This window comes from Nomascus leucogenys, chromosome 3 (assembly GCF_006542625.1).
Source record: "Nomascus leucogenys isolate Asia chromosome 3, Asia_NLE_v1, whole genome shotgun sequence".
Taxonomy (NCBI): Eukaryota; Metazoa; Chordata; class Mammalia; order Primates; family Hylobatidae; genus Nomascus; species Nomascus leucogenys.
The window spans coordinates 17,260,572-17,540,374 of record NC_044383.1 but is presented as its reverse complement, the minus strand read 5'-3'; the positions used below and the strand labels follow the sequence as shown (position 1 = coordinate 17,540,374).

The 279,803-nt window shown below is 43.6% G+C and overlaps 1 protein-coding gene across 3 annotated transcripts; it reads right to left on the bottom strand.

The window, feature by feature from the left end:
- Window positions 1-39,705: 39,705 nt before the first annotated feature.
- Window positions 39,706-259,505, bottom strand: GFRA1 (GDNF family receptor alpha 1). 3 transcript variants are annotated; one of them, XM_003254986.4, is made up of 11 exons: window positions 259,113-259,505; window positions 257,940-258,225; window positions 256,772-257,065; window positions 255,446-255,529; window positions 197,674-197,688; window positions 107,612-107,948; window positions 78,992-79,101; window positions 75,984-76,118; window positions 72,106-72,287; window positions 48,244-48,297; window positions 39,706-47,217 (listed from the first exon to the last, which is right to left on the bottom strand). In XM_003254986.4, the coding sequence occupies exons 2-11, from the start codon at window positions 257,977-257,979 to the stop codon at window positions 47,065-47,067; spliced, it is 1,404 nt and encodes a 467-aa protein (XP_003255034.1). In that variant the 5' UTR covers window positions 257,980-258,225; window positions 259,113-259,505; the 3' UTR covers window positions 39,706-47,064. The 3 variants fall into 3 exon arrangements, with proteins under 3 accessions (XP_003255034.1, XP_030662428.1, XP_030662433.1); XM_030806568.1 differs by lacking the exon at window positions 259,113-259,505 and adding an exon at window positions 258,514-258,612; XM_030806573.1 differs by lacking the exon at window positions 197,674-197,688 and having other exon boundaries at window positions 39,716-47,217.
- Window positions 259,506-279,803: the final 20,298 nt, after the last annotated feature.

Sequence of the window (279,803 nt, the reverse complement as noted above, 5' to 3'; positions counted from 1 at the left end):
GCTGGAAATTCTGAACCCCAGCCTTGTTTTCTCAGGAGAAGCTGACAAAGGTTGATATTTTTGAAATTTGTAATAAATTCAGCAATGGTGCCAAGCGATGTTGATTGTGAATTACCTCTTGCAGCGCAGATGCTGCTGTTAGAGAGTTCTGTTGATCAAATAAACAAATCACTTTCTCCTATAATAGTTCCTAGCTCTATGGTGGATTAATTCCACTTGTTTATGCATTCGTTTTTAGAAGCAATAGGCTATAATACGGTGTCTTGGGAAGTTAGCTTCCGTCTTGGGTTTCACTGGCATCTGTGACTCTGACTCTGCTAAATTTTTGCAAACTTTGTTCCCGTCTATCCTATTGCTTCTAAGCTTTATGTGATGTTTTATTTAATATGGCATGCAAGATATTGGTCTTCAGTTCAAATTGCAATTTTACATCAAAACTGATTCTCCTGACAGTTGGACGTGGATGGTCCATTTTTGAAGTGTACATGTTGCGCTGGTTCTTGAGGGAAAAATGGAACAGCTCACCTACCCTGAGACTTTTTCCACAACAATGAAAACAAAATATCCCCAACCAATGTGATGTCATTTACCAGTCTCCTTCAAGTGCTTTAGTACAATAGGGCTGTGTGAAAATTCTTCAGACATTTCCCAACTAAACAAGCCCATCAGCACTTTAAATCTACATTGGCATGCATCCCTAACATAAGCAAGAATCTGGGGTTACAGAAGTAATTATCTGTGAATTTTTGAGTTTCTCCTTCAGGAGATCTAGGCTCTGCCTGGCCTCCCATCTCTTTGTGAAAAACACGACTTGATAACATGCTTTTATAGACCAGTCTTGTTAATGTCAGGCTCACTGGTGCCAAAGCCAGTGAAAGAAAAATTTAAACTTACGTACTGTATATCTTCTTAGCTCCATCTAAGCTAAGCCAATGTATTCCAAAGTGGTTGATTATGAAAAATGAGGTTGCAATTTACAGAGTACATTTATAATTGTTCTTAAGATAGGAATGAACACAAACATGCTAATTCTTTTTTAAAAAGTTTATTTTATTTTAAGTTCTGGGGTACATGTGCAGGTTTGCTACATAGGTAAATGTGTGCCATGGTGGTTTGCTGCACCTATTAACCTATCACCTGGGTATTAAGTCCTGCATGCATTAGCTATTTTTCCTCATGCTCCCCCACCCCCACAACCCTTCAGACAGGCCTCAGTGTGTGTTGTTTCCCTTCCTGTGTCCATGTGTTCTCATTGTTCAGCTCCCATTTATAAGCGAGAACATGCGGGAAACACACTAATTCTCTATGAAGTACTATAGGGTGATGTTCAGCTCTTTCTAAGGTATGATCTCAATTAGCCTTCCATTTTTACCTCCCACTGCCTCCTTATTCGTTGATAATTTATTGCCTGTGTAACCAGGATTCACTGAGTATCTGCTATGGGCCCAGCCCCATGCTGTGGGGTAAATAATCCTCCACCCTTTCCCTACCTTTTTGAATTCTGCCGTTCTTGAAGGCCAAGAGACATTTGCACCTCTTATGCCTTCTCAGATGCTCCCAGGCCACAGAGATCTCTCCTGACTCCTCGACATTCCCCTTGCAGCTCATTGGGCTTCATACTCTCTTGTTCTCCAAGTAATTCTTTCAGGTTTCTGTATCCTGAATCACCCATGGGATTATTACCTCCTTGAAGGCTGGGATTGCTTCCTTGTGTCTCTGCTGGGCCCAGCATCTCAGAGTGGGTTCTCAGTGTGCGTTCCACTAAATGAGTGGCCGTCAGATTCCCACTGCTCCCTCTCCCCTAAACCCAGCCGTTCTTTCCTGATGTTCCTCCAAGCACACCCGTGCTCAGAGGCTTCCCTCACTGTCCCCACTGTCTGGAATACTCTGCTCTCGGGGGTCTGCATGATCCTCTCCCTTGCTTCCTTCAGGTCTCTACTCAGTCCTCTCATCAGAGAGGACTTCCCTGACCATTTTGTATGAAATAACAGCCTTCCAACACACACACACTTTCATTCTTCCCTAATACTAACCACCGAAGTTCCCATTTGTTTATGGGTATGTCTGCCACCCCTCACTAGAATATAAGCTTCTTAACTTACAGAGTTGACCTCTTTTGTTCACTGCTTTATTGGAGTGTCCAAAACAGGTCTGGATCATGGGAGGTGCTCACGTATTTGCCAAATTAATGAATGAAAAGGCATGCTTCTCAGGGCAAATTTACCCTTAGTGTGGGTCCCTCTGGAGGGACTTGTGCAGCAGAGTGGTGGTTGTCAGCATCAACTTCAGAGGCCCAGCTTCAGCTGGACTTGAACTAGCCAGGATAGACAGCGTGAGCTCTGGAGTCTGCAGCCTCACCCAGGGGCCAGGGCTGGTCTATCTACGTGTCTTTCGGCCAGGTGGACCTCTCCCAGCCTGTTTTTTTCACCTGTAAAGTGAGAATCTTCACTGTCCAAAAGAAGACATAGCAGAGTTGCAAACACAGTGCCTGGCACACAGTAAGTGCCCAGTCACTGTTAGTCATTCCTGAAGTGGATGGGATGGCTCTGGTAAGCTCTCAGCATGCAGTGCACACAGAGGGTTAGTGATAGCTCTTTGAATATTCTAATTCGTGACTTGGAGAATGTGGATGCCCATGGTTTTTGTTGTTCTGAAACTCCAGTGTGAATAAGACGGGAGATTTTAATGACTGGTCTATAGGGTATCAGTCAGGATTACAGATTCATTGTGGCTATGCCCTTCACTCGGGCCTACCCTATAGCTGATTGTCCCCCAAGTCCCAGTTGGAGTTGGAGATGGTGGTTCTGGGTTTGCCATTGGTTGGTGCTGGCCTAACATGGAGATAATAGAAGAGAAAGAAAAAATGACAGTGTCAAAAGCTGCTTGGTTGAATTTTTGAGTGGTTTCATTTTGGGGATGTCCCTGTTAGGTTGTTTAACTACACAGTTTGCTTTTTTTCAAGTGTTAAGTATTCTTTTCTTGCCTTTATTCAGACGTGAAGAAGGAGCTGGCACTTCCAGTGTTTGATGGTTTTCTGTCTTGTTCCCGTGCTAAGTACACATGTGTTTCTTGCAACCTAACTTAACAGGGTTTATTGAAACCAGAAAACACACTCAGGGCCTTTGACCTAGCAGCTTCCCCACATGCACGTCAGAAATTTGGCATTAAGTAGCATCGGCACAAAAGCAGAAGAAACTCCACACCCGCACCCTGCGCATCTCAAATAATGTGTGTCTCTCTTCACACAGTGCATATTTTTCTCATTTTCTGAGTTTAGCATTTGATTAATTCTCATAATAACCCTAAAAGGGATTGCAGTTCTTTTGCTTTTGCCTATCATTATGATGCCTAAAAGTAATTCTCCTTCAGTGATCCCAAATATTCTTCAAAGACTAATTTGACCTTGAGAAGAGGAGTTGTTCTCACAGGCAATTTGACAGTAGATTTGAAAAATCACCTCTGTGCATCCTAACAGGCGCTCTCTTTGGGAAAAACCAAGGAAGGCTGAGAAATGATGAGTAGACTGTCTTCAATCATGTTTTCTCATAAGGCATACCTGATCTTGAAGTGGTGGAGCCTGGGAAAGAAGATCAAGTTTGAAAAAAGAGAAGGCTAAAAGTGGTTCATTTCTCTGATCAAGTTGAGACATGGTGATCAGACTTTTTTCTACCATGCTATCACCAAACATTACATTTCTTTCTTACCAGAAATTTAAGGAAAAAAAAAAAAATTACCTATCAATTTCTTGCAAGCTTCTCAGTTTATAATGACAGCACCTTTACTCTTTTCTCAAAAATAGATGGCAAGCTAGGGCCACAACCTTCAGGAGAGGGAGCAAGCAAATGGGTGGAGAGGTGATATTGCAGCAACCTCCATGTTCCTGGCTTAGTCTCTCTGGACTTGTTCTTTGTTTTGAATCTTCATAGTCCAGAGCGTTCGATGATGGGAGTGCATTGAGTGATAGAAAGTTTGAGGCAGTATAATATTTGTAACGGTTAAGAGGTCAGCCTCTGGACCTGGGCCCAAATCTAGGTTCTTCTTGTGCTAGCTGTTAGTTCTTCACATCTCAGTTGCTTCATTTATAAAGTCGGGATAATAATTCATCCCCCAGGAGTGTTAGAGGCTGAAAGGGGATAATTTGGGTCAAGATCTTGGAACGGCACCTGACCGTGGACAATGCAGATGTTGTGGTGGGTGGTTGTTGCAGATCCCAGTGGCTTCTCTAATTCCAAGTCTTTGGATCTGAGAGAACAGGTGTATTTGTCCATTTTCACACTATTGATAAAGACACACCCAAGACTGGGTCATTTATAAAGAAAGAAAAAGAGGTTTAATGGACTGACAGTTCCATGTGCCTGGGAGGCCTCACAATCATGGTGGAAAGCAAAAGGCACATCTTACATGGCAGCAGGCAAGAGAGAATGAAAGACGAACAAAAGGAGAAACCCCTTATAAAAGCATCAGATCTCATGAGACTTACTATCGTGAGAACAGTATGGGGGAAATTGCCCCCATGATTCGTTTATCTCCCACCAGGTCCCTCCCACAACACATGGGAATTATGGGAGCTACCTTTCAAGATGAGATTTGGGTGGGGACCATATCACCCAAACCATATCAGCAGGATTCTTAAAAGCAGGGCTTGGGAGACTTTTAAGGCACAGAATTCAGAGATGTGCACATTGTTTAGCTTTTACCTTTCTTATTTCTGTGCCAAAACAGAAGGCTGGATTGTAATTTTGAGGACCACATGTGGAGAACCCTGGAAACATGAACTCGTGTTGTTTTTAAACCCACTAGAGAGCGTTGCTGTATCTGAATTCAATTTGAGTGCTGGACATATGCAGTCAAAACCCCCTGCCCTCATTCTGGACCTTTCTTCCAGTGAAAAGAGTCAGGGTTTCTGTCTTGTCTATGTAGGTAGAGATAAAATTTCACAGCCCGGTTTCCAAACCTCAGTCATTTTCAAACCATGTTCACGTCTCCTGCCATGTCAGAGCAATGCCTGCACTATAATTTACAGTTGACCTCTGAACAACGTGGGTTTCAACTGCACAGGTCCACTTATACATGGATTTTTTCCAAATACAATAATCAGGCAAGGCAAAATCCATATATACTGAAGGCCAGCTTTTGCATATGCGGGCTCCACAGGGCTGACTGCAGGACTTGAGTATGCACAGATTTGGGTATTCACGTTGGACCTGGAACCAATACCCCACATATACCAAGGGCAACTGTACTTATTGTTATTCTTTACATGTACCTAAATATACTGACTTCCGTTACTTTGCTTCATTCCAAGTAATCCTACCTCTGAAATTACATTTGGATGTGCTAATAATATTTTTAATAATACACAAGAAAGTAACTACATAGTGATTAAAATAAATTACACATCTATCTCACCTAAAATGAACTGGCCTGCCACCTTTGGGATACAAAGCACCCTTTGGGGGATCACAGCCCTATGTCTGGTGGGAGATTGAATTTCTTAAGAAGGATTGATCTATTTGAGGCAGAACCATGACCAAACACCCTTACAAAACCAGAGCCCTGAGCTTTTTACTTTTCCTATACTGTCAACTCAGCCTAGGACTCCAGAAGGACAGACTCGGAGGGGCCATTTTCCATCAGTGATAAGAGACTGTGTCTCAGACAGCTGTCGCTGAACAATTAATCTCCAAAATGAGAGCTCAATTACCAAACATGTGTTCTCACAAGCAAGGCCCTATTCTCATCATTCAGAGATGCTATTAGACACAAATAATATATATTTTTTCCATTTGTAATTATCTCATCTTAATGCAGTCTTGATGATTATGATGTATGCTGTAACTATTGACTCCTCACTGTTGGAATTGTTAACATCTTGTGAAAATATGCACAAAATCATTCTTTCCATGCTGACTTTTGCTGTTAAAATTAGAAAGACCAATATGAGTTTGAACAGCATGAATAGGAAAAGTAGATGATCAATTCTTGTGCTTGGAAATGCAATTGCCTCCCTGGAACCAGGATTTCTTGCTTTCACATCTTCTATCTTCCGGTGCTTATTATAATAAAGACAATAAAGTAGAATGGAAGGGGGGTGAGGCTGAGAGAAAATAATGGAATCTTTTGGTATATAATGATTTTTATTTTAATATTTTTCTATTTGTATTAGCAAATAGATTTAGTTATTAGACAGTTGACAAAAATTAAATGCATTCAGTTTTTCAAGGGGTTTTGTAGTGAATTTTTGATTCTAATATCTGTTGATTTTGTACTCATTCTGAGGATAGAAAAAGCATTGAAAATTAAAAGGAAAATCCGGACAGTATAGATATTTTTTAAAAATTTTTCACTAAAGTTAAGCACATGTCAGTTGAAATGAGGAAGACCAAACCCTTTTGTTCAGATCTGAAATATGGCAATCGTGCCTTTCCAGAGGCCAACAAGTCCTTTGATTTTTAATAACAATTACGTTGTCTGTTCTATCAATCATAACTGGATGAAAAATACTTTCTTGCCCCATTAGGAAAATAACCAATTTCTGTTCTTTCCCTCAACTCTTTGAGATTCTCACTGGTTTCCTGCTCAGAATTAGTTTTCTTTCTGCCACTGTTCCGTGGGCATTTTGTTCCCATGGAGCCATTAGGAGAATGGGTCGGTTATTCACAGAAGCTGCAGATAGCTGTGTTTCTGGTTCTTCACTTGGGGAACATTTTGTGATCCACAAGTCCCAGAACTGGGATTCAAAAGCCACTCTCCAGCCTCTCCCCTGCCACATAGTGACTCAGGTCATTTCTCGATGACCCACAGCACTTCTCCATGACCCTAAGAAGACCTTCCCTTATAAGGATGTCATCAGCCCTACTGGGGTCCCACGGTTTGTAGCAGAGCACCTTGTTGTGAGGATCTATTGGATCTAGCATCTAGAGTTGAAAGCCTGCCTTGGCAAACCCCCACAACTTATTTTGAAATGTCTACACGTTCCTTGTTTTTAATTGTAAGCAAAGATTTGATACAAATCAGCAAAGAGCTGTCTGTCCTCCTTCCTCAAAGGGGTATTTTAAAACTTAAGTATTTTACTCATACCCAACATTAATGAGAACTGGAAGGTTATAGAAAGGGAGGACATTCCCATACACACACTTTATAAAAAGTTAGTATCATCCCAAATCAGATCACACAGACAGAAAAATGCCTCCTGCACTAAATGACGGGTGGAGGAGACACTTCTAATTAAAGTGTCAGTACCCCATCCAGATCTGTGTTAAGGATTTGATTACTTTTTTTAACACTTCGTTTCATAATAGGTATTTTGTAAAGATAACATAATACCAGCATCTCCTTCAATATTTATTTCCACAAGGTCTAGGTTCAAGGGCCTGGAGCTCTTTACGAGAAAGTAGCTACCAAAATCCCAGCTACAATCATTCTCTAAGGATGACTTTTTAAATTGTACATAAGAGGATATGATCTAAATTGCACAAACTGTCTTAAGGAAACATGTTTTCCAGCTTAGGATACCTGATTACAAACATCTGTAAAACTGCACAATTTTTTTTAAAAAAGAAAACATACTTTTAAGGTTAAAACAACCTGATTATAAACACCTGTTTCTGTGTTTCATCAGAAATCTCAGGAGCTCAGGATTTTAGGGAGTTAGAGAAGTGAAGCTTTGGAACATTCTTGAGCGAGGCTTGCTCTGAGGTTGGAGTGTAAGTCTTCTTTGCTTAAGTACTTCCCTTGCTGGGGTATTGATCAGAAACTGCAAACATGGTTTTATTTGATGTCCTGACTGTTCCAATGAATTACATGTATTTCAAATAGATAAGCTAGAAGATGAGTTTTTAAATATGCAGAACAACAAAGCAGGAAGTCCATATGGCATAGAATAAATACACACACACTTCTGAAAACTTAAAAGGCTGTCATCCGCTAAGCCTGCCCGTAATAGCCACTCTCAAAGATAATTGCCACCCATGTGTCCTTGATGAAAAGTGCATCATGCTGCCCAGGAAATTGGCTTAAACTGCAACAAGAAAGATTGAGATTAGCTGAAGCAGAACTTCCTGCCTGAACAACTCTTGGTGGTGAGGGTGAAGGGCTGGGGGTGCACTCTGAACTGGGCCTGTGTGTCTTCAGATTTTCATCCCCTCTTCTTTGGGCCTTGAACTTCTCCCTGAGCTATAGAGTAGATGGGTCATTACTGTCTCCAGCATAATTGGACATGTGGGAAAATGAATTTGAAGGAGCTTGGCTTGCTTCCTCACTTCCTATTTGTGCAACTGCAATGGATTCTGAAGGAGTGACTGAGACCTTCTCTACGATGCTGGGCACTGGTCTGGGTACTGTACGTCTGCCCTCAACATCTGGCCAAGGGGCCAAGCCATGGGCAGCACAGCAACCTCACCCCCAAGGCAGAGCTTCACGAAAGCACAGAGAAGGGGAAGGGCAGGCAGTGGGAACCAGCCAGGAAGAGATTTCACCCGCAGAGTAGGACATCTTCAAAGACAGGTAGGCAGAGGACCAAGGAGTACCTCGAGCAAAGGGATGGGTGAGTGAATCACCAGATTCCAGTTCAGAATTTCCCAATCCATGTCTGCAGGATGGAGGTCAGGAGACAGGAAGAGTCAATGAGGGAAGCCGCCCATGTAGGAACACTTACATCCTGAGCATGGCGGGGCGTGCAGCCATATGCAGGCCTAGGGAGACTGGGTTTACTAGGGAAACCAGCAATTTGCATTCTCAGGTCAAAACTTTGGACTCTTCAGTGTTTTCTCAAATCTCTTGAAACTCTGTAGTCAAGAACATCTCGGCCACCCATGGCCAGTTCTCTACACAGCTAATGTGCCATGAAACTTATTTCATTTCATTTCTTTTCCTTTTTAGAGAGTCAGGGTCTTGCTCTGTTGCCCAGGTTGGAGTGCAGTGGCATGATCATAGTTCACTGCAGCCTTGAACCACTGGACTCAAGCAATCCTCTCACCTCAGCCTCCTGAGTGGCTGAGACTACAGGCGCGCACCAACACATCTGGCTAATTTTAAAAACTTTTGTAGAAATTGGGTCTCACTATATTGCCCAGGCTGGTCTTGAACTCCTGGTCTCAAGCGATACTCTCGCCTTGGCCTCCAGCGATACTCTCACCTTGGCCTCCCAAAGCACTGGAATTCCACGTATGAGCCACAGCACCCAGCCCCTGTAAACCTGTTCTGGAATCCCTTAAATATATGGCAGATGGGGCAAGTGCTGGTGACTTTGGTTGATGCTTCAGAGTCCCTGTCTATGAGGTGGCTTCGGACCCTAGAGCACTTTCGTCTGACCCTGGAGCACTGTCATTGTCTCTGGCCGCTCACAGGGGGCTGAGAGGAGTGTCTGGGGGAGGGAGAGAAGTCCAGCACCCAAACTTGGAGGTCTAGAGCGATCACAGAGGCCTGGCCTTCTCACCTGGGCCACCTGGGTTTCTCATGCTAAGTGTTCCTTGGTGCCAGCCCAGGTCTTCCGGGGTGAGGGTAGCCAGGGCAGCCACAGGATTTACCCCTCCCCAGCCCAGGCAGGAAATGCAGATGGAGTCTGGGCAGTCCCTGGCCAGCAGGTGTCAGGATTCATGGTGCCATACCTCCCTCTGTCTGTGTGTGGGGCTGGGTGCTGTTTGGGCATCCCTGGCAAATGCCGTTGAGCTGCTTAATTTGCACGCCTGCTTCAGAGACCACAGTATTAGAATTATCAGCACTCCTTTCTATGGATTCTGGGTTATTTTGGCTATTCAGGGTAATAATTCTTATTATGCTTTGTGGTCCTTTTTAATAAAAATGACATTCCCCTTATCTTTAAAGGTTGAAATCTCAGCCTAATGTATGACCCACACTATCCTTGGAGAGTTATAAAAATTACATTATATAACCTCACATTTCCCGTTAATGAACATGGTGATGCTTCAGCCCAATGAGAGGGAGACAAGCGATAGGGATTTATGCTTTAATAATCCTGCTTAGATTGGTGTGAGTGGCCGTGGGCAGCGGGCCTCCGATGGGTACAGCAGGCACTGCGGCTTTCCTGGCCAGCAGGGCAATATTTTTTATGGCAGTAAATCTCTCTTGGGTGAGGGTGTCTTACACTGCACCAGGGAATGGCTGTGGCAGTGGCTTAGTGTATGAAATTGCTCTGAATGTAAGACTCTTTGTATCACCTAAGAGAATACCACCTGGTACTGATATTCTTTGAGTCCTGATGTATAGATGCTGCTCTGGACAGCTACAGATGCCAGGCATGATGCTGGTTGCCACGCATGCATTATTTTTCCATTTATTCTTCATGGTCTGCTGGTGAGGTGGGCACTGTCAGTGTCCCCATTTTACACTATGACCTTCCTGAGGGTAGGGGCCATGTCTCCATTTCAATATCCCCAGTGCCTGGGGCAGTTCACAGTAAGGGGTTCATTGTTGTTGCTTCCTAATGAATAAGTGACCTGTATTGGTTAATTTCATGTGTCAACTTGTCTGGGCCACAGTGCCCAGATGTTTGGTCAAACACTAATCTAGATGTCTCTTTGAAGGTGTTATTTGGATGATACTAATTTAATTGGTGGCCTTTGAGTAAAGCAGATTACTCTTCATAATGTGGGTGGGCCTCGTCTAATCAGTTGAAGTACTTAATAGAATAAGACTTCTTCAAGCCAAAATTAATTGTGTAAGCAGACAGCTTTTGGACTGAAATTGAAACTCTTCCCTGGGACTCTGGCCTGCTGGCCTACTCTGCAGATTTTAAACTTGCAAAGCCTCCAAAATCACATGTGCTGTGTGTGTGTGTGTGTGTAAACAAATGCCCATCAACTAATGAAAGGATAAGTAAAACGTGGTATATCCATACAATGGACTATTATTTGGCAATAAAGATGGTCACAGTACTGATCCATGCTATAATATGGATGCATCTTTGAAAACATGCTAAGCGAAAGAAGCAAAACAGGAAGGACGCATGTTGTATTACTCATTTATGTGAAGTGTCCAGAAGAGGAAAATCTGTAGAGACAGAATGTAGATTAGTGACTACTGAGACCTGAAAGAAAATTGGAAGGAGATGTTTGAACAAAAACAGTAGTTTTATTTTGGGGGCGCACCAGGGGATGGCTGCGGCAGTGGCTTAGCACGTGAAATTGCTCTGAATATAAGACTATTTGTATCATCCAGACAAACACCACCTGGTACTGATATTCTTTGGGTCTTGATGTGTAGATGCAAGCACCAGGTGGGATTTGCCAGGTGTTCTGGGAAGCCCTGATGAGTAGGGGGAAGGACAGGCCAGGCTTCTCATTTGTCCCCAGACAGTGGCAGCTGGGGATGGGGCATGGAGGGTGGGCTTAGCCAACCTTCATGGGTACCAGCTTCAGCTTCCCAGTTCTCCCGAATCCCCCTGTGGACAGCAGGCCCACAGGACGTCACACCTCTCCTTTATAACTCTGCCCACTCCCAGACACCAAGAAACCCACATCAACAAAATTAACCCAACATTCACCCATCCAGTGCAGTCAGACAGACTGGATTAGAATCTTGGCCCAACCAAAGATTGGTTCTAAAATTAGTTATGGTGATGGTTGCACAACTGTGAATCTACTAAAAACTATTGAATCATACACTTTAAATGGATGAATGGTATAATGTATCTCTTTGTACATACTATATGTAAATTATGCCCCGATAAACCTGTTAAAAAAGTTTCTAAGGTGATTCTCCTGTGGCCTAGATTAGATAAACACTTGCTACTCAGAGTGTGGTCCACAGAGCTGCAGCACTGGCCTCACAGGAGAGTCTGTTAGAAACGCTGGTTCTCTGGCACTGCCCCAGACCTACTGGATCAGCATCTGCATTTTAACAAGAGCTTCACGTGCTTCCTGAGCACATTCACGTTTGAGAACCAGCTTCTCTGATAGACCCCCACCAGGCCTCTGGAATTGTCTGTTGCCTCTGTCTGCCCTAAGAGCCTCATCCTCAGCAGCTGAATCTTCTGGATGTTTTGGAAAGCTTCCTCCCCCTTGGATGCTTCTCCAAGGGGGAGGAAGTCCAGCTTGGACCTGCTTCCGTGAGTATAATGTGCAGGAAACTTTATATTGTACTTGGGCAACTTTAATTTGCAGAGATGATGCTTCCGTGAGTTTTCAACTCTTGGAGGATGAGCAGTGAGAGGGCAGGGGAGAGACAGAGATGGCCTCATAGAAAGGCTCCATCTGCTCTTTCTGCTCCAGGAATTAGGGGAGCCCCTTGCCTGGTCACCATTCTAGGGTTTTCTGAATTAGGGGAGCCCCTTGCCTGGTCACCATTCTGGGGTTTTATGATGGTAAGGTGCTCTTGTCTGCTTTGTAAATCATTAATTCATTATGTTGAGTTCTTCAGGAATAGGAACCACCTCTGATGCACCCCAAGCCCCCAACTCCTGGCCCTCTGCAGATGTTCATGAGTGTTTCAATGATGACAGTGACAAAGATACTTACTACGGGCGGGTTTAATCCGTGCCGGACCCTGTGCTGAGTATGTCACCTCCTCACCACAGCCCCGGGAGTTGGAGGGACTGCCATCTTCCAAGTCCTTTGGTGGATAAGGGAAACAGAACCTGAGATGTAACCTGTCCAGTGTCACTCAGTTAATATCTGGTTGGGTCAAGATTCTAATCCAGTCTGTCTGACTCCAGGATGGGTGAATATTGGGTTAATTTTGTTGATGTGGATTTCTTGGTGTCTGGGAGTGGGCAGAGTTATAAAGGAGGGAAGTGAAGCCCTAGGGGGCTTGCTGTCCACAGGAGGATTTGGGAGAACTGGGAAGTTGAGGCTGGTACCTGTGAAGGTTGGCTAAGCCCACCCTCTATCCCCCATCCCAAGCTGCCATTGTCTGGAGACAAATGAGAAGCCTGGCCTGTCCTTCCCCCTGCTCCTCAGGGCTTCCCAGAACTCCTGACAGACCCCGCCTGCTGTTTGCATTAGATCATAAACATGTTGCAAGTTCCACTTCTTCTTTGTAATCCTTTCTGTTGTAATGCTGCACCCTGATAAGAGAAGCCGGGGCCAACAGATGGCACTTCAGAAGAGCACCTGCACAGGGCAGACCTCCTTCTTTGATCTTGCTGATTGTTAGTAGCACTTTTCCATTCCACTAGTTTCAGGAAAAGCGCCCTTGAATGAGTGACTGGTGGCGTCCCTGGCCCCTGGCTCTCTGCAGCCTCCACTTAGCATATCCAGCAGGTCCTCCACCCGGGGTTGGAGCAGGGGAGGTTAATCTGATATGAGTCTGCCTGTGGCACATCTGGAAAGTAGGAGTTGCTTCAGTCTTTGCCCGTCCATCCGCTTCTGCCATCCCATCCATATCCTCCCACTTCCATGCCCTAAGCACTCTATTTCCTGAAGATTCCAGACCAGCATGAGTGCTGTTCTTGTGCACCTTGGAGAGGCTCTCAGATCCTTGCAGTCCATCTAGTTGGAAGAAAAGTGACCCCAGACCCTGGGATTTTTCCCTCCTAATGCTTCCCACTGCACCTCACATTGCAGGGGCTAGGTCCTCAGCCTCCCATAGGGCCTCAGTCTGTGCCTCACTTCCTGTTCTGTTCCTGCATATACCCGCTTCCAAACCTTGCTCCTCACCAATGGGATCAAATAAATGTTGCTGTATTACAAACCACACCCTACATGATTGCAGAAAACAGCTACTACTAGCAGTAGGTGATTTGGGCTGGTCTCAACTGGATACTTCTTGTGGTGTTGGGTGGGCGCAGTCACGCAGTCAGCTGGTAGAGCAGCTGGGGTCTTGCTGGTCTAGAATGGCCTCAGCTGGAACAACTGAGCTCTACTCTGCATGATCTCTCATCCCCCATCAGGCCAGCTGACCGTGTTTGTGGGGCAGTTGGCAGGGATCCAGGAGAGTGCTGAGGTGTTTGAGGCCACTGGAAGCCTGGGCTCAGAACTTTGAGCCATGAAGCTCTACTGGCCAACATGAGTCACGAGACCAGCTCTTGTGAAGAAGTAGATGCCATTTCTTGATGAAGGAGCTGCGAAGTCACTTTACGAAGGACATACATGGGAGACATGGCAAACTAGGGCCATGTTTGCAATTAATCTACCCCACCAAACCATAGGCTGAGCCTGACCTAGCCTTTAAAGCTCAGAACTGATACAACCTTTCAGACCGCTGCCTGCCCCCTAAAGACTGAATTTTATGATTACTCTCTGGCTCAGTTCACCTTAAGATGCCACTAACTGTGCCAGGGGTCCCTTGCCCACACTCTTCCTGGGCCTCCTTGAGTGACATGGTCCTTGAAAAACAAAAATAAGTAAATCTGGTCTGGGTGCAGTGGCTCACGCCTGTACTCCCAGCACTTTGAGAGGCCGAGGTAGGTGAATCCCTTGGCGTCAGGAGTTCGAGACCAGCCTGGCCAATGTGGTGAAACCCCATCTCTACGAAAAATACAAAAATTAGCTGGGTATGATGGTGCGTGCCTGTAATCCCCGCTACTCTGGAGGCTGAGGCAGGAGAATTGCTTCAATCCCAGAGGCAGAGGTTGCAGTGAGCTGAGATTGCACCACTGCACTCCAGCCTGAAGAGCAAGACTCCATCTCAAAAAAGAAAAGAAAGAAAGAGAAAAAGAAGTAAACCTGAATAGGTAACAATTTAATATGTTAGTCTTTAGGAATATTGGTAAGATTAAAAAAACAAACCCTAGGCAGATGATTCTGGAAACACAATCTTGCATAGTAAAATTGCAGGCACTGCAAGGAAATGAAAAACATGGGCCCCAGAATTAGTGTGTCTAGGTTTAGATCTCATATTCACCACTTCTTAGCTATGGGCATGTTATTTTTCGTCTTTGTGCCTCAATTTCCTCATGCATAAATGGGATAAGAATAATATCTAGCTCCTAGAGTTGTTTTGAGGATTGCATGAGTTGATATTTACAAATCTAAGATAGTGTGGAGCACACAGCATGTGTTCAAATGTGAGCTATGGTGAGGCTCAGGTTGGAAAGTTATTAGGGAAGGTCTGTCTGTGTACGGGGAAGCAGTTTCCCCAGGAATCCTCAAATCTAACCTGGCATTGCATTCATTTGGTAATTATTTCAACTAGCCACAATAAGGAATACACTGGTGAAGAACCAGACCTGCTCAATGGGACCTTTTCTTACAGGAAGGTCAGATGCCCCCTGAAGTATACCCAATGTGGGCATCCCCTCTGTGCAACCCCTGAAGACAGTGTACTGAGAACAGGTGAAGGAGCCTTATGGCTCTCCCGCTAGTCATCTGCTGGCAGTTCATCCCTGTGGACTGTGTGGCTCTGCTCTAGGTCTGCTGCCACATCCCTCATTATACATATTTACTCATTTAAAATGTTTAATTCAGTGATTTTTAGTGTGTTCACGAAGTTGTTCAACCACCATCACAATCACTTGTAGGATATTTTGTTATCACCCAAAAGAAAATCTCTACCCATTAGCAATCCCTCCTCATTTCTTCAGAGATTATACTTAACCACAATACATCAATATACAGTATCTGAAAGATGGCTCGTAACTCACTCGGGATGGCTGAATCCCAGGATAAAAATGGGGAGTGATGGGAGATAATGTCGGTGAGGTCAGCAAAGGTCAGATTCCGAAGAGATTTGAATGACCTGGGAGTTTGGATTTTATCCTAAATGCACTGAGGAGACACAGAAAGGCTTTAAACAGAGAAGTAACTCCATAATATTTTATTAATTTTCACTCTAATCTTTATTTTTTCTTTCCTCTTGTTTGCTATCATTTTATTTGGTTCTTTTTCTAGTGTCTTACGGTGGTAAGTTAGATGATTGATTTGAAGTCTTTCTCCTTTTTTTAATATAGGCATTTTACAGCTATAAATTTTCCTCTAAGTACTGATTTAGCTGCATCCCATAAGTTTCAGTATGTTGTGTTTCCATTTTCATTCATTTCAAAGTATTTTCAAATTTCTTTTGTGATTTATTTCTTTGATCAATTGGTTGTTTAGGAGTTTGTGGTTTGATTTATGCATACTTTTGAATTTCCTGAATTTATTTTTATCGTTGCTTTTAAATTTCATTCCATTGTGGTCAGAGAACATACTTTGTGTGATTGCAGTCATTTTAAATTAATTGAGCTTTGTTTTATATCAGGGCTTGTGATCTATCCTGAAGAATGTTCTATGTGCATTTGTGAAAAAAATGCATGTTCTGCTATTTTTGGGTAGAATATTCTACAGATGCCTTTTATATCCAGTTTATTTATAGTGTTGTTCAAATCTTCTGTTTCCTCACTGATACTGTGCCTAGATGTTATCCATTATTGAAAATGGGATAGTAAAGTCTCCAGCTATTGTTGTTGAACTGTGTTTTCTCCCCTCATTATTGTCAGTTTTTGCTTCAGGTATTTTGGGGTTTTGTTGTCAAGTGCATATGTATTTATAATTCTTATATCTTCCGGATGGATTGACTTTTTTACATTATAAAATGCCCCTCTTTATTACTAGTAACATTTTTTTTGTCTTAAATTCTACTTTGCCTGCTAGTGGTCTAGCAACTCCAGCTTTCCTGGAATTGTTGTTTGCATCATACATATTTTTTTGCCATCCTTTAACTTTCCATCTCTTTGTGTCTTTGAACCTAAAATGTGTCTTCTGTAGATAGACAGCAAATAGATCTTGTTTGTTTTATCCAGTCTGACAACCTCTGCCTTTTGATTAGATTGTTTTGTCTATTTTCATTTAATGTTGATATAATTGGATATATGTCTGTCATTTAGATTTCTGTTCCTATATGTCTTACGCCTTTTTTATTCTTCTGTTCCACGTTTCTGATTTCTTTTGCATTAAGTGAATATTTTCTAGTATATAATCTTAACTCTTTTCATGATTTATTTTACCATATTTCAAAGGTTATTTTATTAGCAGTTGTTCTAGGTCTGCAATATGCATCTTTTTATATTCTATGTCACAATTATACTGAATTCCAATAAGATACACAAATGTTGCTCCTAGATAGCTCTATTCATTCCTCTGCTTTTTTGTACTATTATTATTATGCGTATTATGTCTATCTATGTTACAAACCCAGCAATATACTGTAATAATTTTATAATTTTATAATATGTCCTTAAAAATAAGAGTGGAGCACAAATATATATTTACAGAGTTGGTTATATTAACCTTCTTACTTACTATTTCTGGTTCTCTTTCTTTTTTCCTGTGGATTTGACTAACTGCTGTCATTTTCTTACTCTGATGCAGCTTTGTTTCCACCCACTTCTTTGAGCTGTTATTGTCAAATGTTTTATATTTCTTTATGTTTTAGCCCCAACAATGCAATTATGTACATGTTTTATACAAGTACATTTTATATTAGTCAATAATAGAATGGAGAAAATATATACAATTGTACTGTCTTTTATAATTACATACATAATCACCTTTATTGACACTATTTTTTCACATAAATTCTAATTACCATCTGAGGTCACTTGCTCTCAGCAAAGTTGAAGAACTAACTTCAGCATTTCTTATAAGGCAGTTCTGCTAGCAATAAATTATCTCTATTTTTATCTAGGAATGCATTTCCCCTTCATTTTTGCTAGATAATTTTGCTAGACATAAAATCTTTGGTTGACAATTAAAAAGTTTTTTCAGCCTTTTTTTTTATTATACTTTAAGTTCTAGGGTACATGTGCACAACGTGCAGGTTTGTTACATATGTATACATGTGCCGTGTTGGTGTGCTGCACCCATTAACTCATCATTTACATTAGGTATATCTCCTAATGCTATCCCTCCTTCCTCCCCCACCCCACAACAGGCCCTGGTGTGTGATGTCCCCCTTCCTGTGTCCATGTGTTCTCATTGTTCAATTCCCACCTATGAGTGAGAACATGCAATGTTTGGTTTTTTGTCCTTGAGATAGTTTGCTGAGAATGATGGTTTCCAGCTTCATCTATGTCCCTACAAAGGACATGAACTCATCATTTTTTATGGCTGCATAGTATTCCATGGTGTATATGTGCCACATTTTCTTAATCCAGTCTATCATTGTTGGACATTTGGGTTGGTTCCAGGTCTTTGCTATTGTGAATAGTGCCGCAATAAACATACGTGTGCATGTGTCTTTATAGCAGCATGATTTATAATCCTTTGGGCATATACCCAGTAATGGGATGGCTGGGTCAAATGGTATTTCTAGTTCTAGATCCCTGAGGAATCACCACACTGTCTTCCACAATGGTTGAACTAGTTTACAGTCCCACCAACAGTGTAAAAGTGTTCCTATTTCTCCACATCCTCTCCAGGACCTGTTGTTTACTGACTTTTTAATGATGGCCATTCTAACTGGTGTGAGATGGTATCACATTGTGGTTTTGATTCGCATTTCTCTGATGGCCAGTGATGGTGAGCATTTTTTCCTGTGTCTGTTGGCTGCATAAATGTCTTCTTTTGAGAAGTGTCTGTTCATATCCTTCGTCCACTTTTTGATGGGGTTGTTTTTTTCTTGTAAATTTGTTTGGGTTCATTGTAGATTCTGGATATTCTGTAGTCCTTTGCCAGATGAGTAGATTGCAAAAATTTTCTCCCATTCTGTAGGTTGCCTGTTCACTCTGATGGTAGTTTCTTTTGTTGTGCAGAAGCTCTTTAGTTTAATTAGATCCCATTTGTCTATTTTGGCTTTTGTTGCCATTGCTTTTGGTGTTTTAGACATGAAGTCCTTGCCCATGCCTATGTCCTGAATGGTATTGCCTAGGTTTTCTTCTAGGGTTTCTATGGTTTTAGGTCTAACATGTAAGTCTTTAATCCATCTTGAATTAATTTTTGTATAAGGTGTAAGGAAGGGATCCAGTTTCAGCTTTCTACATATGGCTAGCCAGTTTTCCCAGCACCATTTGTTAAATAGGGAATCTTTTCCCCATTTCTTGTTTTTGTCAGATTTGTCAAAGATCAGATAGTTGTAGATGTGTCGTATTATTTCTGAGGGCTCTGTTCTGTTCCATTGATCTATGTCTCTGTTGTGGTACCAGTACCATGCTGTTTTGGTTACTGTAGCCTTGTAGTATAGTTTGAAGTCAGGTAGTGTGATACCTTCAGCTTTGTTCTTTTGGCTTAGGATTGACTTGGCGATGCGGGCTGTTTTTTGGTTCCATATGAACTTTAAAGTAGTTTTTTTCCAATTCTGTGAAGAAAGTCATTGGTAGCTTGATGGGGATGGCATTGAATCTATAAATTACCTTGGGCAGTATGGCCATTTTCACAATATTGATTCTTCCTATCCGTGAGCATGGAATGTTCTTCTGTTTGTTTGTATCCTCTTTTATTTTGTTGAGCAGTGGTTTGTAATTCTCCTTGAAGAGGTCCTTCACATCCCTTGTAAGTTGGATTCCTAGGTATTTTATTCTCTTTGAAGCAATTGTGAATGGGAGTTCACTCATGATTTGGCTCTCTGTTTGTCTATATTGGTGTATAAGAATGCTTGTGATTTTTGCACATTGATTTTGTATCCTGAGACTTTGCTGAAGTTGCTTATCACCTTAAGGAGATTTTGGGCTGAGACAGTGGGGTTTTCTAGATATACAATCATGTCATCTGTAAACAGGGACAATTTGACTTCCTCTTTTCCTAATTGAATACCCTTTTTTTCTGTCTCCTGCCTGATTGCCCTGGCCAGAACTTCCAGCACTATGTTGAATAGGAGTGGTGAGAGAGGGCATCCCTGTCTTGTGCCAGTTTCCAAAGGGAATGCTTCCAGTTTTTGCCCATTCAGTATGATATTGGCTGTGGGTTTGTCATAAATAGCTCTTATTATTTTGAGATACGTCCCATAAATACCTAATTTATTGAGAATTTTTAGCCTGAAGGGCTGTTAAATTTTGTCAAGGGCCTTTTTTGCATCTATTGAGATCATCATGTGGTTTTTGTCTTTGGTTCTGTTTATATGCTAGATTACATTTATTGATTTGTGTATGTTGAACCAGCCTTGCATCCCAGGGATGAAGCCCACTTGATCGTGGTGGATAAGCTTTTTGATGTGTTGCTGGATTCGGTTTGCCAGTATTTTATTGAGGATTTTTGCATCAATGTTCATCCTGGCAGAGACACAACAAAAAAAGAGAATTTTAGACCACTTTTTCAGTCTTTCGAATATGTCATACCACAGACTTCTGACCCCCATTGTTTCTGATGAGACATTAGCCATTCCTCTCATTGAGGTTCCTTTATATGTAACGAGTCTCTTTTCTCTTTCTGCTTTTAAGATTTGCCTTTGTGTTTTTATTTTAATATTTTATCTATGATGTGTCTTTGGATCTCCTGGTCTTTGGATTGCTATCTATGATAACAGATTGATGTTAAGGCAAGAGATGTAAATTAATACTGTCTTGAAACTACAATGTATCTTACCCTATTTATGGCTGAGTATGTGATCAAATTTTTAAGTGTTTCACGTGCATTTGAAAAGAATGCATATTATGCATTTGCCCAGTGCAATGCTTTACACAAGCTTTCTTCAAGTAAATATTTGGTGACAGTTTAACTCAAAGCATTCTTACTATCATTTTGAATAATCAAATTTTTTCTGTCTATTTCTTCTTGGGTCTCAGGCCTTCTATGTGGAATCTCTTTCCTTCTTCCTTAAGTATATCCCTCAGAATTTCTTTAATGAAGGTCTGTAGTCAAAAAACTCCATTTTAGTTTATCTGAAAGTGCTTTACCCATCAATCTTGAAATTTATTTTCACTAGGTATAAAATTATAGTTGATAGTAATCTTTCTCAGAGTACACTGACAATATCGTTCTATTGTGTTTTAGTTTTCATTTTTGTTGTTGAAAAGTTAGCTATCAGTTTTTTAAAGGTGGTCTGTCTTTGTTCTTTGGCTGGTCTTGTAAAAAAAATTTTAACTTCTTAATATGGAAAATTTTAAAGAATATAGAATAGTATAATGACCCCAATGTACTCTGACTCTTAAAACATTTGCTCTTTCCCTTTGATGTATTAAAGTTTTATATGTGTATTTTTTATATACATCTTTTTGGGGGGGAGGAATTCATTGGCATTGATTCTTTTAACCTCTTCAGATATTACTTTTTGCCCCATTTTCATTTTACTTTAATACCAGAACTCCACGTGGACCACAATTTTTCAGTGTCAGCACTATGGACATAACTCGTGTTTGTGCAGGGCTGTCCAAAACGTTGTAGGATGTTTGGCAACATTCCTGGCCTCTATTCACTGGATGCTAGTAGTGCACACCCACCACCCCTGCCAGTTGTGACAACCAAAAATGTCTCCAGACATTGCCAAATGTCCCCTGGAAGGCAAAGTTGCCCTGGTTGAGCACCATTAATTTAGACATATGTTAAACTTTTTAATCCATGTTTCCTCTTTCTTCATATTTCATTCGTGTATTCCAAACCTTTGTCATCTCTGAACTCCAATTTGGATAATTTCTTCACTACTTCTCTCTTCAGCTTAATTAGTTTATTTTTATAGTTTTTATATTTACAAAGTTTTATAGTTTTATATTTTTATCAGTTTGTCTCTGCTCTGCTTATATTCAAGTTTATCTTTAATTTCTATGAACAATGATTTTATGTTCTGTGGCTAATTTCAGGATCTGAAGTCATAGTTAACTGATTTTTGCTCTTGCTGACTCTTATTTATGGTCCTTTATTTTCCTGTGTGCTGAGCAAGACTTGCTCATTTTCCTTGGAACTTTGTGTGTGGCAATTCTTTATCTGTAAGATGAAGATGGTTTTCTTCAGAGAGGATTTCATTTAGCTTCTGCTGGATGCCTGGGATCGCTACTACTGTAGGACCACTTAAATTGTTGGTTTCAGGATTTTCAGACTCCCAGGTCATAAGAATTTAGGCTGCAAACCTGAGTGAGGGCCAGCTTGTGGGTATCAATTCTCAGGGACTATTTTCCATTTTTCCTCTGTTTTGAGGTTCAAGAGTGGTAACATTTCTGGTAGTCCCATTGGTGGTAAGGAGGTAGTGGACTTACATCTAATCCATTCTATTCCAAAAATCCTGCTTGTGGGATCCTGATTTTACTAGTTAAGGTCTCTTACTTGACTTTCTCTTCCCAGGTGGACTATATTTTGTCTCTGGTGCCTCGTGAGGCTGTGAAACTCTAAGCTTGGTTCTGCAAATGCCTTAGTTCTGCAAATGCGCCCAGAGTGAAAGCTGGTCCATTTTCTGCCTAATTCTTGGGTTCAGACCTTCACTTCACTTTTTTCCTTAGTGTTTCTTATTTCCTTGCCAGCTCATCAATGCACTTCAGAAGGTCTTTACCATTTTTGCCAGCATTTTTAGTTATTTTCAGTGAGAAAATTGGTCAAGGTACCTAGTTTGTTATTTTGCTGGCATAGACATTGAGTTACCTTTTTGTTCTCTTCCCAGTTACAAACAAATTAGTTTATTCGGTGTGCCATTTAAGACTCTATCTGTCTTATCCTCAGTACACAGCTAGCCTGAATTTCTTAGGTCGGTGTTTTACAGGAGTTGCAGATGGAGAAATAAACTAGAAGCACTATTAGATTGCTGTTTTCACAGACCTTTCCTTCGCCTTTGACTCTCTGGCTGGAACCAATTATAGGCCAATGTGTGTGAACATAATGTAGTCCCCCAGTTACGGAGGCTGGCACTGGGATAACCCCGCGTAAATCACTGTCTCAGCACAAATCGTTGCTGGGCTGATAAGTTAATGATTTTGAAAATTGAGGAAACAATTGTTAACTTGTTTCTTGGTGATTGCATGCTACTTTTGAATGAGCTTGGAGTATGCCCACCTGTGATGAAGAATATAAAAATATGCCAAAGAGATAGTTTGCTGTTACTAGCTGGGAAAGGCCAGTAACAACAATAATAATCATAATAAGGATGATGACAGTGGTGTTCATGTACTCCGTACCATTCACCAGGCTCAGCACTTACTTGGATTAATGGATTCAGATGATCTCATCTATCTCATAAACAACTGCCCCTGCTATTTAATTATTGCCAGAATCAAAACTCATTAATAATTTCTTTATAGCTAATAAACCACTTCAGCAATTCACCTCATTCAGTCCTCTTGGCATCAGTTTTGGCAAATAGCTCATGTAGGTGGGACCATCAGCCTTGTATTCCATGGGCCTTTCAATGGTGTGTTCCTATGGATAAGGTGGGCATATAGTTCTCTTACTACAAAAATGTTCTAAGATAAAATGATCATAATTATGCTCTATGACATGAAACTCATCAATCTCTATATGTCTGTGAGAGAAGATCTTTTGGGGTGCACTCTAAGGAATTCTTCATTCTGCAATATGTCCACTCAGATGGTCATCTCTGAGTAGAGATGGGGTGACCTCCTCTTGTAGGTTTGGGACCTTCACGTGTATCTCATCTGTTCTGCTACCTCAGTGATTTTCAAAGATTTTTGTGAACCAATTTCAAGCCTACTGAAAAGTTTGGCAAATACATTGTTTTGGTCCTGAAGAGTTGAGAATAAGTTGCTGACATGAATACCCCATCACTCCTAGATACCATTTTCGTGCACCTCCTACACATCAGGACATTCTTCCACATTATTACAATATAACCAACAAGATCAGAAAGTTGGTGTTGCTAAATTCCTACCGTCTAATCTTCAGGCCTCATTCACATTTTGTGAACTGTCCCAATAATGTCTTTTATGCAAAAAGATTCAGTTCGGGAACACATGTTGCAATTTTGTTGTCCTGTCTTTTTAGTGTCTTTTTTCTTAGTCTTTCTGAAACTTTTATGACCATGAAGCTTCTGAAAATTACAGGTCAGATATTCTGTGGAATGTGTCTCGATTTGGGTTTGTTTGATATTTCCTTATGATTAGATTTAGATGATGCATCTTCAGTGGGAATGTTACAGAAGCAACAATGATTTTTTCCTAAGCCTCCAATCAGGTGACAACCAAGGTTGACTCCTCCTATTTCTAATGATATTAAATTTAATCACTAGATTAAGATATCTGTCAAGCTTCTCTACTATAAAGTTACTCTCTTGACCCTTGTTTGTAATTAAAAAGTATTAATTTATGGAGACATTCTCTGAGACTATGTAAACATCCCACTCCTTATCAAACTTTGAATGTATTCCTATAGTTATATCAGTATGGGCCTATAGTTTCCTATTTTATTCCTGTTTATATATTTCGATATACAAATTTTCCCAGATGTGACCAGTGGTTGCCCTTTCATTTGACACATTCCCATTATTCTTTGACTATTTCCTTACTTTTGACATGACAAAATAATCCAGGCTCCTCACATTTCCAGCCCTAGAATCAGCTGTTTCTCCGGGGATCCCTGGTTTCTTTTAATGGAGGCTGGTATTTCAAAACCAAGGTCTGGCCAGTAGGTGTATTCACAGCTGTTGGCACATTGCTGTTCCCAGCCTTCTCATGGACAGAGCAAGGGATTATATGTATGCATAATGCACATGCATATTTACATTTTTATTTATTTCAATATTGTATGTTGAAAAACAAGAGTTTACAGAGATACTTCCAATTCTGATGTAATACCACAAAATTCCTTCTAATTTTCTCCCTTTGTTTATTTGTAGCTCTATGACAATAAGAAACTTGACTCTTATTATCCTTAGTATATCAGCTTATTTGACCAGTAACCTGTATGCATCCAGTGTCCTGTCACTGGTTCCTACTGCACCCCTATCCCAAACATGGCCTCCTCTCCAACTGGCCTCATCCTCGTCTCCAACTGCCCCCTTGCCATGGCGCCCTGCTATACAAAATTCCTCTATTGGGGTGCCCCTGCTAACCCTATGTAGGCTCTGACTTCCCATGCTGGCTGCACCCTTACACAGAAGCTCTCCTCGCTTTGTTTGGGCTCTGCTTCCCCACACCAGGGTGCACCCCCATCCTCCCTGCTTGCATGGATGCCTTGCTCAACTGTCTTGAGCATTGACTTTCCATGCTGAACCACCTCTGCACGTGGAAGCTCCCCTTGCTCCTCTCAGTTCTGACATTCTGCGTTGGGTAGCCTTTCTTCTCCACTTGGTCCTGAATCCATGCACAAAGCTGCCCCCCTATGTGGACATCCTCCTTACTCCAGTTGGCATTTGACACCCTGTGCATGTCCTGCACCACCCAGGCTCCCCCCACCACACTGGTGAGCTCACCTTCCTTGCTCAGTTCCCTCTAATGTCTTTTGTACTAAATTATTGGTAAAGGGGAAGAACAATTTCACAAATTTATACCACAGAATCCTTTCTTCAAATGAAATCTTATATGGATCATTAATATATAATACAGAGTCACATGGCATTGTAATATATTATGTAACCATGTTGTTAACTCGAATGTATAATATGCTTTTACAAAGTTAATAAATGAAAACAATGAGATTGTTTAAATTTTTCAAACTTTATTTTGCAATAATTTTAGGTTTGCAAAGCTAGTATAGAGAGAAGCATATTCTTTACTCAGTTTTTTCAATGTTGACATCTTATATAACTGGTACACTTTCAAAACTGACATTAATATTATTATAATACAATTAACTAAACTACAGACTTTCTTTAGATCTTACTAGTATTTCCATTAATATTCTTTTTTGGTTCCAGGATCCAAGAACCACATAGCATTTAGTTATTATGTCTTCCTAGTCAAAGAGATTGTTTTAATGACTCCAAAACTGAAATTGAGAGTTAAGGAGAGAGCTGTGTTCTAACATCCACCTTCCCATCTAATTTGTAACTACATTAGGTTTTGTTCATGTGGGTTAAGAATGTCACAATTCACATAGATAAGAGGGTACACTTGGCAATATTTATTTCTTCCACAGTGTACCTGGCCATCTCAGAAAATTTTCAATTAAATCAGTATGGTAAGGGCTTCATTGTCAGGGCTACAAAAGAACACATCAACCCAGATGCATGACTCATCAATTTAGTAGTTTCCAAAATGTTAGAATTTACTATACAGCACATTTGGGTGGAGGTGATTTGATTATATTTATGATATGATTTGAAAGATGTATGATAATTAAAAGGTATTGAGGGTAAAATTTAAAATAAACAATTGCATAACCCCTGGGGCGCCATTGCTCAAGACATCCTAAAACCTGCATTAATTCAGACTATTAGTGAATAAAGGTCTTGGACCCAATTGCATGGCCCCTTAGAATTTCCTTTCCTGAACAGTGCATTGGAGCAATGCCCTTGGTCTGTTTCTGTAAGAGAATCCCCCTGAGAAGCATGGCTTAGAGTAGGGATGTTGTTGAGCACATTGATCATTCTTATGTCACCAAGTGTCATTTTTACCAGGTACTGTGCAACAAATACTTTCCCATCATAGTCTCGGGAATAGTCATGCCCCTTCTAAGAAGCTTTCTCTTGATCTCAGGAGTGCTCTCCATCAGTGTAACTGTAATTAGTGTTCCTTTCTTTACTGTTGTCAGCTGCAGCCATGTTTACGGCCCAGTTGAAAGTGGCCGGGTCTTGCGTGGCCCATGTGCTGGGTCCACCTGCTGTTTCACTTTGTCTCTTGTTTCTCACTCACTTCAAGTTTTTATCTGACTAAATTGTATGGAAGCTGTCAATATCCTTTTTGGAACTGATATAGTTTGGCTCTGTGTCCCACACAAATGTCATCTCGCATTGTAATCTCCATGTGTCAAGGGAGGGACCTGGTAGAAGGTGATTGGATCATGGGGATGGCTTCCCCCATGCTGCTCTCATGATAGTGAGTGACTTCTCAGGAGATCTGATGGTTTAAAAGTGTGGCACTTTCTCCCTCTATCTCCCCCTTTCCTGCTCTGACATGCGAAGACTGTGCCTGCTTCCCCTTTGCCTTCTGTCATGATTGTAAGTTTCCTGAGGCCTCCCAGCCATGTGGAACTATGAGTCAATTAAACTTCTTTTCATCATAAATTACCAGGTCTCAGGAAGTTCTTTATAGCAGTGTGAAAACAGACTAATACAGGAACCAAGCAAGCATTAACTAACTAAATAGGACAATAGACCAATAGATGACATAAGAAAGTAGCTGAAAGAGAACTCAGCAACTCCTGAGTGATTGTTCCAGGCTGTGCTGGAAGACCTAGGGCCCTTTTCTTAGTAGTTGTTCAGTGGTTCACGTTGATAGCAAAGCCTTATTCTCCTTATTATAGCTGACAAATTAATAGATTGGCACACTATTTAAAAGTAGAGTTTGATGTGCTTTTCGTGCTGTAAGCTAATTGTTCCATATTGAACATTTAAAATTTATGAAAAAGTAGAGAGAAATCGCCCATGGTCCTGCCATCTGGAAAGAATCACTGTTAATGTTGTGCCCTGGAGCCCTGGAGACTTCCCGGACTGACAAACCCAACAGAGGCTTTGACAATGAGACCTGTGCAGTCTTCTCATTCTGAGAAACGTGGATCTACCTGGACCCTGCGGGTGCACCTTGCCTCAGGGAAGATGTACCCAGCAACACTGAGCAGAGTTCTTGGTACACAGTTAGTGCTCAGCAAAAATTAGATATTCATTCTTGTTTTCACCATTTAAAATGAAACCAGTGGCTATTCTAGGATAGTCCCTAGGGGGTGAGTTGTTACGTACTTGAGCCAAGCTTTCCTGTGGCCAGAGAGGGGCAATTCCCACATCACAGGCAGTCCTCCCCTGGAATCTGGGCAATGGGCCACCTCAGCTTCTCTCTCTCTCTTTGGAAACATGTTTCCCTGGAGCTATTTACCGATTGCTGCATCTTTATTTTTGTTTCCACATTGGCCCTACCTTGTCTTCAACTCACTTATCAGTTTTTGCCTCCTGTCCGGGTAAAGATGGATAAAAACTTCATCAAGTAAGGCTAAATGACACTAGTCTTGCTAAAAATAAGGGTGATAACCCTATGCGTGAAGAACACAGACAGTAGCATTTGCCACTATGGCTTGGCTCTTACACTGATCTTGGCAAACCAGGACAAGCCTTCAGATGGGGCACTAATGGGGCAGAGGCACTGTGGTTCCAGTTGTGAGGTCTGAGACTGGTTAGTGAGGAGCTTGACAGAAAATTCTTGGAAGACTCGTGCTTCACATTGACAATTGCAATGGTTAAGGGAAAGAAACTTTTCCCACGTAACCTATTCAGTGTAATAAGGTGTTTGATGGGTAACAGGAAATGCCTTACCCAGTTTCTGACATATTTTGTATCCCTTCCCTCTTACTTTGACCACCTTGGGTGGGAGCTCTGCTTCTTGGACCCTTTTCATCTATTTTTATATTTAGACAAACTGCCTCTCCTTGAAGGAGGGGTGACCCCAAGCTGGGGCTGGCTTTGAAAAGTGTTCGCAAGGCTCAGCTGCGTAGTTGTGAATTAGCATAACTGGCAGGTCCCATCTGTCTGGGTTACACTGTATAATGGAAGCTGCCCTGTCTTTTGTTGTTTAATTCTTAAGATAGATTCTGGTCTTATCAGTGTCATCACAGGTGGAGAGAAAAGAACACAAGCTTTGGAATCTCACTTACCCACATGAGATACGTTTATTAGTCTCATCTTTAAAACGGAGGAAATAACCGTGTCTTCCTCCTGGGCTTTCCTGAGGAGTAAATGAGATGATATTTAAAGTGCTTTGGCACATGTGGGTGCTCAGCGAGGGTAGCTGCTGTGTCGATGGTGCAACCTTCTCTGCTGCAACTCAGTAAGCCTTCTCTGCCAGGTGGGCACAGCATCCGCCCTAGGAGTGCAGACCTCCTAGGACTGGTGACAGATGTTTACCGTCCCTGGCATGGTACCCAGAACAGAACAGGCACTTGGGTCCTTCTCAGCCTCACTCAGAAACTGGCTGGCTGTGTTCCTTCTAGAATAAATTCCCTGGCCACAGATGACTCTAAAATAAATATCAAATCTTCCATCCCCAAACTCCAGACTTGTCTCTTGACTTCCAGATGAACTGTCTCACCAAGCCCTGTGCCAGCAGGTTAAACGACCTGGGCCCAACTTCCAACTCAGCCTCATGGCCCCCACCTGTCCCATCCTGGAAGCATTTCTGAGCCTGCACTTCTACCTTCTTCCCCTTTCCTTGGGTGCCCCAAGCCAGGGGTTTTCAGACATTTTGTTACATGATAGCATTCTCCAACAGCAGATATAAAATGTGAATGGGGGTGCCAAGGGGACAGCAAAAGGATAAGGAACTCTACTTAAACCTCCACCTCAGCATTGACCCTTGGATGCACCCCAAAGCCTCCAAGGCTCTGGGGAGCAGTTTGCAAACCACTGCCCTGGACAAATGAAACTGCTACCCAGGGGGCTCACCTGCATCCACCCCAGTCCCTGCTTCACAGCACTGTCCCAGGAGACATTCCTAAGCCCTCTGGTTCTGTTTCTTCCCTATCTAAACATGTTCGGTTGCTGCCTACTGCCTGCCTAATAGAGCCCACTTCTTAGCTTGGCATTGACACTTGCTGGCTGTGTGACCTTGGGCAAGTTATGTAATCTCTCTGTGACTCAGTTTCCAGATTTGAAAAATGGGGTTGTGTTGAGGTCGAATCTGATTGTGCATATAAAATACTCAGCTCTGTGTGTGGCACATTATAAGCAAATGCTCAGGAAATCTTAGATGATGATATATTTGTTATTTATATACATATCCCTTTCTTGCTTGATTGTAAACAGTGTAGAAAATTTATAATCTTGTGCTTAATATGGGGCTTGGTACATTAGTGTTTGCGGTGAGGATTTTGACTCCTATATAGTTTTGAAGAATTGTGGTTTAGGCCTTCTAGATTATTGTTTCTCACAGTGTGTGCCAGAGACCACCTGTATCAGAATTGTCCTGAGTGTGTGCAGACACCTAGGCCCTATTCCAGACTCACTGAACCAACATTTCTGGGGGCAGTGCCCAGGAATCTTCGTTGTGACATAATCCTTTAGGATTATGTGATGTGTTCTACAATGAACTCTCAATGTAGGTGGTAAATCCTTGAGGCCTCTGTTTCTCTCCCAGGCTCACAGGAGCTCTCTCAGTCTTGAGATGCTAATTCTTTGGTACCATTCCCATCAATCCATCTGCATCAACATTTAATTTTATTTCAAAATCCTCTTCCTGCCCCATACTGTCATACAATCAGCCCCATGCCAGAAAAATTGACTTCAACCCAAAAGAATTCTTGCAGATATTTCTCCTCCGGCTTTAGTCAAAATGTCATTTTTGAGGGATCAGGTCTTTTTGAGTGCCCAGGTCTCACTGTGTAACAGTTCACTAATAACAACAAAAGGCTCTTCATTTTTCATTCATTTGCTTTCATAGTGAAGGCTTATTTTGGTGCCATAGCAGCAACTAATTAATTATTTGTGGTTCTTTTGTATTTTGCCAACACTGGGCCAAATTTACATCATGGAACAAGCCATCCATACAGTATGTGTCATAATTACTGTTTTGTAATCTCACACCAGCCAAAATTTATTAAAACTTCACGACTCATTAATAGTAAGTGATCATAATCGCTTAATAGAAAAGGAAACTATGTTAATAACAGCGGCTTTGATTAACGTATTTGACCTTAAGTCATGAAGTCAAGTGAAATTAATATCGCTGAGTGTTGAACATAAGGTTATTTACAGTGCACATCATTTCCATCATCATAAAAGGCAAATAAACCGGTTTTGAATTTGACTAGATTTGAAAGCCTTTTAACTTTTCATAGCAAATTAAGGGAATGTTAATGAACTCCTACACAATGACAATTAAGTGACAGGATGTGAGTAGATGCAGAAATGGCTCTTCTCTCCCAAATGCTGAAACAATGTCATTTAACTGGGTAAACATGCTGAGGCGTTATGAGTTACTAGCGCCTGTCTTGCAAGAATTTAGTAGGTGGTAGCAGGCACTTGGCAATCTTTTGAAGACTTCAGTCTCTCCTAACAAAATCAGTGAATGAGGGTACATGAGGCACTGTAACTCAGGAGAATCTTATTGTGTATTAGAACAACCAGCTGTCTTTTGGGATGTCATAGGTTCTGTCGTACGTCCCAGAGGCAGAACAGATGGAATGACCTCCCTAGAGTGAGAGGCTCCCTCCATTCCCTGAAAAGTCTGAATTCTTCAAGGTCTGAACAGAGGGAAGAGAGAAAAGTACATAAACTTCCATGAGGGCAGGAATCATATTTCTCCGTTTCCCAAAGATAACATCCATCACATGATAGGCCTCCAGTGAACTTGCTAATGGAGGAAGGAATGAGCCTGAGGGAAACCCAGTTCATCTATTCTTTCAAGAATAAGTCAGTGGCCAGGCGCAGTAGCTCACACCTGTAATCCCAGCACTTTGGGAGGCTGAGGTGGGTGGATCGCTTGAGCCCAGGGGTTCAAGACCAGCCTGGCCAACATGGTGAAACCCTGTCTCTACAAAATATACAAAAATTAACTTTATGTGTGGCATGCACTTGTAGTCTCAGCTCAAGAGGCTGAGGCAGGAGGATCGCTTGAGCCTGGAAGGTGGGGATTGCAGTGAGCAGAGATAGCACCACTGCACTCCAGCCTGGAAGACAGAGTGAGATCCGGTCTCAAAAAATAAAGTGCACATTCAGACTCCTACTAAATGCCCTAAATGCCCTCCTGGGTCCCAGCATCACCTTCAGTTTTACTGTTAGCGTCACCATCAGTTTTTGTTGTCATCTTCTTTACAACAGCAGCTGTTACCAACACAGTAACTTCACAGCAACTCCCTGAGGCAGGTTCTATTATTTACTCCATTTGACAGAACGGGGGAAACTGAGGCTCAGAGAAGTCAAGCCACTTCATCTCCAGAGTCTGTATCTTCAGAGTGTGTGTACTGGGAACACACAGAGAAGTCTGTCCTCTCTTTCCAGGGGTGTCTCTGAGGCAGGGGAATAGGGTCTGGGGGGCAGGGAACCTAAGGCCTATTCATACTGACTTCTTAGAACTAAATTAAAAGGAAAACTCCAACTTTCCACACCCAAGTAACAAAAGAACCAGAGGCTACTCCCTTTGCAACCCCCCGCTTTTTCTGCATGGCAGATGAAAAATTGAAAGTACCTCTGATTGGTCCCCTCCTGCAACCGATGAGGTTGGTTGCAGGCCAAGTCTTCATTTGCATAGGAGTGTAACTTTGTAACTTCACTTTAGCCTCTGATTGGTCACTTTTCTGAACCAACCAGACTGATTGCATGCCACGACTTCACTTACATAGAGTGTACACCAAGAAACCAATAGGAAACCACCAGAGAGTATCTAAACCCTGGAAAATTCTGTAACTGGGTGCTTGAGCTGCTTGCTCAGGCCTGTTCTCACCCTGTGGAGTGTGTTTTCATTTTCAATAAATCTCTGCTTTTGTTGCTTCATTCTTTCTTTGCTTTGTTTGTGTGTTTTGTCCAATTCTTTATTCAAAGCGCCAAGAACCTGGACACCCTCCACTAGTAACATTTCCAGCCTTGCTGGGGAGGGGAGGCTCATGTTCACAGAACCACCAGGTCACATGGGAGCATAGGAGCAAGCCCATGAGAGTTGGGCTCCCCAAAGATGGAAAACTCGTTGTCAACTGGAGTGACTTGGAAGGCTTCCCAGAGAGGAGCTGAGGGATGGGTCGGTGAGCGGGGGAGTGGAGAAAGTGGTGAGGAGATCTGCTTATTTGGGTGCAAGGAGAAAGTAGGAGTGAAAGTAGAGAGGTAGCTTGGAGTCAGAACCTGGGAAGCCTTGAGAGCCTGGTGACGGTGGACTTTGAGAAAATCAGTGTGGAGAGGAAAGGCCAGATGCTGTCGCAGTGGAGAGCCCACAGATGGAGGTGCAGGAACAGAAGGGAGGGCAGAGGCTTGCTGGCCAATGGGATACAGGCAGGGAGGGAGAGGAACAAGTCAACCTGAATGATGGAGCCTGACGCTGGTGACTGGGGAGGTCATAGGCATCCTAAACTTAACAAGGCCACCGTGGGATCCTCTCCACCCTCCTGGGATCTGCTGCTCCCTCGGTGTAGCCCTCCCCTGCAAAGGAACCATGTGCACTTGACTGCCGGAGTCCTGCCTGGGAGTGACTGTTGTTCACTTTTCACCTTCTGGCAGTGGAGCTTGGATATGAGACTTACAGGATGAGTCTGGGGTCAGACTTTTAAAATGTTGTCCATGAAATGACCACTTAAGGAAGTCCTGTTTCACTCTCGGTAAATCCCAAATTAAGAAAAAATACAGGCACATGCATTGGTTATTCACCATCCTAAAGGATGACCAATGTAACACCTCACGTTTCCTTAAAGATCTTTTCCTTTCGTGGCTTTGAAAATGATGCGATTTGCAGGAAACCTTTTCAGGCTGTCACAGGATGACACAGAGGTTACAAAGCAGACCCTTGAATCAGACTGCCTGGATTCAGACCCCATGCTCCCCTCTGATTCATGGGACTTTGCCAAGTTACTTAACCTCTATTTCCTCATTGGCAAAATAGAGACTGCAGCTCCTGCCTCGTAGGCTCCCCTGAAGACCCAATGTAGTCATCATGCTTAGAAGAGGAACCACCGATGAAAGGTGGGGGCCCTCTGGAAACAAGTCTTTCACTCCAGATGTGAAGAGAGAGAGACCAAGCAGAGACCCAAACAGAAAAGGACTGTATGGTGGGGAGATGTGTTGGGGGAGGGCAGGGGCCTGTGAACAGATCTGGAGGTGCTAGTGTCTGAGAAATCTGGGCTTTGCTGGCTTGGTGCTAGTTCTGGGAGTGAAGTGCAACTGGATGTAGGGGTTCCCTGCTCACGCAGCACCTGGAGGTCATCGGCTCCACTGGGGCCAGTACTGGCAGCCCGCCTCATTGCCCCGGCCCCCACACCTGGGTTTGCAACCTTGAGCCATTTAAGTGTCCAGTGAGGAAGCCACCACCCCTACCCTCTGCACCCTGTGGTGATCCACCAGGGCTGAGGCTCCTGAGCAAGCGAACACTACGCGGTGAGATCTCTGGCAACCCCAGGCTAGGCACATGAAGTTGGCTATTTTCTGAATGATAGCAGGGGTTATTCAAAGAACTCTTAATACCACGTAAAAACTGCCTTGAAACGTGAACCCGGGAGGCGGAGCTTGCAGTGAGCCAAGATCTTGCCACTGCACTCCAGCCTGGGCGACAGAGCAAGACTCCGTCTCAAACAAAAAAAAAAAACAAAACAAACTGCCTTGAAAAACTCAGTAGAAGAGAAAAATACAGTAGACTGTACAAGTGTGCTCTGCAGAAGCAGATAGTAGTTTAAAATATTTTGCAATTCTGGCATGAGTGGGAAGATGTCAGAAAAGAAGACAGGGAGCTAGAGGCGAGGCCGTGCCACAGGGGAAGGGGGCTGGGAGAAGGACTCTTGGACTGCAGGGTCCCTTCTGCCACTGGTCAGACAGACACACCCTGGAATGGAGATGATCAACCAGCTCCCCACCCACCAGCGGGGGTGTCCAGGGAGAACATGCCTGCCTGTGAAGGAGCTCTGTGGACTCTAAAATTCTCCCAAGCTTGGTGACATCATCTGAGCACCTGAAGCATCCTCCAGTGACAGAAATGTTTGGAAGAAGGAAAACAAACCAGGTTTGTATCAGAGTGTGGCTGCTCTCCTATTCTGATATTGGACCTTCCCAACTGATGGGGCTGGGGATTCACTTTCCATCATCTGGAAGGGAAGCAAACTTAGACCAGAACAGCGCATCCCAGGAGCCACATTTTTCTTATTGCCTGGTTTATAATTTCCTCTCAGTTTGGGTCCTATTTTTTGAAGCTCCTTTCCGAAAGCTGAATTTCTTAATCTGCTCACTTCAAAGGGAGATGCCCTGGTCTTGAGGTGCTAAGGCAAAGGAAGCTGCTTCTGCCATTCTGTGGTGGACCCCATGGTGAGGACCGTCAAGCCCAGTGCTTTCTCCCCTGCAGGTTGTCTAGGTGTGGGCAGGAGTGGGAGAGGTCAAGATCTAGAACCATACAGGGACTAGGGACCAAAAGATTTTCCTGAGCCAGTCACCCTGCCAGGGGTCAGAAATTTAAGCCCTGCCCCACCACGTCCCCTTGTCTGCTGTCCCCAGACTGAAGACAGAAGAGGCACAGAGGGTGACAGCTGGAGGGGGATTCTGAGGAGGGCGGCTGAGCACCCCCAGCAGTCAGAGCTGGGTCACGCACTTCCTAAGTTGTAGGATACCAGGCCAGCTAGGTTTCTCCAGGCACAGCCTGTGAGTAAATGAGACTCTTTTTCTTTTTTTTTTTTTTTTATACTTTAAGTTTTAGGGTACATGTGCACAATGTGCCGGTTTGTTACATATGTATACACGTGCCATGTTGGTGTGCTGCACCCATTAACTTGTCATTTAACATTAGGTATATCTCCTAATGCTACGCATCCCCCCTCCCCCCACCCCACAACAGGCCCCAATGTGTGATGTTCCCCTTCCTGTGTCCATGAGTTCTCATTGTTCAATTCCCACCTATGAGTGAGAACATGCAATGTTTGGTTTTTTGTCCTTGCGATAGTTTGCTGAGAACGATGGTTTCCAGCTTCATCCATGTCCCTACAAAGGACATGAACTCATCATTTTTTTATGGCTGCATAGTATTCCATGGTGTATATGTGCCACATTTTCTCAATCCAGTCTATCATTGTTGGACATTTGGCTTGGTTCCAAGTCTTTGCTATTGTGAATAGTGCCGCAATACACATACGTGTGCATGTGTCTTTATAGCAGCATGATTTATAATCCTTTGGGTATATACCCAGTAATGGGATGGCTGGGTCAAATGGTATTTCTAGTTCTAGATCCCTGAGGAATCGCCACACTGTCTTCCACAATGGTTGAACTAGTTTACAGTCCCACCAACAGTGTAAAAGTGTTCCTATTTCTCCACATCCTCTCCAGCACCTGTTGTTTCCTGACTTTTTAATGATGGCCATTCTAACTGGTGTGAGATGGTATCTCATTGTGGTTTTGATTTGCATTTCTCTGATGGCCAGTGATGATGAGCATTTTTTCATGTGTTTTTTGGCTGCATAGATGTCTTCTTTTGAGAAGTGTTTGTTCGTATCCTTCACCCACTTTTTGATGGGGTTGTTTTTTTCTTGTAAATTTGTTTGAGTTCTTTGTAGATTCTGGATATTAGCCCTTTGTCAGATGAGTAGATTGCAAAAATTTCCTCCCATTCTGTAGGTTGCCTGTTCACTCTGATGGTAGTTTCTTTTGCTGTGCAGAAGCTCTTTAGTTTATGAGATTCTTTAAAACACTTAGGCAGGCTTTTGTCACTTGGTGTTAACTGTATACATTGCCACTACTTTAATTGGTTTCGTGTCTGGAATGAGGGACTGAAATGGAAGTGAGTCTCAGGGGAGCAGTCCTGGCACTCAGATGGCTTGTCATATTTCTTTTTTAATCTACTGTTCTTTTCCTTAAGGCAAGGGAGGTAATCTAATTATCTTCTGAAGAAAAACTCATGCGGCATTATGCTGACTTGAGCAGCTCTCAGAACATAGCCCCGAGTGTGGATGGAGGGCAATGTGGTGGGGCCGTGGGATGTGGGTGTACCTGCAAGCTTTCCTGCTCAGAATCGAGGAGACTTTCTGGAGAGAGAGACTTTCTGACTTTTCTCAGGCCATAGGCCTGAGAGCAAAGGAGGATGTCTAAATGGGCCCTGACATCAGAAAACAGAATTCGAGTCCCACCCTGGCTGTGTGACTTTGCATCAGTCATTTGCTCTGTCTGAGCCTGTCTTCTCAGTTGCAAAACGAAATTAATTTTATCTGAGTTGCTGTGAGGACTGAATGAGATCATGTGCACAGAGCCCATCCATCCCCAGGCTTGGTGCATGGTGAGCACCCACTAACTGACAGCTGTTACTATCATGAGCCTTCTGAGAGTACCATCTGCAGGGTGGGGTTCATTCTTGGAAGAGCTGACCCAACCTCCCCTTGGGCTGGGAAGGCCCTGCATGGAAATGACTCACCCTTATGTTGTCAACCACAGGGAGAGGAGTTATTTTAAAACCCTCCTATACAACACAATGCACAGCAGGTGCCCCTGAGGTGCCTCTTCCCTAAATTGTGGCAATTAATCTTGCAGGAGGTGCTGGTGGGGGCAGCCACTCACTGCTTCTTGGGCTGTGCATGGCTTGGCTGGCTGCAGTAGGGAACTCTGAAGAGCCCTGGCAGCGCTCTGAGCCAGGGCTGCATCAACCTCTTTCCTCCAAAGAGCAAGGCTCAGAATCTGAGCTGGGTTCCAGAAGTTGCACAGCTTGTCCTTCCTTTACTTTTTATTCTCTAAAAACAATGGGTACAAATATATGGATAGAGTAAAAACTATGTAAAAACTATATCCAGGGAAATTCATGTCTATCTATTATCTTTCTAGCTATCATCTATCTATTTATGATCAATTACCTATCTATGGAAATTTATCATCTATCGTCTATTAATATCTATTTATGTCTGCATCAATTATCCGTCATCTATTATTTATCTATAGCTATTTATACCTATCTACCTCTCTATTGTCTACCTGTATCATCTATATATCTATTGATCTATCTACATCTAGCTGTCATCTATTTACCATCTATCAATCATCTATCTATACCTACCTGTAGCTATACCTGTCTACCTATATGTAGAGTGTATCATCCCTCTGTTAATCATCCATCTGTGATCTTTCTCTATCACCAATATTTGTCTACCATCTATCTTTCTAAACTCTATACAAGTAGGACAATATTTTTCACCATCCTGTACCTTGCCATTTCACTTAATACATTATAGACCCCTTTTGGTTTAGTGGATGTACATCTACTTTTTAAAAATAGTTGCTTAATATTCCCTCATCTAGCTGCATTACGAATTCTTTAACCAGGTCACTATTGATGGGCATTCAGGTTGTTTCAAGTATTTTGTTATTACAAATTATCTTGTGGTAAAAATACTACTGCATGCATCTTGACATCCTGTGTAAGAATAAAGGGCAAATTCCTTGCAGTGGAATTGTTGGTTCAAAGGAGATGTGGATTTTAAATTCTGATACACATTGTCAAACAGTTTTTGCTTTTTTCTTAAAGACTGTCCTTATTTATATAACCACCCAAAGTATTCTCAGGCCAAATGCTCACCTTATCTTTTAAACATGGTGAATTCTCTGTCTACCAGCCTGGATGGCAGACATCTCCGTGAGGCTAAACCCCATCAGGGCAGCCAGCACTGCCAGTTTATGGGACTTTTATGGACACCCCTGCTCATATCTTCGCATCATTGTGTTCTCGTTTATGTTTTATTTATGTTACCAAACACAAGCAGTCTTGTATCTTGTCTCTGTCACAGATTTTATTCACTTTCTTGGCATTTCTCGCAGGGTTTTATTAGTCATTTCTTGTTCCAGCTCCTAAATTTTCTATCACCTGCATCCCAGGGATTTGGTTGCATTCCGAAGATGATTAGAATATGAACGGATGGTGGTAGGAGGACCCTGCAGGTCCCCAGGGGCGCTCGCTGTGGCTCTGTCTCCTACTTCTGCTTGATGATTCTAGGAGTGTTCTAGTCCCGCCCCTCCCCATGGGCCTTGTACCATCTGTGCTGACAGCTGGGGTTCATTTCTCCGGGAATGAACTTGGGGATTTCTGCAAAGGCTGTCCTGAGAAGCCCAGAGCCAGGTGAGCTGCTAGAATCTAGGCTTTTGTCATACCTTTAAAACACCAGGCCAAGGTCCAAATGTTCACACAAACTTTTCATCCAAACCAACTTGGGGATTCTGTGGAATCATTCTAAACTTGGTCATTTGAAAGCAGGGCCAGGAAGCAAGACAATAGGAAAGCCCAGCTAAAAGAAAAATCACAAGAGAATAAAAGCGTGTCCTGCAGAATTTCAAGTGAAATACAGGCTTCTGTCTTACAGCAAGCAAGGTCCTCTTGCTGTTTCAGGGACTGTTAGTTGCGTACTGAAGCAAACAACAGTGGCAATATTAATTACTGTGTTTTATGTCTTAACATTTTCCCTTAAAAGTTCCTGGCAGTGATAAGGATGCCAGAGATGATAACTTCCTCAGGAAAATGAGGGAGTCATATTTTGAGTAGCCACCTTCACCATTCTAATTCATGGCCTCATGTGATGTTAAGTGATTCTTCTTGGCCAGGCACTGAGCTAGATGCTGGAAACAAGAACCACCACCTCATTCTAAGTCTTTATCTTTTATCAAAATACTATTTATAAGTCTATAGAAATCATTCAGTACAAATATGATGGTAACTAGGAATCCACCAACCCTGTCCTCTGATTATAACATTGCATTTTGAGAACATAATATAAATGTCAGGTGTGGGGTGAAGCCCAGTGCTGTCTCCCCCGCAGACTCCTACACTACACCCTGCTGCCTTTTGCTGCTCATAAATGAGCAGAAGGTTGAGTCTGAAATAGTGGCTCTCAAGCAAGGGTGATTTTGCCTAGGCTCAGAGGACCCTTGGCAATGTCTAGAGATAGCTTTGACCACAAAGTGTAGATGGGGGGCTACGAAAGGATGCTGCTAAACATCAACAATGTATAAGATCTGACAAGCCCATCCACCTAAAATATAATTATCTGGCCCCGAGTGTCAACAGTACCAAGGTTCAGAAACCATGGTCTGGAAGTATTTGTGGCAGCCACACTTAGTCCTTATGATCTGCTGTCAAGAAAACCCAATGTTTTGACACGGGATTTCTACATGTTTGCAGATTTCAGGAGGGTTTTCCGGTGAATGGGATAAAAGAAAAAGACACCACAATGATTTTTTTTTTAAAAAAGAAAACAATGTTTATTAGGATATTCTGGGGTGAGAGGATGGCCAAAGGGACTATGTACATTCTGTAGTGCTTGAGCAATAGGCTAACAGAAAATTCGAACATCACAAAACCACTTCCAAAGTCCATATTGCAAAACTTGTACTTTTACAGGAGATATTCTTCCAAGGGTGTTGGCAATAAAGGCTGTTGCAAAACAAACAGCTGTGTGAGGAAGCCGTGTGGGAGTGACCCCAGGAGAATGCTCCGGTGTCCTCTGGAAAGCAGATACACAGGACGATGAGACAAATGTGTCATCTTCTACCAGTGGGAAGCTCAGTAAACACACAATAGAACATGGAGACCCGCCCGAAGCCTAACTGGAGACTTCTCAACGAAGCTCAGTCGACCCCTCACCCCTGTTCTGAGGAGACTGGGTGTCTGAACCCCTCACTCGGAAAGGAATTCTAAAAATACCCTAAAAATCAGCAGACTTCTTCTACTCTACTGTACTATAAACCTGCATGAAACAGAACGAACATAAGCTGAAACATACCCTCGGGTTAAGAGTGAAAAATGCAACACCATCCAAAAGAGTCCAAGAAAAAAATCCCTCAACCTAAATCTCAAACAGCTTCTCAGCAGGAGTTGGATTAAACTGAGAAAATAATTTCAATATCAAGGGATAATGCACACAAGACGGGAAAACTCTTTAAAGCAAACTCTGCAGTGAAAAGTGTTTCCCCCACTCCCCTGGGCGAGGGAAGGGAGAAGAAGATAGATAATGAGGAGAACTATAAGGCCCTGGATTCCGGTTTCTGAAACTGTTTTTTTCAACCCTTGGAGGACAATCAGCTCTTTCTGAATCCAGAAAAGCACATCAGAAATGCCCAATGACAGTAAGTCCACAGCCAAATATGGCAGGGCAAACTGATTTGGTTCTGCGATTTCCATTCTCCTTCTCCACATCTGAGAAATGCCTTCAGCTACAGCTAAAAAATAATAATAATTAAAAAAAAAAAACAAATTCCAGATCAAGCATGCTTGGCACACCAGGAAGCTAATGCTGGATCATATAGCCCTCCAATCATTGTGTGTGTGTGTGTGACACAGAGAGAGAACCACGCTTTATTGGCGGAGACTTATGTGCCAGTGAACTGAGAAGGCCCAGGGTACCTTCACCTGCACTGCCACAGTCACCCGGTCTGGCCCCAGGTAATCAACCTTTACTGATTTTCCACAGCCCTGGTTCCCTATACTCAGGACATCCACTGGATTTTCTAATTCTTCCTCCTACTTCACTCTAGTCTTAGGATCTGTGTTATGCTTGCAGGCGCCAGGGGTCAATGTGCACATTCGAAGTTTTGCTCCTTTGAGCACTGCTGTTTGCTTTCCTCAGCTAAAGCAGCTCTGGCATCTCCTATTCCCACCTGCACCATGGCTGGTACCTGACAGTTGTGACTTCCCCACCGCTGTGCCTACCTGGCCAAGCTCATGGCCCTCTGAGGCCCAGAGGAGTGGCCGCCCAAGTGCTCAGAGGTGGCCTTTGAGGCTCAGGATGAAGGTGGGTGCATTTGCCTTCTCTATCATGGAAGAGCTGGATTTGCCATTGTTTGCATGTGGCCCAGGACTTACCCCCTGGGAGACTGAGTCTAAGTTTCATGAATGATTTGTAAAGAGAATACAGCGTCTCCGAAGGACATGAAATGGAAGGATTCTGCCAATCTGGAAAGGATGGGTGTTTCCCAAAGCTGCTGTCAGAGGGCCCTGTGTTCTCAAGTTCACCTCCAAATGCTGGTTCATTCCGTCAGAGTACTCACTCAGTAAACGTGCTGACTTGATAAGCATTTGATGATGCTTCTCAGGATACTGATGGAGAAGTTGTCACCCCTGGGATGCGTCTGGGATCGGGGGAGTGGTCTACCTTTCTTGTCAGCATCCTGTGCTTGAGGCAGATTAAAATCTCAGCGGACTAACTGGCGAATTTCCCACAAAGTCTACCCCCATTTTGGGCTCTGTCCTTTCTGGCAGATGCGAGCCTGTTGGGAGAGATGCTAGGTTCTCGCCTCTCAGCAGGAAATGCCATGGGCAGATTTAAAGTCACTTGGATCCCAATGCTTTCTCAGACCCTTTGTCCCAGGTCACCCTCAAAAACCTCAGGAGGACACGTTCAGAGTCAACACAGCCCAATGCCAGGAATACGATGCCAACAGGCCAGTTCTTGCTACTGTATGACAGAATAAAGCCCTTAAATGTCAAGGTTTTTCATTCAACCAGTTTCTGAGTACCTACTATGGGTCATGCTTTCTGCTGAAGAAGCCTGGGTGTGAGCAGCAAGAGATGTTCAAACTAAGTAAGAGGCTAAAGATCTCTGGCCAGTCTCCTGGCGCCCTACAAAACAAAATTGGGGATTGGTAAGAAAGCCTAGCCTGAGATGAAGAGAAAAAAATCAGAGAAAACCTTCTACTGATGCCGGTGCTGGGCTTTGCAGCTGCCCTGGAGCAAAAATTAACTCCCCATGGCAGTGGGACAAGATGCTGATATTGGCACCTGCCAGAGGCAGACAGCCGAAGTCGCAGCTGTGCTGGTCAAATGAGCTTGGAGACCTTAGGGGGCTGAGACCTCAACGACTATTAGCAGGCTGTGGTTCTCTGCAGGCAGTTTATTGGAATAGGGTTTGTGGGCCTTCTCCACCCCTCTGGGCTGGGTCTCAGAACAATCAGAAGTGCAGGTGGCACATTCTGCTGAATACCACCCCTGCATTGTCTCTGGGAGGGAGGAGAAGCTCATCAGAAACACTGGGAGCAACAAAGGGTTTCTTGGCAAGGATAAGACCATCCCCAATCCCAAAGCTAAGAAGAGGGAGCTCAGAGGAGAGTTAGCTGGAGGAACTTCGTATTTGGGGATTAGCATCATCTTCAGATCATCTGGCTCCTGAGAGCGGCTTCTCTGTCTTAAAATATTTGTTGGAACAAAAATTAATTTGGGTCGAACTAAATTTAGAGTGATTACGATGAAGAATTGGGGAGGGCAATACTTAGGCAATAAAGAACAAGGTGGTGCCGGGAGGCCTGAATAAGAACAGTGAAAGAGAGCTGAATCAGCCAATATCCTGATATAAATGAAATGTCCTACAGAATACATCCCAGGACAAAGGGAGGGGCAAAACACAGATTTAAGGCCTCTGCAGTGAGAATATTTTTCAGAGATCCAGCCCCCACAAAGAATTCTAGACAACAGACTTAAAACAAATGGTCACTTGAGAAGCAGAGCTGTGTCAAAGTCAAGAGGTGTCAGATATACACTTGAGATATCTATCTTAGGGATGAGAGAAAAATGTAGCTTCTAAGGGTATCCAACCAAATCCCCACTTGTTTTATTTTAGAATTTCTAATAAGAAATTCCTTCCTCTGTCATTCAGATATTATTAATAGCTCTGGCTTCCTGTCTCTAAAGAACTTCTGCCTGATTCAAGGAACTCTGTTTTGTTAGAAGGTTCCTATTCTGATCAGTAAGGAATATCAGCGGACTCTCTGATCCATTCACCCTTGGAACATGGCCCACTGTTGCACCTTGATTTTGCCTTATCTCTCCAACTCTCCAAGCTCAGATGGGCCTTCTGCTGTCACTGAGCCCAGGCCAGTGGTAATTCATTCCTGCCTGTTGTCATCGCTTTTAGGTCGTTCTTGAAAAGATGGGTGTCACATAGTCTGATTTGCTTTATCAAAGAGCAGAGGCAAGAGCAACACAGATCATGGGGGTATGAATCCAGGAGATCATCAACAGCCTCGAAAGAGAATTAGAACATGTGAATTCATTTAAACAGCGCTTTTCTGGTCCACAGTTTATTGATTCAAATACATCGTGCATGTCTAACTGCATGAATGAAAATTTATTTTCCAAAAGACAGCTCCTTTGAGGCCACAATTTTGTAAATAACAACAGAATTCTGAGAAAAGAATTTGCTAATTATATAAACTCCCACTGCTCTTACATCTCTTTTCCCAGGCACTTTACATGGACTCCAAAATGCTTTGGCTCTCCCACTCTCCTAGTACAGCAGATGGAGTGCTTGGGAGTGTCTGATTTAGAGACAAGAAGGCAAGAGGGAGATGGGCGGCAGCTAGAAGCGGCCTATCCTCAGAGTGTATGCCATATAGGAAGTGTCTGAATATGGACCAAATCAAAGGCTGGGGCAGCTCTGGGGGAGCCCTGTCCGGTGTTTGAGGAACTTGAAGACACAACTTCTAAGACATTCTTACTACAGCACAAAAGGGTGTTAAAAAAAAAAAAAGAAATGGAAACCACACTCCTATCACATTCTAGATCGTTTGCTATACTTCATGAAAAATAACCTGTTAATCTCAACTTATATTTTTTTTATTACAGACTTGAAAAAAATCAGGTATGGAAAAATAAATATGTAATTGGCATTCTCAATTCCTTCTCTATATTGTTGTGCACTTCTTCCTTCATGTGCTCTATTAAAAAGACACTCGAGCATATATCAGTCAAAAATATTCAACATCAAAGTGGAATGAAATGAATGTGCTTCTAATCAGTGTGGCAATACTGCCTTTATTCCCCCTCTATTTCTCTCTGAAATAAGTAGGGCATGGCTAGATGTAATGAGGGAGTCATGGTCTGCAAGGACCCTAGTTACTGTTTGGTTTCATCAAAATCAACTGCAATGTTATACTTCCCGCAAGACACCCAAACCTCAGCAGATAACCCCTGTCTTCAGTGGCACCCCAAATGCCCGGACTGAAGGACAGGAAGTAGTGAATCATTTTTGCTTTTAAGCACGCCAAGAATAAATGAGTCAGGTAAATGATTTAAATCATTGTGCTCCAGTTATGGGGCAAATGATGGTGTTTTAGGGTCACCGTGTCAAACTAAGATCACACTGAATGGCAGAAACCTTGCTTGGCTTGCTTTGATAAGAATCTCTCCAACGTGTTGTCCCTGAACAAGATGCTTCCCCTTATTTATTTAATCAGCAACTGATTTTCAAATTGAGGACTTGGTAACTTGAATATGCTTTTATCACTGAAGAAAAATGAGATATTTGTTGGTGACGGATGAGGCTTTTCAAAATTTAATTTATATATTGCCTACCCATGCATTCTTCAATGAAGGCTTGCCCTTGTTAGCACTGAAACTCCCATTTCCTCTTTGGTCATCTGAAGCTAATTAGAGCTGCTGTTACTGCAGAAGTCATCAATAGCTTTCTATAGCGGATCACATAGAATCAGATCCCTATGCAATTAGTCCAGTGTAGATATACAGAGATACCTTAATGGAAACAAAATATACTCTGTAAGACATATGTGCTCATAGATAACTGGCATTCCAAATATTTTGACACATTTAATGTATTTATTCAAAGTAAGAGTCAGTCTTTATAGAACTTTTCACTAATTAAATACAGTTGGGTGTCTGCTGAATTTCCCTTGAAAACATTTTGAAGTGAAAAAAGTCAGTACTGAGTACTGTACATTTGTGTTGATTAACATTTGGACACAAATGTACTTTGAACACCAATAGAGCTGAAAGACTATGCCTTTATCTTGGATTTCATAGATTTCCCCTTCCCCCCAGTGAATTATCTTACAAGGCAAACACCAGCAGGCAAAGGGGATCTGTAGAAATGTGCACCCTGGTTTCCTCCTCCATCTCCTCTACCAACGTGGGAAGAAAGCCAATGCTCCCCAGCACTTTCTCAAGGTAGAATCCCCTCCTTTTTACTTAATGTTGGAGAAAAGTGGCCACCAGTACACGATCATTGTAGATTCGGAATCTCACCATCTAAACCAAACTTCAAAAGTGCACTTTCGGATCTACTTAGTTAAGAAAGAGAATAATGGAAGATGATATGTGGTTAGCAAAGCCAGATGCCTTATCACCAGGGTCCTGTTCTGCTGATCTGTGCCAACCAACTCATCTCACCAAACCTAATGTCAACCCTCTTGATCCACAAACCTTCCTTCTTTTCTAACATGGTCTGCAGTCTGTCACGGAGGACATGAAACAAGATGCAGGCAGATCCTTGATGACCTTCAGACCAAACTGCCCCAAACAGTGGCCAAGACATTGCAGTCAGGAGTAAACACAATCCTTGGGAAAAGAACTGTGCATCCCAGCATGGAAACCTGCCCATGCCACCGTGTCCCAATCAAAACTGCCTTTGTCAGATAACCTGAAAACCAAGGTACTGGATTGTGTCATGACAAGAGTGCCATGACATGCTGCAGAACATTTACAAGCAGGCACCAATGCCCTCCACAGGTATGCACACTTGCACTTCGAGCAATGATAAAAAGACAATGCTTGTCTGCTCTGCTTCCTCCTGCCTGTCCACGGTCACGTGATGCAGAACTTTCTGCTACAGCACGAGGCTTCTCAGAGTCTGCTTTTGAAGAGCTGTATTTGTGAAGTTCATATCAGAGCGAACACTACTTATGTGGGGAAACAAGCTCTGTGTATTTTGTATTAAACCATCAGTAAAAAAATGAGACAATATCATTACTTTCAAAATATAGAAAGCCAATAGTTGAAATCATTTAGTAGTAAAATTTTTTTCTACATATAACCTCATATGTGTAAAGAGTATTAGAGTGACGTTTCAGCTATATTGGACTCTTGTTAGGTAAAGGGCTTCTCACTCAGGTAAGGCTTAGGATTAGGAGAGAGTCGTTCAGGGATTGAGGTACTGATTTGGCACACTCATTCCCCACTCTCTATTTTGACTGAAAGACAGATACTATATTTGGATGTGATGGGTGTTTTTTCTTTTGTACAAGAGTGCAGAACTGTTTACAGTACATAAACATCAGCGTGGAAAATGCTAGTACATATAGAAAGGTGAACATCAGTACCAGCTGTTTCCACAAAGCCCACTCTTGGTAAGAATCTTCTTTGTGGCAAGAAAGCTTGGCATCAGTGTAGGCTGAAATTTATATCATTAGAAATCAATGTCATTAGAGGAGATATGGGAGTTACCTTAGAAATATTAACTCCTTCTCTAGCTAGGAAAGGCCAGAAGTAAAACTGTTAAAATCATTATCATCATCATCGAAAACGCAGCCCCAGTTTGCTTTACAGCCCAATTTACAAACTGTCCCTTTAAAATACAGCATATCCCAAAGCCTTCTGAGTTTGGAATGGAGCACTGCATCAGGTTTTTCACAGAAGCCCCGAAGGATCACAAGAAGCTTTCTTAAAAGAAAAAAAAAATGTTCCAGTTGAATGGAACTGTTTCTCAACTGAGCTCCTAAAACTGGAATTTCAGCTATACAAGAGAACAGGAAACAGATAACTTGGTTTTTGTCTTTTTACATGTCCATATCGTATTTTTTTTAATGCAGCTATGATGTTTCTGCTAAAGATAAAGATAATAGGGTGGACAGAGCGGTTACCACCAGAACCAGCAGCGGGCTCAGACCACAGCTTGGAGGAGCAGCCATTGATTTTGTGGTTATGTGGCTGGAAGCACCGAGACCTTCTTTTTCATAATTACCCTGTAAGAAAGAATGGTTTCATTATCATCCACTGCACGTCTTCATTCTACCACAGTATACTTTACACTCTCTCTCCCCCCGCCTCCCCACTGGCTGACCCACTCACCAAAGCTGACCAAGATTTTACCACTGAGACTTAAATTCACTGACTTGTAGTTTTATGGGAAGAAACCATGAACCTGGGTTAGAACCAGAATCTTTTGATGAAGTGTCTGGCCAATGCTTACTGCTTGCTCTTCCATTAGGGATTATTAAATTCATTTTGGGGGAAGATATCTGAGTTCAGGTACCCCTGCCATTCTTTACCCCTCTCTCCAGGGTTCCATATTGCACAGGTAACTGACAGCATTGGAGACAGGTAGAGCAGCCTCTCCCTGCATGAGCCAGTTCAATCCCAGATTTTATAGATGAGGAGGTGGAGAGAGCACGAGCTTGCCCTGCTCGTCGCTGGGAGAAGCAAACCAGAACTCCGGCTTCTGGATTCCCAGCCAGCACAGCTGTCCTTCCCCAGGACAGAGTCCTCTATCCCTGTCACCAGCACCTGCCTAATCCCATAATGCCACCCTCCTACACAAGGAACCACACACAGCAGAATTATCAGTCTCCTCACCTGTAAACTGGGTAAACTGGAGAGAGGAAGGTACCTGCTCTAATCTATCCATGGGGGCCTGTGGAGGTCAGAGGCACCACAGATAGAGAACATCGGGGGAGCAGTGAGATTTGCTATGTATCTTCTCTGTGCTGGATGATTTTACATGACTGTGATCACAAAGAGGCTCAGGGCCCTGGAACACTTGTATTAATCCTTGGACAAAGATCCCGGGTCCCATGCTTACTTCCAACTTTGTGAACTGGAATTCAAAGTCTTCACCTTGCTCAAAGGGCAGACAGTCATGGAGGGTGGCTTAGATTTCTTGTGGACTGGATACCTTCTTGTCTTTGAATGCTTTATATGATACCCTGCCCCAGGGGCCCAAAGGCTGTGTTTCTATAAATGCAGGAAGCCTCCAAAAGAAACATACTTACATTGGAAATACAGAGGTGTGTATTGCCCGACACGTTGGATTTCAGCTTCTGTGCCTGGAGAGAGACAAGAAAAAAAAAAAGGCTCAAACATAATACAGAAGAGTAATTACTGATGATCCATTAATCAGCTGTCTAGGGCAAGGCTCTCTGATAAATATGTGAGACACAGCTGCGAGCTCCATATATAATTGAACATTTTCTAGTAGCCATGGAATAAAGAGATATCAGGTGAAGTTAATTTTAATAATATATTTTATTTAACCCAATATATTACCATTTCAAAACGTACTCAATATTAATAAGATACTTTACATTCTTTTTGTCCATACTAAGTGTTCAAAATCGGGTGTGTTTGGCATGGCACATCTCAATTCAGACTTAAACCATTTCAAAGCTGAGTGGCTCCTGAAGGAGCAGCTCAGGACTAGGTTACTAAATAAAACATTTTGAAGTAATCCCTCAGTTCTTAAAGTTAATTTTTTGGGAAGTACCTCCTTCTAGGTAAAAATATTGCCATAAACATCTGCACTTATTAGTAATATAGACAGAGACCTTCCTGGGCTTGTTTGTCCATTTGTTGCTCCAGCCAACAAACCCTTACTGAGCACCTACTGTTTACCAATGCTGGGTATATGGTGATGAACAAAAAAGGACCTGGTCCCTGGGTTCTTGGGGCTCCTCTCTAGTGAGGACACCACTCACTAGTCACTGTTTAGGATCCCATAGAATCCGGGGCTAAGGCACAGGGCAGGGACCCTTTCAGATGGGCATCCTCAAAGTATCACACAGAGCAGTACAGATCCTCAATCTAGTCATTTGAAAATGGCTTCCCGAGCAGTTGCAAGGGGACTGGGCTGTGAAGGCACTGAGCTCCCTGTTTCTCCTCAACTGGAACAACCCTCCACTGGGCTTCTACCTGATAATTTCATTATAGGAAAGGCCCCATTGCTCAAATAATTACAGTGAAAATGTGTGTGAAAACTACTGACCCTGGTACAACCCTCTCATTTTACAAAGGAAAACAGAGCCCAGAGAAGTTAAGTGACTAATTCAAGGTCACACAACAATTTACTTACAGAGTCAGGATGCAGACCCAGTCTCTTCAATTCCTAAATGAAAATGTGCTACCTCCTGCATCACAGTGGTTCTCCCCAAAATCCACACAAAGAACTCCCACAATGCTCCTTCCTCATCCTCAGCAACAGGAACCACTTGGCACTGACAGACAGAGAGCTTATTTGTCAACGGGCTGAGCCCTGGTTAAGCGTTACACTTGAATCAAGGAGGACCTGGGCAACGAGCTCTGTGTGGATGGCACTGGCAGGCTGCCTGTTGTGACTTTTGCAACTCCTGGAAGACATGCTAAGCTAAAATGATAGTATGTTCACCCAAGGAGTAATTTATTGACCGTAATGCTACTTGGGAGGCATCATAATCTTTACCTATATTTGCATATGCCAACTGTGAATATGAAATAGAAACCTTTAAACAAGCATCAAGAATAAGACACTGTGAAGCATCCCTGGGCTGTTCAAAGGTCACTAAATGTTATGTATAAGAAGATCAGAGGGGAAATTGGAAGAGGAATTGAACCTGATTCAAAAGCCTACTTTTAATCTATATTAATAGCAAATCTGGTCCACTGCATTGTCACCTACAGAGAGTAATGTGTAGTGCTTTACATGTTTTATTTCTGTTCAAGTTTGGAATTGTGCCCAGACACCAAAATGGCCCTAAAACATCACATTCTGCCTTTTCTAGGCCATAATCTACAAAAGACATAAGCCCTTGCTAAGGGCCTTTGCATAACTAACAAATTTACTGAATTGCACAGGGAAGGCAGCATGACTTCTAGACTGGGATGCATTATGTCCTCAAGTTCTTTCTATGCTTGTGGTCACAGCTAAGTTGCACCTCAGTGTCCTAGACCACCTAGTAGCTTCTAAGAGTTCCAAGGGCTGGGAAGGCATCCTTCCTACTTTGTTCAGTATAATTAGCATTAGCAGACAGCATTTCATTCATTGTATACTCAATCTGTGACACTCATTAGCTATACTGCAGGAGTATAATCCTACAATCATTAAATGATTAGAAAGGGGCTTTCATCAATGGACTAGAAAAGGCCTCTATCTTAACAGGTTTTCTTAAGTGGACTCTGCCTGCATAGGTAGATTTCTGACCCTCATTAGTCACGGAGGGTTTCACACTACATTCAGAATTTGTAAGCTTTCAACCAGGGAGACGCGCACAGGTGTAAACTCCAAGGATCTTGTCTTCTATCTAGAAATGGAAGGCGTAACTTCAATTACACAGGAAAATGCATTTAGATCAGCTCCACGTCTGTGCAGTCGGTAAGTTCTTGTTCCCCCAAAGCGGGTATCTCATTGGCCTCTGTATAAAGGAAAAGGTCAGTTTCTGGCCTTGTCTCCGTGTAGTCCATTGGCTAAAGCTGGAAGCAGCACCTCTCAAACTCATCTTGCCTGGAGGACCATTCCGATTGGCATAACTAGAAGAACTGCTGAGTCCAAGTAAGAAAGTGGAGCCAGATCCCTACAGGGGATGCTCTGAGAAAATGCCTTCTCTCCCGTTAAACATCTTCCCAACCCATAGAGGCACTCAGCACTCCAGAGGCTTAGCAGTCCACACACAGGACTCTAAAGACTCTGCTTACATTGTGTGTTAACCAAGCTTCCTACAGAGCGATCTGGGTGCTCGGGAAAGCCCTACAGCAGCACAGGCAGAGAAGAGAGGCTCTGGAGTTCCACCTAAACCTGACATGGGCCACTGTCAGCTCTGTGAGTCTGATTAGCAGAATCAAAGGATTGCATATAGGTTTGAGATCTCTTTAAATCTCACACCAAATGAGATGAGGGCCAGAGTGTGTCAGCTGTCTAGACCATGGGGTCAACAACAGACATCATCAGGCTGGGAGTCCAGGACCTCTCACAACGGGTGTGCTGCTGAGACAGGGTCAGAGCCTGGGATGTAGACCTGTGAACTTCTGGCTAGGTGCATGCTTATGAGTCCTGTATGCAGTGTGAACTTTCTGTGACCACTGAGGGTCAGAAATCTACCTCTGCAGATCCAGAGTCTACTTAAGAAAATCTGCATCTTAAAACCCACTTTGGAAGCCTGAGAAACCTGTTATTTCCACATTTTAAAGGCTTTTATCCCCAGCATTTCCGAAAACATCAAGTTATCACTGTCTTGCTAGTCAGGTACGATAAATGCAAACAGATAAAATTGCAGGGTGTCTCCCGCTTTCAGCTATCACAAAAAAGTACTTACACACTTTAAATGCTGTCTTAGTTGCTGCAAATTGGGACATCCCAGGAAAATTAGAAGGAAAAAATAAACCCCAAACTCCTGAGACTTTGTAAGGTATAAGGTAAATTAGAAACTGGAAGAGTACCTTTTATCCCTGAGTTACAAACTGGTGAAACCAAGGGTGCAATAATAGAAGGGCTGGCACAGTGTTCAGGGGCCCTTCAGTGAGCCTCGCAGCCCGGATGATTATGAGAAATGCAGAGAGCCGACAAAGAGCTCAGCCAGCCGGTACCTATGCAGACACCATGCCTTACAGTTTGTGGTTTTAACACGATATGTCTTTTAACAAGAATTGAAGAAGATGCATTTCATTTTTCAAAAAGTCAATTCAAACTATTCTTACAGTATGTTGAAAAATGAATTATTTAATCCTTTTTAAGAAAGGGCGTTTCTTAACTCTAACTTATAGCTATAAGGTTTAGGGGAAGCTGCCTGACTCTGAGTTGGGGGAAACACCACCACCGAAATATAGTACCTCGAGATTTTCATCTTGAGAACGGGAAGATGAAAATCTTACTAGAGAAGCCTGTCCCCAAACCAAACGCCTTCCCTACATTCTGGAAAACCAGGGAAACCTGTTCTATAGGCAAGTGAAGCCTTGTCTCTCCAGCAGCTGTTGCTCTCATATTATAAAAGTGTCACTGGTGGTAATCCCCATGTCCAGGCATGTCACATAAATGAATTTCCAGGGCACTGTAATTGTGGGGGGGCCAGACCTCGCCAGTCCCTGGCACCAGAGGGTTAATAAATGCATTAGAGGCTGTTAACCTCTGTTACCTGGAGTCAGAGCAGTGCCTCTCCTGCTTTTTACCCCAGTGATCAGCATTTGGAAAGCCTGCCGTGGTGCCAGCAGCTTTCCTGTGCAGAACGCGGAGATGCACACATCATTTATACTCTCAGCCCAGTCCCTACACAGGTTCTGCCCACAGCAGGCTCTCCCCAAGCTCTGGGGACAGGTCAGGCTTATGAGCAGCATGCTCACTCCGATTATGGAATTGGAGACTTAAAAGTGCACTCGCCCGGAGCCTGGCCTTTGCTGCCCCAGGACTCCATTTCTGTAGAGAAGCCAGTATTTAAGCTCCAGATTTTAGGCAGCTGTCAGCCAGCAGGGCATGGAACATTTCTCTGTTCCCCTCCACGCATAAGAAAAGCCAGTTTCTGCTCTACCTCCAGAAAATAAAACCAGGGGAAGTTGCCCAATCCAATAGCAACAGACTGTCCAGTCTGCAGCCAAATAGTTATAATTAATGATGCTCTGGTTCTTTTCTTCCTTGCTTTACTGATGAGAGAGATTTGCTATATTAGGAACCTGTTTGCTTAATGACAGAATACAAGCAATGAACAGAGAAATACACAGACTGTAAAATGCAATCAACTTTGCTCTCCAGCACTCTCTAAGTACCTAGCTGCATCCATCACACTTGTCAATACCCATTTATTAGCAAACGAGTCTCTTCTGCAGCACAAACTGGACCTTTGCTAGGGAAAACCACTGTATGAGTTCGTCCCAAAACAGTCCAGAAGCAGAAGTCCAGAATTCAAAGGCATTTCTCAGTTTAAATCTACATATTTTATGTTCCCTCGTAAGACAAGCCATGGGAAGAAGAGTATGTACCTAACTGAGGTGAACTGAGCCGAGGAACCTGCCTCCAAGTAAGCATCATTCACACTGCATTTTAATAGACTCACCTGCTTATAGATTTCAATAGGTAATACTTACTATGTAACAATTCTATTGTGTACGTGACACCAATTTGCCCAAATTAATTTCTGTATATAAAAAGAAGACAGAAAAAAGAAGCTCCTTGTTAGTGAATCCAAGCTAAGTAATGGTGGCCCACCTAGAAGTCTGGAGCCTTTTTTTTTTTTTTTTTTTGGCTTTGGATTTTGCCTATTGACATCTGGGATTGCTGGGAGAAGTTTTATTGCTGGTCTGATCCCAAGCAGTTGGCCAGCCTTTCGGAAACGTCTGCCACTCTCTATTTTGAAACTCACCTTCCTGGAGGTTTGCTTTTCCTACAAACTTGGTAACAATCACTTGCAACCACTGGTCTGAATAATGTCCAGTAAAGTCAGCTGCATAAAACAAGTGGACACATAAATAAAGCCTGCTGTGAGCCCGTGGGCTTGGGTGTTTTTCTTTCGGAGCCTGAGCTCAGCAACGAAGGGATCCATTTCCTCCAAGCTTGATTCTGCCAAGCCCCACGGACCCTGGCCCAGGCCAGGAAGAAAACCAGGGGCTGTGAGGGCAGCCAGGGTGAGGCTGGGCAAGCGTGCTTCTGAGAAGGCTGGAGTAGCCCTGCGTGGTTCTTCTACCACCGAGCCTGGGACTGTCTGGTCTCCTCTACCTGCTCCCCCTGAAGATGCTTTGTCTCTGTGTTGCCTGAACCTCAGCCAGAGGCCTTCATTACATTAAGCTCTTAGAAGGCCTTGTGAAGGTATTTCACTCAGCACAGGTTTCAGGAAGGCCCAGGGGTGCCAAGTTTCATTAGTCTGGGCAGGTCGTCACAGGATGAGGGACCTGCAGTCACACTTTCTTACTCGGGGGAGGCATAGCTCAGACAGGTTGGGCTACGTTTAGGTGAAGCCTCCAATAATGGGTGCATAGTGAGTTGAAATGAAGCCAGATTCCAGATGTGTGCGTTTGGGTGTGGGGATCCTAGCCTTGAAGCTGATAGACAGGCTCCAGCAGCGAAGGTCTTAGATTCCTGGCACCAATGGGACAGTCAGAGTTGAACTGTGCAATTTAGTTTGAGCTTAGTGCCAAGCCTAGATCAGAAACTCTCTTCTCCGACCTGACTGGGGACTGGGCCCATAGGTGGTCAATTGGGAAATTAAATGAAAGAGTAAAATCACTTAAAAATGGTATGTCTATATGAAACTTTAATGTCCAAATATCATTCCTTTGCTGATTTTTGGATTATGTGACCAGGACCACCTTTATTCTATTTCTTTTTTTAAAGAGTCTATTGATTGGAATTCCCTGGCTTATGTTTTGCATAAGCCACGTCTATAATTCCTGGTCTACACTTCCTGGTTTCAGTTTCTTTAAAACAGGAGTGACGTTTGACACATGCAGAAGAATCTCAGTACACAATATTCCTGTGTTTTTATAATTGCACTCGGTCCTTTATAGTCATCTCACCCACATCTAATCCAAAGGCTTTTTTTTTTTTTTTTTTTTAAGGAATTTGCCTTTTTGGATATATTCAACTTAGTTTGCATTGAAGCAATTGTCCTTTTTTTGTGCTCCTATTTCAGTGATTTATGTAATATTTAGCAAATGATGTAAGCAAAAATACCAACTACAACCAGCACAAAATATATTTGATGCTTGTTAAGCCTGCATCCCAACTGGAGAGAGTGAGGGGCACTTGTGGGTAGAAGAAGCGAAGCCCACTAGTGTGGCCCGTGCAGTGGGTCTTGTGCAGTAGCCAGTATGTTTGCAGGGGAAGGGAGAGGTTGGCTTCTATGGTGAGCTGGCTAAATGAGTGTCAGTTAAGAGAACTTCTGCTACAATTTAGAACTTGCTCCTGGTACTGGCTTGACTGATATGGTATGGTAAAAGGAGTACAGGTTGGCCAGGCGCAGTGGCTCACTACTGTAATCCCAGCACTTTGTAAGGCCAAGGCGGGTGGATCATGAGGTCAGGAGTTCGAGACCAGCCTGGCCAGCATGATGAAAACCCATCTCTCCTAAAAATACAAAAAATTAGCAGGGTATGTTGGCGTGCACCTGTAATCCCAGCTACTCAGGAGGCTGAGGCAGGAGAATTGCTTGAACCCAGGAGGTGGAGGTTGCAGTGAGTTGAGATCACACCACTGCACTCCAGCCTGGGTGACACAGACAGACTCCATCTCAAAACAATAAAAAAAAAGAGCACAGGTTACAAGGTTCCTAGTCCTAGCTTTCCAACCATCATCCATGATTCCAGTCATTCCTGCCCTACTGTCTAAATCACAGGGTTGTGAAAATCTAATGTGATACTCTAGATGGAAGTCCTTTCAAAATTCAAATTACTGTGGACAATCTCTTAGCCTCTCTGTGGTTGATGGTCATTCTTTGATCGAGGCAAAAGTGGGAAATGCAAAACCTCACGCTAATTGGTCTTGCGAACATTGTATTGAAGAGAACGGGCTTGTGATCATCTGTGATTCCTCAGATTTAAAAATGAATGCAATGAAAGAGACACAGTCCAGTAAGATATATCAACAGTCCTCCATTAGCTAAGCATTCCCTCGGGCTTCCCTGTCAGTCTCCAGCGCACCATAAAAGGATGCCTGCAGCTTTGCCCTTGTAATTTAACACTAATGGCAAGATGGCAAGGAGTGCTGCGTGCAGACTCTGTCTACAGCATGGAGCTTCACAGGGCACCCTGGCTGGGCTTACTTCTTCTTTTCATACCTTCACAGGATCACCTTACATCTTTTTTGCTTTTCCCCACGCTGGGGCAGACACAGGTTGCAGAAATACATTGGAGAACTGTTTGTTTTCATTCATGGTTAACTTGCTTGATTAGTAAAATATTCAGACAAGAAGCATATGAGCTGTATTTTAGAAAATTATGCGCAATTAACAATAAGATAATGACAAAAATGTGCGAAAGACATTTTGAAGATGTTTTGGTTTGGGGTGAGGGCGGCTGTTTTGTATAGCGAACATTCAGCATTAATAGTATAAAGGCAGCTAGGAGGGACAGTCCTAAAATGAAACATTTGTTTTCTCAGAATGTGCAGTTGGGAATGCAAATGTGCAAGAGCAACAGAAAAGATTCATTGTTGTCCCTGATGAGAAGTGCATGAAGCCTATCTCATCAGACACGCATCCTCATCACCATCAGATAATATTTATTAAGCCTCTCATTCTCCTGTGCATTTATGTGCAGCTGAGTGCGGCCCCGTAATGGCTCTGTGACTTATGGCGGTAACTAAGGTTTGATATAAAACACCACGGTTTGGAGACATAACGGACCAGGGGCTTTTGTTCATCGTCTGGTTCAGAAGATGGAACGTGGTTGGTGTTGCAAAAAACAAGGTAAAAGCAAAAAACCTTTAACATTTTTTTAGAATATGTGCTTTTAGAGAAAAATGTTCTAGAAAGTATAGGAAAACCAAGTAGATGAATAGCGATGATGACTGTGATCAGAAATAGCCTTCACCGATGATGATCCCATCTGCCGTTTACCAAATACACCCATCGCTGAAACAACTTTCTTTCTGAGGGACGCGCTCCCCTTTCGTATGGGTCAGGAACAGGGGTTTCGAGAGGTGATGACTTGCTCAGGTTTCCACAGCTTGAAGAGGCTGCGCTGAGATTTGAACCTAGTCACTCTGACTCTAAAAGTCAATGCATATTGACTCCATGCTAGACAGGCTGTCCATTATCTCCCATATCTTACATCAACCCTCAGAAGCAGCTCATTATCCTGGTGACAGCTAAGGAAGGTTCTGAGAGGGGCAGTCCTAAGCCCAGGCTCACACAGCCAGCATGGACAGAGACAGCTCAGGCAGCACAGAATCAACAGAGTCTGAAAAGGAATACAGAGCCCAAGGGTGTCCTCCCAAGCTTCACCCCAGAAACCAGGAGCAACTTCTGCAAATGCAGCTTCTGTAGGAAATCAGAGGTCAAGCCAGGCCAGGAGGTTTCTGCTCCTCCAAGATGCCGGTGGTGAGTGCCTCTCTGAGGTCCCTGCAGCAGAGGGGCAGGCAGGGGACAGCCACCCTGGGGAAAACTCCCAAAATGTCGACTCAATGCCCACTGTCTTGAGTTTCCTCTCTAGACAGTCACATTTTCTTGGGTGTGAAATATAAGGGGCAGAGAGGAGGGATGCTCTTGGTTGAATTTTACCCAATAAGAAAACCAGGGCTGTTAGCTGCCACATAAGGGAGTTCCATGGTTCAAGAACATGCAGAACCTATTATTCAGGGGAGCACAGTTGGCTAGAAGTCCTAAGGATAAAAGGTCAGTAGGGGATATAAGAAATTGGATTTATTTATAGTATGTGATCTAAGTGTGCTTAGAGGTATTCTCACAGGTTACCCAGAACAAGAGAGCATATTTATAGCGAAGGTGGTGCAGACGTCCTATTCCTTTTTATTAAGCATGTTTATTACCCAGCAATTGGGTTAAGCAATTGTCCAAGGGCTGAATTACTGTCCTTCTGATGGGCTGGCCTCACTGCCCTCTGGACCACAGGTGCAGGTGGCCTAATGGCTTTTCCCATAATGCACTGAGGAGGACCTTGTCTTCTCATCCCCTCTCTAAGTCTTTCTCATTTTTTGAGAATAGTGGTTTTAAAAAAAAGTGCTTAGGAGAAGACATCATAAATGAGTGATCAAACAATTGGTCTATTTTTGCAAGTTAGCACACCTATATGATGCTCAAGTTCATTTCTCAGATGAATTTTGGGATAAAGGTCATCGGATGCCGCCTCAGCACAGGCTCCTCCTATGTCATCATCAGCAAAGACCACCCAGGAGGGTAAAATAATGGTGTAAATGTTACTGTCCTGGAGGCTGAGTTACTGTGATGAAGGATTTTAATTTGTTTAATAATTATAACACTCCTAGGCAGTAGCATTTATCATTCTCATATTTTAGATGATAAATCCAAGGACCAAAGAGATTAAGCTAGTCTCCATCTTAGCCCGCAGAGGGTTTGGATTTTATTGTAGCAAGAGGCCTGGCCCTTCAGCATCTTCTCCTAAGTACGACAGCCTCCTTTACTTAAAAAAATCAACACTGGAAACTAACCACTCTGCACTTGTTTGCATGATCACTTGTCAGGCATCAGTACAATTGATGCTGTATTTTGCTTGAGCTCTATTATCTTAAAGTGAGTGTCGGACTGCAGCAAACAAAGGATGGTATTGCCTCCATTTTCCATGGGACCACAGAATCACTAAATGCTGTCCACTACATAGTACTAACATAGTACTACTGGGGTACTATAACATAGTACTACTGGGGTACTATAACATAGTACTACTCGGGTACTATAACATAGTACTACTGGGGTACTATAACATAGTACTGGGGTGTTCTGGGGTGAGGAATAAGAGGAGGCAACAGCTGAAGCCCAGAGCTAAATGCCTGTCCGAAGGCAGCAAGAATGTCTTCCAGCTGTGGCATCTTTGCTGAAATGACTGAGACCTGCCAAAAGATATCCAAATGGCAGGCACGGACAGCCTTACATTGTTCCCAAGGAACACCAAATTTCCGCAGAAACACCCTGGAACCAAGCTGACAAAGATGGGTCAGACGACTAGAGAACTGAATGAGAAAAAAAAAAAAAAAGGAAGCCTGTGTCATTTCAGGGTAATAGAAGAAAGGGGTTCTAGGTGCTGCAGGTGACCTCTTCCCAAAGTATTTACCAGGTGGAGTTCAAAACCAGCCTGCCCTTTGTTCACATAAAGGTACCACTGCTTATAATACAGAGTGGTAATGGGCTGTGAACCCCAGGTCACCAGACCGCACTTCAGAGAGGAAACAGCCCAGCCACATGGGACCTCCTTTGACCTTTTCCATTTCTGTGTAGCAGAAACAGGGCTCTGAGCCAGAGCTGGTTCGCTCAATCATCACACTGTATTCAAGGGTCCTGGGACCTAATTCCCCATGGTGTGCTCCCTAAGCTATGTGATAACTGCGTTTGTATCCCTGGGCCACCTCTTTTACTGGCTTTCATTGCCTCAAAACATATCCATGGCAAATTCCAGAAATATAAATAACATCAACTATAATTCCAGTGACAACGAGATCATGCCTTCTCCCAGATGCCATAATACATGATAACACTTGTATTACTCGTAATGAGAATATATAATTAAATTATCAGGTAGGGCTCCCTTTCTGCCATTCTCTTAATAGAATAGTAAACTATGAGTTATTTGGAGGCATTCATAAGAGACTTTATAAGAGTTAGAAGCTGGGGTTCAGGCAGTGTGATCAAGAGGCCATCTGTAAAATGAAAATCTTCTCTGGAGAGAACCAATTTATCGCCTGTTTAAGCTGGAGTTCTCCTGGCCTCACTGGTGTTCACCTAATGCTTGGAAAATAGGCTTATTCTAGCTATAGGAGATTAGGGATAAAAGAGTTTTTAAAAAGAGAAAAATTATAATTTAGAGATACCGTACTGTGTGAGCTTAATTGAGAGGGCATCTGGCTACATTGTTGCTGAGAAAAATAGATCCCATGACCTGCCTTTGTTGAAAAGGTGACATCTGGGTTCATTAAAGGTGTGCAATAGATTTTGATAAAAGCTATTTTTCTAAGTCATTAAATTGGTTTTTAGGAACTTTACACTCTCCTTCATTTGAACAATTATTAAACTATAAAATAGAATTGCACGATTGCTAAAACCGTAATCTGAAATTTTACAGCCAGCTATAAAATGCTGTATTATTAAACTATACTGAAGATGCTCAAGCCCATTACAACTTTTAAAATGAATTATAAAACCCTTTACTGCTGATAAAATAATCTTAAATTACAGTATTATGTATTCTAACAATATGTTGAACCAAAGTTTGCTACAATTCAAACATGCCAATCACAAAGAAATCATTTTTTGAATTAAGTTTGCAGAAGCTGGCAATATGATAACAGCTGCTTCAGCAAGGCAGCCCAGCACCTGATGTCGGCAGGCTGGGGGGAGACAGCTTGTCTTCCATGGGAGCTGCCTTTTGCCAAGTTCCTGCAACCACAGAACTAAGAGTCAGCTTCCTGTGTTAAAGTCTGCACAAGGGACACTTAGTAGGGCCCCGGGGATTAAGAAAAGGCTTGGCAGGAACAGCGCTGTTTTCCCTTAACGTCTCTCCATGCGTGAGATTTTGTAAATGCAAAATGCTTAGTTACGGAGTAGCTGCCACTTACATATATGATAGCTATGATGTAGGGTGCCACACATATGTACCTATCATGAGGCCTGGCCTCCAAGATTAAATTCCTATTTTTTTGTACCAGTTATATATACCCTGCATGCGTCCATTTCCAATCGAGTTGAATACACAATTGAAAATGTAGTTAAGCATGCTGGCTTGTATGGCAGCCTTAACAGGGTAATACCCAATTTTGAGCTCTGAATTCAAGCACTTCCTTGGCTGAAGGGCTTTGAAAATGCTCTATAAGCAGTTATTATAAAGGTGTTTTTACAACAGCCTCTTTCCTCCCAAGGCTGTCGTGGGTGGATCCTGGGATGCAGCTTCCCTCTAAGCTCCTCTGCTGGCACTTGGAGCCAAGAAGATGAAGCCCAAGGAGGTCACTGGTAGCCTGCCCATGCTGGGAGCATCAGGTTCACCACACAGGGCCTGGGACCACTTGGCAGCCTGGTCCAGAGCTCTGTGATGAAGCTTCCAGGAAGGCCTAGAAGGATGTAGTCTGGGTGAGGGGCCCTGCAGCTTAACACTTCTGTGAAGGGAAGATCCCCCAAGAGCTCATTCCTCCTAGAGTGGGGAAATAAACTCAGCCAGAGCAGGAGACCATTATGCAGGGAAAATGCTGGGTATAGCCAAGGTTAGATATAGCCAAGGTTTGGATTTTGTCTATGTGACAAAAACAATAGCGGGTGCTAGAAAACAGTCTGTATCACACAGAGAAGATGAAAACGTCACAAAGACCATAAACCAAACACCACAAATAACACGCAGCCCCAAGACCATTCTCTTAGATAAAAGGCCCAGGCAATGGTATCCACGTTGCTACAGTCATTTAGATTCTATGCCTGTGCTATGGGCTCAGTGTTGACATGTCTGGTGCTAGTTTTCTAATCCCATTCAATCCCACCCCTCTTAAAGCTCCTCAGTCCTCAAAGCCATGTGTGAGAAGCCTGACCACGGTTTGGCCCAACACTTCCATCCACTGTGGTCGTTGGGCAAAAGTCTCCTTTGAGATTTTCTCTGCAGGGTAATCATCCAGCGTGCTGGATGCGTAAAAACACCAGAAGGTGATGGTGTGAGGATGAGACACCAGAGGTCTCTCTCTCCTCCCTGTGAGGATACAGTAGGAAGGCGGCCATCTGCAACCTGGAAGAGAGCCCTCACTGGGAACCCAATCTGCCCACACCTTGACCTTGAACTTTCCAGCCTCCAGAGCTATGAGAAATAAATGTCTGTGGCTTAAGCCACCCAGGCTACAGTATTTTGTTATGACAGCCCAAATGGACTAAGACAAGTAGTAACCACAGCTTCCTTTCCTTGTCCCTGCCTGCACTACCTAGGAAAGATTTGGTCCAGTGCACCAGTTTACACTTATATCTCCCTATGCTCCTTGCTACATGAGGATTTTCAAAAGCCCCCATTTTCCTCGTTAGTATAAAGGAAAAGGGGGTCTCTGACACACCCTTCGCTTCAGGCAGTGATTGTCAAGCAGGTGCGCTTCTGCCCCCTGGAGACATTTGGCAATGTTGAAAGGACATTTTTGGCTGTCAGAATTGAGGAAAGGTGCTACTGGCATCTTCTGGACAGTAGAGGCCAGGGATGCTGCTAAATACCCTACAATGCACAGGACAGCCCCCTGTAACAATTACGCAGACCAAAATGTCAATAGTGCCAATGTCGAGGAAGCCTGGCCTGGAAGAACCATTCAACTCACAGCCAAGAGGTTAATGAACAATCCTCACTGAAATCAACAGGGTTGGCATAGGGGGGTGTGCAACCCACCCTCAGCAGAGAATACCAGGGGAAGCAATACCAGGAGACTTCTCATGAAGAAGCATCTATCTCCAAACTCCATTTCAAAACCCCTGTTCTAACAAGACCTCATCCTTTGTCTTATCCATAACAAGTTCCACTCCACACACCGGAGCTCCATAGGCCACAAAGACCAGAAAGCCTGCTGGAAAAAAGGCCCCATAAAGCAATGCCTCCTGAGTCCCATAACCCAACCTGATACTTCAGGGCACTTCTCTGACACTGAAGGTGGGACAAAGGGGGACAGTGATATCCAATTGCTGGGCCGAAAGCCCCTTGAAACTTACAACTAATAAAAACTTACATAGTACCATTTTTGAGCTGGGCACCATTCTGAGCATGCTTTACACTCACAAACACATTTAATCCGCGAACACCCCAGGAAGCTCTTCTACTGTCATCTCCATGTTAAAGATGAGGAAATTGAGGCAGAAAAGATAAGTAATTTGCCCAAAGTTTAATGGCTACTAAGTGGTGGAGTGCAAAGTTTCAACTCCAGCTTCCTTATGAGAAGTTTCACAGTGCTACAAATTGGGTGCAGTGTATACTGCCTGGGTGATGGGTGCACCAAAAATCTCACAAATCACCACTAAAGAACTTACTCATGTAACCAAATATGACCTGTTCCCCAAAAACCTATGGAAGTAAAAAATTTAAAAAATAATAAAAGAAGTTTCAAGTGCATCTCTAGAATTAAAATTATATTTTAAAACAACCAACTCTGATGAGGGGTTGTTGTATAATTAAAAATTTGACTGGCTTTTGTCCTTGGTTCCTGAGAGATAACCTCTAAATCCTTGGAATTTCTTGAGTGCCTGTTATTCATGAGTTCTTTGGATCACACCTGAGTGTCCAAGTAATGGGATGACTCAGGATTAGGTCAGGTTACCACAAAGACCAACCATGGGTCACAGGGTTGGGACTTTGAGCCACAGTAGGTCAGCCTGACTTCCTGATCCCCATGGTGTGGGGAGGAGGGCTGAAGACTGCCAGTCATGTGGTCAGTGATTCAATCAATAGTGCCTACTTAAGAAAACTCTAACAAAAACTTCGGAGACTGAGCTCCTGGAGCTTCCTGGGCAGCAAATACATGAATGTGGCAAGGGGGTGACATGCCCTAATTCCACGGGGAGAAGGCAGAGCAGCTCTCCATTGGAGAACCCTACCCCAGACCTTGCCCTAGGCTATCTCTTTGTCTAGCTGGTTCTGATCTGTTCCCTGATAATAAAGTTGTAATCTTAGGTCTTGTAGCACTTTCCTGATTTCTGTGAATCATTCTAGTGCAATGAACTTGAGGGGGTCATGGGAACCCCTGGATTTGTAACTAGTTGGTCAGAAGTGCAGGTGGCCTAGGAACCCCGAAGTGTGGCTGGCATCTGAAGCAGGGGCCATCTTGTTGGGGACCGCGCCCGCAACCTGTGGAGTCTGACACTAACCCTGAGCGGTTAGCTCAGAATTGAGTTGTACTGCGGTCTACCAGTTGGTGTCAGAATAGGCATCATTACTTTTCTTTATGCTCATTTATGAACAAATCTGACCCTTCGGTCTGCCAGATGTTCAACAAGAATTTAGGGACTGATTGAATCTATAGCGATGAAAAATGTTACCCAGAAACACAATGTTTAAAGTGCTCTGGTTTCGGTAATACAGCGTAGCTATTTATAATGGGGGCAGGGAGGAGCGCTGCTTTGCCCTTGCTCCTCTCCTGATCAAGTATCTCTGTGCCTCGGATCTCTTGTCTGAAAAATGGGAATGATAACAGTACTGACCTTCTGAGGTTACTGTGAGGATTACTCAGGGGGAGGCACTGCGTATGCATTTGTTTTATTAATGCCTGGCCATAAAAAGCTGAGATGACCTAAGTTATCAAAGCAAATTGTTCTGGGATCTGTCATAGAATTAGATGGTTTATAATGTTTTCCAAAGTGGGGCTTGGGGACTACTGGTGGTACACGACATCATTTTAGGTAGCATGCAAACTTTTTTATGGTTTTAATTTTAATATTTATATATTGATTTTAATATAGAGAAAGCACATTGAACTCATGCTTTCACATATGTTAGTAACAGCTTCAGATGAGTCTCAAAGGCAGTAGTGTGCATATGAATAAGTATAGCTCATAATTGAATTTAAAGATAAAGATGAAGTAAATAATAGGATCAGTGGAGTACAGATATGGCAAAGACTGCAAAGTCCTGGGCTTTGAGGCTAAGAGGCAAGACTAGTTCTCAAATACCATCTTTTCTGCAACCAAGAATGTTTCCTGTTAACAACTGCATCACCTCTTCCTAATGTCAGCATTGGTTAAAGAGATGTGGCAGGGACCCTGGCAGCCAGTTCCACTCTGGGTACCAGGCTGGACCAAGATCTGACCAAAGTGGCAGCTCCAGGAAGCAGATTAGTCAGATGAAGCTCCCAGGAGATGCGCAGAGAGATGGAATTTGGATCAGTTCAAATCCCTCAAGACCTAGTCCTTTTATTGCCTTTGGTTTCCCTTCCTTCTTGGCCTGGTGTCCAAAGAACATTCTCCTCCTTCCCCTCCTCCCTGGGACTTTCTACCAAGACCACATCTTAGAACTGGCAGGATATCATTCAGCTCAAACCCTCCCTTTTTTTTTTTGTTTGTTTTTGTTTTTTTTGAGATGGAGTTTTGCTCTTGCTGCCCAGGCTAGAGTGCAAGAGTGTAATGTTGCGATCTTGGCTCACCACAACCTCCACCTCCCGGGTTCAAGCAATTCTCCTGCCTCAGCCTCCTGAGTAGCTGGGATTACAGGCATGTGCCACCACGCTGGCTAATTTTGTATTTTTAGTAGAGATGGGGTGTCTCCACGTTGGTCAGGCAGGTCTCAAACTCCAGACCTTGGGTGATCCGCTGCCTTGGCTTCCCAAAGTGCTAGGATTACAGGTGTGAGCCACCGCACCCAGCCTCAAACCCTTCTTCTTAATTAAGAAGGCACTATTAATACAATCTAAAGAGCTCCATCTTTCTTCCTCTGTGGCCCTCCTGCTCCTGACAGCAGCTCTTCCTTTCTGGCCCCAGCCTCCTGTGTCAAAATATCTAATGCATCTCACCAACCATGCCAATAGTGGAGGCCACTTCCCCCAATGCCAAGGGTCAGCCCGTTGTTGTTCCTGGCTCTTTGCACACTTGCACTGTTCTTTATCCCTCACAAAAAAACCAAGAGCTCAGTGGTGTTTTACAGCAGAGATTCAGGGTAAAAACCAAGCAATAGTCACGGAGCCACAGGAGGCTAACCAGGATTCTCACTCAGGTCCAACTAACTCCAAAGCTCAAGCTTTTCCCGGAAAACCAACTCTTAGACTGTCAACCATGGGTGAAAAGGCAAGTGTGGAAGAACTGCTCTCAGGGTTACTTCACCCTACTTGGAGGGGTGGGGTAAGGAGAGGGGGTGAACCCCCTTCCCGGAGCCAGGAGTCTGGTGTGGAAATAAGCACCTCTCTTTCCTCGCGTCTATCTTCCCAGGCCTCCTCTCCTCCCGGTTTATCAACCTGTGCAAAATCCCAGCACCCTGGACTGGCTCTCAAGCGCCTCTTCTCTGGTGGAAGATTAACAGGCCGCCAAAGCACCCCATTGCTCTGCTAGCATAAATTGCAAGAAAAACATTTAGAATATTGATTAAGTGCTCCGTGCTAGAAGATTGAAATTTACCTCCTGTATTTCCAGGATTAGCTGACATAATGGGGTCAGTCTGCTGGCACAAATGATTTACAGAACACCCATTGGCAGCTTTCCTTTTAAAACTCGACACTTAAATTTTCACTTGGTCACAGCCAGTGGAGTCCTGGGTATTTGGTAGGCTTGGATAATCGCCTTCCCGCTGCATCTAGACTTTGGAGGTTTGCCCCCACAAAGAACAGTTTCGAAATCATTTCTGGTCTGGTCTGGCCCCATCTGGAACAAATGGACTTTGGATCTGAGGAGGTACTGGGGCCATGGGGAAAGGGTGGAAGGGACCATCTAAATATAGATTATTTTCAATATTCGAATGCAGAAGATGTAGGAGTTTAACAGATTAGGTCTGCCCTCCATCCCTCCTGCCACTCTGCAAACATTAGGCTGCATCCTACAAGTACCTGTTTTCTAAGCTTGACATGACTCTGGGGAGAGAAGGAAATGTACTGAGGCTTTGCTGGGAGGCTGGGAAGGTGTGGACCTAGGCTGAAATCCAGTGAATGTGGCAGGTTCTCTGCTCCAGGCAGATGCCCACCCCAAGGCCTCTGCCCCCACCCCGCACAAAGAGGGGCCCACAGTGTCTCTACTGTGAACCCCTTAGGGCTAGCATGGTCTGATGGCCAGAGAAGACCAGGCAGCTGCTGGTGGAGTGGTGGGGGGACAGGACAGCCGCCCTCTGCATGGTTGATTTTAACAGGAAGCATGCTTTCGAAGATTATCCACATGGACCCTTCATCTCTTTCATGACTAGGCAAGCTGCTTTGTGGTTTCTTTCTAGAACGCTGTTTTAAAAGTCCCACCAGGATGAGATCTGTCACGCTGGTCCTCCATGTCTCACCCACAGATGTGTTTTATGTGACTCACAAAAGAAATCTCTAACTTTGAATGTGGCTTGTGCTGTTTACTGGAGCCCCTGCCAACTCCCCACAGCTATCCTCACCTACCCTGCTCACCCTGGGGCTGAGCGTGTGCCCCATGGTCTGTCACAGCATTTCCAGGGGACAAGGGGCTGAAGGGCGGCAGAGGCAGTGAAACCTTCTCAGAGGGCCTGAGTCCCAAGGCTGTAGCTCCCAATCCTTGTTACTCTATTTGACCACAGAAATCAGAGGTCGACAAACACCACGTTAAGACGTCTTCACTGTAAGCCACCAGAGTTAAGAAGTGTACAGTGATGCAAAATAGAGAATTTTTCTAACGTTCCAAAATATTTACTTTAAATAAGTAACACACACACAGTCCATTTGGTTTAAATATCCTGAGCTTTTTCCAGCTACCAGACCACTCCAGTGCACGGAAGATGAAGTAATTGATAGGATTATTAATGTTTCTTTGTTTTCCATATGACCATTTCGTACAAGTCGAAGGAATAGGCCAACAATAGCACAGCCTGTGCCATGCTTGTCACTAATATGACTGCCAATTAATCCTGACATGGGAGCTTGGCGGGTAACCCAAAACCCGGTATTTTATCACCTCAGGGGGTTAGCACTTGGACATTTCTGTAACATTTTATACTAATCAATCAACTTTCCTTTTTTAAAGCAAAGCCTTTCATAGGAACCATGGCTGCGTCCTATATTCACCACATCCATAGCCACCTAGTTCCCCAAACAGAACTGCGTTTGGTTTGTTGATAATTACACTTCGGAGCAGACTTTGGAAAATGTTTATTCGTGTTTCTTCCCTTCCAAGGGGGAAATCTATCTCAAATGTTAAGACCGAAACTCAAGTCCCCAAGAGTTTTCTCATATTATTGTATATTTTAAAATATTACAAGAGGGCGCTTCTCAAGGGAAGTGAACTTTAGAGCTGCCAAAGATAGTTGACTTTCTCTGAATCTGTTACCAATGGATCCCAAGCTGGTTAAAGTCAGTTCTATTCTGAGTCATGACACATGTGGCTGGGACAAACACCATTCTAAGATATTTCTAGGACCCTCTCCCTCCTCCCCGGCAAATGATAATTTATCTGGAGACAGCCATGCAGGCAGAGGAGGGTCAGATGGGGAGAATGAGTCTCCTGGGAGCCCTCCGTCCAGGCAAGAATCCTAAATCAGCTGGAGGGACCATGTTCTCGGGATGAAGGCCCTTCACTCACCACTCTCTCTTCCCCCCGATCCTCTAGCCTCAGATGATCCTTTCAACCATTCTTCATAGAGGTCACCCTAGAAAATCAGCAAGCTGCAAAATGTTACTGGCAAACTGTCAGTCCTTCCCCTATGTTGTCTCCTGGAATTGAGGCATGAAGAAAGAAACCCAGTCTGAAGTCGGAGCTTTGCCTCTGTCCCCCTTATTTGCATCAGTGAACCTCAGGAGGAACTAGGACATGCAGCTCTCTCAAAACCAGCTTCTCCTTTTTTATTCTTTCCTTCTTTCTCACTGTCTATTCTTCATCCAGAGAAAGAATCCCAGTTGTCCAAGGGTCATGGAACAAGACAAAAGTGCCCTGGCCTCAAAGTTAGAAATCTTAGTCTGCTAGAGAATTACTGTGTGATTCTGGATATGTCACAAGCCTCTCCCTGGCTCAGTTGCTCCATTTGTAAAAGGCAAGGATGTCTGCCACACCTGACTCATGGGACTGCTATGAGGAGTGCAGAGGGCAAAGCACACAGAAGGTTTTGAAAAATAAAATAAAGTACACACCTGTTAGTGTAACCTCCCACCAATGTTCCCTAGCACACACCCAATACCCTGCGCCCAAGGAAGCACAGCACCACCTTCCATCTGTTGTAAAGGAACCAAGTGGCCACTGACTTGGGATCAGACACCAAATTGCATGTGACATTCATAAAGCACCATTCTGGAACGTTTACTCTGCTCCATGTAATCCTCTCAACTCCAGCAGCTAAGCCATATATGCGCTTTGTGGATGAGGAAGCTGAGGCTTAGAGAGGTCAGCATGCTTGCAGAGGCCACCATACTGGTGAGGACAAGAGCAGGGTCTGAAATGGGCTTGGCTGCCTCCCCTCCCCTTATCCCTTATTCCCTGCCTCATTCGTGCAAAAAGGGGCTCATGCAGATTGTCATCTTAGGAGTCAAAGTAAGGTTCCATGGAACCCTAAGAGCTCCCTGGGAGTGAAATGCTGTTTAGCTCCAGGATATGTGGAGACTGCACATATCACAGGGAAGAGAGGTGTGGCTAGAGCCACCCTTTGTTCCTTGACAGCCCCACGCCTTCATGTCCCCCTCTGCCAAGGAGTTAAACAGCAGCCCAGAGATAAACGTCAAGCTTTACTTTTTGTTTTTTGTTTTGAGACAGAGTCTTGCTCTGTCACCCAGGCTAGAGTGCAGTGGCGCAATCACGGCTCACTGCAACCTCCGCCTCCAGGGTTCAAGGGATTCTCTTGCCTCAGCTTCCCAAGTAGCTGGGATTATAGGCGTGCACCACCACGCCCAGCTAATTTTTGTATTTTTAGTAGAGACAGGATTTTACCATGTTGGCCAGGCGGTCACAAACTCCTACATTTTATTTTTGTCCTTCTGTTTAGAAAGCAGAGTTCCTATCACTAACAGGAAAGGAAAGGCATGGTTTCCGGGGAATAGAGCTCCTGTGTTCCCTGATGTTGCCGGGACAACCCTGAGGCAGTACAGATCCTCCTTGCAGGGAAAGGTGTTTGGACAGATCTGTGTTGGTGGCAAAGCCTTGGCTGTCTATGTGGCCAAGCCACATACTGCACTGTACCAGGGGGAGCCCAAGTCAGAAGCTAGGATTTGGGCAGGGGGCGCAGGGAGGACAGGGGGCAGTGTGGAAGAGAACACCTCCTGTGGCTGACAGACCCCTCTCCTCTCATGGGGGAAACTCCAATTTCGTGGATTTTCCAATGATGACTATTCTGAGATGTCGCCTATTAACTTCCAAAAATGTTGACTAGTTGCATCTTGCCCAGTATTCTAAGTTTACTGACAAGGCAACTTTTGTTTTTGAATGCCCATCTCCACAAAGTTTCTAAAACAGAGAAGGGACTTAATAAACAGGCTGAACACTGAACGCTGCCTCTGCAGTCACCCTGAGACACGTGCAGAAAAGAAGCTGGTTTTGCTGCAGCCAGAACTTGCCTTTTCTTTCCGGAAACCACCACTGGCTTCCCGTGATCACCTTATGATAATAGGATCCTGCCCCTCACCTGACCACTTGTCTTTATTGACACCAGAATCTGAATGGGCACAAGAAGCTTGGAAGGCTGACCTAGGAGGAAGCAGGGTGCAGAGCACCGGCTGGAGATGGAACAGAGATCCTGTTCCCTGCCTGGCTCTAGGCCTGCTTTCAACTCGCTGGAGGACTCCGAACACATCATTTCCCTGCTCTGAAACTCAGGGCCTCGCTGCAGGATGGAGCAGTTCCATGCCACAGTATTTCCCAGAGCTCCTCCTGGCTCTGGCTTTCTCTGCACAGTGCTTTGGAGAGAGTAAATGCCCGGGAAATTCTTTAGAAGTATGAAGCACATCTGGTTGACCTTGGGCTGTGCCATTTCCTTATCAGCCTCTCCTTAGTGTTTTGTGTGTGTGTCTCTGAAGACTGTGTGTCTGGGGTGGAGAACTAGAAGGACAAAGGACAGAGACACAAGCTCAGATGAATGGCGTGGAGGACATCCAAGATGAAGAGGGGTCTCGAGATACCAAGCAAATCAAAACAGGTTTCTGAAACTTTCTAGGGAATGAAGTGGGTTGTGGGTCAAGCTGGTATTTGGCGAAAGAAGTCATCTTGTGAGAATTCTAGTGAGGCTGACCCTTGATGGGGGCCGGGGGCCTAGATGTGCTCCAGTGATAAGCATGAGGTGACAGCACAGTGCTTGGCACCTAGGCCACCAAACATCCCCTTCTCCAGCACAGCGGGAGGCAGAAGTCACCATGTGGTCACCATTACCCTCAAAATACAGGAAAAATCATGGAAAGAACGAGGCTCCTGGGTTCCCAGTGCTGACTCTGTGACCATTAGCTCTGCAGACTTGAGTAAGGGTGATCCTTCTCTGAGCCCCCGTGTCCTCAAACAAAGGAAGCTACAATACTATAGTGATAGCACCTCTCCTGCAGGCGTCAGGAGGATAACACCCAAAGGGGTAAAGAATGTGAGGGTACCGCTGGGCATGGTGGCACACGCCTGTAATCCCAGCACTTTGGGAGGCTGAGGCGGGCGGATCACAAGGTCAGGAGGTCGAGACCATCCTGGCTAACATGGTGAAACCCCGTCTCTACTAAAAAATACAAAAAATTAGCCCGGCGTGGTGGCGGGCACCTATAGTCCCAGCTACGCGGGAGGCTGAGGCAGGAGAATGGCGTGAACCCAGGAGGCAGAGCTTGCAGTGAGCCAAGATTGTGCCACTGCACTCCAGCCTGGGTGACACAGTGAGACTCTGTCTCAAAAAAAAAAAAAGAATGTGAAGGTACCCTGTGAACATACAAATAAGAAATGTCTTGCCAAATAGCTGAGTACTCATTATTATGATAAAAAGGCAAGATAAAGACTCTGCTTTTGACTGAAGACAGGAAATTGCCACTTCTATCTTGCTGTGGTTCTGCCCTCGCAGACCTGGATTAACCCCAAAGAATGTTCTTGACCGTTCTCACTGGACTGTATCCACATGCGGGGGTTTGCAGGGCAGCTTGTGCCTCCTCACGGCTCCTCCTACTGCCAAAGAGCACTTGCTTTTGCTTCTGAAGAACCAACCCATCAAGCAGTCTGCATGGGAATTAACCAGCACCACTGTCTCTGGTTTACCTTTAGAGACAGTTAAATACTCTGTGCCATGTGATGATGACAAAGTCAAGAGCTCCTTTCCTTTTATTATGCTGCTGCTTTGCAGAGAACACGGAATCAGCATAATAAATATGTAACCAAGCCAACTTGACAACCCCACGCACAAAAAACTTCAGAGATGCATCTCCCCAGAGCCCTCATTTTATAGGTAAAGAAAGTAGGGCCAGAAACAAGCCACACTCCCAAATAAATGACAGAGTCAGTTCCATAGTCTGACTTTCTCTGCACTATATGACACGTCACAATCTTCACTGGTTGTGTTTAAAATGCAGTTTTGAGACTCAAACCCGAGCAGCATTCGTCATCTATCTCTGCATACATTTCGGAAAATGAGTCTGCCCGTGTTTCCCCCACACACACCAGGAAGGGAGCCCCAAAAAGGAATCTGGACGCAGTTCTCACCTGTAAATTTGCACACGGTGGCAAAACATGAGCGGGAATTTCATTCTCAGACCCTGCTGGCCCCAGGGGCTTGTTCTTAACCCGGAGGGCAGTGGTGGTAGTGGCAGTGGTGGTCTGTACTGGGAGGGCTGGCTGCCACACGGTCACATCGGAGCCATTGCCAAAGGCTTGAATTGCATTTTCTGCAATAAAACAGGAGGAAATCCAATTTCAAAGTCAAGCAGCAAATGTAACAGACAGGATATACACAGCCAGAGAGGCACACTAGAAATTCTGATTATAGCATTGGACTTCTCTGAACACAACGCATCCATCCATTTGCCCTATACATGCTGAGAGTCAGGCTTTGGGGTCAGGTGCTCAAAAATCAATTCAGTCATTAAACCCTGAGCTGGACACTTAGCTATGCTCAGAATGCAACAAATATTTATTTTCTTCCTATTTATGTGCCAGGTGCTGAGCAAGATCCTTGCCCTGAAATATCCATCAGTCAAGCCCTTTGAAACCCAGCCTCAGTACTGTTCCTTGGGATCATAACTGTCCCATTTTCCCAGAAAATTCTTGTGCTCTGTCAATATTCTATATTAAAAGGAAACTAATTAGTGCTTTTTTTAAAAAGTCCTAATCATGAGACTGAGGCAATTCAATGGCATTCCCATTAATATGGCCAGCAAAATGGAACCAGTTTCTTAAAAAAAAAAAATCTACCCTATCTAGTGAAAATTTAAGTAAGATTATTTTTTCTCCTTCTGCTCCAGTCTTCCAAACAAAATCTGCATAATTAGGTAGGAGCAGCCCTGCTTAAATGAAAAGTTTAAAATGTAAAACTTCAAAAGCTTATTACAATTTCATAGGATTAGATTGTTTTTATGGCAAGAGTAAATTGGTTGTGTTGTTCCCCTCCCCAAAATGAATAAAAAACAGTTTCTAATCAGGTCTTCGGGGATTTGGCCTGGATTTAGGATTTTTTTTTTTTATTTCATATTCATTGTATAAAAAAACCGAACTCCTCCATTTGGGACCTGAATGTGCAAATTGTTAATATATGACTCTTAGTTGGCATTTTTCTATATTCAAGACAGAATAATTTAAGCCTAATCTTCCTCTTAGAAGTGACATTTTGTTCTAAAATTGTTATCCTTTAAGTTCAGTAAATTGGAAGCTTGTTTTCTGCACCTTTACATTTTGGGGGGCTGTAAGAAACAGCTTCAAATTAATATAAATGCTTTTTATGCTCCCAGCTATGTTCCATGGCTTAACTGGTGAGTGTGAGGCAGAGAAAGAGGCAAACAGGGACCAGTTCCCTTAAATGCCCAGAAGAACCACCACTGCTACCCTTGCTTTTGCTTAAAACATGTAGATTCAAGAGACTCACAGTTTCTTGCAACTACCTGTGCTTTTCCCAGTGTGTTTGCCTTGCCACAGCAGCGGTTCAGTTGTTCACTTGCTCATTCATTCATTCAAATGTTAATAGAATATCTACTAAGTGCCAAGCACTGAACTATGCATGGGGCACACAGTAGTGAACAACAACAGCAACAAAAGATAAAAGTCCACGCCCTCATGGAGGTCACATTCTGGTTGTGCAGGCAAATAAGTGAAATATATAATACATTAGGCAGTGAGAAATGCCTGGAGAAAATGAAGCAAGGGAGTGCCAGAGGCATTGAGCGGGGAGAGGGAGTTGGTACTTAGATAAACAGATCCAGGAAGGCCTCCTGCTGAAGGTGCCATCTGAATAAAGACCTGAGTGAAGGCTACTGATATCTAACCTCACCTCCATCCCATTTGTCTCTTCCCCCTGCATCTGTCATGCACATGGCTTAAAAACAACTGTTTCCTCCCCCAAACTAGAAATAAACAATTGGCTAGAGTTGTGTTCGTGATACGAGAATTTGGGAGAGGTTTGGCTTAATCTGAAGGGAGCAGAATTAAGTTTCTACATTTGGGCTGGAATCTATAAGTTGCGATTCCTTCTAGTTGCAAGAGATTGAACTGATGGCCCTGCGTCTTTGGGGCTCTGTGCCCCATCTAGTCACAGTGGAAATGGAATGACTGTGAAAAATTCTGGCTGGCTTTGGCCCCTGATGCAGGCAAAGTGCATTTATTTTTATTGAAAAGTCATTAGCAATGAGACACCAGACTATTCTCTCCTTCACCAAAAAGGTTATAAAGCAGGAACAACTTTAATTTCCCTGTGAGGGAGAAGTTTTCCAGCCAGTGTGAGCAAAATCTTTTCTTGCACTGACCTCCACTGTCATTGCTTTATCTTCGTTAAAACTTGCATTCTGCCAGAAGACTGCAGGATGTGAAAAAGAGGAAATATACATACATACATACATACATACACACACATATTTTCAGTCGAGACCAAATAAAAGGTCCAAGCTGTGATTCCTTGGTATGCCCCAATGTCGTAGTGAAGGTCTCCTTACTTGACACTACTTTTGTGGGTGTGAATTTCACTTAAGAATCCAAAAGCTTGTTTTATTTTTAAGAGGCCCAAAGCAATTGACTACAGCCACATTGTTTGAAGTGTCTAGTAAGCAAATGACTTCGACTTTTCCTATCAACAAAGTAAATGATGAGGAAGTTTTAGAGTAACACTCAAAAGCTTTTGTGTGTGTGTGTGCACAGTAAACTATTAGCTACCAACCAAGCATCATGGAGAAATTGTCACTTGAAGACAGGGCTCTGAGGGGTGGGTGGCTGAGCCTTGATTCCTAGAAACTTAGTCCACCCCTCCCACCAGGAAGTCGGACTGACCTGGTTCCTGAAGTTCAGGCCTATGTTCTCATCCAACAAGCTCTTCAACATCGGGGTGAACAAAGCTCTTAGGACACAGGGGGCCGCAAAACGATTCGCACTTTGGATCCTAACTCTGGCACGTGAGGCCTATGTGAATTACCAGGCTTTACTCACCTGTATGGCCGGATAAAACCACCTACGTCTATGAGGACTCTTGTGTAGATTACAATAAATGAGAATGTATATTTTACACTCGCTATACAGTGAATTTGAACACATGGAAGATAATCAGTAAATGGCGGCTGCCACAGAGTGGGTTGAAATTTTCAGGTGTCTCAGCTGGAGCGTCATCTAGGGTGTGCACATCTGGGTAGATATATATGAGTCCTGGCACTGTGCTTTGAGAGCTTGATGAATGCCCATTGTTCACATCCGTCCATTTCTGTCTATCCTTGTCCCTTTGGGAAACATGTTTCCAAACTGCCTAAAGGACACTGCAATAAGAACAGATTCTGCTTTCAAGCAGGAGCCCCCTCCTGCCTCCGCAGTGCTTATCTCGCCTCCAGAGATAACGGGCATCCCGAGCCTCCTGCCTGTATCGCCAGTTTATCCCACTCAAGAATTGTTGCTTCTCCTCTGAGCCAGCCCTGAGCATCCAAGGGGCTATTGATGTTAACATTCTAATTTTTCTCAGAGAGTCCTTGGAGGCCTATCCCCATCTAATTTGTCTGAGCTTCTCACATTGTATATTCCGCCCAGGTTTCAAGAACCTTTGGAACAGACTCTCCGCAGGCTGCCAAGATCAAAATTTGATCTGCGGGTAGAAGCGTTCTTTTCCCACATAATGTACCCTCAGTTATTTGAATCTCTTGCTCTCTCAGGCCTTTGGATTCACAGTCTTAGCAGCACCCAGTTCATCACTTGCTGGGTTCCCTGCTGCATTACATGGGGTGGCTCACAAAAGGAGTTGGATTTACTATCAGTGACTAAGCAGAAAGGAAGAAAGACAGACAGAGGGAGGAAGCAGGCGCAGGAAACAAGAGGTACAGGCACAAGGTACAAGAGGTACAGCTGGAGCTCAGAGAAGAAAATGCGTTTGCTCGTTTGTTTCTTATTTTTTACAAACTCACTAAGACACGTATTGTCCTTGAAGAAATTCAAAAATTTCAAGCACTCTTCTAGGTCGTTCCCACTGTTGCTGCAGTCACACCATGGGGCCACACTGAGGCTACTGGAGTCTATGTAGTTGGGGGTCATGACTGTGCCTAAAAGAATAAAAACAAGGCATTTTATTGTTGTACGATGATACTTTTCCATAGCCTAAAAAGAAACCAATATTCCTCTGATGGCGGATGCACCGTGGATAATTACAAACATTGTGTTTGCTGAGTGGGAAATTATGTTAAGCAGTGCATTTTCTCGGCAATTTATCTTGAGCACATAAAATAATTTACACATTTACTTTAAAAATTATAACAGAACTCCTTGAGCTGCACTTAGGGTATTCTTTCATGCACAAACGGTATGGATGTCGTGGAGTAGGAAAGAATTAACTTAGAGAACGCATGAGTTGCCAAATCCCTTGCATTTTCTTGAAAATGTCATTAATCTTCATTAATAGATAGAGCTGGGTTTACATATCTTAAACAATTTTGTTTAGGACTTTGAATCTACTTCCCCCAGAAGCAAATGGTTTCTTTAGAGTGACATAGGGAAGCTAGAAGCTTCCTAGCGGTTAGCCCGCACCCTGAATGTATACACATACATATGGGGTCTTCTCAACTGATCTAAATAAAGTCTTCCACGTTGTGAAAGAACTGGAAACAAACAATGGAAATTCTCTAAGCCAACGGCTCCTAGAGTATTGCCTGTGGACTCTCAATGGTGCTCAAAGAAATGCTGGGTGGTCCTTCCTGCCTACATCTTGTCGTGATATTTCTGATGAGTTCTAAACTGGCATAAACACACAAAGCATTTATACTTAATCCAAACCAAATGTCTTCTCCTGGGTGGCTGACACCAGGCAATGCCCGCTGATGACAAGAAGCCTTTTGTTTTTATATATTTTCTGGATGTAAGAAGTAATAGGTGGTCAGTAGTCCTCAGGGTGTATTTGGATCACAAACAGAAAAATAATTCTGTTCTAAACTTCTCTGAGTCAAGGGCATACTGTCTTTGCCCTATATTCTTTACTGACTTGAACTAAATAATATCGCATTATACCTTGGGATGAACATTTTAACCTACTGCATAGAGGGAACTCCTAACTTTGGTTGAGAAAGGAACAGGCACCCTAAACACTAGGGGAGGAGGTTAAGGCCATTGGATATGCCTGGTGCCACGGTGGGCCCCTGGCATAATATATGGAAGAAGTAGGAATAAGCCTTGTCCAGAAAGAAATTGGAGAGAGAGATCCAGACCCAACAGAGAAAGACATTTTGGTCTACGCAATGCATTGCTTCTGCCATTGGGCCCTTCATTCATTCATCATCCTTAGGTGTGTAAGGGTTTAAGGGTTTGCCAAGCCTAGGAATAACTTCAAGGAAATGCTGGCAGTACCTGGCCTTGGCCCCTCCTAAAGAGGTTAAGGAGCAAGTGCACCTGGGAAGGGCACTGACTGAAGTGTTAACAGGGACTACATCCATCGACATGGAGGAGCTTGGAAAAAAACTGCTTTTCTGTTTGTGAACCAAATACATTCTGTGGATTACTGACCACCTATTACATCTCACGTCCATAACATGTAGACATTGTTAGCAGATGCAGCTAGAGTTGAGTTGGAGATACTCAACATTTTCTTCTGTGAGCTTCTTTGTATTTTTAAAACACTTTTTACAATGAGAATGCCTTGACTACTTTTGTTGTTTCTGCAATTCCATAGTTGATACGTAATCCCTAGTAGAGATTAACTTACTCGGGAAAAGGAGAGAGTGAATGCAAGTTTGGAGTATTGGCTTAAGGAAGATACACTCATTGGCCCAATCAATAAAAATAGAAAATACTTGGGGATCCAGGGAAAGCTATTACCCACAGCAGGGCAGGTATCCTTCCAAAAAGTTGGGAGTAAAGAATGTACCAGGAACCTGTCCATCCCTGCATTAAGTACCGTTATTGATTTTCCCAAAGCTGCCTGCTGAAGATGCTCTGGTGACAAAGAATGTAGTCTGTGCTGTCATTCTCGGGGGGAGCTTCTTCCTAGTGGTGACGTGTGTGACCCTGACACAGACAGCCGGCAGGAACAAACACCCTGGCTGAGCCATCGTGCTTCTGACAATTGTGATTTTCCTCACCCTTCCACAGCCTTCACTGCGTGTTCCTTCTCAGATGCCAGTTGAGATGAGCCCTGCCACCAAGGCTTCTGCTGTCCCCGGTACCTGGGACACCTGCCTTTCCCCCTGACAGCCCCTGGTATCCAGGGGTCCAAGTTTACTTCCCTTCTGACTCTCACGGCGGTCATGTGTAATCACACTGCTCAGAATGCTGAGAACATGGTTCTTCTAAAGCCTTGGGTCTTGAAAGACAGAAAATACTGTTTCTGCCATGTCTGTTTTCAGGAAAAAAAAATTTAGCCTAAATCACCCTCTGCACACTGGGAGTTGAATTACCAAGAACATTAACAGCAAGCAGGGCCCCTGTATTTAGGGTTTTTATTTCAAAAGGACCATTTCTGGGAAACAGCCTTTTTGATTTCCCCAGCCTGAATGACTTCCCTTTCTCCAAAGTTCCCTAATTCAATTAACTTGGTTTGACTCGCTTTCTTCTTCCATAACCAAGCGTTTTTTCTCTCTGCTTTTGTTCTGCGTGGTCAGTTTCCCAACTGAGACGCCTCGCCCGTCTGCGCACTTGCAGCCTCCCCACTCCTTAATAATCGCCGCTTCCTGCCTCTGCCTTTCATGCATCCATTATCCCATTTTTTTCTTTTCTTCTACTTCTTTTTTTTTTTTTTTTTTTTTTTTTTTTTTTTTTTTTTTTTTTTTTACAGGCATGTCCTCAAGGATTTAACATCCAAACCCCAGCCCAGAGGTTACTGTGAGATTTTCACTTCTGCAGACATGCAGACATCAGCAAGGCGCAATGGAAAGAACGCAGGTATTTGCAAACCACACTCTTCTCCCATCCGGCTTCTCCCGGATCTTACCAATAAGCCCTGAATAGGCGAGGAGGCAGTCAGCGTAGTTTTCCTTTAGACAGCTGCTGACAGACCTTGACTCTGGCTGGCAGTTGGTAAAAAAATCCGCAAGGCGAGATCTACAATAGGAAAAAAGGGGTGGGGGGTGGAAATGTGCTTTAAAACATCCTAAGCCTCTGGACAGACATGTTTTCTTTATTCCTTTGTTGATATGCCTTTTTCTGCACACGCGCACACACACACACACACACACACACACACACAAATACGTAGAAAACGTGAGCTAAGAAACTGTTGGCATCCTTTCTCATTCAACCCCCTCATGTCTCTTTGCCCAGCCCTCGCCCACCTGTGTGTCTGTTTATTCAGAGAGAAGTCTTCAGGGCCTATAACTGGAGGAATCTAGAGGCTTTGAAGTTTCCATTCAATATTTATTTCTGACTAGACTTATTTGCATCTTTAGGAAATACGCCTCTCCACACACTCACCGGAGATCCACGCTGGGAAAATATTTACTTTATACAGAAACGTGTCCCTGGCATCAAAATAGGATCCTACAGCCCATCTGCTCCTATAATTCCTACTGGCTTTAAGAATGTGTGTTTCTGTCTTGTAAATCACCTCTCATCCACCAGCCCAGGGGTAGTGATTTATTCCAGCCGAGTGGCACTGAGGAGGAGCCTGCCTTTGGGGAACAGAAGGGGAAGGCAAGAGGGACAGAGAGGCTTGCTCTAGGCGGGTGGGCCTGTGGTCAGGCTGTGCCTGGAGAGGCTGCTGCAAGATGCGACAGCTGCCTGCAGGTTGGAATCTCTCCAGGGGCCGGCGCAGTCCACCCAGAAGCCCTGGGTGGCAGTGAAGATGCAGCAGCCCAGAAGGGGACAGAAGCCGCAGACACGCTGGTCTGGGGAGAAGAGGGCTCTTTGTGGCCAACTGGCTGTTTTTCCATCTGAAGAGGATATTGTTGGAGAAATCCTGAATGAGAGCTGGGCCACCTCTGAGGTCATCTCAGCAGACAACTGCTCTGTTTCTACGGAAGAACATAATGGACTTCACAAGAATTTAAATTATCTGGCAATTATGGGAGACAATGGGAGGCTGTCTCAGTTTTCTTCTGTCTTTAGCTCACCCCAGAATTGGCTGTCAACATACCCAGAGCTGTTTCACTTCTTTCCACCTAAGAGACTGTATTTTCTTGGCACACTTTATGATATAAACGAGCTTGGTTTGGTGGAACCAAGATGGGTAGGATGTGTGGGGATCACAAAGGTTTCTAAGGAAGCGCGTTATGCATCCCTTTCCTGCAATTTTAACTAGAAAGGGCATTCGAAGACCTGATGGAATTATCCGAGTCTGCAGTACACTGCAAAGGCATGTTCGTGTGGGGTTCTCTCCTTGAACCCTTGTAAACAAGACTTGCCCAAGCTTCCCTATCTGATTCCATCTTGTGTGCTCTCTATGTTCTGGGGGCCTGACTCCATTGCAGTGAATGCCCGGAGCAGATGCTGGAGATCTGCTTTATTTCCTTTGCACAGCACCTGACACTCCTCAGAGAGCTCCTGTATACGTCTCCCCAAACAGGACCATGTGCGGAAGCTAAGTGCTTTGGCAAAATCCTCCTAATGTGGCTGGGGTGTGCGCATGTGTACGCGCCTGAGTGGCAACCACGGTCCGTGCCTCGCTGGTGTTTCCCGACTTTAATTGAACACACTGAAAGATACAAAACCTGCCTATTTTCTGTAGCCTGGCTAAAGGGTTTATTTTTCAGAGGAAATCCCTAAAGATGGCTCGGGCTTACTCAACTGGCTCCAACGGCATCCAGCTTGGATTGAGTGTTAATTTCAAAAGAATTTTCCTGGTCATGAAAGTTAACGATCTAGTGACACTGGGTTTCTAAGTTTGCAAAGGCCAACTGTAAGTTCAGGCAGCTGGGGCTCCGGTTCTGCACACAACCTGGCTGCTGAACAGCTCTCTGACCTGGCAGCCCCACGCTCCCGGCCTGTCCCCCAGAGATAGACAAAAGGTCGCTCCCTCTCCACATCTCCCGTTTCTCACAGTCTCTCCAGCAGACTGTTAACTGAACAACACTGTGATGAGGATTACTGTCCTTCAGTGAGAGACTAATGCCACCAGACTCATTTTGCTTAACAACCTCGGAATTGACTCACAATTGGACTCTGGAATGAAAGGCTAATTGAGTCAGTCTGCTGCAGAAAGCATAGCCCCGATTGGGAGGATAAAACAAAATATACTGCTCTGAGCCGAACTCTGGACAGGCTGCTTTTTGAGACATCATCGGCACATATCCTGGCCCTATGACACACAGCCAGTGGATGGGAAGAGAGTTTCCATGTAAGGGTGAGCGCATGCGGCACTGTTAAAACACTAACATTTCCACGTTTTATCACATTTGACCACCTCTCCCTGGCAGCTATACTTGGAGACAGGATGCTCACATTATAGGATTCACATGTCACAGATGGAAACAATGAAGTAAGAAGTTTATACAGCGCTATGCTGGGGCCAGCTCATCCTGGTGAATTGGCACAATTTCAGGAATTTTTCAGGTTGGCTAATAACATTGCAGTGGTAGTTTGAAAGTGGTCATGGTGGGGGGATTTACACCACGGTAACCAGCAAACACTATAAATCAGAGCTTTGTGTTGTTCTTGAAGCACTGGTTGTTATATATTTACTGGCACGACTCTATTTAAGAACCAGTATGATGTTAGTAAATCCCACTGATAAAGCATGCATCATGTCTCCAGTTGAGTCCCAACCCTTCTGGGACAGGCTTCCTCTCCTATCCCCAGTCATTCTTATGCCAAGTGAAATGGGGCAATAGCAATTAACCTCCGATCTTCAGTACTTTCCAAAGAAAGAAAACAGCTCCACTCCCCCATCCCACTAAAACATCCTTCCTTCCCAACATCTCCTTCTCCTACCATCACAATCTTCTAACATCTCCTAAATTATGCATGCAAATGGTCACATGTATTGACACAACAGCTGGATTCCTGTCCATCCCACTGACTGATGTGTCAAGTGCCATGCTATAATGATGAAAAAGACCCTGTCCTTGAACTTATATAACCCGCAATCTAGGTGCCAAGAAAAACAAGTAAAAAGATTATTATAATACAGTGATTTGTTCTTGATAAAAGGTAAGAATGAATGGCCACTAACAAAAACAATACCTAGCATGAATGAAGTGTTCAGTACATGTTAGGTATATCTTTACAAACTTTTACTTTGTATGACAGCAAAATAATTGGTATTATTATTTTATTATCCTAATTCTATAGACAAGGAAACCAAGGCTTAGTGAGGTTAGACTAGAATAAAAGAGTGAGTAGCAGAATGAGGACTTAAAGTCATACATTCTGACTCTACCACTTAAGGTTTTACTATTACACAGCTGCAGAAGCTGGTTTCCAAGAGGCTGTGGTATTGGGACTGAGACTTAAAGGATGGGTAGAATTGGTTAGGTAAAGGTAGAGCAGGGTATTCCAGACAGAAGGAAGCAGCAAAGTATAAAGTAATCACACACAGTAAGACCTGCATAACAACTACGAAGTATTTGTACATGCCAGGTACTAATTTAATGACTTAACATGTATTCATACATTGGATTCTCACAACAGCCTTATTAGGTGATACGTCCATCAAGCCCATTTTACAGATGAGGAAACTGAGGCACAGAGCCTTTAAGCAACTCCCTCTAGGTTGCAGAGCTCTGTGATGGAGCTGGAACCTGACCACGTTCAATCTGATGCCAGAGCCGGAAGTCATTCTCAGCTGCTGCACTTAACAGGTGCATTGCCCAGAACATCACTGGTCACTCACTCAGGATGCCCAGGCCACAAGATCCAAATGGGTAGTGATGGGAAAAGATGCTGATGAGGTCTTGAAAGCCTCTGAATGATCCAAGGGTTTAGGTTTTTATCTTAAAAGCAGTGGAAGCCACTGAAGGATTTTAAACCAAGAAGTAACATGGTCAGATGTGCATATTGGGAAGACTCTTCCATCTCACCATTGTTCAGCAAAGATATGCTTCAGACCTACTCTGTGCCCTCACTGTTCCAGCAGCTATGGGAAGAGCAAGAAACTTGCCAGGAAGGGAAGGGATGGTTCCCTAGGATTCCGCAGCCATGAACCAGAGCAAAGAACCGAGGGCTGGAAGAGGAGAAAGAAAGGAGGATGCCCGGAAATGTGGGTATCAGTAGAATGAAAGTCAAAACTTTGGACTGGAGGAGTGAGAACAGAATCAAGACGAGGACAGCTCAGCAGACAGTGGGGCCCTGGTGGGAAAGATGGGGGAGGACAGGTTTACCAGGAAGATAATGAGGCTGGCAGTGGCTGTGTTGAGTTCATGATGCTGTGGACAGCCAAGATGCTGACATGTTGTTAGAGCTCTGGCTGCTGCTTCTGTCCAGTCACCAACTGCTGCCTGAGCACCTACTGTATGCACAGCTCCAGTGCCCCAGGACAGCTCCTTTTGCACACGCACTTCCCCCTGCCCACCCTGGGTTATGAATCACACTGTAATCAATGTCAATGGCTTCCCTGCCTGACAATGGCTGATGGGATACAAACAAGAAAGCTTGAATGTCCAGTATGGGATTAACAAAGAAACTCCTCAACTGGATTTCTTCTGGAGACATGAAATCTCCATGACGACAGCAACGATGAGCTCTGATTGTTTTTCTCTGAGAAAATGAAAAGGAAATGAATAGGTACTAATGTAGAAATGTATCGCTTTCAGTAAGAGAAAATCTCCCACCCTTAAAGAAGAGGAAAAGGCAGAGAAAATACCAAGATGGCCTTAGGAAATCTGCAGAAAGCATCATATTAAAGGAAGTACGCTGCTAACTGGAAATAGAAAAATTATAATAATAATAATAATAATAATATCTAGGAGAATTGCCTCAAACAGCAGATGGTCTTCTGACAGTGGGGAGAAAATTATTTACCTACTTTCTCTGCAACAGTTTTAGGAAAATAGTGTGATGGAAAACAGGTAAAAACATACCAGTAATGCCCAATTTAACTCATCCTGGATTACCATAATCCTTTAAATATTCTTCCAGAACAAATCCCATACTTGGACATAAGCCATGTGGTTGGTGGAATTGAGCCTTGGACTGAGAATTCTAAGATCTTGAATGGGATCCAGGCTCCAACTCATGAACCAAAGTTCCTGAGTGTGTTGCTTCATGTTTAAGCTCCTAGCTTTCCCTTCCACCTCAGAAATACAGACTATGGGATGCTCAAAGCAACGTAGAGGGGTGGAAAACCCACTTGTTTTCATAGCATTGTTATTCTTACCCATATTCCATCCTACTGTTATGATTTCAGCGTCAAGGGATTTGGTTTACTTCGAGTCTTGCGAACAAGATTTTTCTAGTGGATCCCTTGTCTCACATACAAGACAGCTGAGGGCCAAAGAGATTAAGCCTTGCTCAGAGTCACATGGCAGGTGGCCACAGACGGCATTCGCAGGAACAGGAACTGCCAACCGCCCGTAATGGCTCTGGAGGGTAGAAGTGTGGGGGCTGACTTTAATTTCTCTGGGATTTTATTACAGTCATCAAGTGTATACCTGCTTTCCCCTGCCACCATTGACTACATTGTTCTTCCTAATGTTCCACTGGCCTTAGAGACGTGACGGGTACTTTGAATGTATTGCAAGAGCACAGCAGGGCCAGAGAATGCAGGTGGGACAAGAGGGTGGTGAGTCTATCAGTGAATTAGGACCCCCTTTATAAAGGAGTCTGTTGTACCCCCACCAGGGACTGCACAGCACTGCAGGGCTTGACCACTATATTAGTCCATTTTTATGCTGCTGAGAAAGACATATCTGAGACTGGGTAATTTATAAAGAAAAACAGGTTTAATGCATTCACAGTTCCACATGCCTGGGGAGGTCTCACAATCATGGCAGAAGGTGAAAGACACATCTTACATGGTGGCAGGCAAGAGAAGAATGAGAACCAAGCAAAAGGGGTTTCCCCTTATAAAACCATCAGATCTCGTGAGACTTATTCATTACCATGAGAAGAGTATGGGGGAAACTGCCCCCATGATTCAATTATCTCTCACTGGGTCCTTCCCACAACACATGGGAATTATGGAAGCTACAGTTCGAGATGAGATTTGGATGGGGACACAGCCAGACCATATCGACCACTCAGGAGAAACCTAGAACTTTGGGACAGGATCCCCTTATCAGTCTACTTGTATAAGTCACTGGCGTTTTTCTCTAAACCCAACGTGGACATTAGAGCTTCAAAGTCTTGGCTTTCACTTCAAACCGTTTAGTTTCTGAAAGCTTTTTCAGTGGGTCAGTTAGAGGAAAGAAAGTATGATAGATAAGAAGGTGCACAGGCTTGGGAGTGACACAATCTTGTGTCTAATCCCAGCTCCACTTTTCACAGACTCTCACATCTTAGCAAATTATTCAACTTCTCCAAGTCTCAGTTTCCTTACCTGGAAAATGGCACCAGTGCTATGGTGCCATATCAGCTGCTATGTACAGTCACTTTAAATGTCTGCTGTGAGACTTAAATGACAATTATATAAAGCTCCTCACCCAGAACCCAGAATACACCAGTTGCCCCAAAAATTTTTACTTCTATCCCTTCTTATGTTCTCCCCAATTCCTGGTTCATTCTAGTGTTCAGCCTTTGCTGCAAAAACACACAACAAGCTCAATAAAGAGAAACATACACTGTGTCTTAGTCTATCTTTTGCTGGCCCTTATATTACATACTTTCAACAAGCTACATCTATGTAACTAAAGCCATCAACTTTGACCAAAACAAATTTGAGAAGTCCGAAGCGAGGAATCTGTGGTGTTACTTAAAGCCTCTCCATCACATGAACTCATAAAATAAAGGCACTTTAAGAAAAGCTACTTTTTCCCAAGGACTTAGAGCAAAAGGATGTATTTTTAAAAGGACTAAATATCAGTAAGTTTGTTAAAACTGCTAATACTTTTTGCAGAATAAAAACAATTAGAAAAACATGCTGCTAATATTAGACCAGGAATGAAAAGGCTAAAACACTGGAAAGGTAATTGTCTGGTATAGTGACACAAAACAGATTTTTCCTCTTTCTGTTTTTAGAAAATTACCTTAGCCCCTATTCTCCCGGAGTCTGCTGTAACACACATCTGGAAAGCATCCTTCAGGAAACCAGGGCCTGTATTAAATACATTTTGCAGGGGGTGTTATTTTGTGTTGCTATTGCTCTCTGTGCTGTGCATCTGGCTTCCTGGAGCAAAGGCCTAGTATTTGCCTAGGAGTAGGCTGCGGAGCTGGGGAGCTGAGGAGCTGAGCTGAGATTCTCTCCCCGCCTAGGACTGAGTGTGGAGACGCAAAGGCTCTGGGGAGGTCCACATGCCCCAGGTGCAGATGCGCAAAGCTCTGTGCATCTTGCGTTCACCAGCCCCTTAACACAGGTTCCCACTAGAAGTGGGATTATTAAAGCCTTGCCAACTGATATGCATATGGCAGTTTAGCAAGACTGTGGCCACATGTTGGTAAGAAACAGTACCATAGGGTCCAAGCAGCCTTCAATCAAGCCTTTCCTAATGCCTTTGTTTCCTGGGACAGGAAAGCCCCTGTGGCCAAGTACAGATCAATTCCTGCTCCCCTCAAATCCCTGCTCAGCCTCATCCTGATACGTGGGGCTTCCCTGATCACTGTTGCTTCTCTGGCTCCTTGGCCAGGCTCCTTGGCAGCTCTTGGCTGCAAGTGTTCTCCTTGCGGTTTGCCCAGCACATGGGCCATGGAGGCTGCTGTCACTGCACTCTGAGCCTGACTCACAGGGGCTTCATGGGCTGAGCTTCATGGGCTGAGAATGGCATTCCAGTGATGCAGATGGAATCCCCCATTGTTTCAGTCCCTGTGTCCTGCCTTGGGTATCTCTGCAGGTTGAGGGTTCAGCAAAAGCAGGCTGCAGGGCACAGAGGTGATGCTTCCTTAGCCTTTCTGATTGCATCAAACTGCAGTAGCCCCCTGAGGGAAGTCTAGGTTGGCATCTGATCAATTTTGGCATCCCTCCCGAAGCCACCTTGCATGAACATTGACAGCCATCAGTCAACATCGACAGAGCAGTTGACAGGGCTTGACAGGTACTCTCTACCTGGCAAATTTGAAAAGCAAGTCATGGTAGTTGGCAAGAAAATCCATTCCAACTTGGAAGGGGCTTTCAGCAGCCTCAGATCAGATGTCCCTGAACTGCCCTTTGGCCAGGAACCCACTGCCCTCCACCTATTTCTCCCAATGCGCAAACTGATGGTCATGGTACAAGAAAACTCTAAGTAGTAATGGGAGCACAGAAAGATCTCAAACAACCCTGTGCTGCATCACGAAGTCAAATAAAATTGTTTCATATTACCCATACTATGCTATGTCCATTCATGCAGAAAACCTAGCTTTAGCTTTGGTAGTACTTGTTTTCAAGGGAAGAAATTGAAGAAGACAAGAAATGGAAAGTTTTCTGGATGATGAAAGGATCATAAAGCTCTCAGATATTCAATGGGATAACTGCAGGTGACAAATATATTAAAACTCTTTAAGAGTAAACCTTATCCAATAAGCCTTTTATATTTCTGCAGGCAAACTTTAGAAATCAGTTTTGTGGCTTTTGGCCACAAGAAAAAAATGGAAATCTAGATGTTCAATGAATCTTTCACCAGCAGAACCACAGCTTAAAACTCTAGACCAACACAGTGTGAGCTTGCTTCATGCAGAATTCGGCAGCACCTCCACCTTCAGACGTAAATGCCCGAAGTTGCCTGGTATTTATTCTGGAACTCTAAGAGACTCCAGGTCAACTGCTCAGGAACCCTGGGCAGCAAAGGTCACCCACCTGGCTTCATTTAATTATTTACGCACACCCTATCTTCAGAAGGAATTTTGAAGTGCATTCAGATATAGCTGTGATGTGGCAGAATAAATATAAAAATCAGTGAGAGAATTGGGGTCCACAGAAAGGTAAGACAGAGGCAGTGGTTCAGCTAGTACAAAATGTACACATGCCCCTGGCTGGATGAAAACTACATATTTGGTTCAGAGATTTCCAGCAACCACTGGGAAGGGGGTTAAGATATTCACCACTAGTTCCACAACTAGCTCCTGATATCTCCCAAATTAAAAACAAGATAGATGCTCAGAAGAAAAACTGCTTGTGGCAGGCAGAATGCCTACCTTTGGGTAGGCTCTCAAAGGCATCTGGACCTGAATTCCCGAAACCTGAGACCATTACTGTTCATGGCAAAATGGACTTTGCAGATATAATTATGGTCATGGATCTTGAGGTAGGGAGAGTATCCCGGATTTTCCCGGTAGGACCAGTAGAATCACAAGAGTCTTTAAAAGTAGAAGAGGGAGGCAGGTGAGGGTGTCATCGTGATGTCATGTGAGACTCCACTGGCCATTGCTGGTTCTGAAAATGGAGGAAGGGACCACGAGCCTGTGTGGGGAAAGGCAAAGAAATGGATTCTCCCCTGCAGCCTCCAGAAAGAACTCAGCCCTGCTGACACCTTGATTTCAGCCCCGTGAGACCCGAGTCAGACTTCTGACCCTATAGATCAGTAAGAGAATAAATGTGTGTTGTTTGAAGTTTGTGGTAATTTGTTAACAGCACCAATAGAAAACTAAAAGACTACTAAAAAGCAGTAAACAGTAGGGGGTTTTCATGCAGAACTTGAAGATATACTAGGACTTAAATTTCAGTTCAATCGCTTATTAGCCATGACATTCTGGGCAAGTATCTTAGCTTCTCTGAAGCCTAGTGATATAGTTTGGATGTGTGTCCCCACCCAGATCTCATGCTGAAACGTGATTCCCAGTGTTGGAGGTGGGGCCTGGTGGGAGGTGATTGGATCCTGGGGGTGGACTTCTCATGAATGGTTTAGCACCATCCTCTTGAGTAGCGAGTAGGTTCTTGTGAGATCTGATCCTTTACAAGTGTGTGGCACCTCCCTCCACTTTCTCTTGCTTCTGCTCTGATCATGTGACATGTCTGCATGAGGAATACTTTTGGACTCTCAAAGGAATTATCTCATTCCTGTCTTCCGTCTTTCACCACTTGATATAGTTTGGACATCCCCTCCAAATCTCATGTTGAGATGGAACTCCCAATGTTGGAGGTGGGGCCTGGTGGGAGGTGTCTGGGACACATGGACAGATCCCTCATGGCTTGGTGCTGTCCTTGTGATAGTGCTCTTGGGAGGTCAGTTATTGAAAAGTGTGTGGCACCTCTTCCTCCACTCTCTCTTGCTCTGGCTCTTGCCATGTGAGACGCTGGCACTCCCTGTGCCTACTGCCATGATTATAAGGTTCCGGAGGCCTCTGCAGAAGCTGAGCAAATGCCAGCACCATGCTTCCTGTACAGCCTGTAGAACCACGAGCCAATTAAACCCCTTTTCTTTATAAATTACCCAGCCTCTGGTTATCTCTTTATAGCAATGCAAGAATGGCCTAACACACCTAATATACTCAGGCTAAATGATAATAAGTCCCTCAAAATGTTCCTGGTAGGGTTAAGTGTACCTGGCACCTTGGCACCTGTTGACATCTATTCCTGATTCCTAGATGAACAGTACCTCATCACAGCTGGTGCCTTCTCTTCTTCTCTGGATCAGCCCAGGGGGTCCACACTTGACCCTGAGACCTTATGAAATCCTAGGGAGAGATGACCATGCTGGATGAATTCCCTTAGAATTCATCAAATAACTTGACATATGAAACGCTTTGTCCTAAGGACATCAATCCACTTTTTTAAGGTCTGCATGTGTTCAGGAAAGTCATGATGAAGATCAGCTTTATTCCCACCATTAAGACCAAACAGAGATTTCTCCTGTGAGTCTTCAAACATCCTCAAGTAGTGCAAAGTGTTTTATAGATCAATGAAATCATACTCCCTAAACAGATCTAAGCAATTCTACAGGCCACTACCTGTGGACCCTCTAACCGGTCTGGCAATTGAAGCATCAAGCCTGTGTTCATTTAAGAAGGTGCTGTCTGTACCCTCAGAAGGAAGTGTTGAGGTAGGCATCGTAGCATCTTGATGTTTATAGTCAGATGAACTGAACTCTAATGAGCGAAGGAAAAAACACAGGTAAATTATAGAAATTATCCCTAATGCTACCTGGTCTTCTTCAGTCAAACTTTGCTTCTTTGGAGGTTCCCAGAATATGCAAAATTAAAATGGCATGGGTTCTCTTGACTTTAATAATTTGAGAAACCCCCCACTTTCTCCAGTCCCCAAAAGACAAGAGCTAAATATCCCAAGTTCTGCCCCGCGGAATATTAATTTACCTTCCACTCATTAAAGGAGCCTAGTTTCTCAGATCCCTGGGAGGGGGTGGGGAAGGGGGAGGCGAATGGATTTCTGAATGGCTAACAACCTACACTTCCACAAGTTCGCTTTAAACAGAAACACATGAAAATGAGATGCCCTATTAATCTTTAATAGGCTTGCAGACTTCCTAAGGAAAATTATATTCAATAGTAAATATATACTAGGTCATTTTTCTTTCAGGCAAGTTGTTTTAAGGTCAACAGAGACTTTGAGCTTAGCAAACAACTAGTTCCTAATATCTTCCTTCCTAGATAGGGCACTGAGAATATCACTATTGCTCAGGAGACAGGGAATTGTGGCATTAGACGTCAAATGAATAAATCACTCCATTGTCACCAGATGACAATTTCCCCTTTTGGGGAAATTCCGTAACTCCTATTAGTAACCCATTCTCACACTTAGCATCCTCTTGTCAACAGCACCTCAGCCCCAACCCCATTTTCTACATTTTACCTAAAGCTCTTGGTGCTGCTTTGAACATTTCTCCTTATTTCTTTAGGGCAAAGAAGCTGATTTCCAGGGTCCACGTAAGTCATTTTCTAATAAACTGGCCCCTCCACATCTCCTCCCAGCCGAGTGATCCCAAGGCTTATTTTGACCCATTCACAGTGATCTCAAAGGTCGCCCAGAGCCCTCCCACCAAGTCCCCTTACTGACTCTGCGCCCTGAGCAGGGTGCCAGCCTCAGCCTTGCTGCCCACACCTCATCTCCGTCACTTTCTATTCTGTATCTTCACATTGCTGATGGTCTTGCCTACACCAGGCAGAGAAGGAGAGCACCTAGAATTATGCCTCACACAGAGCAGATATTCTTTAAATAACTGTTGAATGAATGAGTTAATGAATGAACGAATCTGACTGCCATAGAGTGAGGCTTCAATCACCTACAGATCAACAATCATCATGGACACTTGGTGCTGAAGGTTCAGCAACATTAACAGGTGCAGATGAGGAGCAACAGCAGCCCAACTCGAAACGCTCCAACTACATTGACATAGAACCTGTCACTGTGCCCAGTGCTTTAAAACCTGTGTCATTTTTGTGCAGTAACCATACTAGCCAGGTTTGCCTTATTTTACAGTTGAGGACACGAGGTCCCAGAGAGGTCCACGACCAGACCAAAGTCATGGAGCAGGCAAGAGTCAGAGCCAGGTTTTGGAAAGAAGCCCAGCTTCTTGAGCTCATACGCACCCGCACAGCACTGAGAAAGAATTAATGTTCCCTCTTTTCAGTTTAGTTCTTGGACTTTGGCTGCCATTTTAATGTGAATTGTGTGCTGCAGAAGCCCAAATCTGATTTAGGTGGATATGTGATCTTTACTAGCCCCAATAAAAGAATGACAGAATTAGTGGGCATTCTTTTTGGTTAATAGCGCTTGTAGTTTAAAAACATAAAAAATATCTGTTGTTACTGTTCAATAGGGCTCAAATGCAGTCCTGCGACACAGCTAGGAGGGGAAATCACCTGGGCCTAGGCCTTGCCTCTCTGGGTACCCCTTCCCCGGGCTGTGTTCCCCCAGAGGGCACCCAGAAGTCAAGAAGTGAGGACACAAAAGTCTTCCCCATGCACTGAGAAGTAGGGCTCCCCGGGCCCACGGGGAGAAACCCACATCTCCGAGCAGCCTTCCTTCACTGCAGGGACCACTCCTGAGGCTGGAGACAGAGTGACCCAGTAGGGGCTGGCCTGGCCGGGACCACCATCGTGGGGACCTGCCCTGGAAGAGCAGACACACGTGCGGAACCTTCCCAGAGCTGGTGGGCACGAGCGCCAACGTCAGGCCAAATCTCAACTGCCCTGCAGGGGTGCCTGGTCTCTCTGCATCTCAGTCTCCCCCCCGTATAAAACACAGACACTACCAGTAGCTCTTCCAAGGGCAGGGGTGAGGATTAGAGCCTGTATCCCAGTGTCTGGCACAGAGTTCAGTGCTCAGTGAAGTGCTAGCTGTGAACATTGCTGTTACCACACTCAAGGTGCTCCCTATGCCTGCTGCCTCTCTCCAACCACAGCCCCGAGAGGCAAGGATGCAGCAGGTGTTGCCTCCTTCCCAAGAGGGGTCAAGTGCAGAGGAATCAGGCAGACTTTGGAATCCTCAGCCTGGGAAGCTGACCTGGCAGGGGGATGAGACTTCAGCTAAGTTCTGGATGCAACTGAGGTCAGTACCCTCTGCTGCCCATCATGACAAGGGATTTCAATGAGCATTAAACTCTGCGCCAGGCACTGGGCTACGGGCTTTAATCCTCACCACTGCCTGTGGAGGAGGTGCTGGTAGTGTGTGTTTTATATGCAGGGAGACTGAGATGCAAAGAGAAGAAACACGCCTGCAGGGCAGCTGGGGTTTAGTCTGACATCAGGGTTCCTGCCCACCAGTAGGAGAAGACACTCTCCTTCATGGGTTGGTAATAAAATCCCATGCACAGGCAGCATTTGGTGGCATCTCTTGTACACCAGAACACACCCCTTACGGCTTTCTCTAAGCCTGGGAATACTGGGGAGCCACCTAGAGGGAGTCCTCAGCCCAAGGCTTCCAGGATGGACTCATAAAATACCTCAGGCATGCAGGAACTCAGGACAGAGATTGTTCATCTTCAGCTTTGTGGCCTGGCACCTAGCAAGTGCCTGGCCCAGGGTTCGAAAGGCAACAAACCGTTCAATTACCATGATCACTAAGCACCCACAATGTAGGCTGCTGTGTAAAAGGTGGTGGCCATGGTGGGACAGGAACAAAGAAGGAGGAGGTGCAGTCCCTTTAGGATATGGAATCCAACCTCCTACCACCTGCATCCACCACCTGCCCTTGCCTATGACCCATCTGTGGACTGAGGGGTGAGATGTACCCTGGACTTGTACAGGCAAGGGTTCATAGCAACCTTGGTTCATAGAATCACAGCACTTTTGCATCTTGAACACACGTGTGTTTGCTTGAGTCATCTGCATCCTAGCTCCACTGCAGGTACTGAGGATAGACCCTGTCCATCCCACGTTCCCTCCTGATAACCAAGGGTGGTTCTACATGCAAAAAGTGACAAGAAGAGTGGAACAAACATGGCAGCTTCCGTATTCAAACAGCCCAGGCCAAAGACTGCTCCAAAGGCCATTTTAGAAGGAAGATTTAATTACCTTAAAACCCTCTGTTTTGCTTTGCATTTTCAGGTATAACCCAGTCAAACGGATTCCAATCCGAGGCCAAGGTCAGCCTAGAGACAACCGACTGTCTACTTCTTCATGTGCAGTGAGGGCAAGGTCCCAACTGCAGTGGGGCCAGCCCAGGCAGTGACTAAATAGAGATACCATCAGCTTGTCTCAGCATCCTTTGTGTCTGAAGAACTATCAGCAGGCAATAGAGCCCTTCCAGTGGTCCCCACAGCCTTCCAAATGGAGCCCAACCTTAATGCAGCATGGAAGCTTTCCACGTGTCGTCCCTGCCCGCAGCTCTGACTTCCTGGGCTGCGATGCACCCTCTGTGTCCCATACCCGACCTGGGCTGCCAGCCCACACCCAGCCACAGCAGGGGCTCCCTCTCCTGTGTCCTCTCCTAAGCCTACTCCCATCTGGTGCCTCCTCCTCATTTTCAGCTTTGCAGACCCAGTTGAGAGCAGGGTGAAGCCATCAGCCTAAATCACCCAGCCAACATTCTCTAAGGCAGCAGGGAATGGTGAACCCAGACCAGCAGCAGCAGCTCTGGGAATGCTTTAGAAATGCAAATTCTCAGGCCTCACCCTAGACCTCTTGAATAGAAAATAAATCCCAACACAGGCAAAAGCTGGAGATCCACGGCCCCAGAGCAAAGGTGCCTCTGAGAAGTCCCTGAGCCCACCCTTCCCCACGAGGCCGGGCTGGCACAGCACTGGTGACTGTCCATGCATGTGCACTCTGTGGGCACAGGCGCCTCCCTCATCTCTGGCCCTCGGGGCCCTACAGGGCACCTGGAAGTCTGGTCCTACTGAACCAGTGCACAAACCAATCTCCAGCAATGACAAAATACCAGCCGGTCCAATAGGAAAAAAGCAAATGTTCTCAAGCCATAATACTGTATTTGTAGCTAAACATGTTTCAGCTTGAATTTTTGAGTGTGAAAGAGCTGTTTCCCCATTCGATTTTGCCTTATTTCCACTGAAAGGTTTCTTGGGACAGTGTCAAGCTCCTTTGTTGGAGTGAACATTCTTGGAGAGGTGGCATTCCCTCTCCAAGCTGTTAGATGAAGCCAGCTAACTCTCCAACAGGAATTCCGACTGCTGGGTGCTTCCCGGCACCTGAAACTTCCAGCTTGCCGGCTTTTCCGATTCTAAGGGTTAGCCCAGGGACACTGTCATTGTCATCATTTAGTTCTCTCTGTGGCAAATTATTATGTATCAGAAAGAGCAGACGGGGGCTGCCCCTGAGATGACCCACATCAAGGCACCAGCCAGCATTCTAAGCACCAGAGGTTGACCTGTGACACTCTCCCCAAGCCCCTACTTGGTAAGAGCAAAGCTCCACTGAACCCTTCTGGACACAAAGGGTTTTTACACAGCAGCCCAGAGTTCTGCCTGACTGAGCTGAATATGACGGTGAAATCCTTTGGCATGCTAGTAAAGAGAGGAACCATCTACAAAGGAGCTGTCAGGAGGGCATCTCTCAGAGCAAGAAACCAAGCTGGGCTCAGTGCTCCAGCCTGCCAAGCAGCCCCCGAGCAACAGCACAGCTGACGGTAGATGCTCCAAGGTTCTCTAATTACTCAACCCATTTCCACCTGGAGGGGCTCCAGCGCTTGGCTGGGGCAGACATCCCACAGCCTCAGCATCCTGACCCACCATGGCTAAACGAGCTGGGTGCAAGGCAGGCGCACACCCCAGACTGTCTTGGTTCAAGGAGACCTCAGGAGCACTGGTGCACACACAAGTCTTCCGGCCCAAGATTACTCTGGTCCATCTAGCACAGCAGTTCTCAAAGCAAGGTCTAGGGATCCTGGCAGTCTCAGGGAACCTCGTAGGGGGTCAGTGAGACCAAAACTATTTTCCTAGTCATACTAAGACCTTAATGACCTTTCTCTCTCTCTCTCTCTCTCTCTTGCAGCCACCTTCCAGCCAGATGCTAAATTTGTAAAAATGTAAAAACAATGCCACATTTCTCCCCAATTTTTTGTTTTGGAAAATATAGTGATTGTTAATAAAAGTATGTTCTGTTATTTATGGTAACATGTAATGAGCTGCTTGATGTTATTTTTAAATGAATAAATATGTAAACCTCTTTTCACCTGAAATCCAGTGTGGTATGTACCTATAGATTTAGCCCCCATAAACGAAAGCCCGTTGAGATCCTCAGTAATTTTCTAAGAGTGTAAAGGAGTCCAGAAACCAAAAAGTTTGAAACCCACTGTTTTAATGATAAATGAACTATGTTTGCCAAGGAGCACTTAAGCCCTATCTTGACAAGATCCAAAGGTCCCTTATTTAAAAATTTTTGTTTGAAAATAAATAAGAAGTAAAAAGTAAGTCACCCCCGGTATCCAATCCCACTCTCCCTGGGTGTCTCTGGACGTTCTGTGGGTGGTTTACAAGACAGGCACATTGTGTACAGAAATGGGCAGTGAGACATTCGGCAACATGAGCTCCGCAGTCCCACAGACCCTCTGGGTTCCTTGACTGTGGAGTGGGACAGCAGAGAGGGGCTGCGCCTGCTGCATAGTTAATTGCCTTTGGTTCCAGCGGCACCACTTGGGTGATGTGGAAGTTGTTCAAGATCTCACCTCCTCATCCAGTGACAGGGAGGATGACGACAGCTCCCACTTCCAAGGTTGCTGCAAAGAGCTCAGCCCAGGGCCTGGCAAAAGTAAATGTCAAGTACGTGTTGCTCGCCTTGTCGTCACCCGCACCACCATCGCCGCCATCCACTCATTCCTACAACCACGTCCCCGGCTCTGCGCATTCTGAGCTCGTGAGTCCTATATGACAAGCCACTCTGCCCCCGGTTGTGGCTTTGCTTCCTAAGGGGAAGATGGGGTGATTCACAACATGGAAACATCCAGAGGGAGGGGGCTACGGATTCGGTCACACTGAGTCAGTGGCTGCCCTTTGCTGGATCCCTCACATCACTGACTCAGACACAAGCACCTCTGAGAGCCCCTGATTCACAGTTACTCCAGGTCCCAGAAGAAGCACGTGGCCAAGAGGCTGCCAGAGGGCTCCCACTGCCTATTCAGTCCAGACAATAGTGAATCTCCCCACTCTGTGCCCAGCAGTGTCGGGGCCAGCTCTGCTCACATCTTACTGTGTATCTTTGTGTGCCAATAATTGTATATTCTGGACAGAAATGTTGAGATGACACATGCTCCAAACACCTCTAGACTCTGTCTGCCTCCGCCTCCACCCCTCTGTTTTCCCTAATGGTACAAAGGCTGAAAGAGGATGATTATCAAGCTTAGCCATGTGGCATTTCCACATGACGTTTAGTGCTGTGGGTGCAGAGAAGTGTAGAGTAATGGGAATCTGCCCCCTCATAAATCCTACTTTAATTTTTATTATTTTTTTTTTAGAGACAGGGTCTTGCTGTGTAGTCCAGGCTGGACTTGAACTCCTGGACACAAGTGATCCTCCCACCTCAGCCTCCTGAGCAGCTGAGACTACAGGCACACACCACCACACCAGCTCACAAATTCTACTTCAAAGATCTCTGTCTGTTCTGGGGGGTACCACATTTAGAATCTTAAGCTTTGTTCTCCCTGATAAAAACTGGTTGGAAAAGTGAAAGAGAAAGGAGGAAATATTTATTGAGAGTTTTCTGGGTGAGATGGCAGGCACATGCTGATGTACTTGCACAAAAATATCTCATGTAGTCCTCACTGCAGCCCTGTGAAGATGGAATCATTATCTCCATTTATGGATGGGAAACTGAGGCCTCCAGCGGCTGGTGTCATAGAACTAACGAAACCATAAAGCAAGCCCAGGTCCACCTAACTTGCAAACACTTACACTGACAACTACTGGGGAAGGGAAAAAAATCCCAAGACCCCAGCATGGTGTGGTACTTTTTCACATTGATGATTCTTTTAAATTCTTGTTTTTCTTGGATGCAAAATTTTCTGCATAATTAATTGCCTTTGGAAATGACGAGCAATTTCCCATTCACTGAGTTGGAAATGCCATGTAGAAATGTAAATGCCAGTGTGACTGCAGGATCCTCACTTGGGGTAATGCCTAGGATGGGTGTGGGGGAGTCTGGAGTCTCCCTGGGTGGAGCAGGACTCTAAGCCTGGCTGTGAGACCCAGGCCCACACTGGTCTGGGAGATGGGGAGGCCGAGGGAAGAGGTGACTGCCAGAGAACTCTCCTAGCAGCATGGATGAGGGTCCTGGCAGGTTCCCAGAGTCAGGTTCCTGGGGTGAGATGAGCCAATGCACGGGAGGAGGTGCTCTGATGTCGCACTGCCCTGCCCAGCCCAGCCCAGCCCAGCCCTGTCCTCCATGGAGCCCTCCTTAAGTCACTGAATGCTAATTAAACACAGGACATGCTCCTCTCCTTAAATACAGCCAGCCTGTAACTAAGGGGGCAGATTTCCCCACGCAAAGATGAGATTGCTCTGGGTCACAGGCTATTGATGTCTTCCTTCTCCCCATTCTTTTGTACCCCACTTGTTGCTCCGTGGATGAAACACCTTTGAAAACAGAGTTGTAGGAAATGGAAACACCCCATTCCCTGGGAATTAGAAAGAAAATGATCATGAAATTTATCTGGTTGGGTTAGGTCGGGCCTGGGCTTGAGGGGCCTGCAGCTGGTGTAGTATGCCTGTGAACTTCATGAGTGCTAGCAGGAGGTGGCTGGTGGACAGAGCAGAAGGGTCCTCTTTGAAGAGAGACAAGCTGCACAGAGCAGTAGAGGGGATCAGCTGAGGTCTCCCTCAGCCACCTGCAGTTGAACAAGGTGGTCTGAAGTCCAGAGACCCACAGACCCCCTTTGAGTACCCCTGCCCACCTCCTCTTCTTCACGTCTGGTAAAGATCCAGAGGTCTTGCGTCCATCACACCTTTCACCAGCACTGTATTCTCTCTCTCTCTCTTTTCTCTTTTTTGAGATAGAGTTTCACGCTTGTTGCCCAGGCTGGAGGGCAATGGTGCAATCTCGGCTCACTGCAGCCTCCGCCTCCCAGGTTCAAGCGATTCTCCTACCTCAGCCTCTGGAGTAGTTGGGATTACAGGCACAGCACTGTACTCTCAAGATGCAATCCACAAATGGAGGGCTTCCTGATCATTGACAAAATGGCCACAAGCCAGGGAGAAGGCAGGAAGGTGAAACACCTGGATGACCCCAAACTGGTGACACTGCGGATTATTTAGAGCTGGTTGTTGCTCTGTGACAACAAAGAATTCATCTGCTCTGTGAGACACAGCCAGATCCCTGATGTCCACTGCCTTCAGGTAGGTGAGGGTTGAGGACACTGACTGCCAGTGATAGTTCAGCAGGGAGTTAAGGAATCCGAATCAGGTGAGTGTGCATGCCTGAGAGGGGATGCACCACCCACACATGCAGGACCCTCACTGTCCACCAGATTGTGCCCAATAAATATGCCTGGACTAAATAATTGAGCTAATAATATTAATAGTAAAGCCAGCGTGGCCTGGAAGGGTATTTTTTTCCTATTTGTAGAAACTACTTTTTGAAGTCAGTAAGCTGTCACAGAGAAACCACTCTATAATAAGCAATGAGTGTTCAAAAGGAAATTAGATAAAGAACTTAATGAGCTTGTATTACCTGAGTAGCTTTTGTTTTATTTTTTTAAATGATGCTAAGAGGCTCTTATGGACATGATGTTCTACCTCTCTTTAAAAACTGTCTTTAACGCTGGTGCTGTCTTAGTTACTGAGCCATAAAGAGTGTCTGGATTCAGAGGCTGGCCAGAATTATCATTCTGGCTGTCTGGAACTAAAGGTAGTAAAGGCTGAACAGTGTAAGAACATTGTGTTCCTATCATGAAAGACAGTCATCTGGAAATAGTGACAGAAACCAGGTTTCGGAGTTAGGAAGACTGAGCTGATTCCTACGTCCTCTGTGTGGGAGCAGGGTGACCCTTGGGCTGGCCACTCCACTGATCATCCCCTTGTAGGGTGGTTGGCCTGATGAGAGATCAGGTTTGTGTGGGTGTACCTCAGTGCTGATCATCAGCACCCAGTGAATGCGTTGTTGTTGTTGTTTTTTATTATTATTATTATTATTATTATACTTTAGGTTTTAGGGTACATGTGCACAATGTGCAGGTTTGTTACATATGTATCCATGTGCCATGTTATTTTACTTCCTATGCCTTCCTCAAACCCACAGCCCTGGGCCTTTGTCTTGTGACTCTCTTCCATGCCAGTCATTGGCCAGTCCGGCTCAGATGGCAGCTTCTCCAGGAAGCCTTGCTAACAGCCACGCTAAGCTGGCTGTTCTCACCTCCCACAGCACTTTGTCCCTTCCTGCCAGAGACCGCCACACCATGCTGTCGTGACTGTGTGTGTGCTTGCCTTCCTCTCTGCACTGTAGGTGAAATATCAGGTTGTTATTCCTGGCACAATAAGTGCAGGCCAGATGGATGGATGGATGGATGGGTGGATGGATAGGTGGATGGGTGGATGGGTGGATGGATGGATGGATGGATGGATGGATGGATAGATGGTGGATGGATAAATGGATGAGTGGATGGATGAATGGATGAATGGATGGATAGATGGTGGGATGGTGGGATGGGGGGATGGAAGTAAGGATAGATTGATGGAGAGAGGAACATAGGTATGAATAGATGGATGATGGATGGACAGATGGATGAATGGAAAACTGAATGGATAAATGGAAGGAGAGAGAAATGGGCGGAGAAACAGATGGAAGGATATACTTCCTATGTACTAAATTGTGTCCCTCTGAGTTCTCCTCTAGTCTCTGAGTGATTGACACCAATGACCATCTCCCTTTTCTTCTTAAGACTCTGTTCCCCTTTGGCTTTTCAAGGCCCTTTCCTCAGTTCTCCAACTCTCCAACTTCTAAGTCCTCTTCAGACACCTCCACCACACACCTGGTGCTCCCAAGATTCAGCCACTGGCCCATTTCTCTTCTCACCCACTTTCTCTAGAAAACAAATCTTACCAGGCATCTTTAACAACAACCTCTATGTGGATGATTGTAACCCCACCCCTATATCCCAGCCCCTTCTCTGAGATCTAGTCATGTTTTAAATGTATTCATTCAGTAAAGATTTAGTCAGTACCCTCCATGGTGTCCAGCAGGTCTCCCAAATTCCTGTCCTGTTCTTGTGGGACTCTGCGCTCATCACTTCTCATGGGTCAACTGCAAGAGCTTCCTAACTTCACCCCAGCCACTATCTCCACCACTCCAGCACTCCCTCCATGTTGCTTCCACCTGGGAGCTCTCTGATGCTCTCCTAAACCTTTGATGGATAAAATCCAGCACCCCTCTGACACAGGAGGCCCCAATATCTTGCCTTTCTATGGCACCGAATTTTCTTCCTCTGGCGCCATGACAGTCCCCAAGGCCCTTTCTTCCCACCTCGACCACTGTGTCCCCTCCAAACTAAGCTCCCCTTCTTCTGCTTCACTTCCCTGCTCCTTGTCCACCAAGGCCTGATCTGAACGTGGCTCCTGAGACCCTCCGCTGTGACGCTGCTTCCACAAAGAAATACAGGCTCTCTGTTTGGGCCTCCTGGGTGGATTCCATTCCATTCCTTTTCTATCTGCATTGACACTCGAAGACGATAAAAGATGGTCTGGTGCCAAGAGTCCATCTGTCCACACAGATCCAATGATAAACACAATATGCAAATGCAAAGACAAGGAGTCCCTGCTTCTTTCTCTCTCTGAGCCAAGAGTGGAAAAAGTGATTGGTAGGACTTGGGCAGGTGAAGAAAGACATGGTGAGGAAAATGAGGCAGAGACCCTGAGCTTGGGCAGACGCAGGGAGGGGACCGGCTGGAGAGAGGGAGAACAGAGAGTAAAACTAGACAAGGACAGGCTCCAGCAGGGGTAGACAAATGGCTTCACACCCACCTCTGCCAACATAGAGATAAGGAATGAGACAGAAGGCAGGTCATAGCTGGGCAGGTCATAGCTGGCTCCTGCCTGGTCCAGGGCTCAGGTTACCTCTGAGAGCCCGAGCTGATAGAGCTCTGCCACTGCTGAGTGGAGCTGAAGGGCCACACATCAAGAGGTGGCGCAGGCAGAAGGGGCACTCTGGAAGAGCCAGCAGGAAGGTGCCCCTCTCCACAGGATGGAGTCAAAGAACATTAGGGTGGGCAGCAGCAGATGTCAGAGAACCTGCTTGCTCTTCTCTCAGGATCTTGATGAATCTGCTGCAGGCACATAGGAGTCCAGTGGCCCCCGGAGCAGACAGGGTGGCAGGCAGCTTGTGCAGGTGGGGCATATTAAAAACGAGCCATTCAGCACTCCGAATGCATTGCTAAAGACACCCATGTAATCATTTGAAATGAAAACTGCTCAAATGAACTGGAAAATGTTTTACTTGTATTTTCTCATATTTCCGAACCTTTCTTTCCATGGTTCAGAAGTCTGCATTGTCTAATTGCTGATTTCCATTTGTGAATGAATCAGCGTAAAATAAAATTAAGTGCCAAATTAATCTACCCATCTAGTTTTAGGCATTAATTATCCTCAGAGCCATTTTCTCCTGCGCCTGCTGCATGTCAAGGCAAGCCCGGATATAGTGATGTGGGATCCAGTTTTTGACTCAGGAATTTAAGCCCAAACAGTAGAGGATGTCCTTGATCTCTAAGATCCACAGTTTATTGTGTGAAGGGGGGTCTCATTCCAGGCAAATGAAACACATTTCTCACCTTTTAAAGGTGCACTAACACTGTCAGACCGAATAAATTATGGGAGCAGAAATTCGCTGCATGGTTTTATGACACGTTTCCCCAGTTGCCCTGATCGACCAACTAACAACATTACATTTCCTCTAAGTGCCACGGGGTCACCCCCAGTGTGGCAAATGCGGGACTGACAAGGGCAGAATTTTGGAAATTGCACGTGCTGTTCTCCTGGAGCTGTGCCAAGGGAGGCCTTCTTGGTTCTGCTAAAAATCCCCCAGGCCTCCAAATACAATTATAGGGTCCTCAATCCCTGGGGAATGGTAGAACCATATATGGTGATTTCATCAAAGCCACCACTCTTGGAGACTATGGGGACAGAGAGTTGGACACCAGGAAGAACAAGTGTATCATATCTCCAGCAGGGTCAAGAGAACCTTGGGGACCAAGGACATAGAGCCCCTGACCCATTTCCTTTTGAGGTTCAGCATTATCAGAATCTTTCTAAAAGGAGTGAGATACCCTTGACCCAGCACTGTTGGCAAATAGGAATGCAAATGTAACATTCAATTTCCAGCTCTTGGGAGGCTGAGGCAGGAGGATCACTCCAGGCCAGGAGCCCAAGAGCAGCCTGGGCAACATAGCAAGACCCTGTCTCTAAAAATAAATAAATAATTAATTAATTAAAAGGAATTAGCCAGGCATGGTAGCATGCACCTGTAGTCCCAGCTACATGGGAGGCTGAGATGAGGGCATCACTAGAGCCCAGGAGTTAGAGGCTACAGACAGCCTCAACTGCAACACCGCACTCCAGCCTGGGTAACAGAATGAGACTCTGTCTCTAAAAAATAATAATTAAATAAAAGAAAAAAGAGAAGCATTCAATTCTACCTAGGAACATACTGCCAGAAAACGTAGAGCCTGGACTGCTGGTGTTCAAGGTGGAGGGCTGGCTCTGATTGGAACCCCTTAGGATGTAGCTCCCCAGAGCAAAATGTCATGCTTTGGAAACAATGGCTGCATAGGTGAGTATAAACTAGGTGTTGTCACTCAGGCACCCAAGGATGCAGCAGCTCTGCTGCACGTGCTGAATGCCCCAGAAGGGCAAGGCCACTTAAACCACCAAGCACACCCTGAGTTTTTTCTCAACAGCGACCCCATGTGGCAGCAGCTAAAGCTACTGGCAAGCGGGCTGCTTCAGAGGCTTGGGGTCCCTCTTTGCTTGGCACTGGAAGCAGAAGGGGTTTTGGAGTCTACCTCTGGTTCTTAGATGAAAACATGAGGGAGCATGCCCAAGGGGAAGGTGCTGGACCGCCTGGTAATGAAGAATAGCTGAGGTACCTGAGCAGTTAATTACAACAGTAAAGAGAGAGGAACATATTTGTGGCACCCGAGCCAGTGCTCAGACAGGAGGGAAAGTATAAGTTTAAATTACACAGATTTGCATGAGGAATAAAAGGTTATGCTTCCATTCGGCCCAAACCAGTCCTGACATCCTTCCAGGCACTAAGAAAAGCAACCAGAGGAAACCTGACAGGGGAGGCACTGCTTCAGGGGAAGACTGTGAGGCTTTGAAATTCCATCACACCCTTCTAGTAATACCTCTGCATTTGCGTTTCTGTAGACAAGCTTGGAGGCCCAAACAGTCAGGCTCTGACTCTCCCCAACTACCTCAAGGGGAAAGGAATCTGTCAGCTTCCCTAAAAGGGAAAAGGAAAAAGGAAAACAAAGTCAAACGGAAAAGCTAATGTTGCTTCTCATCTGTTTGAAGGCATAAGGCGGAAGAGAGACAGGTTCTGTGCAGAGGCACTGTCGGACCCCGGGGAAGGAAACCTGTAGGCCCTGAGTTGGAAAATATTAAATTCAGGGAGCTTTTAATGAGCTTGAACAGCTCTTTGATGGTTGCTGATGTTAAGATGGAAATGGAGCATTTGCAACTGTGAGCTTTCCAAGAATATGGTTTTAGGAAGCAAGTTTCCCACTTGCCATCCCTTCCCTTTGGGGCTATTCAAATGAGACCTCAAGTCATCACATCAATGGTGAGGTTAGGGTTATAGCAACTGTAATGTGAGGCCCAAAGAACCCCCAGCTCCAGCTAGTACCAGCTGCTACTCTGGGTAGAACAACAACGGCCTCACAGAGATGGATTGAGAAGGGATGGGATAAAAGGCATAAAATTAAAGACAAGGATAATAAAATCTGATGGAAGCAAACACTGCTAGCCAACCTAGCAGCTCAAATTACATTTAGCACCTCTGAGAGGGAAGGGGTAATCATGAGTAATAAATCCAGGCTCTGGAAAGAAATTATGGGCTAAATCACTTGACAATGGGTAACACCAGGGAAGTCACGGATTCACCTTCCCAGGAAAGGCTCAAGACAGTGTATAAAACCCATCAATCACACTGAGACAAATTTCACTGGGTAGGGCCCCAGGACAGTCTAGATCTGGATTCCTAAACAGCCTCTGAGTTTCTCCCTGAGCCAGAAATGTGGCAGCAGCACAGACACGCCACTAGTCCCACCATCCAGCCCAGGGATCCTTCACTCCACTGCATGGTGGCTGCTGTTCACTCCAGGAAGATCAGGCAAAGTCAATACATAGACAAGGGCTGTCTGCTTCCTGTTATACGTTTCTGTGCCGTCAGCTGAGTCCACTCCCTGCTATCAGGGATGTCACAAACAGTTCTTGAAACTTGTTCCTTCCTCAGTCTGAGGCCCTAGATATCACCTAAACCATCCTATTATCTGCAGGTTCCTCCCATCGCCTCCCCCAGAGCCCTCTAAGTTCTCAACTCCCAGCTATTCTCACTACAGTTTAGCAGGAAAGCAATCTGATCTAATGAATTCTCACCAACCCTCAAAGGATTCTCTCTTTTTAGAAGAACAAGCCAGAGAATGCAAATTATCTGCTCAATATGGGCTTTCTCAATATGTGTAGGAGAGGTCTCAGACCTTCTCTGGCCATCTTGTGTAAGATAAACCTGGGAGAAGAAGAAGGAAAGGCTCCATCACCACCACCTCTCCTGCCTCCCAGCCATCGTTCAATAGATGGAAGACTCATCCACAGCTCCATTTCTACCCCATACAGCTTCCCATCTCGAGGCAGGAACATAAGCCCAGGTCTCCTGGCTTGGACCCATCAGTGGACAGATCACATCTTATTATAGAGACAGGGAGGAGCTGTCCAGCATTAAGCCAAGTAAGACCCTAGAAATCCAGTCCTACTCCCAGAAGGGGGATCCCTTCTGCTTAGAGACTAAAGGGGGCCAGGAATTGGAGTTTCACATCCAGAGATCTTCAGGATATCTGCTCCATCCCATCCCTGGACCCCAAGCAAAGCTCCCTGCAGCTTCTTGGCTGCAATCATTTTATTCATCTTCAGCAGAGGGTGCTTTGACACCCTAACTGATTGGCTTTCCCAGGTTCCTGGCTTGCTGAGGCTCTGCCTCTTTCTCAGGACCCTTCTGGCACACCCATCCCTGCTCCTAGCCCACAGCTAAGAGGGCCTCAATGAAACAGGGGCTTGGAAGTGAGGAAGGTCCTTGTATTGCATTGCTGGAACACCTGTTTCTTCCCAAGATGCGAACTCAGTTCATAAGCCGCTTAGTCATCTGAGTCCTTCCTCATACAGCAGGTCACTTTCTTCCAACTTTTTTTAGAAAGGAGGAGAAACATTACTCCCAGAAAGTCTTCGGCATGAGAGGGTTATACAGATGGCAAGGACTTACAATTTTCTTTGGTCATTATTACAGCTGGTTTAAGGAAAGAGTGAGTTCCCATTCTACCAGAATAAAACTTAAGTTGAACAGAAACTCAGAATCTTCAACATCGCAGACGTTTTTTTTCTGCTCTTGGCTTTTTAGAAATGGGGAACCAATAGGAAACAAGTACATGGTCATACACCCATCTGCTTGTCCACTGGCTTAGCATATATTGAGGGCTTCTACCTGGGGACAAAGTACAGCTGTTTTTCAATATGATACCCCAAATCTACCCGCTTCGATCAGCAATTGAATTCAACACTAAGTTCTGGAAGGACACACATGAAATGGTTAACAGTGATTGCCTGAAGCTTCGGGGTGAATGGGAGCAGAGTGAAGGGTAACTTTCTCTTTTCACTCTACCTACATCTATATTGCTGTTTGTGGTTTATGTTTGTTGGTTTGTTTGTTTTGAGACAGGGTCTCACTCTTTCACCCAGGCTGTAGGTCAGTGGCATGATCTCTGCTCACTGCAACCTTCACTTCCCAGGTTCAAGCAATTCTCCTGCCTCAGCCTCCTGAGTAGCTGGGACCAAAGGCATGCGCTACCACGCCTGGCTATTGTTTGTATTTTTAGTAGAGGCAGGGTTTCACCGTGTTGGCCAGGCTGGTCTCGAACTCCCAACCTCAAGCGATCTGCCTGCCTCAGCCCCCCAAAGCGTTGGGATTACAGGCGTGAGCCACTGCACCAGGCCTGTGGTTTTTCTTTTCTTCTTCTTCTTCTTTTTTTTTTTTTTTTTAAGACAGATTTTCACTCTTGTCGCCCAGGCTGGAGTGCAGTGGTGCCATCTCACCTCACTGCAACCTCCACCTCCCAGGTTCAAGCGATTCTCCTGTCTCAGCCTCCCAAGTAGCTGGGATTACAGGCACCTGCCACCACGCCCGGCTAATTTTTTGTATTTTTACTAGAGATGGGGTTTTGCCATGTTGGCCAGGCTGGTCTCAAACTCCTGACCTCAGGTGATCCACCCACCTCAGCCTTCCAAAGTGCTGGGATTTCAGGCGTGAGCCATCACACCTGGCCAGTTTTTTGTTTTTTAGACACAGAAAATGTATTCATGGACTCCTTCAGATACCAAAGTAAATTCAGAAATAGCCAAAAAGCAAAAGGAAGTGAATGCTTTCAATAACATCATCCAGGCTCAGCAGGTTTCTGGTGGAGGCTGAGATCTGGGAGATGAGCTAAGTGGGAGGGTGACCTCTTCATAGCCACAGAACAGTCCAGAACAGACCCAGGCCTTCAAAGTTCTCCCCAAGGCTGGACACTGCTCAGTCCCTCTCACTGGTCTCCTCCAGGTTTCTGCCCCTGAAGGTCAAAAGCCTCCAAAGCTCCAGCCAGCTCCTCTCGACTTAATCACTGGCAGCCCTCAGGACTTGAGCAGCAGGTGTGTGCCTTAAGGTCACCTCACCCCAGGTGACCCTCTCACCTGAGAGGTATCCAGGAAAGGCAGTAGTATTTTACCTCATTCCAGCATCCCTCAAAGCATTCTCAGGTTAAAGATGGGAACTTTCCCCAGCACGGAGGCCTGAATAGCTTCTGAAGAACCCCGTGGCAGACACAGAGGTCAGATTTTTGCCAATCCATTCGAATGGACTGGGCTCCCCTCCCTCCTCTACCTTGGTAGAAGCACAGAAGAGGGAGATTGGCAGCCAAAGCAGCCGCCAAGACTTTCCCTGTCACCTCATTAATCACCAGCTGCCAGTGCCCGCTTACCTGCAGATGTAATTCGTCTTGCAGGAGTCCTGCAAATTCAAACAGTTGGGCTTCTCCCTCTCTTCATAGGAGCACACAGGCACGATGGTCTGTCGCCTCCGCTCTGTGCAGGCGATGTCCCGGCAGGAGCAGAAGAGCATTCCGTAGCTGTGCTTGGCCGGGACCTTGTCAAAGAACTGCCGGAGGGCCTTGTGGCACTTGCGGCGGTTGCAGACATCGTTGGACACGCTGGTGGTGCACGGGGTGATGTACGCCGATCTGTACTTCTTGCAAATGTCGTCGAGGTTGCAGGCCTTGGCTGCATCCAGGCAGTTGTTCCCTTTGGGAATGTGCTCCACTGCAAATGCAGAGAAAGACAGGCATGGTCACTGTGCTCAGCTCTGTCTTCTCACCTACTCCGTTTTAATTGAGATCCTGCCATTTATCTGGCATTGCCAGCGGCTCTAGAACTTAATGAGTTTTGAAGCTAATAACTTAATGACTTCATGACAAGAGAAAGTGCTAGGAGTACAACCCAGGAGTCTACAGCAGCACAAAAGCCCCTAATATTCCCACAGATGTAGAATTAGGAGGTGCTAGGTGAGGCCAAAACTCGGGCACCTGCCCGGCTACATGCAAACGAGACAACAGGAGAATAAGCTTCCAGCCCCTGGTTAGTAAACTGAAATTAGGATAAAAGAAAAAAACAACAAATTATATACTTGTTCATGATATGCTGAATGCAAGTATAGTTGCCATACAATCCTCCAAGAATGTAATTATGTAATAAATGCATATAGTACATGCTAATTACTATATGATTACAGAGTAATTACATAGTTATCTGAGCCCAGAAGACAAAATATTATGCCAGATTCTCTAAACAGGAAGAAGCCACCACAACGAAGCTGTATTTAAATTTTAGCTCGCAGGGCATTGGAAGAAAACCAGGATAAATCACATAAAAATCTGCAAACCTCTCAATTACCACTTAACTCACCATAGACAACACGTGGGCTCTATGAGTACTGAGGTTCTAGATTAGAAAAATTCAGCTTGTATTTTGAATAGAATTTCAATGGGCTCCAGGAAGCTCACAGAGCATATGCTGCCTTCTGCCCAAGCCCTGTGCACTCACACCACCAGAGAAGCCAGTGCTGTCCACGCTGCCTGCTCTGTGCTGCCCACACCGCCTGCCCTCTGCTGTCTGCAGCAAGAGCATGGTGGAGGCGGGGCCCACTCGGTGCTGGGCAGGCAGGCCAAGGCCAAGCCCAACAGCAAGGTGAAAGGATGAACGGACAACAAGAATTCAGCCCCGTCCCCATTAGAGGGATGTTTCTGCAGGGAGAGGGAAGTGATGGAAAAAACCTTCCAGAAACAACATATAAGGTGGTCCATGGAGTAGTGATGATGAGGTGTAGTAGTGATTCTCTGGCGCAGGCAGGGAGGTGTTGGACAAGCACTGCGCAGCTGTGGGATGAGACACCCCAGCAAGTTCCTCCTCAGGCCTCAGCCCCTCCATGGATTCTATGACCTCCTTTCATTCTGCTTATGTGCCTCCAGTTGACAGGGGCCAGGAAGGCATTTAGGAAATGACAAAAGGCTAAAGAATTGACAAGAGAGAAGGCACAGTTGGGTTAGGCAGGACTGAAAGGGCAGTGCATTTGCTGCCTATCTAAAGGGCACATGGTATATTATTCAGACTCAGAAAAAGAAGGAAATCCTGCAATGCGTGACAACATGGATAAACCTTGAGGACATTATGCTACGTGAAATAAACCAGTCACAGGAGGACAAATACTGCCTGATTCCACGTATAGGAGGAATCCAAAATAGTCAAACTCATAGAAGCAGAGAGTGGAATGATGGTTGCCAGGGGCTGGAGAAGAAAATGAAAAAAAAAAAAAATGGGGAGTTGCTCTTCAAAGGGAAAAAAGTTTCAGTCATGCAAGATGAGTAAGTTCTAGAGATCTGCTCTACAACTCTGTGCCGATTGTTACCAATACTGTACTGTACACTTAAAACTTTGTTAAGAGGGTAGATTGCGTGCAAAATGTTCTTTCTACAATTAAAAATATTGTACATAAATAAACAAAGGGCACACAAAGCAAGTCCAACATTTTAGGAAAAGAACAACTCTCCCTGTTCTACTGAAGATGCGTCTTGCTTTCAGAAAATCCATATGTAAATATCTGAAATCATACCATTATTCCCTGGCACCATGAGTCATATTTTATTGTGCTCTAGGTTCTTGTGTCTTCCTGTGAAATTAGAGTCCAAGGAATTTGCTGTAGAAGGCAATAAGCAAGACAGGAGCCCTTCTTGGGTGTGGAGTACAGGAAGTTGGCAGCTGCCCATCCATCCCGCTTTAACAAGCACACCTGGTACTGTTTCTCCATCTCGCTCTTTCTATGCCTGCTCCTCTCTGGCTCCTCTATTTCCACACTCAGGCTTCTCAGGACTCAGGAGTGAAATAGTCGCCAGGTGCCCTGACAGGACCACCAGGGCCTCTGGGCCTTGGTGACACTTCTAGCCTTCTCCTCTTTTGAGACTTCTAATATTTTGCTATTGAGCCCAAGGGCAGTGATTTACATTCTTGAAAGTCAACAGTTCTCTGGATTTCTAAATTATGCATTTTTGATGATAACCTAAAACAAATTAATATGACCATATTCTGGATCAGACTTTTAAGGCTGGGTACTGGTACACAATTTCACTCCCTGCACTTACATTTGTATTGATGTTGAATGGCACTTTATGATCTCTAGCTAAAAGGGAAAGAACAGAGGCACAGAGCTAGATTAATACTTAAAGGAAGTGGCCAGTGAGATAAGAACAAACAGTTCAAATGGAGAAAAATGCCTGAAGAATCAAGTCAATACATGGCACCCAGTAATACAGGCCTGCCAAACTCAAAAGGACCCACGGAGAAGCCGAGCACTACATTCAGACTGTAAGCACTAATTTAGTTTCAGCAAAATAATATTATCTCTTACACTCAATTAATGTTATTAGCCTACATTTCATTGTTTTCAAAGTTCTGTTCGTATTTATGTGTGTTGTTTTCATAGTTAAAGCCAAGAATAAGAGCTTACACTTTTATGTTTATAAATTTCAAATAACATCATAATAAAAATAATGACAACACGTAACATCTAGGAAATTTATTTTTCGCTGTAAGGAGTCCACAAGCTTATACACAGGCTTTAAAAACCTGGCCTAGTGTGCCAGGTGCGGTGGCTCACGCCTGTAATACCAGCACTTTGGGAGGCCAAGGCAGGCGGATCACAAGGTCAGGAGATCGAGACCATCCTGGCTAACACGGTGAAACCCCGTCTCTACTAAAAATGCAAAAACATTAGCCGGGCGTGGTGGCGGGCGCCTGTAGTTCCCAGCTACTAGGGACGCTGAGGCAGGAGAATGGTGTGAACCCGGGAGGCGGAGCTTGCAGTGAGCCAAGATCGTGCCACTGTACTCCAGCCTGGGGGACCGAGTAAGACTCTGTCTCAGAAAAAAGAAAAAAAAAAAATTGGCCTAGTGTATACCTTCTTTGTTATAATAATACCTTTTTAAAGTTGTTAAAACTACATATGCTATTAAGGTTTTCCTCTTAATGTTATTAAAAAAGCAATTTTTTTAAAAAAGCTTTGTGCAAAGTTGGAACAGGGTGAATCATTTTATGTCTAAACCAATTGCTCAAAGTTTACTTCATGTAGCAGTGGGTGTGACTTAGCCTCACTTTCTACTGATTCTATTTTCATCTATGTATAACTCTTGCCAGAGCACCACCTCCTTACATTATTTCAGAGCCCATGACAAATTCTAGAATGCACAACCTGGCACATTCAAAGGGGAAAAAACTATTAATTCATAGCTCACAGGTGAACATGTGACTTCCTTTTTGTTTCAGATTCTCATTCACACAAAATATTTTTATAACCTTTCCAAGCTTGACATTTGAGGTCAGCATTGCCCGAATACCAGAACTGAACAAAGACAAAAGAAGAAAATAATAGACTGATATTGCTTACAAATACAGATGCAACAATATTCCCCAAACTTTAGTAAACTGTATTTAGCAATATGTTAAAAGGCTAATGCATCATGACCAACTTGAGTTTATCTCAAGAATGCAAGGTTAGTTTAATATTTAAAAATATATGTAATTCACCACACTAACAGAATACAGTAGGAAAACCATATATTTCATTAGAAAAAGAAAAAGCATTCAATAAATTTCAATACTCATCCGTGATAGAAAAAAGTTCAGCAAATTAATAGAAAAGAATCTCCTCAATCTGATACAGCGCAGCTATGAAAAACCTATAACTAAAGTCATATTTCATGGTAAAATACTAAGATCAAGAACAAAGGATTCCCCTTCTTACTGATTATAGTCAATGTTGTATTGGATGTCCTATACATCTCTAAAGAATCTACAAAACAACTACTAGAAATAATAAGTGAGTTTAGCAAAGTCACAGGATACAAAGTTAATATAAAAAAGTAATTGTACTTTGAAAAATACACACTATTTTTATTGACACATAGTGTTTGTACACATTTATAAGGCATATGTGATTTTTCATTAATGCATAAAATGTGTAATGATCAAGTCAGAGTATTTAGGATTTTTTTTGAGTCTACAAGCTTCATTTTTAAAAGTTTTATTTGTAATTAGCAAATAATAATTATATATATTATGAAGTAAAATGTGATGCTTTGATATATGTTTAATGTTATGGAATGACTAAATCAAGCTAATTAACATATCCATCACTTTCATATGTTAGCTGCAAAAAAATTAGAAAATGAAATTTTAAAAAATAATTTTATTTACAGCAGGATCAATGATTAAAAAAATTAAAAAGCACTTAAAAGGAATATAACAAAAGACATACAAAACCCCTACACTGAAAACTAAAAACACTGCTAATAAAAATTGAAGACCTGATAAATGGAAATATATACCATGTTCATGGATCAAAATACTCAATACTTTATGATTATTAAGGCTCAATATTATTAAAACTTAATAGCTTATACAGTTTTAACAACTTTAAAAAGGCAACTAATATTATTACAACAAAGAAGGTATATACTAGGCCAATTTTTTAAACTCGTATATAAGCTTATAGACAATTATCTCCAAATCATAATATGTTTTGAAATTGTCAAGCAGATTCTAAAGCTTATATGGAAATCAAAGGACACAGGATAACTAAAGCAATTGGAACAAGGAAAACAAAGTTGAAGGATTCACACTAACCTTTCTCAAGGTTTACTATAAAGCTTAAGTTATCAAGACAGTGTGGTACATAGTATAGGCATAGACAAATTGAACAATGGAAAAGAAGATAGAACTCATAAATATCCCATACATCTACAGTCATTTGATTTTTTTGAAAGCAACACTGAAGAAATCCAATGGGGGAAGAGAGTCTTTTCAACATATGGTACTAGAATAATTGGATAATAATTTTTAAAAAGAAAAACCCAAATACAAACAAACAAAAAACCTCAACCCCTCCTTCACATTATACACAAAAACTAATGTAATATGGATCACAGATTTACACATAAAAGCTAAAATCATAAAGCTTTCAGAAGAAACATAAGATAATCTTGGAGCTAGACAAACATTTCTGAGACAGGACCACAGAAAGCAATAACCATAAAAGATAAAAAGTTGGTAAGGTAGAGTTCATCAAAATTAAAAACTTCTGGTCACAAAAGACACTGCTAAGAAAATGAATAGACAAACCACAGACTGGAGAAAATATTCACAAAACATACGTCTGACAAAGGACTGGTATCTAAAAAATATTAAAAATGCCCAAATCTCAACATAAGAAAACCACCCAAGTAAAAATGGGCCAAATCTTTGAACAGACACTTCACAGAATAAGATAAATAAATGGCCAAGTAGCAACTGAAATGTGTTTAACATCATTAGTTATCAGAGAAATGCAAAATAAAACCACAATGAGATACACTCTACACTCACCACAATGGTTAAAATTTGACATCAAATGTTATTTAAAAAAATGTGATGTTCCTAGGATTCTCACACATTTTTGGTGGGAATGGAAAATGGTGTTCAACCACTTTGGAAAAATGTTGGGTAGCTTTTAATAAAACTAAACATACAATTACCCTATGGCCCAGAAATTCTACTTTTAGGTTTTTATCCAAGAGAACTTGAACATATGTCCACAAAAGACTTGGACAAGAATATTATACCAGCATATTGATAATAATCAAAACTGGAGACAGCCCATGTATCCATTAATAGGAAAATGGCTTAACAAACTGTGGGCTATCCCACAGTCATCCACATGGACTACTACTTAGAAATAAGAAGAGACGAACTATTGATACACAAAATAGCATGGATGAGTCTCAAAAAAAAATAGAAGACTACACACAGAAGTACACACAGTATGATTATATATGTAGTTCTGGAATAGGCAAAACTAATTAATGATTTTTAAAATATTAAAAGACTGGCTGCTTCCAGGGAATGGGGGTGAGGACTGGCTAGGAAGGAATAAGAGATAACTTTCTGGGGGTGATTGGGGGTGATGGTAATGTTCTCTCTACCTTGATAACAGCTTGTGTTGCACAGTTTGGGCCAAAACTCAAAGAATAGTATGCTTAAGGTTTGTGCCTATGTAAATATTATCTCAAAAGGAAAAAAAAAAAAAAGGCCAGGCACGGTGGCTCATGCTTGTAATCCCAGCACTTTGGGAGGCTAGAGGTGGGAGGATTGCTTGAGACCAGAAGATCGAGACCAGCTTGAGCAATATATGGAGGCACTGTTGCTACAAAAATATTTAAAAATCACCCAGGCATGGTGGCATGTGCCTGTAGTCCTAGCTACGCGGGAGGCTGAGGTGGGAGGATTACTTGAGCTCAGAAGGTCAAGGCTGCAGTGAGCCATGATCCACAGGACTGCACTCCAGCCTGGGTGACAAGAGCGAAACTGTGTCTCAAAAAACAAAAAAACAAACGACAACAACAAAACAGAAAAAGAAATAGCCTAAACAAATATCGAACACTGGTTAGTCATATGTGTGCTGAAGCATTTAGGGGCAGTATATTGATAAATGAATTTTAAAAATTTAGAGGATGGACATATGGGCGCTCATACAGCACATTCAGATGTGAATATGGAATCCAGGTGCTGAGTATATGCATTAACCATATTTTTTTCCACTTTTCTATATGTTTGAAAATGTTCACAATAAAATATTGGAAAAAATAAATTCATGCCTACCTTATTATTACTCTTTTCAAAAAGTTTCACATGGGCAATTACGCACGGCACATGGGAAATCACTCTCGGCCCCTCCCCTCCTTTCCCCTGCTAACTTAGTCCCTCACAAATCCATCTCCAGCTCTCTCTGGGGCCCTGATGCTGCGTATCCTACTGCAATGAAGTTCAAAATAAACACTGCTGAAATCACAGGATATATAAATTAGGGTTGAGTTTTCACCTGGTAAGAAGATTGATCCTCCATATCTATTAAATGGATCCCCCAGTGCACGAAAATACTACCTCAATGACTTGAGGGCACAGGGAGGAGAGGGGAGAATGATTCAATTTACACCCTTGGAGTCAAAGCCAGCCCTCCATCAGCTCACACACAGCACGGAGGATCAGGAGCCTGCCTGTGTTTTCTGGTCTGGGCAAAAGCGCCTTCTCGCCTGCGTGGGAAGGCTTCTGAACAGCTTTACCATAACTCTAACTGCCATCCTCTCCACAGCTCATTTTAGAGCTCAGCATTAAAATGTTGCTTTCCCCCCTCCCCTCCCCCTCTAATCTCTCCCTCCATCTGCTGTTATTCATTCTTTAACTTGGTAGAATGTCTGGGATGCTGTCTGAATGGGAAGTATTCTCAGAATGAACGCTGTTTACTAGAAATCCTTTTTTCTTGGGGGAGTGCATATGCGAGTGGGTTGTGCTCAGCTAATGTGCTCCTCTCCAGCCTCGGCTCTGTATTACAGAGAATGCCATTTAACCAGATTTTCATTTCAAATTCCACACAGCCATGTTGTTACTTTGCAGGTTATGTACTGCTTTCTTTACCATCATTCTAAGCCTCTCTGGCTGTGATCACATCTGGTGGCGACTTGTTTCTTGTTTTCTTGGCCATGGGAGGTATAACATTCATGGCAACCCGAGGGCGAGACCCCAAAACCTAGGATAAAAAGGTCAGGTGCTGCTGAAGAAGCCATGGATTAGGAGTGAGGAGCATCTGGGTTTTAAATGTGGTCCAGTCATCTGAGCGTTTTCATACAAGTCAGCTTTCCCCCCGTGGGCGTCAGTTTCCCTATTTGTGGGATGATATATCTAAGGTCCCTTCAAGCCTTAAGGCTCTTTGATTTGATGGTTCTAATATAATTTGCCTTTTCTGACTATAACGTCAAATATTTAGAATAAAATGTGGTGATGAGGGACAGAATGTAAAACCCCAGCTAGAGGGTCTATGCACTTGGAAGGCACTGGCCTCTCAGCAGTCTGCTGCTCCAAAGGAGTGCATGGACCAATCATTTCAGCCCTGACCTGCAGGCAGAGCAAATGTAAAAAGGTCCCTCCAACACAGCGAGATGTGGAAGTGTCAGGGATGAATTATGTAATGGGAGAAGCTTTCATATTCTAAATTCCTCTGTAGCAAGGAACTGCCTTTATCTCAAATACAATCCTCACGCTGTCCCAAGTAAGAGGCTATCACTGTGGCCGGCAGCCCTGATTATTTACACTTAGAAAATGCCACCGTTATTGGCAAACACCAGGGCCAGCTAACCAGTTGAAACGATTCAGGATAAAACACAGATGCAAGCAACTAGAAATCCATTTCTATAGATTATGAGGTGGAATAAAACAGTAAATATATTAAAATCTGTATGGCCTGCATGAGATATGATTTACGAAGCAAAAATTCACAAGACAATAAAAGAATGTTTGTTTGCACATGCTTGCCAATTTCTGGGTATCTTTCTGCCTTTCTTTTTAAGGCTGCAGAATTGAATTCACAACTCGTTTCCTCTTTTTCTTTCTGACTTGATTAATTACTATGTTAATATAACTACTGTTCTTCTTCTAATAGGCTCCCTCTAATGTGTTGTCCCAGAAAATTAAAAAATGGGTAAAAGATGCCAGATCTTCAGAGGTGTAGGCAAACTTTTCTGGAAGCTCACAATGACAGCCTGGGCTTCTGATATCCACATGGATCGTATGGCAAATTCGATCATACAGGTTGTGACCCTTGTAACTGATCCTTCAAGAGCTTGGCCTTTTCCGGCTAGGGTGCTAAAAATTACATTTAAAAAGCACATGTTGGCTGTTTGGAACCCATTTTGTCATTCGTACACTGTTTCAGACATACTGTATTACATGATGATGAAATTCCTCCTAGTTCTGATTTTTCATACCTTACACAATTACATTAAGCTGCAAGCCATACCCAAGTTTTCTCTGGGGCTCACAGTGACTGAATTATTTTGAATACCTGGAAGTTTGGAAATAATTCTTTGGTCTGGTGAAGACAGTTCCCCTTGTTAACCACAAGTCATGGGCTAGCCTTATCCATTAGAGCTTCCATTTCCTTAATGCACATTCTGTCGCTTGCCTGCACCCTCTGCTGTGCAAACCTTAAAAAATTGGATGTCTCCTGTAAGTGGTGTGCAAGTCACATGCTTGCTGCTGTGCAATGATTAATAGTGCTGTCCCAGAAAATGGGATCATTACATTTTTAATTAACCTTTCCAACCTCCCCCACCTTTTCCTTTTGTTATACATTGGATCTCTGAAGTTTTCTACTTGTTTATGTTCAACTAGGTTTGAAACAAAGGCATGAAAAATGGTTGCAGGTGGTACAGGGGTTGATGCTTCAGGTGAGATGCCTGGTAAGGTGCGGTGCCTCATTGTACATCAGATGGAGGGACAGGCGCTTGGAACTCGGTGGCTGGGTTCCCACCTAATTTTTGTTTTGGCAGCTTAGCGCTATTTAATGGCCTTGGCTACCAGGAAACTGGCTTTTTAAAATCTCTTTCAACCTAATTATAATTACGGTGTATAAATCATACAATGATCAATTATAAAAATCTCGGGTTCATAAATATTTAACTTAGCATTTAAATCCACACTGCAGGAGTGCATGAAATTTCTGAGCCCGTCTCTTTGCAAACAACTGCTTTATTGCAGTTCCATTGCCAATTACTGAAAACTGCATCAAGTTTGTCTTGCCACACACTCAGGCACATATTTGAGCATAATGCCTTTCTGTGTATTAAGATGGCACAATTTAGTTATTTCTAAAATATGCATGTCTCCCATTAAAAAGATATTTTGCAAAGACTTCTATTGCCATCTTTGAATTCCTCAAGTATGGAGAGGCACAATTATAATATTAGACATAAAAACACTCATTAAAATATATTTTATCTAATGTAAGATTGATTCCAAGATAATTGATGTCAGATTTGTTTGGAAAATGTATTGTGACATGTGCAAATGGTGATGCAAAGAGGAAATGATCTCCTAGGGGGACTCAAGCAAAACAGCTAAATATTTTTCAGCAAAATCATAAAACCATAATTGGATTTCAATTTAGTAATAGGCAGCCTAAGACAGGCCATTTTTAATAATCTAATTATGTGTTCAGGGCCTACCCAGAACTCTACAACGGCTACAGAAACTATTAATTGTACTCAATCCTGTTGCATCTTCAACCATGAAATTCGCTATTACATGTAGGACTGGCTCTCAGTTATGGATACTTTTTTTTCTCCAATCTCAGATCATCTTTATAACATCCCAAAATGCCTATTCATTTAATTTTCTATAAGTGAAATCTTTTAATGACTTTCTCTGGACCAGAAAAAATAGCTCAGATTTGTGGTCCTTCTACAGATAAAATTCACAATGAGATCTACAAACATCTCCCCTGTTTTTATGAAGGCACAGAGAGCAGCCCTTGCTTTTGTCTGATTTTCATTAATTAAAGGTATTTAATTGCTAACATCTCATTAGCAGTAAAATTAATGAGTACTTCAACTACAGGAAAAGATCTGCATGATAATATAAACCTAATTCATTTTATGGGGTACAAACTGTAGCTCCACTAATATTTAGCCTGTGCAAGCTCCACTGATATTTAGCTATTTCAACAGTAAAAGGCTAAACATGTCTTTAAAGCCGACGCTGCTTCTCCCCAGAGAAAACAACAAATGTGAGCCAGCCAAGTAACAAAGAATCCAAGCCCCACCCCCAGCCTTCCCCCTCCACTTTCCACCAAAGTATTGCCATGGAGAAGACTAATTGGAAGAGAAATATGGAGTGATTTGTTTTTAACAATTTTCTAAGTTGCTATTAAATAAAAAGGTATCCTTAAAATAATGTGTATGCACTTGCAAACTAGCATACCCAGCTTTCAGATTATCTCTGTGTGTGCTGTGCCGAGTAGCTAGTCAACACTTGTCCCAAAGAGGCTGCCAGTGCTTGGGACATTTCATGGAATTCTTTCCTGGAAGCCTGAGGCATGTTCTTTGGAATCCCTGAGCCAACATCCAGTCCCCTGCATTGAGGATGGGACTTTAAATGCCAAATATCATTTAGCACTAAGTGTGATGAATAAAGGAGGCCATGATGTTGGACAATGCTCAGGAGTAGAAAATAAGGAATGAATATATGTAAGGATTTTTTCCTGTGGGTGACCGAGATGTCAGCTCTGAAAATAATCATTGGCTTTCCCAAAAAGCCATTGCTCCAAAGATGGTCCAGGAATAAGTGTTTCGCTTCTCAAGGTGACTACTTTGAAGGAGAATATTCATTTGAAGGTATGTGTTCTTGGTAGGCTCATTATCCATAGTCACACTGTACATTTGCTCTGTTCCTCCAAACAGCTAGAGCAAAAAGATGCCACCAGAAGGCAGGCTACAGGTCCGAATGTCACTTCTACTACACAATCTACAAACATTGTTCTGCCTCGGTATGCACAGAGAGAAGGAAAAGCATGCATTCTAAAGCCAAAGAATCAGCTGAAACAATGAAAAATGAAGAGGCTGAAGATCCTATTAAGTAGCCTAGATGATGCTGAGATAATAATGAATCATTGATGATGTCGGCGGTTGTCAGGGCCCTCACAGTGCGGATTTCAGCAAAGATAAGCTAAATATCAGGTCTTTATTTTTAGTTCAAGAGCATAAAATTCAATGCCTTTCCTCCCACGAGCCTATTTACATACCTGCTGTGCTACCTATTTGCCTTCACCTGCTTCCCAATTAATACCCCATTAAGCCTCTCCACCTGCGGTGGCTTTTACCTTCACCACAGCCCTGCAACCATCACTCATCTGCTACAGCTCAATTGTTTCTTCTGGAAAGATAAACAAAAGCTGCATGAATAATAATTGCAGCGCTTCACATTTACAGGGTTCTTAATAAAAGACAGTAGCCAAAAGCTTGGCCAGTTTGTGAGAAGAGAGCCAGGAGCTGGGCAGAAAGTCTAGAGTAAATGGAGCTGCACTCAAGAGGACCAGGGAAGAAGAAATGTCCATCTTAATAGTCAGATATGTGAATTCTGGGCTCTGTGTGTGTATTTATTATTATTATTATTTTTGAGATGGAGTCTTGCTCTGTCACCCAGGCTAGAGTGCAATGGTACGATCTTGGCTCACTGCAACCTCCACTTCCAGGGTTCAAGCAATTCTCCTGCCTCAGCCTCCCCAGTAGCTGGGATTACGGATGCCCACCACTACACCTGGCTAATTTTTTGTATTTTTAGTAGAGACGGGGTTTCTCCACGTTGGTCAGGCTGGTCTCAAACTCCTGACCTCGTGATCTACCCGCCTCAGTCTCCCAAAGGGCTGGGATTACAGGCCTGAGTCACCGCACCTGGCCTGTATATACTTTTTAATGGTGTTTTGCTTCATTCATGAAGGTGCTTCCTGTCCCATTGGGTTAATAAAACTTCGTTTCGTTAAGGGCTTTTTGGTCGCCTATTAGTACACTATTTCTCATTCATGGAAACAGGTTTTAAGTGTCCAAAACCAAAATTTGGTTCCTTCAGTGACCAGGCCTGGCCACCATCTGAAAATGTGTATTTTTACACAACTTCCAGGCACTTCCGATGATCAGACTTGGAATTCGCTGACTTTCTGTAGGTTAAACCTTTCTTTTTATACCCACCTGCACTCTTCCTTATTTTCCTACTAAATCCTGGCTTTCTATTTGATTTTCAGGAATGTGGTCCTTAAGAGCTGCCTGCTAGTGGACAGTATATTTCATCCTCATTCCATGAAGATCTTGTTGACAGGAAGGTTTTCTTTGCCCATGTTTCATGTGTGACTTCATAATTAAGGCTAGACTAGATTTACCAGGGGGCCCTAGAACATATGCTTCCAAGGTAGATTAAAACAAAGCAAGATGGTAGGAACACCCCCCCGCCCAACATACACCTTCACAACTGCCCCACCAACCCCCCATGGTCTCTCATGAGCTTGAGACAAAGGAAGAACAAAAGAACTGGCGGCCCAGCTGCATGCCTCAGTGAGCCTTCGTGTTTTATTTTAATGGAGTGTTGGCGAGTCTTCCTGTTCGTTTTGTTTTGAGCTTTAAATTGGTTCCAAATGCATTCACACAGTTGCTCTTCAAGCCCTGGTATAACTCTTGTTAGATTCCCATTGGAAGGACAACACCAGTTAGCTGAAGAATGAAGTTTAAGCCCCAGAATTTTTACATTAAAATTCCTTAGTCAGGACCTCCATTGCATCTCTGCAGCTTAATCTGCCACTCTGTCTCCCACAGGAATTGCAGAGTAAATTCAGCAATATTCTCGTGGTATTGGGCACCAAGCTCTCCCACCTGGCTCCTGTCCATCGAATGTGGCTGAGAGTCTGCTGAGGCAGGTAGAAGCAGGTGAGTAATCCAGCACTCTCAGGTTGCCTCTATAGGATGGTGCAAAAGTACTTGTGGTTTTTGCCATTACTTTTGCACCAACCTAATAGAACGTGGCATTCCTGAGCTTTTCACACAAGCATGTTGGTTTGGGGGTTATTGTGTCCCTGATTACATGAGCACCACATCAAATAAGATCCCAGGGCTAAATGAGAACAAGCCTAGCATCCAGAACTGACATTTCCGCCTGGCTATTTGCTCACATAAAAAGTAGGTTTAGGTAAAATGCATGCGTTCTACCAAGGACTCCTTCAGGCTTCAAAGTGTGCCTTTTCTAATAGAGATTTGGACTTGTACACTAGCTAGTTTTTGTGAGAAACGCTTGCTTGAATGGTTCCATTTAAGCGTATGTGAGGCTGAAGCTGAATGTGAGTGTTGGGGTCAAGATGATTCCCTCCGCTTTATGCCTGGAGAGATCAGAATCACATTCAGCACAAGTGCCTGGGCTCAGTTCAGCTGCTAATGCTTCCTGCAGCACCCCAGGACATGCCAGAGGGAAAGGGTGCCCCTTTGGCTAGGGCATTCAGGGATGAGAGGAATGAGGACTGTTGGCCTCAGAATGGCCAGCCATGCTGCCCTTCAGTGGGGAAGGGATAGAGCGCTGAGAGCAGCAGTGGATTCCTGCTCCATCGGAGCACAGCCTGGGTCCCTGCCCTTGCACTAAATGGATGAGGCTCTGTATTGCAGGATGTCCCATGTTAAGACACAGGAAGACTCATACGAAGCCAGATTTCTGTGATTTAGCATTCTCACCATGATATTGCCAACACAGATACTAATTAGCCTTTTACCCTTTGGCCTTCAAAAAATGAATGATAAATGGCTCCTGAGAATTTCTCCTGGTGTGTCTAGAGCTGCCTCCAGTGCCAGGAAAGATTGGGCAATCTTCTTCCCATGGCATTAGCTAATGAACTGACCCAAGAGAACCTAGAGAGTCCTAAGGTAGGAAATATGGTAGAATAGTTCCTAAGGTAGGAGTGTGAAAGTGGAAGTGGGGACTGGCTTGACTTAGGAAGGAAACCGGCATTTCCAAGGACTATAGTGAGCCTTCCAGGAAGTTCTTGAATAAAAACAAAATGGAAGTCCCGTGGCTTTTTGGTGGAGGGCAAGGCTTTCTCAGAGTTTCTGTTTGATCTATTATGTGAAACAGATGATCTCCAATGGCAGATTTACGAGCTACTAGTTTAACTGAAAGGAAATCCATCCCTTAGAATCTTCTGCAAGCCTTCAAGTACTGCACATGAGAAGTTCTATTTGATAGTATAAGTGGGACCATATTTAGTGATGTCTGGGGATTGAAATGGTAGTGGTTGAAGCATATGCAGTTCAAAGATTTGGCTTAGAAATACATTTGTAAAAAAATTGAAAATTAAATGTGGCATTAGGAAAGACAGGTGAAATAGCATAATTTCACAGAAAGCCAAAGTTCTGGAAATCTAACATATACTCTGAAATTGGTAATTCATTTCTGGTATGAGGTCTGTATGTTAGAAAGAAAAAAAAAAAGAAGCAAATGTCTAAATCTATTCCTTGACACCAGCAAGTGGTCCTCTTTGTGTGTTAAAGACTTCTTTAAACTGTCAATAACTCAGGAGTGCTTCCGCATTTGAGAGAGAATAGAAAGGAAATTATAAATGTGATTACAAGCCCTACATGGTCTTCTAAGGAAAGGAATCACAATCACCTGCTGAAGCTGAACACTGCAGAGGGGGAAAAGGTATCTACAGGAGATTCGTGTGTCAGTAAATACATAAAGTACAGAAGTCCCACATATTTGACATTTGAAGAACAAAGCTATCCATCAATGTCCTGGCACAGATCGATCAAACAGAATGCTACTGCTGAAAACCTAATAGTATGATGGTAATAATGTAGCCATAAAACCTCTAGTCTATAATTGACTGCTTCCACTTGAAGTTAACATGTCTAAAACAGTGACTAATGTTCACGTAAAGATTTCACTTGCGTTGAATGACAATCAGTTACACCTCACACGATTCAGTAAATGGCTTGCGCTGGATAATGGCCCAGGGACAGACACCAAGGTGGAGAGGGAGAGTATATCCCAAAACGAACAATGCAGGTAAGTGATGTTAAAATGTGGGTCTCGGGTATGTTTCTTCTTGGCCACCTCCTTTAGATGTGATGAGGCTGCCACTTTCTGACAAAGTAACTCAATTAGAAATGTAAGCGGCTGCAGAGTCCAGTACCATTATAGCAAACTCCTCAGGGCATCCAGGTCTCAGTTGCGAGCTTTCTTTAGTGAGCCTAAGTACTATTAATCACATTCCTGTACCTCGAGAGTATATGCTCTGTCTCCTGGCAATGAGTAACTAGAGGCAGGGAAACCAAGGGGGTTAGGGGAGAGATGGGGAAACAGCATTCACAGATTTTGGACCTCTGTCCTCTTCTTCTTTTTTTTGGGGGGGGTGGGGTGGGGCAGGGTCTTGCTCTGTCACTCAGGCTGGAGCGCAGTGGTGCAATCTCGGCTCACTGCAACCTCTGCCTCCCGGGTTCAAGTGAGTCTCCTGCCTCAGCCTCCCGAGTAGCTAGGATTACAGGCACCCACCACCATGCCTGGCTAGTTTTTGTATTTTTAGTAGAGACGGGGTTTCGCCAAGTTGTCCAGGCTGGTCTCAAACTCCTGACCTTAGGGGATCCACCCGTCTCAGCCTCCCAAAGTGCTGGGATTACAGGCATGAGCCACCATGCCCGACCTCTTTTTTTTTTTTTTTAAGCTCTAAGAACATCTGTGAATGCTGGGTGCCAGGCTGGTAAATAAGTTGGTTAGGCAGATCTTCTTAGACAAGAGATGTGTAGCTGGGCTGTTAGCAATGAGAATTGAAGTTTGAAAGGAAAGCTTATTGCTGTTGCTAGATGACCAAACAAAAGATTACTTACCTCTTGGCACAAATTCAGAGCTTTCCTTTAGTATGAATGGTTGCTGAATGGACGTGGACCAAGCAGTGCAGGATTATTCATTGTGGGCATTTGTCACAACTACATTGATCAACAATGCTCCACCATGCAGCAGGAGGGAAAAATGGCTGTGTTTGTCACACGCATCTCGGTATTTTGGTGTGTGGTGTTTTAATCTCAAAGGAGGTTTTGCCTGCACTCCTTGAAAGCCACTTCCACTCTGGTCATGTTTAATTTCAAAATATGAGAATTCCCGTTTCCCCTTCAACAAATAGGAGAAAAGCCCTATGCATCTTTCAGTTCACAGTCCTGAGTTAAAGACCTTTTATAAGTTGGATTCAAGTAAAATAAAGTCATATGTGGATTTCATTTTCACAAAAATCCCCAGGACCTTTCCGTGCTCCCAAATGTTATTTGCAAATTTCAGCGTTTCAGTTAGCCAGTAATTGTTTATTACCAAAAGTAGAAATGTGTCCCCACGCTGTAAGGTTCATTGTAACTAAAAATTTTAATTAATATGTCTGGTAGCTTCTAATGGACTTTGCGTGTACGTCAGATTGCTTTGTGCCCTTTGATATATACTTAAAGGTAATTGGGTAGTCTAACTGATGTATTTTTAAAGAGCAAACTATTGATTAATAATGTTTCAGTATTAATATAACCACTTTGTGTGGATCAAGAAACATCAACAGTAGAAAACCCATATTTATCTACAAATTAACAACTCTATATAGATCTGTTACTTTAAGCTAAATGGGGTGCATCCACTCATTACATTCCAACAGAGACTAGACTCCTCAGAATAAAGATTAAAGCTGAAATTGGCCTTATTTTTCCACTGCATGAAATGAATGCTATTCACCACTTCATGCCCTGTTGCAGCTGAAGAATAGTTGCAGTAAAGCATAGGTCCACTTCCCGCTCTGACAGGCCGGTATTTTTAATGCTTTACTTGAAAACACTCCATATTTTGGGAGCTTTAATTGCTGCCAGTGCTGAACAGAATGAAATAAAAAATGATTGTGCCATACAGGATGGAGGTGGGGACGATCCCAGCTTTGTCCCTACTTAAAACCAGTTGTACGGTTCATATACTCCAAGTGTATGTTCATTCAAATTGAATTACTACAAAGAGGGAAAGCTGGAGTATTTCAGAGACTTGTGATGAACCAGTTCCTGAGGCTGGATTTTAGGATACTGGGCAGAGCACTTCTCAAACAAACTGGAACTGTCAGTTCAATTTTTTTTTTAATTAAAAAAAAAAGTACCTAGAAGGCTTGAAGACTCTACTACAGAGGTTGGTTTAAATAAAATTCCCTAGTTGTCTTTAGTATAGGATGACGGATACCCTAACCTCCAGGCAGTCTGTGTAAACAACTGTCTGAGTGCCCAAGACAACCAACAAACAGCAGCAATGGCAGTTGTCCAAGCCAAATTTCTGAAAGGGTCACTTTGCTCTGAGCCGATGACAAAATATCCATACACTGCAACTGCTACCTGAATGTTATTTAGATTTATGGAGAGAGAAAAAGATACCAGCTGGCAGGGTTCCTTGTCCTAGTTTAATTCATTCTCTCTTTCTCTCTCTCCCCCATGCAATGAACACGGCAAATTTAACTCTAACTCTCTAACAAGCTGGAAGAGCCACAGATGGGAAATTAACATACAGAGAACTAAGAAATTTGCAGGAGGTCACACCATGAAGTTATCCGTGACCTTAGAAGAGGGCTGTAATATAAGGCTCAAGTATCCTGGTCCTAGGCCAATGTTCTCTCCACTCTAATGCGTTATGACCTGCAAGTGTTGATGGCTTTGCTAAAAGAGGTGTGCTGGCCTAAATGTTCTTTGTCACTGCTCGGTTTGGTAGAACATCTGAATAGAGGCTCTGAATAACATCCCATTAAACTAGTGATGCTTAAATTTTTTTGAGCGTAACAGTCCCCTGGGGAGCTTGCATCTGACTCCCACATAGACTGATTTAGTGAGTTGGTCTGAGGTGAGACCTTGAAATCTGCATTTTAACACACTTTGCACGTGATTCTGCTAGACCATGTTTTAAGAAATATTGTACTGTAGGGGGGAGGGGGGAGGGACAGCATTAGGAGATACACCTAATGCTAAATGACGAGTTAATGGGTGCAGGAAATCAACATGGCACATGGATACATATGTAACAAACCTGCACATTGTGCACATGTACCCTAAAACCCTAAAGTATAAAAAAAAATAAAAAAATAAAAAAAAATAAAAAAAAAATAAATATTGTACTGCTAAAAGAAAATGACTTCCTAGAAAGCTAAGTTCATTAATGAGAGATATATTTTCTGTATATAAAAGCACATGATAAGCCAATAATAATCTAAGTTATAACAAGTATGTTTCAATAATTCTATCACATTAACTCATTCATTCATTCATAGTGTTTACTAACATGCCAAGCCATATAAATTTTGACCCTAGTATTCCAAACTACATTCAAATTCAATTCAATCTAGTGAATAGTAACTAAACAAATGATATGGTATATAAATGCTGTGCTAGTTACCTGCGAGGAATACAAGATAACGTCAGCTAAGCAGAACGTAGTCCTTTCTTGTGTAAAACTAAAGAAGCAAATGCACCCAAGGAATGATATAGATATCATAATATAACATTCATAATCTATATGTATGAATTGACAAATACTATCAGCTGGCAAAGAATGAACTACTTAAAAATAGCCCTGTGACAACTGAGTATTCTCTTGAAAAAAGATAAAATTAGATTTATAGGGTATCCATACACGAAAATAAATTCTAAATAAAGTAAAATGTGAAAAACAAAATGTTAAAACTTTTAGAAGAAAACATAGGAGATTACGATTTTGAGATAGTAAAGCAATTTTTAAACAAGACATATAATACCTCCACACCATAGAGAAAAGACTGATAAATTAACCATATTACGGTTAAAATATTGGCCAGGGGTGGTGGCTCACATTTGTAATCCCAGCACCTTGGGAGGCTGAGCAGGGCGGATCACCTGAAGTCAGGAGTTCGAGACCAGCCTGGTCAACATGGCAAAACCCCATCTCTACTAAAAATACAAAAATTAGCCAGACGTGGTGGCGCGCGCCTGTAGTCCCAGCTACTCAGGAGGCTGAGACAGGAGAATCGCTTGAACCCGGGAAGTGGAGGTTGCAGTGAGTTGGGATCCCGCCACTGCACTCCAGCCTGGGAAACAGAGCAAGACTCTGTCTCAAAAAAGATTAAAAACTTACAACAAAAAAAAAATTCTAAAGACAAACTACAAAGATAAGCCACAGACTAGGAAAAGATAGATGGACTCACAAAATGACAAAATAATGATTTCCAGAAATCACATAGAACTCCTATGAATCAATATGAAGGAGAGAAATATGAGGAGGCAATCAATAAAAAAGACTGTCAAGCATAAAAATATGTTGCACTAAGAGAAAATTCTGAGGACAGAAAAGAACAGAATTTCAATTTCAAAGAACAAAAGGAACTTAATTATTAAGGAAAAGCTTAGTAGTGTATTATTTAAATGGATGCTAGTGAAAGTCGAATCATTACACTGTTTTCACTGGTTGCATTGAGAAGGGTGATCTTTAGTTTTATCTTTAAATATCTGTATTACAATATCATGCAAATTACATTCTTTCCAACTACATAAACTTATGTTAAAATATTTTATAAGTTAATGTAAAAATGTATGAGGAGGCAGCTTTCCAAAATTCTCTTAGAGAATACCTGAGGGAAAGAATTTAAAGACAATAGCTACAGAGAACTTCTCACACGTATCAGTATGTACAAGATTTTTATTGTACATTGTTTACTTCGAATTAGTCACTATGATAACCCAAATGCCCAGTGATGGAAGACAGGATAAATAAATTATGGTATATTCACACAATGAAATACTACAAATGGCAATGAAAATGAATGAAAAAGAGCTATAGTATATCAAGATGGATAAATCTCAAAACAATGTTTGGAAAGGAGGCAAGTTGTAGAAGTATTTGTACTGAATGGTAACATTTATACAAAGAATAAAAACCTAGAAACAAAGTGTACACACACACCACTCACATTTGTGTATAAATAATAAATATATATTTATACATATTTATATATTTATTCACATATTTATATATTTATACACATATGTGAGTATACATGATAATGTTATCTTTTTCATACATACGAAGGTATTAAAACATGCAAGAGAATGATAAACACCAACAAATCAGGAGGGAAACAGAATTCACTATCTGAGTGGATCCCAGGTTTTGTGGGGATAGAAGCATTTGCAATTTAGGGGACTCTCTTTAAGAAAAAGAATAGAGAAATTTAAACAGAAAAAATATGATGTGTTTATAATTGTATATGCTACATCATCAAGTACATTCCTGATAGGAGAACCATATTAGTTTGAGTAATTGTCAATGAGACTAGAATCATTTGCTTATAATTTGACATGTTTAATGATTTGATTTATTTTCCGTAGACAAGCTAGTGGCTCTATACATTTCAAACTCTGCTTCTCAAGCATCAAGCGTGGGCACCACAGGACACATTCATATCCCTGTATGACCTCTAATCCTGTTCCTCCATGTCATGTTGCTGGTGAGTCAGAATCGTAGACAGTGGGAGTATTCCTGGAAGCCATCCACCACTCCACAGGGACATCTAGCAATAACTTAACAATACATGGAAGTAACTGGGAACCCTATAACTCTATCCTGCTAAACCAAAACCAAATGTATCCCCAACATGAACTGCCCCTTAGCCAGATGCTCACATATCTGAGAGCTGTCCAATCCTGCTGGACAGGAGGGAACGTGGAGGGAAGAAAGCTCAGAGTGAAAAGCGACAGTGATCTTCACCAATTGCAGCTAAAATCTCTTACTTTTGCAAATTTTACAAATTTTTACAAAAACATATATTCATGTAAATGCACTACAAGAGCCTCTCGTAGGGCTTGTGGAAGGGAGGTGCCACAATCTTAAACTTCATTAGCTTCACAGTAAATACACCCCTGGGGATCATGGGATGAAAAAGGATCTGTAGAGATTTATTTATTTGTGTGTGTGTGTGTGTGTGTGTGTGTGTGTGTGTGTGTGTGTGAGAGAGAGAGACAGATATCAGATGCAAATATGTCGAAATGCTAACATTTGATAAAGGTGGGCTTGTATATACATTTCTATTATTGTTGTTTACATTTGCTTGCATATTTGAAATGTTCCATTAAGAGGTAGAGATAGAAACAGAAACAGAGAACACGCTGAGTGTGCTTGTGTCCCGAAGTCTCCTGGGGAACAGCTAATGGGAGTTCTGCAGAAATAGCTTTGAGAGAGCCCTTTGGCCCTAGGGGGAGGGGTGTAGTAGGAGGGGCAGCCTGACAGATCCTGTGGCAGCTGTCAGTCACCAAAGGTCAAGCCGTCTGCACAACTGGTTGGAGCTGGTGGTTCACACTGCACCATCGCATCTAAAAACACGCATGGTGATGAGTCCTTTTTTTTCTTTCTGGAAGACACCAGCTTATGCCCCAGCTCTTGACTCCCCACAGAAAGGGCTACCTGTTTTATCAAGAAAAAAAGAAAGCGCTAGCGCCTAGTGTGACTCTGTCACCACAAGCCACTTCACGTCAGCTGGCACATGTCAAAGAATGACACAGAAAGCTGCCACCTGCCATCCTCACACAGAGCACATCAAACTTCTTTTTGTAAAACACTTCAACAGCAACCAAGAGAAAATTTCCTTTATGAACCACAGAGCCATCTCTGAATGAGAACGGAGGTGAAAGCTCCTTTCCTAGAACTGGAGACAACAGAAGAGGCAGCGACTCTGCAAAAGGTCTCAGGTTAAAAATAGACCCTCCACTATTCTCACTCAAACCTCACGCACGTTCCTTCCCCAGATATCCGCTTCCTGGGGACCCCAGTGGAGGTGGCAGAAAGCCGCAGGTGGCTTTTTTTTTGGAATACAAGTTGTAACATTTTCTGCCTAAAATGAAGGACAGTAGGATCTGACAGTTGAGATTCTTTTTACTGTGGTTTTATCTAGTGTGAAAGCAAAGAACGTGTGTGTGTGTGTGCATGTGTGCATGTGTGTGTGCACGTGTGTGTGTGCATGTGGGGGGGGTGGGGGGTAGGGACTGCTCTGAGAATTTTGCCTTTTGTCTTCTGGTTTCACCTTACAACACTTTAAAATAGTTACTAGGAATTAAAAACTTTAGGGCCAAATGTGACCTCAGAATCTAGTCCAATATTCTAATTTAAAGGTGAGGGACAGCAGTTAGCTAGCTAATAGCAGAGTCAGAAGAACCCAGAACTTCTTCCCATAGCTGGAAGCATGTGTGGTGTGCAGTGATTAAGGGTGAAGACTCTCAACAGGACTCCCAGGGCTGTACCCCACTTCTGACCCCTGTGATCATGCAAATGTGGGCAAGTCATTCACCTCTGTGCCTCCATTTCCTTATCTGTGAAATGGGGATATGATAATAACAGTACAAACCTCAGAGGGTTGTTTTAAGGATTAAATGAGATAATATATGCCTAGCATATAGCAGACGCTTATAGTCTTGGCTGTTGTTAGTTTTATCATTCACCAGTCACTTGCTTCTTCCATCCTGCCAGGACTCCCACGCTCAAAAGATTGTTCCAGAATGAGCTTTACTAGGGGGTACATATGGACAGCCTCATAAATATAAAATGATCATTTCCATGTGATGGCTTTTTTGAAGTAATTGGCTTTGATCTTAAGAATAATCATTAAATACAAGAAGCTTATTCCAGGGCATGAAGAAAAGAGAAGAAGGATGAGAGAATAAAGAGCTGGCTGAACTAGAAATGGGACGAGTGAGAAAAATGCAGCTGTATTCTAATGGGATCAATTTTTAACTTGATTCAAATTAAATTTCAAGCGCCTTATTTTTTAAAGGAAAGAAATTGTTTTAATAACAAGAGCACACTGGGTCTAAGGACTGTTGTACACATTCAGAAAAGGGACTGGCTGGACACTGTCACCTCCCATATGCCCCACAAGCCTGTGGCAATGAGCAGCAAGTTCTCTGGATCAACTACCTCCAACATTAGACACATCTTTAAAACATGCTTCCAGGATGCTCCTGGAAAACAGGAGATGTTATAGCCAATTATTAAGGATCTCAACATGCTCGAGAATACTTAGGGTATAACAATGAAGTCATTACTCTTTATCTCCTTGAATTCCAAGAAAGCAAGAAATAGCAGCACAATAAAAAATCCTTCATAATAGTTGATTAGAAAATATGGTCTGCAGAAAATCAAGCTCTTTGCACATTAAAAATCCAAACATGTTAGAGAAACAGGGATTTTTAGCCCCCCCACAGCTTTAACACAAAAGCTCACATTAATAAGATACAATTTAGATTTGCATTTTTTAATAAGCTAAGGATCAAAGGGAACACATAGCTGAAGGGGTGTTAAGCTGTGTGCACGCAAACTGCTCACTACACACTGGAGAAAGAAGACACATTCCCCCCTGCAGGAAGACACCTATAATTTTAGAAAGATAAAATATATTCTTTCGTTGATACATCATTACTGATGAACAATTTCCAAGCATTTTGAATAAGTTCAGGTAGATTTCACCTGCCTGTCTACCTAATGGACTCAGTCTATCTTAATGATACAGATTCCAAAGATTTAATTGAGGACATCCATGAAGGAATTGATGTAAGACTTTCCCTCCTAGGTACATTTTAGTTATGTAAAAACAAGTACCAGTCCCTTAAGTCCTCAGGCTGGGTAGGATATGAGTGTGGCTTCCTATTATCAAACCATTATGATTAAAAAGAAGACCACGATTATTTTAAAGGTTGAAATCAGGGTCCCAGGGGCTGGAAGAGACTCATGCAGAAACTCTCCTTCTTAGTATGTTCCAAGCACTCCACAAAGGATCCTTGGAAGGCAGATGCAGTTATATCCTTCTAGAGCTTAATTATTAGTATTTGCTGATGGCTTACTATATGTCCAAGAGTACCAACTCACCACTCTTCATGGATTCTTCTTTCGACACTGTTCCTCCATTTTCAAAGCAACGAAGTGGAGGCCCAGAAAGGCTAAGCGGTAGGGCTGGGGTTTGAATTCAGGCAGATGAACACCAGAACTAACCTCTGGGTCTGCCGCATTCCTGAAGGCCTAGTTACTCCTCCTCTCCCGCTACCCCCATCCTCCAAGCCATCCCAATAGTGGTCCTTGGAGTCCGTGATGGCACCTCCTCCTTCCTCCCTGATAACCGAGCTTCCTCTAACTAATGTCCTTGCTGTCACATTGCTCTTCCTTAAACAAAAACTCTGGCCCTACTTCATTTCCATCAGGAACCTTCCCAGATCAGGCTGGTCAGCCTTTCCTGCTGCAGTTCCTGGCCAATATATGATCTCTTAGGTGGAAGTCATGGAAATGCTTCTGAGGGGTCTCACAGGACGTGCCCCTCTGGGTGTTTGAACAGCCCATGCCTTTCTAAGAACGGTTTCCCATGTAACTGTTTTCCTGTCTGCCCCAAGAATATTCACCAGCGGCACTTGTGGCTGCAGCATTTACCCTGAGATAACTTTGCCATGAAATATCTTGCTTTTATTACTATTTTTGCATCACTCTAGTATATTGACTTTGGAAACAAAACACATCGTTTTATTTATAGCATTCTGTTTTTAGTAGTGGCATTTCCATTTACAAAATATAGTAATTCTCGATTGCTGAAAAATGTCAAATCCTAGAAAATGTAGCATCCCTACACGTGATGTTAACATTGTTCCCGAACAGTTGTTGGCCAAAAATTCATTTGATAAATCTGATTTTTTTCTGAAATAGACGATTCAGATGATTCAGATGTTAGTTCTGTTTAGAAATAACTCCAAGAACAGTTTTTATATTTTATTTTCACATCAAAAATCAGTCAGATTTGCTTCAGCCTCAAAGAGCGTGTTTATGTAGAATTAAATGAGCACTGGCATTGAGCTGCACTTTTTTTTTTTCCTAAATGGGAAAAAGGGTTAAAGAGGGTCCCCTGGGAGTCCTTCCCACGAGCCACATCTGACTGAACTGGGCTCACCACCTGGATCAATGGAATACTGTTCTCCCAGAAACCTGGTACTGCTACTCTCTGTGGACTAATTACTGTTGGAACAGATATCAAGGCAAGCATGTGTACAAGCTCCAGGTATGCTTTCTGCTGCTAGGTTTCCAGAGACATGCCTAGGTTCTTACTCCTCTCTGTGAATGAAGCAAGTTGGGTTGGTGTCTGTTAGCCACAATCAAGAAACCAGTGACTAAGAAACATTCCAAGGGGACACTCTGGTAGTTTATGTTACTGAATTGGTGACATGACGAAACCCCTGGCAGAGATGTCAGCAACCCCCACACCTGTTAGAAGGCCAAATGGGGAAGGGGCACCCCACTACATCACAACCACTGACTCTTCTCTTGGGGGGATGTAGCCAATGATCATTAACTAGAGACTACAGCAGTAACTTTAGTCATTGGATAAAATGGAATTTAAGGAGAGACTTGAATGAAAACATAGATCTGCTGGGGAGTTGAGGGGCTGTAAGCTCTCATGGGAAAATAAAGGGAAGAGGGAGCGCCCATGTGGAGTTTGCAGATGACATAGAAGGGGGCACCAGGAACTGATGGTTACCAAGGGGAGGAAGCAGGAGGGTACCCACCACACGGTGAAGACCTGGCAGACCGTTGGCCTTAAGGATAGCCAATGGCCATTCATTTCTTTGTTTATTGAGGATCTACTGTGTTCCTGAAATGAGGCATACAGTTTAGATACTAGTGGAAGAGGGAAGCCAGGCAAACAAGCAAATAAATGAACAAGATTCATTGTATGGAGGGAATAATATGATAAACGAGGAGCTGACTCTTCTATTCCCCTTTAGGGAGAGTAATCAGGGAAGAGCTCCCTGAGAGGTGAGTTGAGAGGTGGAGTGAGTTGAGGCAAGCCCTAGAGCAGGGAAAAGCTTGGTGATTTGGAGAAATGAGGAAGGAGACTGCTGTGTCTGGAGCACAACGTGTGAGTGGACAGTGGTAGGAAACCAGGTGGGAAAGGCTGAAGGGGCAAGATTAGACACTGATTCATCTGTGTGGAAAGGAGTTTGGATATGATTCTAAGTGCAATGGGAAATCACGATTTGACTCATGTTTTAAAGAGATAATTTTAATGGATGGGCATGATGATGTAAGGTGGACCAGAGAGGAAGCAGGAGCACCAATTTCGAGGGTATTGCAATAAGCCAGTACCCGACACTGTGGAATCACACAGCACCATCTTCAGGACCTTTTAGAAACATTCACCAGAAAGCACATGGGCACTGTGCCCGTCTGTTCTTGTGTTGCTATAAAGAAGTACCTGAGGCTGGGCTCAGGAAGCTTACAGTCATGGTGGAAGGCAAAGGGGAGCAGGTGGTGTCACACGGTGGAAGTAGGGGCAAGTGGCCCAGCAGGGGGCAGGTACCAGACTCTTAAGCAACCAGATCTCATGTGTCACTCATCACCAAGGGGATGGTGCTAAACCATTCATGAGGGATCTGCCCACCTCACCCAATCACCTCCCACCAGGCCCCACCTCCGATATTGGAAATCACATTTCAACATGCGATTCAGACGGAACAAACATCCAAACCATATCCCATGCCCCCAGCAGCAGTTGGGTATGCTCCAACTTAAATATCCAAGGAAGTGTCTTTTGTTTTGATGCTGTTTCAAACTCAGACACATTTGTGACCATGATCACGAGGTGAAGATGTACTGTGAACTTCTTAAAAGAATTTGGGTTTCTTTTAGTATCTGCTACATTAGATTTGCTAAGCTAATGACATTTTAGCATTCAGCAAGTAATTACTGTTTATTAGGAAGACAGTAGATGACAAGTGCTTTTATTGAGCACTGAACTGTGTGTCAGAGCTGGACTAAGCGTGTTATAAACCTGATCTTATTTAATGGTTAGTGCAACCAGCCATCCATCCATCCATGCATCCATCTATCCATCCATCCATTCATCCATCCAACAAATAAAAACCCCGAGGGGGCCTCCTTATTGCCCCAATTTTACAGATCAAGAAATAGGCTGAGGTAGTTAAGGGATTTGTTTAACACTACAAAGCCAGTCATCTATGAGGCTCTAGAGCCAGGAGACTGGGTTTAGAGGTTGGACACGAAGGTTCTCAAATGTTGCAGAGGCAGAATGAGCTACACTCTGACTGCTAAACAAAGAATGAAGCATTTCCCAGAGCACCCAGCGTTACCATTTCACCATCCTTCCTCCCTTTATACATCCTTCTGGAATTTCTAGAGCAGGAGTAGGTGTGCACATGTGGACTAGGATACATGTGAAAAGTGATCAACCTCCCATGGTTACCTGATCAGGGTCAAGCCTTTGCAGAGCAACAGACTTTGTCAATTACATCCCACTTTAAACAACCCCAGAGTTCCTGACAGGTTGAGTGCTATCTGCTGGTTTAAAAATTAAACCACCATCGCCTTAAGACATTACTTTTTGGCTAGCTTCCATTTATTTGAGAACCCTTTAAAAAGTAGTGGCTCAACCAAGTGTGGAAATAAACAGTATAGCTTCTAAGAAATGAGAAACTATATTAATGACTTGGAGTAAGCAAAGATTTCTTCAATAAAACGCAAAGAATGCCTAGCATAAGGGAAAACTGATAAATTGGACTGCATTAAGTAAACAAACTTCTGTTCATCAAATGATACCATTTGAAAAGTGAAAGGCAAGCTACCACGTAGGAGGAGATATTTGTAATACATTTATCTAACAAAGGATTTATATCCAGATTTTATAAGCACTCTATAAATCAATCAGAAAAAGACGAGTAAAAAAAATAATAAGGAAATCACTCAAACATGCATTTCACAAAAGAGAACATTTAAATGGACAAAGAAACATACAGAAAGGTGCTTAACATCATTAGTCATCAGGGAAATGTAAAATAAAACCATAGTGAGATACCACTACACACCCCACCAAGATGGCTAAAATGAAGAGACAAAAACAAACATGAGTGTGTCCGTCCATCACTCTTACAATCTGCTGGTGGGAGTGCCAATTGGTAGGACCACTTCGGAAGTCTAAACTCTCTGGCAGTACTAAAGCTGAATATAAGCATTCTCTTACGACCTAGCAATTTTACTCATCAGGAATGTGTCTGTATCTTCACCAAAAGACACAAATGAGAATTTTCACTGCTGCTGGATTTATAGCCCCAAACTGGATACGACCAAATATCCAACTGTGGAAAGGATAAACTGCAATGTAGTCATACGATAGAAAAATATACAGCAATTAAAATTAACAAACTATCGCTATATGCAACAACATGGCTGAGTACTATAAACTCATGTTGGGCAAAAGAAGCCAGTCTCAAAAAGTATGTATTTTATTATTCCATTTATATAAAGTTCAAACAGGCAAACTTAATCCACGCTGATAGAAGGCAGAATGGTGGCTGCCTTTGTGGGGAAAGTGACTAGAAGGAGTTAGGAGGGTGCTTCTGGATCCTGGTCACGCTTTATTTCTCCATTGGGTGGGCTTCAACAGCTGTGTTCACTTTGTAAAACTGTATCTAGCTATATAGTTATGATTTGTTCACTATTCTGTGACTGGCAATGAAAGTTAACTTTAAAATAGTGACTCCTAATGCCTTCATCACAAGCCCTTATTGAGCACCTACAGTATACCAGGTCCTAGGCTGGCACAGAGAGGAATGGGGATCTGCCTGTACATAAGACCAGGTCCCGGCCAGAGTGGGCCTTCCAGCTTTGAGGTCTCTGTGCCTCTTTGCCTCTGTGCCTCTGTGCTCTTGGCCACTGCTGACTCATCAGTGGAGATGATTCCATGCATAGGGGGCCCCTACTCAAAGGAACCCTGCTAGGGCTTCTTCACAAAATACAATTGACTGCCTGAGACCTTACCTACTTTCTGGAGGAGGGTATTTATGTGCCACATATATTAATAGTAAAGCAAAAATTCTTGCCATTTTAAGCCCCATTTAAAAATAATGATACTGTGAAATAGCTTCCCAGAACTCTAATGTGTAAAGAACTTTTATCTCATTTAATACTCATGACAATCCTATGGTTATGTATTATAATTCCCATATTAAAAATAGGGAAATACTTTATGAATCTGGGTGCTCCTGTGTTGGGTGCATATATATTTAGGATAGTTAGCTCTTCTTATTGAATTGATCCCTTTACCATTATGTCATGGCCTTCTTTGTCTCTTTTGATCTTTGTTGGTTTAAAGTCTATTTTATCAGAGACTAGGATTGCAACCCCTGCCTTTTTTTGTTTTCCATTTGCTGGATAGATCTTCCTCCATCCCTTTATTTTGAGTCTATGTGTGTCTCTGCATGTGAGATGGGTTTCCTGAATACAGCACACTGATGGGTCTTGACTCCTTATCCAGTTTGCCAGTCTGTGTCTTTTAATTGGAGCATTTAGCCCATTTACATTGAAAGTTAATATTGTTATGTGTGAATATGATCCTGTCATTATGATGTTAGTTGGTTATTTTGCTCGTTAGTTGATGCAGTTTCTTCCTAGCCTCGATGGTCTTTACAATTTGGCATGTTTTTGTAGGGGCTGGTCCCGGTTGTTCCTTTCCATGTTTAGTGCTTCCTTCAGGAGCTCTTTTAGGGCAGGCCTGGTGGTGACAAAATCACTCAGCATTTGCTTGTCTATAAAGTATTTTATTTCTCCTTCACTTAAGAAGCTTAGTTTGGCTGGATATGAAATTCTGGGTTGAAAATTCTTTTCTTTAAGAATGTTGAATATTGGCCCCCATTGTCTTCTGGCTTTAGGGACTTAAACTCCCACACAATAATAATGGGAGATTTTAACACCCCACTGTCAACATTAGACAGATCAACGAGACAGAAAGTTAACAAGGACATCCAGGAATTGAACTCAGCTCTGAACAAAGTGGACCTAATAGACATCTACAGAACTCTCCACCCCAAATCAACAGAATATACATTTTTTTCAGCACCACACCACACCTATTCCAAAATTGACCACATAGTTGGAAGTAAAGCTCTCCTCAGCAAATGTAAAAGAACAGAAATTATAACAAACTGTCTCTCAGACCACAGTGCAATCAAACTAGAACTCAGGATTAAGAAACTCACTCAAAACCGCTCAACTACATGGAAACTGAACGACCTGCTCCAAAACCACTCAACTACATGGAAACTGAACAACCTGCTCCTGAATGACTACTGGGTACATAATGAAATGAAGGCAGAAATAAAGATGTTCTTTGAAACCAATGAGAACAAAGACACAACATACCAGAATCTCTGGGACACATTCAAAGCAGTGTGTAGAGGGAAATTTATAGCACTAAATGCCCACAAGAGAAAGCAGGAAAGATCCAAAATTGACATCCTAACATCACAATTAAAAGAACTAGAAAAGCAAGAGCAAACACATTCAAAAGCTAGCAGAAGGCAAGAAATAACTAAGATCAGAGCAGAACTGAAGGAAATAGGGACACAAAAAACCCTTCAAAAAATTAATGAATCCAGGAGCTGGTTTTTTGAAAAGATCAACAAAATTGATAGACCGCTAGCAAGACTAATAAAGAGGAAAAGAGAGAAGAATCAAATAGACGCAATAAAAAATGAAAAGGGGAATATCACCACCGATCCCATAGAAATACAATCTACCATCAGAGAATACTACAAACACCTCTATGCAAATAAACTAGAAAATCTAGAAGAAATGGATAAATTCCTTGACAAATACACCCTCCCAAGACAAAACCAGGAAGAAGCTGAATCTCTGAATAGACCAATAACAGGCTCTGAAATTGTGGCAATAATCAATAGCTTACCAACCAAAAAGAGTCCAGGACCTGATGGATTCACAGCCGAATTCTACCAGAGGTACAAGGAGGAACTGGTACCATTCCTTCTGAAACTATTCCAATCGATAGAAAAAGAGGGAATCCTCCCTAACACATTTTATGAGGCCAGCATCGTCCTGATACCAAAGCCTGGCAGAGACATAACCAAAAAAGAGAATTTCAGACCAATATCCTTGATGAACATTGACGCAAAAATCCTCAATAAAATACTGGCAAACCAAATCCAGCAGCACATAAAAAAGCTTATACACCATGATCAAGTGGGCTTCATCCCTGGGATGCAAGGCTGGTTCAACATACACAAATCAATAAATGTAATCCAGCATATAAACAGAACCAAAGACAAAAACCACATGATTATCTCAATAGATGCAGAAAAGGCCTTTAACAAAATTCAACAACGCTTCATGCTAAAAATTCTCAATAAATTAGGTATTGATGGGACGTATCTCAAAATAATAAGAGCTATCTATGACAAGCCCACAGCCAATATCATACTGAATGGGCAAAAACTGGAAGCATTCCCTTTGAAAACTGCCACAAGACAGGGATGGCCTCTCTCACCACTCCTATTTAACATAGTGCTGGAAGTTCTGGCCAGGGCAATCAGGCAGGAGAAGGAAATAAAGGGTATTCAATTAGGAAAAGAGGAAGTCAAATTGTCCCTGTTTGCAGATGACATGATTGTGTATCTAGAAAACCCCACTGTCTCAGCCCAAAATCTCCTTAAGCTGATTAGCAACTTCAGCAAAGTCTCAGGATACAAAATCAATGTACAAAAATCACAAGCATTCTTGTATACCAATCACAGACAAACAGAGAGCCAAATCATGAGTGAACTCCCATTCACAATTGCTTCAAAGAGAATAAAATACCTAGGAATCCAACTTACAAGGGATGTGAAGGACCTCTTCAAGGAGAACTACAAAACACTGCTCAATGAAATAAAAGAGGATACAAACAACTGGAAGAACATTCCATGCTCATGGGTTGGAAGAATCAATATTGTGAAAATGGCCATACTGCCCAAGGTAATTTATAGATTCAATGCCATCCCCATCAAGCTACCAATGACTTTCTTCATAGAATTGGAAAAAACTACTTTAAAGTTCATATGGAACCAAAAAAGAGCCCGCATCGCCAAGTCAATCCTAAGCCAAAAGAACAAAGCTGGAGGCATCACGCTACCTGACTTCAAACTATACTACAAGGCTACAGTAACCAAAACAGCATGGTACTGGTACCACAACAGAGACATAGATCAATGGAACAGAACAGAGCCCTCAGAAATAACACCGCATATCTACAACTATCTGATCTTTGACAAACCTGACAAAAACAAGAAATGGGGAAAGGATTCCCTATTTAATAAATGGTGCTGGGAAAACTGGCTAGCCATATATAGAAAGCTGAAACTGGATCCCTTCCTTACACCTTATACAAAAATTAATTCAAGACAGATTAAAGACTTAAATGTTAGACCTAAAACCATTAAAATCCTACAAGAAAACCTAGGCAATACCATTCAGGACACAGGCATGGGCAAGGACTTCATGTCTAAAACACCAAAAGCAATGGCAACAAAAGCCAAAATTGACAAATGGGGTCTAATTAAACTAAAGAGCTTCTGCACAGCAAAAGAAACTACCATCAGAGTGAACAGACAACCTACAGAATGGGAGAAAATTTTCGCAACCTACTCATCTGACAAAGGGCTAATATCCAGAATCTACAATGAACTCAAACAAATTTACAAGAAAAAAACAAACAACCCCATCAAAAAGTGGGCGAAGGCCATGAACAGACACTTCTCAAAAGAAGACATTTATGCAGCCAAAAAACATATGAAAAAATGCTCATCATCACTGGCCATCAGAGAAATGCAAATCGAAACCACAGTGAGATACCATCTCACACCAGTTAGAATGGCCATCATTAAAAAGTCAGGAAACAACAGGTGCTGGAGAGGATGTGGAGAAATAGGAACACTTTTACACTGTTGGTGGGACTGTAAACTAGTTGAACCATTGTGGAATTCAGTGTGGTGATTCCTCAGGGATCTAGAACTAGAAATACCATTTGACCCAGCCATCCCATTACTGGGTATATACCCAAAGGACTATAAATCATGCTGCTATAAAGACACATGCACACGTATGTTTATTGCGGCACTATTCACAATAGCAAAGAGTTGGAACCAACCCAAATGTCCAACAACGATAGACTGGATTAAGAAAATGTGGCACATATACACCATGGAATACTATGCAGCCATAAAAAATGGTGAGTTCATGTCCTTTGTAGGGACATGGATGAAGCTGGAAACCATCATTCTCAGTAAACTATCGCAAGGACAAAAAAACACCGCATGTTCTCACTGATAGGTGGGAACTGAACAATGAGAACTCATGGACACAGGAAGGGGAACATCACACTCTGGGGACTGTTGTGGGGTGGGGGGAGGGGGGAGGGACAGCATTAGGAGATATACCTAATGCTAAATGACGAGTTAATGGGTGCAGCAAAACAACAGGGCACATGGATACATATGTAACAAACCTGCACATTGTGCACATGTACCCTAAAACCTAAAGTATAATAATAAAAAAAATAAAAATAAATTAAAAAATAGGGAAATAGATTTAAAACAGGCAAAACAACTTGCCAAGGTCACAAAGCTGATGACTTTCAGAGCGAAATTACTTCATCCAGTCTCTTGGGCTCTCACACCCTGTTAGCAATTAACAGAGCCATTCCAAACACAGCCACATACCCTCCTTCTAAATCTTTCCCCCTCTAGCAGAGGGAAGGGAGAGGCAAGCAGCTGATGCCACCTGTCACCTGTTTTTCCTCATGGGGTGCTGACAGAAGGTCCCAAGATGAAAATGATTTGCTACAAGTCACCTGCAAGCAGCTAGAGAAGGCCTCAAAGAAAACAAAGGCTTGTCTCCCACAACCCAGAACTCATACATATTAATGGAATTTTTTTTAATTAGATGATTGTACGTATCACCACAAAATTCACCAATTTTTCTGAGCACCTTTTATCCTTAAAGCATGGTTAGGTTCAGCAAAACATGGTAACAAAGGCAAAGCTTGGAAACCAATGCTGAGGAAAATGGGAAGGAGCACAATTATTTTCCTAGTGCCTCATGAAAAATGGAAGGTTTGGATGTCGGGGTGTAAACAGCCCCTCTCTGTGCCACCAAATCATCATGCTGGATGCATGCCGGAGCCACAGGCAGTGCCAGAGACATAGATGTTTATGGGCTTGGTGAAAAATAGATGGTTGTGAAACCAACTCTGCTTTATGAATCTGGCCAGTTAGGGAGGGAGAAGCCCTCTCCCAGAACAGGCTCTCCAGCACGCCCACCAAAAGCAAACGCTAGAAAACAAAGAAGGCCACGATCTGTCCCGTGCAGGCCTGAGTGGCCCATGTGAATCAGCCTCACTTGGAGCAGGTACTGAAGGAGACGATATTTCCATTCACAAATGGGCCTCTTTCACCACTGAAAGGAGGCAATGCAAGGCTCCCATCAAACAAGCAAAACTGTGTGTTCCTAAAGGCAGGCAACAGAGCCATCGCTTTCTGAACTCTTCTTAGTTAGAGATTCTAGATGGTAGATTGGGAAGGACAACACAAGAATATTCCTTCGAATGAGAATAATCTATCACCACTACATCAATCTGATTAATGTAATAGGATCATTTCAAAAGGAGGAAATGACAGGTCATTAGGAGGAATTTCAAACGAAATTATGGGTTTAAACGATTTTCTTCAGTTTTGGGAAGAATTTAGACAGAATTTTATTTTGCATGTTTCATTTAAGGAACAAATGATATTTACATGCTTTTATAAACCTTTCATGTACCCCAAACAGTGTGGAGGCATGAATCCTGGAGTACAACTAGAACTGCTTCAAAAATCTGTTTTGCCCCAACATGGCCCATGCAATGTGTTTCTGGTTCAGCCAAACATGTTATCCATCCCCACTCATTCTTTATTTATCATATTCAGTGATAAAACAAACACCTCAATTCCAGGTTGTTTACAAAATAGTCTGATAATCTGATTCCAATTAAATGGTGAAGATCTACAATAAGAACAAAAATATAAATCATGTTAACCATCTGTTTTTGGCTGACAAAAGCAGCAAATGGAAAGGTTAAGTTGATACTCTGCATTTAATCTGTGCTATTGTGGAAGGAAAACCCAATTAGAGATGATATTTCATTGCAGGCTTTACACTGTTTCCCTTTTGTTCTTTAATTTGAGCTGTACCCATTGTGTTTCCAAACTAGGGGGAGGGTTCATTATCTCCTCCCGCAATGCGTTGCAAGGGGGTGCCCTCATTTATAAATTTAACATTGCCAATGCCAGCTAATTATAACTAGCTACTCTCAACTGCCGAAATAACTCCTTTGCAGAGTCTAGCAACAGAGCTGCCTTCCAATGATCAGACAACAATGGACTCAGCTGCAACCTGCATTGCTCTCCCAGATACAAGGAATAAGGTGAGAACTCCCTGAAAAGGTGCTTTTAAACATTAAGAATTTAAAGAAAAGGTTAATCCAAACATTTCCTGTGGCATTAGCTCTCTGGGCGCCATTTGTGAGTGGACAGTAAAGTCTGGAAGTAGAACATTTGGAAGTCATTTATTGAGGAAATGCTGCTGGCTGACTTGAAATCAAATTGTCTTCAATGTCTATGCCGAAGTAGAATTGTAATGACTTCTTTTAAGGGCCTAATACTCAAAAGCTGCTAGATCTGGGTATCAAATGTCCAGAAGAGGCAGAAACACTGCTGATCGCACCTTGTGGAACCAGCTGCTTGGCAATGCTTGGGCATACCCAGCACACCAGCAGTCCGGTGACTGGCAGCTAAAAGCGCCATCCTACCCACCACAACGCCCACGAATCTGTGCCTTCCAGCCCCTCACAAGGGATAGAGCTCTCTGTTCACTCAAGCCTTCATGCTTCTGCATATGCTGTCCCTATGCCTTGAACATCTCCAGGTAATTTCCTATTCATCCTTGAAGAAAGAAGCATCTCCCGCCTATCCTCACCAATCCGCCCTCTCTTCCCATGAGACTTCTCCTCCCCCTTCTCCTGTGCACAACACCATCACATGGTCAGTGGTACTTGTCACAGTATCTGTTCACATGAATTGAATGTGAAACTGGGAGTTCCTTGCTATAGAACTACCTTAGTAAGCTTTCTATTTCCAGCACCATATACAATGAATGGCAGCCTGACAGAGGAATAAAGGAATGAATGAATGGACTGCCACTGTCTAATTTTTTGTCCTGAACCTCAGAGCTGGTGACAGGGTGAGAAGAGCATCTCTTAGATGCTCTGATGTTCCCCTGGCTTTGCACAAACACTGCAACATGAACATACAAAAGTCCTCCATTCCTTACTCTGTAAGCCTGGTGGATCAGTAGCCTTCCTTGTAGGAAGGTTCCTGGTCTCTGGATTAATCTCACTATCTAGTCCTAGTGGTACATGGCTTGTCATTCCTACTTCCTCAGAATAGTCCCTGAACTGTGTTGATGCAGAACTCCCATCAGATCACTTCCCCTCACCAGCAAAGGAAGTAAGATGTTCTCTGCAAAGAGTAAATGGCCATGTGGCTGGAAAGCGGAATCATTATTCCTGGTTGGTAAGCTGCCCAGAAAGCAATTTAGCGAGAGAGTCACCCCAGGATTGAAGTTTCCCTGCTGGCAGGATCACCAAGTACATAGAGAAAATATACAACTATAAATAGATTGTAAGCTCCATGAGGGCTGGCACTGTGGATGGGCATAGTGCCTAGCTCAAAAGATACTTGTTAAGTGAATGAATGAATGATTCAGGAAAAAACCTTAGGAAAGGGTAGAAAAGGTGGCTTCCCCATTTTATTCATGAGAAAACTCTGCAGGCCCAAAGAGATTGCTCTGTGCAACCTAGAATTACACTTCAAGCCTCCGGTGGCAGGTCAGCAGGAGGGGGAAGGCCGTGGAGTGTGGAGTAAGGCCAGTCCACAGGAAGGCACACCATTATTCCAGAGAAAAAGCAAGCAGTGCTGGGAGGACAGGATCAGCCTGGGGGCAGTGATGTCTAGCCACTGCTCAGGATGCTGGAGGCCACCACAAACAAGGAAGTCCGGGGGATTCTCCCCACTGCAAGAGGTACTCACAGTGCTCTGCAGAAAGCTGCAGCCCAGTACCAGAGGGGGTCACCCTGGCCGCAAAGGCAGTGGGTGCCAAGGCAAGCTTACAGGGGCACAGGGACAGCTCTGCCAGCAGCACTGAGGCCTCAAAAACACAGTCTCAGCCCCTGTGAGCCATGCACATGGTCCTTCCAATCACAGCACACAGACTGGACCCCTGGTTCTCACCAAATGCAGGGGCATCCCATCCTCCGCAGCAAAGGCTTTGCATTTGAAGGAAACGGTGCATTGCCATGTCATCAGGCGTGATACAGCCACATTTTTTTAAAAAGTGCCAACATACATCCTGGCTATATTCATCTATGGACAATCAAACTGAGAACCAAAATTAATGAGTAGGGACCAAAACACAAACCAGTTTCTCACCTGACTTCAGAGTTACTAAAGTCAGGATCCCTAGTGGACCACTTCAGTTACCTTGTGTCCCTACCTACCTCTCTGAGGAGGGCAGTGTCACCAGGACCCCACACTGGCCCAGCTTGTTCTAGTCTCATCTGTCCCCTAACTCAGCAGTTCCCAAGTGTGTCCCTTGGAACTGAATAAAGAGGTCACTGGGTCATTCTGATTTAAAGAAAGCTGAGCACTTTTCATCACTGCAGAACTTGTCAGAGCCTTTATATGCTACCATGTAGTAGATCCTCGTGCAAGCACACTATGCAGTCTGCTGTGTTCCCCACTCTTACGTCACAGAACCTGTCACCGAACAGGGGAAGTACTGATCTGATGCCACACACAGAGCTTGGTGTCAGGGTGTCCCCACAGCAAGGCCCTCATTTCAAAGTGTAAGGTTCAGTGTTTCCTGGGCCCTGGGTCTGGCTGTGAATGTGGAGGGCTGGCTGGAAACGAGCACTCTGACCTTGCACTACACCCTGCACTGCTTTTGTTAGGTTCACAGCCCTCCATGGACAAGTGAAGTGGGAGACTGTGGCTGCATGGGAGGCTGAGGCCAGAAGCCCTGTGGCGTGCGGGCCACAGGTGACCACACACAGAGGTTTGAATGGATAGCACATCCCCCCTGTCTTCCCACCCACCAGAGCTGCTCTTAGGTCCTAATTCAGAAAACAAAACATGAAGACCACCTATCATTCCACAGCTTATGAATCATATAAAATGGTCATTAATCCCACCTCCCACTGATAACTGAACCATAAAGATTCCAATATACAGAGGTTCTTTTCTTTACCAAAACAAAACCACGTGAAATTTACTTTTTTTTTTTCACTAACCAGTATATCAGGGACATTTTTCCTGGCCAACATATAAAACCGCCTCATCCATGCTATCAGCTTCATTCGAATCCATTGTGAGAACTGTCATTTATTCCCCAGTCTCCTATTGCAGGATATAAAAGCCTTTTGGGTTTTGTCTGTTGGTTTTTATTATTAGTTGTTACAAATAATGTGGCAGGAAACATTCTGGAATTTATGTCTTTATGGACCACATCTCTGTACACTGAATTTCTAGAAACAGCACTACAGAGTCAAAGGAAAGATATTTTTAATTTCAGAAGATAATGTCAAATTATACTCCAAAACTCTTATAACTATTTTACATTCCCACCAACATGACAAAAGAAGGGTGCTTAGCACTTTCCCATAATAGTTATTTCAGTATATGTCTTGTTTCTGCAATCAGTCAGAAAATGCCCTGAAGGCAGCAAACATCACTTATCCATCTCTGTGTATTCACGTCCTTGGTATTTCATCTCACTCGCAGTAGATGCTCAAGGAATATTTGCTGAATGAATGTCAGTAAGAAATCATTAGACATCATTCAAGTGCCTGGGATGAAACCATAATCCACAAGCAATAAACTAAGATCCAGAGTTATACAACATGACAAAGGCATACAATTATCTGCAAGAATAACTGTCCTAAATGGGTTGGAGATCAATGATCAATTAATGGGCAATATAAGTTTCACAAAAGGATGTATTGCCTTTAACAAATCATGCATTTAGACAACCCCCAAGTGGCAGGGACCACCAGGCACACAGCCATGAATACATCTGAATATCCACTCACATGCCACATCCAATTCTACACAAGCCAGTGTGGGTTCCTCAACTACTTAGAAAGGAGGGCACCTGTCAATAACAACAATACATTCTTAATTCTTGGGTTACACGATCTTAATTTACTGCTCAACTCCTCAAAGGAAATCCATGCAAAAGTAGAAACCAGGACATATTCCTTTCTCAGGAGAATTCTGGGCAAGATGGTCTCCTGCAGCCAGAGAGACCAGATGGCTTCCAACCTGGTGAAGGAGCCTGGGAGGCAGAACTCAGGAGTAGAAAACAGAGTTGGGATGCCAACCGGGAGGTGAGAGGTGAGCCCTGGTGCTGGGCTTCATCTTTGAGGGTGACTGGATAGACAGGAGGGGTAGGACAGGCATCTTGAAGCACAGTCTGGGAAACAGATGCTCCACAATTTTCTGAAACTCTAGACTTTCTCCGTGTGGTCACTGGAAGGTCAGTTCTCCAGCCCAGTGCCTCTGCCCCAACACACAGTATTTGATGTGCTATGTTTTTCCAAGATCCTCACTTTCTAACTCCCAAATATGGAGATTCTCATTGATGATGAGGTCCACCATGTTTTGCAAGAACCAATTTGGAAGCAGCAGCGTTTCCAAATAAAAAGAGCATGGGAAGCTTCTTACATCAGAAAGGAAGTTGATAACAACTTTGGCATGAAAATGTATACCCTATTGATATGGTTTGGCTGTGTCCCCACCCAAATTTCACCTTGAATTGTAATCCCCACATGTCAAGGGTGGGGCCAGGTGGAGATAATTGAATCATGACAGCGGTTTCCCCCATACTGTTCTCTTGGTAGTGAGTAAGTCTCATGAGATATGATGGTTTTATATATGGGAGTTCCCCTGCACAAGTTCTCTTGCTTGCCGCCATGGAAGATGTCCCTTTGTTCTTCCTTCATCTGCCATGATTGTGAGGCTCCCCCAGCCATGTGGAACTGTGAGTCCATTAAACTTCTTTCCTTTATAAATTGCTCAGTCTTGGCTATGTTTTATCAGCAGTGTGAAAACAGACGAATACACCTATATACAATTTTACTGCCATTTGTGCAGAAGAAAAAATTATAGGCCAATGTTCAAACGGGCCACTTGGCCCTGTACAAACAAGAAGCACCATTTACAGCCATTTATAACATTGAGAATTATTTCAGGCTTCAATCTCAGATAATAACCCCCTTGCTGAGAAGAGTCTTCCAGAGTGTTTTCTATTTGCCAGCTCTTTTTCAGGCTCAAGCTTTCTGAACAACATTCTCTTTCCTGACTTTGTTTACTGGAATTTTCCCAAGTACAGCCCATATCATGTTTCATCAGCTCTCCCAGAATCTAAAAGGCACCAAGACTGGGTTCACCAGCAGTAGTTGGACCTGGAGGCAGCCGAGCCAGGCCTGATTTGACCCATATCATGGATATAAGCAGGCAGTGTCAAGCTGGAGAAGAGTCAGGGACTAGAGTCTAGGGAGAAAGAAACCAGAGATCCAAAAGGACCCACGAGAGCATTAACTAGTCTCAGAGTCCAGGGGATGTATCTCTCCACAGGCCAAAGCCACGTTAATGGTGGTCATGGGGTGGCTGGAGGACTGGGGCCTCCCCGACCACCTCTCCAAGCGGTACTCGCATCCTTGGCAGGATTTCCCACCCTCGACTGGCTCTGGGGTCCCTTCTTGCCACGCTCCTGTGATCAGGCCTCATAGTCCATTCCAAAGAGGTTCGTCTGCGGAGGCACTGGAGCATGTAAGTGCACAGGGACGCGTGTGCACGTACACCTGCACCCGGACACTGTACTTAATGGAGGAGCTCACAGCCAAAAATCCGTGTTGAAAACTTTCCACTAACAGGATGGACTTTTTAAAAGACAATTATACGTTGTTCCAAAGAATTTTGTGTTGTGACGGTTGACAACCTTATGAATATACTTACGAACCACTTTAAAGGGTGGGTTCTATGGTATGTAGATGATATCTCAGTATCAAAGAAAGAAAAAAAAAAGGATTATGACTTAGAAAAAAGTCCTTGCAAGAGTTGTGCCTGCCTTCGGCAGATGAGCAATATGACTTGAGTCACAAGGACAGATTCGGGCTTCCAGTCACCTGTCTGAACATATACCTGCATGCAGAACAGGATGGGAAGATGGCACCTCATTCTCTGTAACAGTCACAGGTGCTCCTGACCATTTTAATGTCACATGCTGCTGCTGGCAGGCGACCCCTGGTCCATAGTGTGGGAAAGGCCACCTGCCTTGCTCTTAATCACCCCAGGCCTGGATGAGGAAAATCGATGTAATGACCCATAAGAGGAACCTGTTCATAAAGAAGGTCACTAAACACCTCTAGTTATCCTCTGGCTCTAAGGAAAGAAAATACCATAAAAATCTATGGGTAGGGCATAACCCCATGCTCCATTAACACATATGATTTTGGGAGGAAAAAGACTCCTGGGAGCTCATGCCAACATTTTCTTCCTCATTCCTGTCCGCACCAAGTGCCCACATGCCAGGCACTTACTCGAGAAACACAAGAAGCCAAAACATAGCTCGACATTGCAGACAAGCCTTTTTATTCTCAACCCATTGAAGATGTTGTTGGGAAACAATTTATCCACAGACTCAGATTTCCAGCATCACCGTGGTGCCTTCGAGGCCCATTTCTTCTTGGGCTGTCAGTTGCTAAGTGCAAACTCCAAGCAGCATCTTGAAATCCATGCAAATTCATGAATAAATACAATTTGCTCATTGGAAGCATGCCTTCGCCTTTCCCACAAGGCCGCCATCCCTGTGGGCTGTGCTGCGGTCACTCCCCCAGCATGGGGTGGCCTGCAGCAGGCCCGCAGACACAGAGAACACAGTCCCCGCTCGCACGGCCTGGTCTTCAGCTTCCCTTTTCAGAGTGGAACGCACATGGTAAGTTTGTGAGCCACGGAGGGAGGGGATCTGGATGAGCCATAAGGTCACACTCTCTGCCAGTGCTGGCCACATATTTCCTCCCCATTGCTCCACTCACTGAGGGGTTCTAACTTGAGTGAACCTCCAAGGGTCTGTGTCCCCAAGTTTGATCTGTCTGTCCCAGCACCACGGAGATGTTAGACATGGGATGCCACCAGACCTTGTGCAATGTCAGGAAGTCCTTGCTGGCCATGCTTCATAAATGGTCCCATCAAACCCCTTGGTGCTTCCTTTGCACTGACACCATTCCCACTCCCGAAGAGGCCTGTGGCAGCAGGACATCAGGAGCTCCCTAAGGGAACCAGCGAAGGACAGCCACTCTTCTCAGCCCTTCTCCAATGTCGCACAGGCCCTGCTTGCCACAGATGGAACACTGGCTAACTCAAGCTGACAAGCCCACAGATTAGACTTTACTGGATGGCCTTCATACCCCAACTCCTCATTGCTGGATGATTGAATGTTCTGTACGAATTAACGGCAAGACATAACCTGCGGCATCCTACCATTCACCCCGGGCTTAAAAATTAGCAGTACTTGCCAAGTTCTGCATTTTTCTTAAAAAAAAAAAACAAAATCCAATCCAACACTAACCCCCAAAATCTTTTGTTTTTCAGTAGTTTCTGTGTAACGAATTAGTCTCTTTTGTGCTCTTGGTCTTGCTTTGGTTTGGGTAAGAGTGAACAGCATTTGAAATGAAGGCATTGTTTATTCACAAATCAAATAAGCTCCGGGCAGCTGCCCCAGTGGCTTCCTCATTCAGTTAAATTAATGCCCAAGGCCTCAGGGTGAACGGTCTTCTGAAGAGAACGTGGGCATTTATTTTCGGATTCTCATTCACTGTTGGGTCTTTTAATGCCAGATCCTATTTAATATACTTGTGTTATGTTAAACTGTGTGCAAATTTATTCTACGGACTACTTGACAGAATTCATACTATTAAAGTCACACATGATTTGCACTTGAAAAATAAGGTCTTTACTTCACTATAGCAGCAACCCAGTGTTGCCTTTAGTGGAGTTTGAGCCCTGCCAGACCCTGCCATCCCCCTGAAGCCGGCCCTCGTTTTCTTATTTTCTTTCCAGTTGCAGAGGTCACTGCAAAGTATCACAGGCATTTTGTCCTCCACCTGTGAAACCATTTATACGATTTTTAAGACAAGCTTTTCATAATAACTGTTGTTCTTTTTAAGTATGTAACCAGCACTCCTTTCCAAAATTGTGCCTTCTCATTCCACCTCGCAAGGGACAGACAGTTCTTAATAACATGCTATTGAATTTTAGAACTATCTTTCAAACTTTGTATTCTCTGGAAACACGGAGCTTCTAAGAGCTTTGGGTCCTGAAATCTCTGAGTCTGAGGTGAATTTTGAATCAAGCAGAGCCTCAGTGTCTTCAGCAATTCTATCTTAAGTCTCATTCTGCCTTTAACACGTCCTAGTCCCCAAACACAGCTCAGGAATGCTCAAAATAACAGACACATGGAGACTGTGTGGCGACATTTTGTCTCCATCTCTCAACTATCCTCCCCCTATTGTGGATAATAAGAAGTCACTTCCATATGTTTGAAACGTTAGGTCCATTTCTCTCCTTATAAAACTGAGGCTGTCCCAAAGGAAAAACTCTTATTCATGCACAGGGCCAGGATATAACTCACATGAAACTTACTTCCTGCTCTCTCACATGATAATGTACATCAGCTACCCAGTCATGGCCATAAACAGCATTTTCTTTGGTCTCTGAAATCACTTCTAATCAGAAATCAACCTGGTGAATTGCTGTTACTCTCCAAGCTCTAGAAACCTTGGCCCTCACTGTGTACTTATGAGGTTTCTAGTTGTTCTGCCTTGGTGTCTCTGTCTCTCTCTCTCTCTCACACACACATATACACACACACACACTCACAAGAGAGAAACTCACATTCTCTCTCATGAGGGAAAGAGAGAGACAGAGAGAGGGGGTTGGGGGAAGGGGAAAATAGGACCTTGTGGCGATTTATTTTTATTTTATTCTATTTTCTACTTTTAAGTTCAAGGGTACAAGTGCATGTCTGTTCCACAGATAAACTTGTGCCATGGGGGTTTGTTGTACAGATTACTTCATCACCCAGGTATTAAGCCTAGTATCCATTGGTTATTTTTTCTGATCTTCTCCCTCTTCTCACCCTCCACCCTCTAAAATGTCCCATTGTGTGTTGTTCCCCTCTATGTGTCTATGTGTTCTTTTCATTTAGCTCCCACTTACAAGTGAGAACATGCGGTATTTGGTTTTCTGTTCCTGCGTTAGTTTGCTAAGGATAATGGCCTCCAGCTCCATCCATGCCCCATCAAAGGACATGATCTCAGTCTTGTTTAAGGGTGCATAATATTCCATGGTGTATGTGTACATTTTCTTTATCCAGACTATCATTGATGGACATTTGGGTTGATTCCATATCTTTGTTACTGTGAATAGTGTTGCAATGAACATACACATGCATGTGTCTTTATGGGAGAATGATTTATATTCCTTTGGGTACATACCCAGTAGTGGGAATGTTGAGTCAAATGGTGTTTTTGTCTTTAGTTCTTTGAGGAGTCACCGCACTGTCTTCCACAATGGCTGAACTAATTTATCCTGTGGCTATTTAAAACCACCACACCACTGCTCCTGGGTCTACAACCGTTCCGTGGGACCACTTCACTTCTCTCTTGCATCTTCAACACATCTCTCTCCACAATGTTCCTCCTGGGCATAAACACATTCAGATCTCCTTTTCCCAAAAACACCCTCCCCCGGCCCCGCAGCCTCTCCTATGTGACCCTGAGCCTCAGTCTTACTGTGAATGCCATCCCACTGCCAGGTGTCTTCTACCACACCCTAGAGACTCCGATTCCAGCCAAAACATGGAATTTCCTCCCTTGAAGGATCACAACAATCTTTTTTTTTGAGACGTTGTCTCACTCTTCCGCCCAGGCTGGAGTGCAGTGGCGCAATCTCGGCTCACTACAAGCTCCACCTCCTGGGTTCAGGCCATTCTCCTGCCTCAGCCTCCCGAGTAGCTGGGACTACAGGCACCCGCCACCACGCCCGGCTAATTTTTTGTATTTTTAGTAGAGACAGGGTTTCACCGTGTTAGCCAGGATGGTCTCAATTTCCTGACCTCGTGGTCCGCCCGCCTCGGCCTCCCAAAGTGCTGGGATTACAGGCGTGAGCCACTGTGCCCGGCCCGCAACAATCTTCTTAATCTCAAATCCAACTGTGCCTTCTCAAGCCATATTTTCTTTAACCTTTAAATAGCAGAAGAACTTCCTCCCCAACATCAGACTTTCAAGGTTTTCCTAATTTGCCAAAGGCTCCAAAAGCCTTTCCCAAATGAATACTTCCCAGGACTCAAACTTATCCTCCCATCACCAATGATTTAAATCCTACCCAGCATTGCAGGCGGGGCTCCATTAGGCCTTCCCTTTGCCCCTCTGTATTTTCTCCTTGGATCAACTCTAACACATGGTCTGGCATAAGCCTCTTACTTTCTCCTTGATGGTGATCCCTAGTTTCATCTCTCTCTGGCCAGATCCTAAGCTTATGGAGGGTGAAGACTGTCTCAATCCTGTTAAAATCCCTGTGGACTGGGCCCAATGCCTGGCATGTAATGTCTGCAGAATGCCGGAGGAGTTCATTTTCAAAATTAATTGTAACCAAAGTCCTTTTTTTTTCCTTCCCAGTTTCTGCATTAGACTCATTTGGCACAAGCCTAAGACCAAAGCTCTCAGTTTTAACGTGCAGAACAGTCCAGAGAGCCTGACTTTTAAAATACAGGTCCCCGAGCTCCAACCTTAGATACTCTCAAGTTGCAGTACTAGGAAGGATCCCAGGAGAGGGCATTTTAATCAAGCATTCTAAGTAACCAGGCCACAGCCTGAGGAATGCTGCTTTACATCCATGATCCTCAAAGAAGCACTGCTGTGAAATACTCATGAGAGTCAGCCTTCATGTCAAGTGCAAAATCCAGTCCTGATTCATGAAATTCTTAAAATGTTAAGAGTCCATATAATGGACTTTGGGGACTTGGTGGGGAAGATTGGGAGGAGGGTGAGGAATGTAGACAACATATTGGGTACGGTGTACACTGCTTTGGTGATGGGTGCACTAAAATCTCAGAATTCACTGCTATAAAATTCATCAATGCAACCAAAAACCACTTGTAGCCTATGAAAATAATAAATAATACATAAGTAAGAGTCAGTGGTTCAAACCTTCAAAAACCAGTGAATTTTTTTTTTTTTAGGTCAGACAGGCAAGTGTGATTGTCATTCAACAATTATTTATTGAGGACCTACTAAGTACGAGGCACTGCTCTAGGTTCTTGGAATAGGGCAGTGAATTACACAGAAATGTCTGCCTTCTGAAAGAGCTGCCCCCTCCTGCTACCATGTTACCATTAAGATAGGGTTCAAAAGAGGATTGAGCAAGGCAGGGAAAAATCAGCTCCTGAAGTTTCCCATGTGATCAAAACAGAGTTTCCATAGCATGTATAAACCAGTTCCCATGCTGGGTGACCCTGGTGCAGAGTCCTTCTGGGTCAGCTATTTCCTTCTGCAACTGTCTACCTGCTGTTGTGTCACTCTGCAGGCCTGGGCTCACTCCACTTGCTCATCAGGCCACAGGAGGAAGGGTATCGTGCTGGTCTGTTGAATTAAATGCTCAAGTTCCCTTCAGGTGGATCATGGCCAGTGGGGAGGAAGGACCAACCTCAGGGGGTTAACAAGAAATTCTTTTAGGGCCCCCACAGAGCTTCCCCTTCCCACCGTCTGTCCAGCAGAGGCCGTGGGCTCTGCTGAATATTTCATATGTATTGTCCGCTGCTATGGTTGTTTTATTCATCATTAGTTTTATTTGATCCAACTGTTTCTTGAAGCCATCCACATCCAGCATGCAGATTATACTCATACCAGATTTCTTTCACATATAAAACCCACAATGAACTCTGCTATATAAACAATTTCTCAGTACTTCAGATAACTTTAATAGCTTCTCTTTGAAAACAAAACTCTTAGTGATATTTAGACATGGGTTCCAGAGAGGGCAGTTAATTAAATATACCTTGCCCCTGGGAAGTTTCTCTGCAGCAAGGGCAGTGGGCTGGGCCCCATCCCCTCTGTCACCTCCCACTGATTTCCCTCATCACCCCTGAATGCTGCCTCTAACTCCAGGACACAGGACTAACTCCAGGGCCACTTGCCAAGAGGGACCACTGTCTTTATGGGACAAGAATCTGACAAACTCATCCAGTGCCCCTGAGAACATCAAGATCCCCTGACTTGATGAATAGAGTTCACTTTTTGCCTTCCAAAGGCTATGCTAGATCTTAAATGTTAAAACATAAACTGAAAAGTGCCTTCCCCAAAAGCTGATCCTAATCATTTTGATATGGACAGGAGGCAGGGAAATACTAGGTAGAAGATGGTGGGGTCCCCTGCGAGGGCTCCACTCTCAAGCTGGACCTGCAGACCTAAACGAGAACTTCACATCCCTGTTTTCCCGCCCAAATGTTGCCTTTTGGCCCACCATGGCCCATATCCTGTGCTCATAAAAACCCAAAGCTCCACTGGCAGAGGAGCAGAGTGCTGTGGCAGAAAAGGAGAGAAGAGAAGAAGTGTCTAAACGTCAAGAGGAGAAGAGGCAGCTGGATGTCAGAGAGTACGGTCACGGAGTTTGGCCACGGTCAGTTGGAGAAGAGTTTGGTCCCCAGCCGAACTCCAGGGAAGATTATCTTCCCACTCCATCCCCTTTCCAGCTCCCCTTCCCACTGAAAGCCACTTCCACCACTCAATAAAACCTCCACATTCACCATCCTTCAAGTCCATGTGACCTCATCCCTCTTGGGCACTGGACAAGGACCCAGGTGTGGGTGCAAGAAGCTGTCACAGTGACCCTTAACTGAGCTGTGTAACAGCCATCCACAGACGGCACATACTGAAAGAGCACTGATTGTAACACACACCCTCTGGGGCTCCAGAGGTTGCTGGCAACCCCTAGACATTGCCATGGGCTGGTATGGGGATTTGTTCCTGCCAGTGCCCAAAGGCACTCGCCCCAGCTCCTGCACCTACTCACATGCATGCACCACCCACCATAAGGGGTTTGAGCACATGGGAGCAGCTGAGCAAGTCCCACCAGAGGGTCAAGGGAACTCTCCTGTCTCAATTGCTAATCAAAGGCCTCCATGAGCAACACGGAAGTTTTGGACAGGAAGAGACTCACCACCATGGTTATCTGCTATGTGATGCTGAGCCTGTCTTGATAGGAATTCCACTAAAAGGACAAATCCAAGGAGAATTCTTAACATGTTTTAAGCATCTACTAGGTGTGTGTCATTGAAAAGGAAGTGGGGCAGTCAACTCCATTCTCTCTCTGGGTTACACTGCTCACAGATGTCTTCTCTTTACTTTCCAGTTCTCTATTGAGACAATTCATGTAAAATGCCTGTAATATGACCGGGTATCATACCTACTCAGCAGATGGTGTTTCAATTTGCTCTTCTAAATTTCTGTGTTTTGGACCAAACCAAAGGCAACCTATACCCTATTTGTTACTGAGTAATGGAGCAGAAGTCTCTTTGGATTCCATTTTCCCCTTTAAGCATTTAAAATACAGGCTCCCTACGCCATGACTTTTCATGGAAATTTATTCACATTCATTAACGCTTTGGGAATTTTGAATTAAAAACTCAGGGAAGCTCAGATTCAATTCTCCAATAAGCCTCCGCTTTTTTCAACCTGATCTTCATAAATCAAATAAAATAACCCACACTGTTTATGTAAATATAAACCTATTGGTTCATAAAAGTGGGCTCAGATAAGCAAGAAAACCCCAAGAGTTTAGACCAGACAAAGAACTTCCCCTGAAAGCTTATCTGTTCTCTAGAGGCCTTGATTTCAACAGCTGCTGTAACCTCCTGTCTAAAAATCCTGGTAGAATGCATTTGGAATTTTCAATATTCACAGGACACATCCTTTTGCTAACACATCCCAGCCAGGTCTCCAAAGTCACCCTCACAGTATTTGCAGGCTAATCTTTCTACGTTTACTTATAAAAGCTGTCAATTAGGAAAACCTCTCTCCCTGACAGTCAGGAACTGCATCCTATTTTCATGTACATAGACACACAATGAATCACAGGCTTTACTAATCCTTTAAGAGTGTTAGAGGTCCCAGGGGACTGTTAGAATGAAAGCAAACCCTGCCCTGGATTATGCTATTTCCGACTAATCCTAGGAAAATGAATGTTAATTTATCATGAAAAAGGGTTAATTATGCATTTATTTCCGACGTAGGTACATGAGATCAGGCTCAGAAATAATACGGAGTATAATTCTCTTTTAAATGAGGATTCCATTTTAAGCATTTTTATCAAACAGACGCTAAACTCGGAGCAACTGTACCAAAGAAAAAGAGTAGCTTGGTAATGACAAGACCCAACTATAATTTTAATTAACCTTCTGATCCTGCTTAAATATATTTTGCCTTGTAAAAATCTGTAATAACATCTATTTCAATCTCCTCTGCTATTAGTTATTAAATTGAAAATGGATGCCTAGACTGATTTGGCAAAGATATTCAAGAAATTTTTCTTTATTCTCTCTGGTTTATTAAAGTAATAATTTGTAGCATAAAATTTCTCTGATTAAGTAATTTAGTGTAATTAAATCACCAGATTTATTAGGCTTCCTGAAACAGCACATACACAGCTGGAATGATGGTGACTGTTAGCAGCTGCTGAGACACAAGCACATCTTGGCAGTGGCTTTCCTTGAATTTTCCTTCTGCTCAGATCAAGGAGTCATCGGTTTCACCTGCCATCTCCCATGGTCTCTGAGGTTCTGAAGGCTACTACCTACTGAGTCACTCCTGCTCACAATTGAAGAGGAGTCCTCCTGAGAGGTCACTCTGCTGGTATCAGTGTGGTATCAGCAGAGGGAGGCACAGCAAAGGAACTCTGTTTAGCCCCGATAAAATCATTGCATGCCCAGCTTGGTGGTTTTTCTTCTTCCCTGTCCTGTAATCACTCGGATCCCCAAAGCTCCATTCTGAATGCTTCCCTTGTCCCTAGGATACACATCAAGTCCTTCCACTGTGTTTACCCTCATCCCTGAGAACTCTTCAGAAGATGAGACCCAGTTAAATGTTCCCAATTCTATCATCTTTACAAAGCCTTTGGAGCTTTGCTGGAAGACAAGCAGGAGCCAGGATTACTTATGAATATTAACAAAATATACAATTCCTAATCCCTCTGCTGTACCATTCACTCACAACAACTGACACACTAGACATTAGAGGTAAGACAAGGGAGCTTACATATACCCACCCATCCATCTGCCCACCTACTCGGGAAATATTTACCAAGAGCCTATGATCTGTTCCCCATTGAAGTGGTATGGGGCAGCAATGGAGGCCCAGGAACCCTACACTCTCAATAGGTTCAGAGTCCATTAAGGAAGGCAGATACAGAGACTAAAAATTACTGTACAAATAGTAAGGTTGTCAATGGGAGATGAGGAGGAACTCCAGATTCAGTCAGAAGAGGGAATTCAAAGGCTTCCAAGAGGAAATGGCACTTGAGCCCCTTCTTGAAGGAAGAATGGGTTGGGGGGCAGAGGATTCAGAGAAGGAGGGCCAGGCTGAAGGGGATGAATGCAGAAGGCGGCCAGGCAGGGCACATGTGGGGAATTACAGTAGCTCCGGCTGGCTGGAGGATGGGCATGTGTAAGGGGAAAGTGGAGGGTCAGCAGGACTCAGCAGATATAGGGCTGTGTGTCCAGGCCGAGGTGTGGGGGCCTTATCCTAACCGAGTGGGGCAGTCGCCACACCTGAGGGTGCCCACGCCCCAACACCTCACAATGGGAACAGACCTGCTGGCTCAGTTTGCACTTTGGAACATCTCTGGCAGTCATGAGCAGGTAGGTCTAAGAAAATACATAGTCAGAAGCCAAGAGCCCCTTGCGAGACTGCTGCAGACACCCAGAGGTTTAAGAATATAAAACTGACATGAAATCATCCTGAATGGGCTTCGAGCAGAGGTCTGCTTTAAAGGAGACAACAGTAATCTGGATACAGAAATTCTCTCTTAACACACACATTTGTGGAATATATTCTATATGCCTGGTATTGAATGCAAGTATTTCTTTTTTAAATTGGAAATTTCTGTATGTTAAGTTTCTTACATCAATATGCATTTAAAAGCACTTCCACATAGATGATTCGATCTCGTCCTCACCTGAGCAGCCGTGGATACTGGGCACACCTCAGAACCTGGGGACCAGTGCTGTGGGACCACTGCTTTTCCTGGTGGCTGAGCTCATGCTGTCTGCCGTCCCAGTATGGGAGAGGCTGAATGACAGTCCTAAGGCTGTGTTGATTGGAGGCTTGATGGGAGTATGATGTGGCTTCCATTTGACAGATAAAGACAATGAGGCACGAAGTGTCCAGTGTTACACCTGCCAAGTGGGCTGAGGCAACATGCCCCCTTCTAATTTTCCTAGTTCTGCCATTTCTCCTACACAACATTGCCTCTGGCATATGGTACACTTTATATTTTAACCCATATATGATGAAGAGTATACCTACTGCTTTCACCATATGCCTTTCCAATAACTATTCATTGTTTTTAAGGGCACAAGATAGGACTATAACTCCCAAGGGATTCAGAAAGACTCCTCTATTCTAAATGGAGGCCTAGAAACTGATTCAAAACAAAACAGAACAGAACCACTACCTTAAATACCAATTCAAACTAGAGAAAGTTTTCTGATATATATCTGTTTAGTTGGGCCAAACAGGCTTTTTTTCCCCCAGGTAAAAAAAAGTCAGTTGGCCCGGCACGGTGGCTCACGCCTGTAATCCCAGCACTTTGAGAGGCCAAGGTGGGCAGATCACCTAAGTTCGGGAGTTCGAGACCAGCCTGACCAACATGGAGAAACCCTGTCTCTACTAAAAATACAAAACTAGCCGGGTATGGTGGTGCATGCCTGTAATCCCAGCTACTTGGGAGGCTGAGGCAGGAGAATCTCTTGAACCCAGGAGGCAGAGGTTGTGGTGAGCCAAGGTCGCACCATTGCACTCCAGCCTGGGCAACAAGAGCGAAACTCCATTTCAAAAAAAAGTCAGTCAGTGGCTAGGTCTGCCAACCCTGATCTTTTCGACAAATTAAGCCTTCTCAAAAAAAAAAAAAAAAAAAAAAAAAAAAAATGCTTTGCCCTTTCTCTGTAAACCTACAAAAAGTGATTGTGTCCTTGTGAGCTAAAATATGATTCCAGTATATTTTTGGTCTATATAAATTTGCCATGTAACCAAGTAACACTTTTCAGCTTCAGATATGTCTATATTTCAGAAAAGAGTGCTAAGTGGAATCTAACGGACAAAATGAGCTAATTTTGTGAATCTTCCAACTAGTCTTTTCCCTGCATTCTTCTCCTTAATAACCTATAAATTTTAGTCAGGAGAATCATTCTTCAGCGTCTGGGGCAGTAAAACTCTTGCTAAAAATCAATAGTCTGCCTACTTTTAAGACTTCACTGTATTGTTAGGCAGCAGAGGCCTTTCTTTATAAAACTCCATAATGACCTAAAACAGATTTGATTCTAGAAATCCGAATTCTCACACTAATAGGCTTTCATTTAAGAAGGCTCTCATAGCTGAGAACAGACTACCAAATGGGTTAGATTTTTCAATTTTACACCTTAGTCCATAAGTGCTAATTTCTCAGTGGAACAGTCAGATAATATACTACTAGAGATTACCAAAACCTCTAGTCACAGCTCTGAATTATTAATTTAAAAGGTTATGCACCAGTGCTAATATAAATTATCTTTAAAAACTATATGAGTAACATTTTAATAAGCTTTAAAACATGATTTTTCTCTCTCAATGTTGAAAGCAAAATATAATATAGAATTGGCTCTGAGTGAGCTATGGATTTATTGTATTTTTTCCAAAAGATTTGCACCACCATTCCTTATAACTGATGAGAAAGGCCCCACCATGGATCCTGCCTGCAAATGCGCTGTCCTAATCAGTTTAAAGGGGCAGGTGCACAGTCCTTGCTCCCTCTATCGTAGGACTCAAAATGAAATCTCACTCAGGCATACCCCGTGTGTTGGGGCTTTTTTCTTCCGCAACCTGTTAGAAACCCTGTACATGGCATTTAAGCTTCACCTGGGCACATCACCAGGAAGAGGAAGGATGCAGTCAGGCCCCAAGGGAAGCAAATAAAATACCAACACTGCAGCAGCCGGCAGAAATGTCAGCTTTCCTCCAGGTTAATAGTGTTTGTTCTGTGCCTAGTGTGGAATGCTTCACCCTCAACATGGTGCCATATCTTTGGGAAAGAGGATAACTTGGAGGAAATATGTGACTTCTTAGCTGTCTAACTACGTCCCAGCTCCAAGAGATGGCTTGACATTTATCAGGAAGCCTGAGCAAGCAGAAGATCAGCAGGCTGCCTTCTGCCAAGGACAGGAGGAGGAAAAAATGCAATGTTAGATTACCATGCATAGATCATTAAAGGACGAGATTAATGTTAGTTGATTTTACGCTCGTTACAATCCTCGCCTGGGAACCCCATCCAGAATTTCCTTGCTAGCTTTGCTTCGTAAGCTACATTCAAAGCTTCAGAAAAATCGGTAAGGTAGCCAGCCCAGACCTCTACCATCGTCAGGGTCCCTTTGTTTGGCATTGTCCTATCATGGGGAAAGGGTGACCTCCCACCTCTCACCAAGGGACAGCTCCATGACCATAGTTACACAGTGTAAACGTCAATATGGTAATAAAGGGAAACAAAGCATTCAGCTGCACTGCTTTTCAAATTCAGGAGGAAATGAAAGTCTTGGTTATTCTCCTTTTATGTCTATTGCCTTATTTTCCAAAGGGACCCACCCGTTTCAACTTTGCAGGGCCTAAGCATGAAGTTGAAAAGCAGGCCCGCAAGTGAGATGGAGTTCCCAGCTGGTTACCAAATGATCTGTCTTCAGCTTTTTCCTAAGTGCATTAAAAAAAAATGGGGGCTACTAATGTCTCATGCAGGCTGATCGTTTCCGCCACAAACAACGCAGCAAATGCAGTATTATTTGGAAAACATGACAAACAGAATTGTTAATGTATCAGCAGAAAGAGTATCAACCTATGTTTTTATAGCCCAAGGATTTTAAAGCTATAAATGTCATATGTTTGTGAAAAATGTCGATCTGCCAATATTTACTAAGAGCCTACTACGTGTCGGTGCTCTGAAAAAAGTATGTGACATGTTTAGACTTTGGGAAGATGGAACAGAAGTGCCTGCATGAACACTTAAGGACTCTCAAAGGCATTCCCTCATTCCTCTCTTCCATCTTTCACTTCTTGACATAATTTGGATGTCCCCTCCAAATAGCATTTTGAGATGTAAACCCCATGCTGGAGGTGCAGCCTGGTGGGAGGTGTTTGAGTCAAGGGGACAGATCCTTCATGGCTCGGTGCTGTCCTTGCAATGGTGTTCTCGGGAGATCTGGTTAAGAGTGTGTGGCACCTCCCCCCACCACTCTATCTCTTGCTCTGGCTCTTGCCACATCAAATGCTGCTCCCCCTTTACCTTCTGCCATGATTGAAAGCTTCCTGAGGCCTCACAGAAGCTGAGCCAATGCCCAGCAGCATGCTTCCTGTACAGCCCCAGAACCATGTAAATATCTTTTCTTTATAAATTACCCAGCCTCACATATTTCTTTATAGCAACACAACAATGGCCTAACACACCCCTTTCTCCCTCCCTCCCTCCTTCCTTCCTTTCTTCCTTCCTTCCTCATAACCAGCAATGTTGGGCCTACCATGGACAAGGCATTGGAGTTAAAAAGATAAGACTCTGTGACAGTCCTCAGGAAGTTAACTTCCATGAACAAATAGACAAGAAAGAGATCACCATGCAGTGTGGCAGTGGCAGACGCTGCAGTGGAGCAGTGGTCCAGGCACATGACTTTGCAGAGAAGGAACTTTTAAGCTGGTCTTGAAGAATGAACTGGCCTTCATTAGGTAAACAAGGGAGACACAGACCAACGGACAATGGGAACAAAAACAGAGAGGCTGTAGTTTACCCGGCTTGTTTAGGGCCAGGTAAAAAGTCAAGCGTGTCTAGAACACAGAGGATGGGGCAGAAAGTGAGGCTGAAAAGAAAGGTGGAGGCCTGACTATGATGAATATCACAGGCTCTGATAAGAAATGCAGGCTTCCTACTCAGACAATGAGGAGTCATCCAGGGTCCTCTGACCAGACAATGACAGGAGCACATCTATGAATTAGAAAGGCGGCCTGAGTGACAGTGTAGAAGACAGGACGCAGGAGACAGAGAGAAAATGGCCCATTAGGAGGCTTATGCAATGGTCTAGGCAAAATAATGAGGCCCTGGGCTAAGAGAACAGACACAGGAATGGCAGAACAGGCTCAGGCCAAGGTGGCATCACCATCTGCAATAGGAAACACAGCAACAGGGCAGGCCTTGGGGTTAGGGGTGCTCATGAGCCTGGGAGCCTCAGAGAGAAGCATTAGAAATAAGGACCCGGATCCAGCTTGGGAGGAGGGTCTTGGCTAGTGTTGGCTGTTGTCATAACACAGGCGGGTAACTGAAACCCTAGGAGCAGATGAGAGTATGAAGAATGGGGAAAGGAGGCACCAATTCTCCACTCCCATTCTCCAAAGGACCAGGAGGTACCATCAAGGAGACGGCAATTACCTGGGAAAATGAAACACATGCAGAAGAAACATAAAAGTACTTCCTGAATATCCGAGAAATATCCCTATAACTTAATAATGAACAACTTGCCCACTCCCTGCTATTTCTCCCTACTGACAAAGAAGCGTACGCACTTGCACACTTTGGCCCACTGAGGACAAAGCCAAGTGTCCCAGCACCTGAGCTGGAAAGGGAATGTGCCATGAAAGTGTCCACCAAAGAGCCAGAGTCATGGCACAAACTCAAAGCCAGAAGCAAACCCTCTAGAGACCCCAGGCCCCTGAGCTAATTCTGCCATATCCACTAATGGCAGAGGTCAACAGTTACTGCTACAGTTGCATTTTCAAAATCTAGACTTTGGTATCTTTCTCTGAGTATGCGCAGTTGACATATAAAATTAGATGTATAAAATGCACACTTTGAAAAGCAGGGAACAGTTCTGCCTGTCGTGTTCCTAAGGTTGAACTACATGCAGATCTTGTTTGGGCTTGGCTTTTTCCCAACTGGGAAACGGGGACGTTTTCAAATAAAGCTGAATTAAGAACTATTTGTTTTGCATCCCCTAAACACAAGGATCCTGGCTGTGCCAAGAGCCCTTTCCTGGAGCATGTCAGCCCACAAGGGGCCAGGGGGGACTTTTACTCCCCTCAAACTCCTACGGTACGTCCTGCCTGTACTGTCTTGTACTGTTCATTAACTATGTCTTGAGTTTATTGTTATTTGATTTTCTCTTGGCCAGATGCCAAGCTTCTTGAGAACAGGCTGAGTTACACTTTTCTGTGTATTACAAAGTAGTACTCGGTGAGTGTACCACTTCAAAAATCGAATGCAGCAGTTTAGGGATGCAATCTATGCTTTCAAAATTGGGTGCAGAAAACACATTCATATCCAATGAACAGCTTCACTAAGAGTTCTAGAAGAGGTGAACACCATGCAGTGGATGCCCAGAGGAGGGCAGAGATGAATCCCCACTCTGATCTGACTGGGGTCACCCATGGTGTGCGTCTTCGCCAGCATTGGCAAATACACTCAAACCAAGGGAGCCCTGAGCGAGGCTGGAGAAATATACTCCAGAAGGAAGAGCGGTACTCTAATAGAAAAATACCATCTGGTCTCTTCTGCAGACCAAGGGCCTTCTCTCTCATTCTCTTTTAGGGTCCTTCTCTGATGGGATCATCTTCTCCGGGGCACTAAGAGAAGAATCTCAGTCGGTCCTCCGAAGGCCTGGTGTGCATCGAAGCACTCTGTCCTATGGTGGAGAGCACCTGCTTCAGGAGCCTGGAAGTCTCCCCAAGCCAGGTACCCGCTACCTGGTTGGATCCCATCTGCTCCCCCAGTTACCGACTGCTGGTGCGCACGGTGTAGTGTTCATGCAGAGGAAGTTACACAGCAGAAGGAGAGGCTGGCCAGCCCCTCAGCAATGTACAGTCCAGACGAGAAGACCAAATACAACCCAAAACCCAGCCAATCACAGCCTCAGCACCAAATGGCTACATTCTCTGGATTTTATTTCATACATCAAACCTGCCGTCTGGAAGGCACTGATCTAAGCACCTTGAAAATGGTAACGAATTAACTCTTCATACAAACCCTACAAGGTAAGTACTTTCATCACTATTTTCATCATCATTGTCAGGGAGCATAGATTCACAAAAGAAAATTTTACATTTGTGAGGACAGTATAAGTATTTGGCTTTTATTTATGTCCTCACCCACTAAACAAATAAGTTTTCTGACGAGTGTGCCAGAATGTATGCTGCAGTTTTACTACAAAAAGAAAACTGAAGTATGGAGATGAAGTGACTAGCCCAAGGTCTCATAGCTGGTAAGTGGTAGTGCCAGGATTTAAACCTGGGTGTTCTCGTTCCAGAATCCATGCTCTTCACCATCTCAATATACTGCCTTTTGTTTACACAGACACCTGAGCTGGACACTGGGGACAGAAGATATGGTGGGCCTTTGGGGTTGAGTGGTTTGGGACACAGAGATGTGCTTTGGGCATAGAATGATAAATGAGTTTTTGATAGGAAGAGAAGGCTTGGAAAGGACACTCCACACAGAGACAGCACTAGGAAAACCTCTAAATAGTGGCTAGAGGTGAACTGTCCCATTCCTGAAGGTTCTGAAGAATCAGCAGGGCTTTGGAAGCGAGCAGATGCTGTATATAGAGATGCACGTTTTGTGCCTACAGAAAGGCAAGGTGCAAATTCTAGAGTTTCCAGGGTCATTAGCCCAGAGAGGCTGGCCCTGCACACCATCCTCTGGAAATCAAACAGGGATGCTTGGTGTCACCCACCGAGCAACACCTAGCAAAGGAGATATTTTGTTTCCCACACTGAGAATTTTGTATCTCCGGCAATCCGCGATTTGTCAAATGAATTAGATTCCTTAATAATCACTATTCCAAACCATGCCAGTCAGCAAGTATTTCTTTCTGAACAAATATATAATTAATTCAGACACCATCTTTTTGACTCAAAGGTTTTAAAGTGCCAGGCTGAGGTGAACATTCAGAAAAAATAATGGTATTTCCAAAGGAAAATTCATACATAGCTCAATTTACAATATTGTAATAAGACTCTGCAGCATAAATTCTGGCACACTGGACAGAAAACCTATTTGTGTAGCGTGTGAGGACATAAATAAAAGCCAAATACTTATACTGTCCTCACAAATATAAAATTTTCTTTTGTGAATCTATGCTCCCTGACACATATTCCAAGAAAGTTGGATCCCATGATAAATATTGTGCCTTGAAGGTCTTCATCAATATCAACTCTCTTGCTCCTTATTCAGTTACTAGATAAAAAGGATGGTAACAGAGTAACAAATAACAGAATGATATAATTAAAGTTATGTATCAACCTTCACTCAATATTCAGTCATTACCAATTCTGTCACCAACTTTGTAACTTTTCTCTCTACAACTAATTATCCTATCCTCACTTCCTAGATTCTACGCCCACCCATGGCCAATCATTGGCCTCTCTGTCTGTTTCTAGGTTCCTTCTATCCCTTTCTTTTATGGTTTCTTTTTAAGTGATCTGTTTGGGTTTTGAATCTGGGGTTGGAGCTCTTCATTCCATTTGGACGTTCCATCCCCTCTGGGTTTCCACCACCCCTCCAAATAACGTTCTTTCTAGACCCTTCTATAAGCTGTGTCTGCAGTCTCTTTTTCTAGAAAGCATCCTTTTCCTGAGATCTTTGTTCTATTTCTGAATACTTTCTATAAGCCTTTTATGGATCCATAATTTTAGCAAGAAAAGGGATTGGGTTCAGAAGCCTAATCTTTTCCCTCCTTCTAAATCACCCCATGAAGTTACAGCCCATAATGTTGTTCCTGGTAGAGAGTCAGTTTTGATGAAGCTCTTGAGGTGGATGACAATAATGAGCTGAAATAAGCCTACTGGACTCCATTTCTGGGAACCCAGGTACAAAGATGTTATTATTCTTATGCCTATAGGTATAATAAGATGCTTGTGATATTACTTTCTGCTCTGGTATGTGGGAGGTACCGCTATCTCTTGTTGAAAAGCAGACATCAGGAAATGGGGGTAGAAATGCTTGTAGACAGTCATGTGTGCAGAATGAGAGAATGGGGCAAGGAGACGCCAAAGGCCCAGGCGCTCAGCCTCTGGCCCAAGGAGTTGAAAAAGATGCACCCACAGGACCACGAAGGCCAGACTCTTACAGACACAAGTCACCACTGCTGGCCTCACAATGGAAAGGGCCCCGGGCCAGGAGTCAGGAGGAAGGCCCAGCTCTGCCATCCATCTCAACATGTGTCCTTATGCTGGAGGACTGAGCTTCTTAGTTTAGTTATCTATAAAATGGCCACAATAATATCTCAATGAGCTATTCATTTTTTCTTTTAAGAATTTATCAAAAACCTCCTGAAGCAGAGGCAATGAGCTAGCTATATACACAAAAATATGAGTTGCTCTTTTTTTTTTTTTTTTTTTGAGACAGAGTCTTCGCTCTGTCACCCAGGCTGGAGTACAGTGGCGTGATCTCCGCTCACTGCAAGCTTCGCCTCCCAGGTTCACGCCATTCTCTTGCCTCTGCCTCCCGAGTAGCTGGGACTACGGGCGCCCCCTACTATTCCTGGCTAATTTTTTGTATTTTTAGTAGAGACATGTTTTCACCGTGTTAGCCAGGATGGTCTCAATCTCCTGACCTCGTGATCCACCCGCCTTGGCCTCCCAAAGTGCTGGGATTACAGGCATGAGCCACTGGACCCGGCCAAGTTGATCTTTTTGTTTTGAGTAAAAATGGAAAGAAACTAAGCAAGCTCTGTAGTGAAATATGATTTGCATTTTTTCAAAGATAGGCACATGATTATCTTGCTCAAGGATGCATATATATTAAAGAACACAGATTTAACATATGTAACTGGGGGCTGGGGGTGGTGGGGAGGGCAGAGACGGGGAGGGCAAAGGTATGGAGGGCAGAAATGGGGAGTGCAGGGAGAAAAATCCAGATAAACCAATGAAAAGGACTGTCCCTTGTACAGTGCAATGATGATAGTATTCCATGAACCAAGGGGAATGACTAACTGACCTAATGATAACAATAATAGTAATTAACACAACAACTAACTTGCTGGAACTATATTTTGTCCAGAAACCATACAAAGAAAACATGTATTTTATATTTAGTTAAGAGCAAATGTTTTAAGTGGCAGAGCTTGTGAACATCACTCTTTTTGTACTCACTCTCTTCCATACCCCCAGCCCCCAGAAGTCAAAAGCCTAAACAAACACTTGTGAAAGTTGCAGAATGAGCAGATCTGGAGAGCCCTTGACACTGTGGCCAGTAACATTCACTGAACTACATTAAGGAACTCCCTAGATGCTAAGACTGGTTCCAACCAGATCAAGCTGTTCCCATCTTCTAAATCAGAAATGACCCAAAAGCAGCTCAGTGACACAGGTGTCAACAAACTGCCATCTGCTTCATGTCAGATTTCTAGGAGCGCTAGAAATCCAGCTCATCCCATTCCCACGTATCAGTGAAGGAGATAAATGCAATGAACATGACTCTCTTTGCCAGTTCTGAGAGATGCCCAGGTCCATTCTTAGACGGGCAGCAGGAAGTGGGCAAAGCCCAGGTCTGAAAGTTACAGTCACTAAGGTATCAAACAATGACATCCACCTTCAAGTATCAGCCAGAGCTAAGCCCTCCAGGAAGACATCTCCAGATGCTGGTTTCCCCATGTGTCCATCAGCCAAAGGCAGTCCAGGTGTCTGTGATGACCTGGCACAGTGTAACTGACCTTTTGGAATCAAGGCTGCCCAAGGACCTTCCCAAATGTCTGGCTGGACAGACACATTTTGCCCTCTTCATTTCTCTTTGCCTTCTTGATGTTTCCCAAGTCTTGAGTATTGAAAGGAAACATGCATTCTTTTCCTCAGAGGGAACAAGCACAGCATGTGTTGATCAATTTCCTTTCCTTTCATCATTCCTCAGTGCACTCCAGAAACATGAGGAAAGTTGTTTTACTCACTGGGCCTGGGGTTCAGGGTTGATTCTCCTCAGTCAGACAAGACTTGGTGAGTAAAGACAGTACCCCACACTGGAAATCAACTCCCATTCAGGGAGCTTACCACAATGGGTCCAACCCAATTCTAACAGCCTATCCTCACTGAGACTTTAAATGTGTGTGTCAGGAAATCATCTCCACAGCCCCATGAGCTTCCCTCTATTATATCCATTCCATGGGGAATCTCAGGCTCACAGAGGTTCACTTCCTCAAAATCAAGAGCAAGTTATGTGAATGTGAAACCTGGCTGGCCTGAAATCGTGGCCCCACTACCACCCCTGAGTAGTTTTAGGCACCAAGAAGGCGGAGCCTGATGGATGAAGACCAAGACATGGCACAGGGAGGGTAGAGAACAGCACTGCTGGTTCTCCCTTTCCCCAGCCCTCTCCTCTCCAGAAAGGCCCTGGGCTCTGGCAGGTTGGGACACTTGGTCTTCTCTCTTCTTTTGCTTCCTCCTCCTTCTCTGCCTCTTGCTCACTCACCTACTCTTAACACTCAGCACCTTGCTCCCAGGCTCCTCTGTAACAGGGCAGGACAGCATCTCTGCCCACTTACTGATCCCAACTTCCCTCTAGGCTCCTGAAGGCTGAGAGAGTGTTTGGGCCCTCTCATTATCCCCAGGGACATACTTCAGTCTCACTATCAGGACCTGGGACAGGTCTCCAGTTCCCCAGATGAATCACTCCACTGCCTCCCTTGGAATTTACTAGGTGAAGGTCACTGACTCGCCAGCTACCCTGCACAGCACTGCTTGGGAGCACTCCAGGGCACTGGCAGCTGGAAGTGCTTCCCGAGGCTGTATGGAACATTTTCACAAAATGTGGTACCCACTCCCTCTGGAAGTCTTCTAAGAAAGTCATTTGTTTTTGCGTCAGCCCAATTGTTCATGAAATGCATAGTAACAGACCCTGTGATTCTCCCTACACTGTAAAGACTGACTCAGACAGGCAGCTTTCCTGACTCTCTAGCAACTGGCTTATGAAATCTCCAGGCATCAGAAGAGCTGCCCACCAAAGCCTCCAGATGGCATAGGGGAGGCCTCAAACGTCATGGGCTGCCCAGGCCAGTTACCTCCTGGCCAGCTGCCAATGGAGAGGTCCACACAGCTTGGAGGAGGGCAGATGACAGCCTTATCCCTGGGCCCACATGCCAGCATCCATCAGTGTCCCGTTCCCAGAGATTCCCTCGCTCTCCATGCTAATAACAAATGACTGTGCTTCCCCAGTGGAGCAACACATCTTCCTTTATGAGGCCTGGCAGGGACCTGTGGCCCTGGGTATAGCCCCAAACCAACTCCCAACAGGCCAGAGGTGACATCTGGCCACCAGAAAAAGCTGCTTCGCTCACCAGGCTCTGACCTCCAGAGGAGGTGGCACTACAGGTGGGCCTCCCGGCCAGCTGCTCAGGCTCTATTTAACATGTCTCATCAGAGGGTCACAGCAGAGATCTGGGGCCTGTCTCAGGGCAATTTCTCTGCCTGGACATGAGGCTAATTCCAGTTCTCAAAGCAGGAGGTCCCAGGAAAATAGGTCACATTGGTCACCGGTGTTCCTGGCTGTTTAACCAGAGCCCTGGGTAGCATCTCCCTGGTGGGACAGCTCTCACCAAGGGCCCACATGTCCCCAACAGACACGGTCCATCTGTAGGGCCGTGCAGGACACAGGCCTTTTTTAGGCCCTCACGTAGCTCCAGGTGGGATCATCAATCCAGCACCTCTGTGCCTCAAAATACAAGCTTTTTGTGTGTGTTTTTCCATCGAAAAATATATTTTTTTCCTTGAGGCTTTTAAAGTCTGCAGAGCTTAGCTGTTCTGAATGTAAGGAAAGAACCTTGTTCTAGTGAAGGGCTGTAATTACTGCAATGTAACATCCAACATGGTGGTATGAGAATGCATCCGCAAGGGAGGCGGACAGAGAGACTGAGAGGAGACAGGACCTGGGCTTAAATCCCAGCTCTGCTACTTCCTAACTTTGTGATCTTGGATGCCTTACCTAACCTCTCATAGCCTCAGTTTCCTCACCTGGTTTATGAAGCCTCCAGGCTTTGGAGGAGCTGTGTATTCGGTGCACCACTAGGCTGATGATCTGTAAGACAGGCTATTAATAGTGCCACCCACATTAATTGTGATGATACATAAGACAACACCCCATCCCGGTGGACCTCCTTTGAACCCACTCACCAGCTTCCCTGCGTGTTGCTGCTCAGAGCCTGCACCTGTGGCCCTCAAAGGAGCACCCCTGGCACCAAGCTGCCCAGCCTGTTTACACCTCCACTCCCCACTGAGGCCAGGTGCCCCATAACCAATGACTGACTAGTGTTGGATTCAGAAGCTCAGCTCTTTGCCTCTGGGCAGGACACATCTCGGGGATTATTTATGCTCTGGAGCCCCTCCTGGGATCAGACAGGGCCTCATTTGAATCTGCTCCTATGCGTGGCTTCTCCCCCTCCCTGTCCTGCTCCCCACCCCAACTCCATTATTAGTTTCTTCAGAGAGCGCTTCCTTAATAAATCATTTACACAGGAATTCTAATCTCAGAGTCTGCGGAACACTAGCAGGGCAATAAAGCCTCGGTGCCATCATTATTGTGGCTGTTTTAATTATAATTGTGCTGCTCACAATGTCCCACAGGACTGGACTGATATCTAGGCATGGACTCTGCTGCACCCCAAGTTGACATCCAGACATGGAGTCTGGTATACCTCCAGGAAAGCTGCCCTTTTTATCTTTTAATTTTATTTTACTTTATTATTTTTGGGAGGTTGTGGGGTAGTAGGTGGGAGAGCAAGAACCAAGGGGAATTTCTTCCCAGAGCTTTGGAACACAGGACCAGCCTGCGGCAGCTATTCTATAGCTTGCCCAGACCCTCAGTGCAGGGCCCAGAGTGGCAGTACAGGGAGGAGAGCCCCCAGCGCGCACCAGAGATGGCACCAGGCTTCACTGTACCAGTGACAGTCCTCGGGAAGGACAGGTGCTTCTGAGGGTTAATGTGGTTAACACAGTCCCAGACAACCTTGCCTTTTCCAAACAGGTTTGTGTTTCACCAATGATGAAATGTAACTCCCCAATGCAACCTCCCCAAGGAACTAAGTGGCAAGAGAGAAAAGCCACGTTACTTCACACAGAGGTGGTGGCAGCTCCTAACGACTGATGTGCGACTAAGTAAAGTTTTGCCAACAGTCAATTGAGCAGGCACACTTACACAATGAGGGCATGGAGCAGGCACAACTGATTGGTTTCCACATATGTCTGGGACATTACACAATTCTGAAAGGCCAGTCTCTCTTTATCTGTATAAGGCAGAGGAAAGGCTCTTAAAAAAAAGGCGGGGGGGCAATGTTTAAATGCCATACTGTTCCCATCCAATTACCTCTGTTTTCTACCTACACATGGGGGGTGGCGGGAGGTGCTGAATGTTCATTTTAAGTGCCATTTATCATCTGCTTAATTAATTACAAGCAAACTCCTACTGTATTTCAGGTGAACATAACATAAAAGAAATAAGATTCTCTTGACAAATGAGAGTACTATATTTATAAGGACTAGGACTTTCTCCCCAAAGAAATGGAACAATTTTCACTGCAATTCATACCCCATCCCTTGTGAGCTTTAAAGCAAACTTCAAGTGCTTCTTGCACCTCAGCTCAAGCTAGTGCCCCTCCACGCTGTTATGGTGAAAACTGGAAGGCGACCTGCTCACACAGGGTGACGTCTCGGTCCCTTTTTCAAGAACCACTAATGTTCCTGGGAATTTTAATGTTAAAACTCAATGAAGGAGTAACTTGAGGTTTTTCACAGTTGTGTTCAGATAACTGTGCTATTTAAATGATCAAAGCATTATATTTGAATGGAAGGCAGGGTCTTAAAGGCAACAAAGTAGAAAAAAATAATGACTGCAATACTCGCATTAGTTAATAAAAGCACCAAGTAGTCTAGAAAAAGGCTTAACTCCTCCTGAATGCAAATATTCTGTGAATACTTCGTATTTGTCTCTTATTTTTTCATTCAAAAATGTCCATTTGAAGTCATGAGGCTGGAGCCCTAGGCTCCAGTGTCTGCTCGGCCAGCATCTCTGCAGGACCCTGTGTGCCCCTGATGTCACCTGCCTGCAATTTTCTCTTTCATACAGTAAGGTGGACAAAGTGCTCGGTGATTTCCCTTCTAAAACTAACAGTCTAAAACATCAGCCTTATTCAAGGAGTTATGTTCTAATTCTCCAGGTCTACGAACTGCTATCTTATTTTTAATATTAATAAAGCCAAATTAACATAATAATCTAGGAGTCAGTGGCACAGATAATCCAATGAAGGAACTCACCCAAAAGCCATTTTATCTGGCCCAAGAACCCAAGGGTTGACTTTTCTATGCAGGTTTTAGCTTTTAACTGTGTTTTATTTAGGTTAATATTAAAATTCATTTACCTTCCCTGAGCACCCATCCACAGAAGGGCGCAAAGAAAGCATCCAGACCCTTGTCAGGCTATGAAAGGGCGGCAGTTGAAATCTAACTGTTGAAATCTCAACATTGGCCATGGAAAATCTAGATGAAGGCAGTGAGGATTCTAGTAAAAAAGGCAGCAATAAGTTTGCGTTGACCTCTGAGGCCCCCAAAGCAGAACCCTGGCCAGGGCTGGAGACAGAGATGCATTCTTCACCCCTCCCACGCCCTGCAAGTACTTACTGAGCACTGACTGGGTGGTAAGCACTGAGTGTAACTGGCGGATATGAATCTACACAGTAGACATCCCAGGCCTCTCAGATCTTATAATCTGGTGGCCCAGTCAGCCAGTCAGGAGAAAACCATAACCCTATGTATAATACATACTGGGACAGAAGAAATGAAAGGGAGCAAGCAGGATGTAGGGGCCAGTAGAAGAGGGAAGCGGACTTGTTCAGATGGAATGGTTGGGGGACGGACCTCTCTGCAGCAGCAGTATTTAAGCTGAGACCTGTGGGATGGGGGGTCAACCCCATGCAGAGGTGCCCATGGGATCTGAGGGTTCGGAGGAATAAGGACCTGGGTCCCTGCTCCCTGGCATGCAGTCTCTTTATCTATGATAAATCTGTCTTCAAAAAGGTGGGCAATAGTGGAACAGGCTGGACACAAAAGGACAAATAGTTTATTATTCCACTTAGAAGAGGTATTTAGAACAGTCCAATTAATGGAGCTAGAAAGTAGAACAGTGGTTGCCAGCGTTTGGGTGGAGGGGAGAATGAGGGCTCTCTGTTCAATGGGTATAGAGTTTCAGTCTGGGATGATGAAAAAGTCCTGGAGATGGATGGTGGTGATGGCTGCACAACAATGTGGATATACTTAATGCCACTGAATTGTCCACTCACGAACGTATTAAAATGGTCAATGTTGGGCCGGGCACAGTGGCTCACACCTGTAATCCCAACACTTTGGGAGGCCGAGGCGGGCAGATCATTTGAGGTAAGGAGTTTGGGACCAGCTTGGCCAACATGGTGAAACCCTGCTAAAAATACAAAAAAGTTAGCCGGGCATGGTGGTGCATGCATGTAATCCCAGCTACATGGAGGCTGAGGCACAAGAATCACTTGAACCTGGGAGGCAGAGGTTGCAGTGAGCCAAGATAGTGCCACTGCACTCCAGTCTGAGTGACAGAGTGAGACTCTGTCAAAAAAAAAAAAAAAAAAAAAAAAAAAAAAGAAATGTTACGTTATCTACAGTATGTATGATCACAATTTTTAAAAAATAAGGGTGGGGGACAGGCATGGTGGCTCATGCCTGCAATTCCAGCACTTTGGGAGGCTGAGGCAGGAGGATTGCTTGAGGCCAGGAGTTCCAGGCCATCCTGGCCAACACAGGGAGACCTTGTCTCTTTAAAAAAAAAAAAAAAAAAAAAGTAGGCAAGTGATCACAGCATGCTTCCTGGGCCAGATAATGAATTATCTGCAGGCAGAAAAATTGTTATGCCTCTTCATAGACTTAAAGATGGGATACATCTTCTTCCCCCACGAAGGGCAACTGTTTTGGGGGACAGATCTTATTAGGTAGCACCTAATGCCACAGTGCCTTTGTTCATCCAAATCGTAACTCAAGAAACACTATTTCCAAGGAAATTCCTTGACCAACACATCCTGTTTACCCAAGGAATAACACCCCCTGAGCCCCAGCATGCTCTTTGGTGTATTCATGTATGTTTCTCTCCCCACCTGTCTTAGAGAAGGGACACTCATCCCTTCTTCCCTCCTTTTTTGATTCCCCCACCACCTTCACTCCAGCTACGCTCCAAACACGTTTCACACTTTGGTGCAACATTTACATTTGTCACTAGATAAATGAACTATCTTAAGTTTAATTCTCTTTAAGTGTCCATCATAGCAGAATTATTACATAAACACGTTCTGAAATTCATTCATTCATTCATTAGTATTGAATGAAATATCTTTTAGGCAATGGAAATAAGAGAAGGAGGTTGAGAACCACGGACTTCCATTATTTTATTCAATGCTTTGAGTTTGATTTTCTATTACAGTTTATATTTCCAGTGTTAGCCAGTAAGATGCTTTTTTTCTTAGCCAAAGACAGAATTTTGTTTGAACCATCGATATATAATAGTTATCTATTTCTCCATTTATAACACTCATCATTATAGAAGGTCAAGGCAAATGCATTAGGCCAGGGTTTTTTTTTAAGGTCTCTTTTCCTGATGAAGGTGAAGATGGTCAAAGCTCTCTATGAGAAGACAAATGCTCCCTAGGGAGGCATTTCCGGCCTGATGAGAGCCCCAGGCGAGGCAGAGAGCGGGACCAGAACTCAGGAGAAAACCAAAGCACAGCAACTGGGATGCAGCTGGGGAATGCTTCATGAGCCAAGCCTGCAGCCAACATGGCACTGGACACAACAGCATTCTCCCACCGAATGAGAAGCCATCATTCATTCAACACATTGACTGTGCTTCTCTTCAATAAGCCCTGTGCCAACTGCTGGCAATTCCCCTGCACTCATAAAGCCAAACCTTTCAAGTGCTTGGTGCTCAACATGGCACAGAGCAGGTGTACTCAACACTTAGAGGGTGTTTGAAATCAAACTTCTAGAGGTCGGTAGTCACCAGATGGCTCCTCTCACTACCTGGACATGAGAGTGGATCAACGCACTCCACTTGCTGAAATTCACAAAGAGCAATGTGCTCTCAAGAAGTCGGCCTCCATCCCAAGCCAGTGCTCTACAGACAGGAGAAGGAAGGGGAGCCTGGGTACACGGCCTCCCCCAGAGCTCCCCTGAAGATACAGGCCCAGAAACTAAAGGTCCTGCAGAAGCCTGAAGAATGCTGCCAGGATCCCACCCTCCACTCCATCTCCTCTTTGGGACAACCCCAGGACATTTGCTTCCTTCAAATTCTTTCCCAGAAGTCTCAACAAATCCTTCCCAAAACCCCGGACTCATGATCTAGCAATCCCCCAAAGCCATTTCAAGAGGTTCTGAAAGTGAAAGAAAGGAAAAGAAGAGAAGGAGAAAGAGAGAAGAAAGCTAGATCTGTCTCTGTCTAAGAGGGGTGGGAAACAAAGCCCTTCCTTTTCTCTTTGTGCACCAATGTGCAGTTTATTTGGTGACAAAGCTCCAAATGTTAATTGAATGCATTAAAGGCATAATAACACAATCCAGAGAATTATTTTGCTGTATTTTTAAACTTCCAATGTGCTTGGCTACCTATAGCTGAACACGAACAGGTAAAAGATCTCCCTGAAATAAAAAACAAGAGAGCCCGAGGGGAGGGGAGCAGGCACCTACTTGAGAGTTCAGCGGGTTCCCATGGAGAAAAGGGCAATTGCCTGGTGCAAGGCAGTTTGGTATCAATGCAATAATTTCTGGATAGCTGCCAATGCTAAGGTTAAAAAGCGGTATTACAAGCCTTCTATGATGACAGCCTACTGGGAGACATTTGTTGAAAATTGCTTTGCCTATCATTTAGTCAGCAAAAAAACCCCACAGTACTAGTTATGCTAGAACTCTGTTGAGTGTGCATCTATAAATGATTCAAATTGTAAGTACATAAAGCCCCCATACAGGTAGATGTAATCACCATAAAAGGCTAGAGCCTCGGCTCTGTTCTTTCACATTGATAGGCCGTATACATTTTCACCATATGTTGCCAAATAAGAAGCATAATTATAAAGAAACTGGATTCTGAGTTTTAATTTCAACTTTTGAAAATGAAATCAGAGTGACTTTTTTGTCACCAGGCAATAAACTTTTCAGCACATTGTGAAAACCTGACGCTGTACACAGTACAGCATCACACAGACTGACTTAATTGTAGCTCTACCTTTTCTGTCTATAAGAAAGTGCAACTTACAAATTGCCAGGGGAAAAAAAGCACAGGCTTTTAACTAGACTGTCTCCTAAAGTCTCCAAACATCCTCAAAACATTTTAAAGTGATCTAAAGCATGTAAAAGAAAAATAAAGGCCTGGTTATTCAGGGATCAGGGCAGCGTGAGCAAGTCTGAGTTAGTTTTCAGTTAAAGGTAGGTTAGGTGCCCGGGTGCGGTGGCTCACGCCTGTAATCCCAGCACTTTGGGAGGCCGAAGCGGGCAGATCACCTGAGGTCGGGAGTTTGAGACCAGCCTGGCCAACATGGTGAAACCCCGTCTCTACTAAAAATACAAAAATTAGCCAGGTGTGGTGGCAGCCACCTGTAATCCCAGCTACTCTGGAGGCTGAGGCATGAGAATCGCTTGAACCCAGGAGGCAGAGGCTGCAGTGAGCCGAGATCGCACCATTGCACTCCAGCCTCAGGGACAAGAGCGAGACTTCGTCTAAAAAAATAAAATGAAATAAAATAAAAAGGTTAGGAGTTGCCTGGCTAACACTACATAGTCCAAATGAATCATTTCTTTTGTCCTTGTCTGTGACTTAGAAGTAATTTAATTTCTTAGTGGTTTGCGGCTTTTTGCCTGCTCTGATATCAATGCCCCAGCTTTGAATGGGCACCCCCATCCCCATTCCTTGTCCCTATGGGCCAGGTGTATCTACTTGAATGCACACAAATAAATCTTCATTCCTACCAAAGACTAAGAGTTTAGGTTTGCCAGTTAGGTGTGCACAGGTGTGCATGTGAGGCTTTTGCCTGCAGAAAGGGGGTAGCGTAGGCTGATGGGGAATCCCAGGTGTGAGGGGCATTCCACGGACCTGCCCTCAGCATCACCACCAGCTCCAGAAAACCTATCTGAATGGTTCTCCCCAAGAGGCCCCACTTTCAGGGTCATTCCAAATCACGTCAACACGATTCATGGCCTGGTGAAGGGTGAATGAATCGTCCAAGGCAAACACAGAGCTTGCTTTGTTTGGAGGCTGAATCCACAGGGTCAAACTGCAGACTCTGAGAATTGAAAGAGGCTGCCTAGAGCACCTTCGCCCCTGTAGCAATGCCCTATCTCAAAGCTGACCAGCTCCTGCCCATCTGGTGTGACCCTGAGCACATCTTCTTAAAAGCACGGTTTCAGGAAAGCAAAGACAGTTCCATGGGAGTGTGGGGCTGGACCCTCCACAGCTGGAAACTCCACCCGGCCAGCCCTGCAAGCAGTTATGGGCACCAAGGACAGAACAGGAATCAGAGATGATTCCCTTTCATTTTCAGCCAAGGCTGGGGAAACAGAGGCAGTTCCGGGGGAGTGTTGGAAAGTGCATTTTCTATACTTTATGCTTCCTTTGAAGTGGTCAAGAGAAGGCAGAAACAGCTGCCATCTAGGAATCAAATCCCCACCGGCTTTGTACAACTCCTACCCCCCTCCATCTCTCCCAGGCCCCTCCATACACACAGCCAACCCCCCCAACAAACAACTGTTCCTTGGTCAAGCTGGGAAACCGTATTTGTCAGGCTAATTTTCAGAAGTTACTAAAGTGGCCTGGAAAAATGGAAGCCAAGGAGCCTCAAGATTACAAAATAAAAATAGATTTTTTTTTATTATTGAGGCATTTTAAGAGCAATTATGTTGCTGCAGTCATAACAGCCATTTCTGCAAACAGCAGGTTTGGAAAATACAAAAGACTCCTGCCACCTCCACACCCACTCCAGGGGCTATTAAAGTTTGGGGAGGGAAAAGAAACAGAAAGCGTTTTTAAGGCTTTGGGGTTTTTTGAGTTGATTCTTAAAAATCTATTAACATATCCTTTACCATTCAAAGGGAAATAAAACCAAATACACTTTGGGGAGATGAGGTGAACAAAACCACACTTTGGGAATAAAAGATAAAGGGTTTCATCAAGTCCCAAGTTCACGGAAATGTCACTAATCCCTCACCATCAATCACATCTGTGTTGTATTTTCTGATGTAGCCAGCAGAGAAGAACCAGTCTCCTAAGAGATACAAATCCTGCTTTTGTTGGGAAAATTCTGTGTCCTGTTACCTGACAAGACAGAGAGAGGGATGCAGACCCTCTCTAACCCAGCCTTGAAGGGGGGCACTCTTGCATTTAGACCTGCTTCCAGACCAACCTGCCTCCCCAAATTACCTGTGCCAGCCCTGGACCTGAGCCAAGGAGAGTCAACCTTCTATAAAAAGGTGGCTCATGCGCCGGGCGCAGTGGCTCACGCCTGTAATCCCAGCACTTTGGGAGGCCGAGGTGGGTGGATCACGAGGTCAGGAGATGGAGACCATCCTGGCTAACATGGTGAAACCCCGTCTCTACTAAAAATACAAAAAGAAATTAGCCGGGCGTGGTAGCGGGCGCCTGTAGTCCCAGCTACTCTGGAGGCTGAGGCAAGAGAATGGTGTGAACCCGGGAGACAGAGCTTGCAGTGAGCCGAGATCGCGCCACTGCACTCCAGCCTGCAGTGGAACAGTTTCATCCTTAAGCAATACCCCCGCCCCTTGCATGGAAAAGTTGTCTTCCACGAAACCTATCTCTGGTGCCAAAAAGGGTGACAGAGCAAGACTCTGTCTCAAAAAAAAAAAAAAAAAAAAGAAAAGAAAAGAAAAGAAAGGTGGCACATGATAAAGCTTTAAATGAGGAGCCTCAGGATAGCTGGTGAGTTACTAATAATTTGTGGTCAACCTGCTGAATATGCAGAAAGTAGTTTCTAAATATCCCATGAGTTTGTTTTACTATTTACAAATTGAGTCTCTTAGGTAAATCCATGTTGCCAAAGTGGACTGATAAATGAGAATAGAATATCTAAAAATAACCCATGAATTCTTCCCCACCAGATAGTCAAGCAAACAAAGCTATTTCCAATGAATCATTCCTGACCCCCACCCTCACCTTACTGGGTGAGGGTAGGGGTCTGCAGATGAATCCAGTAGACACTCTATGTTTTCTAATTTATCCTGAAGAAATCGAAAGGGAGTTTGAAAGGTTAATTAAAATTTCTGGTATAGATTTTGTCGATATGCAACTAAGTACAGAATATTTAGCTAGATCAAGAGCTGGGTTTCTGAATGATTAAGTATTCTGGTTGATACAGAATTACCCTACATCTATGGATTACCAATGTTCAATAATTAGAAAAGAAACAAACCCACTGAGCAACTTTAATTTTTTTTTTGATGATTCAACCCTTGGCCCACTGATTCACACATAGCAGGGCATCAATAAGTGTTTGCTACATGCCTGAATTAAGAAGATATATCAGCATTTAGGAGCACCTTTGAGCCATTGGTCAGCTCATTTCATCATCAATATCTTCATCTTAATACCCCACACAGACTGAGAACCATTTCTGAAATTTCCACTCATTATGACTTCTGGTTAAAAACTGCTATCAAGACACAGGAAAGAAGTCAGACAAGGAACAAGAGATGTTTCCCTGGCATTTTCTGTAAAGAGCCAGGTAATAAATGTTTTCAGCATTCATCATGCAGGCCATACAGTCTTTGTGGAAACCGTTCAACTCTGCCACAGCAGTGCAAAAGTAGCCAGAAACAATATGTAAATGAATGGGCGTGGCTGTGTTTCAATGAAACTTTATTTACAAAAATAAGTGGTCAGCATTTGGGCCATAGTTTGCCAACACCTGCACTAAAGTAATGTTTTCTTTTCCTTCATGGCCAAGTATAGGAAAAACCTCCCCCATTGAGCTTTCTTTAATACCTTCGCAAAGAACTCCCTTTGTTTTAAATTGCCCTGTTAACTTAGTACTATCCTTTTTGTTATGCTTTCACAGCCAGACTGAGACACACAGCATGCCAGACTAATTCTGGGTCCTTCAAACTCAGAGCCTTTTAATATTTGCTTAACATTCTTGTAGAGCAGTGGTCACCAACCTTTTTGGCACCAGAGAGAGGTTTCGTGGAAGACAACTTTTCCATGCAAGGGGCAGGGGTATTGCTTAAGGATGAAACTGTTCCACTGCAGATAATCAGACAATTCTCATAAGGAGCGTGCAACCTAGATCCCTCAGATGTGCAGTTCACAAAAAGGTTCATGCTCCTATAAGAACCTAATGCCACTGCTGATCTGACAGGAGGTGAAGCTCTGGCGGTAATGCTCTTTTGCTGGTCGCTCACCTCCTGCTGTGCAGCCTGGTTTCTAACAGGCCACGGACCAGTACCAGTCATGGCCCAGGGATCTCCAACTCCTGTGGTAGAGGGCAAACTGATTGCTCTATCAGGGAAAGGTAAGAGAAACCAGCATTTGGGCACTCAGATTTTCCTACCTGGTTCCCAGCAATTCAGCTCAGGCCCAAACTTGCAAACCCTATTCAGTGAAACCCAAGAACAGATAGTCTGAGTTTGAATCCTGACTCTGCCCCCATTTGATTTGGGGTGAGTTACTAAACTTCTCTGAATGTATGTTTCATCAACCAGAGATGAAGACAACAAATCCTATCTCACAAGGTTAATTATTTTGACAAATATTTATTGAACACTCATAAGGTTCAATACACCTGATTCAGTAACACCTGGCCCTGTTCTAGACACTGGGATGTGGGGATGAGTATCACAGCCAGGGCCCTGCACTTCTGTAGCTTGTATTCTAGCAAGGAACAAGTAAACCAAAAAATGAAAAGTAATTTCAGACAGTGTTGACTATTGTATTTGCTTACTAGGACTACTGCAACAAATTACTACAAATTTGATGTCTAAAAAAAAACAAACAAAAAAAAAAAACAAAAAAAAAAAACGGCTGGGCACAGTGGCTCACGCCTGTAATCCCAGCACTTTGGGAGGCTGAGGCGAGTGGATCACAAGGTCAGGAGCTCGAGACCAACCTGGCCAACGTAGTGAAACCTCGTCTCTACTAAAAATATAAAAATTAGCTGGACACGGTGGCGGGTGCCTGTAATCCCAGCTACTAGGGAGGCTGAGGCAGGAGAATCACTTGAACCTGGGAGGTGGAGGTTGCAGTGAGCTGAGACCATGCCACTGCACTCCAGCCAGGGTGACGGTGCGAGACTCCATCTCAAATATATATATATATATTTATTTACAAATTTATATATATTTATATGGATACGTTTTTTTCACAGTTCTGGAGTCCAGAAGATCAAAATTAAGGTGTCAGGAGGGCCATGCTAAAGGTTTCTCTGAAGGTTCTAGGAAGTCACTCTTCTTTGCTTCTTCCTGCTTCTGGTGGCAGCACATCTCCCAGTCTCTGCCTGTGTCTTCATGTGGCCTTCTCTCCATGTCCTCTCCTCTTATAAGAACAACCAGTCATTGGATTTGTGGTCTATCCTAAATCCTGGATGATTTCCTCTCAAGATCCTTCATTGCTAGGGTCTGAATGTTGGTGTCTCCCCAAAGTTCACAGGTTGAAACTTAATCACCAAGGCAACAGTATTAGGAGGTGTGGGCTTTGGGAGGTGATTAAGTCATGGAAGCAGAGCCTTCAGGAATGAGATTAGGGCCCTAAGGGCTACAAAAAGGCACCAGAGACCTGCTTTACCCCTTCTACCACACAACGACACAGCTAGAAGGTGCCAACTATGAGCCAGATATTAAGCCCTTACCAAACACGGAATCTGCCAGCACCTTGATCTTGGACCTCCCCGCCTCTAGAACTGTCAGAAATAAAGCTCAGTTGTTTATAAGCTACCCAATTTATGGTATTTTATCATAGTTTGGAATGTATGTATATATATTGTTTATGTATATATATGTGTATATCATTTATACATACATGTGTGCACACCCGTGTGTATCTGCATACGTGCATATATCTGTGTATTATATATAATACATGCGCACACACACACACACACACACACACACACAGTTCCAGATGAACTAAGACATTGACTAACCCTATTTCCAAATGCGGTCACATTCTGAGGTTCCAGGTGGACATGAATTTTGCGGGGGACACAACTAAACCCACTAGAAGTGCTACAAAGAAATTAAACAGGGATGTGGGGTAGAGTTTCGGGGTGGTGTGTTGAGGTTATACTTTAGCCACGATGGCCACAGCAAGCATCTCTGAGGAGGTGACTGCCTAATGAAGAGTGGCCAGCTACAGGCGGATTGTTCCAGAGTGCTGAGGCACGTGTGGGCTTGGACAACAGGTCCCAGGGACCAGATGGAGGCCTGTGGAAGTGAGTGAGCAGGTGAGGGAGTCACATTGCAGGAAGGCCAGTGTGGTGACAGCAGTGGCGGGTCACGGGGCCAGATCCTATAAGCTGATGTGAGAACTAAATGTGGTAAAAGATCCCAAGAACTAGGATGCATTAACTCCTCCTCTGCAAGGGCTAAAAGGGCTGAACTTGTAATCCATCCACCAAAGAGAGTGGGTGGTCCAAGCCTAGGAAGCCCCAAACCACTGCAGGCTTCTGATCGGAGTCTGCATTAATTTATAGACCTCTCTCCCCAACGCCCCCACACGATACAGGTAGTTTCCTGATGCAGGATATTAACTTTCAGCTGCTGGAGGTCCCAAACCTCCACGCTGGCCTAAAAGGTTTCATCAGGTTTGGATAAGCCTCAGATAAGGAGCTGAACTTTTGCGGGCTTATGAGAACTGCACCTGCAATCCTTCAGAGATTCACTCATCACGAACCTTAATCCATCTCAAATAAAACCTGTGCATACAGACGTGCTTTCCCACCCATGGCTGTTTAATAAGGAAAAAGAACAGCTTTGTCTGTTCTGTAAAAGCCTCCTCTATTTACACTGTACCCATGGATTTAATTTCCGAGATTTACATTTTAATTCTTTAAGATATGCAGGAGATAAATGGATAGAGAGGCCCAGGTTGAGACACAGCCCTTTCCTGCAAAGCTACTCGCCTTGTTTTCCTCTCTCCCAAGCCCTGGTTTCCTTCTGTTGCCAAATGTAACCTGGTTTCCTTTTCTATCTTCCTCAGGGTGTCCTCCCTGTCCACCAGCCCTGGACTCTCTTTCTTGCCCCAGTCCTCCCTTGATGCTTCTCTTTTATTCTGGGCCACCCAGGTTGGCTGGTCATCCATCTGTAGTGGTTGAATAATTCTTTCCTAAAATTCTTCTCCCCTCGAACCTCAAAATGTGACCTTATTTGGAAATAGGGTCTTTGCAGAGGTAATTAAGTAAAATGTGGTCACGATGGATTAGGGTAAGCCCTAACTCCCAAATGACTGGTGTCCTTGTAAGAAAAGAAGACATCCAGAGACATACAGAGACAAAGACCACGTGATGACGGAGGCAGAGATGGGAGTGATGCAGCTACGGGCCAGGGAATACTACGGACTTCTGAGAATCCCCAGGAGCTGGAAGCGGCTGGGACAGATCCTCTTCTAGAGCCTTCAGAGACAGCATGACCTGCTGACACCTTGATTTCAGACTTCCAATCTCCAGAACAGTGAGGGAATAGATTTCTGTTGCTTTACACCACCTCGTTTGTAATCCTTTATTATAGCATCGTAAGTAACTGCACCATCCAAGTCCAGAGCCTACTCTGCAGCCATCCCTTAGGCATTTTGGCCCTAAGCCTTCTTCTCGCCTGACGCTCTGCAGTGGGACCCCAAACCTGCCTCCTCCTCTGAGGTGGTCCACCTCTGACAGACCTCTGCATTTATGCCTATGGAGGCCACATAATCTCTCTTTATCTAAATGACTCCGACTAGGTGGGATCTCTTTTTCCTCAACATTTTATTACAAAGTTTTCAAACATGTAGCAAAGTTGAATGAATTTTACAATGAACACTCATACTCCTACCCCCAGGACTCTACCACTAATGTTGTTCTATACTTGCTTTACCACAAATGTGTCCATCTATCCACCTCCCTACCCATCCAGCAGTAAATATAAATACATCTTATTTCATATGCATTTCAAAATAAATGGCAGATACCAGTACACTTGTCCCTAAATATTTCAGTGAACATGTCATTGACTAAGGTTGGTATTTGTTTCATTTTTTTCCTTTTAAAGTGAAATTTACATACAGTGAAATGCACAAATCTTAAGTGTATATTCGCTGAGTTTTGACAAATGTATACGCCTGTATAGCCAAAACCCTACTAAGACAGAGAACACTACCATCATCCCAGAAGATTCCCTCTTGCCTTTGAAATCAATCTCTACTTTCACTTCCCCAGAAGGAAAGAATGTTGAGTTTTTTTCATCATAGTTTAGTTTTAAGAATTTCACATAAATAGAACCACATAGAATGTTGCCCTCTTTTGCGAAGGACTGCCTTCACTCAGTGTAATGTTTCTGAAATTCATCAGGTTGTTGTGTGCAACCTTTGTTGCTTTTTATAGTTGAGTAGTGTTCCATTTGATGAGCATCACGGTTTGTCCTTTCCCCTACTGATGGACACCTGGACTATTTCCAGTTTGAGGCTATTATGAATAAAGCTGCTATGAAGATTTGTGTACAAGTCTCCTTCTTAGACATATGCTTTCATTTCTCTGGGGTCTGGGTGAGATCTCTGGCCCGATGATGGCACTGTCTATCTTGATCCAGTGGCAAGCCCCACTCAGTTTACTGGTCCCTTCAAGATGACTGTGTAATGTACTCATAAAGAATTCAGACCAATTTCCTGGGTCTGAACTCAGATTCAGTCCTTCACTAGCTATAAGACCTTCTGCAAAGTTTGACTTCTTAACTTCTACTTAAGTTTTGGGAATCTATTTCAGCATCTGAGACCTGGGGATAGAAATGGAGATTAGTGAGTATGTAACTCTTATGGGGTTTCTCTTAGCCTGATCTGCTATAGCAAAATATCTGAAACCACAAAGATTTATTTAGCAACAAATATTTATTTCTCACAGTTCTAGAGATTGGAAGTCCAAGATCCTGGTGCCAACAGGGTGGGGATCTTGGTGAGGACTCTCTTCCTGGCTTGCAGACGGCGGCTTTCTTCCTGTGTCCTCACATGGCAAAGAGCAGAAAGCTGAAGCTCTCTAGTCTTTTTTTATAAGGGTGCTAATCCCATTCATGAGAGCTCCACCCTATGACCTAATTATCCCAAAGGCCCCACTTTCTAATGAACACATTGGGGTTAGGATTTTAACATATGACTTTGGGGGAAACAAAAACATTTAGTTTATACCAGGGTCATTCTGGGAAGAAAGCGAGTTAATGTATGTGGAGCGCTCATTGACATGCCTGGCACACACTAAGTCAGTAGTTAGCAGAAACAACCATTATCTTCTGCCACCCCACATACAATATGGACAGTTTTATGGTGTGCTCACAGTGCATGCTATTTCTCTGCTTAAAGAGGTGCAATGACTTCCTTGGGCTTTCTAGAGCAAGTCAAAACTCTGCTGCCTAGGTTTTTAAATAACCAAGAAAATCATTCTTCAAGCTATCTAAAATAACATTTTTTTTTCCTCTTAAGGAGGTAGAATTTCATCCACTCAGGGGTATAATATTCATGCTGATTGGGAGTGCTGAGTCACTGGCTGGTAGTCCTTGGGTAATGAAAGGAGTAATAAAAATGAGTAATATAAATGGGAAAACTCAATAGCCAATACTATTCACTTGGTAGACAAAAATCTCTTCAATCATACTGAGAGTGTTAGGGGGCAGAAGAAAACAGAGGGTTTTTTTGCAGTAAGCACATTGCAAAGGCTCCATAACTGGCTCCATCCAATCCCAACCCAGAGTCTGCCAGGTTTGCTGCCCTCTCAACATCCCATAAACACAACACTGGACTTGTTTTGATCTCCACCTCCATTCAGACTGTCCTCCTCCCGCCCCTCACTCCCCAGGGTTGCCCTTATCCTGCCCAATTAGACATTCAGTTTCCTTCAAAACCATCTCCAAAACGATTCTTGTAGTAGCCTCTCCTTCAGGGGCACCTATCTGTAAAGCTTCCTCCTGTACTGGAAGAGGACAGCACCCACAGACCAACCAGCCTTGGGTCTCCAGTGAAACTGTTGGTTCTTAGAAAACAGAGGCAGTATCTGCTAAGTCCCCTGGGGTCCCTGTTCATGCCTTGTACAAATCTGGGCAAGTAAATACTTGCTGATTCATTCTAAGTCCAAACACTGTCCCCACCCCCCTCATCTCTGCCACCTACTCCAAAGAATGGTAGTGAGGGAACAAAACGGAGAAAGATTTTTGGATTCAAGAATAAGGTAAGATTTGGATTCACTGTCAACATGATCATTGATTACACTACCAGAGTTCTGCATCAACCTCATAAAAGGACCTAGGCTATCAAATATGAACATATGAGAAGCATGTACATACTCTCAGCCCACACAAAACACCGATTCCTCCGAGCTTTGTCCTCTTTTCCACTTTCATTCATCAAACATCTATTGAGCCTCTACTATCTGCTCAACACTGCACTGGGTCCCAGGGATTCAAAATAAAAGACAAGCTCCATCCTCTCTAGGAGCTCAATCTGGTGTGGGAAGCCAGATGTGTAGACAGATCATTCTGAGAGTGAGAGGAAAGTGCTAACAGAGGGGTGGGCAGAACTCCCACTTGGGGGGGTGGGGTGAGTCAGAGGCAACCTGACTTCCAGCAGAAAGGATTTGGGCTGAGTTTTGAAGAATAAGCAAAAGCAGCAGTATATCTATAAGGGGCATTGGGTGGCATCTTCTCAAAGATTTCAAAGGAAAATGTCACAGTGGCTGTGAATATGGTCATAATAAGACATTAGAAGACCATGTGGAAATGAGAGTCTGCCTCTCCCCACACACACCAAAGACAAGCACCTTGTATTGGTCCATTCTCACACTGCTATAAAGAACTAACCGAGACTGGGTAATTTATGAAGAAAAGACTTTCATTGAATTACAGGCTTAACAGGAAGCATGGCTGGGAGGCTTTAGGAAACTTACAATCATGGTGGAAGGGGAAGCAAGCATGTCTTACCATGGTGGAGCAGGAGAGACAGAGAGCTAAAGGGGACATGCCACACTCTTTTAAACCATTACATCTCATGAGAACATACTCACTATCATGAGAACAGCAATGGGGAAATCCACCCTCATGATCTAATCACCTCCCACCAGGCCCCTCCTCCAATTTGATATGAGATTTTGGATTAAGGGGAGGACACAAATCCAAATCATGTTACATCCCCAGCTGGGCCAGCCCCCTTGATGGCAGACCCTGGCTACTTTTCTGAGGATGGGGTACTGAAAAGAGGTAAAAGAACTCCATGTAGAGGAATCAATCCATCCAAAGACATAGGGGCAGGCGTGGATGAGCATTTTGAAGAACAGGGACCAATCTGGCCAAGCCTTATGGAGATGAATGGGGTGAGATGGAGGAGGGGTGCTAGAAATGAAGGCAGGTATCAGGGCTCGAGGAAGTCTGGCCCAGTATCCCCTAGAAGAAAGCCACTTGTCAATGAGTGGCCACACCCAGCCATCAGCAGAACATATTACCAAACCTACTGTCAAGTGTAAAGAACACATTTCTATGAACTCACAAATTGCATTCCAAAAGATCACTTCAGCTGCTAACAAAAAATTCGTATGAATCAACTACAATTGTTTGTAATTCTCTGTGACTTCCAGCAAGCCAGGCTCCAAAAACAATGCGAGTGGGGCTCCCAGACATCAGGGGTTCAAGCAGCCCCCAATCTCTGACTGCTGGGCTGAAGGGAACCAGGTGCATCAGAGGCTGCAGAAAGAATCAGAAAATAGGCTCCACATATCTCCACAGGCACCCCTGTCAGCTGGCTGATAGATGCAGCCTTCACAGCAGGTCTCCAAATAATAACAGCTCTGGCTGGAGGCGACTGTGCACCAGCACAGGCATCTGGGAAGGGGCATCAGAGAGAGGCAGCTGGGGGAAGTTGGCACATGGGCGCCAGCCCAGACAGATAAACATGCTAAACCATTCATGCACACGACCACCCTCCTCCTGCCCAAGCAGGAGATTCCCAGAAGCCTCATAATCTAGCCCCAGGACAAACTCAGAGACTTAAAAGATGGCTCTTTCCTGGTCCCCAGTAAGCAACAATCTCAATTGGGAAAACGGTACAGAGGGTTTAAGCACTCAGTCAATTAGGGAAGGTACAGAGGGTTTAAGCACTCAACAGCTGGAGTATTATAAACAGTTGTTTTTTTGTCCCTGGCTTGCCTGGGCTATGGGAAAAGCACAAATGCCTTTGTACAGGAACAAGACACTATGCAATTGGCCTCTGCTCTAGATAAGGCAAACCCACTGAGAAACTAGCAAAGCTAGAATTGGCTGAGAAGTCCTGAGAACAAGCCTGGGTCTGGTGTAGAAGCAGAAGGGCATGCAATAAACTTGTACTTCTACATCTGAGCAGTCATGTCTGGCCTTGGAAAGGGTCAAGGATCTGTGACTTTGTCCCACTGTGGGTAGATGAAAGCCCTTCTCTAGGTGTCAAGAAAGCAGACTGAACCCAGGTAGATGGACCTGAAGTCAAAATCCTGGTCCAGGTGTCTTACCATGGGAGTGGGAATTTACAAATAACCAATGAGAGGAGGCTAGAATGACCCATGTGGTGATGGGTTAGAGTTGAACACATCAAGAGGAACTCATGCTTAATATTTATACACCTGGTTATATATATATTTACAGATGTGTGTATATGCACAGGTCAGTGTACTTGCATATACTTATTTGCTCTGTCAGCTAGGAGGGCCTAAAAGAAAGGACACCCCAGTAGCAATAAGCACACCTAACACCCAGATCTTGGTTTCTTGTATCATTCTTCAATGATCAGAACCAGGACTCCTTGGAGAAATGATTGTACAATCCTATTGATTGTGGGATTGAGGTGGGAAATATAAATGATGAGCCTGGAGCATCTTCTAGTGCCATAAGTATTACAGAAGTGCTCAAAAAGTTACTTTTGTTAAGGAATATGTCAAACGGGCATAGAAGCCAGCTGAAAGAGCTCCAAGTGGCCAAAATGGGAACAATTTGAGCAACAAAATAAATAAAATAGTAACAGATTAGAACTCAAAGCATAACATAAGTATCTATGAGTTCATATTGATGGAGGTTATTGAATACATACATACATGAGGGATAAGTGGCAAGTCTCCAGTGCAGAAGAATAATTTACGTAGATAGGCAACCCTCAGTGAGGTGGAGCATAACTCCCCACTCCTTAAAGGTAGGCTGTGCATAGATTTCCTTCCAAAGAGTATAGTATGGAAAGGAGGAGGAAAGTAACCACACCAGTGGAGAAACTTGACACACTATTTCAGCCAAGTGATCAAGATCAACATCAGCTGTCATAAATCACATTGATAGAATGTGCCCTTGATATGATGTGACACAATGGTAAGAATCTAAGTATATATAAACATAGAAAATGCATAGAAAAAATCCAATATTATAATCTTGTGGGACCACCTCATTTATGCTGTCATTGACTGAACCATTGTTATGCAGCACATGACCGTACCTTATAAAGTTTGGGGTAGATTCAGTGAAGAAATGTGTGCAAAATACTTAGCTCAATGTCTGGAATACACATGCACAGAAACACTAGCATTATTATTTTCTCAATAAAAATTTTAAAAGGGGCGGGGCACGGTGACTCACACCTGTAATCCCAACACTTTAGGAGGCCGAGGTGGGCAGATCATGAGGTCAGGAGATCAAGACCATCTCGCCAACAAGGTGAAACCCCATCTCTAGTAAAAATAAAAAAATTAGCTGGGCGTAGCGGCACATGCCTGTAATCCCAGATACTCAGGAGGCTGAGGCAGGAGAATCACTTGAACCTGGGAGGCAGAGGTTGCAGTGAGCCGAGAACGCACCACTGCACTCCAGCCTGGCGACAGAGCTAGACTTCATCTCAAAAAAAAAAAAAAAAAAAAAAAAAAAAACTATATCTATCTATATAGATATATTCTTTAAAAGGACAAACTGCTCTTCTTTTATAGCCACGACCTCAACAAAAAAATCTAAGTTTCCTTCTTTCTTGATCAGGAATTTTGGAAGACAAGTTAGCAGTAGGAGACCCTCTAAAACCTCACCCCAAACTCATGCCCTCAGATGGGAGTGGGCACACAATGAATCTGTGACAAGGAAAGCTCCACCCCAAGGTCACCTGGCAGGGAAGAGGCAGCCTCGCATAGCCCCCGTAGAATGTGATACAACATCTCAGAGAAGGTGATTATTTAAATCTGGTTATCATTTTCCTCATACATCACACACACACACACACACACACACACACACACACACACACACACAAAGTGAATCTATGCAAAATTAAATGGTAATGTTGTTCCGTTCGTGCCGGAAAGATGGATGCATTTCCTACATGACTTCGAATATTCTACTGATCCTACTGAAACATTTGCACAGAGGAGTGTGACTGGTGAGCCATCCACTTTCCACCATAAAAGTGTTCATGCATTTTTCTCATTTCCTAGTTTGCCATCACATAACACTTGGAATGTTTACCTGGAAGTGGTAAAAATAGATTTCATTTATTCACTCAAATCCCACACTCATAAAGAAAACAATCTTTTATAATGTAAGACATTATCGGGGCAGCATAATTCATGGCTAAGGGGTCACAGCTTTATAACAGATGGGTTTTCAGAAGTGGCTGAGTAAACCTAAGACGAAGGCCCAGCAGTTTGACCCATAAGTTTGAAATACGCAAAAGAGCTCAAGTCAAGCTCCTGATAAATGGCAGTGGGCCCGTCACCACAAGCCCACCCCAACAATTAACAGGCTTGGCTCGGCTGCCAGAAACCAAACTATGATTTATTGTTCTCTTCAAATTAATAAAAGCAATGCCATCCATTGTGGATTCCAGTATTTATCTACATGGGAAAGAGCTGATGTTTCAAAATGGCCATGTGAATAGGTTACACTTCTGAAACCACATTCTTTTAACCTTAATTCACCACCATGAGGGAAGCCTCTGCTTTCACCCAGGTTATCTAGTGCATAGCCAAAACCTGCACAAGGGATATTTCTGTACTCTATTAACTCAAGTCCACTTAAAACTTCTCAAGATAGAGCATCTACCGAAAGACAAACAGGGTCAGGGATCTCTCCAATTCTCTCATTTTACAGATGAGAAAACTGAGGCCAGAGGCCAAAGCACCTGGCCAAACTCCCCCTGCAAATGTCTCAACCTTGCTGGATAAAAACTGAGGTTTCCTAATCACCTGTTACCAATCTGAGATCAGAGGCCATTCTGGCCATAAATGAGTTCAGTTTGTTTGTTTAACCTTTAATTAAAAGCTTAAACATTGTAAGGTTTGGCACACCATTCCAGATTCCTGGCTTCTCTTGAAAATCCTGGCTATGTGGCAATTGTGGGTCCAAATTCCTGCCTGGCCTCACTCTGCAGAGCTGGGGAGTAGCCACCCATGGCAAATGGGCATGTGGTATCAAGGGAGCCACAGTCCCGCAAAAACCCCCTTTCTTTGTTGCCAGTGGTCCTGGAGACCTTGGAATTTGGTGTCTTTCCTCTGCATCGTACTCAGCTGAGGCTAAAAAATATGTGATATATATATATATATATCATATGCATGTAATACATATGATACACACATGTATGTATGTATTGCAGAAAAGTGGAAATCTGAAGACACATATAGGAATATTTTAATGATGTCTTGATGAGCATAATTTGCCAGGCTTAAGGACAGCAGATGTAAGTCATAGGCACAAGACCCTCTTCAGGCAAAGCGAGCAGAAAGTGGGCACTCAGCAGAGGTGAGCTGGCTGGGAATGGGGCTACCCGTTCCCACTGCCCGAGACAGCAGAGACTCATGAAGCGCGGTAGTTAGAGCCTCCCACTCGGCCCTCAGTGCTGGTCCTGATTTGCACTTCTCATGTACTATTCCGTGTGTTTTCGCAGCATCCAGAGTGGTCATTTTTAAATGTGAATAAGACCATGCCATTCTCCTGCTTAAAACTCACCTCCGACTCCCTTCCTCTCAGCTCCCTAGATGCCCTGTTCTCCTTGTTCATTTCACACAACTTTCTCCTTCACTCACGAACTCCAGACACACCCCAGGCTTTCTTCTGAGCCTGGAACAGCGGGGTGTTCCTACCTTGTAAATCCTTCTGTCCTCCCCCAGATACTTCAATAATTGGCCCTACTTGTCATTCTCTGGCCACTCCTTCTGCAGCAGCCCTAGTAGCCACCAGCACATCACCCTGAGATATTTTCTTCAGTCATCCCTGTTTGAATTCACCTTATTCGGAAACTTGACTACAGAATGCCCCTCAAGCTAGACTATAAGTTCCACGAAAACAGGACCCTTTGCTGTCTTTTTCACTTATTCTCAAGGTCTAGAAAGTGCCCTGTGCATATATACTGGCTACAGAATAAACATGTCATGCCCTGTGTTTGAGGGGTATCGCAAATTACTGGAGCCGGAAGAAAAATCTCTCCATTAACAAGATCCTGGCTCCAGATGAGAATAAGGGAGGAGGAAAGGCTATACCTCTCTGAGCTCAGAGTCTTTAAGGGACTTCAGCTGACAGTGCAGGGAGAATGAACTAAATGGTGAAATCTTTATACTGTGCCCACTTACGCTTTAAAATGCTCTGCTGAGTGGTACTGTTGTGATTTCCAAGTGGCTTGCTCAGTTTCTGTTCGATTTCAGAATCAAGGTTGAGGCAATGGATGAGCATTCAAAAGGTGCTTCAGTAACTTCAAATGAGGCGTGCATGTGTGTTTGTGTGGTCCTGACTTCATCATTAGTAAACGATTGGTATTAAAGTGCCCTAAAACTCAAGACCCTAGACACGCGTGCACATATAGAATTTTCCATTGCATTTGAAATTGTGAAGAGCAATTCTATGGTACTTTGGAATTCCTGAGAGCCACGCAATGTCTCTGTGGACAACAGGGAATGTAGGTCAATTAAGTCTCCTTGAAAACATGGCCCCATGGCCCTGGAACTCGTATGTAGAAAGGCCCAGCTGCAAGCCCGCTGGTCCTTGACCGTCCTCAGACTCTGTGGTCTAAGCGTCGCAAGTGGCATTTACAGATGAAAGAACAGAAAGAAGCTATAAAATGACATGAGAGCAAGGTAGACGCACACTCTCACATGCACATGCCACAGACACGGCAGAGAAAAACCCAGCAATAACTGCTGTGCTGTCACCTACTATAACAAGATTGATCTGTAGTGAAATATAAGATAATGCAATCCAGAGGAAATAACTTCTGTTTCCTCTGAGAACGTCTGATGTTGTCAACTGCAAGCCTGCTTCCCTCTTCTGCCTGCCACAGTGCACAGCAACCCAAATAGGCAGGGACTCCACTGGGCAGAGTCCTCCCTCCCTCACTGCCAGAAGCACACATTTATCAAGCGGTGTTTCCCCCAACTGCCCATGACTCCTTGGCCAAGTCAAAGCTAGCAGGGCCTGGATGCCCATGGCGTGTCCAGGAGGGCAGGGCCACTCAATGTTGCCATTGTGTGCATGGGCCTCAGACAACGCAGTGGCATCTGTTCATTTGAAGCTAAGTCGTTTTCTGCTTGTTGATTTCTAGCACAATTCATCATCCCCATATTTCAACTTAATGGTACAATTCTGGCCCTGAGTTTCAACCACAGAAGACCTTGTGGAGATCACGGTTTTAGATTCTGTCTGTAAGACACAGAGCTGATGTAACTGTCACCAGCTGAACATTTTACGGAGCAATATTTTCATAAGCAGGATGGCCAGAAACAAAGTAAGGAAGGGGTACCAACGGGCGAGCTCTTTGCCATTATTTGAGAGAATGTGTCTCTATACAAAATGGTCCAATATGGCCACAGCCATGTAAATAATTCACAAAAGCAAGTTCAGTTCCTTCCATTTGAAATCCAAGTAATACCTTATAAGGGAGCTGCCGACCACTGACACACAGAGCAATGGGTAGCTAGTGGCTTCCATCTCTGGCAGATGTTATTAAGTCTCCATAGCTGGTGATTTGAGGATGATTATAACTTTTGCTCCGCATATCATTGTTACTGACAGGCAAATCCCATCAATCGAATGGCATGATTGATTAAAAAAGAAGGCAAACTTGACAGAGGCAGTCTGGTAAGCCATTTTTTTCTGCCAATTACAACCACCATGAACGCTCACCATTGTGTGTAGAAAAGCCAGATCTGACACCAGCTTCCCCTCTCCCCATTCTACAGGAGCCTCAACACACATGTTCCAGAAAGACTTTCCAAACTCAAATGTTTTGTGTTTCAAGAAGAAAAATGCAATTCAGTGTGGGGTTGCTTACATTCTAGTTCACAGAAAAAAAAATGATCTGCCTAGAGTGCCCCAATGACCCCCCACTTTGTCAAGGAAGAAAACTCACTGCAGCAACAGGCCCTGACAGCAGCACTTTCATTACACGAAAGTCACGACACCTTTTCAATTTTGCTCATCTCTTAGTCTCTAGCCAAATGGAACTTATTACTTATAGCTTGTTGGGATTTATGAATTATTTATAAAAGTAAGTCTATGACTCCAGACTCTTAAAAGACAATACAACAGTACCCTCATTGTTATCCACAACTGCACTTCTATCAGAGAAAGCAGATATTCTCCATAACACACACTGCATGTTTGGGGTGAAATAACAGTTGTGAAAATACCAAGCCTGTAAGATTATTTGGAAGCTATTTATGGAATGCCTGGGTGTATTTTTAAACCAGTCTCTTTTATTCTAAAGCCAGCCTTAGATTCCAGAAAGACACAGAAGATGTGTGCTACCAACATATTTCCCAGCTTGACTACAAACAGTGATACCCTGCTACTTTTACCCAGTAGTGTCAAACTGTGATAAAAAGGCAATTCCCCCTTGAAGTATATCCAGAAGGTTCGAGGAGGCCATGACCCATGAGTCTCCTGCTGCACCCCAGAGCACAATTGCTCTGCATCCTAAGTGGGGACTAAAACATGGGCCAATGTGGGGTTAGGATTTCACCTCCAGCTCCTCAGAGCACATGACCTTGCCTGGTAAAACAGATGACACTGCACACTCTCACCTGGCTGACACTATCTCAGTCACAGACCCAGATGGCGAGATTGAAAGGCATGAAGTGGCCAGCCAGCCATGGCCTTGCCACACCTCTACAACAGTGGCATGTTTGCTTGGCAAAGAAATCTCCACTGGCAATGGTATAAGGAGCAGCAGCTGGGCCGGATGCAGGAGCCCCAGTGGACAGGGGCCTTCCCCCAGACTCCCCTCCAGAGTCTCAGCCCTCACCAGGCCCACAGCATCCCTCCCTCCTTCCAGGGCCCAGCCACAGATCCCTCTCCAAGTGTCCCTGCCCAGCTGTCCAGTCTACATCCTACCCCCAAGCATGGTTCAGAGGAAGAAGCAGAGGTTGGACAGCAGAGGCTCAGGGAGGCTGATGGCACTTTAAGCCACTGTCTTCGTGGTGTCCCTGAAGTCCCATATGACATGTCCATAGAGAATGGGAAGCCCCATAACCCTCTGCACACAGATCATACCCATATTCCCCAAAGAGCCCAGCCAGTGAAAAAGCAGGCAAGAAATGGTGAACTTACCTTGCTGAAAAACATCTGCCAAGAGAGAAGAAAAATTGGGGAGGGGAGAGGGGAGAAAGAGAGGAGAAAAAATATTAATAATAATGTTGAAAAGGACAATATGATGATGACATATGCTGACTTTGCTAAGCACTCCATGCATATTTCCTTTAACTCAGGAGGGCAATGCTTAAGAGCTCAAGCTCTGGAATGAGGCTGCTTGCATTTCAATCCTGGCCTCACACTTACTAACTCTGTGACTTGCAGTTCCCTAAACCACAAAATAGATCCAAGTAAGGGAAAAAGTAAACAAATGATGTCATGCATTTTAAGAGCTTAGACCAGTGCCCAGTGCATAGTAAACATAGAAAAATCAGCAGCTATTATATTAATATTACTTTCACAACAATCTTATAAAGTAAGTTTTATTATAGTTCTCATTTTATAGATGGGGAAACTGAGGCTCCAGAAAGTTAAGTAACTCATTCAAGGCCACAGAGGAACAAGCAAGGTCAAAGTCTGTTAGAAAGGTTGAAAAACTTAATGTATTTTTTTCAACAAATATTGAGAAGCTACTAAACACCCTAAATGCCAATTACACTGACACCAGGAAACACACATCTAGGGCCAGGCATGGTGGCTGACGCCTGTAATCCCAGCACTTTGAGAGGCTGAGACAGGCGGATCACCTGAGGTCAAGAGTTCAAGACCAGCCTGTCTAACATGGTGAAACCCCATCTCTACTAAAAATACAAAAATTAACCAGATGCAGTGGTGGGTGCCTTTAATCCCAGCTACTCGGGAGGCTGAGGCAGGAGAATCACTTGAACCCAGGAGGCAGAGGTTGCAGTGAGCCGAGATCACTCCATTGCACTCCAGCCTGGGCAATAAGAGCGAAATTCCATCTCAAAATACACACACACACACACACACACACACACACACACATCTAGTTAAAAAAAATAAACAAATAAGCAGTCACTAACTACAACCCCCACCAGAAATTCAATGGCCTGGTTTTGAATTTTATGTAAATGGACTGATCATCCATATTGTAGCACATGGTAGCTCATTCATTCTCACTGCCATGTCGTATTTCACTGTGGGGTTATACTACAGTTTATTTCTCCACTCGAATGTTGGTGGATATTTGGTTGTTCTCCACGTTTGGCAATTAGGAATTGTGATGAACATTTTCATACATATCTTTTCATAAACTTATGTACAAATGCCAAGTACTTTTTGACATCTCCCACGTGGATTCAGGTTCCCCCTGCTTATACTGCCTCCCACTCACTCCAAAAGTACGCTCATTTGCTCATGCTTTCTCACTCAGTAACTTAAAGACAAAAGAACACCAGCAGAGATACAGACAACACCACTCAAGACGTGAGCCAGTTCCTGCTTTGACACTAGGATTGCAAAAAGGAATGAAACCTCTAGAAGAGAGTTTGACGGTACATAAAAAAATATTAAATATGCATTCCTTGGCCCAACAATACCACTTCTAGGACTCTAATCTAATGAAATAATGAAATGTATAAAAGAAACCTACACAAATGTTCATCATGGCATTGTTTATACTGGCAAAACACTGGATATTGCCTGATTGTTTGGCAATAAGGAATCAAGCCAAATATGTCTCACACAATGGATTATTGTGCAGCTGTTTTAAATGGCTATTTAAAGACCTTGATTATTTTGAATGAAAATATCCGATAGCAAAATGGCACATATAATCCTGAGCCCATTTGTGTACCTGTGTGAAGAGAGACCTGTGACAATGGTCACAGAAATATTGCTTATTTTCAGGAGATAGAATTCAGGGTCACCTTTTTACATTTTATGCAAGCATTTCTGTATTAGTTTTTAGCAATGAACATGCCTTACATTTACAACCAATTTTAAAACTAAAGTTATTTTCATCTTAAAAACTAAGTAGGAACTATATCATCAACATCTAATTTTGCTCTCTGTCATCACCAGAAACATCAGCTCCTACAAAGTCACAAAGAACCAAGGGTCCATCAGTGGTGTGGCTGAGACACACACCTCGCAGGTTAACAGAATGCAAGAAGAGAAGATCTATGGTGGCAGTTTTCACTCCACTTGGGCACACATGACCCCACGGGGAGTCGTTCATACTCCCCCAAGGGCACACTGAGGCCAGTGGTTGTGGTGCAGGTAAAACAGATTGCAGGCTCATAATTCTCAGGGAATTGGCAAAAATATCATCATTTCTTTTACATTCAACAAAGCCAACTGGGATGTAAATGGGTCCTGTCAGTGCCGCTACAGGAAACCTTGACTCTGCTCTAATTGATACCCACTATACAGTAGTCTCTAACCTCAGTAATTCATCATTAATACAAATTCTGATCCAGCAGTGTATGGGATGCCACTGCCCAGAGACTGGGAGAACCGTGCGCAGCTCCCTAAATATACCATTTCACATGCGCTTGCTTCCTGGAACCCATAGTCTGCACCATCCACCCTCTGACCAGCCGGCACACCTGGAGGAGCCCTCCTACTCAGCCTTCAAATGTCACAGCCACTGTGAAGTTTATTCCCACAGAGAGGGAATTCACTGTTTCCGCTTCTGTGCTCCTGGAGTAATTTGTGCATGTTGCAATTATAGCTCATATTATAATGAGTTATTTATATAGACCATGAGCTCCTGAGGATAAGAGCAATGAATGTCTCTTAATCGCCTTTGTGGGTCCTACCTGCCTGGCCATGGCAAGCTCCTACCTACGAGGGAGGGAAAGAGGGCTGGTCTGTCCTAGCACTCATCTGATTCAACCCCCTCATTTTACAGATGAGGAAACTGAGTCCCAGACAGTTCAGAGATTTTTTTCTCAAGATCACACATGGAGTTAAAGGCTGAGCCAGGACTACATGAGATTCATTTAACCTTAATGAAGCACAAAAGCTCATCACTATTATTAGCAAAGTACAAGTTAGAGATTTATCATTCCCCTCTAATGAATACAGACAAAAATTTCCAACCCTGAAAACATTAGTGAAATAAGATTAGTCTTTGAAATACGGATTCAGTCTCGACATCCGTCCAGAATCCTCAGCCTCCTCTGCATGGTTTTGACAAGGAGCACTTCCTTCAAAATTCAGTACTGATTTGAATCACTGAAAAGTATCAGTGGACAGGGAGGATAGAAATTCGGGCAGGGATTTAGTGACCTTATTCTGTCCAATTCCATTGTATATTTCACGCTTTAGCAGACAAATATATATGGAGTAACTATTTGTATCTTCGATTCCAAAAACTCATAGTAGCTATTTTAGATTTTTCCAAAAACTCTTTTAAAGCTTCATTTACATTTTGCACCATTTTATTCCAATGTAAATTTTAATAAACACTAGTACAAATATTGCAACAATTTTGCAAATGGATTATCTTGGAACACGAAGTTTATGTCTTTCGTGGTCTGAGGTATAAATCATTCCATTCTCATTATTATTATTTATCTTTTTGGTCTAATAATGGTTTGGGTACCTTCTTTTAAAATTTCACTTCTCCAGAATGAAACTGCGATCCTGGCTCAGGCACAAATGATTCATGGACAGACAAAAGGGAAATAAAGGAGAAGGTGGTTTCTGTGCTGTTGGCTACATTTTAACTTCCTCTCCCAAACTGTGGATATCAAAGGATATTAGCCATTGAAATATTTTTACCATTCGCTACCCTGGTGTTCCTGTCCACCACCTTCATCTCCTAAACTATAGGGAGTAGTCACTTGCAAAAATCAAAAGGCCTCCAATTTGAGTGTGATATTCTCCTTTCAATCTAACCAACCACAAAGTCAGGAGTCAATCTATTACACCTGCTGAGCTTGAGTTTCCTTGTTGAAAACCCAGGCATATTCTAACACCCCTGTCATGGTGCTGTGAAGGTAAAGTTAAATGATTTATACAAATGTTTTCCCATTCCATTGGTTGCTGTGGGGAATTACTCCGAGAATAAGACTCAGGGCCATCTTTTCTGCTCTTGCAGGAATAGAAAATCATGCCAGTATGAAGTGGGGAACTGCCAGTGGCCGCTCTAGCCACAATCAGGTTGAGCCCAAAGGGCACCAGAGATACTTGTAAAGAGGAAATGAACTCCTTCAGACAAAGCTCTGCTCATACTCACTTCCCAAGGGAGAAAACCCCAACCCCAATCATTCATGTGGACAAAGGAAAGCCTGTTCTCCTGCACACCCCCCCTCCCCCTCCCCACCAGCCCCTGGAGCCATTCTGGTCCTATAGATAGATGAAAGGGCGTGTATAAGTTGGTGATTCAGATGTGAGAGGAAGAAAATAAGAAAGAAGGAACTCAGATTGCCTTTCTTAGCCCTGCTGTCCAATTTCTTCAGTTAGGAATGAGCATCAAGGATACTTGCCCCTTCCCCCACAGCTACTAAGAGATTCACACCCTAGAGATATTTAATGCACTGAGTCCTCCAGAGACAGGGGCCATAAAAAGACTCGATTATTTATTATTATTAATAAGTTATGGCAATTAGGCTGGGTGATTCCTAAATGTTGCTGATTAAACTTTCTTGAGTGCTGCTCATCCACATGACTCGTGTTTACCTCGATTAAAAATGACTTAACTACACTCTGGGTGAACCCCTCTCTTGCGCCTGGGTTAATAATTAGCAGTGCACAGAGCCATGCAGGTTAAGTGAGTTGGCTCTGCTTTATTTATCTATTGCTTTGTTTTATGACGAGAACTGGATGGCAGTCTTATTGCCCATTCAGTCTGCTAGGAATAATTTACTATTTCAATCCATAGTCCATAACTATGGTTAGAGAAACCCTCACTATTATTACAATATCACACTTAGCCCACACGCCACAGTATTAAAGGTATGGCAAACAGTGAAACTGTGTGTGACTTCCATAAAACTGGGGGAGGTAAAGTTACTAGTTCTCAAACAATGTAATCATACTACTCTCTCAATTTTGCTTTCTTTTCTAGGTTAAATTATATATGAGGGGAGTTTAGTTTCTTGAAATGCATGCACTTAACTCCCATTTAAGAAGTCTCACCTGGGGAGACAGCTGTCTTGCGAGTCCTCCTGTGGTTTGAACTACAGAAAGAAAATTCTCTTTCAAGTACAAGTGCTTTTACAGTAAAGCACTGCGAATTTTACTGGGACCCAACTAACCAGGGCCAAGGAAGGGAACAGCTGGAATGAATGTAGTTTTCTTGAATGGAGTCAGTTCACCATTAACCAAAGTCAATTTCCCAATCAGCTGAGCTGCCCCCCTCACCAAGGTTAAAAAACCAGCAAGCTCTGTACATAGACACAAAGAGTAATAAGAATTCAGTCGGTACATTTCTTCTGAAAATCTCTGTGAATGGAGTGAATTTTTTCTTTCTATGTTGAAAAGTGGGGCCCATCAATGCCTCCCTACTTGTTGAGTACCCGCGGCACTCCAGGGCAGTTCTGTTTTCAGTTGACAAAGCCCAGGTCCAGACCTGCATGTGGGCTCTCCAAAGGTGACAGGATGCGTCCTTATATGATCCAGTGCTGTGGCACCACAGGATTATGGCCACTGGATCTCAATGACCTGGGATCAAGTCCCAACCCCTTACCAAGTGGACACCCGGAGTAATCACTCAACATATTGTAGCTTACATTCCTATCTATAAAATGGCAACAGTAGGGATAAGCTTTTTCCCTACCACAGGAATATCATGAGGATCAAGTGGGATAATTTAATCAGCACAGAGCACAAGTACTTTGTAGTCAAATAATATTCGTTCAATCCTGGCAAAGGCCAGCATCCTAGCCATACTAGACTAGCTATTTAAACTCTATGAGTCTTCACTTCCTCACTTGTAAAATGAGGATAATAAAATTTATCTTGCAGAATACCTAGGAGGACAGTCAAAAGCATATATGTAAAGCACTTAGCACATGCTGGCTGGTTTATGCTGCATGTTCAATAGGTGAAAGTCAATGGTATAGTAATAAGCAACAGAAACAGGGTCATAAAAACTCAGGTTCTGAAGTCAGAGCTGGTCCTATGTCTGCCTGTGTCATCTTGGGCAAATTATTTTATCTCCCCAAGCCTTGATTTTCTCATCGGCAACATGCCAGTAACAACAGGTAATTTTTGCAGAGACCAAATTTGCTATGGAGACTGAATGAGAGATTGCCTATAAGAGAACACGATAACTGGTACCCAGAAAGTCTTCTATAAATTATAGTATTATTATTCAAAAAACATTTATTGATTGTCTACCATTTGAAAAACCTCTGCAACTTCATAGGACTGTAAAGGAATCATGAGAGGAAAATTCATGAAAATAAAATGGTCCTTCTAATTCCTTCTTGTCATCCTGTAGCTATATGCCATTCAGAAGCCCCAAATCAATTCTCAGATATTACCTATGAATGAATTATTTTTAAGCCTTGACATCAGTGATCCAATGACATCCTACCTTCAAACACCAGTGATCTAAGGTGGTGGTTAGAACCCAGAGGTGCCAGAAACCCAAGGCCTGACCTTTGTTTCGGGTACCACTCATTCCTTTAACACTGCCCGTCTCCTCTGGACCTGCCTTTGTTTCTCAAGACCACCATTTAGGGGGCTCAGCTAGCCCTGTCCTGGGCTTTGATCAGCATCTCAAGCCACACTCCCTGGTGGATAAGGGTCAAAAGAGGTAGGAACTGTATGGGGACGGCTGAATTGGCAGCACTGCAAAGAGAGCTGTTCTGTTCCCTATAGCGGGGTTCTATGGAGAATTTGCCTGATAAAAGGGTTCCATTGCTTTATTAAATAAAGTTTGAGCACAACAAACCACTGAAGCAGAGCCCCTTCCTGCCCAGGTGCAGGTCTGTCTCTCCCGGAGCATGGCCAGAGTCCAGAGCTCCTCCAGAGTCCCCGCTCAGCCTCAGTGGCACCACATAGGGACTGTGATTAGTTTTCTGTGTCTCCAAAGCCAGACAGCTCAGGCAACCGTGTAGCCACACGGCCAATATTCATGACCCCCCTGCTTCCTCCAGGCACAATAAGGTTGCTCAAACTGAACAGAGCCCCGGTGAGCCTTGGTAATAGCTTTAAGGACTAACCGGAAGGCCTCACTCCGCATCTCCAGCATTCTAAGCCAAAAATGACAACCGCTCTTTAATGCTGCAAGATCTTTTATCTCACTCTGCCTTTTCTTCTCTACCTGGTTTTGGATGTAGGCTGGAGAAAGTTCTCTCATTTTCCTTGCTTCTGGCCTCCCTTCACCTTTTATCATATTAGAAATGAAGACCAATACACTTTGCCTGTCACTGTTGTACCTCTGAAGGCACACAGTGCTCAGTAAATGTATTTTATTTGTGGATAAGAAAAAAACAAACAAAAAAAAGCCTCGAAGAATCTTCCTGCTACATTTACTAGGGAATGTGCTGCCAACATCGATCTTGGGCTGTGGGCTTATAACCCATCGGCCTGCGCTGACTTGGAAAGGCAGTGCAAGAGACACGAGCTGGTAAGCCCCTACCATTTTTACGACATCCTATCCCTAGTATATTTCATTGCTAGCACGGAGGGATAAAACGCTTAACTACTGAAAGAACATAAAAAAATAGATTTAGGAATAATACTTTTTATGATTGCATTCTGTATACTATGAAAGTTATGTTCGAGTCTGCTAGTACTTTATAGAGCTGATAAAGTAGAACAGTATGGCTTCCCAGCTCACAGTGTATTTTACATCCATTTAAAATGTTTTCTCTTAAATTGAATTACTTTTTGAGTAATTATAATAAGACTAATCTGGGCTTAATGAATTCATGTACAAATATTTTAGACTGCATTATTAAAATCTCTATGATATGAAACTATATTAAAAATCGATCCCTCTAGCAACCAGTGTTTTCCTTTGAAAAGAGCCACACACATGACCTTCTCTGAATTCTTTTGAATCAGCTGAGAAATCAGAAGAAGCCACATTAAGAGCCTAAACAAAAGAAGTTGACAAGTAACATTGCTTTAATGTTCCTAAACTTCTATCATTGGATATTAATTGGGGTATTAATTAGGAGTCACAAAAAGTATTTGTATTAAGCATCCATATATGCAAAGGGCTGAGGAGATGGTCCATATTACAGAAGAAATTACGTTATAGCTGTGATTAGCAATGACATAAAACTACTACTGGTAAAATACTAAAAGTGAGCCCCTGGATATCAAGCTTTACATTGTAAAAAGTCTCCAAACACAGTTATCTAAACATCTGGATTCTAGTTCGCAGTGCAGGCAAAGCCATTCACCTTCCCTGGGATTCCGTTCTTCCATTTGCAAAATGATTTCTACTAGATGATCTCTAAGGTCCCTTCCAGTTCTAAAGCACGATGGTTTTAAGTTTAAAATTACACACATTGTATCAAATGGACTCTTACTGCATATAGCTTATTTGTCATCTGACGCATGCTAAATTACATTCACAAAAAAATTTCATTCTTTGCAAATCACATACATTCACAAACACATCCATAATACAGCCTGTGATTTCAAATTTATTCCAAGATATTATCTGTGGTAAAGTATTTTTCCCATTACAGATAAATTATAAGCCATCTGAAACCTTTAAGGTTCTATTACCTTCTTAAATCAAGTTTTAATCCCCCGACCCACCCACCCAACACACACTTCCTGAAAGATGCTTTTTCATCTCCATTTCCAAGTCAAATGATACATTTTATCGCACATGTATTCCTCAGCCAGCTCTGTGTGATCCAGGTTTTAATCAGGTTGGTTACCCAGTTTCCAAAATTCAAACTGGATGTTTACAAATGTCCAGCAGAATAAATCTCTCTCTTTACCAGGTGATCATTGTCAGGATGGACAACTTTAAAGTAAACAGAAGACAATGATTATCATCATTACTTGATGCTTGGCACAAATAACCATCAGGACAGCTCCCAGGAGCCAGAGACAATTCAAGTTTGAATTCTAAGAAGCTGCTCTAAAATCAAGCATTGTTGATCATCACGAAATGGGCCCAAGGCTTCTAGGAGGAGCTTTGATGATGTAATACACTCTAGCTTGACCTCAGTTTCAGGAGGTACAGGTTCTGGCCTGGCTCTGCTATAAATCACCTGAATGAACTTAAATCATTTAAGCACTCCGGGTTTCAAAGGAGTGATTGACAAGAAAATAGCTGCAATCTTTTCCAGTTCTAAAGTTCTATAATGAACACTACCAGGACCTTTCATTAGAACTCCCTGCTATATGCTCCCAAATCAACTGTACATCTCCTTGGTGCCCTAACATACACCTGTTATTTTCTTTCTCTCTCTTTCTAACTAAGCTGAAAGGACGATGATGTCAGGGACATTCTGTCCACTGTAGTCCCAAAGCCCAGGGCAGAATATTAGAGCATAAAAGACACATATTAATAATAACTAATATGCTTTCAGAGTTTTCTGTACATCAGGTACTATTTTAAATACTTTACATAGACTGCCTGAATCCTCTCAATCACCCTAAAAGGTAGCTATTCTCATTATCCTCATTTTACAGATAAAGAAACACAGGCCCACAAAGGTTAAGTAAAGTTGCCAAAGGTCAAAGGGAAGCAAGTGAGCTGGAATTCAACCCAAGCAGTCTGGCTTCAGAATCCAAACTCTTAACCACTTTGTTACACTGTCTCTCAATGAATACACCATTGATAGATGTGTGGAAGGAAGAAGGAACAAATAAATATGCCTCGTCCCTTCTAAGACACCCCAGAGAGAGAAGAGAATTCATGTTCATAATACCTTTTAAAGACAGAGTCTTCACTCTGTTGCCTAGGCTGGGAGTGCAGGGGTGTGATCTCGGCTCACTGCAACCTGTCTCCCAGGTTCAAGCAATTCTCATGTCTCAGCATCCCAAGCAGCTGGCATTACAGGCAGGTGCCACCAAGCCCAGCTGATTTTTGTGATTTTAGCAGAGATGTGGTTTCACTATGTTGGCCAGGCTGGTCTCAAACTCCTGACCTCAGGTGATGTGCCCACCCTGGCCTCTCAAAGTGCTGGGATTACAGGCGCGAATCACTGCACCTGGCCTGTGTTCATAATACTTGTAATATAACAATCCCCATGTTTCTAGATCCCCAGCCACATTTTTTTCTATAAATTTATTATCTGTGGATTTTGGGTCCAATTGCAGAAACTGCCTAGATACACATTCACTTTTTTAAAACTTTACAAATTCTCTTTCTAAAATATTGCAACTGTTTCAGTAGGTTTATGGCAATTGCTAAGGTAAGGTAAGGTAAGGACATGGGGAAAGGATGTCCCGCTGGATTAAAAAATAAGAATTCCAAGAAGAGAGTAAGGAAGGGGAGAACAATACAATACAAGGAAATATGACCGAGCTATAAAGATCTATGCAGCTACCCTGATCCAGGGCCATCCTACTTGGGTTTATGAAAAGGAGGTTATGAGAGGCGGTAGAAGGGGAAAGAGCCAGGTGGGAGGTCATGCAGTGCAGGCAATGCACATATGGGTACAGCAGCCAGAAGGCTTTCTTTTCTTCTTCTTTTATTTATTCATTTATTTATTTTATTTTTTGGAGATAGAGTTTTGCCCTGTGGCCCAGGCTGGAGTGCAGTGGCATGATCTTGGCTAACTGCAACCTCTGTCTTCCAGGTTCAAGCTATTCTCCTGCCTCAGCCTCCAAAGTAGCTGAGATTACAGGTGCCCGCCACCACACCTGGCTAATTTTTGTATTTTTAGTAGAGAGGAGGTTTTGCCATGTTGTCCAGGCTGGTCATGAACTCCTGACCTCAGATGATCCGCCCCCCTCAGGCTCCCAAAGTGCTGGGATTACAGGCGTGAACCACCATTCCCAGCCATGGATTGCATTTTGATCCTGGCTCTGCCACTGGGAAAGCAATCTTTCTGCTCTAAGCCTCAACATCTCCATTTGATTGAGTGGGGCAACAGTGATATGGGGCTGTTGTGAAGATTACAGGAAATCAAGCTAATAAAGACTTCACATAGCACCTGACACATAGAAGGCACTTCACAGAAGCAGGCAATTGGACAGAGATTTATAAGAAATCAAGTTGCAGGATATCATCAAGATCAACCAAATTCTTTGGCATGCTGGCAACTGTGCTTGTTGTGATGAATAAAATATACAGTCAGACCTCCATATCCACAGGTTTTGCATCCACAGATTCAACCAACCACTGATTGAAAATATTTGAAAAAACAAAAAGTAAAATTAATAATACTACAATAAAAAATACAAACTAAAAACAATAAAGTATAACAACATTTACATAATATTTACACTGTATCATGTATTATAGGTAACCTATAGATTATTTAAATTAACTGTATACAGAAGGATGTGCATATGCAAGTAATTAAATGCAAATCCCACACCATTTTATATAAGGGGTCCTGGAATCAATATCCCATGGATACCAAGGAATGACTATACTTGCCCGGATTCTAAAACTCAAAAATAAAAAATCAGAGGTGTGCAGCAAAATATCACAGCCTACTCCCTCTACCCACCAGCCCCCCAGCATGGAATGATGTCATCCAGGAAAAAAAATGTGAGAGAACATCTCTAGCAATAGAACATTCATATTCTCCTAGTCATATTTGTTTCTCTGGAAGCAGGATCAATGTTTACCATGTGAACAAATACTAAAACTAGACATATTACCCTACACTCTATATCACATAAATGCTAGTATTTTTCAGAGGTAGTTGGAAGCAAGTAATTAAATGTGAACTACAGGTATTTCATCAGTCTTTCAGAGCACATGCCTTTCTGCCAGAAGGTAGTACATTTTCTAGAGTCAGCCACTTACAGGTTTAGGTAGCCTATGTGGCTCCTCTCTCTCCATCATCCCATGTCATGGCTGTGCATGGCAGGACCGCATACTGGGCTGGGCTCCTCTACATTGAAGCCAAGCATTTCAGAAATGGAGAGTAACCAGAGAGCTGAGAACATCTTGCAAAAACCTCGGCAGCTGTACACAGGGAGGACCACCAGCAAAAATGTTTCCTTCCTTGTGAAGAACAGTCAGCAAGCAGTAAATGTGATTACCACAGCTCATACCCCACTGAGTGCCTTTGCAAAATAGAAGGGAAAGTTCATTTGGCAGTTTAAGATTCTTTTAAATCTGTATGATATCATTCACTGACTCAACACAATCATGAAATGTAAATGTCATTTTCATGAAGAATTTAGGTGGCAGGCTTGCCAGAAGTTCCTTGAAAAAAAGGGATTCCAGCATCTTACAGAGCTTAAAAAATGTTATTTGTCCTTTATATATATATTTCTTCAAGCTTCGCAGTTGACACAGCGTTCCTTCCCTCAGGATAATATGGCAACAAGGGGTGCCATCTTGGAAACAGAGCATCCCTCACTAGGCAATCGAACCTGCTGGCGCCTTGATCTTGAACTTCTCAGCCTCCAGAACTGTGAGAAAATAAATCTCTGTTCTTTGTAAATTACCCAGCCTTGGGTATTTTGTTATAGCAGCACAAACGAAGAGAGATGGCTATACTCAAAAAGATAATGACAAGTGCTGGTGATTATGTAGAGAAACTGGAAGCACATACACTGCTGATGGGAATGTCAAATGGTATAGCCACTTTGGAAAATAGTCTGGCAGGTCCTCACATAGTTACGTATAGAGTTTATCATAGGATCCAACAATTCTACTCCTGGGTATATACCCGAGATAAATGAAAACATGTCCATGCAAAAATCTGTACACAAGAGTTCATAGAAGCATTAGTCATAATAACCAAAAAGTGGAAATAATACAAATGTCCATCAACTGACGAATGGATAAATAAAATGTAGCACATCCACACAATGAAATCATATTTGGCAATAAGAAGACATGAAGTACTGATACATGCTACAACATGGATGAACCTTGAAAGCATGATCCTAAGTGAAAGAAGTCAGACACAAAGACCACGTATTGTGTGGTCCTATTTCTATGAAATATCCGAATTGGTAAATCAAGAGACAGAAAATAGAGTAATGGTTGCCTGGAGGTGAAGGAGATGAGGGGGTGACAGCTAAGGATGTGCCAGATTTTTAAGGAGGTAATGAAAACACTCCAAAATTGACTGTATGATGAATAGAAAACTCTGAAAATACTAACATCCATTTAACTGTACACTTTAAATGGGCGAATTGTACAGCGTGTGAAGTCCTGGGTTGTGAATACATTTCAAATGACTAGGAATGACAACCCCTGCCCCTCCGAGCCACAGCTAGGCAAGCCAATCTCACAAATGCATCCAGCTCTTTATCCTATGAACACATCTGAAGAACCACACTCAGATGCTAGACACTACAGCTACAGAAAACTATGCTCAGATGAAAGACAGCATCTCCTCTCCTCAGGGGGCCACAGCCTGGTGCCTCTATGGATATCTGTGCTGTTCAATACAGTAGCCCCCAGCCACATGTACCCACTCAGCCCTTGAAAAGTGGTAAGTGGGAATTGTAATATGATCTAAGTAAAACTCAGACACCAGATTACAAAAACTTGGGTCACCAAAAAAGGTAAAATTGCTTGTTCATAATTTTTTATATTAAATTACATGCTAAAATGATATTTTGGGGCAAGGCGTGGTGGCTCACGCCTGTAATCCCAGCACTTTGGGAGGCCGAGGCAGGCGGATCACAAGGTCATGAGATCAAGACCATCCTGGCCAACATGGTGAAACACTGTCTCTACTAAAAACACAAAATTTAGCTGGGCGTGGTGGCACGCACTTACAGTCCCTGCTACTCGGGAGGCTGAGGCAGGAGAACTGCTTGCTTGAACCTTGGAGGGGGAGGTTGCAGTGAGCCAAGATCATGCCACTGCACTCCAGCCTGGTGACAGAGCAAGAGTCTGTCTCAAAAAAAAAAAAAAAGTAAATGATATTTTGAATGAGCTGGGTGAAATTAATTTTTTTTTTTTTGAGACAGAGTCTTGCTCTGTTGTCCAGGCTGGAATGCAGTGGTGTGATCTCGGCTCAGTGCAGCCTCTGTCTCCCAAGTTCAAGTGATTCTCCTGCCTCAGCCTCCCGAGTAGCTTGGATTACAGGTGCCCACCACCACACCCAGCTAATTTTATATTTTTAGTAGATATGGGGTTTTACCATGTTGGCCAGCCTGGTCTCAAACTCCTGGCTTCAAGTGATCCACCTGCCTCAGCCTCCCAAAGTGCTAGGATTACAGGTATGAGTCACTGCACCCGACCAAAATTAAATATCATTAAAATTAATTTCACCTGTGCTATTGCTATTTTTTGACTGTGGTACTGGAAAATGTTCAATTACAGATATGGCTCACATTATGTTTCTATTGGACAGTGCTGGTCTAGTACTGATCTTTAAAGTACTTTCAGATCTAGTACTGATCATTAAAAATAAATAAATAAATGAAATGTTCTTGATCCCCAAGGTTTTGGAGGGGTATTTTATTCAGACTTCTCAATGGTAATTAACTTTGAGTCCACTCAGCAGTTATAAAATGCCCTCTGCTCTGTGATTACAGAGGCACAAACAGTCCCTTGTTTGCTGCCCTCTGCCAACTGGATCCTTGAACTAGGGTGGAACATGGTCGGCATGGCCTTTTAAATACTGGCATGCCCCAAGTCTTCACAAAGCACAAATGTTTCCCAAATAAGCCAGGCCCAGAAAACGATGACTGTACCCTCGAAGAGTCGTGATCAAAGGGCTGGCTTTTGAAAATGATGAAAGATGAGGCTGCAATGAGATCACTATTCACAGAAAGGAAAGTTCTTCTAAAAGGGATTTCATCGAGAAGGAGCTTTGGGTGTCATCCGTGAGGGCTTCCCCCTTTAGCTCCACATTTGTGAGCTCTGTATTGTTCAGAGGGGCTTTTGCTTCTCCTTCTCTAGATCAGCAGTCCCCAATCTTTTTGGCACCAGGGACTGGTTTCATGGAAAACAGTTTTTCCACAGGCAGGGGGTGTATGTGAGTGGGGGGATGGTTCTGGGTGATAAAGTGCATTACATTTATTGTGCACTTTATTTCTATTATTACTACATTGTAATATATAATGAAATAATTATACAACTCACCATAATGTATTATAGAACCAGTGGGAGCCCTGACCTTGTTTTCCTGCAACTAGAGGGTCCTACCTGGGAGTGATGGGAGACAGTGACAGATCATCAGGTATTAGATTCTCATAAGGAGCACGCAACATAGATCCCTCTCATGTGCAGTTCACAAAAGGGCTCATGCTCCTATGAGAATCTAATGCTGCCTCTAATCTGACAGGTGGCGGAGCTCAGGCGGTAATGTGAGCAATGGGGAGCGGCCGTAAATACAGATGAAGCTTCACTCACTTGCCTGCTACTCACCTCCCGCTGTGCAGCCCAGTTCCTACTGTCCAGGGTTGGGAACCCCTGCTCTAAATTACTCTTTGAGCCACACGTCCAGGGCTAGGCAAACAGGGCCTATAGGACAGCAGCAAGCTCTAAACCTCTGGCCCAGCTGGAACTTTATAAAGAATGCACAGGTATGTCTGTACCCAAAGAGAGGAAACAGAAATGGACCTTAGATGTGGCAGGCTCTAGGGATCAAACTGTTATCATTAAGTAGCTGAGCCAAGAACCCCTACCAAACTGTCTGGTTGCTTCTGTAGCCAGCCAGTGCCCAGGGAACTATGTTTACTGCCTTTTTCAAACTTACTCTTTGGAGTTAAGAAAGAAGTGGAGGTGAATGTGGCCAGAGTCATAGTGCTGGCAAGTGGCACAGCCATGATTCAAACTTGGATTTGCCTGATCCCAAAGCTAATGCCTTTAATAAGCACAGAGCTATATTGTCATTATTTCCTTTCACAAACATCATTCCCTGCTGGGTGCTGTGGGAATAGAAGATTAGAGTGATTTATATAAACTAGCATCCTGCCTTCTCAATTGAGACAATCTTAAATTCCTGTATCTACTTTTGTTCAGCATCTCCAGTAAACTGAAGTAGAAGGCAGTGTCATTGGCTCATCTCTGTTCTGTGTATTATGGAAACAGAGACAAGATATCTAAGAGTTCTTAATCTCTTCTGGAAATACAGTGGGTCCAGGTGGGAAACAGAGCTTAATTCCATCTCCTGTCATGTCAGATCCATTTTCTCCATGTGCTCATAAATGACAGTGTACCAAGTATCACGCTTGTTCTGGCACTTAGAATGGGCCACGCAACCTACTCAGTACTGGGCATATCCAAAGATGAATATACCACAATCTCTGCCCTCTGGAATATTCCTCAGTTAGGGGCTATCAAGTTATTTTAAAGTGCCTATGTTTTGAGCAAAGTGTGCTGCAAAGAACAAAGCTCATTTCTGGAGCCAGTTTGTGGCTTGAGGCATCTTCAAATTATAGCAGTTGTTACAAAATGTACCTGACTTCGCGTTTCAAAAGAACTGGCTGGAACATGGCTATTTCTAGATGGACTTGTTCAGGGCCTGGGTAATCAAAGCCCTCATTTTCCACTCTCCTCCCACCACCCCATTATCTCCCGGACCTGGTAGTCAGTAAGCAATTGGCTGGCTTTGCAAGCCCACATAGCGTGACTTGGAAAGTTAAGGGAATTATGATGAAAATGTAATTGCAAACCACAAAAAGTCTAGAGGCTTCTAATAAAGAAGTTTACAGGTGTCTTCATCATCTTCCAGCTGGAGATGCCTAGGAAGACAGCCAGGATTGCTCCAAAAGATGGCCAGGAAGTCCAACCCACTCTCTATTTCTGGCTATGGTGGGCAGACCAATGCCCCCTGCCCAAGATGCCCATGTTCTAATCCCTGGAATCTGTGAAGAGGTTACTTTACATGGCAAATGAGACTTTGAAGATATGATTAAATTAAGGATCTGGAGATGAGGATGTTTTCCTGTATTACTTAGGTGGGCCCAGCCTAATCACATGAATCCCTAAAGTTGGATAGTCTTCCCCCAGAGAGTTATAATGGTGAAAAAAAGGGTCAGAGAGATGCTGTGTTGCTGACTTTGAAGATGGGGAGGGAAGCCACAAGTCAAGAAACGCAGATGGGGCCGGGCGAGGTGGCTCACGCCTGTAATCCTAGCACTTTGGGAGGCCAAGGCGGGCGGATCACTAGGTCAGGAGTTCAAGACCAGCCTGGCCAAGATGGTGAAACCCCATCTCTACTAAAAATACAAAAAATTAGCCAGGCGTGGTGGTGGGCGCCTGTAATCCCAGCTACTCAAGAGGCTGAGGCAGAGAATTGCTTGAACCCAGGAGATGCAGGTTGCAGTGAGCCAAGATCGTGCCACTGCACTCCAGCCTTGACGACAGGCCAAGACTCCATCTCAAAAAAAAAAAAAAAAAAAAAAAAAAGAAAGAAAGAAAGAAAGACAGGTGGCCTCTCTAGAAAACGGAAAAGGCAAGGAGACAGATTCTCCACCAGGGCCTCCAGAAGGAACACAGTCCTGCCGACTCCTCAAGTTTAGTCTAGTGAGACCCATGTTGGACCTCTGGCCTACAGAACTATACACTAATAAATCTGTATTGGTTAAGCCACTACATTTAGGGTAATTTGTTGCAGAAGCAGTAGGAAATTAATACACTGGTTATCACAACCAAACAGTGGGGTGGTCAGGCAATGAGGGCAAGTGACAAGGAAAGTGATTACACAGAAAAACAGCCAGCTTAATTAACTAGTCAATTTTATCCAAAAGAAAACTCAAGCATTTCTATAGAATGATCCAGTCTAAGAGGAGATTCCAAGTACAAATTGCATCAAAGCACTGGGCCATTGAAATTCTGTTTGTTCTTGTAGGCCCTACAGAATCCTCAGTCCTCCTTCATCTGGGGCTCACCCAATACCAACAATAGCATCAGAGAGAACTCTTCCCAGGTGGAAGGAGATAAGGGAAAGAGTTGCACTCTTATTCCTAAGAGTGCAACCCTTCCCACCCCTCCTTAAGAGCTGCATGATATTCTGTGAAGAACAGGTATTTGGAGCACATGAAGATGAGGAGGTGGCTCCCCTGCTAGGTTAAAACAGACCTATGATGCTTCCATATGGACAGTCAGCTGTAGGGCTGCCCTTCCCCTAATAAATCCACATTTTAAGCAAATATGTTACACTGTTGAGACTCAGTCAATGATGGAAGGCTGGGTGGTGGGAGGGATGGCTGGGCCTCCTTCTCCTTCCTTTTACTGACAGGTGAGAAAATAGTTTATTTTAACCAGCTCTCACTTGGTACGGGCAGTCGTGTTGGAAAGGAGGCTGCCCTGCAGTGTCATGTATTCCTACCAGGCGCCCGTTGGGAAGCTGCCTTCTCCGTGGGTTTCCCTCGGTTGTTACCTGAGCAAATCCCTGCTGTGTCTTTGATTCAAGCTTTCCAAGGAGCTTTTTATCCTTTTCTATTTTACCATAGCATCCATCCAAGAGCGTAACCACCCACCCATTTGACCACTTTCTGAAGGTCTCAGCAGTGTTTAATCTCATCAACCCAAAGGGCATCATCAAGAAGGAAACAGGGTATCTGAGGACTTGGAAATCTGTCTAAAGTATTGTTCCTAACCAAAAGGATACCTGATACATCATGATGGTCTTAGTGGCTCCTCTATTCCAAGCACCTCCTGTGTATTTTTCTGATGCAATTCTTATGCTATCCCTGAAAGATGAGTACTGTTATCTCATTTTAGAGCTGAGGAAACTGACACTGACAACTTGTTCAAGATCACAGTGATAGCAAATGAAGGAGCTGGATTTCAAATTAGTCTCTCTCATGCCAAAGGCCAAGCTCTTCTCACTATGTTGAGTGGCTTTCCAAGATGGAAATTATCTGCTCCGCATAAGTTCCTGGAAACGTGCTACAGTGAAGACACACACACACACACACGCATATATATATATATAAAGGCTGTTACAAGTCGATTCTCAGTAGAAATCTAGCTTTTCCAGCTAGTGTAGGGAAGAGTTCTCGATGATATAAACAAGACTGGTTTCAACTCTGAAAGTATTTCTTGAGCAACTATTAGACAGAGGCCATACGTACAAACAGGCCAGTACCCCCTTCTATTAAAGAAACTAGGCACATGTGGACAGACAGACAGACAGACACACACACACACACACAATTTAACACAAGAAAAAGAACAAGTGCTTTATCAAAGCTATCAGTGAGTAAACTGTTATGGAAATAAGTAGCAACCATGGCAATTATTTCAATAAATTCCAGAGAGGAGGAACACTCAAAGTAGAAGCAGAAGGAAAATATGGGGCTGTGGAAAGACAGAACTCTGGATAGGTGGAGCATCCCAGTGTTCTTAGGAGAGAAGAGAATGAGGAGGAATCTGGAAAGGTGGGTAGGACAGGGCTAGCTTACTGATGGAGAAAAGGGCTTTGAATATCATGTTAAGGAAACTTGGGACTTTATTTTCTATTTAAAAAACATTACTACATATTTGGAATTCATGTCATGAGGGGTCATGAACACTTCTTAGCAGAGAAGTGAAATGTTCCCAGCTGGGCTTTAAGCCAATGCCTGAAAAAGATGCAGGGATTGGCAGGGGCAGATGGGTCCATGAGAAGACGACCAACCAGGCACAAGACCTGTCCTAATGACTTTGTCCCAGGAGTCAGCCAGGTCTGACAGACGACCTAGGTTTCTAGGCTGGCTCCGTGTCATGAATTCAGTTACATGAATTTCCTAAGCCTCAGTTTCTTCCTGTCTTACATGATAAGGTTAAACTAAATAGTGGCTCAAATCATATCTTCCTCCAAATTGTTATAATTAAAAGTCATAAATTTATACACAAGACAGAAAAATGACCTTATATCATATAAGGCATGGGGATAAGTATTCCTAAAATTACTTGAATCTCATTTTGAATTCAAATTATATAATCGATACAAAGCATTTTTTAAAGTGTGCCTATGTTAGGTAAATCCAAGGTGAAGCTTTTTTTCTGAATTCTACATTAGATTTAAATAATGCTTTCCATTCTTAAAAAGCATTCTCTTTTTCCTTTTCCCAAATTCTAGACCTTTGTCTTTTGTTTTAACTAAAAACAGCTGCCAGCCTTTTCTGGATTCACCTGCTTAGTGAAGAAAAATAATCTGTTGTAATACACCATAAATTTAAATTCTAACTACAATATAAAAGCTAACGCTCTGTGACAGTCATTACCTTCACATTTCCACAACACCTAAATCAAGACCTGTGCACACAAGCTTATTTAAAACGAATTCAACCAAGTTGTGAATCAACTGCACTTCCTTCAGCAAATAGGACTATTGCAGAAGAATTTCCTTAAAATATGGCCCTGTCTAGAGTTGAACAAGTAGATGTTACTCCTGGGATCAAGTTAAGAGCCCAGTATGGAGAGGGCAAAGAGGAGAGAAAGAAAGGAGAAGGCAAACTGATCATCTTCTTCTTCCTCAATGGCTTTTACATTCTCTTCTCTCCAACAAATAATCTGATAACTGAGACTGGTGAGAGTTTCAGGTAAGAGTGCCGCCCTTTTAGGTCAAACCATCCATACTTGGATAGTTGGACTCTGCAACCTAGTAAAACGAACACGTTAAAAATTAAACATATTCCATACTATTCAGAATTAATGTGAGCAAAAACACCAGTGATTTCATCCTCCCAAGGAATATGCCTTACAGGGTACAATTTGGCATCCCTCCAGAATCTTGTCTCAGAGATAGCAGTTGGGTGATCTTAAAGATGAGTATTTTAGTGCCTCAACTTCTCTTTAAATATACACCATTTGAACGAATCCATTTATCGTAAATATCAAGGCATTGTGTTTACATTTTTATACCTAAAAAAAAAGTTCTCGGCCATTTTTCTTTGAACCTTTTAAGATATTTGAATGATTCCTCATACAAAAAAAAATACTAATCCTGGTGTTTAATGATGATAAAGGACTTGTCTAATTTTGTAACGAATCACCAGAACAAAAAGCTATTATGGAGTAATTAAACACCATATTCAGCATAAATAGAGAGAAAAGGAGAATTGCAAATCACTTTTTACAGCCTGTTCTGAAGTTTTCTGAAGTAGAACATATTTTAATCATTAAACTCCTCAGAGGTGTTAAAAGGCAATCAGAATGGTTATGTGATAACCTCCGATTCCAGGGCTCCAAAACCTCCGATCTTGCCAGGTTCTCCAGCTAAGCACTGTCGCCAGGCTGAGGCCCTGTCTTTGATAAGCCCATTCAGAGATAACTGCAGGGAAGCCCACTTCTCATGTGTTTTTCTGCTTTGGGAACACTTAATGGGGGCACAGAGATCTCTGACCTTTAATTAAATATAGATTACTAGTTCAGGCCAAAGAACAAGTTATTTTAAGTTCAGGCCTAAATCAGGATTCTAATAAGCCACCTTTATTTCTTTCTTGTTATCTAAAAGGTATGTTTGGGCCAGGAGCAGTGGCTCACATCTGTAATCCCAGCACTTTAGGAGGCCAAGGCAGGCAGATCACTTCCGCTCAGGAGTTCGAGACCAGCCTGGTCAACATGGCAAAACCCTGTCTCTACTTAAAATACAAAAACTTAGCTGGGCGTGGTGGCGCACACCTGTAATCCCAGCTACTCAGGAGGCTGAGGCAGGAGCATCCCTTGAACCTGGGAGGCAGATGTTGCAGTGAGCCAAGATCACGCCATGGCACCCCAGCCTGGGTGACAGAATGAGACTTCATCTCAAAAAAAAAAAAAAAAAAAAAAAAAAAATTGAGTTAATCAGCTTTCTGAGTACACCTGGAAATGTGTAAGCATATTAAAATATAAGGATTCCCTGCCTTAGGGAGTTCTCAGGATTAATTCCCAGCATCTCAGAGCAATCGAGTTTATGATTTCCTGCACAGACACCTTAGGCAGATACTATCACAGCTTGGCCTGGTCCAGCCTGGATGCAAGGCCCCTTGTTTTGAGCACCCACAGCCCATGGCCCTCTCCCCAACACTCTCCTTGTGGCCTGGTAGACTAGAAGCTCCCTGGAGGCAGAGCCTGCCTACTTCCCTCAGTCAGCTGTCCCAGCTCCCCACAGTGCTGTGACTCATCAGGTGCTCCCCATCTATCAGGATCTTCCTCTTTCAAGGTCATCTGTTCTGCTCAACTGCCTTACTCTTTCAAAACTGGGCGATCTAAATACTTTGCCTGATTCCTTTTAACAAAACACACTTGAAGTTTCCCCCCAGTACAAATTATGTCTAAAGGCCCATATTACATAAAAGGGAAAAAAACAAATGATTTTCCTTAGACTCCACTGAACATGGCTTTGGGGAAGACTCTGTCATTTACTATAATTGATGCTTCTTGCCAGGGATATCGGGAACAGGGAGCTACAAATCGATTCATTTTTGGACATGGTTCCTTTTTTCTCTTTCCTCAGCCCCTGGGTTGAATGGGCATTTTAAATTCTCTCTACTCTTTGGGAGAAGGCTGAACTGTGCTTATGTTTACAACCCTCATAAATGCAGGCTTTTTGTGCTAAACCAGAACAGAACTCAGCTATTCAATTGTCTTTGTTGTTGTTGTTGTTGTTACCTTTTTAAGGAAAATACCTATAATAGTTTACCTTTTTTTCCCCTTCAGTGAAACTTTTAAAGACCCTGGAAAAACTAGATATGGAAACCTATTCAATTCTCATCTGGCTTGGGTCAAACCTACTCTTAACTGGACAGCATCTTGGGGATCCAGTGAAATGAAGGGACAAGTGTAAAGAAGAAACCAGCTCCAGCTGGTGAGGGGAAACAGGGCCTAGAATCCTAAAATGCAGCCAGTGTTTTTCACCCGGAACAGGTGTTTTTGAATCCATAGAATATAGCTTCAACTTAGGATACACAGCAAAAGAGACCTCACTCAAATAAAGTCCATTCATTTGGATCCAATTTAGCCAACTCATCACAGACATGGGGCTGTAAACCTAGTCATGGCCCTCTGGTGGATCACTCCGTGGCCTTGGGCAGCACATTTGGCCTTTTAATGTTTCTCTAGTATATACGAACATTCTATAATGTAAATTACATTACATATATACAAAAAATGTACTATTCAGGGCTACTGGACAGAGCTCTGGGGTGGAACATAGACCTGTGCCACTAATCTGGAGTAGAACTGGGACAATCTCAATATGTGAGCACCTGATATGGTTTGGCTGTGTCCCCACCCAAATCTCATCTTGAATTGTAGTTCCCATAATCCCCACGTTTCACGGGAGGGACCCGATGGGAGATAATTTAATCATGGGTGGGGGTGAGGGGGTTCCCTCATGCTATTCTCATGATAGTGAGTGAGTTCTCACGAGATCTGATGGTTTTATAAGAGGCTTTTTCCCCTTTTGTTCAGCACTTCTCCTTGCTGTCGCCATGTGAAGAAGAATGTATTTGCTTTCCCTTCTGTCATGACTGTAAGTTTCCTGAGGCCTCCCCAGCCATGCCAAACTGTGAGTCAATTAAATCTTTCCTTTATAAATTACCTAGTCGCAGGTATGTTTTTATTAGCACTGTGAGAATGGACTAATGCAGCACCAGATCGACTGAGTCAGGAATATCTGTGCCTCTCTCAGCGAGCAACCAAACCCAGTGATATCCCTGAAACTGGTTTGCCAAGGCCAGGCAGAGGGAAGACACATGTGGCTGAAATGGCCACTGTGGCTTGCCCAAAACTTATGGTTAGCTAGAGTATTTTTAGGCTGTTAAAGTTTGGTTTTCTGACCTATGAGTTTTCTTTCACAGGAAACAAATCTTGAGGTGCCTAACAATGAATAAAACGGTGTTGACGATATTTGACTGGATATCCAAATGCCTTGCTAAAAGTCCTGCACCAAAGCTGCTGCCCCTCTAAGCACCAAGAAATCACCCACCATCACCACCCACCACCATCACCCATCCCCAACCCCTGGAAGATTCTGCCTGTGACTCCCCCACATTGGGTTGAGACTGTGGGGGGTGGTCTACCATAATTCAGCTCCAGCAACTGCCCCTCCCTAAAGCTGACAAATCCCCATCCTTCCTGTTACAGAATGGAGGTCTGTGTTCCCCCTTTTAAGTCATATATTGAAGCCCTAACCCCAATGTGATGGTATTTGGAAGTGGAGCCTTTCGGCAGTAATTAGAGTTAGATGGGGTCATAAGGGTGTGGCCGTCAAGACTGGATACCAGAGAGCTTGACTTCTCTCTCATTTTCTGAGTCCACATGAAGAAGAGGTCACGTGAGCACACAGCAAGATGGTGGCTGCCATCTTGTAGGAAAGGCCTCAGAATGAAATTCACCTTGCTGGCACACTCATCTTGGACTTCCAGCCTCCAAAACTATGAGAAATAATTTTCCATTGTTTTAGCCACTCAGTTTATGGTACTTTGTTATGGCAGCCTGCACAGACTAAGACACAGCCTATCTCTGTGAGCCTTGTCACTACCCTCAGCACAATGACAGAAGAATTCAAGGATGAGAACAACAAAGGTGCCACCTCTGTTCTGACTAAAATTCACCCTTGCTTTGGTGATTGCTACAAGCACATAACCAACTGGCCCTGAACATGGACAACCCCTAGTGCCCTCTGAGGATAACAACCCCAGCCCATGGTGCCCAAGAGGGACCTGCACTCCCTTCCATGCCTCGCCAACTTTGCTCTGCCCAAATCACTTCCTATAGGCCCTGAAGACACTGCCTCTGCCAGGAACTACAGAACTGGAAACAACAACCCCCTTTCAGCAGAGAAAGGTGCCTGAGGTGGAAAATTTCCCCTCCATGCTCAAAAAGGTTACCAGGACTTTCTCAGATGCAAAAGGAGAAAAGTTCCATATTTATAAAAATCACCCAGAAAGAACAAAACACTGTGAAAAAGAACTAAATTAATATGGTCCCTGCTCCCGGGAAGCAGGCAATCTGAGAAAAAACAGACCCAGAAAAAAGAGAAAAAGATTAGAAGCAGGCAACTGATGAAAAAATATTGAATAAACCCCTAATGTATATACAAATTAAACATACACCATGTGTCTCTCATATGAGGGAAGGGGTAACTGTTAGGATTAAAGAACATATTTATTTAACCAAGAATGGAGTTGAAGAAGGAGAATGGAAGTTCACTACCTCACAGAAAGATTTCCTGTCTTCCCCCCAAAAGGTGGGGTACAACCTCATCTGGGCTCCCCCAGCATTTTGTACCTTCCTCTGCAACCGCCTTGGTGAGATCCTGTGATTATCTGTCTTCTCCACTAAACAGGAAAAGATTGCTTCTTATATGCAACTTTGTTTCAATACTACCAGGACAACAATAATAGCAAAAATGTAACCCGCATGCTTATTTTTGAGCCGGGCCTTCAAATAAGAACTTAAAGTGCATTATCTCATTGAATAGTCACAACAAACTTGCAAAACTGTACTATTATTATTTTATAAGAAGTAATATATGTATATGCACTATATGTAATATATGTACTATACATATGCCAGGTTCCCACACTGCCTTCACATACAATTACTATTATTATTAGTGTCTTATGAATCCATTAATAGTTTCTTTGTGTATACCTAAGCGTCTTTTTTATTTACAAAAGGTAGCAAGCTATACAAACTGCTCCGGACTTTGAATGTTCACTTATCTTGAAGGTCTTTACATAGACAGCTATCTCATACCTTTTTACAGCTGTGTAGTATTCCACTCTGTGGTTGAACCATAAAACATTTAACCACACCTCTTGATGATGAACACATGAATTCTTCTGTTATTGTAGTTTACAGATGAGAAAAATGAGGCTCACAGAGGTTAAGTGTCTTGTGCAAAGTCACACAGCTGCTATGTGGCAGAGGAAGGATTTAGGCTGAAGTTCGTTAAATTCCAGCCAAAGCTCTTAAGCAAAATTTGCTATATTTACTGCCTGGCATGATGCCTGTTACGCAGCAGACACTGAGTACATACTCGAATAGATTAATGAACCAATAAACTAAAGGCAAAAAAAAAAAAAAAGCAAGAAGAACAACTCTGCTCTCTTCTATACTTCCTGTTCTTCCTCTCTAGATAGCTACATCCACAGGCACCCACGCCTGTGTATTATCAAAGCAGTAGAACAAAGAAGTTTTCAGCCATTTGGCATCCTGCAAAGACCTGGGTCCTACTGATTCTCCATACTTATTTAATCCCTACTAAGCCCTGGATAAAGGACATCCTAGAATGTATGCAAGCTTTGCCTTTGCTGGCCAAAAGCACCAAAGCTGTGCACAAAAAGGTCACGAGGAAGTGGGGAAAAGGGTTCCTAGGGGCAAACAACACCTGTGCTTCCACCTCCAGGCATCACAGGGACACATCCAAGCTGAGCATCAGCGCTGATTAGACAGCCAACTTTCACTCCTTTCTTGGGGGCTTGCAGCACAGCTCTTCCTCGACCAAGCAGACATTGTGGAAACCCTCAACTGCTTCCAAACGCGCCGTAAAGCTGACACACGGAGCCTCGTTTTTACTCTGTGTTTTACATTAGGTTCAGTCTTCCAATAAATTTAACACCGGAATTATATACAACTTTAAGTGCATGCAAAGCCAGCTGATTTCTTCACAGGCTCTTTTGTGCGCAGCTGCCGGGAAGGTGCAGCGTTTGACAACAGGAAAGCCGTGTCTTTCAATGTGGCAGGCCCTGGGGAACGCCGCCTGCCAGGTAACCTCCCAGTGACCTCGCAAGATATCAGAAAGGTTTACTTCATCTGACTTCTAAGTGTTAGAAGAACATTGCAAACTTTACCATCTGCATTCAGCCTCCAAGACCCTCAAAAGACATGGAAGGCCTGCATTCTGAAGGGCCAGACTTAAAACAACTCAGAATGTGCATGTCACATATATTTACACATGCAATATACACTATTCCCTGTCCACATTGTCTGTGAATGTTCCACATATATGGAATTTCTGGAGAACAAGGGACTGATGGGAAAATGCACACCCATCTTTCCTCTGATGTTTTGCTGTCATGATGGATAATAAGCAATATTTATTTAACAAGGGCTCAGAATTACGACTTAATTGGTTATAATCTGCTCAATGAAGGAATAATGTCCTCTGCAATTATTCCAATCTAATCCACTTAATCTAAAATCTATGGGATATTACAGATTTCTCCAAGAGAGAATATTTAAATCTCTTCCTCCGTGTTTAACTTTCAACTATTGACATGCCAATTAACGAACAAAAATCTCATCATTTGTGAGTTTTCGTTTAAAATGTTTATATTTTTGGTTCTTCCTAACACATTGATAAATTCTGTTCAAAGCCGGAGTCTAAACACTGTTAGGCATTGCATGACTTGTATTTCTCATATATAGTCAAAATACAGATCATAATGGAACAATTCCTTGACATTTTTGTTTTATAATTATTATTATAACAGTGAAATTCCAGCAGGGCTTTGCTGGATATATATCAGAAGTAAAAATCTTTTTAAAGTAAATCATTATAAAATCCCTTTCCTTTATACCATGCTGAAAGTGCAGTGTCTAAAGGTCTTTTGGGAAAATAAATAATGGAAATTTTATTATTGATCTCACGTAGAGGCAGTGAATCTAATGAGTTAGTGTTATTCTACCCACAGCAAATATTATGAGGTCCAAAATAATAACATTCAATTAAATAAAGAAAGCCAGATAAAATGGAAGATAAGAACGTAACAATGAATTCCTTTCAGTACTTCCTAAACACTAATTTTGTCTGTCATACATTTAGAATGAAATTCTTTTTAAAAAGTAGTTTCCCATGCCACAGTAATAATTATTATTTATCTTGTGATAGACACGTATCATCTTCAACAAAAAGAGGTTGCTGATCTTCATTAAAAGATAATTTATACTTGGGTTTTTAAAAAATTTAATAACAAAAGCCTTAAGCTGATAGCTGAGTCTCCTAGGATTTACCAAAATTTTTGAGAGTTAAATTTGAGCAAAACTATCAAAGCAATTTTGAACATGTTCACAATAGTGCCCTGTTAACATAGCTCCTTGTTACACCAGTGGAGGTTCATCAGACTGAAAGGTTACAAAGTGTCCCTCAGAACTTAACTAGATCCAGGAAATCACAGCCATTCACAAAGGGAGGAAGGGTATCTACAAGCAGGTGTTCGTCGATTTCTCTATGATGTATTATTAAAAAAAACGGAAATCATTGCATTTTCAAATTCCATATCTGGTTCATCAAGCCACCAAGAAAATTCAAGTGACTGTTGAGCTTTAGGAAGCAGCTGGTATAATCTTAAATCCTCAGGACGGAGCCCCCACTGCTGTTCCACAGGCTGACCTAAGGCACCAGCTTCCTACTCCCATTATGGTGACCCAACTACTCCATGGCTTGAGTTCTTGCTGGAGGAGAAGACCTCTCAACGCCATGCTCCATGGCTGAACTTCATCCTAGCATCACCCTTCCTGTAGCTCAGCTGGCGCTCCACCCATCTCCCTGTGCAGTGAAAATTAAGACCGAATCCTTGGCACCCACTGACTAGTTTCTTTCTCATAAGCTGTAACAAAATCACATTCGCAAAGAAGCGTTTTCTAGAGTCCTACCATTTCTCAAAAACCAAAGCATCTAAAGAGAAAATGAATCATTTTGAACTTTTTACTTGGGCAGAGTAAATGAAGGCCCTTAAATATGTGGGAAATGACTAGAAAGGATTATGTCTTAAGAACTCCAGCATGATCTGCCCTCCAACATGGCATCACAGTTAACTCTCTAACCCATTCACCCGCCCCTCAACTGCCTGATGAAGGAGGGAAACTAAACCGTACGCATCTCAGCCACCTGGCATTCCACACACTGCTTGGCATACAGCAGGCTGTCTCGACAAACATCTGCAGACTGAAAGGAATAAACGAATGAATAGCAGCTAACACACAGGGTGCACATTCTTTGTGAGGGATGATACTAAGAATTTTAATCTTCAAAACAATCCTAACAGGTAGCTGTAGTTATGATCATCCCATTTTACAGAGAATGAAACTGAGGCTTGCGAGGTTACCCAGCTAAGACTTGCAGAGTTGACATCTGAAACCAAATCATCTGCTCCAGACCTTAAGCCCTCAACCACTGTACTGAAGTGCATAATAGATGAATCTCAATCCTCAAAAACAACCCCTTAGTTAAGATTCATGTATTTTCACATAGTGGATAATTTAGAATTTCATAATACATTAGATTTCTAAAACATGTATGTTTTTGCAAGCCAGTACTCTTAGATATTGAAGTGACAGTGTCTTTTGCCAGAACTTAAAGAACTTTTGAAACCAACAACATGGGGAGAAAACCAATTCACACATGTCCAAGAACCTGTCACCAAGAGGTTCATGGTCCCCATACTTTCGTCCAACTATCTTGCAAGCATTTCAAATTTCCTGGAAGCAGCCGAGAAAACAGAGAGGCTTTGGAGAACAGAATCTGTCAAAACAAATCTCAACCACACAACTTCACAGTTCGTGTGCTGCTTCATTCATCCTGACATAAAAATGCATGGTCTCAGAAGCCTCTCAGCTGACTGTCTCTGCAATGTCTTCCTTCCCGACGTGAGCATCCTCACCTGATCCAAGTGGTAGCTCGATGGGCATTAATACGTATTGCCACATGATGCAGATGAGTTTGGGAATGGAAATAAAGTGCATTGGCTGAAGTTCCACTTTGGCAGGAAACAGAGGTTCATCTGGAACTGACAGGATGGTCAAATTGGATATTTTTCTAAACATGGAAGCATTTGCCATGCTACTTGTGATTTTCAGACACAGGTGGAGACTGACGCTTTTGTTGTTATGTACAGGATTGGGCTGCACTGGCTGGACTACTGATGTATTTGTTCTGCAGGCTAGCTAGAAATATCACTAGATCCAGAAGGAAGTTTCAACACTAAGAATAGGAGAATCAACTTGCTACCCAGCCATTCTTACTGGAAGGCAGCACATAGTAGCCAAGGATCCTGAAAGTGAGCTGACAAACCCTAAGCAAGAGTTGTGGTCTTGAAAAAATGGTCATTTCCAAAAGGCAGCTATTAAAAAAAAAAGTTGTCAATCATAGAACAGCTGTGTTTACACATACAAAGTGAAGTAGAAAACTCAGGCAGTTACCCAGATGATTTTAATCAAAACATCCCCTCAACTGAAATACCCAGAAAATTGAAGATATAATATGGGGGCATTGTTATTTTTCGGCTTGAATTATTCAGATAACTGCTTCGTCTCTCCACTATTTAGACACAGTCTAAAACCCTGTGCGTTGGCAATTGAAAGCACAATTATTTGCAGATGCGCATACTTAGGGAGATAAGTGTCTATGGTTACAATTATGTGCAGATGTAACTCAGCAGAGACTGGCTTCAAGTTTAAAGTTTTGGAAGCCTATTTTGAAAATGTGACCATAAGCAGAGATACTTCTTTTTAAATGCAACATTCTATAAAAAGTCACATAAGCAGGTAACGATAATTTGTTCCCAAAAAGCTAAACAATATACACTAAATCATTTCCTTAAAACTGTCCTATTTTGAGAAGAGAAGGTATCCATAAAAACATTTTTTTTTTGAGACAGAGTCTTGGTGTGGCACCCAGGCTGGAGTACAGTGGTGCGGTCTTGGCTCACTGCAACCTCTGACTCCCGAGTTCAAGCAATTCTCCTACCTCAGCCTCCCAAGTAGCTGAGACTACAGGCGCCCGCCTCCATGCCTGGCTACTTTTTGTACTTTTAGTAGAGATGGGGTTTCACTATGTTGGCCAGGCTGGTCTTGAACTCCTGACCTCAGGTGATCCGCCTGCCTCAGCCTCCCAAAGCGCTGGGATTACAGGCATAAGCCACTGTGCCTGGCCAGAAACAGAATTTTTAATAACAGAGTCCTTACCCAAACTGGCCCCTTTTGGCTTCAGAAACCACATTTCCATCAAATATGTTTTCTTTCTTTTTTATATTTAAGGTGTACAACATGATGTTTTGATATGCATAAACATAGTGAAATTCCTACTACAGTCAAGCAAATTAATATATCCATCTGTTTTCTTAAATCAGCTAGAAAAACTACCTCCCTTCCAAATATCACTTCTTTTCAGTTTCACTTTTGAATGATCTACTTTATCCCCACCAAGGAAAATATTTACGTCATTTCTTATATTGCATTTAAAATCTTACTACATTTATGCATCTCAAATTTAACTTATTTTTGAATATATTCTCCAGCTATAGAATATATTCAAATATTTGTATCACAAAGCAGAAGCAGAGAATGCCACTAACTCAAATGCAGCCCCAAACTATAAATTCATTTTAATTAAAGATATCTGATAAGCACCCATGCTGAAAGAAACAAAGTGGGGAGGGAGGATGCCAAAAAAAAGAGTTATCTTTTACAGAGAAATTAAAAATCGCAGTAAGAATTCAATAACCCAAGAAGGCATCTAGAAACCTTCTGTATGAATCCTTTTAGCTAAGCATGCTGGTTAGAATTTGGTACTTCTCATTTCTTCTGGTCAGTATGGTAACCTGAAATGATACAGGTATATAGACAATCTTCCCCCAACCCTGCCCCCCCAAAAAAGAAAAAGAAAAGAAAAAATAGAGAGAATAGTAAATGTGATATAACAAAAGGGTTTTTTTTTTTTTAAGAAAAAAAAACTGGGAAACTGGGCACGTGTCTATAAGGCAATAATTTTCAACCTGGGCTGCACATTTAGAATCACCTAGGAGATTTTAAAAAAAATATCTGGGGGCCGGGCGCGGTGGCTCACGCTTGTAATCCCAGGACTTTGGGAGGCCGAGGCGGGCGGATCACGAGGTCAGGAGATTGAGACCACAGTGAAACCCCATCTCTACTAAAAATACAAAAAAAAATTAGCCGGGTGTGGTGGTGGGCACCTGTAGTCCCAGCTACTCGGAGAGGCTGAGGCAGGAGAACGGCGTGAACTCGGGAGGCGGAGCTTGCACTGAGCCGAGATAGCGCCACTGCACTCCAGCCTGGGCGACAGAGCAAGACTCCATCTCAAAAAAAAAAAAAAAAAAAAAAAAAAATCTGAGAGTAGGGTCCAGGTATTAGGGCACTGGAGCTTCCAGTTGATTCCAATGTACAGCCTGTCCTGAGAACCACTGTGACAAGGCCTTGAGAGAGTAGCCACTACAGCCACAGGCGGCCCTGGTCAAGGAAACTCTCACAGAGCTCCCTGCATAAAACCAGCAGTCCAGAAGACACATATCTTAAAAATAGGCTCAGAGTATCTCTGCTCACTGTCCTGGGGACAAGAAACAAAAAGAAACATGAATCTTCTAAGGGTGGAGTCCCAAAGCTAGTCCTCCATGGAGTGAGGAATTAACTTACAAATGGCCCAGCATCCATGAAACCTCTAAGGCCCAGCAAAGAAAATATAGATGACTGCATAAGGTTGCCTTAAAGACCCTATGTAGGAATACTAGAGAAAATCACTGTTACTAAAGATGAACTTATAGTTGAAATAATAAAACACACAAGAAAAAAACAGTCATGAAAGAGCCTACATGAACAAGATATGGGAGAATCTTCCAGATTGATCTATTATGGATCTATTGATCTATTACAGATTTATTACAGATCAGTCTGAAAAATTGCCTTATAGTAAATATTTTCAGTGAGATAGAGAAGGAATAGAAACTATAGAAACATCTCATCAAAAAGAAAAATTGTAATATATAATATATAATTTTAATAATTTTAATAATTAAATTTTAATTTTATTTCATTTAATTTTAATAATTAAATTTTAATTTTATTTCATTTAATTTTAATAATTAAATTTTAATTTTATTTCATTTAATTTTAATAATTTTAATTTAATTTTAATATATAATAAATTTTAATAACAATTTAATACATATAATCCTATATAAAAAAATATATAAAATTCCTATAAAAATATATAGGAATTCTAAAACTAAAATATATAGGCGTTGAAATTTTAAAAACTCAATATATGGGTTCAACAAAACATAGAAGGAGAGACGATTAGTGACTAGGGGGACAGACCTGAACACCTGACCCCAAATGTATGTCAGAGAAATAAGGAAACTGAAAATAGGATTCCAAAGTTGAGGGAAATAGAGGAAAGAGGAAGAAGCTTTGTCTGATAGAAGTTCAAAAGGAAGTGAAAGAATACAGAAGTATTAGAAGAGGGTAATTGCAAAATTTTCCAGAAGTAAACAAAAATACATGTATTCACATAGGAAAAATAAAATCATACCTAATGCCAAAACTGAGGAATGTTTTTAAAAATCACACCTAAATACCAGTGAAATCAGTAAACAAAAGCCAACAGGGAAACCTTAAAGTATGAGAAAGAAAGCTAAAAAGAGAGCTTAAAGAAACAATAGTTAGACATTCTAGACTCTGTCAGCAACTACAGATGCCAGCTGGCAGTGGAATAATACTGTAAAAATGCTAAAAGAAAATAATTGCCAAACTAGAATATTATACCCAAGTAAATAATTATTCAAGAATGAAGACCAAATGAAGATATTTTCAAGCTGAAAAGACCCAGTGAAATACATATCTGAAAATGAGTTTGTCTCCAAAATATACAAAGAACTCTTAAAATGTGACAATAAGAAAACGACTCAATTTTTAAAATGAGTAAGAGATCTGAACAGACATCTCACCAAAGAAGATACACAGATGGCAAATAAGCATTTGAAAAGATGTTCCACACCATATGCCATGAGGGACTTACAAAGTAAAATAAAAACAACCATGAGATATCCCTACACACCTATTAGAATGGCTAAAATCCAAAAGCCTGACAATACCAAATGCTGATGAGGGCACAGAGCACCAGGGACTTTCCCTCAAGGCTAGTGGGAATGCAAAATGGTACAGCCGCTTTGCAAGACAGTTTGGACAGTTTTCACAAAGCTAAACATAGACTTTAAATATGATCCAGCAATCACACTCCTAGGTACTTACCCAACTGAGTTGAAAAGTTAGGTCCACACAGAAAACGGAACACAAATATTTATAACTTTATTCATAATAAAACGGACAACAGCCAAAACTGGAAAGAAGACATCCTTCAGTAAGTGAATGGATAAACAAAGTGTGGTCCATCCATACAATGGAACACAATTATTCAGCAGTTGAAAAAAGTGAACTATCAAGCCACAAAAAGACAGAGAAACCTTAAGTGCCTATTATTAGATGAAAGAAACCAGTCCGTAGGGTTCTATGATTCCAACCATTATCACATTCTGGAAAAAGAAAACTATGAAATCAGTAAAAAGATCAGTGGCTGCCAGAGGCTTAGGAGAAGAGGAGGGATAAACAGGGGAAGCCCAGGAGGTTTTAGGGCAGTGACACTCTCCTGTGTGATACTGCAATGGTGGATACATGGCACTGTACACTTGTCAAAACTCAGAGAACTGTTTAACATAAAGAGGGAACACTGCTGTAAACTATGAACTTTGGTTAATGATAATGTATCAATGACTCATTAATTGTAACTAATGCACCACACTAAAGAGATGTTAATAATAGGAGGAACTGGACATGTTGGTTCACGCCTGTAATCCCAGCACTTTGGGAGGCCGATCACCTGAGGTCAGGAGTTCCAGACCAGCCTGGCCAACACAGTGAAATCCTGTCTCTACTAAAAATACAAAAAACTAGCCAGGCATGGTGGTGGGCACCTGCAATCCCAGCTACTCAGGAGGCTGAGGCAGGAGAATCGCTTGAACCCGGGAGGCAGAGGTTGCAGTGAGACGAGGTTGTGCCATGGCACTCCAGCCTGGGCAACAAGAGCAAGACTCCATCTCTAAATAAATAAATGGAGAAACTGTTGGGTCAGAGGGTATATGAGAACACTGAGTACTATCTGCTCAATTTTTCTGTAGATTTAAAACTGTTCTAAAAAACATAGGCTAGTAATTAGAAAAAATGAAAACGAAAAGAAAAAAGACAGTGATTACTGTCCCTAGACACTGAATGGACTATTAAAAGATATGCATCAGCAAAAAGGACACTCAACACAGAAGCATAAGCAAAGAAACAGGTTAATAAAATAGTAAATTAAAAGCAAAATAGCAATTAGTAAATTAAAAGATGACTTGACTACTTAAAAGCCAAAGTGAATTTTGAAGGATTTCAAAACAAGGTGAAAATGCGTATCCCCTTATATGGTATGTGAATTATATCTCAATAAAGCTGTTACCAAAAAAAATAAAATGTGCATGCCTCATAACCCAGTAGTCCTATTTCTAATTATCAATTTCCTCGATATGCACAGAGAAACCAGAATAAAAACAGCAGTATTATTTGTAATTTCAAAAACAAGGAATGCCCATGAAGAGTGGAATATTGTTCCTGGAAGTGTATATGGTAAAAGATAAAATGGGGATAGCATGAACAACAGCTCTGCAGAGGCAAAGATGTTCAGATTTACAAAAAGCATTTCAATGTGTCCAAAAGGGAACTCTTAAGTCCACACCCCTGTATGCAAAAATAGTTCTTGTCCCCGACCCCTGCCCCATCTCAGAAAATGGCACTGTCATTCACCCAGGTAAATAACAACATCAAAACTCCTAGAAGCCATCCCTGGTTTCTCTCCTTCTCTCACTCCCTGTCCTCAATTCATCAGTATGACCTGTGGGTCCCTTGAATCTAACTGCTTCTCATCACTAACCCAAGTGTAAGCCCCTATCAGTTCTGGAGCTGATGCTACAACAGACTTCTTTTGCTGTTTCTCCTCTTGCCTATTTACAGTTAAGAGATTCTTCTAAAATGTAAGTGAGATCATGACACTGTCTTCTTCAAAACCCCCAGTCCTTCAAAGAGCTTCTCATTAGTTTTGGAACAAACCCCAGAGTCCTTATCCCGTGGTCTCTAAGGCCCTGCGGCCACATGCTGGGGCCCCTGGCTGGCTCTCCCAGCCCTCACTCACTGGGTCTCCCAGCCCTCACTTACTGGGGTGAATTTCCACTGCTCAGCTTGCTCCTTGGACTCACCAGCCTCTTCCCACCTCTGAGGCTGGGCACTGACTGGTCCCTCCGTCTCAAAGGCTCTTTCTGTGACTTCACAAGGCTTGGGACCTTCATTTCACTGTATCAAATGTCTCAGCAGAGAAGACTTCCTCTATCTAAAATAGTACCCACTCCCATCACTCTCTACCCCCTACCCTCCTCCTATTTACCTTCATTATATATTCATGTATCGTCTGCCCTGCTCTAGACAGAATGCAGACTCCTTGAGGGCGAAGGCTTTTAATGGCTGGTTCCCCATCGTATCTCCAATATACTCGGCCCACGGAAGGCACTCTGAAAATATTTGTAGAATGAATCACTTATGCCATGATACTTTAAGTAGACTTCAACTTTCCCTGTAATAGTTTCTTTTTAAAATGATATGGTTTTAAAAGGCAAATGGTTACATTGGTTCATTCTGGGTGGTGGGTACACAGGGGTTTGCTGTCCTCTTGACTTTTTGAGTATTTGACATAAGACCATAATTCCCTGCCAATTGGGGAGCTGACTGTGTGTTCCACAGGCTGAATTCGACCAGATCTGTGGCCCTGAACTTCTTCCAGAATGTGGCCTGGGTGTGGCAAGGGCAAAAGGGGAGAGCAAGGGAGCAGCCTCAGAGCTGGAGATCACAGGCTCATGGGGCTTTGCCTGCCACTTGCTATGAGGCTGGGCCAAGTCTCATAGTGGCCTGCACCCACTAGACCTGAGCTGTACCTCCACCATGCCAGGCTCAATGCAATCAGGCGGGAAAGGGAGCACTGTTCCTTTCCCTGGAGGCTTAAGGGGCATGAAGATCCCCGGGATGCTCAGGGAAGGAGAAGCAGCCGATCTCCAGACAACTTCAAATCTCCAACAGGCCCCACAACGAGTCATAACTCACCTTCTGCACTTTCACTAGAAGGTCCCTCAGGCTTCTTCCAGTTCCAAAGTGCTAGGGCTCATTGTTTCTATTATCTTGAATTCATTCTCTTCCCACAGTTGAAGGAAAATCAAAACAACCAAAAGTGACTTGCTTTAGAACTGTGGAGTTTGCAAAGCATTTTGTTATGTGTCAGCTCCTGTAGGCCTGCCAACAAGTCCATAACCCCAGTTCGCAGTTGAGAAAACTGAGGCTGGTGGGGGCGGTTAAAGGGCTGGCCTAAGAGCATGGGGTCTGTTTGAAAAGCAGCGAATTAAATCTCTAGCATACCAGCACTAATGCTCCAAGGGCCTGTTTTCCCCAGATGGGTATAGTTGGTCCTTCTCAAATGTGACAATGACGACAGTGGGCTGAGAAAACCATGCACACCCTGCAATTCCTGCCACGGTGAATTCCAAGATTTAGGCATCCAGGCTGAGTCTGCAGGCCAGCTCCAGGCCTGCCACATGGCCCCACTCCTTCCCCCAGTTCCTAACCAGCTCAAGATGACACGTCCAGTCTCATCTCACACTGGCCACTCTGGCCTGCTCCTTCACCCCACACAACCTTGGCCTTTTCTTTGCTGGAACATTCTTCCCACCCTAAGCCTCATCACCGGTGCTCAGAGCATCACCTGTTTCTCTTTGGGATGACTTTTTACACTTGGATTTTCTATGTATTTGTGTCTCTCGCCTCTGGTAGACTATAAGCTCCATGGGGGAGGGGCCAATCTGACTTTGGTCACCATTCTACAGCCAAGTACTTAGTCCAGGATGGTGTATATGAGGCTGTGAGGCCTGCAATTGCTTGGGTCCATTACTGAACACAAGAGACGAGTGTGGCACTGTTGGGAGGTCCCACCCTGTTGGCACTGCAGATGTCGCCCCCAACACAAACAGCACATCCAAGAACTGGAGGTCCAGGAGGCATGGTCCTGGTGACAGCAATTTGCCAGAATCCTGTCCTACTTCCGGCCTTCTGATAAGTCCTAAGTGCTGACAAATTTTATCATCCAAGTCTGCTTGAGATGAGTTTTCTGTCCTTCATGAAAGAAAGGCTCCTGACAGATGCGCCCCCCTGGCAAGACCATAGTCTCCCTCATGTCATGATCTGTACACCTCTGCCCTGCTTCAACTAAGTGCTGGGCACCAAATAGCTGTTTAGTAAGCATCTTCCACCTACCTAGCTCTCACTCACTGTGTATTTGTTCATTCATTCATTCATTTATTCAACAAATATCTACTCAGCACCTACTACATAGTTTTCCTGGGAAAACTACCCAAGTGCAGAGAATTGAAGAAGCCAGATGGGGTTCTTGCTTGTACGCAACCTAACATTAGAGAAACAGACACACAACACAAGTAAATCTACAAAATAGCTGAGGACAGTGGTAGGGTCTGTGCAGATAACGAAACAGGAAATGTAATAAAGAATGAACGAGGAGGGAGTGATATTTAGCGAAGTGGCCTTCTTTTTATGGAAGATCTCCGGTTGAAAATGACAAAGAGGAGCCAGCTAAGTGAAGATCATAGAGAACATTCCAGATGATGGGGGAAGGCAAGGGCAAAGGCTTCGAGGCAGAACAAGAGAGATGTGTGTGCTAGGGAGGAGAAAGGCAGAGCGTCTTCAGATCTATGACCCATCATGGAAAATGGGGCTCGATGAGGCCGGAAAAGTGGGCAAGGACCTGATTCTTTAAGAATTTCTCTGACGATAGTACAGATGTGTGCAGAGGTTGAACCTTCATCTCCTGGGGCATCGCCATTCTTCAGGCCTGCCCTACGTGGACACTACATATGTCAACTAAGGAGAGAGGACCCAGGACGCTAAGTCCTCACTCTAGCCCCATTTTGTCTCCTAGCACAGCCCTCAACCATTCTGGTCTTTAATTCTGTTATCCATCCATCAAGTAAGGACTTGATGATGAACTTGGTGATCACAAAGGCTCTTTCAACAACAGGATTCTATAATTATCTGCCTTGTGTTATCTTTTTAAAAGAATGAGATAAATCGATACAAAACATGAGCCCAGCACTAGAGGAGTGCTATCATTTAAGGATTACATTTTCAAAGCGTACATCCTAAGTGCAACAGGGCAAAGCTGGCCCCTCCAAGTCACACTCGAGCACAAAGTCTCTGGTTCAGACGGCTGTTTTGGTCATGTCTCAGAATTCTAGGATAGTGAAACGCAGCTACAGATACTTTTCTGGGTACAGTTCATGAGTCCCACCACCCAGAAAGCAGGTGCCATGGATTTGAAGCTCCCTGGTGTCCTCAGGACCCCTGGCCATAGCTCCCTCCTGAGCCCTAGTGGTGGCCTGGTCCCATTGCTGGCCCCCTGCACAGGGCAGCAGAAGGAGATAATCACTGGTAAAAAGGGACCAGGCTCCCACCTTACTAGCTCCACTGTTTCTGGGGAATGCACCAGGCTTGGCCCACCTGGGGTCCTTGGAGCTCTGCCACAGTACTCTTCAGCAGGTGCTCAGAATGGCCGGTTCCCCCTTGTCATTTAGGTCCCAGCTCAAAGTCACCTCCTCAGAGAGGCGCATTCTGACTTTCACGTGTAAAAGCGTCCCCTTCTCCCCTCTGTTCCCTTCTCTATCGTATTGGTCAGTTTTCTTCTTCAGAGCACTGACTGCTATCAAAACACGTGCATTTTAATTCATATTCCTCCTCTACTAGACTATAAGTTTCATGAGTTCATCCCTGTCCATGCCAATGTCCCTAGGACCCTAGCACAATGTCCAGCCCACAAAAGTTGGCTCAGTAGACATTGGTTGATGGACTGAAGGAAGAAGTCATCCAAAGAATCTTGACAAAGCTCCGAAGAGCACATGGCAGGTCAGAGCCAGAAAGTTCCTGGGGAAATCATCCACTATAGCACAGCAGTTTTCACCCAAGACAGCACATCTGGGGTAAGGCTGCGGGTGGATGTCTCAGAATATCATACACCTCCCCAACGAGACACTGATGCACAAAATGTGTGAGGTTGCCAGGTTAGAACCACTGACATGGTCCAAACACTCTGCTTTGCCAGAGAGGAACAGAAGGGTCTAGCAAAAAACGTAAAATGGGACATTCAGAGACTCTAACTCAGGTGTCTGATGCATACAAAGAATATCTCAAGTCCAATGCCAGCCTTCTAGGAGTTTAAACACTTCAGCCAGTGGAGTTCCTTTACTCCTGGGAGCTGGTGGGGAGGCAAATCTGTCAATTCCAGCATCTCAGGCTCAGTTTCAAGAGGAGAAGCAGGTGAAATGGTGCCAGGCCCACAATCAAGGCTTACCAAGCAAAACACGCCACAGTCACCTGGATGGGCGGAGGAGGTACAGGTCTGAAAAGGGGCTGGGAATGCAGTCATGAGGCTGAGTAAGGGCAGAGGAGCAGACATGGGCAGGAGGGCGGGCAAAGGAGGCTTTGTCGTCATTCCATGTTATAAAAGTCAGCTTAGAGGACACAGACAACAATAGGCCTTTTTTTTTTTTTTTTTTTACAATTACCAAATATAAAACCCTGAGTATAAATTTTCTATTTTAGGGTTTTCTAAACAACATTTGACTTTGTGAGTGTTTTACATCTAGGGTAAATATTTGCCAGGCATTTCCGGCCCACGTCAGAGTGCTTATCTAAAAACCTGTTTTCTTCTGCCCTTAATAGGAAAATTCTACATTCAACGCAGGGTACTCACTCTGCCTAGGAACTCACAAGTACTCACCTTCCCTCAGTCTCCAAGGCTCACCCACCACACGAGCAGCAAGCCGGATCTGCATGAGAGCCATTTCTGAGAGGCTGTTTCTATCTACCTCTCTTAATGAAGTTACCCTTCACGTGGTAGGAACAGGGCACGTGGAGGAACAGGTCAATTGCTGCCCTCACGCTCAGGTGCATCTGCCTTAGCTCCGCCAGGCTGTGAGAAAGTGGGAAAATGTAGTAACCCTAAGGCAAGGCTGCAGGTGATACCAAGTGAGGTATACAGCTGGCGCCTACTGCATGGTGGGGCTGCTTTGTCTTACAGGCAAGCCAGGCTATTAGTGGTCATGCATCTCAGGGTGGCAAGTGCAAATGTACTGAGCAGTCTCCAGAGAGCAGCCACGAAGTCTGAAAAGCACCCTCACCACTACCACCCTGGAAAGCTGGAAGGACCAGCACACGGACTACCTGCCCTTCCCAGGTGCAGTGAATGTCTCGAGGCCAGTAAACAGATTCTTGTCTTCAACTAAGAACTTCTATCACTGTGCCTGGGTGATAGGCTTCAACACGCTGTCTCATAACACAGATCCAGTCCTTACAATGACACGGCACAGCAGATACTGTCTACATTTTACAAATCAGGAAACTGAGGCTTAAAGGTATTAAACAACCTGCCTAAGTTATGAAAGGATGAAGTCAGGATGCAAACTTAGTCTGACTCCAAATCTACATCCTTTCTACTATAGCACTGCTCCCCACCGCCAATATAAAAATATCTCCCTAAGGTTCTAATGTGCCTCTTCCTCAGTCTACAAGATTAAAAGAGAAGGCAAGTTCAATACAGACCATGTTTGAGTTATGGCCAGGATATCTAGATGGGACTACCCAGCACGCAGCTGGATGGACCTATTCTAAAGGAGGGCTTCGCAAAAATCGGAGTTCATCCACAAATTCCCCGGGGGCCTTTGCCACATAGGAAATACCAGAGCAAGAGATGCCACAGAAACTGCAGAACTGGAGGTCATGGACACCTAAGTGGAAGCAAAGAGCGCCAGGATCCCTGGAGGGCTCTGCAGTGAGTCCAGCCAGCCAGGGCAGGCACCGGACAGAAACCAGAGTCAAGACCAGTTACGGTGACTCATGCCTGTAAACCCAGCACTTTAGGAAGCCAAGATGGGTGGATCATTTGAAGTCAGGAATTCAAAACCAGCCTGACCAACATGGTGAAACCGTCTCTACTAAAAATACGAACATTAGCCAGGTGTCGGGGTGCATGCCTGTAGTCCCAGCTACTCAGGAGGCTGAGGCAGGAGAATTGCATGAACCTGGGAGGCTGGGGTTGCAGTGAGCCAAGATCGCACCACTGCACTGCAGCCTGGGCAAGAGAGTGAGACTGTCTCACAAGAGAAAATTTAAAAAAAGAAAGAAACCAGGGTCAAGGACAGGGAGGCATCCAGGAAAACTTCTGGCCAAGTCCAGGGCCTTCTTCCTAAGCCTCTCTAAACCAAAAAACATGTAATTTTTTTTCTGTTCAAATACAAACGGTGCTTAGGCCAGAGGTAGCTGAGGATCCATCTTGCATCTAGCTACTTTTGTTCTTGACAATCAAAAAGGCAACAAGGGGCGGGGGGGGGCGGGGGGGGTAGCATGCAAAGGGCTAGGCCTTTGCAGCTGGACAAACTTGGCTTGAATTCAGGATTTGCCACCAACTAGCTATGTGGCCTTAGGCCGGTCACTGGACTTCTCTGAGTTTTGGTTTCCTCTTATGCAAAATGTGAATAATGTCCCTCATGCATACTGAAGGCTAACACTCAGGCTTTTATGAAGATTAAATGAAATAGCCTATGAGACCGGGTGCAATGGCTCATGCCTGCAATCCCAGTACTTTGGGAGGCTGAGGCAGGCAGATCACCTGAGGTCAGGAGTTTGAGACCAGCCTGGCGAAATGGTGAAACCCTGTCTCTACTAAAAATAAAGAAAATTAGCTAGGTGTGGTGGCAGGTGCCTGTAATCCCAGCTACTCAGGAGGCTGAGGCAGGATAATTTCGTGAACCTGGGAGGCAGAGGCTGCAGTGAGCCAAGATCGTGCCACTGCATTCCAGCCTGAGCAACAAAGAGAGACTCTGTCAAAAAAAAAAAAAAAAAGAAAGAAAAGAAAAGAAAAAACAAATAGCCTATGAAAGCATCTCCTGGTTAGGCATGGTGGCTTATGCCTATAATCCCAACACTTTGAGAGGCCAAGGCAGGAGGATTGCTTGAGACAGAAGTTCGAGACCATCCTAAGCAACATAGTGAGACCCTGACTCTATTAAAAAAAACAAAAGAAGAAGAAGAAAAGAAAGAAAGAAAGCATCTCCTACCCTACTGATGGGAGGCCAGCAGACATTTCACAATTAATGTTCTTTGACAACTGCCCTTTGACAACCAGAGCCAGCTTTCACTCTGACCTCAGGGCTGGGACTTGAGTCAGAGGCATCCCAAAAAATGCTCCTGGGAACCAGTACAGCTAAATCTTCAAGCCTAAAGTGGACGTCCACAGACATCTTGATCCTTGCTGGCAATGCCTATTTTCCTAAAGAGGAACCTTGTCACAGGAAGAATATCTCAGGTCCAGATCCTCAGAAAACGCCACATGACCAACCAGCCAGTATTAAAAAAAACAGCTGCCACCAAATCCCAAAGGAAGTCATTTCCAGGCAATGTCCTTCCACAAGAGGATTCTAGACAGATCTCAAACCCAGACAAAGAAGACTGAGATAAATGTGTGGTGCTCAAGAATTCTGACCCTCACCTGACCCCATGCACAAGATAGTTGCAGTAAGTTCACTTTCTCTACAGACTGACAAAGCCACCAACAGCTGTGGAATGTCAAAAACAAGGCTGCCTGGGTCTAAAGTTACCCCCCCTCCACCGTGAGAGGAAAGAAAACACATTTCTGGGCTTCGACTTCTTTATATTTTGCTTATGAGGAACAAATGTCGACAAGATATAGGATACGCTGCTGTTTGCCACCAAAATGCATGGAACATAATTTTATATGAAGCTGCACCCGCTTAATTGTGATGCATTAAGTATTATGTTCATTGTTTCTGAAACTGAGTAGAAATGAATAATTTATTTCAGACAAAGGAAACTCTTGAATACGAAATGCCTCATCTTTTAAAATTACAATTTGGAAAGCAAGAAGGAAAAAATACCCATAGCCAGTAAGCCTTATACTGCTAATAGAAAACAATGCTTCAACTGTTTCTACTTTGTTTGCAAACATTGCATTTTTTTAAACATTCTTGAGAATCATCAGAAAAAAAAAAAAAAAAACACTAGGTTTCCACCGTGTTCACATCCACTCAACATAGGACTAGCATATTCAGTATTAATTTTCTGTGCTGGCTGGCTACATGCCCATTCCTTTTCCACTGATGTGTTAGCTCACCTGGAATCCACTCGCCACATCCCCACATTCCAGTCTCTGCCATCCCCTTCCAGAACTTTCCTTCCTGCATCCTAGTTCTCTTCCTCTCTCCTTCTCCCTTCTTTACATGGCATTGCACTCTGCACTTTCTGGCTCACCACCAACTCCCCAGCAGCTAGCACATTCCCTGGCACACAGTAAGTTCGCAAAAAACCTGAGTTACTGCTTAAGTGTAGAGTAGAAAATCAATGTTTTGGACTGACTGGTAATTGTAATTTCGGGTATGGCTATTGGTGTTTCTTTTCTTTTCAGAAGAGATCTGCATGCACTCAAATCATCTAATACTCCTGTTTCATGCTAATATATTGAGGGAGGAGGAGAAAGGGAGTGAGAATGCATAGGAAAGGAAGGCGCTGGCAGTCATCCACCCACCCACCCCTGTTTCCTGCACAGCTCAGGAGGGCCAAAAACAAATGAAACATTCCCTAAGTGTTGTTACTTCTAGCAACCCTATGAATTGGATACTATTATTAGCCCCATTTACACATACAGGACCTAGAACGTTGTAACTATTTACCTGTGGTCTCACAGCTACTAAGTGCTGGAACATGGAATTCAAACCCGAGTGTGCTTAACTCCAAGGCTTTTGCTCCTTGCCACCGTGCTGTTCTGCAGCACATATATTTTTTGGGATCACCATGACCTCATCCCCTGCCCCTCCCCATTGCCAGCCTTATCTCTGGGATGAATGCAGAGGGTCCGCCCGGTAGGTCCCGCCCTAGGAACATGTTGCCTTTCCTCCCAGGGATCACCAGCAGCTAAAAAGGGCAGCACCACCTCTTTCCACCCCAGCCCCACTGATGTCATAAAAACAATGTCATAACACAGCATGGGCGCAGGGTAGGACACACAGAGAGGGTTCAGTAGCTTCTAAGGAGCCAGCTCTCTGAGCTGCATAGGCACTCCCAGCCCTCCCTCCCTTCCTCCCCATCCTCTCCCCTCAAGCAGGTGCTCCCTGGGGTGAGTGGGCACTGCTTTCAATTAACACAACTCCCTTCATTTAGAACACTTGAGTTTTCATTGAGACATTCTCTTGCGAAATGTTCAGAATCGGGTTGAGAATTTGGCACAGAAAACAGCTAGGCGAGGCAGAAGACTGGGGAGTCAGAGAAGAAAACAGTAAATACAAAACAAATGAATAAACAAGCCCATACCTCAAGTCCTCCAAACAGGTGCTACACAGCACGGTTCCAGAGGTCCAAGAAAGGCTGGACAGCACCATCCCTCCCAGGCAGGAGGACAACACTGCCTAGGGAGCCAGGCACCCACACCTGAGCCACTGCTCCCAAGTGAGAGAGAAGAAGTCCACCCTGAGCCCAGGACAAAGGGCAGTGCAGGGGTTGGGGCTGGGACCCGGCAGAAAAGCAGATGGGAGCCATCCTCTCAGGGACCCATACTGTGCATATCCCCACTGTCCACCAGGGGAGGCCTCCTAACACCAGCCATGCCACTCAGCATCCACAGGGTCCCCGTGAACCGTTGTCAGAGACCACCTTTCTCCTACCACAAGCCAAAATACCTCCTAGCAGCCAAGCCCCTTCAGGATGACCCAGCTTCCTGGATTGACTCCTGCTGGCCCCTGTCTGCTCTGCTGTCTTTCTGCTTACCTGTACCCTCCCCCACCTCGCCCCCACCGCACCTTCCCAGGACCACCCAGGGAGACGCAGCCAGCCTGCCTCAGAGACGCCTGCTCCTCTGTCCTCCCTGCCTTCAACACCTAAATGCTGGGCTCTGTGCACTTGGCCTTTGCCTTCCGAGCTTGTGCATGCTTTCTCCTCAAGAAGGTGCAACTGGAAGGGAGGAGCTTGAACTTGACCCACACTTGCTCTTGCTCCATTTCCACCTGGAGCTGAGGCTAATAGCGCAGTGCTCCTGGCCTCATTTTTTGTTTTCCCAGAAGGTACCTTCTATGATGATGGGTTACTCACCCACAGCAGGTCTTATGTCCTTCTCTGGTCGAGAAGCATCCAGAGCCCCTGTGTGTGCCTTTATGACACAAAACTATATTAAGTTGAACTGTCTGAAATTGTTGCTATTCTACCATGTTGACCTACTAAAATGGCAATTTCATGCGATTCAATCTAAAAATTTCAGCAATGCTGAGATAAATTAGCCATCTTCCTTTCCCATCTTCGATGACAGAGGCCAAGCCCCTGAGTGTGACAAACCTGCCTCTCTGCTCGCTCTTCTCACAGCACTCCTCATACCTGCTGCTCCAGCCACGGCAAACCCTGGACACACTGTGCCTTTGCCCAGGCTGTTGCCTCTGCCTGGAATGCTCTCCCTACTCAGCTCTACTCACCAAACTCCTATCCATTCCACAAAAGCCAGCTTAAAAGTCCCCTTTTGCAAGCCTTCTCTGACCCACAACACCATCCAGTCCGTTATTCCCACCATAGGGCCGTATGTGAGCTTTCTACAGGGTTCTACTCATTCATCATAATTTATCTTGTTTATATCTATCTCTAAAGCAAAAAAGGGAATTCTTAGAGGACAATTCCTATTTACCTCTGAATCACCTGGGCCTCCCACTGTGCTCATAGTAAGTTCTTAATAAATATCTGATGAATGAATTTGGCAGAAATGAAATTCTATCATACTGAAAAACTGAAAACTGATGGAGATTATAAAAACTTACCTCTTCTTCTCTTCATTCTAAAATAAGTATAAATATATGTAACATAGATAATATATAATATTAATAATAAAATAATATATAATATATTAATAAAATAAATATAAAATGAAAATAACATATAATATATAATGTATGTATGTAATATATATGTAACATATATAATGTAATATGTTATATATATTATATGCATCATATACCCACATATATATCACTCAGTAAAAAATATCTAATAATCCTTTACGCAGTTCATGCACTTCACTTTCGTGGGATATTTTCATGGGCCATTTCTCCCATGCATGTTATATGCATGCAAATTGGTGCTGCTGCTTGAGTTCTGAAGCCAGGCTTCCTGGATGAGAATGCTGGCTCTACCACTTATTAAGTGTGTGCCCTCAAGAAAAGTTTCTCACTCGAGCCCCAGTTCCCTTATCCACTGACCAAATGGGGCTAAAAGTACCTCTACTGAACAAGGCTTAAGCAAGTTATGACACATAAAACACCTAGCTCGCTGCAACTCACAGCTGCTGTAATTATTATTTTTACTTCTCTTTAAGTATCATGGGGAATGCAACCATTTCGAATTGGGAGTATGTTCAGCCTGATCACTTCTTTTCCCATTCAAATGCCACTTGCCATTCCCAAGCTTAGAAGAATATATATAGTGGTTCCATTGAGAACTCTCTGAAATTCAGGGATCTCCTGGTATCTTCTTCATCAAGTGTTTTATTCAAAACGCGTAGTAACAGGAATCAATGAAACATTTCATAAACATGGGCTTTAAGAAACCTGCTGGCCTTCTCCTACAAAGAATGCAATCGATACTTATTTTCATACATTATTAACTGTACACAAAACAATCATGTGCAAAGGGCAACAGAAATCACAGTTGGCATGGTGCTCCTTACACAGTTCCCAGGGACCTAGAGAAAAGTGGTACCAGCATGGTGGAAGACAAATGAATAGCACATTAGGTCACCTTAAAGTGGGACTAAACTATGTATTCCTTTTTTTTTTTTTTTTTTTTTTTTACCACTGCGTAATGCTATTTATACGACAACATGACAAAAAATGGCCCTAGGCATTCTGCTCCACTTTAGAAGCCTTCCATCTCACACTGAAATGAAAAAAGATACAATCCAGAAATTGCTTCTTTGGCTAATATTTCTGCAGTTCTGCAGGAATGGTCTTAATAGCACGCGTGTTCTGGATTTTGGTTGTCAATTAAGAACCCATCAGACTGCAGGCCCAAATATTAAAATAATAGGTAGTGGTGTATATTGCAACTTTAAAGGCCTTTTGTCAAACAGTGTTTTGGGGTGGAAGAACAAGGAGAAAGCTGGGAATTAAAGAGGGAGAAGAGGGAGTAGATAGCTCCTTCTAAATAGAGGATCCTGGTCTGTGCTTAAAATTTCATCACCTAACAGTAGAAAGAGCACAGGTTTTGGAGTCACAGGAACAAGAAGTGAATCTGAGCTTTTCCAGGTATCAGCTGTGTGGCCTTAAGAAAGTTACTCAACCTTTCTGATCCCAGCTTTTCTCCTCAGAAATGAGACGGCACAATAAGTACCTTTTAGCATGGTGGGGGACCAGAAGAACGTAAGTCTGTGAAAAGGCAGCTTAGTGCAGAACACACGGCAGGGGAAGCGGACACAGGGTAGGGGCTTCCCCAGCAGGACTCCTCTTTGCTCACTCACCTCCCCTTTAAAGAGACTGAGGATTCAATGAGGAGAATACACAGTTCTGGGATAGGCAGAGTTCCAAAGGGAACTGCAGTGTAACCAAAAATAGGCCACTTGACCAAATGATTAAAAGTCTGTCATATGCTAATGCATGGATAGGGCGGACCCTAGGCTAATTTAGTAGGAGTAAATTGCAATTGATTTTCGAAGAAATTGCTTGTTCTCTTGCCTTTCCTCAGCTGTGTCACACTCGCACACACAGCTGCCTTTGTCACAGCCAGGACCAACTGAAACACGTGTCAAGGAAGATCTTTTTGAGGCAAAATATTTTATATCCACACTTAACACACTCTATAAAAACATTCCCATGTGAGCAGGCAGATACACAAATGTATGTATGCCTGTGTGTCTGTATACGTGTTTATAAAGATGTTTTTGAGAGCTTGTATTTAGAAACAATTCTGCCACCATGGCTGCGTACTTCTATATGTTTTGCAAATCCTCCTGTGGCTGGAGAGCTATCCTCAGTCATTTTTATTTTTAAAACAGCCTACTATTTGAAGAAAGATCGTAAAAGAGTACACCCCTAAAATCTCTCCATATACCCCACAGCCCTGTGTATGTAAATCCTAGATATGAAAAGAAAATGGTTAAAAGATTACAGAAGATAAAAAATCATAATAATAAAGGTTAACAATAGCTGCTTTCACCCCTAATTTCTGATATGGAGATAGACCGTCTTAGAACATTAATTAGAATGGAAAGAGAGATGAAAGAAATGCCCAGGAGACATAATAAATTAGCCTCTTATGCAAATTACCCATTCATTTTCATCACTGACCCAGCTAGTTGAGTCTCTAAATTACAGGAAGTGGTTAGCTCCTTTAACAAAAAACTCTGAATGAAAGATTATCTTTAAAAAAATCTCAGGGCTGAGAGGGCTTAACGCAACAAATAATTTCTCACTTTTCCTTATAGACAATCCTGAAGGGTGCCAAGAAATATGAAAATTAACATTCCAGCCACTAGTTCTTGTTGCCAGAGACCTATTAATTAACCCTTGTTCCAAAACAATGAACAACTACCTCCTTAACTGTGGCTCTCGTGCTAAAAGAAACAAAGAAAAAAAAGTGTAGTATCCTAAGAGGGGAGCACAGATTTGAACAGGTGAAAGACAACAGAACTGAGGGGGGGAAATGCCAAGATATGGAGAGTTTCAAATACCCATTTAAAAGCAAACACACACCTAATTTTACTTGTCATCACTGTCCTAGACAATTTATGTTCCATTGTCCTATCAATTTATGGAATTCTGGTTTCTTATCAGTCAAATAAGGGGACGGGACTAAAATGACCTCCAAACATCCTACTGCATCTACAAATCCAGTGGTTTTATTTATCCCTTTGTGAAACAAACGCGGCACTTCCGATTGTTTAATTTATTGAAATATAATCTTGTAGCATGTATTTGTCTACCGAGCTCACTCCTGGCTTCATTTTCTCTTTCCTACTCTCATCTTCTCTTTTCTCGTGTTTTCTCCATTTACTTATTTTCTTTTGTACTTTATCTTCTTCCATGTATCCAGATAAGATGCCTTAAATACATTCTAGTTCAAAGTAAGGTATACATTGAATAAATCATACTTTATAAAGGTTATTAACATGAAAGACCTATGCCAAGATCACAAGTTTCCTTGGCATGAATAAAATGCTAGAAAGAAAAATAGTTCCAGAATAACTAGCTGAATAACTATGCAAGATTCAATATACGGGCCCTTCAGAAAGGAAGGAAAACATTAAAAGTCATGGTAAAAACAGCAATTACTTTTGCACCAACCTAATATGTTAAAGATCACTCTAGGCCACTGCCCTCAAATTACAACAGGAGCAGATGACTCTCAGGGCCTGCAGACACTGGCCCAAGGTCACCCAGCTAGTTAGGGGTAAATGATGCTAGAAGCAGAACACAGATCTCCTGACTCCTGGATCCATACTTTTTTACCAAACAAGCCCCAATTTGATACCTCCTCCTGAGAATTTGCTACTGTGTCCCAGAGAACAAAAAAACAAAAAGGACATCCCTTGGAAAGAACAAGCTTCGACAGCAGAAAAATTAAGAGATGGCAAAAAGAAATACTTCAGAGGACTAAGAAGAAGGAATGAGGACAGACATATTGGCTATAAATAATTTGCACCTTGTAACAATCTTCAGTTCATGCAATTACCTGTCACTCACTGATGTTTTATCTCCCTTCTTCTGGTAACAGGACCTACAGTAACTCTATGCAAAATATTTAACTGTCTTTACCTTCACAGTCTTCCCTGGAACATTCAGGTCTTTGCCACAAGTGTACAGATGCTAGCATGTCCTACTCCTTTATTCATGGACCTTCTTGAAGTTGACATTTAATCTAAATAATAAAATCTTGCCTTTAGGAAGTGGTCAGTGAGACAGAAAGACATAGGTTTTTCAGATCATCAAGCAGGTAATCAGAGAGTAGATGTAGATTATGACACCATTTTTGTAAAAAACATATATGTATGCATGTATGTACATACACATCTATGCATATTTACATATATAGGAAAAATTGGAAAAGGCTCCTATTAGCATGTTTACAGCAGTTATTTTGGGGTGGTAGGATGCTGGGTGATTGAAATTTCTTTTCCTTTTTTTAACCTGTTTGCAATTTCCTATTGTTCTACAATAAAAATGGATTGCTGAGGGGCAGGAGAGGGAGAGAATAAAAACCAAAAGTAGTGGTCTGTGAAAGTGAAATGTAAGTGTACTTAGAGCCTTCGCAGACGGAAGCATCTCCTAGGTTTCAGGCATGCCCTTCTCAGGGAGCAGTAATTCTTGCCGCTATGAGGGGTACTGGAAAGAAGATTTATGGGGAGAGGTTAGAGGAATAGGAATCAGCCAAGCTTGGAAGGGAAGGCTGATCACAAGCTCCCACCCAGGTGATCACCAGCTGCAATCAACTCACTTCCGACCACAGAGCATAAGGACAGGGGTCCAAGGGAAAAGGAGAGACTCAGTGCAGGAATAAGGAAGACCTTCCCCACAGGGTAGCTAAGCCTCGGGCCGGGTGATTAAGAGACAGGACTTTGCTCTAGGGCCTTTTGGATAGAGGATAGATTTTTCATTGCTTGTCCAAGGTAGTTTATAAGCAGCCTTCCTGAAGGCTCAGGTTTGCTACCCTTTGCAAGACACAGAATCATCATTCTCTGATGGGGCAATGTGGTCTGCTGAAAAGAGTCCCAGTCAAGTCAGGAGCAAGCCAACATTGCCTTAGTGTAGCTTTAAAAAGGACTGAGATTTATTGAGGACCAAGTATGTTTCAGGCACTATACTGGATATTTTACATATAACATCTTTAATCCAAAAGAACCTATACAGTAGGCATTATCATCATCCCATTTTACACCCATGGAACCTGAGGCACAGTGAGCTCACGATAAGGTGAGTGGCAGAGCTGGGATTCATTCACTCAGGTTGGTGGAACTCCAGAGCATGTGTTCTTTCTCCCAGCACCAGCAGATGCAAAGGTATGGAGGGATGAAGCTGCCCAGAGTGCTGGTAGAACGGCAGCTGCTCAACCTGTCTTGTCTATGATACATGGTGGCTGGGGCGAGATCAAAAGCCAGTTAGTAAACGAGTGAAGGAAGACTGAAGCCAGAGTGTTCCTGGAAGTCACCAAGGTGCACAAGACCTGGGAATGAGGAGGTCAGGTTGGACTGGGAGAAGCTACGGAAATCAGCTGGAAAGCCCATGCAGAGTTCAAGTGAGAGATAAGACAGTTACATCCGTGATGTGGAAAGAGGGGAGCAATTCAAAAGACAGCAGATAATTTCAGCAGGACTTGGCGATGGGTCAGGCTGAAGGGGTGAAGACAATGGAAGGGATGAAGATGACTCCACAGCTTATAGTGCAGATCACTAGGAAGACAACAATGCTATTAAATAAAACTGGAGATCCAGGAAGAGAGAGTGTAAGGAGCAAAGGAGAGATGATGAGATCCATTCTGGACATGCTAAGTTTGAGTTAACTGAGACACCGCCAGATGGAGTCTCAGCTGGAAATGCTGGTTTAGTGCTCAAGAGAGGCTGCAGTAGGAAGGAAGGCTCTGAGTCATCAATGTTAAGTGGTGGCTGAGGTCTCCAGAATGAATGAGGCTGGTCCAGAGAGTATGCAAACAGAAAGGAGCCAACACTGGCTCCCCCTACACCAGTGCCATGACCTGGCAAAGGTCCCCAAGCCCACCCTCAAGCACTGTGACCCTGTCCAATCCTCTCCCTTCTCTGAGCTTCAAGTCTATAAAACAGAGTGCTGGACTAGATCTCTAGGGACCCTTCTTCTCTAACATTCAACCACTTGTGATTGACAGAATGCCGGCTCAGGATCAAGAAGGATGCTTGGTGCTGAATTGACACCTGGCATAACAAGCAAGTCTCCGACTTTCCAGTGGGAAAAACAGACACATAAATAAGTCCTCTCGATATGCTGTGATTAACGGCTACCATAAAGGCAAGAGCACAATGGAGCATGAGGGAGCCCTGAGTAGAATTGCCTGTTTGGGGGGATTCCAGCAAAGGCCTTCAGAGGCGAAATTTGATCTTGGTCTTAAAGAACTGATAGAAGTTTTCTAAGTAAAGGCAAGGCCATGTGCAAAGGCACAGCAAAGTGAATGCACATCAAATACTTGGGGAATTGTTTGGCTCAGTGAGCTTGAGTGGAGAGGGGGTGCGGGGCTTCAAGATGGAGAGCAGGGCCTTCACTGGCCCACTGAGGAGTTTACCATATGCCAGAGTAAATAACAGGAAATGAATAGGGGTTCTCAAATATAGGAACATCAGGATTAGAGAGCTGAGTGCAAGAAAAGGACCACCACACCCCCTAATAGCTGGTATTTACAAGGCTTTCTCTCATCATGACCTGACAAGAAAGCAGGTGATGTTACAAGGCTCTTCTCCAACATGTAGACTTTGTGATAACTTTTTTAAAAATAACGACTTAAATATGATGGTGCATTTGAACAGAAATGCTAAACATGGCTAATTATTCACAGAATCACTCAGAAAAAAAGAGAGTTTAGGTGCATCTCATCCTAGAGCAAACCACTTCCAATTACTTGGGAATGAATCTGGAGATCCTAAGGCTTCCCGGGAAGGTCAAAGCCACTCCTAGCACTTGGTAGGAAAAAGATGAGTGCCAGAAGCTGAGACTTTTTTCTCCAGCAAATCAGGATGTTCAAAACCTAACGTTACTCTTTCCCTACAATCTATCCACTTGATTCTTGCATGCAATATCATCAACTGTGATTGTATTTTAAGGAAGGCCTGGCATCTCCTGACTTCTCTACAAAAATCCAGTCTCTCAATCAATAGTTTTAAACCTTGCTGCCAAAGAGATGCTTCTGTCCTCCCTCTGATCCCCAACCTCAAGCTTTCTTAGCACTCACTGTATTTTCAAAATTTCTCACTGCTTTGCTCTCCCACTCCAGAGAGTCCAAAAAAATTGCCAAAAGGTTCATCATCCTTTCAAATTCCTGTTTACTTCTTACTGTGTCTTGAACTTTTCTGAGGAAGAAAAGCAGGGGCAGAACAGAGGTGCAAGAGCAGAGAGCTTGGCTGGGAGAGATGCAGATGCTAAACAGTGCATTGTGCACGGTGGCTTCTGCCTCTGAGCCTCAGCGTCCACACAGCTCTGCCCTCTGGGATCCTAGGACACTTCTGTGTTCCTGCCTCTCCGACATCCTCTTGCACTGGCTCACTTTTTCCTGTGTGTCCTCCTGCTCACTACATGTTCCAGGCCCCTAAAACCCACACTAGCCTCACCCCACAGGAAACACACCTCCTCAAGCCCTTAATCGTGCCCCAGAGGCCAAAGGCTTCCGCTCTCAGGTTTCTGGAAAGCAGCCCTCCACCCTCCCTCTGCAGTTCTCTCCTGACTTGGCTACTTGGTTTCCCTTCGCATTTCAAGCTTCTAAACAGAGAGGATGGTTTTTAGATTCCACCTTATTTTTGTTCTCCTTCTTGCTCCCAACGGGCCACTGATAATACCTCAGCAAGGCCTTTTATGTGGTTAGCAAGCAAACAATGGCTAAAATGACTGTGGGTTTGAGGAATCCAAGGAAAATGGAAATACAAGAATGTCAAACATGTCTTGTTCCTTGGGAGGATTCAGCTCACCCTTAGTGTATGTAGATAAACACGCTCTTCATGTTGGGCAGAGAAATCCAAATATGGAAACTCTGATTGCTACCATATCTGTGAAAAGCGGAGACACTGTTGTCCTGGCTTCCTCAGATAACTTTTCAAGACAGAAGAGATGTTCTAGAAAGCTCAGATTCAAACCGTGAAAAGCAACATTTATCATCCTGTTCCTCCATCCTTTTCCATCCTACAAAGGCCAAACTGGATAATATGCATTATTCAATGACTTAAAGCCTCTCAAGGTTCCATTTGGCTTTACTATCCCACTTAAGGAACACAGTCACTGTCAGAGGTCAAAGCTCATTAGTGCTGGAACCTAAAGCCAATGCCCTTGAGATAGAAAATGGAACTCTAGACAAGGCCTTTCTGGCTCTGGCTGATTCATTATGATTTCTGGGTTCTAGGCAGGACAGGGCTCACAAACTCCAGATCATACTTGCTATGAAAAGAAACCTGGCCTGCGAATGGGATCCAAGGAATGCATAAGTGAAACCTGGCCCATGCAGAAGAATGTCCAATACTCATAAATTCAGACAAACCAGTGGTATCTGAGAATGACCATGCCTCCTTAAGAGTTGAAATGATTGCAAGGGTAGAGAAGGTGATGTAAGAGAACTGTGGAAGAATTCTAGAGATGAGCCCAACCTTTTCTCAGATCCATGGGCTGTAACGATTAGAGATTATTTACTCCAATTGCCTCATTATACAAATGAAAGAGCAACTCTGAGAGGGAAAATGAGTGTAAAAAAACTCCATTGCTAGCTGGTGTAGTGGCATACCTGTAGTCCCAGCTACTCGGGAGACTAAGATAAGAGGATCGCTTGAGCCCAGGAGTTTGGGGCAACAGTGACCTGTGATCAGGCCACTGCACTCTAGCCTGGGCAACAGATCAAGTCCCTGTCTCTAAAAAGAAAAGTTTTTAAAAAAAATAATAAAAACCCCATTGCGGCCAGGCATGGTGGCTCACACCTGTAATCCCAGCACTTTGGGAGGCCGAGGCGGGCGGATCTCTTGAGGTCAGGTGTTCAAGACCAGCCTGGCCAACATGGTGACATGTATTTCTCTACTAAACATACAAAAATTATCCAGGTGTGGTGGCAGGTGCATGTAATCCCAGCTACTCGGGAGGCTGAGGCAGGAGAATCACTTGAACACGGGAGGCAAAGGTAGCACTGCGCCGAGATCATGCCACTGCACTCCAGCCTGGACCCTGGGTGGCAGAGCAAGACTTCGTCTCAAACAAACAAACAAACAAAAACAATTGTTCATAGAAATTCTGAAATTAAAACCCAATGGCCCTTCTTCCTTGCCTGCTTTCTCACTATCAATGACCATGGAGAGGTTCATACCCTTCCAGGCATCAGTACAAAGACTGAGGAGTCCACAGGGCAGACAGTAGGTAACAGGCATTGTCCCTCAAAAGCAGGATGAAGGTCAGGTTTGCCTCTGGCACCTGGCACTACACTGGCAACACCCCATCCCAGTTTCTACAGATCCGCTCCCAGGAGAGCTTAGGTGGTCACATATGTTTGTCTGTACATCTCCTCTCCACTGCTTAAACCACTGTCCTGGCTGGATCAAAGGGACAGAAAGCACTAGAAGTGACATGGAGTGGAAATTATTGGCGTTACTCAGAGAAACATTTGAACTCCTCTTATACTAAACTCGTATCCTTATATCTTATGCCAAAACAGACACACACACACACACACACACACACACACTTTTCCTCTGAAGGAAAAGACAGAATAATGTAGAGAAGTGCTTCTCAAGCTTCATATGCATATGAAGCGCCCAGCCCAGGGATCTTGTTAAAACGTGTATTCTGATTCGGTAGTTAAAATGAGATCCTGTATTTCTAATGAATTCCCTGGCAATGTCAATGATGCCGGTATAAGAACCACACTCTGAGTAGCAAAAGGTAGATGTTACAAAAGCTTAGAAACAAACAAATTTGAGTTTCAGTTCTGGTTCTACCATTGAAGACTTTCGTGATTTGGGGCTGTTTCCCTAACTTCACTATGCCTCAATTTAATCATCTATAAAATGGAAATAATAATACTTAAGAAGCACTTGATGATTACATAAGTTAATGATGTAACACTGTTAACACATGGCTTGGCAAATAATAAGACTTAATAAACGTCAGTTCCTGACTATCTCTAAGATTCATGAAGGCAAGATAATGACTGACTCGCTGCCCAAACCACAATAGCTAGAACATAGTAGGTGCTCAATGGATGTTTGGTGAATGGATGAATGCATGTATAATACACCCAAATAAAATATCAGTATTTATACACTCCCTTGATTCTGTGGCTTTTCTGCAAAAAAAAAACACAAAACGTTTAGAACACCAAGACACTCTCACCAGTTACAAACCATAATCTCGTAGAATCAAATTCAACATTAACCATCACGTTTAACCACTGAGAGATGTATAACTTGTGGTGGCTATATATACTTGAGAAAATGTCTAAACTGTAAATAAATAAAGACAACATTAGTCTGGAATCTGTATGTCATAAAGATAAATTACTGCCTTGCTTATTTATGGGCTGTCTGAATGCAGATTTTACGAAAAACTTAATTCTAAAACTAAGTTCATTTCCAAACCACACATGGAACTGCAAAGAGAGACAAAACAAACCACGGGAAGCGAGACTACACTTAAAAGGGCCGTTGGGGCCGGAGTACCTTCTTTCATAAATGCACACACTTGCTCAGGAAAAAATAGAAGCAAAAGAATTGTTAACAAATGGCAGAGCTTAATCTTTTAAATCAAAGGCAGACAAGTGAATTCATCCCAAATTTTTCAACAATCTAAGATTATCTTCGGGCCTCTTATAAAGTAAGTGGCATAATCTGAACAGATTCCATTTCCAGGGAGGCGCTATGTAAGGAATGCAGCAAGAAGAGAATACCATTGCCACCTACAGACAGAAGTGGCACTCCCGTTGCAAGAGATGGCCAATCATATTTTAATGTGGAAAAAAAAAAAAAACTCAACCAAGTCACCTCCCTCGAACCTCTTCCAAACCACCACATCACATTACTTCATTTAGAATTACTTTCAAGTCATACAATCATCTCTAGGCATTATGCCTCTTCATTATCATCATCCGATTTCTAATTTCCCAGAAACACTGTGCCATTCAACTGTCTACTTATACGCTCTTTGAGAGCCAAAGAGAATGCAAGCCAACGAATTCAAGCACACAAAGGCATCAGCGTGAAAGTATAAATCTGCTTACCTGATATGAATGGGACCACCCGGAATATATCTGACAATCTGCTGTTAACTGGTTCATATGGGGAATCCTCCAACAGATCATTTCCTAAAAACAACAGAAAGATTGGGCTCAGATCAGAAAAACAGATATATTTCAAGCAGGTTTTTGCTGCTGAATCTGAATTCTAATTATGTTATGATTGTGTAACAAAAAGACGCTGAAACTTTGAAAGATTTCAAATGCATCTCTTTCGCTATGGTTATTTCTTTTCATTCCCCTGCCTTTGTTGTCCTTGTTCTCCCCAGAGTGCCATGAAAATATTGGAGAACAACCCAGCCTGATCTTGCCAGAAAACTCTCCCACTCTTTGCAAAGGAATAGAAATCAGAGAGGAAAGAGCTGGTGACGTCACGAGCCCTGCTTGCCTCCAGGAGCCAATGGAAGAAAGGTGACCCAGGAAAGACCCTTATTTCTGCTTCCTCCCAAAACCTGGCATACGGTTGGAAAGCAGGTACCATGGCTATTAAACAGCCCACCTCGGAAACAGGTTTTCATTAATAGACTCTGGAGGAAGTGACCCAGCGCTGACAGGTCAAATCTGTATAATGCAAATCTCCAGTGTGAGTCTCAGTCGAGAATGAACACACAAGATGTTTGTGTTAGGTTTACAAATATGAGCCCCCTCTGGCTTACGAGGACCAAAACATTCCCATTGGACTGGATGGTTGTGACAAGTGGATCTTTCTCTCCCTGAGCTACTTCTGTGATAACCAAGGTTGAACCACACCAGCTGGTTCAAGACTCAGCTAATCTAAGATGACAAATGGTTTTTCACACATCTGCCTTTGATCATGTTTGGTGGGGAGGGTGAAGATAGAATGGATTCTCCTGGACCTTTTACAATACTTTATCTTACATCAGAGCAGGTTAAAGGGAACAAGACAGGGGGAAAGTCCAGACCAGATGCAGGGCAAGCCTTCCTATTATTACTCCGAGGCCAGCGAAAGCCCCAGGCTGGCTCTCCTTGGAAAGAAGTTGTGGGTTCCTTGGGGCCCTTTAGTGGGATCCTCCTCCCATGCTCCGACCAGGTTTCAGAGAGGTCAGCGGGGTCCCGGGGTGGCCCTCCCCCCAGCCCCCGACCTCCTCATGGGTTTTCCAACAACCAGGCCCAACAATGCTGGTCAGCCCAGCAAACACCAGCTGCCGCTGTCCCTGGGGGCCAATGAAAGGTCCTCACTCTGCAGCTGGGGAGAAGTGAGTGGAGGATGAGATCAGCTGGCCCGGGGACGAAGGGTCCCCCTGCCTTCGGGGAGGGACACGGGGTGGGGTGGGGAGGTTCCACGCGTACCCTGCAGGCTCTGGTACATGCTCCAGTAAATGCGCAGGCAGTTCTTCTCCTTCTTCATACCCCGCTTGCAGCGGCAGTTGTAGAGCGACTTCTGCTTCAGGGCCTCCATGGCGCTGCGGCACTCATCCTTGGCCTCCAGGCCGGATGCCAGGCTGAAGTTGGTCTCCTTGCCCGCCACGCACTGCCTCAGCGTGCGGTACTTGGTGCTGCAGCTCTGCTCCTTCAGGCACTGATCACTGGCTTTCACGCAATCCAGGCGGTCTCCGCCGCTCACTTCCGCAGACAGGAGCAAGTCTGCGGGGCAGAGGGGAGGGAGCCTGAGTGCGGCGGGCGGGGACCCCGGCCGCCCCTGCTCCGGGCGAGGGCGCGCGCCCAGGTCAGGGATGCTTGACTAGCCTGCGGGGGCGCCCTGCTCTGGGAGCGGGTCCACCTCTCGACCATCCGGGAGTCCATTTTCCCGCCCCCTGGAACTCCAGCTCCTCTCCCCTCCTCCCGGGCCCGCAAGGAAGGGTGGCGCAGGCTCAGCCCGCGGGGCTTCAAGGGTTTGCTCCAGAACCTGCGCTGCCCACCGTGCACATCGGCCCTCCGCCCCGGGGCATCCTGGCCTGAGCAACGACCCGGGCTCCTGGGCCACCCCCGGCTCCAGCCACCAGCTCGCCCGGCTAAAACTCAGGCGCTTTCCGAGGAGAAGTGAGGCGGCGGACTGGGCACCCGGCGCGCGCTGGGCGCGGGGCAGGCCAGCCGTGGTCAGCGGTCCGCCGGGCGGAGAGCGCCCAGAAGCTACTCGGGAAAAACTTTTCTCTTCCAAGTTTGCTCTCCCGGCCCCAATGCTCCCCAACTCCACCTGCCTGCCGCGGCTCCGCGAGCTCCCAGAGACTCTCTGGGGGTGCAGGGCCCTGGGCTGGAGGGTTCCTTAGTCCCCCGCCAAGCTGGGTCATTAAAAACCACAGGAAATCAAAACCAAGCCCGAAAAGCTTCGGGCAGCGCCGCGCCGCCACCGCCTCCCTAACCTGGGGATTCGCCATCCCCTTCCCCAAAACGAAACTTCTTCCTTCCACGTCCACCACACCCGCGCCCCAATTTTGGTGCGGAGGGCGGGGTGGGCTGCTGCAAGCGACCCTAGGAAAGACTCAGCGGGTAAGAAAGCCCACGGCTGGCCTCGACTTACCCAAGAGCGGCAGCGCGAAGTACAGGGTCGCCAGGAACATGGTGACGGCGCGGGGCTGGTCCCCGCCCCCCCAAAAAAATCCCGAGCCGCCGCTGGGTCTTGCTGAGGGAGCTCAGCATGCAGCGATCCCCGGACAGCTGTGCTGCTCTGGCCGCCCAAAGTTCAGCTCCATCCAGTGAAAGAGGAAACTCCGGGTCTGGCAGCCGCCACCGCCGCCGGCGACTCAGCTCTGGGATGGCGAGGGCGGGAGGTGGTTCCGCTTTTAGGGGTTCAGGTCCGACCCAACCTGGAAGGGAGGGCGCGCTTTGAGATGAGAGCGGAGAGCGCCGGAGACTCTCCCCACCCCAGAACCCTCTCCCCTCCCCCATTCCCGCCTTTGGGGACTTTCCAACGCCGGGGTGAGGACCCACCCCCACCCAGGTCGGGGTGCATGTGCGTGTATTCCAGGGGCCGCTGACACGGGGATGGGGGTGAGGGCTGGAGAGGTCTGAAGAGGGTTCCTAAAGTCCAAGGGGGTGTCTGTTGGGTTCAACCCGAGACGCTGAACGCAAGCAAATAAATAAATAAACGGTACTTTCCGAGCGCCGCGAGCGGAGCCTGCAGCTGCCTGGAGTCCCAGCCCTCGGTGGCGGCGGCGGCAGCAGCTCCCTAGCCAGCCCTGGCGCCGAAAGAGCCCCTTCTCCCGGGAAGTTGGCCTCCCCCTCCTCGCGTCAGCCAGCGAGCTCGCTCAGCCGCCGGCCCTCCCCACTCCGATCGCCAATCCCTAGCCCCTGTCGCCGCCCTCCCTCTCCCCCGGACTCCTCTCCCTCCAGAGGCCGCCAAGCCAGGGGGAACCGATGTCCCGACTGGGGCTGAAACCCGGTTCCTGCGCCGCTACCCTCCGCGCGTCCTCGGCTCCCTCCTGGGCGTCCGCTCCTCTCACACCCTCGCCCGGTGCCCGGGACTCGGGCGCTGCCGCACCCCAGCCCAGGGCGAGCGCGCCGGCCCGCAGTCCCCGCGCGCCCCGGCAGGTGCAGCCCGGCGCCACGAGCGCCCCCCGGGCCCTAAAGTTGGGAGACGCCTGCAAAACGGAAAGGGGTGGCCAGGGGAGGGGGGAAGAAGGAGTGGGGAAGAGGGACGGGAAGCGGCAATGGGTTCCCAAACAGAACGAAAAAAACTCCAAATGCCACCAACCTGGACTCAACCGACCGCGTCCAGCTGCGGCGAGAAGCCAATTTGTTTATTTAATTATTTATTCTTTCGGGGGAATGGTGTCCCCGCCCCCTCCTTCCCTTTCCGGGCTCACTTTATCTGCGCTAGGAAAAAAAAAAGAAAAAGAAAAAAAAATAGATGCGGTAATCTTCGAGAGCTCGAAGGGCCGAGTTGGGCCAGGACGATTTCCGAGCAGAGCCCTCGGCTCGGATGCTCGTTAGGGATGTTAGTGGTTATTGGAAGCGGCGCGGGGAATGGCGTGTTCCGAGCCCAGATTTCTTCTGGCCAGGGGACCCTCGGCCTGCTCCTGCTCCCGCCGCCCCGCAGCTCCAGCCCCCTCCTAAGCTCGCCCGCCAGGCAGCCGCTGCTGCACACGCCCGCTTGCGGTGGGACCCGCCGCCGGACCCGCACGCGCGCACAGGACACGCAGCGTTCTGCAGCCGGCCGCGGGTGCTGCCAGACACTTTCTCTCTCTCTCTCTCTCTCTCTCTCTCTCTCTCTCTCTCTCTCACACACACACACACACACACACACACACACACGGGCACAAGGGCTCTTTCTTCTTAGGGCAATCGAGCCAGACCCTTCTTCGGAAAACAAAGTTTTCCCCCACGTCACTAGTGGCTGTGATTCAAGACTTGGTGCGTTCAAGACACACTCAGACCCAGGACGCCGGAGCGGCGATCCTGGGATGCGCCCACCCGTTCGTCCGCGCCAGCGCCAGCGCGTGAACACTCACACTCACACGCACACGTGCACACGCAGTCTCTACCTCTCTCCTCGAGCCCCGACAAGAAGACAAAAGCGGAGCCCCCAGCCCACTGAATTTAAACCCGGCCAGACCTGGCTTTAGGAAATTTATAAGCTGACCTCCATCTTGGCTGTTTCGAGAGTAAATTAACAACAACAACAAAAAGCCTGACGTGTACACAGCCCTTCGCTCCAACCCCTGGGACCGCTGGTTCCCTGTCGTGCTGCTCACCCCCCGCCCCCCACCCCGACACACGCTCCCCTTCCCGCACGCCGGGGGGCGCCCGGGGCACCGAAGTCTACACTGGGTCCGGAGACCAGTCTAGGAGCCAGCCCGCAGTGCTCGGGATCTTTGCTGATGTCCAAGTTCATCTCTCGGGGAGACCGAGTTTGAATCAAATCTGTGTGCGCCCAGCTGTCAAATCTGCAAACCTATCACGCCAGACAATGGGCCGCCGCTAAGGACAGAGAAGAATGGCTCATTTTGATCGAGGGGGGTTAATTGAAAAGGGCACGGGCTTTGGTTGAAGTTTGAGGCCCGGGTGTCAGGGCGGGGAGAAGAGGAGGAAGGAGGAGGGTTGGGCCGCTCTCCATTCAACCACACATCAGCCGGGCGCGCCCCTCGGCTGCAGCGGCTGCTTGCAGGCGGGCTGCACATTGTGTGGAATCGCCAAAGAGGGTCTGCGTCTCGGGGCGCGCCCCAAACCCGAGGGACATCCTACGGATCCGCACTCCTCTTGTGCTGTACGCGTGTTTCTCCAGGTAGGTATGAGGAGACGGACGCCCTCATCAGACACCCCTCCTCCAACACACACACACCCATAGCCACACCATTCAGGGATCCTCTAGTTCAGTGTATCAGTTTACACTTGGTTGTTGAGTAAACAAAGCAAACATATGTCACATTTTCGCGACAGATGGCTCAAACCAAGGGCTACTTAAGTTCTCTCTCTCTAATAGTCTAAGCTACAGGCTGAACTAAGCAGAAATGTAATTAAGTCATCTGATCAGTTTCTTCGACTTAAAATGTTTTCCCATAGTTTCACAACAAACCACATAAACCCTGGGGATGTGGTTTCAGGGAAAGGAGGGCTGAATATGAACTAAGACTTTGTGTGAAGACTCCGTTTCTCCCCCGGTCACCCCAAACAGAAAACCCTCTTTCATTGTTCCATTTCATAAGTGGAGGAGAATGTCTTCTTTCGGAAAATCAGTAACTGGAATTTCAATTTTCAATAGAGGGACTAGTGCTTATCAGTGCTGACTACTTGGGATAGTTGGATTACAATGAGGTTTAAGACATCATCAACATCTTTTGTAAATGTTCTTTGTTGAGAAATGACTTCATCTTACCCTATATATTCCACAGAATTCTTTTGAATCAAATTTTAACAGGATGGGGGAAAGGTGAACTAAAAGCTCTCCAAATGTAGAATATGGGACTTCTTTTTAAAATACAGATGATCTCCGACTTATGATGCTTCTACTTATATTTTTAGACTTTACCATGGTGCAAAAGCCATATACATTCAGTAGAAACCGTATTTTGACTATGGACCATACAATCATTCTGTTTTTCACTGTCAGTTCAGTATTGAATAAGTTTCATGAGATAGTCAACACTTTACTATAAAATAGTTTTGTGTTAGATAATTTTCCCCAACTGCCAGCTAATGTAAGTGTTTTGAGCATGTTTAAGGTAGGCTAGGCTAGGCTGTGATGATTGGTAGTTTAAGTGTATTAAATGCATTTTTAACCTATGATATTTTCAACTTATGATGAGTTTATCAGGGCATAAGCCTCATTGCAAGTCAAGGAGCATCTGTATTTTTAGCTTCAATAATGTATTTCTGAACCATTCACTCACACTTGTCCTTATTAAGTTTGTGCTGCTGATGAATACAGAGCTTTGTTTTTAAAAAGGTAACAATAAACCCCCAGAGGCTGTAACTGTGTTGTCCAATACAATAGTCACTAGCCATGTGGCTATGTCAATGAAATTAATTAAAATTAAATAAAAGAAAAATGCAGTTCCTCAGTAGCATTAACCATATTTCAAGTGATCAATAGCTACATGTGGCTGGTGGCTACCATATTGGACAAAACAGATATAGAACATTTCCGTCATTGCAGCAAGCTCTAGTGGACAGCACTACCCTATAATGTTGGTGTGGAATTAATGTGATATATATATATATATATATATATATATATATATATATATATAAAATAAAGTTTTTAGAATAGTAGAATAGTGCATAGAGTGCTTACTTCATAAGCAGCAGCAGTAGTGGGGGTTGTAGTTGGAAGGATAGTGATAACGATGATGATGATGATGATGATGTTGATAAAGATGATGATGCCTTGTTAGTCTCTTGTGGAAGTCAAAGAATCCATGAAGACACAGCTCACTTCTGGTATGTCAGGATGAGATCAGCAGGCAAAGAAGCCAAGGAGTAGGAGAACCGATATGTCAAAAGCTGATCTTCCAAGGAGAGCTGTGAACAGAAAGATATGGCCCATACTGTAGCCTAAGACTTCTTGCAGTAGGAGCTAATAAAAATAATAATTAAAAAAATCACTGCTTTACAACTACATCCATTAACTTTTCTTTTTCTTTCTTTTTTTTTGAGACAGAGTCTCGAAATGTCGCCTGGGCTGGAGTGCAGTGGCGTGATCTCAGCTCGCTACAACCTCCGCCTCCTGGTTTCAAGCAATTCTCCCGTCTCAGCCTCCTAAGTAGCTGGGATTACAGGCACCCACCACCACACCCAACTAATTTTTTTGTGTTTTTAGTAGAGACGGGGTTTCAGTATGTTGGCCAGGCTGGTCTCAAACTCCTGACCTTGTGATCCACCCACCTCAGCCTCCCAAAGTGCTGGGATTACAGGCGTGAGCCACCGTGCCCAGCCTACATCCATTAACTTCTAAAGGTGAGAGAAACACATGGCCAGAAAGCCCTTGGAATATCGAAGAGAGAAAAGCACTGTGACTTAATGTATTAATATCATCTCTGTTTCCTTGGAGCTTATCTGTTCCTGTGTGTATGGGACTGATCTCAGGATGAAAGGTGACATCAAAGTATCAAATATTATTAATAATTATGAAGGTTCATGTAATCCTCTGTGACATGTTTGCTCAGCAGAAAATTGGTTTTAATGCCACAAAATTAGGTTCAATCCACCCATAAGCACGTGAAGTGAGCAATTGTCTGGCATTTCTTGATGTAAGTGTGTTTTCATAAGTTAACAGATGAGTCAGGATGAGAATGACAGTTTTATTCCATGCAGCATTTTGTCTGTTTCTCTCATTGCCTTCCTTGGCCCTTCATTTCGTAAAATTCTACTGCTTAAAAAGCATTCAGATTTTTTTTAACTCATTCTAGTCCATGAAAGTTCAACATGTGACACCAGACAGCTTGACAGATTTACCGTTGTAGTTACACACACACACACACAAAAACACTCACCAGTCCCTAAGTGTGCCATGATGTTTTTGACTGCTATACCTTTGCCCATTCATTTCCATCTGCCTAATGCGTGCTTCATCCTGAAATTTCAAGGTTCAGCTCAGCTCAAACAGGACACTAGGATAATATGGACCTCTTTGGTCAGAATTCATAGTTCCTTGTAGTATACTCCATGGCCTCACTGAAGTCTCCGCCATGTCTATTGTAACATTGCATTGTAGTTAGTTGCTGTATCTGTCTCCTCATCTGGAATGTGTGCTCCTTGAAGGCAGGAAGCTGTCCTAGTCTTTTTTTTTCATCCCCAGCATTTAGACTGATAACCAACACACAGTCACCCCCAATAAATGTAAACTGATTGCATGAATAATGAGTGATGCTATTCCTCATTTTCCTCTGACACAATAATTTTACTGAAAGGTTTACATAAAATCCCTTTACTGGATGAACAATGCAAAATATAAGTACCTCATACAATTACTGGTATTGCTGTTCTAATAATAGTATCAACTATGTATTATTCCTTTGGGGATTTGACATTTGAATTTTTTTAAACAAAACCCATTATTGTAATAGAGTGCTCTTTTTCTGGTTCACTTTAATAGTAACATATGACATATTTCATTTCTGGGAAATGATAGCTTGCCTTAGGTCATATTTTAAGGCATAAAGCCAGAAGCAGAGTAACGTTCCCACCTGAAGTTCTCTAATCATCTAGAAATGTGCCTCTTTCTGGCTGGGAGGCAGGGATTTAGAAGGGCTAGATTATGACTACCCTGGAGCATTCATTCACAAAGGCAAATTTTTAAAAGGCAAATTGGTCCCAAAGTGTTAAAAATTCTTTTATAAACACACAAGTCCTCTTGCAATCTTTTAGGAGAAATGAGAAAATAGGAATCGTCTACACCCAGAAAGCTGGTGTAAGGGTCTATATGCTGACACAGATCTCACCTTCTAATGCTGTACTTTGACATTTGCCCTTTGGCAATACAAGAAGAACCAGTTGCTCGCAGATTTCAGAGCCCTTTTCCAGGCTGACTATATTAAGAAGTGTCTTTTGAACATTATTTGCAAATGGAAGATTCTTATTGGCAATCTGGGCGCCTGACCCCCAGGAACCTATCTTAGGAAATCTTTCTTCCTCCTTAGTTTTCAAGTAATTTTTATTTCTTATACTAATAAGCCAGTGCAATGATTTTAATGCCTTTGTGGAAGGATATTGCATTTTGTGAGAGTTGAAGTCATTTGTACTTTGGCCTTTTGCCACAAAATGCATTCAAGGTGTGTAGCCCTGATGAAATAAAGTGCCTGTCATGCCTTATTGCCTGAATATATGGCAAAAGATACCCCATCTTCGGGGGACTTGCAAGGGTTTTCTTGTGATTGCCAAAGGTGTTGGATTAAAAGCCCTGTACATTTCAGTCTTCTTTATCCAGGAAGGATGGGGAACGCCTGCACGGAGAAAACATCTTTTCTCTCCACCACTCTCCTAATAAGCCCTAAACCCTGTTCCAATGGGATTGTTCCTTCATAAGGGCAAGAGGGAAGCTTAATCCCCAGCTTTGTCCAGTAATTAGCCTCTCTCTCTCTGGAGGCAGCAAACACAGATGCCAATCCGGATGAGCTTTGGGATGTGGAATGAAAACAAGACTGAAAACACTGATTCACTTCTTCAGAAGCCTTTTAGCAGCCTCCAAGACAACAACAACCTCTGATTTCCATTGATGCACGTTTGGTCTAAGTGGTGGGATGGGGCCTCTCCCACCGCTGACGAAGCAAGAGAAGAAGCAGAGATCACCAAAGACGTGGGGATAAGTGACCCCTAGGCCCCTCTGCAACAATGAAGGCTCTGTAACGCAGCACTGTTCTTGTCATGCCACTAACCCCGGCATCTTTCAAGAAATGCCATGGAAATGCACTGTTTACCGAAACCAAAACCTCTGGAAGCGCTATAGTATGAGCCCGCTAACACAATTAACTTGCAGTTAACGATGATGCCCCCGTCAGAACTAATTAAGCCAGTGGTGCTTGTAGCACAAAAGATTGGGGCCTGTTTTAAAGCATCAATTGTGACATCATTTAGAAGTCATTTCAAACTCCTCCAAACTCCAAAACTATTCCTCTGAAAATAAATGCAGTATAATGTTCTTAGAGTTGTTGGTTTTATTTTCTGCTGTCAAAAATCTGACAAAAGTCAGTTGAAACTGTCAAGGAAAAACATCACACCATATGAGGTTTTCCTCAAATTTGAAGTCTATGGAAGGAATGACAAATCTGTTTTATAGATTGTTCTAGCACAAAAGCGAATTAGGAAAGTCTAGGAGATACACTATCACAATACATGTATGAGGTTGTCCTTGACACAGTTCATAAATTTGAGGCCATGACAAAGAATTAAAATTAGATCAATTTGGTTTTGATCTGAATTATCTGTTAAGCTTAAAGTACAGAAGGATCAACGGGATGGATGTTTTTGTGTGTATTTTTTCTACACACAACTCATATTAAGAGACAAGGAGAATTTCTTCTGCTCACACCCCCAGAGGATCTGTTTGTAAAGGCCTCTCTGGCCTTCATTTCTTTTTTTTTTTTTTTTTGTCTGAACTATCAGTAAAGACTCCACCTCTGCTGGGTAATATTTCATTGATTGTTTGATTTATGGACTGATTGCTTTGGTTGACTATTTTCTTGTGTCTATCCAGTGTCTAATACTGTGATGTGCACTGCAAGGAATTTAGGTAAATTATCTTGCCTATGCTCAAGTACTTCCTTCTCCATGGTGGAGACCCCTAGTTACTCTCTCGATTTCTTCTTTCATCCTTGTGTAGTAGTGCCTTTCAAATTGCAGGCATCCCTCATTTGTTAGTCACAAACAACATTTATTTTATAAACTATAAAAATATTAAGTGTTGGCCGAGCACGGTGGCCCATGCCTGTAATCCCAGCATTTTGGGAGGTCAAGGTGGGCGGATCACTTGAGGCCAGGAGTTTGAGACCAGCCTGTTCGACATGGTGAAACCCCGTCTTTACTAAAAATACAAAAATTAACCAGACATGGTGGCAGGCACCTGTAATCCCAGCTACTCAAGAGGCTGAGGCACGAGAATCACTTGAACCCAGGAAGTAGAGGTTGCAATGAGCCAAGATGGTGCCACTGCACTCCAGCCCACGATAAAGAGAGATCCTGTCTCAAATAAATGAATTAATTAATAATAAAAATATTAAATGCATCACTCAAAGTAGTGGTAAGTATTGTTTTATAAAAGTTTTCTGTGTGTTCATGGTGCCCGTATTGAGTCATTAGGTAAAATATATTATTATGAATCATGGTTTTAAAATTTTGAAAGCTACTGCATTTTATTAATGGTACTCTGATTTTTTATTTAAACATTTGCCACCCAATATTAAGGCTACATTTCCCATCCTCCACTGCAGCCAGTTATGGTCATGTGACCAGATCTGATGAATCAGATGTGGCAGAAAGGATGCGAAGAAGCTCTGAGGAGGTGCCCTCCCTCTACATGTTCCCACCATCCTGCATCCTTGTGCTGTGCTGGACCAGGCATGCAAGAACAACACACCAAGGATGGCGGAGCAACAAGATAGAAGAGGCCTGAGTCCCAGGATGACTGCCTGGAGCACAGCTGTCTGCCTGCTCAGGGCCTTGTGTCACATACTATAATGTGAGAGACAAATAAACTTGTCATATTTAAGCCAGTATTATATTGGGTCTTCAATACATGCAGACAGTCTTTGTAGAACTCATTCACCCAAATTATAATGAAAGAGAAGTAAAGGAAAATACATTCAAAAAACAATTGTTTATTGAATGTCTATCATGGACCAGCCCTCTGTTAGTCTGCTGTGGGAAATACAGAAGAATATTGACTCTGAAGGAAAGTGTAATTTCACTGGGGAGATGAGCTGCATACCTGAAATAGTCAAACCATATTGTAAAGGAGTGTAGGAATAATTGTCAACATGAGTGGAAATAAAAATAACAGTCAGAGGCAATAGGAAGAAAGGCAGAAAATGGAATGGAGTCATGCCATCGAGAGAAGGGGAAAAGAGAGAGTAATAGCATAGGAGGAACATTCCTGAGAGCTAAACAAAATTGAAGGCCTCTGAAGTAGGAGGGGTACATCGCTTTATCCCAGGTCTCCCCTTTCCAGCCCTAAACAATACTCAACCAAGGTGATCAGCAGGAGTCCATGCTACGGCAAAGGTGAAATCTATAGGCATGCTCTTCACCTAGACACGGACTCATGCTCAGTTGTCAGAAACCCGTCACCACCACTATAGACCAAAGGCCCAAGCCTCCTTCGTCAGAATCTTGCGCAGAAGAGGATGCTCTCTCTGTGGGAAGTCACTCTGGATTTGGTGAGAATGGCTTCCTCGTGGGGTCATACCCGTCTACCCAGACATACCTCTGCTTGAGGATGCATTGGTCTTTGCCCTTCTCTACAAGACTTTAGTGAGGCTTCTAATATTTCTCTAAGTAATTTGAGCTGCTAATGATGTGGATATTCTGGAATTCAGTTTTCTGCATACCAGCTAAAAGCCGTTTGACATGCGAGCCTCCCTCCTTGGAAGATGCGTGACTCGGAGATGCCTTGCTGGCAAGGCTGGGGTATGTTAAAAGGAAAAGTGTTATTTCAGCAGACTTGCCACGGAGGTATGTGTTAATTAAGTTAATTGTGCCATCAGTGATCCGGATGATGACAGTAACTGCTCCCCATAATGGGGCTGGGTTATTGCCATCATTTATTAAACGTGCTGGTTTTCTTAAATGCAGTTTTCCCTTATTCTTTAAGCATGCACACACCCCCACACCCACCCACCCACCCATACACACACACAGACGACTTATAGTTTATACACACACACAGACGGCTTATAGTTTATCAACCACTTTCATATGAATCTAGTTACATTATTGATCTTTATACCTACTCTGGGATGAAGGAGAGGTTACTTTCTTCATTGAGCAGATGAGGAAACTGAAGCCCAGAGTTGTCTACTTACTTGCCCAAGGCCACCCAGCTTCTTAGTCAAGGAGCCAAATTCCAAGTCCAGGGTCCCTTTCTGTGTGCCACATTGTACGTTCAGGAGTCTCAATATCCTGAAAAGCAAAAGCCAAGTTTGTATATTCCATATCCCCTAGCTGGCACATTGGATTGATAAATGTTAAATAAATAATAATTTATCTTTGGAAAAATTATTGGTGAATTGTCTAATTGCTGTCTTCATGAAAGTCTAAGGTAGGAAACTTACACGTATGGGTTGATCAAAACCAAACATGATCTATATAAATAGAAATCTGGATAATTTAGAGAGTTATCACAGACCTTTCCCTCCTTGCCTCTCCAAACTATTGGTAGATACTTGACTTAACCTGAGTTATTCTCACTGTAATTACAGTGAAGACTAAGACATAATTTAGAATGTCAAATCAATTACAGCCTTTCAATGGACTTAACTAAGACTTCTGTTGAGTGGTTCCGGTTCCACAGTGAATGTCCGTTGAGGGGCTGACCCAATGATTGTCCTACCAAAATGACTCCCTACCTTGCAAGCTGAGGGTCTATCTTTAAAGCTTTGGTATAATTAGTGTCACCTGCCAAAACATAATCATCCTTGGGACGATTAATGCAGAAGCATTTTTGGTTAATGGCGCTTTAGCATGAACGAGCTTCTAGCCTCTTTGTTGGAAGGAGAAAGGGATACAGCACCATCATACGTGATGCTCTGGAGTGGATGAGCTCTGAGCTCCCTGAAAGAGACTCATTTCTGGAAACTGGTGGTCAGGCTTGGGTTGGTGTGCAAGAGTGACATCTCACAGCACCCAAATGCTTCAAGGTAACACTTCTAATAAAGGTACATTGAACACTCACTTCCACTTCATGCCAAAGTATATTCCAGAAGCAGAGATAGAAATGTTTCTTTGCCAAATAATTGAAATGCCATTGTGTATCATCTTTTACAAGACTTCTAGAAGAATCACCTTAAATTGTTGAACAGAAGAAATCTGAATTGATTGAGTGCATCCACTGAGCCTGAGCAGGAGAAAGTGTCAGAGAAGCTGTTTTGTGCCTGAACTGGCTATTTCCTCTTAGTGTAAACACTGAGGAGCACAATTAGAATTTGGGCACATGCCAGGCACAGGGTGACTCTATGACCAGCCACCAGTAGAAAGCCTGGACACTGAATCCCTAATGAGTGTCCTTGGTAGATAACATTTTACATGTTGTCAAAACTCCTTGCTGGGGGAATTAAGCACGCTCTGTGTGACTCGTCTTGGAAGGGTGCACCTGGTTTCCCCTGGACCTTCTCCATGAGCCTTTTCCTCTGCGGAGCTTGCTTTGCTCCTTTCCCTATAATAAATCATAGCCATCAATACAACTATACACCAACTCCTGTGAGTCCTCCCAGAGAATCATCAAATCTCGGGGTGGTCTTGGGACACACAATGCAGAAATATTCTTAGTGTAGTTCATAAAATAAACAGACAGCAGTGTACGATTGTAAAGGATTATGTTGGGCTGACCAAGGTGTAGCTGGCTTTATAAACGTGAGACCTGTGCAGTCACACAGCATCCCACGCTTAGAAGGTCCCTGAGCTTGGTTTCGTGCCCTGCTGTCACCATTTTGAAATCCTTAACAAGCTATGAACAAAGGGTCCTGCATTTTCACTTTGCACTGGGTCCTGCAAATTATAAAACTGATGCCCAGTCATGGTGATACTTAAAGATAAAAGAGTGGAACGTCTTACTGCCTCAGATGCTAACACTGTCTTTGCTGGGAATTCTTCACTCAACTTTCCACAGGGCCTAAAATCTACCCATTATAGGTTCGCTTTGTGGAGGAGAATGTCCCAGGAAGGTTAAATGGCTGTCAGTTATTCACAACTTAGGGTGAACCTGTTTACCCATTCCCTCCCTGCATATTCTAGTCCTTAACCCTTAGCTGAGTTCAGAATCCTGGGTCAGTACTTCCCAAAGTCTCTTCTTCAGAATAATAGTCCTTGTGAGATGCAAGCAGGGAGGGGATGTTGTTGTCAAATAGGCTTGGGATGCTCTGTCCCCTCTCTTGGAGATTTAGGGCACATGAGCTTAGTACACACTCTGAAAAGCCTTGCACTGAAATAAGGTGTTTAACTTTGTATTCATTTCCCAGGACTGCCATAGCAAAGTGCCATAAACTGGGTGGTTTAAACAACAGAAATTTACTGTTCCAGTTCTGGAGGCCAGTGTTGGCAGTGTTGGTTCCTTCTGAGGGCTGTGAGGGAGAATCTGTTCCATGCCTCTCTCCTGGTGGATTGCTGGCAATCTTTGGTGTTCCTTGGTTTGTAAATGATCGCTCTGATCTCTGCCTTCATGTTTACCTGGGCTTTTCCATGTGTGTATGTGTGTGTGTCGGTGTCCCACTTTTCCTTTTTATAAGAACACCAGTCGTATTGGACCTGGGCCCACCCTAATGACCTCATTTCAACTTGATGAACTCTGTAAAGACCCATTTCTGAATAAGGTCACATTCTGAGCTACTGGAGGTTAAGATTTCAACATATAAATTAGGAGTGACACAATTCAATTTTATTATATTTTCCCAACACATCTGACTGTGGGGGGCTGGCCTAACAACCATTAACATCTCATGCAACCAGTGTTTCACAGCATAGAACCAGAGATCCTCCATCGGATGCGGCAAGGAAAGTCCATGTGGCTGGGGGGGCTGCAGTACAGGGTTGGGGAGGTGGGGAAAGGTGGAGAGAGGAGGGGTGGGAGGTAGGCCACTGAGGTTGGTTTGGGCCAGAAACTACTCCAGATTCTGTACTCTGGGCAAAGTAGATTCATCAGAGGTTCACACAGGACTTCTCAGGGATGTCTAAGAGGGAAGTGGCATTATGAAATGAGGCACACAGCTTGGAGATTGGAGAGGAGAGAGACTGGAGGCAGGAAGACTGAGAGGCCATTTCAACATCTGGCAGAGGGAAGAAAGGGAAGCCTGAGCCAAAGTAATGGCCGTGGTGAGGGAGGAGGGCTCAGCCTGAAAGGTAGAAAATGCAAAAGATGCACACACACATTCATAGCCACGTATTAGCTTAGCTTGGTGCACAATTAACTGCGGTTTAATTACTTTTGCACCAACCTAAGATACACATCTATGCATAGATATGTTTATATAATAAAGATCTATCTCTATATCCCCATATAATTAAAAGAATCTCAGAGGAGGAGACTTTGCTTTGCCTTGCTGGTGATTTGGGAATGTACATTAACATAGTACAGACTCTGTGTTTGGGTGAAATGCTCACGGAGGGCTAGTCTGGAGATGTGTCAGGCTGGGAGGATCCTGTTTTTTCCCCGTTAGTGGCCTTGAGTGTGCTATGAATTCTAAGAGGCAGATGGGCAAACAGGGTCTTGCATGGTCTTCCCCAGTCTCATCCTGCACCCCTCCCTGCACACTTTCTTAAGCTCCAGCCCTATAGACCTTCTTTGTGTTCCACCCCAGAGCTTTGCACCTGCTGTTCCCTTGGTCTCGCTTTTGACATGGTCCCAGTTTTGCTTGGCTGAGGATTGCTGCATGCGAGATGCTTCCTTTGGAAAGCCTTCTCTATTATCCTGACATTCTCTCATCAGATGTGCAAACCCTGGTGCAATCTCTTTCTTCTCTGCTGGACTCTATGTTCCATGAAGGCAGGGGGCATGTCTACCATGTTCTTGTTGTATCCCCAGAACCTAGCACAGCCTGGGACAGACAGGCATTTGTATCTGCTGAATGAATGAATGATTTACTGTATAAAAAGGACTTGAATGAATGTAATAAAGGAAATGATAAAAATAGATGAGGGGCTAGATAACGATACATTTAGAAGTGAGTTTAGAATCCACCCTTACTGAAAAGAGTTTTTTAAATTTTATTTATTTATGTATTTATTTATTTATTTTTGAGACAGAATCTGTCTCTGTCTCCAGGCTGGAGTGCAGTGGCGCGATCTTGGCTCACTGCAACCTCCGCCTCCTAGGTTCAAATGATCCTCCTACCTCAGCCTCCCAAGTAGCTGGGACTACAGGCACGCACCACCAAGCCCAGCTAATTTTTTATAGTTTTAGTAGAGATGGGGCTTCACCATGTTGGCCAGGATGATCTCAATCTCTTGACCTCGTGATCCTTGCATCTGGGCTTCCCAAAGTGCTGGGATTATAGGCGTGAGCCACTGCGCCCGGCCATGATTTTTTAATTTAAAGACAAAGTCAGATTTTAAGGGATTCATATTAACTTAATCTTATCCAAAGAAACTTCTTTCTTAGAGAAAAATGGGGGGATAACCAAGATTTATTTTAAAAGCTTTGTAGACATCAAATCACTTTCATTTAAAAAAAAAAATTTAGATATTTGAGTAGAAATGGTCAGAAACATGTGGATTGCATTTCCCTTGAACTCTCTTGGGTTTGCAAATTGGAAAAAAGGGTTTGGAATAAAATCCATTTTCTATTTTCCTGAAGTCAGTATACTTGGGAAATGGTGATGTTTGAGATATTCAAGCAACTGAAAATACGGGCGGGTACTTGTTTAAGTAATGTTATTTCCAATCCTACACCAAAGTGGCTGACAAGAAACCGGAAGTGGGCATTTAGCAGCTGAAAAGAACCAACTCAACAACAACACAATTTTTTTTTTTTTTTTTTTGGTGTAGCTTTGACATGAGGGAAATATCCCTCCCTCTGCCTCTCCCCTTGACCACAATCAATACCTTAAGAGATGAAGGCGCAAGGAGGAAAGAATTTATGCAGTCTTTTGTATGCGACTAAGCTGTGGAAACAGGATGAAGATTTTGCTAAATCTGTCCATTAAGTTCCTCTAAGTGCTTTCAAAACATGTCCTAGAGCAGAATGGAGGGCACAAGAAAGAGAAACTGGGAATTAAAGCGAAATTATTACTTTTAAATGTCTTGACAGTGGAAATGTCAGAAAAAATAGCAGCAGTGGAAAGCAGATACAACTTCAGATGCTCCACTTAAATCTTCTGTTGAGCATCCCAAAAAGCTGAAACGTTGCTCTGGTTTTTAAGTGGTCAAATTATATAATTTTTATGGAGCGAGAATTTATTTTGCTTGTTATCATATTAGTATCAATGAACAGTTTTTCCCTAGATGTGCTAGATAAATATTGGGTTAAAATATATCAACCTAGCTGGGCATGGTGGCTTATGCCTGTAATTGCAGCACTTTGGGAGGCCAAGGCACATTTGAGATCAGGAGTTCAAGACCAGCCTGGCTAACATGGTGAAACCCCGTCTCTACTAAAAATACAAAAATAGGCCAGTTGTGGTGGCAGGTGCCTGTAATCCCAGCTACTCGGGAGGCTGAGGCAGGAGAATCCCTTCAGCCTGGGAGGTGGAGTATATATATATAAAAATATATGTATATGCATATGTATATGTATATATACCAACCTAAATGCTTAGTATGATTACCAGGCATGTCAATAATTTCCCCCATGAGTAGAAATTTACTTTCTAATTTAGATTTTTAGAACACTTTGAACATAAAATCAAGAAGCTTAATTTTATATAGGAAAGAACTTTTAATAAAAAGGAGAAAAAAGGTGAAATAAAGAGAATAATTTTCGACCAAGAATATCAGTAATTTTGCAAGTGAATTTTAAAAAATGTTAAGATTATATTAATCTAGTAATATTTAGAGATAACAATGAAAAGAGTCATTCATATTTAGACTTGCAAATTCTAGCAAATTTGGGTCTGAAAGATGGACTGCTAGAGCCCCCTAGCTGCTGGAAAGAATTCTGTCCTCCTAGGTATAGATAAATAACCTAATTGCAAAGGCAGTAAGTAAGTAGCACACCAAGAAATCTAGTGGAACACAATTAAACAAGAGCATACAACATGATCCTCCACTACTGTCCCACCTTTCAGACTGGTGGCAATGTCAGCGCAGCTGTGAGCATCCACAGACATCTGTCCTGGGCCCCCACCCCCACCACCCTGAACTTCTTGACAGATCAATTGTAAGGACACCATTATCACCCTATTGTTTTGATTGGTTTGAACTAGATGGTCTGTCAAACTCAGAAGTGCAATGAGTTCAATCAAGGTAGACATTTCAATTCCATTTTTGGTAGAAGGAGAGTCTATCCCAGGAACCTGGAAAGCTCTGAGCCTTGAGATGAATGAGAGGCTACAAACCCTCAGCCAATGGACAAATGTGTTTTCTTTGGTTTGCACAAAGCTTTTAAAACCTTTAAATAGCTTACATAGTTCTCTTTAAAGGCAATTAACATACACTGGAATTTTTTTGATGAAAATTCATATTTCCAGCTTCTCTTGAAAAATCAAAAGATCTGGTAACTCGGGACCCGAGTACTCATATAGTACTGATAGGCTAAGTAGTGGTAATCTCCTTTATATGATAAAAGTTTAGTCCACCACCAAATAAAAGTTTAGTCCACCACCGTTCCCACCACTTCATATTGGATAATATAAAACCAGCATGCTGAATGCAATTACATAACCTGCTTGGAGCCTGTAGGCAACTATGTCTGTAACTTCTGGTCTAAACTGTGAATAATTTTATTCCTCCTCCTACTACTAATAATAGTCAAGCTTCTAGTGATTAAACACTTACTATGAGTCAGGCACAGTGGAAGGTCTTTTATGTGCAGTGTCTCAAGTCTTCACATCAAGCATTCAAGACAATTATTATATTTATTTTGTAAATAAAAATATGAGATTTATTTTCAAATTAAATAATTCAAAAAATACATAAAAAGCACCACCCTGAGCCAGGTATTGTACTAAATATTGGGTATGAAATGCTGAACAAGGCAGCCAGAGCCCCTGCCCTCATGGAACTTACAGTTGAATTACAAGCATGATTACAAAGTAGACACGTAGATTGCTGTGAAGGTATAAAGCAGGGGGGATCTAATGTGGTATGTATCAATGTCCCCGCATTTTTATATTAGAGTCATTCGGAGAGCTTGCAGGTTCCAGCTGCATCCCTACCTGCTCCATTTCTCTCTCTCTCTCTCTGTCTGTCTTTCTCTCTCTCTCCCTTCCTCCTTCCTTCTCTCTCTCCCTCTCTCTCCCTTCCTCCTTCCTTCTCTCTCTCCCTCTCTCTCCCTTCCTCCTTCCTTCTCTCTCTCTCCCTTCCTCCTCCCCACTCTCTCTCCCTCCCTCTCTCTCTCCCTCCCTCCCTCCCTTCCTTTTCTCTCTCCTGACTTCTCTCCCTCTCCCTTCCTGCTTCCCTGTCTCCTTCTCTCTCTTTCTCTCTCTCTCTCTGTTTTCTGATTACCTAGGCTTGGGTGGCCACAAATCTGTACTTTTCAAAATTGTAGTAAAGTAGAGATAACAAAAATTTACCCCATAGACATTAAGTACACTCACATTGTTGTGCAGCCATCAGCACCAACCATCTCTAGAACCTTTTTCTAGATCTTCTGAAACTTCTTCTGAATCTGAAACACCGTAAAACTCCCCATTTCCACGCCTGCCAGCAGCATAATGTCTCAATGTTCATCCATCTCTAGAACTTTTTTCTAGATCTTCTGAAATTTCTTCTGAATCTGAAACACCATAAAACTCCCCATTTCATGCCTGCTAGCAGCATAATGTCTCAAGATTCATCCAGGTTGTAGCATGTATCAGAATTTCCTTCCTTTTTAAGGCTGGATAATATTCAATTGTATGTATATGCCAAGTTTTATCCATTCATCTCTTGATGTGCACTGCTGTGAATAATGTTGCTATGAACATGGGTGTAGAAATACCAGTTCAAGTAGGAATCTACACTTTGTTTTTCTTTTTTAGGAATTTCTTTAATTTTATTTTAAGTTCTGGGTTACATGTGCAGGATGTGCAGGTTTGCTGCATAGATAAACGTGTGCCATGGTGTTTTGCGGCACCTATCAACCCATCACTTAGGTATTAAGCCTACTAAGCATTAGCTATTTATCCTGATGCTTTCCCTACCCGGGCAACCCCACCCCTCAGGCCCCAGTGTGTGCTGTTCCCCTCTTTGTGTCCGTATGTTCTCATCATTTAGCTCCTACTTATAAGTGAGAACATGCAGCATTTGGTTTTCTGTTCCTGTGTTAATTTGCTAAGGATAATGGCCTCCAGCTCCATCCATGTCCCTGCAAAGGGCATGATCTCATTCTTTTTTATGGATGCATAGTATTTCATGGTGTATATGTACCACATTTTCTTTACCCAGTCTATCATTGATGGGCATTTAGGTTCATTCTATGTCTTTGCTATTGTGAATAGTGTTGCAATGAACATATGCATGCATGTGTCTTTATGGTAGGATGATTTATATTCCTTTGGGTATATACCCAGTAATGGAATTGCTGGGTCAAATGGTGTTTCTGGTTCTAGGTCTTTGAGGAATGAACCACACTGTCTTCTACAATGGTTGAACTAATTTACATTCCCACCAACAGTGTAAAAGTGTTCCTATTTCTCCACAGCCTCGCCAGCATCTATTGTTTCTTGACTTTTTAGAATTGCCATTCTGACAGGTGTGAGATGGTATCTCATTGTGGTTTTGATTTACATTTCTCTAATGATCAGTGATGTTGAGTTTTTGTTCATATGTTTGTTGGGTGTATAAATGTCTTCTTTTGAGAAGTGCCTGTTCATGTCCTTTCCCCACTTTTTAATGGGGTTGTTTGTTTTTTTTTTCTTGTAAATTTGTTTAAGTTCCTTGTAGATTCTGGAAATCAGACTTTTTCTTTTTTTTTCTTTTTTTGAGACAGAGTCTGGTTCTGTCACCCAGGCTGGAGTGCAGTGGCACGATCTTGGCTCACTGCAAACTCCACCTCCCGGGTTCACGCCGTTCTCCTGCCTCAGCCCCCCAAGTAGTTGGGACTACCGGCGTCTGCCACCATGCCCAGCTAATGTTTTGTATTTTTAGAGAGACAAAGTTTCACCGTGTTAGCCAGGATGGTCTCAATCTCCTGACCTTGTGAACCACCTGCCTTGGCCTCCCAAAGTGCTGGGATTACAGGCATGAGCCACCACGCCCGGCCATCAGACCTTTGTCAGATTGATATATTGCAAATATTTTCTCCCATTCTGTAGGTTGTCTGTTCACTCTGATGTCAGTTTCTTTTGCTGAGGAATCTGCACTTTTACCAATAACCCAGGTGAATCTTATACAGGTGGGTCATGAGCCAGACTTTGATAAATGATGATCTAAGGGTCAGGGAAAGTCTCTCTGAGAAATTGACATTGAAACTGAGTCTCAAAGCATGTGTAGGAGTTGCCCAAGTTAGGGGAGGTAACAGCACTGATCCTGGAAACCGAAAATGTAGATTTTGAACTTTACCTGAAATACTGAGATATTGGAATTGCCACAGGAACATTCATCAGCACTGAGGTTTGCAAATGGGTGTCATAACTTAGTTGAATAACTAAAACGAGTGTCACTAATCAATTACTCTTAGCAATTATGTGCTAAGTGTCTCCTATATGTCAGGCACCTTGTTAGGTATAAGAAATATCATGTGTCCATTTATCTATTTACTTACAGTGAGCCAGGAGATGTGCTAGGTGTTGAAAACTTACAGGAATTGTTGTACTACATAATTTTGTTAATTGTTTTACAAAATCCACATGTATCACTTGTCAATAATTTTTCTCTGTGCTGATCCCTGAGAACATCAAAGAATTAATACTTACACACTTATCCGTAGGCTCCTGAACTGATGACATGAGAATTCTTTTTTTCCTCTGCTCTAAGTGACGGAATTTATCACTGGTGATCATTGCTGAGTTTTAAGGCATTCTTTATTTCAACTGTTAATCTATCTTTTTGCTACCATTGATTTCTGGGTTTCCACGTTTAAGGATGACTTGCATATTTACCAAAGTTCATCAAAGCTGTAAGAGTTATCTTGACACATTGATAGAAAGCTGTGGCTCTTTGAGAGGGAAGAAAGAGGAAGTCATTTATGACTAAATTACTTTTTAAAAGCCTGATATTATGAAAAGAACGTCTAATGATACATAATTTTAAAGTGCAAGTCAAAGATAAAAGGTTTAGACTGCAGAGGTCTCAGAGAAATTCAGGAGAACACTTTTCTGAATATTTACATCACTTAACATAGCTGATATCGTAGTCTACCTTGTATTAAAATTATTATTTTACCTTATCAGAGTACAAGTTTCTTGAAGGTAAGAACCATTTCTTAATCTTTATCTTTGAACACTTCTCAGCATTAGCATTGAGTAACCTCCAGCATCGAATAACTCACAGTATATCATGTACCGAACACTCTATAACAAAATAGATACCCAATAAACATTCGATGATTGGACAAATAAATGAACATGATTAATGGAAGAGCAATTTGGAACGAAGCAAACATGAGTTACCATTTGCTTAAAATAAACACACTTCTGTGTCAGAGCAAGTAGGTGGCAAAATAATGATTTAATATAAAAACAAAATACTGCAAATAAAACATTTACTTTGTTTTCAAAGGAAAGGAGTTTCAAAAAGCTTTGAGAAACTTGTCATTCATCCTTCAGAAAAAGCCCTTCTCAGAAGTGTGCATACTTCGATCTAGAAGGGCAAACCAGATTAAATGTCAGATAGAGAGAAGTTGAGTACCCTGTGCTGCTCGGAATAAAGAGACTGCTTGGTGTGGGCTATGGAATCCAAGAAGACTAGTAGACATTTTTTGTAGTTTGTGCATTGACGAGCCCAGTGACTCAGACTGACTCCTAATCAGTGCTTTCTTCAGGGGTAGGTAAGGAGGAAGGAAGAGGGTAGAAGACAAGGGATACAGAGGAAAAGGAAGGAGGAAGTTTTAACTTAAATTTGAAAGGCTCTTTCTTTCCTTTCTCTTCCAGAGAAACAGCATGAGTTAAACAAAGCAGTCAGTAAAACAAAAGATGAGCCTTAAACTATTATTTTCAATGACTTTGAAACATCTTCTTCTGGAATAACCTTTTTGAAAATAATTTCATATTTGGTCATTTTGGGGAGAAAATTCTTGCAACCAAAGTTGTTTATGTTGAAGCTCACATATACCTGCTTATCTCCCATCCACCATTTCTGAGAGCTAAATCATGTCCCAATTACTTGCTTCGCTGGCTTTCATGGAAAGGAATTCAAGGAAAATTTTGAATCTGTTTATTTCTATAGATTCTTGGGAACTGGCTTCCTGGGAGTGCGATGATATTATGCAGATTATTGTATGACACAAAATGGCCCAGCGATTCCCAGTTTTTTGCCCTACGTTTAATTGGAACACTTACTTTTAGAGAAACTTCAGTTGAAGCCAAATTCTTTGTAAACTAGGGGAAGCAGAAATAGCAAAGTGAAGGGAGAGGCTAAGAAGTCAAGAGAGAAGACTTGGAAAGACAGAGAAAAGAGTTTGCAAAGTCCTCTGATTCTCCCCAAATGCAAAAATGAAATTTGGCTGATG

What these genes read in the sequence shown, in the direction of transcription:
- GFRA1 (XM_003254986.4), bottom strand. Translation starts at nt 257,979, where the DNA reads ATGTTCCTGGCGACCCTGTACTTCGCGCTGCCGCTCTTGG. An exon ending in CTTCGCGCTGCCGCTCTTGG is followed by an intron (nt 257,066 to 257,939) that starts GTAAGTCGAGGC and finishes TCTGCCCCGCAG; the next exon opens with ACTTGCTCCTGTCTGCGGAA. An exon ending in CAAGGACAATACGTGTCTTA is followed by an intron (nt 72,288 to 75,983) that starts GTGAGTTTGTAA and finishes GTTTTATTGCAG; the next exon opens with AAAATGCAATTCAAGCCTTT.